This window comes from Cupressus sempervirens, chromosome 7 (genome assembly GCF_028749045.1).
Source record: "Cupressus sempervirens isolate cs-2001-9-10 chromosome 7, ASM2874904v1, whole genome shotgun sequence".
Taxonomy (NCBI): domain Eukaryota; kingdom Viridiplantae; phylum Streptophyta; class Pinopsida; order Cupressales; family Cupressaceae; genus Cupressus; species Cupressus sempervirens.
Genome location: NC_143124.1, coordinates 138,228,977 through 138,472,769, shown reverse-complemented (window position 1 = coordinate 138,472,769; position 243,793 = coordinate 138,228,977). Strand labels below are relative to the sequence as shown.

Genomic DNA, 243,793 nt, shown 5'->3' with positions numbered 1-243,793 from the left:
GATTAATCAAAGAAATGATGAATTGGAATGAAATGGTTAACAAGGTGCTGATTATTCATTAGATCTTCATTAGATGCTTGCTTGTTTTTTTGAGTTGCATGGTTGTTTGGTTGAGTTGTTTGAGCTGCTTGTTGTGTGCTTAAGCTGCTTGGTTGTTTAGTTGAGCTACTTGAGCTACATGGATGCATGCTTGAGCTACCAATAGTCATCAAGTGTGTTAAAAGAATAGACTCCTTTGAAACAACAATGTAGATACATAGATGGAATTAATGGCCTTCCACCACATTTTCCACAACTTTCAAACTATGATGGTGTTGTTTGATGAAGAGAACATCTAATAAAAGTTAAAAAAGTGGTTCTTGATAGGTATTGGTTGCATCTAGCTCTATTAATGCCAAGAAATATAAAGAGACATTCATAAGAAGTGATGACATATAAGAGGAGAGACAATTAACTATAACTGCCATTCAAGCACATGAATTGTCAAATGCTCAATTTAACTTAGTGTAATTGCATAAGTCTTCTTGAATTGTGTACATCAAAATAAGGGCATCTAGAGGCGCAATCATTCAGCCTCAAGTTCATGCATTCCAAGTTTAGAGGTCAATTCTATATATCTACAGGTTTCTCAAAGTTATGGTGTTCTAATTAGCTTGGTGGGATTTCTTTTCTATGCTATCAGAATGATCAAGCCCAAGGTACTACTCCCAAGCTCCATAAACATCACACTTTTGAAAATAAGTAGACATTGTATTTGTATCTTGAAGATATTCTGGATGATGCAAGGAGAGGAAAGAAAATTTCCACTAGGAGAGTTCATCAGGAGGAACCTACAACCTCTTTTTTATTCTTTCTTTTACTTTAGCCAATGTCTCACCCTCGTTAATAACTAAAATGAAAGGCTCTCCAAATTCTGTACTATGTGGTTTTGAGATGCATCTTATTAAAGTGATATACATGAATTAGTTGATTATGAGGGCCTAATTTCTTTTCCTCCTCTAGGATCTCTTCTTCTCTCAAAGTCTTGTACTGATCATTAATATTCTCAATCTTTTCATTCAATGGAAAAATCTCGTAAATTTTATGGTAGAAGACCTCAACTAATTTGAAATCCACAGTTATCCTGGATAGCTCCACCTTACCCTTCAACTCACTAAGAACATCACCAACATTAATTTGTTTTGGAAGTATTATATTGCGGAAAGTAACTGTATCATTTGTTGAATGATGAAAAATAACCTTCAATATTTTTAGTCCCTACAGCTCTAGAAGTGGGATGTCGAGGACTTTATAATATAAGATATCCAATTTTTGATTATAATGGACTAATATATTACATAAGTGAGATATGGCTATGTACTTGATGGGATGAGGATTTGTTTCTTGAATAGTAATTATGCGGTGTAAGTCTTAATTTTGAAGGATTGTCCAATCTAATATATTGTGCAACTTAGTCCACAACATCATCATAAGTGAATTTTTTTGAAAGTTCCAAATAAAAGTATCGTCCTTAGGCTTGTCTAGGTGCTGGAAATGTACAATGTGTCTATTATGAATATTATCCAAAAATGAAGGAGCATTTGGATATTAGTGTACATCCTCATCATTTGTGAAAGCTTTCTCATAACAAACAATGTCACTATCTTCAAGCTGGCTAGCTCAAAAAGAAATATTCTTTTCAATGATCTCACACATGACATTTGGCTCAAGTTTTATTTCCTTGAAAAGTTCAATTTCCTCATTTGATGGGAAATGGGCCATGGATTTCAATTGTGCCATTATTTCTATAGGTTTTCCTCCAACTTTAACAAAAAGCATCACAACATAGTTAAGCCCTTCTTTTTTTGGATCATAGAGTTTCAAAATGATAAGTATATCTTCCTTTGTTTTCTTTAGAGGTTGGAGGATGCAAAAGTTCAAAACACATTTGACTTCCAAAAATAGTTTTAATTCTATAATAGGTGCTTTATTAGAATTATCCCTTAAGTATCCAATAGATTTATATTCCTCCAATTGCAGAAATGACTTGTTTGTATGGTATGTGTGGTTTTGACGCTTTGCCCAAAGCGAAAATTGCATATATTTCCCAGGGATACCAAATTCTTTTTCAACTTCTTCCTTGAAGGATGCAAATGTAATTTCCTTTACAATCATAATTGTTTGTTCTTTGTCATGATCTACAAGGTCAAAAAAATTGTTGTTTCCAATTTGATTAGTAAGATCAATGTCATGGGCAACCTTTATAATTGTATAAAGGTGGGCCTCTACCTTTTCTTTTCACTTCTACTATTTATCATCTTTCTCTTAAAGTCACCTTTGAGTGTTGTGCAATATTCTTCTCATTAACATTGCAAATAATATTTGTCCTTATCACCCTCTCTTACATACACAAGCATATTAAGCATTTGAATATTTTTGAACTTTAATGATGTGTTGTTGAAACTAGGATTTGTTTTTATTAGTTCCTCTTCACCACTACACTATTCTTCCAAGGCTCTTTTATTATCTTCCTTTGTAACATGCTCATAATCAAATTTATGCCACTAATCTGATAGAGTTGGTTTGATAAAAGAATAATAACATCCTACATGCAAACCCCCACTATGAACCAATACATTATGCAACATGTACATATTTTTCACACTCCTATTTGCTTATAAGAGAAAGAAACTTTCTATTTTTTCTATCTAAATCAAGATCTAGATGAAGCTTGTAATAGTCATTTATCTTGACCATCATATCAAGCATGAAATTAATTTTGAAGTGTTTGAGTTGAAGTTGCAGCACTAGAGGAAAAAAAACAAAAAGAAACCTTTTTCTTGCCTCCTACAATCCATAATACTCTATGTGATATTCGTAATCACCTAAAAATGGTCATCTAGACTATTAGCCCCCTTTTCAACATTTTGGCTAAATTAATTTAATCATTTACCTAGACCCAAATGCTAATAATCAATTTATTTGATTATAACCTATAGTTTGACTATGCTATCCTAAGTTCATTATTTGATTAAAAGAATACGTCCCCTTTTAATTAAATAAAAGATCCCATTCTTCTAACCCACTTAAAGTGCACACATAAAGTCCTTTTTCTATTTTGCAATTAAAAGAAAAGGCTTTGTGACTTTTGTCTTATATGAAAAGTCAACTTATATTCTATTGGTTGACTTGTGTGTGCACATGGATCACTCCTCTTTTCAAATTTCATCATTGATCATCCACCATCTTCATCTTGATCTCTACCGTCTGTACGACTTTAAAAGGGAGAGAGCTTTCCCCCTCAAAGAATCCATATTTTGAGTATTGTTATGCTGCAAGTTTTCTAACAAGTTTCTTTGGAGCTTTGTGGAGAACTTCTGTTTCTTGTCTACATTCTCTCATACCATAACATTTTAGCTTAGATTCATGTTGCATAGTAGTTTAGCTTCTATTTTGCAATAATCTATCTCACATAGCTTAATATTTGGATTGTAACACTCTCATACATGTTTTAGCATAGTTGCATTTTGCATTCTCATCTTAGCTTAGTTTCCATACCTGCATTGCATTCTTGAGGAACTCCTTGAGACATTTGCATTCTTGCATCTTGTCTTTGGAACCTCCCATTGCATGGTTTACTAGCAAAAAGAGTATTCCTAAGGCTCAACTGAGAGACCTTGAATTTGAAATACACTCTCTTGCACTCCATGGATAGGGAGCTCTAAGCCGAGATCCAAGCATTCCAAACTCATGGAATCGTTTGGATAGAAAGGTTTAGAGTGGGACACTTTTGAGTGTACATTTTTGGCGCCCACCGTGGGGCATGAATCAAGTTTGTAGCTCCATTTGCTTTCATTTCTTATCTCTATTTTTTTTACAGAAGCCTATTGGATCTAATCAAGTTCTTTTGTAGAATTATCACTTTGGTTTTAAGGCCAACCCATAAGTAGATTGGTTTGAAGGCCAAAAATCTATTTGATTTAAAGATTTGATCATATCTTTTAAACCGCTTGGAGTTTGGTTCTAAAGTTTTTTTTGTAGGTTGAGTATGTGTCCAACATGTCTTAGTCCTATTTTCAGAGCATTTTGATGTGATTTGTGGAAGTTGTGATTTTTTCTTTATTTTTCATAAAAAGTCATTTTTGATTGCAAATCAGCATATTTTTTGGAAAAACTTATATTTTCAATTTTTTTTTTGAATTCTAAGGGGGTACTTTCTTTGCGTTTTGACTTTTGAGGTCATATTAGGGATCAAAAATCCGCTTTGATAAATATGACTTGTTTTGACAAAATGGGTCCCTAGGGCACAAATGAAGAGATGTTTTTGAATTTCTTACATTTTTGGAAAGCTCTCTAATTTTTATTAGGGGTCTCTTCTCTTTATTTCTGTTTTTGGGTCTGAAATCATAGTAAAAAAGTTTAATCTTGTTGACTAGGTCAAAAGCAAAGAGTAAAAATGAGAGCATTTGTGATTAGTTTGCACTTTCTTTGCATACACTTGATTGGAAGATAAATTGGATTTTTGAGGCAACTAACCACTTTTTATTGCAGATTTTTATGTTATTTCACACTAACTTTTGGTGCTAACAAGTTGTGATTTCAAGTTACCATCCTTGTGAAAAAAATTGAAAAATTGCATAGAAAGAACGCATGTCAAAGCTTCAAATGCACAAGGGCTACTAACGATTGTTTGCAGGGCTGCCCAATGCATAAAAAACCCAATTTTTCTTGTTCTTTACTTTTTACATGTGTGGCATATACTAGTTATTTATTTTTAGGCACATTAAAACTTACAATTGGTATCTTTTGGTAATAGGAGAGTATGCTCTTCACCCTTGTGGTGAATCAAAAATCTTGACTTACCATTTGGTTTCAAGACTACGAGGCAATTGAATCTTCTTGGTGTGTTTGGGGGAAGCAATCAAGGTAGGAGAGTATGCTCTTCATCCTTGAGGTGAATCAGAAATCTTGACCCTTGAGAGTGGATCCATTTTGTGGTAGTTAGGATCCTTTAGAGGGCTTGCTCTCAGACAACTTGAGAGGAACGAGCCAAGTGGGAACAAGTAGATTACCTGGCTCTTCTAACCCATTATAAACTCAAGGCTATCAAGGACACAAAACCTTGGTAGACGTAGTGTTTGTCTTTTCCTAGTGTAATCGCTTATGGGATGTTGACCATAGAGAGATCACTAGGCAAGAATGCTTAAGGTAGTCTTGTAGTCGTGAAATCGATTACTCATCGCAAGGTGAGGTGTCCTGTAATTAGTAGCAAGAGGAACACTATGAACGGAAGCCCTATGTAAACACCCTAAGTTAGTAACTACCCTTTTTAGCCACTCAACTTCTTGGTGCAAGGATCGATCCTAGTGGACTACCCGGATCACCCCAAGATTTTACACTCACCATATGTGTTCCCTTGATTGTGCTTATGGTACTTCCATGACAAAGCCAATATCTCTTATGGGCAACCACTTGGTCTGAGGCAAAGGAGACTCAAGCATGGGCCAAGTTGTTGAGTAATGAACTATGACTTTAAGATAGATTGCTTGGCTATTATTTTTGATGTGTTGACCTATGTTAACATTCTTACAACATAAACATTTTGGTAAAATTTCTAGGAAGGTTGTTCTGATATCAAAAATGCGTGTTGACAAGGTTGTTTTTACCCTTGCTCAATTTTTTTAAGACATGTTGAAACACCTACTATTTGCAAACCTTGCTGATAACCGATACGAATTGAAAAAAAAAAAAAAACACTCTCTGACTTGAAAAACCATCTGATTGACGAATCAAAACAAACACTTTAAGTCAAAAATTGATCTTTTTTGCACAAAACTAGCACTCTGTCACTTGCTTCCTAAGAAAGTAACACTTGAGCTTATTTCTTTTTGCCAAAATAGTGTCTATAGTCAAATTTTTTTAGTCTAAGGTATGTCACATCAGTCTTCCTTGATTCTAGTTGTGTATCAATGTGTTAGAAATTTGTCCTAAGTCGAAAAGATGGGTTTAGTCCATTGAATGTAAGTCTTGAAATATCCTTGATGAATCACTTGTCAAAATCTTGTTATTATTCTATTCTAGCTATTCACTATTAAGCTTCTTGCTCACTCCCTCAGCTCGAGTCACCAGTGTTGTAAGCTCTTGAGTACTATTTGACAAGCCATCTATTACACTTTGACAAGTGACTAGTCTTGGTTGTAAAAGCTTCAAATCAGACATACTTCTCTTGTCTTATTAAACAAAGATGAATCTTTACATGCCGGTCACAACTAGATATCAATTTAGTAACAGTGACCATACACCTTTCATGTTCAAGAATTGGAAACACCACCCAAACATCCTCGGAAGCAACCTTGTGATAAGAATCTCAAATTTGCTCAAACACAAATGACCAACGTTTGGCACAACCCACTTTATAGTTTTGAAAATCCATTTGGTACACCCTTTGAGACACTCAAGGATACAAGCGGTATAGTCACTATGGTGCACCCTAATAAATTAAATGTCGCTTAGAAGAACAAGCACGTGAAACCCAAAAGACTTTGGAGGCTATATATGCTATGGAAAGAGAAAACCAACAAGTCGACACTAATAATCAGGCACACTATGAAGGACATAAAGGAACTTGTCCTTGAAATCCTTTTGAGAACAATGATGGCAATCACATGCCACCAAGGACTCCTAGAGCTTCCGCTGGCACATGTCCTTCACCACATAAACCATCCTATCATGATAGTGATGAAGAAGTAACTAGCGCTGACGTGATCAAATTTCAATAAGATGGCTTCGCCCAAAAACTAATGTTTAGAGCTTTAGAGCAAAATGGAGACCAATACTTTCAATACATGGCAGCTAGGGGATGGAAACTCCCTCAAGGTTTTGATGTTGAGCATATAATTCCAAAACGAGAGCCCACTGAGGCTGAAATCTTAAGGGAAGAAATACAAGAACTAAGGAAACAAATTGCACAACTGCAAACTTCAAAAGAGCCACCCAAAACATCATTTGTTGAATCAATTTATGCTCTTCCATTTGATAGGAGTCTATACATGCTGCCATTTCCTAAGGATATAGAGGTTCCTAAGTATGACAAATATGATGGAAATGGTGACCCTCATGACCATGTGAGACATTTCTATGCTATTAGCATGGACTTTATGCATGAAGACACCTTTCTTATGCGTTTGTTTCCTAGAAGTCTAAGAGGACAAGCTATGGAATGGTTCACAAAACTGAGTCCTCCTCTTAAAACATTTGACGAACTTGCACAATGCTTCATCCAACAATATTCATACAACATTCAACATCCTGTGACTGTGTTGGACTTGTGCAACATCAAACAAAAATTGAGAGAACCTTTTGCAACATATCTTCAACGATGGAGATCTTTATATTCTCGGTATCCTTGGCAAGTTCCTGAGGCTGAAAAAATTGACATTTTTGTCAATACGCTTGTACCCGAGCTATACTTTGATCTAAGAAAACAATTATTCACATCCTTCAATTCCATGGTTGAGAGTGCATATCGCATTGAGGATGTTGCTATCAGAAAGGGTGACATTGTTATAAACAAAGACAAGAATAACAATGGAAATGGTAAAGACAAAGGCAAACCTTGGAATAAGAACAAGTATGTTGTCAATGATGGAGTAGTGGACACTCCTAAGACAAATGAGCTTGTGTTTAATCTTTCTAATGCCATCTATGCAATGAAACAACAGGAAGGTTCAAAGCCACAAACCTTTGATAAAGGCTCTAAATTTGCAAAGAAGTGATGTGTTTACACACCTATGGTCAAACCTTATGAAGTGGTTCTAAAAACTTTAATTGCAAACAAGTTGGTTACCTTGTTAGACAACTCACGTCCTTATGATCCACCCATTAGACCACCATGGTGGAGAGAAGATCATACTTACAACTATCACTGAAGTAAAGTGCATAGCACAGAAAATTGCTTCAAGCTCAAAGATGTAATTCAAGACCTCATTGAAGTTGGAAAAGTTGTCACAGATGGCCTTGTGAAAAATGCTGATCATAAGGCCTTTAAACAACCCCTAACTAAGTATGAAAAGGGTGAGACCTCAAGGGTAGCTGCCAAAAAGAATCATGACACCAAAATTAGTTATGCTTATGCTGACACTGATAATGTTATAGGCATGCTTGAGCCCGTTGAATACATATGTATGGCAAGCTCCAACAATGACAACTGGCCAAATTATGATGCTAAAGATGAACAACCAAAAGTGGTCTTAAGGACATGATCCACTCCTCAAGACCATATTGATACTAGACCCAAGGTGGTACTCCTAGCGGCTGAGTCTTTGTCTTCTCAGAGTGAACCACTTAACGCTATTACTAGGGGGCAATCTAAGGTTGTTCTAAAAGTTGTTCATGACCCTAAAAATGCTTCATCATCTAAGCAACTAATTACTTCCAAGATCTCCAACTATGATCTTGTTAGCCAACTACAATGCACACAAGCACAAATCTCCATTTTTGAATTGCTAGAGTTATCTCCTTTGCACAAGGATATCCTTGAGAAAGCTTTACGCTCTGCCAACGTTCCCACATATATTGATTGAGAATGATTCCAAGCTATGGTGAACCACATCTCCTTGCCTCACTATATCACCTTTTCTGAAGAAGATGACCAATCTCTTAGTCATCCCCATAACCTTGCTCTCCATGTTGAAGTTCAAATCTTTTGTACCTGTGTCTGCCGAGTCCTAATAGACAATGGTCCAGGGTTAAATATTATCTCATTCAATGTGATACAACAGTTGGGCATGTTAGAATTTTCCATTGATCCTAGGCGAAAGATCACCATAAAAGCCTATGATGAGGTTGAACGCCCTTCTAAGGGTTTAATTGTGCTATCAATTCGAGCTGGTCCAATGAAAAAAGATGTTGTCTTCCAAGTCCTAGATATACCTCTTACATATAACTTGTTGTTGGGACGACCATGGATTCATGACATGCAAGCGGTGCCCTCTAAATACCATCAGTGCATCAAGTTCCCATTCAATGGTACTGAGATAGCACTACTACATCTGAGGCCATTTTTCGACCATTATTGGTCAAAATTTTGATCTACATTTCGACCAAACTTCGACCAACGTTGACTGACACATTGGTCGGAATTTTTCTGGTTGAAAGTTCGACCAACATTCTGGTTGGTCAAAATTTCGACCAATACGTTGGTCAAAAAACCTCTATAACCACAGTGCAAGTTTTCCCTAGGATTGGTCAAAATTTTGACCATTGAAGATTTCCATTTCGACCAATATAAGTAGAAATTTTGACCAATGATGGTAGAAAGTATTGGTCATGAAAGCTAGAAAGTTCGATCAATGAAGGTAGAAATTTTGACCAATACAGGTAGAAATTTTGACCAATGATGGTTGAAAAGTTTGACCAATGAAGGTGGATAATGTTGACCAATAAAGGTAGAAATTTTGACCAATGATGGTCAAAAAGTTTGACCATTGAAGGTAGGAAATATTGACCAAGAAGGTAGAACTTTCGATCAATGAAGGTTGACAATTTTGATCACTAAAGGTAGAAATTTTGACCAATGAAGCTAGAAATTTCTACCAACGCCTGGGTGTAAATTTTTTTTTAGGAATTCTATAAAAAAATTCACATGCTTTCCCTATGATATGACATTTTGCATACATCCTGCAGTGTCTCATCCAACTGATGATGGATTACGGAGAGTGATCTGAAACGATGACACTAAAAAACATCACAACCAAATCCAAAATGAACTTGCATTACAAATGGATTGTGGAAATATGATATTGTTCATTTTGCATGCATGTGTACTAGGGCAATCACAACTTAAACATAATATGTTTAAGTTGTGATTGTCCTGGTAGACATGCATGCAAAATCAACAATATCAGATTTCCACAATCCATTTGTAATGCAAGTTCATTTTGGATTTGATTGTGATGTTTTTTAGCATCATCATTTCAGATCACTCTCTGTAATCCATCATCAGCCAGATGAGACACTACAGGATGCATGAAAAATGTCATCTCATACAGAAGGCATGTGAACTATTTTATAGAATGTCTGAAAAATATTGACAATAACTAATCAAGTTATCGTAATCACCGACAGTAACTAATATGCTTCTTCATTAATATGCCCGATACAATAACCAAACTTGGCAACTATGCACAACAACTTATATGCTAAAAGGAAATCATTTAGGAGATACAAAATTTGAACAACCATATGTTAAGATTCTACAATAAAACATCACTTGCCTGAGTTTGACAGTTGAGATTAAGTTTGTCATCCTCCCTACAGTATGTTCTGATGGCCTGCACATCCACAAAAGTTCTAGCATCTTGAATTTGTAGAATAAGAATTGTTTCGTAGCGAATGGACATGATTGACGATAAATCATCATATAAAAAGACTCCCGTGTGAAGCATGAATAGCAAAGGAAATGAATATGGGTGATAGGGAAGAGAATTCAATAATAGAGGCTTTTAACTTTAGTTATATATAGTCATGATATGGGTAATGCACAACTACCTCTTGGATTCATGTTCCATCCCACAGATGAAGAGCTCATAACACATTATCTCATTAGAAAAGTTTTAGACAACAATTTCACAGGAAGGGCCATTACTGAAGTGGACCTCAACAAGTGCGAGCGTCAGGGAGGGTTCAATTCCCTCCTTTATTATTTACTGTGCGTATAATCCCACACAGCCATTTGATCTCAAATGATATGTAATGAATGCTAAGTGTTTGTGCTAAGTGCTGAGTAAGGCTTATCTGTTTGGCACAGAGTAAGGCTTATCTGTTTGGCACAAAAGAAAACTTTAAGTCTTGTACCAAGGAAGCAACTGAGCCAATCTCTTTGTCAATAAGGGTGTAGTTTTGCTAGTGTATCCTTCACAATTGTTGTATCTACAAATTTTGAGGAATGATCCTTGATCTTCCTCTTACAATAAGACATACATTTGATATCTACCATAAGAGTGGGGACCAATGTGAAAATTTGAGTCTAAGTTGATGATAATTTCCTATAAATGTTGTTCTATCCAATTTTTGTTACTGGATATCAAACAATCAACCCTTATTCAAGATTGGATGTGTTTCTTGTTATAATGGAATTTCAAGGCCTTCGCCTACTTTGATTCTTTTGATGTATGATTTTGAATAAATATATTAAATACAACATTAAAATATACTGCCTTAAATGTATGTTTTCCATGGGTGTTTAAATAGTGAAATAATATTCACTTTATATGTTGTATGGGAGGAATTTTTGTTTTTTGTTATTTCAAAGCCTTTCATATGAAATGGTGGTTCCTTGATTGTTTTGCTCACTATCAAGATATTTTCCAAATGGTAAAATTAAACTACCATCTTTGGAACTTATCAATGAACAGTTCTTGGAAAGTAAAGTGCATAGTAAATATCACTATAAATCCACAATTTACAAAGGTGTTGAAGCTTCCATTGTGTACCCACGAAGCAAGCTAAACAAACTTATAGTAATAGAGATCAAATACTGCATAACTTCCTTTTGTTGTTCAGTCATCTTGATGTAGCACTTCATTTTTGTGGATATTTAGTGCTAAGGCTTTTGGTACCTCTTCTGTATCTCCTGCTTGTAGTTGCTTCCAATCTTTTTGATCTTAATAATTTTAGTCATCTAGCATGTCTTTTTGCTAGTTTTCTGATGGCATGTTTTTCTTGCAAACTTTGGGTTACAATTTCAATTACCTTGGGCTTCTTTATTACTTATAATTTCTACAAACTACAATGTTGGATGTTACTATTTACCAGTTAAGTCTGCCTAGCAGTAATAACAATATCATGACAAAGTTGATTAAAAGGTACAGTATGATGATGTGTGGCATAGTATGTTCATGTCTGTTCATGTATGTTCATTTCTTGACATCTTTGTTTCTCAGGCTTCTCTAAGATTCTCATCTTACTCCAACAATCAATGCAGCAGGCCTTCTTAAAATGATGCTTGCCCTCATGAATAACCATAAAGTGACTGTGTGCTTTAGTTAAATTGAACAGTAGACAGACATCCATTTCTGAAAATTACCCATGCATGGGTAAACTCCAAATCGACAAAGAATGATACAACTTTGAGAAGAAACATTGATTAAAGCTAACACTAATGGTTCCTTAAATTACAATATGATGAGGTCCAGGAAAAGAACTAAACAATGTTATGGATCTTTTGTAGACAATTGTGAAACATGAATGATGTTTTCTCTTCCTAAGTATTTCTACGGCAACACCTTAACCAAATCATAATGATTGTAGCTATCAAATCTCAATGACTGATCTATATCACCAATTCTGATGGATCTAATTGGTAGGAGTTACTTTGTGATGGCCTAAAAAGAAGAGTGAAATCAAGGGAGAATCTTCTTGTAATTTTCATAAAAATAAGCTGATTTATGTTGGACTACAATTATAGAAGGAAGAGAAAGAGAAACTAGATAGATAGAAATAGAAGAGTTGACAATGCAATCCAATAGAGCAATAAAGAAGAAGAGCTCAATCAACTTCATACACGTTGCAAGTAAGAGAAGAAAAATAGTAGAGCCAGAAGCAAAAATTTAAAAGAGCCTATGTATAAGTTTGAAGAACAAGACACCTATTGTAAAAGAAATTCTAAAATCTGGTCTCTTCTTCCTTTCTTTTCTTGACACCTATTGTATATCCAGTCTAATACATCTTGACACTTTCCTCAATAGAGTTTACACTGTTGTTTGCTATACATATATTAGATTACAATAGTAACATCATAGAACAAACTGTGTATAATAAGATACCAGATACTTAAATAGTCCACACAAGAAGGCATCAAAAGCAATAAAAGACAATTTAGAGAGGTTCACAATGATGAGTTAACATGCATGGTTTGCCTATACGCAATATTGCACTAATTGTTCACAGTAGACAAAATATATGTGCATTGTTAGGCAGCTTCTACCTAACAAAGCCTACTCTTAAGTTCCCATAATCAAAAACTGTATGGTATGCACTCATGAAAATATCTTTGAGAATCCTAAAAAAAAATTTGTGTTTACAAAAACTTACTCTAAATCTATGTTTGCAAATAGAAAAGGAAAAATTACATGGCACAACATGCCATGTCGGACCCAATTGGTGGAGGAACATCCACGCCCACAAATCCACTTAGGAACCTAGTAGCAGCACCTTCACCAACTTTCAAAATATATGCTTCCTACAACAACCACATGGAATGGATTAAAATATTTCTTAAAATAGTGAAAATTAAATATACAATACATCCATTTAGAAAAATGAAACATATACTGTGAAAATTAAATAGAGATCCTAGTGCACTTTTTAGTTGTCTTAGCATTGAGACATCTATTGACAATGAGTATGTGACTGGGTCATATAATTTCAATCTTATTTCTAAGAGAAAAAATGCAAGGGAATGTTAACTTCCAATTTATGGATAGAAGGACAACCTGTCAATAGAGTTCTAGGATAGATTTGGAGAACAGTATACAAATATGATTTATGGATAGTAAAAAGGATTTGTAAATGGAGTTTAAGGTTATATTTGGATCATAATATATAAGCATGAAGTATTAGCCATTGATCTATTGACACATAATCTTTATGATAATCATTGAATTGTACATAAAGATGTTATTCAAAGGTGTGCATCTATGTATTCATAACAATCTTGGGAGTTCTTGCATGTGTGGCTAGCAGGATCTGTGCTGCCTATTTGTTAAGTGCAAACACACAATATGACTGTGTTGGGTGGATGGAAAAAACTTGTGCTGCTTGTCTCGATGGAGATCTCCACACAGTCGAAGAAATCCTAGTTGCCAAGCCTGTTTGAGATTATAAGATTTGTTTCACAATGTAAAAGTAGAGAAATTGTTTGGGAGATTTGGAGAATGGGATTTTATGATTGTACTTTATTTTTATCATGGGTCTGAAGGATTTTCTTTTCCAAATTGAGTACTTGGATTGAAGAATTTCTTTGCTTTGAGTTACTATGTTCCCATGAAAACATGACATTGTGCTAAATAACTCCAAGTGCTGAATTTCTCCGTGGAAATGTTGGACCGGTCTCTTGGCAGTAGAAGATTTCCTCTCAAATTTTAAGAGGAGACTTTTATGTTGGAATCTAGAATTAAAAATCTACCTATTACAAGTTCATAGAATATAGAGAAGATCGAATGCTAAGCTATTTAAAGAGATAAAAAAAACACAAAACACTATTATATGCTGCTATGTACAAGATTACTTTCTATAATTATATGTTTTTGTAGATCGATACTTTTATAAACTTAGTTTTATTATATAAAGCTTTAGTTATGCTTTCAAATCAAACATCTATCGGCGTCTCCTTGCAACTCCTTTTGGTGCAAGTGCTAGTTATATATGAATTGTAACAAGAACCTTTTGAAATCACACACTAATTATTCTTTCGTAATGATAAGTCACTCTATGCTATTAAAAACTTTCAATAATAATAATAATTCATAAGCAGTTATATGCAAAAGCTATCACTGTGAAAAAATCTTACCCTCTTATCCTTACTTTCTCAATCTCAAGTCACCATAAATTATTTGTGGTGGAGAGTATACAAAAGTTTCCTAAATGCCCAATTTGGAAATATGGTCTGATGAAAAGTCATTATCAAGAATGAAGAATGAATATAATGTGGCAACAAAACAAGACTACAAGGTGACAGTTAATGGCTGGTTGTAATGCCAAGTGTTTCTTTCTCTTCTTTGCAATTGCTACTCAAGTAGATTTTGATTTATCCCCTATGATGAACTCATACATTCAGTATTCATGAACTTCTTATTATGTGATTAGTGAGGTTTATCTATTGATCCATCTAATATTTCTTCTTCCTTTACCTCCTACACATTGAATCTACCTTGAAGTTTCCAAAGCCCTTCTAAAAACTCCATTTTGTGCATATCCCATGGTTTATAGCTTTCAATAAGACCATATTTCGGTTAGCTCCCATTTTTCCACCGGAATAGAAATTGCTAGCAAAGGGTACAGAATTTGGCTTTGCCTCTGCCATTGGTACTGGTATGAAAAGTTCTAAACCTATTTTAGTGAATCTATAAATGTATCTATTAGATGAATCTACCCTTGTCTCTGACAAAAGTTTTCCCATCCAACAAATTTTCTAAATGTCTAAAATAAATGAGAATGATGAAGGTGAAGAGGGAACAGAGGATCCCTGGCATCGGTATGTTAGCTGTTTGGCTTCCTTTGCTATTGGATTTTGGGGATTGTTTGCCCTTGTTTGTGCAAGGAAAGCGTGGCAAAGAAGATATGTCAACATGGTGGATGAAGTTGCTATTAGCTTTTGTGATTTTTTTCAAGGAGTTAAAGGTTTACCCAAAGCCAAATCACAGATTTCAGCTCAAGATAGTGCTTCTACTTCATGAACAATAAAATAGGAGATGCATTTCTAAATCTAGATTTTGTAGTAGTAGGAAGACCTTGCAAAACTAGTGGCAAATTGCATTCAATATTGTAGAAGAAGAGTATTGTAGTAACATCATTTGCATCTTCAAACTATGTATGCAGAAACTATCTATATAGAAGATTAGAATTTTGAGAAAGAACATACATATTTTAATTACAGATATTTCTCACCACTTACTTCTAATTGTTAATTGTTAGTATAACGCATTACCTTGTTAATAAATTTATTATACTAATTAGACTAAACAATTAGAAAAGCAATTGCCTAGTAAAGGGGAAAATGAATCTACCCTTGTCTCTGACAAAAGTTTTCCCATCTAACAAAAATGTCAACATGGTGCTCAAGAATGTTAGATTTGTTAAAGTTGATAAAAATGCTTGGGTAGAGGAAAGCAAAGAGATGCCACTATTTATCACTTTGAATGATGAACTTGTCAATATCATCAAATTGATCAAATATGGACTTCATCATTAAAAGAGATAGAAGAATCAACAAGTGTGTGATCATGATAGAACATGATCATCAAAAGAGATAGAACATGAGCATGATCAGAACCATTGATGTAAAAAATTGTACAATTAATTTAGAAGTATTTGTACTATACCTATGGATTGTGGAAAGCTGATAGATCAAGTATTGGTATCTATTTTGTTAAAATCTTTAAGATACTAAAAATATATCATCCTCCTTACTAGTTGCAGTGAATCCCACTTCTTTGATACTTCTTCCAAGTTTCTATACTTATATTCCTTGTGACACTATCTTGAAATGTTCTTTTTCAACTAAGTAATATACTATGTATGAGATAGATTAGATTTCCATTGTCTATTACAATTATTGATTTGCGTCTGAATTTCACCATGAGTTTTTTGTTTGCATCAATGTTTCTGATCACTCTCATCTTGATGATGGTTCATGGAGTGTAATCTGAAATGTTCTTACAAAAAAAATCATCCAATAAAATATAGAAGCAAAACAATAAAATATGTCATATTTTAAACAACAGTAGAAAGAATTGACTTATATCATCCTTGTTTTCTCTTTTGTCATCTTGATGATAGATCATAGAACATGATACCAAATATTAATAGAGAAAAACCCAAAAACTCAAATACAATATAAACCATTTTGACACCTTTCCCCTTTACTAGGCTATTCTCTTCTTTGGATTACCAGACCCTGTTTTCTTAATTTTTCTCTTAAACTTTCCAAAACACTAAGAAAATAAATAGGCTTTTCAGATACCCTTTTAGGAGTTCTATAACATACTCAAAACTTAATATGGACTCCTTTCAAAAAATATGCCAAAAATCATGATTGTTACTGTTTTTCAAGGGTAAAACATGAGGTTTTACAAAGAAACTATGCAATATACTTATCCCAACTCCACCAAATTCATAGATTCATCATATTTTGTGCCTAATTAGAAAAATCCATCATCAATTTCATCCTATGAGGACTTTTGATATGAAACCCCCAAATTTAAGCCTTAAAACCCTCAAAATCAAGGGTATCACCAATCTAGGTCAAGCACACACTTCTAGGATCTAAAACTTAGGATTCACCATCCACTCATCATGTCTTCAAATAATATCAAATAAAAAGTATACCTTGTTAAGCCAGATGTACGGCTGCATAACACCTAGCACTCATTTGGGTACCCAAATTAGTCCTTCCAACACTCAACTTTGCATTTCTTTCACAATAACCTGCAAATCTTCACTTTTATTGCATATTAGAGGTTAGTTGGGCATGTTAGTGCTATGGGTTCCATCCCAATAAGAAGTTAAGAGTACACATTGGATGGAACCCTCATTTCTTTATTTTAAACTAGGCAAAACTGTGACTTTCAGCGTGACAGCAACAATAAAGATTTAAACCTGTTAATAAATGTATTAAATCTGATTCAAAGTCTCTTAATAACACTTTCCCAACATGAATGAAATATTAAACCACCAAAATATGCTACAAATGTGCAAGAAAACTCAAAATTTTTATTCAATTCTTGGTTGTCCGTACAATTTCTATACTATTTCGTACATACCAATATAGACACTAGTCATATTAAAAGTAATTTAATTTGGGATTGAAGATGTTTGGTGATCAAATGCATATGGGGGGATCAGTTGTGAAGTGTTTATGCAATTATTTTGTTATGGTGATATGGTTAGAGGTTCTGTTGAACAGGCCCTAGATTAGTGATCCCAAAACCAAGGGTTTGGTGGGAAATGTGTTGTGTAAAGGGTAGAACCTTAAAATATTGAAAATATATTGTTTCTCAACCCCTAGAAGGACTGTTTCATCCTTTGGAATCGTAGGGTTCAATGGAGTTGTGGGTTGCTGTGTAAAATTGGAGAATTAGGCCTAGTGTGGATAGGCTAGGGGTATCGGATCTTGGGTATGGTCCAAAAGGGTTGATATTGAAACTTAGGGAGGATGTATAGATCCCAAAAGGGTATCTTAATCAGGTTTTAGTTTTCATAGTTGTTTGGGAACTATTGGAGAGAAATCCAAATTAGTGACTGGTGAGGGCTACTAGCTTTAAGGGTAGATATGAATGTTGGGTAAGAGATTAGTTGTCCAAAATGAATGGATGGATGGAACATGGTGGAAATTCCATGAGGAGATGATTCAAAAAGGAAGAATGAAGGTTGAAGCCTTGGAAGAAGTTATGTTGTTTGGGAAACTCTAAGTGCACTTGGGGTAGCCTGGAAGGTAAGTCCTTGAGGGGACATTGGAGTAAAGAGTTGTTGCTAAATGAATGGATTTGCTATCTCATATGAAGAAGGCGGATACCACACACCACCTCTGTATCATAGACTAAGAGTACATTGCGTTTGTTATGGCGCTTGGGAATGTAGTTTCTTCATGTGATGCATTGGTCTTGGGGATCAATCTTGATTGGGTGTCAATGTTGGGATTTCTCAACAAGAAGTAACAGAACTGGTTGGGATTCACTAGAGTGACCTTGGAAGATATAAGGATGAAAGTTTCAGATGTTTAGGTGTTATTCACCATTTGACTAGTCACTCTGTGTCCCTGTTTCATCTAGAGATTGATTGGGACAAGATTCTCAATAAGGATTGGAGCATTGATCAAATTGGTACACTTGAGATTGTTGCTTGGCAATCCTTGGTGAAGGAAGGCTCATTCCTTTAATTGTGAACTTATTGGTTGGTTGCAGACCAGCCACACCACTCTATAGTTTTCCATAATAATAGAGAGTTGGCAAGTTCTTCTTGACCAAGGCGGGGAGAGTTCATAGTCTCAGACTCGTGCAGGCTTCTTCCAGCCAGTTCTAAGGCAATCTGGACTGAGGCATTACTCAAAATTCATGCTAAGACTATAGGCCACTCCTATGCTTTGAATATGAGTGTTGAAATTGGTGATATCAAAATTTATTTCACAAATTCATGTTATGGGCAGCAGTAGTCGTGGATCATTTTAGACCTACCACATGCGATGTGTCCATTTTATGTTAGTTTAAGCTTCAGTTGATTTCAAGAATACTATAATATTCTCTACTTAACAAGGCCAACCATGTGAAGGTGGAAGCTCGTCTAGCCTCACCCCCCTCCCCCTAAAATCAATCTAAAGTACCCATTATCATCTAATTACATACTTCATTGATTCATTCATCCATTTATGAACCATAACATTCAATCAATACAATCACATAACATTCATTAATATGATATAAAATTCATTAATACACAATACTAATCAAGACTTCATTAAGACATAGCAATATTCATTAACATAAGATAAAAATCAGTATTAATACGCATCATTCATACATAATTACTTAAAACAAAGTTCTTTCATTATCCAACAAGGTTTATGAAAGAAGATTTTTAAAACATCATTTCTTCTTTTTGTTTTTATGAGCTCTCTTAAGAAAAGTGCTCATAGGAGCATCCATATATGCATCATTCTCCTCCTCTTCTAGCACGTGTAATGTCAAATTACGATGGCTCCTTCTCTTTGCAGGAGCAGGAGGCTCTACACTAAAGGGGGCTTTGTTGCAAGAACAAGTGAATGGGATAAATTGGCATACTCTTTTTCTTTTTTTAACTGTTACCAATCTATAATTAAGTACTAGTACAACATAACATGCATTTTTCTTACCTGACAATGCCACATCATGTACATTAACATTTTGATCCGTCGACACGTCAACATGTTGAACACTTGGAACATGTTCCACTCCTTCGACATGATGCTCAACATGCTCTGAAATATTCAAAAAAATATTATCATGAGTGATGGATTCATTTTGAGCACTACACATGAAATATGAGTCAATAAATTTGACTCAAATACTACACAGTTAAATCATGATAGCAATATCACAATATTTACTTTATGAGATTTGTTAGAACAAATGATTTATCAAAGTACAGAGTTGGAAATCATTATCAACTACTGATCAAAAGCTTAAAGATCCCTATTTTAAAATAATGAATATGTTTCAGCAACCAGAGATAATCTTTAAAGTAGTGTTAGAGAAATAAGAATAAAACTATGTGAATGTTACAAATCATATAATAAATTGCCTTGCCAATCTATAAACCTGGTTCTCATTGTTCAAGAATACCCTAAATACATAATACAAGAAATGCAAACTACTATGATTTAATAAACAACAAATAGCCAAGAGAAAAGTCTCAGCTCAAACAAACAAAATCTCATGTACACTGCAATGGAATTGAGCAGCAACACAGAGACACCTTCCAGTGATGAAAACTATAGTTATAGATTTTCAAATCATACATTAAAATAGCCTCAACGATCTGAAGACCTGGTGGTAATGGCTCACAAACTAATATCAATACTTTGTCTTTGATATGCAGTAATTTAATCGACAACCACAATCAATCAAAATATTTTTGGCCTTCTCTTGGCAGGGTATTGTCATATAATGTACAGGACCATAACTCTTACAATCAAAAAAGTTACACTTAATGCACCTGTTCGTCATCAAAAACCAATTTTTCTAATTGAAAACTACTAACAGAAGCTCTTCATTTAGCTTAGATTGTAGAAGAATCTTCCTACTTAAAATAATTCAAACAATCTTCCTTTGTGAAGGTGCTCTTAGGGTAAATTCAACAAGGTCTTGCAACCAAACCAACTATGTCATTTTGTTCGCATCTATACTGTAAACTTGGGAGTATCCTTTGCTAAAACAACACATAATCCTGAGTATGATCATTGCTTCTTTCCAACATTACTTAACCCAAATTAGAAAAATAGTAGATAGTAAGGAGAGATAACAGTTTTCCTGAAATCATGTTATATTTTCGTTGCCATTTGCTTCATAGTGATTACAGTCTGTAATCCTCTTTCAACTATGACCAATATTTGAACTTAGATGGTGTATATTAAAAAAGACTCTCGACGACTATAAAGTATAAAGATACACACATCTTAAAGACTGGGAAGTCAAGTCTCTCATGTCATTTGAGATGCATATTCGTGAGGATGCTAATAAGTGGTCTTTTATTATATTTTTATTAGCATGGAACCCTCACTTGGAGAAAAGTTTGAAGATGTTGTAGTCTTTAAACAATACATTTTCTAAAAGATCTGCACAATGAGCATAGAATATATGTTTGGATAAGACCATGATTGGACAATAAATGGAAGGAGAACATTTCATATTTCTGATTGCATAATTAATTTCCAATAGAAAATTAATACCTCCACCACTATAATGCACATTATGGCCTTCGTCACGAGCAAGTTCTGTGGTAGGATATGAAGGCTGCAATAAAATGTTATGCACATTGTTATGTAGTCAATTTACGTTCAAAACTAATACCAAAAAAGAAAAGGATCAACTATTCAATTTCAATTACTTTTCATCCAACCAATTTACTTGTGAGATATCATTTGGTGAATTGGATTCTTGAGCAAGGCTTATAGATTCTTCGCGTAGGCGTGCAACCACAAATTTATAGCCTTCCTTCAAGGCAAGTTTTCTATCTTCATCTGTGACCTCCACATTGAATTTTGTGCCCTATATTTTTTGCTTAATATCATCAGTTTTGTATGTATGGTTTCACTAAACAAAATTGTTTGCAACATTATATTAAAAAAAATTATTTCATATCATTGCTCCTACTTACAACTCGAGATTGGAGATTCATATAGCCACTAGAGCCAAGTTTGTGTTGGCCAAAATTTTCTAGTCTCACTTTTGTAGCCACGGATGTGTCCTTCAATCTATGAGAAATTTCAAACATCTTAGATTATATATTTACAAATATGAATAATTAGTGCATGATTACAATGTACTTAATACTATCATGACATACCTCTTTTTGCCCTGTGCTTCTTCATTACCTCTATCTTCACATAGCCTTTTCTCCTTTGCATCTTCTACTATTTCATTCCACTCCATTGGTGGAATCATAGCTAGACGGTTGTACTTTGGGTTATCCTTAAGAGCCCTTCTATATTAATCCCTCACAGTCTTTATATGCTTTGCTGCTCTTTTGAGAAGTAGGCCATTGTCAAACATGTCTTTTCCAAATTTCTCGTCAAAAGATGCAATGAGCTGATTTTTTAATTCCACGGCTTGTAAATTCCACCTTTTTAAAAACAAATAGATTGTTAGATCAATAGCTTTAAAATATTACAGTAAATGAAAGAAAAGAAAAATTATGTAGAAATGATATGAAACTACGTACCTTTTACGTATGGTGGGTCCGAATAGTCTTAATGTCATATGAAAAAGATGTTCAAAGAAAACATTATTACCTACAAAAACATAAAGGATTTATCAGTCCAAAATGAGTAATATAAAAATAAATTAAATTTACACTTTAAATAAAAACAATTTTAAAGCACCTGGAAGCTTTCGTTCTTTTAACGGAAACATAGTTTTCTTATTCAGCAATAATGTCCCTTCATATGAACCAGTACTAATCACACGAATTGCTCCAGGAAATGGATCAACTTCAGCAGCACTTCTCTCTGTTGGTCTATCAACTGAAACATCATGACAATTAAAGTAGACACCAAACGAATTAAAGCATACTTATGGATATAATCAAATTGAAGAAATTGACTAGCAAAAATGTTTTTTTCTCGCATTCCATTAAGGATTTAATTTAGGATAATCAAATAGTGTATTAAAGATACCATATTTTTAGAATTCATGATATATTGTTGTTTATGTTTATGATAAGATAATGTGTGATTTTTAATCATCTATGTTTAGGATAGCTTTCAATGGTCCATGGTCTGTTATCACAGTGAGAGTTCAAGAATATAAAAGTATCTATGCACATACATCGTAGAGAAACATAAAAGAAAAAATTAAAAAATATTTTCTTAAATGATGTTTCAGTTTACTTTTGGATTCAAAGGTTAGAATTTTTTTTCCATGTGAATCTGAAACATTGATTCAAAAAGTAGCACAAAATCTTGCCTACGTAGTACAATATATGTATGTATGTATGTATGCGTGGTGTGTGTATGCATGTGTTTGTGTGTATGTAGGCTTTTGTAGACATCATTTAAGCACTGATATGCTACTTTTTTGTTCATCAACTTGTACAAATACATTACAAAATAGAGCAAAACAAGGTTTTACCAGTTCTAGTGGGCATAGATGAGGATATTTGCATGGCCCTTGTTGCCGGAAATGCACTAGGCAATAGTGGACCAGCAACCGAAGGAGGAGTCCACACATCATCATGAGCTAAGGAATACAATATTGTTAGCAAAGACATTTGCAATGGATAAAGATCAAATGGGATACTAGCTAGAAATGTCCACAAAAAAAAAGTAAGTGTTATAATGTTGATGGAAACAAACAAAGTGCTACTTACATGAAGGTTGTGCGTAACGACCATCACCATGTTCACTATGTGATGTCAGAAATGGAACAAATGTCTATACAAGTACACATAAAATTAGAGATCAAGATCCATAAGATAGTATAAAATATTCATATCTATTGAAGTTCTATTATTGCTTTAGTCGAATTACTGCTTACCTACAAAGATTGGATTCTACGGCCCAATTCTATTCTCAGTGCCTCTTTCTCCTCACTTTTTTCACCCTCAATGATAATGTTAACAAGTTCATTAGTGTATCTTTTCTTGATTTTCTGGGTGATGAACACAAGGTCAGTACTAAGGGTGATGCTATGTAGATATGAAGCCCGTATTTCAGATCACATTTGATCAGCGGTCATTCTAGCTTTTTCCTATCATTTGTGACATTAAATATCAGTAAAATTTCATCAAAACAACTCCAAAGCCATAAAGAAAAGAACATAATAATATGACATTTGTTTCTATATTAACATGAAAATTTACAATATTTAATGTTTACCTCTACTGAAGGTGTTTGAGATGGTGCATCCATATCGCCCTGTGAAAAAAATTAGTAAGTCTTAGAAATCAACAGCAAAATTAAAGTAATAGACTTATCAAAAAAAAAATTAATAATAAAGTAGATTGTATATGTAAATCATTTGTCTTAAGTTAAAAATTTAGTGTAACTAATATGTAAATCTAAAAAAAATTTGACATGTTCTACTTAATGTTTATATGTGCACATATGGTTTAGAAAGAAAAGTTTGGTCGTACAAGACCCCATCATAGTTGACATTGATCCTAGCTGGACATTTCATTGATCATCATGATCTTCATCCATGTCATCATCATCATAATCATCACCATCATTGTACTTGTCACTTTGATCATTGTCATCACCACCACCATCTTCTTCACCATCATCACCATCTTCATCGCCATCATCATCATCTTCATCACCATCATCATCATGACCATCATCACCATGATCATGATCGTCATCAACATCATCATCATCATTATCACCATTATCATTAGCATGACTAAAATCATCACCATCTTCTTCATCTTCACCACTGGGTAACTGTTGTTCCTGATAATCATTTACTTCCTCTTCTACTTCTTCAATTTCTTCTTCTTCGATCACATTATACTTTACCGGTCTTCCGCTTGGGTTATATATAACAAAAAATGACCAACCTAATTTCTGTGGAACACCAAAATAAAACACTTGCTTGCACTGGCTTGGAAGAACATAGGGCTCATCTCCAACTGGCTCAAATGACCTTGTATTAATCATAGTAAATCCACTATCATGTTCAATAACAATCCTATCAAGATCATTTCGATTCAGTCGTAACCTGAACCATTTGACGACAAATAGAACTATTTTGAATGAATTAAAGTCGCACTCAAGTATATCATCCAAAATACCATAGTATCAATTTTCAGATCATTGAGGATGTATGTCAGTTCTAGATGAAATATTGGTGACTGCGAAGACAACACTTATCCCGGAATCACACTTTTTCTTCGTTTCATTTGACTTTTTTGTGCAAAATTTATAGCCATGGTAGTACATAGCTTTGTGGTGTTTGACCTCCAATTATTCAAACATGTCAAGATTATTTGCATCGATCTGTGAGTTGATATTAAACTTATGTGTGATGATTAGTAATCTTATGCGTACCTTTGTATCTCTTAAGCCATATATTAGATCAAGTACCATTTGTGTAACATTGGGATCTCCATTATGATGAGCTTCTTTAACTAATGATACAACACCATCCCATGTTAATGAGCGACCATTTTTTTGAGACTGCTCAATCCATACTGTCATCCAATCAAGATTGTTTGCAAAATACAAGTGTAGTGCATCCCACTCATGACCAACTGTAAATAGGACAATTACACTAGTTAGAAACAACTTATATATATTGATGATGAATAATAATTATTAAACTACAAAAAAAAAAACTTATAATTACCTATCACCCTCCTCAATCTACCTTTCCCCCTCAGGTACTCCCCTTCAAATTTGTCATTAGAGTTGGGATCCCAAATGCGATCTACATGGATATTTGCTGCAAACTTTGGAAGATATTCAGTAATGTACACCATGATCTGGTATATCATATATCCCTCTATCATAGAACCCTCAGGACGTGCTCTTTGTTGAACTAAGCCCTTCATAAATTTTAAGTACCTCTCAACCATCCACATTGATCTAGCTGGTACAGGTCCACACAATTCAATGTCCTCAACTTGATGTATGAGGTAGTGTTCTTGAGCATTGAAAAAGGTTGGAGGTAAAAAAATTTTCATTTCACACATAAGCTGTGGAATTTTTCTCTTCCAATATTTTATATCTTTTTTGTCAATTTCTTTAGATGATAACCATCTAAAAGAGATTCAAGACACAAAACCACATAAATGAGATTTCAAATAAAATTATACAATATATTTAAGAGAAAGCTACAAATCTAAGAAAAAACACTTCTAACTTCGTGTATTTTCCAAGATCATATATAACTTGTTTAATACTGTTGTCAAACTGTTGTGGAAGGGATAGAGGTAGGACGAATTGCAATCATTAAAAATGAACATTTCAATATATTATTAAATAATGCAATAGGTAGTACATTCAATCTTACAAATATACTGTAAATGGAGAACATGACTTACCTTGATGAAGGTATGCCAATCATGTGTTTTCAACCCAGGCCCAAAATCACCTTTCTTTGATAGAAGAGTGCTTATATTTGCAGCAAATCCTATTGGAATATATATATATTTTTTTAATGACTTCTTTTAATGCATCACTCTATTGCTCTGTTAATAACCAAGGAAGGGCGCTTGTATTTATAGAGTCTCCATTGCTATTTGATTCAATGGAAGCTTTTAGTGCATGATTGGATTCATGAATGTCGGTACAAATTTTGGCAATTTTTTCTCTATCACGCCTTCCATCCAACATTTTCCATAGTGTCTCTGTTACATTCTTTCCAATATGCATAGCATCAAACAAATGCGCAATTGGGAGATCCTTGTAGTACGGTGACCTACTAAATTGAGTAAGACAACTTTTCATTCCTCTAGGAAGTTGGTCATTGATGCCTTGATGACCTTCACAAGAATCAATTACAACGTTAGTAAATATAAGACAATATCAAAATACAAATTTTAAACTTCAGACGACAGATTGGATGTTACCTCGACAATTTAGTCGATCATATTCCAACTTCCATAAATGAGGTGTCATTCTTTGTGGCCTTGATGATGTCTCTTCTTTCCCATTGAAAAGATGTTTTTGGCAATTTGATACCTATGATTATTGTGGAGAAAGTGTCTAAACTCATCAAACACCTGCTTTTTTAAAGTTCTCGAATGGTGAGATTTCATCTTCGGACAACAAACTGGACATGCAAATTTTCCCTTTATCTAAAGACCTACAAGATCATGTAGAAGTGGATCATGTACAATTATCATGCACAACTTAAACATTTGATAGTAATGTGTAAGCACTATAACAGACCAAAAATATGTGATATTAACAATATAACATACCACAAAAATGAGTTAACCCAGGGGCATCATGTATTGTCCATACAAGCATTGCATGGAATTGAAATTGTCGATGTCCTATCGGTCTAAAGATGTCATACATAGTGATGCCATTCCATAACTTCAACAACTCATCAATCAGGGGCTCAATATACACATTCATATCTTTCACTTGGTATTTACCTAGCAATTGAATGAACATAAACATTACATTATTATTATGACCATTTTCATGCACTATTTATAAATTAATTTAGATAACTATAAAATGATAAAAATACCTAGCACAATCATTGACAACATTATGTGCTCCCTCTTTATGGACATCCAAGGAGGAATGTTATTATTAATAACAAAAATAGGCCACACTGAGTAAACAGATCTCATATCTCCATATGGATTGACACCGTCCGCTGCCAATAAAAGCTTCAAATTATGAGGTTCTTTTTTAAAGTGTGACCATGTTTCTTCTATCTTTTTAAATGCAAAACCATCGACAAGAATTCACATAATGTCATCCTGACTTCTATTGTGTGCATGGTAATCCATAAATTGTGCCAAGGTAGTGCACTTGAATAACCATTGAAGATGTGGAATAATGGGAATTTACCAAGAGACCTTGTGAGACACTTTTTTTGTTATTTGATCTGACTGATATCTACTACTATGACAATCAGAGCATTCTGCTACAAATTCATATTGTTTATGATATAGAATGTGATCATTGGGACATGCATGTATTGTTTGATACTTCATTCCAATCTAATCCATAATGTTAGATAATTCTCGGTACGAACGAGGCAAAATATTTGATGGTGGTAACAAAAACTCACTAATCAACCTACAACAATCAAATTTGCATTATTAATATAATGAATAGTAATTGTATGCTAACATTGAAGATGATAAAAATGACATACCTTAGCATACATGACATTGCTACATTGGATATACCATTCATAACCTTTAAGTTCACCAACAACACTATAGCTGAGAGTAGAGTTGTTTGGGAGCCTTCGTATAAGGGCTCGTGTGCCTTCTCAAGTAAAGGTATATCAAGACCATCTTCATCATCATTATCAGATTCACTAGTACCATCATTGTGAGCCTCTTCATCACCTACCCCAATACCATCTTCTTCAATCATGTCCTCTGACACATTATCATCTTCTTCCATGAGAGTGTTATCCTCAGCTTGGATATTCACACCTCCATGTTCCTCCAGTAGGAAATCCACATTCAGCAATAGACAAAAATTGTGGCCCCCTTCAACATGACCATGTTGCCTACAATGACTCTGGGCTGTTGTTATTAGAATTCTTTGAGTCTTTAAGACTTTACACTTCTTGCAAGGACAATAACATTTATTAGGTTTTCTTCATAACTGAGCCCACAATGCAGCCATTGTCTCATTTTGTTTAGCGTTCATATTGTCAGGCGTGGTCTTTCTTCACAGGAAAATATATCTACAAATAAATTGGACATGTGATTAATGTTTATATCTGCACATATGGTTTTTCTTGATTAATGTTTTCAAATGTAACTAAAATGATCCTATAATTTCTAGAAGGCGTAGATGTTTGCAAAATGTGTAGTACCACCCTTCTACCAAAAAAAACACACCTAGTATAGAATAATGGATAAGATCAAGACAACAATAATACTGGTCCTTCTATTGATACGCCTTTTGAAGGTTGAATAAGGTCCTAATTTTGCTAACCCACTCTGTTTTATCTGCTATACTTTCTGATTTTAGCACAATTGCACTATGTGCTAGAATAGAAAGCCATGAAACAAAGATCAACAACCATTTGAGCATAGAAGGTGCCGATTTAATATACAAATATGTGCACTTGTAGTTTGAAACTTGAACCCCAAAAAGACACACACCTTTTAGTACTATTCTGTATGAAAGCTTGTTGTTGATTTTGAATGTAAGACTTATAGCTATAGCATCAGGACCATTTGCCTTTTTTGAGTTTTTAGAACTTGATTTAGCTAGAGCTGGAGAATCAGAAGTACCATCATTAATTCATTTATTCAAAGACATTAATTCATTAAATTTTTTTGTGGTGCTTGCTAGATAATCAAGAAAACCAAATACTCCATATAAAATTACACAATGGATAAACAGATAGAAATAGTCAATCTCATTTTTTCATTACTTGATTTAGAAGTTTAAAGGTTCCAATTACAAAACAATTTTTGTATCCTTCGGGGAACTTTTGAAAAAGACCAAAAGCCTTTACAATCACAAGAGATCAACTTATAGTATACTTAAATGTTAGTAAAGATCTGCATTGTAAAGTTTCCTGGAAGTGACTGGCGCACATTACAATTACTATGCCACTTAGGCACCACGATATTGCCACATAGGCACTATGATAAACTTAACCATTTCTATTGGTTGGAGAGGCTATGGTGAATTAAAGTAGTATCTGGAGTATCTAGGAATCAAGACCTTTATTAACATGCAACAAAGCAGAGTTCTTTGCTAAAGTAAAACTATGTATTCTCATGCTTCTCCATAGTTTTAGAGGCATGTTTGTTACCAACCTCCTAAGGCATGGATGAAGATAACATTTACTCTTCCCAAAAAATTGAACATAAAGCATTTCAAAACAGAAATCACAAAGAATTTCTGTCTTCACTGGATTCTTATTTCAAGTGAATTCTCAATATAGCTAGACACTCCGTTATGGCATAATGATTCAAGTTAGCAATCTTTTGCAGTAGCTTTACAATCCTATCTGGAAATACTAGTTCTTTACACTTTTCTAGAAATGATTCTTTACACAATGATATTGGCAATATATTGTTGGCTGACAAATTTTCCCTCTTAAAAGATATTGGAATAAGGGTGATACTCTTGCTCAAAGTTGTTATCACCTTTTATTACTTCCAAGGTACAACCCCCTACATAACAACCAACTTGGCAAAAGGGTTAGACTCTAGGGGAAAGTCATCCACCCTCTAACTTCACCATCCAACGTAATGTTTTACATTAAACAGTGGAAAGCAAGGGAATGAAGCCCTTCAAACGTGCTCCCCCATCTTTGGATTCCAAAAGCAGAATTTTTTATCATTCATAAGGATGCCAAGGCAAGGGATCAACAAAAAGGTTGAACAAGAAGCTTAAAATGACCTCAGAAGACAAAAAGTGAAAATTTCCATAAGCTGCACAATACTAATCTCCCCTCAAACCCAGAATAAGTTTGTTCAGAAAAAATGACAAGAACTACCTCCTTGGCAAAAGGGTCGTCAGACTCTAGGGAAAAAGTTATCCACCCTCTAAATTCACCACCCAACGTAATGTTTTGCATTAAATAGTGAATAGCAAGGGAAGGAAGCCCTTCAAATGAGCTCCCCCATCTTTTTTGGATTCCAAAAGTAGAGATTTTTATCATTCATAAGGATACCAAGGCAAGGGATCAACAAAAAGGTTGAACAAGAAGCTCAAATAACCTCACATGATAAAAAAATGAAAACTTCCATATGTTGCACAATACTAATCTTCTCTCAAACCCAAAATAATTTTGTTCAGAAAAGATGGCAAGAACAGATTTGAAAGAAGTAGGGAAGACATCAGCATTGTGTAAAAATGAGGACAAAATCATCCCTAACTCTGCTAGGGAAGCTTATTTAAGTAAATAAAAATGATTATTATGAAAGAAAAAATTGTATCTTCCATTTATATTATTTGAAAGACAGGCATGCAGGGTTGTGTGTCATGATTAGTGCTGAAAATTATAGTAACATGTGTCTCAGTGATAGCAATCAGTCACTACCTGTGCAGTATTCTACATTAATGCAAACCTGGACCAAACACCACCAAAAGGAAGGAAACAGAGCTGAATTTGCATAGTCTACTCACAGCACCCACTTGTAGACACTTGGACTATTCTTGGCTCAATTTGTAAATCTCATTAAGAATGGTTCCAATTTTTGCCATCGCTAGATAACAAAGAGGGATGTCAAAGTCATTGCCAGTTTTTTCACCATTCTTTATGCTGAAATAGAGATTCAAAAATGCTTGTAATAAAATCTATCGGATCACACGTGTAAAATTCAAAATAATATACATCCACTATTCATGTCACATCATCCCCAAACTTCATCAATAATCTAGATCCCAAGATGTTTCCATGGGACAACCCTCTAGACTGAGAGAATCTAAACAAGCTATATAGGGATGAATTGTTTACAATTAAATAGATAGTGTCAAAGAGAAAAGACATTAGAATGAACATGAAAGCTCAAAAGTTGGTGTTTTTTACATGGAACTCTTGAGAAAGACATGAACATCTTTGGCCATATCAACTTTGGGATAGCTCACACACACACACACACACACACACACACACACACACACACACACACACACACACACACACACACACACACACACACACACACACACACACACACACACACACATATCTCAAAAACTATGAATTTTGTATGTAGCAATCTTGAGAAAGACATGAATATCTTTCTTCTAGTCACATTAATTCTCAGATAGCTTACACAAACACACACTAGATAGAGGCTAGAAAACCATTATGAAAGTTGAAATAGTTGAGCTTAGTTGTGACTTCACATGTTAATGTTTTGAATGAATAGCGTCAAATATAATAGTCAATTTTGACTCGATCTCCAAAAGAAAAAAGGTAACAACTATATCCCTTGATGATATATTTTGTGAGACAACTTTCACAATTTGGTTGGTAGATGTTCGGAGCCCTGAGAAAGCTAATGATGAAGATCATGCATATTTTTGTTGAATGCTTGGGTAAGATCATATCTGATTTATGAGGATGGCTTGTACCACTACAAAAGAGTACATGGCATTTAATAATTATGGGTTGCTAAACTTGAAAATAATATATAATTGGACAAAACTATGATTCATTTGATAGGATAGTTTTAATTTTTATGTTTATTAACAATTCATTTAAGAGACTTAAATGTAGATCAATCATTTGTCATTCGTAATGGCTACTTGCACAAGTGCTGAGATTAATGAAGATGCATAAAATAAATGCAACAATACTAATAAAAAGAGGATGAGGATAAACTAAACGTAGAAAAATGCTTCTAAATTGGACATGTTGTGATTAATGTTTATATCTGCACATATGGTTTTTCTTGATTAATGTTTTCAAATGTAACTAAAATGATCCTATAATTTCTAGAAGGCATAGATGTTTGTAAAATGTGCAGTACCACCCTTCTACCAAAAAAACACACCTAGTATAGAATAATAGATAAGATCAAGACAACAATAATATTGGTCCTTCTATTGATACGCCTTTTGAACGTTGAATAAGGTCCTAATTTTGCTAACCCACTCTGTTTTATCTGCTATACTTTCTGCTTTCAACACTCTAAGACATGTCAAGGTCCTATTGAATTTTTTTTGTGTTTGGATCTTTGATGGGCCATGGTATCTAATAATAGATAAATGAAATCTCAAAGTGATATCCAAGTGCATCTTGGCATGTTTTCTAAGTCAAAATTCAAAAGTTGTGGAAAAAGATGTAAAGTTGAATTCCCTAGGTAAAAAGTTGTCAATGGGTCCAATTGTCTCTAGGAGTATAGTATATGATCCAAGGCCTAGAATGGCTTGGAATAGAGTCTAGACTCATGTGAGATTGGGGAACCATTTGGTAAGGTTCTACACACCTACGCTGAAAGGAACCAAACATTTCCAAAAGTTGTCAAGAAATTGAAAAGTTGTCAAGTTGTAAGTTTGACAACTTTATGTGAAACTTTTGTAACTTGGTTCAATATTTTACCAATTAGTCACCCATTCCCAAAATTCAGTTTGGGGAAGGTTTACGAAGGCTATTTAAACCCATCCAAACTAGTTTGTGTGGTTGGATGTTGTGTTTTTCAACTAGAAGCAATTGAATGCTGACCAATTTTGACTGTACAGCTATGCAATGGTGAACATCCACAATCATATTGATTGAAATTTGAGTTATTTTACATTTAGTAGTTAGAGTATGTGGTCTTGATATTCTTTACATAATTGTGTGTATTCTTGATTAGTTTTGTTGGGTTAATACTTATTATTTTGTACTCTGCTGGTCACTGGACAAACCCAAGTAGTTTCAAAAGAATGGAGTCTAGATTAATTTCTTGTGGTTAAAAATGCATGGAATTATGGGAAATGAAAGCAGACTCTATATACATTATGTCATTTTTTATTGGAATGGAGGAGTTGCAGTTTGCTATTGTTACCAGCCATCCCTAGGCGTGAGAATATATTTTGTATTTCCAAACACCAACTTTAGCTGTAGGCTCCATTCATTGCTTATCTTTTGGACAATTGAAGATAAAATAGGGCTACACCACAAGGAAATTGATGTAGTACATATCATATGCCAGATTGTATAGAGCAAAAAAATTCTATCCTCCATTACAATGGCATGCCACAAATCCTATTTATCTTAAGTGTGTCTCTATGGACTATTGATCAAACCTTCAACATGCTCATCTATTGATCAACTATAGAAATAATTAACACATGCTCAAATATTTGATAATTGCAATTAATATGTTTATAAGCTATACAACTATCAAGAAGACAAATTATAATTAAAATTCTTAAATTTGATCAAAACACTGAGTTAAACATGCTGCAATGATCTCGTGGGAATACATAGGCATTCCAGTGCTCTAAGGATAGATTAACATAATTCTAAAGCATGTTCTACTAAATGTGGTTTAATATTAGTTCACTTCAATTATCAGGTTATCTGATCACCTAAGAGACACTAGTGCCCCATATGCATGTAATGCTGAAACATATAAATATTCCTTCACAAGTATCGACCTTAATGGATTTAGAAGAGATGAAGAATTATTTTTTTAAACTCGTCTTTGTGCATTGCTTAACTTATGGTTCCAGAGGAAACAATAGTGTTCTTGTTTTAGGAAAAAATTTACCAACAACCTATTGTTTAAGAAGGGATACTTTCTTCTTGACCTTAACACTTTTTGACATTATTTAATTTGGTATATCTTTGTCGTAAATTTTTGTATAGAATAGTGCGCTAAAATAAGCATAAAATTGTGGAGCTAAAATTAGAACTTTCTTAAAGGAAGAAAAGGTTTTTTCTGGACTCTAAAATTTAACTTTTGACCAATAGACTGAGAGGACTTACCCATAATTTTGGCACTATGCTTCATCATCTGTTCAAGATTATATCTGTGTCTTCAATCTGTGAGCAAAGAGCAAGTTTGATCATTAATTTTAACTGTTTCATGGGGCTCTAATGTTTTCTATTTTACAGCTGACCAACTATTGAAGAATTCATCTACCTCTGATTTTTCTTTGCAAAAGAGACCACTTCTACAACTTACCATCAACCTGTTACAAGTGGAATCATCCCAGTCGTCACTCTTTAAAACATGTTGATGCCCCTTATCCTCTGTCTTGTATAGCCTTAGAATAAATATCAGTTATGCTTATTACACTGTCTAGATTCTCATTAAGACTTACAAATGGCATTTGAGTGCCTTCTTGCCTCTTTGATCTATTACTCATTGACTACATTACATAATGCAAAAGATATCCTTCTCTAGTGACATTTTTTGGATTATTGGTAGACCATTTCCCACCAAAGTGAACATTGTCCAATATCTCATATGTAACAGCATTGTGAATAAAAAATATTTTCATAAGTTTACCCAGCCACATCATAGCCTGATTCAGCATTCCAAGGCTACAAAAATGGGCACCGTATCCAAGACAAAACCCATTTAAAAAAGTTTTTCTAACAAAGTAACAACCAGACCAAGGGAATCCTTGCAGAACCCATCCAAAATTGTATTGAAAGTGAATGTGTCTAGAGAAAATCCCATAGAAACAACACTCTTAAGAAGATTAAAAGCTAGCTAAGTCATTTTTGTAATGCAAAGACCATTTATCAAAGTATTGTAGGTAATAACATTAGGAGCAAAACCACTACATGATATCATGTTCATGATCTCCAAAGCTCGCTTCATATCAGCTGCCTTCAGTGAACATTAATTAAAATATTGTAGGTAAAAATATCAGGGGACAAGCCATTGCTTGGCATGAGGGTACAAAGCTGATTTGTTGTACTTATCATTTCTTGTTTACAAAATCCATTAATGAGAGTATTAAAAATAATGACATTAGGCGCAAGCACAATTTTTAATCATTTCCTTTTCTAGCCCAATGTCCATCAATCAATGAGCTATAAGTGAAATTGTCAGGAAAAATGTGTCGATTTACCATTTTCGTAAGGAATCTATGTGCATGCTTTATGTAGCTTATCTTGCAAAACCCATTCATAAAAGGAGTGTAAGCAATAACATTAGGTGGAATTTATTTATTGTCCATTTGTGCCCACAGTTTAAAAGCTTGTTCTACATTACCATTCTTGAGATGTTCATCAATCAATACATTGTGTACGGTTTTGTCATGAATCAAACCTTCTCCAAACATTTCCCTCAAAAGCAAATGTGCCTCCTGTATATTACCTTCCTTTCATAACCCCATTGTAAGAGTAGTATAAGTAATCACATGAGGAAAAAGACCACTCTTTACCATATTATCAAATAGTTTGAATGCAACACTTGTGCAGGCAACCCTGCAGTGCCCAACAATAATGATATTATACGTAAAGTTTTTTGGAGCTAGACCATTTAGAATTAGTTGGTTTAAGAGTCTGACTGCTTCTTCTAGCCTGCTAGCTCTAAAATGACCTGAAATGAGCTATAAGTGCACATATCAGGAGGTATGTTCCTTTCAAGTATGTAATGTAATATTTGATTGCCTTGCTTTTCTCTACCAAACTTGAAATAACAAGCAATGAGTGTGTTGATCCCTAGAGCAACCTGGCTAATGTTGATAGAGAAATGTGCTTGGACATTGTAGGAGTGGATTGAACTTCAAGAAATTAATTTGGATTGTGTTAGGGATTGAACTGCAGGAGTCCATTGATTAGATTTTGATAGTTTTGTGTTCTATTTTTTGACTCATCAAATTTGTTTGCCTTGCTTTTGGATTACTTGTATTTATGAATATCTTAGGAGGTTGTTATTAGCACTAGTTTGAAAACTCCAGTTAGGGAACAAAGCAAATGAGAAATGTCTAGTCCAAAAAAAGGAAAACATTGTATAGGCCGCATATAAATATATTCAAAACAAGGCAAGAAATGTCAATCTATAAAACAAGACTTCAACTGGCCTTTTTAATGCTAGGAAGGAGACTCTTCAATGTTTCCAGCTATTATTTGATCCTTTCATGCTGCCTTATTTCTAAAATCTCTTTCAATGGATCAACTTGGAAGCATTCACGAGCTCTCCTCTGCTACAATCAACCACCAAATAACCCAAGATGTCAAACCCTATTGGTGCTAATGCTGTTAAACCCTTTTGCCACGTACTCCTGGCCACAAATCGCAATGGTAGAAAATGGTTCAGTGAATGAGTCTTCTGGGTCGCGTAACAATAAGATTAGGGCAGCAAACATAACTTTTTTCAATTTTTGGTTAAAGATGAGCCCGTGTTGGTCTAAATTTTGACCAACACTTGTTTTGGTCAAAATTTTGACCAACACAGGCTCATCTTTAACAAAACTCATCACAATTCGACCAAATCGACCTCAAATTATCAGATGGTCAAAAGTTTTGGTCAAAAATTTGAGTCAAATGTACTAGTGTAGTTGTCCCTGGTGACAACTCGATGTCCATGAACACATTGTCCACTTTTGAAATGCTAGTCCCACACAACTGCTCTTCTCATGAGCCAGCACCATCTTTAACAGAGTGTGAACCAAAACTAAAAATGATGAGTCTTGGTATGGGTGAGTACAATTTGGACTCTATTGCTACCTTACCAATTTCACCTCGGTCCTATGGGAAACCAACTATCGCAAAGAAGCCTTCCGCTTCCGCTATGACACTTTTTAGCACTTTTGTGCAATCATCAATACCTCTAGAAGCAGAAAAGGAAGAGTAGGCCATTAAGGACTAGATCTATAGAGAAGAGGAAGACAAGGAAGTTATAGTGACTACTCCTATTTCTCCTAAAAGATATGGAAAGGGCTATAAATTTCTAACAAAAATGGGCTATCAGGGCCATGGGTCCTTAATTAGTCATAAAAATGCTCTAGTTGAATCTTTAAGTCACACTCAAGGTCGTGATACTCGAGACACTGCTAGTCTAGGCATTGGGCTAGACAATGATATACCAACATGTGATCGAAGATTGCTCATGTCTAGTGAATCAGAGAGTGATGACCCTCCCATAATTGCTACCACTTCACAAGGTGAAGAATTTGTCCCTATCACTTCCCTCCTTTAGGGAGAATAAATATTGACTACTAATAATAATGATGAAGCTTCTACCTCCCAACAATAGGAACAAGAAGAATCTACTCCTAAGGACATGAATAGAGGACGAATTAGATAAAATATTGCTCGTCTCAAAGCTAAGGATCAGAGTACAGATTCTCATGAGTATGAGTGGGAAAGTCTCTTAGACGCATCTTGCAAGCTAGGGGTGGATGTAATTCATGCCTATACAACCCAACCAAATGTAGTCAAATGGTCTAGTATAGGGTTAGATGAGTTTGAATGACAACATGTCTCAATGGATCATGCTAGTTCCTCTAGGTCTATTCCTGAGCTAGACTCCTTTGTGACATTCTCTATAAGCTTGACTTCACAAGTCACCAAAGATGAATCCTTCCATATCAATCACATTGAAACTTTCGCCTCACTCTCGCTAATTCACCCGGATCTCATAGATTGGTCTCTCCAAAATCAAAGACCTGAAATATGGTCTTTCCAAAATGACTATGAGATCACTTGTTACTTGAATGCCATTGAACTCGTCACTTCTTCCATCAGCAAACATGCGGTTAACATGACAGAATCAGATATCAAGTACCTCATTCAAAAAATTAAAAGAAAAAATAAGTGGTCAGATGGCGAAAACCACATTGTGGCGATGTCTGATCCTCAAAAAAGTAAAAATAAAGGCATATCTAATGGTGAAAACCTCCCTGAGCCACCTGCAGATGAGGTACTTGGTAGTCTACCAAGCTATTTCCAAGATATATCTTTAGTTCTCATTGAACCTACATAGCCTATCAACTTGGGTACAGAAGAAAATCCTAAGATTATTCATGTAGCTCAGTCCTTGTCAAATGAAGAAATGGCACAATTTTCTCAATTCTTTCAAGACAAGAAGGTCAACTTCACATGGACCTACTCTAATATGCCAGGACTTGATACAGATCTCATCATGCATCACTTATCAATCTCACCAGATGTCAAGCTTTTCAAACAAAAGTTGAGAAAAATGCACCCACATGTGGCCCTACTAGTCAAGGCAGAGTTAGAAAAACTCTTAAGTGCAAACTTCATTAGGGGATTGATTATGTGGAGTGTATTTCCAACATTGTACCTATCTCTAAGCATGAAAAATCAATACGAGTTTATACTAATTTCAAAAATCTCCACAAAGCATGCCCCAAGGATGACTTTCCACTACCGAACATCGATATGATAGTGGAGAAGATTGCGGGTTATGAGATGTACTCACTCACGGATGGATTTTTTGGGTATAACCAAATCAAGATAGCTTGAGTAGACCAAGAAAAGATAGCTTTTACATGTGCATGGGGTACCTTTTTCTTGAATGTCATGCCTTTTGGGCTTAAAAATGATGGCGCTACATATCAAAGAGCAACGACAACCATCTTTCATGATATGATGCATAAAAACATGGAAGACTATGTTGATGACACACTGGCTAAATCTAAAAAATAAGACACACATCTCAGAGACCTTAGTTTGATATTGGACCATATGGAACAATTTCAACTTAGGCTAAATCCAAAAAAATGTGCCTTTGGTGTCACTTCTGGGAAATTGCTAGGGTATATCATTTTAGCAAAAGGCATTGAGGTTGATCCTGAAAAGGTCCAAGCTATCATGGATATGCCTCCATCAAAGAATATCAGTTAGCTTAGAAGTCTGCAAGGATGTCTACAATCCATAAGAAGATTTATCTCTCAGTTGGCTGATAAGGCTCAAGCTTTCAATAAAAATTTGCATAAAGGATCAACCCATATTTGGAATAGTGACTATCAATATAGTTTAGACCAAATCAAAGGCTACTTGGCAAAACCTCCAACTTTGATGCCACCCATTCTGGGAAAACCTTTGATTCTGTATATTTCAGCTACGAATTCTTCTCTAGGAGCACTCTTAGCCCAAAGTGATGAAATGGGTAAAGAAAGAGCCATATACTATATTAGTCAAACTTTGGTAGCTTATGAAATAAACTATAAAAGTATAGAGAAGGCATGCCTTGCTATAGTATTTGCCTCTCAAAAGCTTTGACATTATATGTTGGTGCATACAGTTCACTTGATTGCTAAGATAGATCCTTTGAAATATTTGTTAAGTAAAGCTGCACTTACTGGTCATCTTGCTAAATGGATGATGATTCTTTCTAAATTTGACATTTAGTATGTCGAACGTAAGGCAATCAAAGGATAGGCCATAGTTGACCAGTTGGCTAACTTTCCACTCGAAGATACAACACCTATGCAAATTGAGTTTCTAGATGCCTCAATCATGTATATTCTTGAGAGGACATGGAAGATGTTTTTTGATGGGTCTCATACTCAGAATGGAGCTGGAGCGGGTGTTTTGTTTGTTTCCCCTCATGGTTATATGATCTCGAAGTCCTACAAACTCTTGTTCCCATGTACAAACAACATTGTAGAATATGAGGCACTCACAAATGGAATCAAAATGGCTCTTGAATGGAGAATATCTGAATTGCATATCTATGGAGACTCTCAACTTGTTATAAACCAAGTGAACAATAACTATCAAAAAAAAGATGACAAGTTGATCACTTATAAGAAGTTGATAGATGCTCTAAGGAACTATTTCACTTTTGTGACATTCCAGCAAATTCCTAGAGCAAGAAACGAGGTTGCCGATGCTATGGCTACCTTAGCATCTATCCTCCAACTACAAGAATATGAATCATGATTTGAGTTCCCGGTGGAAGAACTATGTCATCCAGCCTATGATTCTTCAGACAACCAAGTGATCTACATTGTTGTAGGTCATGATTCCTCTCGGGGTGACTGCAAGAAGTTGGGTTGCAATTCTACGAAAGTCAGATCCGCAAAATTGTACTTCTCAGAAATGGGTACCTGATTTTTTTAAAATCGGGTACCCATTTCTAAAATTACACTTTGGGCACCTGAGCCAAATTTTAAAAATTGGGTACCCAATATTTAAAACGGATCGGGTGCCCGAGCCACTTAACTATCGGGCGCTCGCCTTTTTAAGAATCGAGTACCCGATTTGTAAAAGTTTTATATAAGTTCTTTTTTGGCATTTTTGAGGTCATTTTCATGACCTCAAAAATGGGAGCCCGATTAGAGACACATACGGGAGCCCATTTTTTAGTCCTACTGACTACCCCCTTGTTGCTAGTTTTTGATACACAGGTATTTTAATATGTTTTATACTATTTTACTTTTTTTTTTTCAATTTTCAATTTAATATGTATGTTAATTTATTATTTTTTCACTTTTAATATGTACGTAAAATTGTAAATTTACATTTTTAATGAACTTAAATGCTTAAATTTTTATATTTGTTAATTAAAATATAGTTTCATAAATGTTTATTTAAAAATTATTATTTTAGATGTTTTGAAATGTATTTAATTTATGTATTTATTACAATGTTGAATGATTAGATTAGATGTAAATTTATTGTTTAAACATGTAATTTTACAAATAAATATAACCTCGACCTAAAACCATATAACCTTGACCTTGTTTTAACTATAACCTCAACCTAAAACCATATAACCTCAACCTTGTTTTAACTATAACCTTAACCTTGTTTTAACTATAACCTCGACCTAAATTCATTGTTTAAACTATAATCTCGACCTAACCATATAAATAAAATCCTAAACATATATAAAATACTTAATCACATAACAGTCGGCCAAGGGATCCAAACAAAAAACTTATAGTATTTAAAATGATTTTACTTAAATTGTATTGTACAAGTTGTTTCATGGATCGAAAATGGATGATGTAAAATATTTTATAAATGTATATTCTTTCAGCCTTTCATACCCTGTGACATGTACAGCGGATGATTGTGCATTCCAAATTAATTTGCTAAGTGGCATTCAGAACAAATGTATATAAATTATTTAAATGGATTGAACCGAAGTAGTTAATATGAATTTTCATGTGGATGTGTTATTTATTTTACTTTTAGTAGTTTATAATTATTTAAAAATGAAATGTAAAAGTGCTCATTAAGGAATGCAATCTCTTATGTTTTTTTATAAATGTAAATTATTGTATGTATGTTATTGCTTGCTTAGTAAAACTTTTGATTAGTTCTTTGGATCCCTTGGCTGGGCATCATTTAGGATTAGTTCTATAATGTCAATTTGTATTGAATTTAACTCTAATCATAACCCTTACTATCATCTTAACCTAAGTAATCTTAATTTGCTAAAACCTACACCAGGTAATATATAAATAATTAAATAACTTTCCTATCTTACCTTGAGTACTAATTTTATAAATGTCAAACCCTAAGATTGAAAGGTAACCCTGGCCCTTAACTAATTAATATTATACTTATAAACCAAATTGAATTAAACCATGATCATAAACCTAATTGTATATCCCAATTTAAGAGTAGAAACCTTGAATTTAACCTTAAAAATCCTTTCCCCAACAATTAACCAAATTGAACCATTACCCTAGAAGATTGAACCAAGTTAAACATTGACCTTAAGACTAAACCAAATCACCCTAAACTAGAACTCAATAATATATTGAACACTTTAAAACAAAATTCAAACCTAACTTTTTTGAATTAATGTTGGTTTTTAATATAAAAGCTCTAACTATAATTCTATATCTAAAACCAAATTTAGCACTTTAAAACTTAATTCAATTTATTAACTCTTGTCCTAATTGAAACCTAAGCATGTAAACCTAATCAAACAGTACAAACCAAATTGAACCCTAATCCTAAAACTAATTAAACATTGATATCAAGGTCTCAAAATGATACATCATAAAAAAATTAGAAGAGACTTGAACGAATCAAGCATCTAATTAAGTAACCCTCCCTGACCATCAAGAGGTGGAGGTGTCCACATCAGTGCGAGTAGGAGCCCAGACTAGACCCTTGGATGGGTAGCCTAAATGTTTATTACCTTTGCAGAATGGAAGGCCACATAACAAAATATTGCCTTATTCTATAAAAAGAAATACCCACCCCCTAGTGATATATATATAGTAAGATCTTTTTCCTAATTTTACGATCAATTTTTTTGGTTAGAAGATGATGATAGTTCAAAATGATTTAGAAGATAGGGATAAAATGAGAACCATCATTCCTAGAATGAAGATGCATTATTCCAAGTGATAAACCCATTTCTATCATAAATCAACTCCTCCATCCAAAAAATTAGTAATGAGAAATCCCTACATCAACTAATCAATGGAGGGCCCATAAAATTGATCAAGTGATCAACAGAGGGCTCATAAAATCCCTATGTCAAGTAATCAATTGATCCCCAAGGGGAGATAAGAATCTCATTAAAAATTAGAGACAGGACACTCCTAAATGCGTATCATACAAAATAATTATTGCCAAGGTCTTAGCCTCTAGACTAGAAGATATCCTACCCAAGATCATTAAACCTACACAAAAGTGTTTTTCTAAGGATATTTATGCATATTGGAGAACTTGATAACCTATTGGAAGACTTTGGATTGAGAAACATTTCTAGGATAGAGTGTAGGCATGCTCAAGTAATTGATTATGAAAATGTCTACAAAAGGGTGGAATGGAGTTTCACTATGATGATGTTGCAAGCCCTCCATCCAATATTAAATGTCAAATGGTGTCCTCTCTTATGATTGGTGTCAAGGTTTTAGTAAAGAAATTAATGGGGTCAGATCATAATTTTTAGGACTCTCTAGATCAATTATGAAAGGGTGTCCTATTGCATCCTCTTTATTTTTTATTGTTGAACATTGACTCATTACATTATCTCCTTAGAGATAACCAGTTGTCTCTAAAAGTTAGAGGACCTACTCTCCAAATAATTAATAAGTATCTAATGTACATAGTTTGTTGATAATATATTTGTATTCTTTTTAAGCTAGAAGAGTGCAACACGAGTCATTTAATGATCAAATTGGACCTCTTTTCTTTGTATCGGGTAGTAAGATTTATGTCTCTACATCTATCTTATTGGGGCTAAATATTGAGTCCCCTACCTTGTGTAGTAAATATGGTATTGGATGGAGATTTCATAATTAAGTGGTTAGGTACCTAGGGATTCCATCTGTAGTAAACCCTAACATATAAATGACATGTGTCTTTATATCAATAAGAAAATCTTTGGAAAACTCAACAACTAGAACTCTAATTATCTCACTTTGGTTGGTAGAATTTAATTATGTTAAAAGATTCTCTCCTTGAATATTGGGTGTAAGTTTTTCTTCTTCCTACTCATTTTATTTAAATCAATTTGGTCTTCTCTATAAATCTATTACTTTGGTAATAAAATGGATAGCCAAAGCTTTATAAGGTAATCAATTATGGATTATGATTAGAATTAGGATTATTATATGGTTAGGGATAGGGTTCACATGTAAATTAGTTCATTACCTGACATGATCTACACTTATAGTTTGCAAGAAGGTTTTCAACTTGGTGCCATACTCTATTTTTGAGATCTTCTGAAATTGCTTTTGTAAGAGATGTTTATCTCAATACCTGTATATGTACATAATATGATGGTGCTTCCCCATACATATATACTCAATATACTTTACACATTATATGCAACTTCTTATATTTTCACCTTTACATCCTTTCCCCCTTTCTAATGTAAATGCCAAAGGTGAATTTTACATGGTTATTCCAAAATGTGACAAGAAGTCATAACATACCTTTAGAATTAGTGTCATTGTCTTGTCCAATTTTCTTGTAACATCTTGTTTGTGTGCAATGTAATCTAAACTTCTGCTGATAATTCTATCATCTGATCAACAATAGAGAAATTGTTAGCATGTGCTCTATGACATGAGTATTTTTGACACCTTTCTAGAGAATATTTTTTATTAGCCAACTACTTTTTTTAGAACTTCATATGACCAGGTTTACAACAATAATGCATGAGTTAAGTTTTAGATTTTGATTCTTTGAAGAATCATGAAGTTTTTCGTATCCTTTCTATATAGTAGAATTTTCCCCTCATTCCCAAAAGCCCCAAAATTCCCCTCATCCCTAGGTGACTTAGTTAATGGGGATGCCTATTTTAAGTGTTGAGATTTGTACTTGTGTCACACAAGGTTTTTCTCTTTGTTCTTCTCCCTATTCTATTATGTTTGTAATATGGTCATATGATTGCATAGAAGGTTGACTCCTTTGAATGCTCTATGACAAGAGCATTTTTGACACCTTTCCAAGAACAATTTTTGATCAGCCAACAACTTTTTTGTAGAATTTCATATGACCTACTTTACAACAATAATGTCATGTGATAGATTTTAGATTCTTTGGAGAATTGTGAAGTTTGTTCTATCCTTTCTATATAGCATAATTGTCTTTGCCTTTGTCCTTGGTATTTAATGTTTTTTCATGTTGGATGTTTCATTGTTGATAGAAAACTACTTATGTTAAAAAGCGGATAATAGTTAGGATTCAAACTACAATCATAAATATTTTTTAATCAATTCATAACTCTATCTCTAAGCTTTCATTAGATAATTGTAACCTTAACTCTCGTCTTAGGACCATAATAAATATTCGATACAAGTAAACATAATTTTAACTAAAACCATAATCCTAGGCAAGTTCCCTAACATTAAAGGATCACAATCATTATAATAATCTTAAGCTTAACCATCATGAAAACTATTAAGATAACAAAATTGTAAACCATCAACTTGTCATAATCTTAACTTTGTTTCATCTTGAGACATGAACATGTATAATCCATAATGAGTTCATACTTAAAAATTTAGTATTTAATGTTTAATTTGACTTAAGTGTTTAACTTTATTTATTTAATTGATATGATTTTAATAAAGATATGCACATTTATATCTAGATCTAGTTGATAAATTTTAGATTTAAATTTTATTAAATAGTAATTTTGTCATACATGTATCATGTTGTGATGTATTTTTGATGTGTTTTATGTTTTATGTTGTTTAAATATATATGTAGATTATATTTGATGAACCCACCACCACCCCCTCCCCCTCCCATACCCCCACCTCTGCCACCTCCATCTCCACTTCCACCTCCACCTCCACCTCCACGCCCACCCACACCTCCACCACCCACTACGGATGAGCTCCACGAGACCATGAGGCGTAACCTCAACGACCTCATGAGTGATATAGAGGCTATCCAACGTGAGAGACACCCCCCCTCCCTCACCTACTACGTCTTGTAGATAGCATGCAAGGCGTGGTTATCTCCATTCATCATTTTGATTTAGACATCAATTCATTTAGATCATGGAGGGAAAGCATGTGTGCCTTCTAATTTTATGGCTTATCATACAGAGAGGTTTATAACTTGCATACAGTAAAGGAAATTTTCAACATTATTTTGTAAACCCTAAGACGGGTGAACCAATTAGTGAGAAGAAGCCTCACATTTCCATTAGGTGGTGTACACATCCGCGCATAGCAGCACATTTTTGGGAGTGGTGGTTGATGGTATTTGACCATCCAACACACGCTAATCATGAAGTGCCCATGTACTTCCTTAGGAATTTATGGGCTGAGTTTGATTTGGGTTTGAAACCCAACTATTTTGATATGAAAGCATTTTAGGGGGTTGGTAAAGGGATGCCTCAGGATAGGCCTGGGGAAAAGCTAAGTGATAGAATGAGAAACCATAGGTGAGCTGAGCCCCTTGTACCTCTTCCTATGCCTGTTGTGCCTGCTCCTCACCATCATCATGCAATTTCATCTACTTTTACCCATTTGAGTGCCGTTTAGGGAAATTTAGTATAGCAGTGGACGCAAGCGGTACATGCTCCTCCACTTGGACATGTTTGTACTAGTTGTGGAGGCATATGCACAGGCCCCCAGAGTGATCCTGGTGCAATACACGATGGCTATTATGCTGAGGGTGCAAATTTTGATGATGATGTATATGCTGCCCGTGATGATGGTAGTGACAAGATAGACGTGTCATCATTTGTTGACCTCATGCAGCAGGGAGAGCCTGGAGAGAGTCAAGAGCAGTAGGTAAAATTTTAAATTCAATATAAATATAAAGTGCACATAATTATTTACTTTCTAAATATATGTGTAATTGTATTAACTATATTAATTTGTACTTTTCAACTAACAGAGGATGGATGACACTGTTCCTCCTAGGAGGTAGTATAGTCTTTTTTCGAGACCTACAAATGTTGGTGTGCCTTATACGGTATGCACTTTGAATTACACTGTAAAAATGTACATTCAAATTTGAATTTAATAGTGCTCATATGTTCTTTTTATTTGATTTTGTAGGGATTGTCTGCATCTACACATATTGATGTTAGTACAAGTCCTACTCCAGTTACCACTGAGGCACAGCCTCAAATACATGCTGTATGAACTTTTGACTAAAGACAAATAATTTGTATTATTTTTATGTATGTACATTATTATTAACTTATAATCTAAACAATTTTGACTCACATGTATATATATTTTATGTGTTTTGATTTTACGAATAGGAGCATGGATATCAAACTCATCTATACAGGCCTTGGTATAGTCTATTTTCGACTCCATCTTATGATTATCATGCTAGCATACCTGTAGACACATCTGTGACATTGGCTACCACTCAGGTATGATATATACATTATATATACATGTTTAATTTATAGTGTATAAAAAATGTAGTGTACAAATTATGTACTTTGTAATTATATTCATGTATATTTAATTTTGACTAAACATTTATGTATCCATAATTTTAGGACTACGTCACCATGAGTGTTGCTGAGAGCACAAGACTTAGCCAGATGGAGGTACCTACATCGTCATTTGAGGTCAGTATTGTGATTTATGTACATAATGTATAGTTCATTATGCTCTAAAATCAAATTAAAAAAATGTATGTATTGTAAATTACAGGACCTCACCACTGCTGCATTTGGTAGTTTTGACAGTGCGCCTCCTCCCATTACTGAGGGACACCCATCTCATGTGGTATAATTTATTTTATTATGTAGTGAATATTTAATTTATTTGCAAGCTAGATTTTGAGACCCATTTCAATTAAGCAAGTACATGATGAGACGTGCCTCCTGTTACACAGGGTGATACATCTACCTCACAAGGTGTTTGACATGACGAGATGACTCATAATACACATGATAATCCATCTGAGTCCTCTTTGCATGGAGCAAAGAGGACATTTGATCAGATAGATTAGGTCTTGTTGGCACCTATAGATTGTGTTTTTATGATGTACATATATATTATTTATGATGTATGTACACTTTGTGTTAAGATAGTTAAAACTGTATGTTAGACCATGTATTTTTTCACTTCATAGATCATGTTATGATGTATGTTAGACCATGTACTATTTTTTTTATGATTTCTTATCATGCTTGCGTATGTAGTACATATACTACTATGTTTCACCATGTTTTAAGTATAATCAAACCATTTTCTTTATTCTGACATATTTTATTCATGAACATATGACACATTTTGTAAGTATATATGCAAGATGAACAATAATTTTAACTATCTATAGAGCATTATTGGATAAATATCACATCAAATTTATGCATTGAGATAATTCATACAAATAAAATTGACCTACTAGATTAAAAAATGTATTGATAATGTACCTAACAATGTATCATAAGTGATCTTAATGTGTTGTTTGGTAATGTAAGACTCATTATCACTTAATAAGACCTATTATGTGGTAGTAAACATATGAATACCTATCATAATGTATAACAAACATAATGACTTATTAGGACTCCCATGTCCCCTTAAGACACACATGTATGAATAACATACCTAACAATGTACATCATAAGTGATCTTAATGTGTTGTTTGGTAATGAAAGATATAATCAATACAATGAATACAATGAGTAATGATCTTTAAATTATCATGTGCAAGCGACTTTTTTTTTAATATTACGATCAATAGTAATTTGGAACTTCAAACAAACATTAATTTAAACATGCTTGAATGTAAAAGTAATAGAACAAAATAGGAGGTCATTACTTAAATTGATAATTAATTTATAATAATTTATCAAGTGCACATACCTTTAACTTTCAAATAGAAGTATACTCTCATTTTTGAATTATTTTGTACAACATATTTCACAATATATGTAAGACAATGTCAATGATATATTTATAGTTCACTGAACTCATTTGAAACATAAAATTGGTTGAATACATCTCTTCAAATGAGGTCCTGTAAAATAAAAATGTAAAAAACAAACACACATGTTAATAAACACATAAATTAATATTCAAGGTATCTGAACTATGTAAATATATATGTGTAATTTGTATGTACTTACTATGTGAAATTGCACAAGATGTTGATGTTCGATCCACTTTAACATTTAAATTTGTATAAGTTGTAATTGAGACCTGAATAAGAGGTATATAAGTTCTCTAAATTGGTATTGACAACACAAACATACATGTAATTAAATTATATAAGTACATATATATAAAAATAATACAATAATGAAAAAACTTACATGTTTTTGATTTAAATGTAGTCATCCCACTATACCATCTGCATCCTCTCTCTTTTGCAATGCATCTATGATTGTCTCGTGCTCATCCATTGAAATTGTCCATAATTCCTTATTGGCAGGTCTCCCTTTGTATCTTTCTAATTTGATATTTGTTGCCACAACCAAATGAGAATAGTGTAAAATCTTCTTTTCGGTTTGGTAGTCTTCAAATGCTGGCAAACCATTTCTTCTTTTTAGGTATCTACATAGCCAGGTGCCAGCTACAACAACAGACCTGATTGGATACTCAAAACCATCATCATCTACTTGATGACATGTCATTTTTTTCTTAGGTTCCACACATCTAGCTAGCCAATACTCAGTTTGTTCATCATTATCACTAGGTGCAATAACAACATAAACATGTCCGACAAGATAAGATAAAGTATAGAAACACTTTAATCACTCATGTACAGATGCAAATTATATAAATTGAAGCATGAGATCACAAAAAAATCTAATTAAATTGTGCATACCAGGTTCTATGAGGTCTGAAATACGATCATAGTCTTTTGATGCAAAAGTAACATTTTGGCCTTCATTTACTATATCATCTTCAAAATGCGTGTTAGTAGCTGCTAATGATCTTTGTTGCCAATCTTCAACCCATTCTGTATTCTCACATTCTTCCCATTAACCTACAAGACAAAATTGACAAAAACAAGCAAGCTCCCTAATCCATATAGTCCAAGTGTTAGAATTTGAACTCCTAAATGAATGCCATTTAGCTGAACCACTAATTGTATCACAATCATATCTTGAAGGGATATTATTTTCTTCAACTAGGTAGAAGAAACGTTTGATTGTAGAGTTTTGACTTGATCCTGTGTATAAATATTTGTTACACTATTCGACAATCTCATGTGCATTTTTGAATTTTGCTCTTTCCTCAAATTTTAATTGCTCTTTACTAAGGGCTCTCTTCACACATGCACCCGCACCATCATGTTCTCCTTTACCATGTCTAGCCTCAAAAAAACTCCACCCATGTTGGATGCTAGTTTGCTTATGTGTCCTACTCAACCAATAGAACATTCTAGCATTCTTGAATTGTCCTGTACAATTATCTAACCATATCCAATGTTGTGTCATTTGAATTTGTCTCTCTTTTAAATTATCATAAAAGACCTTGAAACAATATTGGACAAACTCAGATGAATGGAGTTTATTATCACTTAAATAAAAATGGTACTCTCTCAATATTTTTTGATCCTCCTCTGTACTATCAGGTGCATGCCTATAAACTATATAAACATAAATTGTTACTTGTACTGAATTGTAATATTGTGGTTTTACCTCTTCTTGTGGTGCAAGCGTGTAGTTCTATGCAAAGTCAACAACTGAAAGTATAGTACCAATTGAAAATGTATTCTTACATATGCGAAATTGTCCATCAAGCCATCTAGAATATTGAGAGTGTTTAACATATTTTGGTATGATCACACTCTTAAACTCATCCATAAATGCATGACAACTAACTTTATCTGTAACTAGATCACACCTTCTTCCAAACTTCCCATCCTTCAATGGATATTCAATAGTTTTGAATCTTTTTACCTCAACTAATTGTTGTCCAAAAGTAGTCAAAGCATTTTCATGCAAACATTCATCTAACAAAGAAAGATTGCCGCACATATCAAATGTACTAGAAAGACATGCATTGAAAAGAAAGTATTGATCATTAGGTGGCTTACAAAACAAACCTGATATGAAATCTTTTATAGTTTGAGGTGGTATTTTTATACCACATTCTTGCAACATTTCTTTACTATGCATGGTACCACGTATAGATTGAAATACATCATAATGGTAACGAAATTGAATATGAGTTTTACAACAACATGTGATTCTTTCCTTGTTATCTCTTACATACCATGGTTTACACTTTTCAAAAGATCTTTGACTAATGGTAATATTTAATACCTTACCATCTACAAATTTTTTGAACAATTCAATTTGAGTCATGTCCAAAAGGTGTTTAGGATGTGGATTACGTATTTTTGATCCAATTCTCAAATTAAGAACATCTCTTGAATTAGGTGATACTCTTGTATTATCATGCCAAAAAATTTCAATCAAACTTTTGATTTCACTAGTAAGTTTCATATCACATCTCGGGAGTCTACCACTAGAAGTCCATAAAATATTTGCTGGATCACATTCAAAGTTAACCCTTCTCTTTACAGCTCTTTCTAAAGTCTTATGATTCACATTAAGATATCCACTTATGTTGGTAATCAATCTTTTGTCAGATGTTGATTTTTTAACTAAAGCTATTGTTATTGCTCGTCGTGCTGCATTCTTATCTTGAGACCGACTTCTCTTTTTGATAACATCAAAGGCACTAGAAACAGTGGATACAACTTGTTTTAAAGACTGATTTTTATTCTTGGGTTTTGCATACATTCCCAACCTTCTCATTACTTTTTGCATTTTAGACATTTTAATTAGTTACAACATTAGCTGACATTGAAACCCAAATTTCTTATTATAAAAAAAATGCCTATACTATCTATTAGCATGTGTCCTAATTTTTCTCCATGAAACCAATCCCTCAAGATTATCTAACACATCATTAGGAATATGAAAATTATGTTCAGACACTTTACTATCATTCTGCCATGTTTGTTCAGTAGTTGGTGTTTCTATGTCTACATTCATGCAATTTTTATTTTCAGACACTTTACTATTTTCACTGTTATTTGGGATTTGAATATCATTTTCAAAATTTTTTGGCATTTCTTTTGGGGTAGGCATTTCAATTGGAGTGTTTTGTGCATGATCATTTGACAATTGCTTCTCATGAAGAAAATCTAAATCGTTTAAATCGTAACCTGCTTCTAAAAAATCACCAATTTCATCATGAGAGAAAATTTGAGGGTTTGGAGACACACCTGTATTGAATGCATAATTAGAATGTGCACCTAAATTTTTTTGTATTGGGTTATCTTCTTTGACTTCTTCATCCTTCGTGGTATCTTCAATGTCTTTCTCCTTTGAAACATTGTTCAAGTCTCTAATTCTCTGTCTTCTCTCTCATTGACATTGTGCTTCATTCTCTTTATTTGCTGCAATCTCCTCATTTGTCAAAACTCTTGCTTTCTTCTTTCTTCATTGTTTTGATCCCATTTTTGCACCAGTTTTGAATTTGAATTAGTAGCCTGCAAATTGTATAAGAGGACAAGAAAATAGAATAAGCGTGACAAAATTTGGTGTTGCAAGTCAAAATTGTTGTTCAATCATTTCAATCATTGAAATTGGGTCGGTGGGGTAGCTTTTGGGACCCAACGGGTACATCAAAAATAGGTACCCGACTTCTTAAAAATTGGGCACTCGATTTTTTTAAAATCAGGTACACGTTTACAAATTGGGTACCCAATTTTAAAAACAATCAGGTGCCCGATTTTAAAAAAGTCAGTATAACGGTTGAAAGAAATCGAGCACCCGATTTGTGAATTACAAATCGGGTGCCCGATTCGTGAGACATGAGCAGGAATTTGGCATGGCTCCCGACTTTTGCATGGGGTTTTGCCTTGGGGAAAGGCATGGCATAGGCTTGGTCCCACCAAGCCATGCCTTTGTGCTCCTTTTTTTTTTAAGGCATTTAATCGACAATTTCTGGTATTGTCATAATTTTTTTTAGTCATTCCTATTGAATTTTTTGACGAGACAAAAACCCATTATAGGTCTTGCTGTCTGATTTCAAAAATGTAAATTTTATAGTGTTATTAGTTTATTTTCTATTTTTCCATTATTTATTAATCAAAACTATCTCCTAAACGTTAAAAAGTGACATTCACTAAAACTTTAATAACTTTTTTATTTTATAATTTTTCTTAAATTAATTTACATGCCATCAATCTACATACAATTCTTTTGATGTTAAATTTTTTTTTTTTTGAAAAAAGTGAGATTTTGATCAAATTATGTGGTCCATACACGAGAGGTTTTAAAATTTACCTTTATAGCCAATTAATAATTAATAATTAAAAATTATTCAATAAAAAATTAAGAAAAAATATTGTCATCAATCTTAGGTGTATTAGGTAACTCCCTTTAAAAGAATTTGCAAAAATTCATTTATTTGTGTCAAATTACGGTGTCCATACACGAGCATGATATGGTCCTGAAACAGGCATTTTGAAAAAGTGGTTTTTAAAGATCCATACCAAAAAAATTATCTATCATATGGGTGCACAAATAAATTACATATTCAAAAACTAGATTCTGAACACTAAAAATTTCATTTCTGGAGTTTTTTAATAGTCAATCTCTAAATACCTCAAATTTTGACATCAATTGATAAAAAATTTCAAAAACAGGAAAAACACTTCCACTTTTTGGCCAAAAGTGAGACCCAACTTCTTGCACTGACCCCCTACTATGTAGCTATCTTCTCTTACATGCGTGATTAGGTTATTCCCGAAACCCTCACACGCAACCAAAAATGCCAACTCCTTCGCAACACTTCACATTACACTTTGGTTTCTAGTGACTTGTATAGGAAGGGTCTAGATGGAACACTGTTTAGGTGTTTAGAGCTAGAAGAGTCTGAAAAGGCACTTGCCAAAGTCCACGATGACATTTGTGGGGCACATTCAAACGACCTTGCACTTTCTCAAAAATTGCTTAGGGCAGAATATTATTGGCTTACCATGCAAGCTAATGCTATTCATTATGCTAGGTCCTATGAGAAATGTCAAATTCATGGCAACCTAATTCATGCTCCTGGACGTGAGCTAATTCCCTTTGTGACATATTGGCCATTCCAAAAATGGGCCTTCGACTTGGTAGGCAAGATTCACCCCAATTCATCTAGTGGTCACAAGTTCATCATTACAACCACTGAGTATTTCACCAAATGGGTCGAGGCTATGCCACTTTCTGTTGCTATAGGCAAACATGTTGCCCTATTCATATTGAACCACATCATTTGCTGTTATGGTATTCCTTCTTCCATTGTTACTGATAATGGAGGATAGTTTAAAAATAAGGACCTCAAACAGTTATGCAAGAAATTTTGCATCAAACAACATTGGTCTTTTATTTATTACCCTTAAGGGAATGGTCAAGCAGAGGCTTCCAATAAAACATTTTTGAAAATCTTACATCACACAGTTCATAAGTCTAGGAGAGATTGGCACCTACAGATAAATCCAACACTTTGGGCCTACAGAACTACCATTCATACTCCTAGAGAGGCCACACCCTTTTCTCTAGTCTAATATGGCTCTGAGGTTGTCCTCCCATTAGAAGTCAAGATCCCCTCCTTGTGAGTCTCCTTACATGGGTTGATAACTAATGAGGACCATAGAGCTATGCGAGTATAGGAATTAGAGACTCTTGATGAACATCGTAAGGATACTTTTGATCACATGAGAGCTTATCATAAGTGGATGTCTACTCAATATAAAAAGAAAGTTCACCCTTGTGAGTTTCAAGTAGGTGAACTCATGCTTAGAGAGAATCCAAAAAATCAGCAACATTGAAAGCAGAAAGGGAAATTTGAACCTAACTGGTTAGGTACTTACATTATCACAACAACATTCAGGTCTGGTGCTTATCGGTTGTCTACTCCTAAAGGGGAAGAGCTTGCAGAACCTATCAACATCCTACACTTGAAGAAGTTCTATGCTTAGAGGCTTGTTGCTCAGCTATCTTGTATATATCTATGATCCTAAAAAAAATCCTAAAAATCAGAACAATGCCCTGAAAAAAATGATCATCTTAGTGAAAACCTAGCAATAGGCACTTTGATGTATCACCAAAAAAATTCAAAAATAAAAAAATACAAATTTTTTTGAAAAAAGTCTTGAAAAATAATAATCTGTCAAGTGGTGAAAACCTAGAAACAGGCACTATTTGAAACCCTTGCACCTATGTCTATCAATCTCAATCACCTACTTTGCTACACATTTCATGGCTTGGAATTGTTTCTTGTCCTTGTCTCGGGGGCATAGCTACTTAGCCTATTGAGGTATTATTGTGCATTAGAGTTTCTTTGACAAATCACAAAATAGTGTTTCTCAAAACTTCCCCCACCTTGACATCAAGTGTTTTTTAACACTTTTTAGATATTTTACCTACGGTCTATGATGTCACAATATTTCTCAATATCAGAATCAAGTCTTGAAGAAATGGCCAAGTGACTTACACACACGCACTTTAACACTTAAAAAACTGAGCTATGCTGATCTTTATCTACTTTGTGTGCTGTCTATGATGATTTTTTTACTATATGTTCCATCCTTAATAGTCTTTCAAGGATGTCATTGACTAGAAGACTGGGGGCATGGGGCATGTTTTCTTGATTTCTACTTGTCGGTATACTTTGTTTGTCTATAGTGTTGTAAGAATTTATTCTTGACCTATTCAACATTTTGACTTACAAATGTATCATCCTTGACTATTTTGCAAGACCACACTTGGGGTTTATCCTGGCACTTATGCCTTGATACAGGTGTAATCTTGCTAAATTAAACTTTGGGAATCTAATCACGTAGTTGTCTTGACTTACATGTCTCTGATGTTTAGATTGGATTTCCACATACCTATCTGATATTGATCATATTCATATCCTCATAGTTATACTAGTGATGGTTGTATGATCTCATGATGTCCCTAATAAATGCTCAATGATGAAACTAAGAGTCTAAATGCTATGCACTTCTTGTTGGTAAACCACTTTTCATATTAGCTTGCATTTTAGGTTCATTTTCTAGCTTAGTCTTGCATTCTTGCATATGGGGAGAGCTCTCTCTTCATCTTTTTGCAAACATATCAGCTAACTCCTTTCATATTTTATTTTACTTTCTTCTTGTTCATGTCTTTTTACCTTCTTAATCTTTCGCTTCATCTCTTTTCTATCTTACCATCACATTATATAAAGTTTTGACCTCTTAAATAATTTTGATGTCCTGGATTCATTTTCGAGATCAAAATCCAAATTCGAGTTCATCTTGATGGTCAAAATTGTCTTTTAAAATTCTACTTTCTTTTGAGTAGTTAGCTGACCTTTTAAGGTCTAATCTTGAAATCATCACTGGGGCATCTTCATTTCTTCATGTCTTCATCATTTCCATACTTTATGCCTACTTCAATTCACTATTTCATGTCTAAAATCACCTTCCTACTCATTTTGACCTTATTTTTATGCTATATCCTTCAAGGTCAACTCTAGTCAAATTGGGGCATTTTATCAGTTTCTTATAGTCATTCTTGGGTTCTAATCATCTATCTGTCATCTTGGACATTTCTATATTCTAATTTTCTCATGTCTAGCCAGTTTCTGCATCCCCTAACCTTATTTCAATTTCAATCCCGAGGGGGCAAAAATACTCTATCACTGATTGCTACAGCTATCTATTTCTTAGGAGCATTTGTTTGATCTTCTCACTTGTTCTTGATCTATCTACTTTGCTAAGTGTTAGCATTCTTCTTGATTTCTAACATCAACTTTTCCTAGTGTTCTGTACTACCACTATCAGGTTGTACATTTAGGACTTGCTATCTTTTTCTACATTTTGTTCTTCAAAATTAGATATCTATATCTATCACTGCCTACTTAGCTTTCTATTTTCTTTGACATAATGTGTTCCCAGATCGATCATGCCTTAGTCAAAGAGGGGCAATTGCAACACCTAAAAATGGTCATCTAGACTATTAGCCCCCTTTTCAACATTTTGGCTAAATTAATTTAATCATTTACCTAGACCAAATTGCTAATAATCAATTTATTTGATTATAACCTATAGTTTGACTATGCTATCCTAAGTTCATTATTTTATTAAAAGAACATGTCCCCTTTTAATTAAATAAAAGACCCCATTCTTCTAACCTACTTAAAGTGCACACATAAAGTCCTTTTTCTATTTTGTAATTAAAAGAAAAGGCTTTGTGACTTTTGTCTTATATGACAAGTCAACTTATATTCTATTGGTTGACTTGTGTGTGCACATGGATCACTCCTCTTTTCAAATTCCACCGTTGATCATCCACCATCTTCATCTTGATCTCTACCATCTGTACGACTTTAAAAGGGAGAGAGCTTTCCCTCTCAAAGCATCCATCTTTTGAGTATTGTTATGCTACAAGTTTTCTAACAGGTTTCTTTGGAGCTTTGTGGAGAACTTCTATTTCTTGTCTACATTCTCTCATACCATAACATTTTAGCTTAGATTCATGTTGCATGGTAGTTTAGCTTCTATTTTGAAATAATCTATCTCACATAGCTTAATATTTGGATTGTAACACTCTCATACATGTTTTAGCATAGCTACATTTTGCATTCTCATCTTAGCTTAGTTTCCATACTTGCATTGCATTCTTGAGGAACTCCTTGAGACATTTGCATTCTTGTATCTTATCTTTGGAACCTCCCATTGCATGATTTACTAGAAAGAAGAGTATTCCTAAGGCTAAGCTAAGAGCCCTTGAATTTGAAATACACTCTCTTGCACTCCATGGATAGGGAGCTCTAAGCCGGGATCCAAGCATTCCAAACTCATGGAATCGTTTGGATAGAAGGGTTTAGAGTGGGACACTTTTGAGTGTACAATATTTATTATCACCTTCTAGCCTTTTAACTTCCACATACCTGTCAAAAGACGTATTGGCATCTTGATAACCTTTTACATCAAGTTGTTGATCGTAGAGTGACTTTCTATGTGGATTTGTAATCTACATTAATACATTCAATGTAATTCATATGATGACACTCAAATAGTTGTATTGTACCCTCTATAAAAATAACCTTCATTTTGTGCTCTAGTTTCTCATACAACACATGGTTTAGCTCCCACACATCATGTTACAAAAAAGAATCATATGTATCCCATCCAAAGATTTTTGTCAAATCTTTTGTTGGCACACTGGTGTTACTATTTTGGAGTTTGTAAAATACACTCTATAGAGCCAAAGGAATGTTATTTTAAGGCACAATATTTTTAGTAGTTGGCATATGATAGACTACCTTTCTAAAGTAAGGCTAGGATACAATGTTTGAAGAAGGGAATTCATGTAGCATGTTGCTCCTTGTTTCTTCAGTCCAACAAATCTAGTCTTTTTTATTGTAACTCCAATAATTAGGTTTTTTATATAGTAATTTATGCTTGTACTATAAGAGTTTCATTTATCAAATACTCTTTTACTAGGAAATGAAGATACAAAAGTGACATAAATGATTTGAAAGTCCAATCACTATCCCAAGGAGTGAAATTATGTTGAGTTCTTTTTTAAAAGTATGCTTTGGATTAATTTGATTGACAATAGCCTAGCTAAAATGACCATATCTAGTCCAACCAAAAGGTAAAGTGGAAGCATCCACCACGTCCAAGTTTATGGAAAACTGATGCAGGAGCATCCAGAGGTATAAGGGCAATCTTGTGTCACCCCAAAAAAAATGTACTTAGACTTAGTTTTTGTTTCATGTGTTTTCATTTTTGGATACCCATTTGGGTCAAATAAAAGTTCCAACTCTCACAGTTCCACTATCAGTGTTCTAGGATAGAGTATTTGAACACCTTGTGATACATGTAAATGTGAAAAAAATAAGAGTATGTAATTGAGCCATCATTTTGGTGAAATAAGAGGTGTAAATTGGTCAGATGGATGTAATTTTAATTTAGAGCATTCCAAAAAAAGAATTAGGTCAAAAGGCCCCGCGGTTTGAAAGTTATCACAATTTTTCGAGTTTTGGAGACCTCCTAAGAATGCTTCAAAGTTAGGTTAGGGGCATTAAATGACCTCAAAAAAGGTTGAAAAATGGGGGATAAGCAAATTTGGTCCATAGGGCTATAGAGCGCTTCTAGAGCTTTTCAGAAATATAAACGGTTTGTCAATCAGAGCTACGGTTCAAAAGTTATATCTCCCGAAAGTTTGGTTACCATTTCTGGATTCTTCTAGATTTGCATCAACTTCTAACACTGTTTTTGGAGCCTTCTATTTGGTCGGTGGATGCCTACTAGCACTTTCTAGAATGTATTCCTAGTCCTTAACCCTTCGGGGTCTATTTAAGGACATTTCTGGCATTGTAAAAGGCAGTTCGGAGTGGAGTTTGAGAGGAGGTACTAAAAGGAGAAATTATCTCCAAATTTATGTTATTGTAAGCCCTTAGGGCATGTTATGAAGTCTATTTTCTCTGTATTGAATGTACTAGCTTATTTTCACAGTTAATACAATTTCCCTTTTCTTGTTGTGTCCATTTTGTGCTTGGGTTGTGTCCCCATCAAGTGGTATTAGAGCAAGTTTTCCTAAGTGTGTAGACAGAGCACCGACTGTGAGGTAGTTTGCACCAGGACTGTGTGGTTGTGGGTTTGAGTTAAGAAGATGCCTCCACGAAGAGAGCTTGGTGGAAGGGCTAGAGCTATTAATCCTGAGGAGGTTAGAGCCCTCCAAAGGCAGGTACAAGCATTATAGGAGGAGCTCCGTAGAGGAACAAATGTTGCCGCAGGTGACGATAGTGAGGATGACAATGAAGAAGAAGAAATTGGACCAAAAGGGGAATTTGATGGGGAAGTTCTAAATCAGGTAGAGGAAAGGCTTTTTAGGGCCATTACTAAATTTGGGAAAAGACCTACAATTGATTTGGATGTATTTTCAGGAAATCTGAAACCAGATGAGTTGATCGACTGGATCAATGAACTGGAAGAATAATTTGAGTATGAGGATATCAGGGACCCAGATAGGGTTAAGTTTGCAAAGGCCAAACTGAAAGACCATGCCAAAATTTGGTGGCAAGAGGTTCAATTGGAAAGAAACAGAAGAGGAAAGGAGAAGATCACAAGGTGGGATCGCATGGTGGACAAATTGAAGAAGCAGTTCATTCCTGTGGACTACGAGCTTGATTTGTTTACGAAGATGCATTGGTTAAAGCAAGTAGGAAGATCAGTCCAAGAATATACAGAGGAGTTTTATTGACTTTTGATTAGAGCAGGGCATGCAGAAGAAAATAAGGAGAAGGTTGCTCGTTATATCAGTGGGTTGCAACCTAGCATCTAGGAGGAATTAAGTCTAGTAAGAATGACCAGCGTTGAAGAGTCATACTAGTTTTCCCTATGAGTTGAAGAGAAGTTGAATAAGAGTTTTGAAGGGAGACAAAGAGGGCCTGGTCAAGGAGGAAGGGGAAGCGGTAGGTCATTTGGAGGACGAAATGAAACCCAAAAGAAAAATGAAGATGTGGGTACTAGCAGGAACTAGAGGAATGAGGGTTTCAACCGCTCCCATGATCAAGACTTTGGAAATCAGAGAGGAAGAGGTAGAGGACATGGAAAAGGAAGAGGAGGCTTCTATGGTACCCATTTCCATTGTAATGAAGAAGGTCATCATGCCTTTGAATGCCCTCAACGACAAGGAAGGACAGATAGGAGAGCTAAGGGTCAAGCTAGGGTTGCTCATGTGGATGAGGATGAACAATCATCACATTTAGAGGATGCAGAAAGAGGAGAGACCTTGGTAAATGAAAGGGTCCTATTAAGTGGTGAGATTGAACTAGGACAAAGGAGGAGTTTTTTCCATACTAGATGCAAGTGTGAGGATAAATGTTGTGACATGATCATTGATGCTGGTAGCACTGATAACTTGGTATTAGAAGAGATGGTCTCTAAGCTGAAGCTCAAGAGGGAGAGACATCCTCAGCCTTATCGAATTGCTTGGGTGAAAGATGATCATAAGATCCTGGTAAGTGAACAATGTCTCATGAAATTCAAAATTGGGAGTTACCATGATGAAGTTCTTTGTGATGTTATTCCAATGGATGTTTTCCATCTATTGTTGGGTAGACCATGGCAGTTTGATAGACATGCAGTACATGATGGTCATGCAAACACATATTCTCTAACAAAGGATGGAGTTTTCCACAAACTAAAGCCCATGAAAAAGGAAGGTGAAAAGGTATGTAGCAGTGCTAGGATTTGTCTTGTTGATGGAAGGAAGTTTTTAGATGGAATGAAACATCAGCATATGTGCTATGCTTTGATTCCTAGGAAAGATAAAGAAGGTAGTAGTGAAATACCACTTGAAGTTTTTGATTTACTAGGTGAATTTGGAGATATTATCTCTGATAATGTTCTAGAAGGATTGCCACCAGTAAGGCAAATCAGTCATCAGATAGATCTAATTCTAGGAGCAAGTTTTCCTAACAAGGCTACTCACAAGATGACTCCTACTGAAACAGAGGAGCTAAATAGATAGGTTCAAGAGCTGTTGAGGAAGGGCTTGATTTGGGAGAGCCTAAGTCCATTTGCAGTACTTGCAGTACTCACACCAAAGAAGGATGGAGAGTGGAGGATGTGTACAGATTCTTAAGCTATAAATAATATAACCATCAAATACCAATTTCCTTTGCCAAGGATGGATGATCTTATGGACTGCTTGAGTGGAGCTCAATACTTCACAAAGATAGATCTCAAGAGTGGCTATCATCAGATACAGATACGAGAAGGAGATGAGTGGAAAACAACCTTCAAGACCAAGGACGGTCTTTATGAGTGGTTAGTCACGCCCTTTGGATTGAAAAACGCCCCAAGCACCTTCATGCGGCTTATGAATGAGGTAATTAAGAAGTTCTTGGGAAAATTTGTTATTCTCTATTTGGATGATATTTTAATTTTCAGCAAGACTTTGGAAGAACATTTATTGCATATTCGTAGTGTCCTTGAAAGGTTAAGGGAAGAGAAACTGTTAATTAATTTGAAGAAGTGTATCTTTGCAAAAAGGGAGTTAGTCTATTTGGGGTTTGTTATATCACCTGAAGGTCTCAAAATGGATCCAAAGAAGGTAAAAGCCATCTTGGAATGGCCAAATCCAACATCTTCTACTGAGGTAAGATCATTTCATGGTCTGGTTAGTTTTTACAGGAAGTTTATTAATAATTTTAGTGGCATATGTGCACCCCTAACTGACACAATAAGAGGGGATAGAAAAGAGTTCAAATGGACTACAGTAGCTACGAGAAGTTTTGAATTGCTGAAGAAGAAGGTGACAGAACAAACTGTGTTGGCACTTTTAGATTTTAGAAAGGTGTTCCAGGTGGATTGTGATGCTAGTGGCAGTGCTATTGGGGCTATATTGAGCCAAGAAGGTAAGCCTATTGCATATTTTAGTGAAAAATTGAATGATGCAAAGAAGAAGTATTTTGTTTATGATTAAGAGTTCTATGCAATAGTTCAGGCCTTAAAGAAATGGAGGCATTATTTGTTGCCAAAGGAGTTTGTTTTGTATATTGATCATCAGGAATTATAGTAGCTAAATAGCCAGGGTAAATTGAATTAGAGGCATATGAAGTAGGTAGAGTTCTTGTAGAGTTATACACTTGTGTTGAAGCATAGAAGTGGAAAATCTAATAGGGTTGCAGATGCACTAAGTAGGAGACAGTTGTTGCTTACAGTAATGCAGGTTGAAGTAGTTGGGTTTGATGAACTCAAGAATTTGTACCCTGAGGATCATGATTTTTCTGAAGCATGGAAAGCTTGTAAAGATACTATTGTTGTAGATAGAACCAAGTGGTTAGACTATTTGATTTAGGATGGTATGTTATTCAAGGGCAGCCAATTGTGCATTCCAAGGAGTACCATGAGGGAACATTTGATTAAAGAGAAACACAATAGAGGGATGGCAAGACATTTTGGTCGAGATAAGACCATTGCCATTCTTAGAGAACATTATTTTTGGCCTCAGATTTCACAGGATGTGAAGAAGTTTGTACAGAGTTGCCAGGTTTGTCAAGTTGCCAAGGGATTTAATCACAATATTGGACTATATCAGCCATTGCCTATTCCATCAAGGCCATGGGAGGACATAAGTATGGATTTTGTTCTTGGATTGCCAAGGACACAACGTGGTAATGACTCAGTATTTGTGGTGGTTGATAGGTTCTCCAAAATGGCACATTTCATTCCATGCCACAAGACTCATGATGCTGTCCATATTGTAGACTTGTTTTTTAGAGAGGTGGTAAGACTGCATGGTCTTTCAAGGAGTATAGTTTCTGACAGAGATACTAAATTTTTGGGGTATTTCTAGAGGAAATTATGGAAAAAGTTGAGAACAAACTTGAAATTCAGTTCCACACATCACCCACAGAATGACGGCCAAATAGAAGTGGTAAACAGAAGTCTTGGCAATTCGCTGAGATGTTTAGTAAGGGATAAGCCCAAGGGATGGGATTTGATTCTACCACAAGCAGAGTTTTCTTAGAATAACTCTATAAATAGGAGTACTGTAAAATCACCATTCCAAATTGTATATGGAAGTAGCCCAAGGACTGCACCAGAATTGAGGAAGATAGAGCAAGGGGAGAGGACAAGTGCTGAAGCAGAAGAATTAGCTGAACATATCAAGCATCTACATGAGGAGGTTCAGGGACACATTACCAAGATGAATCAAGAATATAAAGCTAGGGCTGATCAAAGGAGAAGACATAAGGAATTTCAAGTAGGGGATCTAGTCATGGTGCACTTACAAAAAGAAAGATTTCCAGCCAGTACTTACAACAAGCTGAAAATGAAGAAATTTGGCCCTTGCAAAATTCTGAAAAAACATGACTCAGGAAATGCATATGAGGTGGAGCTACCAGATGGTGTTCACATTTCTCCTATTTTCAACATTGCAGACTTAACAGAGTATCATGATGATGGTGCAGATGAGGAGGTGGTGTTAGAGCAATGTCCAATTCCTGCTTCTAAGAAGGAGGAGATAGAAGACATTCTAGATCATCGTGTGGGTAGAAGTACCAGAAATAGGTAGTATGAAGAGTATTTGGTCAAGTGGAAAGGACGACTAATAGAGGACTCAACCTAGATTTTAGCAACTAAGGTTTACCATTTGGGATCTCCTCTACCATTCATAAAGTGACAGGATCACTTTTCAATCTACCCTGGGTGTCTGATGCAGGAGCATCCAGAGGTATAAGGGCAATCCTATGTCAACCAAAAAAAAAAAGTACTTAGACTTAGTTCTGTTTTATGTGTTTTCATTTTTGGATACCCATTTGGGTCAAATAAAGGTTCCAACTCTCACAGTTCCACTATCAGTGTTCTAGGATAGAGTATTTGAACACCTTGGGATACGTGTAAATGCTAAAAAAAATATGAGTATGTAATTGAGCCATCATTTTGGTGAACTAGGAGGTGTAAATTGGCCAGATGGATGTAATTGTAATTTAGAGTATTCCATAAAAAGAATCAGGTCAAAAGGTCACATGGTTTGAAAGTTATCGCAGTTTTTTGGGTTTTGGAGACCTCCTAAGAATGCTTCAAAGTCAGGTTAGGGGCATTAAATGACCTCAAAAAGGGTCAAAAAATGGGGGACGAGTGAAGCTGGTCCCTGGGGCTATAGAGTGCTTCAAGAGCTTTTCGAAAATGTAAACGGTTCATCAATCGGAGCTACAGTTCAAAAGTTATATCTCCTGGAAGTTCGGTTACCATTTCTGGATTCTTCTAGATTTGCATTGACTTCTAACATAGTTTCTGGAGCCTTCTATCTGGTCGGTGGATGCCTACTAGCACTTTCTAGAATGTATTCCTAGTCCTTAACCCTCCGGGGTTTATTTAAGGACATTTCTGGCATTGTAAAAGGTAGTTCAGAGTGGAGTTTGAGAGGAGGTACTGAAAGGAGAAATTATCTCTAGATTTATGTTATTGTAAGCCCTTAGGGCATGTTATGAAGTCTATTTTCTCTGTACTGAATGTACTAGCTTATTTTCACAGTTAATGCAATTTCCCTTTTCCTGTTGTGTCCATTCTGTGCTTAGGTTATGTCCCCATCAAAAACCAATCTACATTATTTCCTATTGGGAATATAAGAATCTTCCATTTATATCCTCAAACTGTAAAAATTTCCCTCTTCCCGCTATTAAGTCCACAGCATTCAAAATACAATCTCTGTTGAAAAATTAGGTTGCTCTATACTAAATCATTTTGTTAGATCTAGATACATTGATCTACTTAAGCAAGTTAAATGAAATCCTGAAGATAACAAGACATTTTTCCACCTTTTTTTTTTACTTCAATTTTAAATAATTCCCATTGTGTATGATTTTAAGATGGCTCAGAGTTGCCAAAGTGTTTAACTATAATCCAAGCATGGTGTTTGGGATTAGAACTCCACTGTGAGGCCTCTAGGTTGAACCACTTCCACAATATTGGGAATTTCTCTTTGTTCCAATATATTCATGAGAACGTGCACTCCAATGATATTGTGATGTCTGAGATGGTGATGGAACATATTAGGTAAAACCTCATGGGTAAGGCTTTAGGTTAGTTATGCAAGGAACAAACTATATTCAAAGTTTATTCTTTACCCCATTATAATTGGAAGGTGTTGGAATCTACTGGAAGAACCAAGAAATGATATTGCCAATTGTGGTGATTCTTACAAGGTTAAGGGAAAACTTGATGCATAATAGAGAGTCTCTCAAGTAAGTTAATTCTTTTGAACAATGGAAGGAAATTCTATTCCCACCTTGCCCCTAGTTGGTAACTTTAATGAGGTTTAGTTACAAGTCACCTTGACTGATATTGGCTTTTGACCTACTGCTTTGTGTCTGCTTGTAGTCATGTTCTTTTGCTAGTTTTAATGATGAATGCTGGTCTATATCTCAGTTCTTGTGAGTCTTTCTTTTTTGATCTCTTTGGTGGTTTTTCTTTTTGTGGATCCTTCATTGATATTTTCTCATTGCTCAAGAATTTGATCTACAAGAACATAATGTAGGAAATTCAAAAAAACCTTCAAAATAGTGTCATGTGTTACCCCCTCAATCATTTATTGCTTTTTTCTAACTACACATGCTTACAACTTGTAAAAATCTTCATGGACATCTTAAATTATAATTTTGTTTCCCACACATCTAAATATGGCACTAGTTCATTATGTTCTCAATTATACTTTTAACATACTTAGGACAACTTGATTATTGTCAAGATGCATGACTATAGACAATAAATTTAAAGGAACCCTCTCTACACATTTACAAGGGAATATTGTACTATTATAATTGATAAGAGAGTTTTTCTCAGAGGCTCAAAAAGGGGATAAATGCCACACTTGTATTCTAGGTCTTGACCTTGCCATTTTTTCATATGTCATATCTACATTAAGGTTGCATATATTTTTTGTGGCCTTTGTTAATAGTGACTACTCTTAATGTTGTCAAATTTGTTAAAATGTCTTCTTTTTTATTTGTGAGCCCCCATTGGTGTTTGCATAATTTAGGTAGCTCCTATAAATGTCCTTTCATTGTTGGGTTTCCTGCAAGCTCTCTATATGATCATTTAATTTAGAGATGTGGGTTTTATTTGATGTCTAGAAAACAACTTTAAAAAGGGACACAAATTTATTCCTCATCTTCTAACAACTATGTATAGAGAGTCAATCCATCACTGGTAGTTGGAGGTGGAGCAGAATCACAGGGGAGAGAAACGGTTGGAGATTTCCCCATTATATATAAGGGCCTCTACATATTTGACTTTTTAAATCCTTGATACAATCGACTAGCAACTACAAAACACTCATTGGTACTACCTTATTATATAGATAGGGATGGTCCTATATATCTTAGTTGGATCATATTATGTACTATAAGATTGGTTGGAGATCTAGTTAGGTACTAGCAGCAAGTGGCTACCCATCCCACCCATTCCCATATCCATCTTTATAGTGATAGACTCTATATTGATAAAGGATAATATGGATTGCTTGCTACAATTCATGAAGAATTCATGTATTCTAGGTTCAATAAAACCCAAAGTGTGGAGGAAAGCATCTAGAATAGGAAAACATGACATTTATAATAGTGGGCATGATGGGCATGAACAAGCCTAGTCCTAGTTATTATTTATGATCATAGTATAGTTTGCTAATGCACAATATAGTAAGGTATAGTTAGTGAAAATGTAAAATTCATATGGAATGCAAATAGTAGTAATTTTTTTACAAAAGATTATGCTAATAGATTTCAATTATCTTCCCATCCAGGCTTGAAAACTAGATAATATGTTCATAGACCTATACATCAGGGGAAAATAGAAGCCTCCAGTTGCTACTATAATAACATTTATGCTGAAATTTTCAATATCCATCCTAAAAAAACCTACCTTCCTATTTCATAGTTGTCATTGGTAATTGAGTAAGAAGAACTAGGAGTTTATGGTACTAAACTTTCAAGATTACCATAGTGTCCAAAGAAAACAATATACTGAGTGATAGACAGATGCATTCAACACATATCACTATTTTGTGCTATGACAAGCAATGACTTCTTTCCCTCACCACAACAGGCTGCATATGCATTGAAATGTGGTAATGGGAATGAGTATTGCAATTAACCAACCAAGATAAGTCAAAAGAATTTGCATTGAAATGATTTTCTGATATTAAATTGTTACTGTGAGATTGATTAATAGAAATCAAAAGAGATTAATAAGATAAGAAACTGAATGAGAACCAACTTTCACTGTTCTACCCTTACTAAGTTGTCCTCAAATATGTAAGTCTCTTGTGTTGTTACACCCTTGTCCTCTTAGTGTTCTTGTCACTCCTGCTTTGGTAAGGTCTCTCCAATCTATGATCAGGCTTTAGGATGTGTTATTCAAGAAGAAAATGAAATCCTCTTGTCCTTCTCCAATGCATCCAATCCTCTCCTTTGATTTAATTCCATCCACCTCCTAATCTGTTATGATTAAGGAAATCTTTATCAGGGTACTTTTGTGAAGTTTTATTTTAAACCTCTCAAAGGAACCACAAATGTGGTTGCATATTCCTCTATAGAAAAGTGTCATGGATAATCATAAAGAAGTTAAAGACATCTTAATAAAAGGAATCAAAATTAAGCTAAACACTTTTCTATAGAGGAATCAAAATTCCAATCAAATCTTGTAGAAATTTTCTACAAATGTGGTTGCATATTCCTCTATAGAAATGTTTTTAACTTAAATAAAAATAGAAATCTTGCAGAAGTAGTTGGGGACAATGATGAACATGGAAGAGATTCTATGAATGGTGAATAAATCCTTCTTCAAGGTGATGAAGAGTCCTAGATTTCACCACCCAACAACTTAGAAACCAATGGGTCTAAGTATGATGATAATTCCTCAAAGAGTACCATCTGCCAAGACTAGGAAGATCCCGTGGGTATCTTTAATGACTAGGAATCTCATCTAAGTGTAGCTAACATGATTAGGTTTAGTGGAGGGGAGTTGGAAGTTTCCTCAAGATATACATTAAATGCAAATATACCTTTTACTTCTCCATCCTTCATTGTTAACAGCTAGGAAGATCCTCCAACAGTTCCACATTTTGGAACTGATGGAAAATTTGAAGTTCCTTACATGGGGAATAATTAGATTTGTACAAGCAATAATCAAATTCCCTTCTCAAAGAGAAAAAATCACAAGCTAGAGGACTCACTGACATCTATAAAGGCTAACTCTAAAATCCTAAGCACTACACAAATAATTGTTTCAAAAATAGGGAATAACTATTTGAATGCTACTAAAAAACATCAAACTAGAGAGTTGCAATAGGGAAATAGGCAGAAACCGATTCATGTAACAATAGATAAGGCAAGGCTGGAAGCTATAATGAATTATCTACTTTATTTTCATTTATGAAGACATAACAAAGAAGTCACACTTTGAGGGGTATGAAATTTTATTTATTATAAATAGCTTAAGTAATTTTCTATAGTTTTGATTGACAATTGATCACATGTCTACCAATTTTGTAGCTCAAAAAATGATAAAGTTTTCTAATATTACTTCTTGTCACTATTGCAAACAAAAATCCAAGAATGAGACTTCAACTTATGATATGGAAAACTTATTGTTTCATGTGATGCCCCTGCATTATTCAATTGTAACTCTATAAAGCTTTATATGAATTACCCACCAATACATGTAACTCCCTTTTACAAATCATCTGTGTGTTCAACATGCTTTTATATTTCTTATTTTGGGAGATCCAACTTCCAAAGGCCATATCTTTCAAACCAAGGGTTTGATTGATGACCCTTTTGAATCTTCAAACATGCTCTATCAAACTATAACTAGCTATGCAAGTATTAGACACTTTCAGACAGTTTCAAAGCCTCTAAGGCCTTCAAAATTGAGTTTGAACCTTTTCTTCACAACATTTTCAAGTTTAATCACTACATAATATGACATGACTATGGTAAATAGAATAAAATTGATTGTATTAGAAGGAAATTAAATTCAACCCAAGTTATTAAAAAAAAGAAGTAACTAAATTTTTTACATGAACCAGTCTTGTTAATATGCATGCTAAATGTGGGAACTTAGTTGATGCATGCCAAGTGATTGAAAAAATGCTGGAGTGAAGCATTATGTTATGGACTACAATACCTATAAGATATAATTAGAATGAGTATTGGGAATACATTCTCAAACTTGTGGGTTCAATCCATGATTTTCATGTGAAAAGTGCCCTCGATTACATGTACAGGAAATGTGATCTATTAGTGGATGCACACAAATTTTTTGAAAAAAGTTTAGAGCCAAATTTTGTGTCATGGACTGCAATGATAACAAGTTATGTTTGAAATAATAGACAATAATAGATAATAATTGAGAAATAAATGGACACATTTTTTAAAATATTGAACCTAATCAACTCCTCATTTTCCATTGATTTGACCCTCTCTATGCTATTGTATTGAGGCATTGTTGTTATCGTCACCATTGAAAAATAATGTCACTAATACACTTTCCTTTGGATGCCAATTTTCATTTACTATCTTATAAACTATTTTGATAGTGTACTAATTTCTAGTGTAATAGAAATTAGCATCACTATTTATAAAGTCTATAAAGTCAGATCAGAAATAGCATTCATCACTCAAAGCGATGGGATGATAATATAGCATACTCTCCATTGTCAAATCAAAGAAGGCTAATATCATTTAGCAAAAACATATATTGAACTTCAAGATCATCCTTGCATAATCGTTACCAGTCATATTAGATACAATACTGATCAATATCTAGTCTTTATACTTTTTGTTGAATAATACACACACAAACACATATCTTGTTACTTGCATAACTTAAACATTCATAAGTGGTATGATAGATCATAATTCATAGTAATAATTGAGACTTGAAGGAAAGAAGTTTGTTGCAATTGATTTTGCAATGTAATTTTTTAGATTTCATAATTTATCATAAAAAGGGACATTACAAGTGGTAGTAGAGCATTACATTTTGTGGTTATATTGCATTATTCCTAAAACTAGTCATTACAATTTGTTAAATGGTTTACTTCTCTACCAGTTTTATGCTCCATTGTTGACACTGTGTGTTCTCTTGAAGTGTAGAAATTTGTAGTTATTGGTAAAGAACCTGACATTTACATACTTCTACCAAGCACAAACAATGTTGAAATTTTTATGGTAAATAGATTGTTATTTCTTGTATGTCATGAGTTTCATGCTAGAAAGAAGCTTGGGAGTCTTCCTTATGTGTATGTAGATGCATTGGCCACACCATGTTTAGAATTATTTAGTCTTTTTCGAGGAAATGGTTGACACACTGTTCAAATCTCTAGAAGGGAAGGACCTAATGTTGAATTGCTATTGCTTGTGAAACATAATCTGTCTTCAATTTTAGAAAGAATTGCAAAGTATGTGTAACACTTCTTAATGTTTGTGTGTATAAGAACATGTAGGTCCATTTGTGCCATCTGGAATGATTTGAAAAATACACACTATTTCATCTAGTCTTTCTTAAGTAACAAATCAACTTACAATGAAGCTATTCCAATTGTAGCTGTATATCACATCTTGAGAAGAAGCTGACATCTAGTTCACCAGACCTTGGAGATTGTCTTCTCCCCCACCTTCTAACTTCTTGCTAAAATAATTGTTTTTCTATTAGTGTTATTCAAAAGAGGCTGAATTTTCTACAAGGGGGTTAATCTAGAGTCTATATAATTTATTTAATAATATTGTAGTTGACCTATTATGTTTTGTTTTCTTTTGGTATTGATGTAATTTATTTATTTTGGTTGTTAATGGTTATATTATCCATAACTAATTTATTTTCATTTAACACACAAAGTCATGTTAGAGAAGGTATGGTGATTTTGAGCCTTGCTGTACTAAACAATTTTAAGGTTATTACCTATATGAAAACATATCTACTTCTATGCTATTTATTGTGCTCATTGTAACTATTGTTATTAATAATATTTTTTTAATCTTGTAGTGTAAAGTTAGTGGTTAACACTTTCACCTCATAACCAATTTGGGTTTTAGCTTTATGCTAATCACACTTGAAAACCAAGTTTTAGTTTGATTTGCTTTGCATTTATTTTTTTGAATGGGCAAAGTCTGGCTGATTTAATGGAGAATGACACATTGAAGGAGACATTTTTAGTTGATATGTCATACACATCAGTTTTCACTTTGAAAGATCACATTTTTTGTTTTATAAAAATAGGATATAGGATCTAACTATGTGTGTTCCATGTTCTTGCAGTTCAGTGCAGCAAAAATCTTGCAACCAACACATATATTTGGGAGAACTCATTTGTGATTGTTATTTATATTGTTGGTTTGGTATTATTTTCTCATCTAATTGGAAATATGTAGGTAAAACTTTTTTCACCATATTTGATATAAGGTTTTGATCTATGCAGGCTTACATGTTTGAACAAATAAAGAAGTTTTCACCAAATAAGATTCTCAAGGAAGATTTTTTTAATATATGCAAATAAATTATTCATGATCACCATCAACTCTTTAAATCATACTTAAATATACTTGTGATGGATGCTAAGAACTTACCATAAAATTATGTTGAACATTTAATTCACAATAGCTACAACACCAAGATTGTTGTAAAAAGTTCATAGTGGAACACATGGTGAAGATAAAGCTAAAAGGAAGGTCAACATCAAGAATGCTCAAGAAATTAAAAAATTATAGTATATGGGCATACATCCTATGATCTTTTGATAAAGAAACATCAAGAAAAGAAACAATTACATAGTGATAGGGTTCTAGATATACCTTTCTTAAAAATTTTCCTAATGGTTCCATCTCTATGTAATCAGCAAGAGGGTTTGTCTCTCTACATTTCTCGACCCACTCCACCAACATTAGCATGAACTGAACAAAAAATGATGCAAACATACTAGATCTAATAAAAAAAATCATAGTCTTATAATGCATCAACCAAACTCAAAATTGAAAGAGAAGCATACACACTTCAAAAATATAGAATAACATATCGTAGCATACTTCGTAGGAGTTGAAACAAATGTTCATTGATATAATGAGTAGTTTTAGGGCCTCTATGGCTATTGTATATAATGGAACAAATGTGCTATGGGGACCTGACTCTGTTGAGTTGAATGGACCAGACTCCAACTGACTCTGATCCTCTAACAATTAATGTTCTTGAACAACAACCATTGAAAATTCCCCGGCTTCATGCTGACCAATTTCTTTATACCATAGAAGTCCATCTTGATGCCCATTATTGTCTCCAGGTGTATGAACATGGTGCTAGGCAAAAAATCACTACTAAGACATAGTAGTCAGCTTCATCAATCTAGATGACATCCCTCATCTCATCCAAGTAAGCAAAAAAATTGCTTGCATCCCACAAGAAAAACCTCCTTCCCCCATCCTCAAAAATTAAAATTTCCTAGAAATAGTGTTAGCCTTTCTACTTAGTTTGATCCAACCACAAGTTTTGGAATATGAAATATTTCTAAAGTGAAAGAAGGCAATAGCTTAATCAGATTGAACACACACATGTGAGGCACTATTGTTGTACCAAAATTGGAAATTTTTGTAAGGCCAAGCATTGATGATTTTCAATATTATGGTTTCTGATGTTAAGAAGGGAGTTTATATTTTCTTTGAAAAAATTTAAATTGAGAAATATCTCATAAGAAAGCATTTTTGCTATGTTAGTTGTATGCCAAGAAATGTAGCTATACTAGAGGTTTATTATAATGGAGGGAAATGAAAAAGAAAAAGCCAAAAAACATAGGTATAGAATGGTTATGATCTTTCTTTTCCCAAATACAATACAATTTTCTTAAAAGAGGGAATCATAGTGATCTTAGGATCTTTTCTACTATCTAATTTATTTATTATTCTTTTACAAGTTGCTTCAAACCCTGCAATATCATCTTCTCTTTGTTAGAAGTTTAATGTTTTTGTTTTGATATGGAAGCATGATTTTCATTATGATACATCTAATTGAATTATGTTACTCATCTAAATACTTTAATATGATTTTTTCTACAGGCCTACTTACAGTCTCTAACAATTAGGCTTGAAGAGTGGAGAGTCAAAAGAAGGGATCTAGAGGAATGGATGAGACACTGTCAACTATCTCAAGATCTCCATGAATGTGTTTGCCACTAAGTTTAGTACAAATGGGTTGCTACTCAAGTGGTAGATGAAGAGTCACTTTTGTGTGGCTTATCTACAAACATTCATTGTGATATACAATGTCACTTGTGTTTGAACCTCATACGATGGGTATGTTTTGAAAAGTGGGTTAATTTTGTGCCATCTAATTTTTTTCTTACAAGAGTTCAAATTATGTGTATGCTATTAGTAATAAATGTAAGATTATAAGAAGTATTTCATTTGAAGAAAACCTTAATGATGGAGAGATGTCATCTTAGGAAATGCAATGACTGGAAGAATCTACAATAATCAATACTTTTATAGAAAATATTGCTTTCATAACTGAAGCCAAAATACCATGGCCCTTCCAGACAACCTCTCTATCTATGACAAAATGATAGTTTTGGAACTTAAAATAGGTGTAGAATTTTTTTGGATTCCTAAACATTGTTCTACCACATAAAAGAATAAGATAACATTTCACGGAATAAGAATTTTACAGCATATAGAGGACATGTGTACCCTTATTAAGTAATGACATTATTCAACCATATATAATGTGAATGACCAACTCCCCAAACTAGTCAGTTGCAAGCATCTCGTGGCCTCTAATAAATGAGAGCATTGAAAAATGGCTAACACTCACTAAAGCATGAAGAATATGGAATTTTTTCATATGCTATTTTTGCAACCATCCTAGTAAATTTACATGAAAAATATGAAAATAAAGACAACATTTTAGCTAGTGATATAATGCCTTAAGAAATTTCATCACAGGGGTCATAATGGTTATGAGGTTTGTAAAGGTTGGGGTTTTGAAAGTAATTTAAAGCTATTGAGAACATGGAATATGAGTGTCTCAAGGATGAACTTATTATTGGTGGCCTATATGTCAAATATAGTTGTTACTAAAGTTCAATAGCTTCAATAGTTGAGATACCATTTGAAAATCAATCAGGAAAACATAATTATTCATTCTGTGAAAATGAAAGCTTTAGCAAGCATCTAGGAAGAATGGGAGTAGATAAGTTAAAATGAGTATATTGGAGCAATTGTCTCCATAAGTGAGAAGAAGTTTGGAACCATCTTGGAAAAAAATTATGTTGTTGTTAATGAATTTCTTTTACCATTTCTTGCTTTAGCTCAAAGGCATATAAGGTTACTCAATTGGAGCCAACTTGCTGCCACCTAAATTCGCTTTGGTAATTGGGTATAATCTATATGAGTTAGGTGATATATATGATGAACATTTTCAATCACCATCGCTTGTTTGGGATGAGTTCATTGCTTGGTCAAAGTCATCCAATAACTTTTCTAACAAGCTAAGAGACAAAATACTAGTAGCTCATGACAATCGCTCAACTAAATGCTATAGAGGAATGTGCATCTACAACTAATACATGTAAATTATTACAAAATACTGTGACAACCATTTGAGTGTCAAACTAATAGTCAATTCTACCATCTAATTTTGAAGTCCTTTAATTTTACAATATAATAAATTAAATGAGTTAAGTTCATACACTTGTAATGAAATTGTATTATATCTTAGGTTATGGTACTATTATTTTATATGATGCTTCTTTGAAATTTGTAAGTTCCATTCAATTTTATTTATTTCTACCATATAGATTTGTCAAAGGATAAAAAAAATTTAGTATCTAATGCTTTATCAAGAAAAGAAGCTTTTTGTTCACTATCCACCATAAACAATGATTGGAAGACCCACCTCCTAGTTGAATGCTCAAAAAATACTCACACTAGCAACCTACTTGACTTATCACCTTAGCAACTCAACAAGATTTAGATGTGTCAAACTGTATTGGAGTTCTAATGATTGATATCAAGTACTGGTATGGTAGTGCCCAAAGTATCCACTTCATCAAGTGGAACATAAAAGTGTAGATTCTTTAAGTGGGACCTAATAGAATAGTTTCTCTTCTTTAAGTGGAACCAAATCAATGTGTTCTTTAAGCAAGATCTAAAAGACCAAATTTTATTTATTTAAAAAACCTGAAAGAATCAAACTTTTCTTCATTATGTATAACCTAAAAGAATAGTTATTAAGTGGAAAATGGGAGAACTTTGAGTGGAACCTAAATAAACCCATTATGATGGATTCAAGTGGATAATCAATTAGTATTTTTGAGGTTCTCTTTAGGATATTTTTCTACAACATGAAAGAAAAAGATGCAAAACAATATAAATAGTCATAAAATCTAAGTTTTCTAAGAAGCCAATTAAATCATAACATCTTTGGTTAAATATTTAATAAACTATCTTGTTGGAAGCTACCAAAACTATGTATAGGTTGGTTGTGCCTCCATACAACTATCCTAAGGACAAATGTTGTCTCAACTTGTTTATCTCATTCATATGGTTATCATTATGTACCTCAATATCTAGCATAATTAAGTTTGAGACATATAATATAATTGGTCACTAAATTTGCCATCTTTCTTACTTGTTACAACACATCTAGATGCCCATATGGTGAAAGTTTTCATTTTTTGCACTATGTGCTAGGAGGAATCAATGCTCTTGGTCTAGCTCCTATACAAACTATACCTAACAATGTGATGCCACCACTAAGCAAACAACTTGGACCATCTGGAGATCCCATTGTGACTCTTAATGGTTATAAAACTTGACTGTGCAACCGTTTCAACACTCCTGAAGGTTGCCACTTTGGAGACAAATGTCACTTTTCTTATGGAGAAAGTGACTTGCGACCCTCAAATAATCTTTGTCATCTGAACAGGTCCATGAAAAATGAAGTTCCCATGCAAAGTGTTCCTGTAATGTATAACAGTGGTCTTCCACCAACATATCCCAACTCAGTAGGCTATGCAGATGCAATAGGATATACAAATTCAGCTACCTATCCTCCCAACACTTTCTCCAACAATACATAGACTTATGGAGAGCCTAATCCACTAGATATGGCGACTAATATGGCTTTTGTGCCAAATTATAATTTGATCATCATTTCCCTTGGATATCTAGTTGTGTTGGTAAGGTGAGGTTCATCTGATTGTAACATTTGCAAATCATTACCATCTTTGGAACTTATTATAATGTTTCATGTATTGGAGATTTATAATTAAAAAAAAAGTGATATTTGAGTTGGTTATTATACTTATGGCTATAGAAGAACAAATGGGAATTTTTCTTGTTTCTATTTATAGAAATTTCTATAATGCTAACTAGTGGCATTATTGCTTTTAGGATATGTCTTCTTCACTACCAAATAAAATCAAGACTGATTCACTAATTTGCTTTTATTGTTGATCAAGTTTAAGTTTTAGATTATTTGTAATTATAATATTTATTTGGAAACACAAGACTAGCAATGGATCAAAGTTCTCCTTCCTCCTTTAGGCCATGGATGAATCATTTAGTAGCTTAACATCCTAACACATTAGCATTTCTAATCATGGACTTTCTCCTTGTGTTTGGTGTTGCAATGTTGACTAGCATACAAGAATCACAAGTAAGTAGTTAGTAATAGAAGAAATACATTAAATAAATTAAATTTGTAAAATCTAAATTGAGGTGATTTGATCATATTAACTTGCTGAAATTGAGCAACCACGTCTCTTGTACTAGAAATATTAATCAATAGTTTGAAGTCTCTTGAACATTATCCTTCTACAGATATTGAAAATTGATAAACAAGATTTTCTCTTTTATTTAGCATTAGGTTGGAGTTAACTCTAAGGTCAACTAATTGAGATTCACATTTTAGTGTTCACCTATGAGAGGATCCCATTATGAAAAGGGGCAATCTCTATAAACCAAAGGACAACTTGTATCATGACACATGAAAAATTTAAGCCATGCAAGTTCCATCTAGAAGATAATCATAGGACTACAAAATTAAGAAAAAAGTTGTAGCTTTCTTGAGAAAAAGAAAAAACAGAGTATGAATATATACAAAAGGAACATTCATACTATAGAATTGAAAGTAAATAATCATAGACATGAATACACACACACACACAAACACACACACAAATGCATATATATACATATACATATAGATGTATATGTATATACATATATATACATACATATATATATATATACATACACACACACACACACACACACACACACACACACACATATATAGACACACACATATATACATATATATACATATATATACATATATATACATATATTTATATATATATATATGTATATATATATAATATACATATGTATATATACATATACATATATATATATATATATATCTATATATATACATATACATATATGCGTATACATACATATATATATATGTATGCATGCATGCATGTATGTATGTATGTATATATATGTATATACATATACATCTATATGTATTTATGTATATATATGAATATATATAGCATGCAAAGCCGACATGAATATAAATAGCAAGCACATGAATACTATAGAATTGAAAGTAGAATAATATCAGACATGAATATATATAGCATGTACATGAATGCTAGAGAATTGAAATTTAAATATGTAGATAGAATAAGAGTTTGTGTTTGATATGTAGACTAAGTCATACAACCTTTAGAACAGATCATGTTCAAGTAAGGCAGGTGAAAGAAACTAAGAGGCTTGTCAAGTGTTTTCTAAACTATCTAAGACATGATAAAACTGAAGTAGGGGTTCTATTTGGTATGTTATATATCTTCTTGGTCAGAACTCACATCAACTACACGTTCTCAAAGGATTTTACATGATTGAGGTTTGCTCATTATTCCTTTTTTCTCATTGTATTTGGTTGATTTTAAACAAATATGTAATAGATGATTGTACAACTATTTTCTTTACTAATTTTATTTTTTGTAAATGGAACTATAGCCCCAAAAGCACATGGCCATGCTTTTTAAAAAAAAATTTAATAATGCATTTTTGTAGTAGTAGTAGTAGTGGCTAGTCCGTTATAGCCTTGTATAGTTGAATTAAATGTGATTTGTAGAGACTTTGAAATACTATGGTTATGCTTGTGTAGAGTATTACTCTCAAAAATCTATGAGACAGACTCAAGGGTATAGTATTATGTTAATTTTGAATATATTCATGCCACATTTCTTTTGAGAAAAATGAGTGTTGTGTACATATTTCCTAGATAACATCACTGATATGTGTTGGTCTTAGATCAGTTTTGACAATTGAGTGTCAACACACTTAAACCAATTTCTAAGTTGATGCCGAGCTACAATATGTGCTAAGCCAGAGATTCAATAAGTGCCCAGTGAACTTCAGGTGTCGAGCAAGTTTCAAGTGCCAAGTCACTATAGATGTCGAGTCACTAGAGGGGCTGAGAAAAGTATAGATGTTGAGCAAGACAGAATTACTATAGGAGTCAAACAAGATAGAAATCATATATGTGTCAAGCATTAGCAATTAGTAAGTGTTGAGTAACACAGAATAAACATATGAGTTTGTGCCTTCACAAACTCAGATGTAAACCATTTTTGAAGCTAACTTAAGATGAATCTCAAAGGATCTAAAAGATAAGATCAAATTTCTTACATTCCCTATGTAATCAACATGCAACCAATTAGAAAAATGGAGAAAGCATGCAACCAATAGGAAAAGTGTAAAGATTTGAGTGGTAAAAGAAGGATGAATATTGATTGTATATTCATACCTAACCCCAAGTCTTCAAAGCCTTTAACAAGAGGTTGATACCTCATAATTCAATGAGGAGTGAGAGTTATATGGGAGAATTCTAGAAAAGTTCAAAGGGGTGCAAAGACTTAGAGGAATAGTAGCACTACAAAATCAAGTTGTTTAGAATAGAGTATCAGCAATACGAGCAGAGAGTTATCAAATTTGGAAGGATCAAATCAGATTAAGTAGAATAAGGATCTAGAATCAACAATTAAAGATTGTAAGTCATCAGATCAGCACATTCTAATACCTTCTAGCCATTGTATTACAAATGAAAATCCTATGATGATAGGTTGGTTTAACAACCATGTTGTAAACCTTTAACAAGGTGATAAATCCTTTAATAGGGTAACATTCCAAGTGAATGTTTGTAAATCTTTTAACCAGGTCACTTTTAACAGGGTGTAAAGGTTTTAACAGGGTAGGCCTTTCACAGGGAAGACCATTGGAAGTGGTCAAACTTTGTAACCTTAATTAGTTACATATTGTTGCAATGATAATTTGTGGGTGTCATCCCCACCCCAGTTTTACCTTCTCATTTTGGAGGGTTTCTAGGTCACCAAATCTTGTGTTATCTATTTCCATGCATGTCTTTACTTTTATGTTTATTAGAGATGTTAAATGCATGTGAATAATCTTAGTTAAAATTTTTAAAGGTTAAATATTATTACTTCTGATTCACCCCCACCCACCCCCGCCCCCCATCTTAGAAGTAAATCTTCCCATTTGTAAATTTCAACAATTGGTATCAAAGCTAAGTCCTCATAAGAAGAAACCTTACAACTTGGAGAAAAGATTTAGAAATGGAAGTCTATGAACTTGGGAAGGTCATAGAAAACCAAGTGATTGATATACAACTCACTCTACATACTTTGGAAGAAGCCATGGAAGAACTGAGAAAATCCTTAAAGAGAAGAAGAGGGATTGCTATAGCTAAGAATGATACACAATACAAGAAGATTGACACCTCAAAAGTGTTTACAAATGGAGATTCCAAAAAGTTTGATGCAGCAATAATAGACCTGATGGAGAAGAATAGAGCCCAAGCAGAGGAGATCAAAACTCTCAAGCTTGAACAAGAATCACAAGCCATGATGCTTTGTGAAGTAATTGAATAAAAGAAAAGAGCTATTGAAGATAAGGCTATGCTAGAAGAGGACAAGAGAAACCTTGCCAATAGGTTGGAAGAAAAGTTAATTGAGCTTGAAAGAATTTCAAACATGTAGCTAGACACCCTAAGTCAGATGATGGATGCACATCATGAGCTAAATGTCAAGGACATTGAGATCTCCACATTGAAGATGCAAAATAAACAACTGCAAAATGACCTAAAGAGAGAGAAGGAGATCGAAGAGAGCTTCAACAAACCTAATGAGGCAATAAAATCCTTTGAACAACTACTAAAATCACCAAGAGCCAGCAATGATACTTTAGGACTAGGATATACTAGCACTAAAAAAAGAGAGTCATCGAAGACTGCAGAAAAAAAAAGTGACAAAGGTAAGAACACTAAACCTACTTGTCATTTTTGTGGTAAAAAGGGACATACCTCTGATGTGTGTAGGAGTAAGAATGCCCATCAGAATGAAAAACCTAAGAACATGGGTCACTGTCATAAGTGCAACGAGCAAGGACATCAAGCACATGATTGTAGGACCAAAACTATTAGAATACCAAGATTTAAAGGACACTGCTACAATTGCAAGAAGTATGGATATAGAGCTTTTGAATGTAGATCAAAGCCTACGTGGAAACCTAATCAACCAACAAGGGGAAATAATCATGGACATCACTATAATTAGGACTATAACACTAGGCATAACTATCACTACCATTAGGAATATGGACACATCCTTGAAAATTGCATAAGAACTAACTTCTATGGAAACTATAGTAGATGGTTGAGCCAAACTACATGCTTCAGTTGTTTGAAGACTGGTCATATCAGCAAAAATTGCCCAAGGTCAAAGGCACCTAACTTAGAGTTTAACAAAGGAAAAGAGAAAGTAGATGTTGACCAAATCAGAGGAGAAATGAATAAGACATGGAAGAAGAAAGATGGAAGCAACACATCCGATGAAGGGATCACTTCACCCAAAAGGTCAAGTGGTCACACGTCATCTAACTAAGAAAAAGAAGGAATGTGGGACTGATATACAAAGTTTTATCATACATCAGTTCTATGACAAGTGAATACTAAAAATGAGAGATTGACATGAATAGAGATGCAAAGTTAAAATTTTCAATTTTTCACAAGTGTTGCTAAGTTACCTTCAGATGCTGAGTAAAGATCTAGTACATGCTAAGTTATCTGCCTAAATCAATAGAAGTTGAATGATTAGTTGCATCCGAGTTGGTAGTGGATGTTGAGTGAAGAGAAACTTCATTGTATGTTGAATAATTGGAAATCAATGGAAGCAAAGTAATGTAGAAATGCTTAAGAAGCCGAGTGGATAGTTGTAAACACACTAAGCATTAAATGCTATGAAATTAGGGTATACGCTCACATTTTGAATAATTTTTCTTCATCACGAATAAAGAGCAAAGACAAAGAAGAGAGCTGAATGATTTCCAAGCAGTTTTCCTAGCATTTGAGTATATTTCTACATAGATTCAACATAGTCTAATCAATTTCAAGGTATTTATACTACTGACAAGCGCAGTTTCAAATTTTCTTTGATTTTAAACCCTAGATCAAAGCAATGGCCTCTCGTTCTAGGAAACCTTAGGAGAAAGAGCCGTTTGAAGTCCAATTAGTGTTGAATAAAATTAAGCAACCTAATTTTTGGCCTATCCCTAAAGTTGCCTACAAAAATGACCCAACCAAAGTCCTATCCATAATTCCTCCTAAGGTAGTAATGGTGCATGATGTTAAGAGATGTTATAACTACAAGATAGGTGCTATAGGAGATATCGAGATCAGATAAGCTTATGATAGGTTGTGTAGAGGAATGGTTTAGCCCGTGCCCTAGAATTCTTTATTGTTTTCAAAATTGAATGGATCAGAATTACATTGAGTAGGATTCATGATGGTAGTTTGTGATTAGAAGATTGTCCAATTAAGATATCAAAGAGAATTTTTCACAGGGTAATAGGGTTTCCAACCCTATATTGACCCAAAACCCTAAGAAGTGACTCCAAGGAAGCTATTAATGGAATAAGAGGGGCATGCCCATAGATACCATTCAGGATCCTCTTGTTAATTTTGTTGTTAGAGTCATTTCTCATAAATTTTACCATTCTAGTAGACTCAATAGTGTACCATGCATTGCAATAGATGTTGGCTACAAACTAGTTAAAAAGGATCATACCTATGACCTAGAAAAATTGCAACTACAACAAATCAATGAGAACTTAGGAGCTATAAGGAGAACTAAGGGAGTCCAATGTAAATTTGGTGCAATTTTGATTTGTATATTTTTCTATGTACAAAATGAATTTCCATCTTTTGGAAAAGTTAGCTATAAAACCAATAGGTCCATTGTAGCCCAGGTGAATGAATATATTGAACAAATGGGGGCAAATTTTGAGACACTTATGATAAGTTATTTTGAAGATTTCAAGAAATCCTTGAAATAGACACTAAGGATACCTATTTCATTAGTTGAGCAGCATGTAAATGATGTTTTTTTTCTTGTAAATATTGATTATACTTACATTCAAGCAGTCATACCAAGAGTAAGATGGCTTAGACCTCTTGGATATGAAATAAACATTGATGAACCATCTATAGCCATAACAACATTTCTAGTAGAGGAAGTGGATAAGAGTGCACCACATTTTGGCACATATGATGTGGTGAGATCAAAGGTAGAGATGGAGTTGAAAACTGCTTCCACATTAAAGAAAAAGGATAAATTGGTGAAAAAGCTCAAGGCAAAATTTGGAGAAGGCACAATAGAGGTAGAGGAGGTAGAAGAAGATGAAGAGGCAGATGATGATGAAGATGAATAGGGGCAAATGCCACTAGCATTAACCCAAGGCATGGGTGAAGATGCTAAAGAAGAAGAAGGTGCCGAGCATGAAGCACCCAAAGCATAACCCAAGAAGAGAAAAGCACAAAAATAGCCATAGCATAGCCTCAAAAGAAAAAGAAGGCTAAGCCAAGCCCAAAAAAATCTACCACTAGGGCAGATACAAGGGCTACAACTAAGGTGGAAAAAGAATAGGAGAAAAAGAAGAAAGCTACTAAACAAGAGAGAAAAAGAGAAGAAAATATGTGACACCTCCAGAGTTAGGTGAGGAGAGGATATAATCTAACAATGAAAAATTTAGAGTGGTAAGTCACACCACTAAATCTGACCTAGAAAATGTATGTGACAATATTAGGGATAATGCAGATTTGATGGGACTAAAAGGTATTGACTTTAATAAACTGACAAGAGAAGAGAAAAACATAGTGGAAGAATCAATCTACACTATGATGGCCAAGTTCATGACTACTCCACTTGAACTGGATAATACTATGCCTAAGGAGCTATACTCCATTGTAGAAAATAAATGGCATTATTGCCTAAACATGGAGAAAGAAATAAGAGTCAACATTGGATCGTGTAATTCCTAATGTCACTAAAGGTCAAATAAGCAAGGCTAGAAAGAAACATGGGAGAAAATTTGCACCCAAATACAGAGCCTTTAGCATTCTGCAAAACAAGATTGAGGATGTTGTGAAAAAGTCCACACAAATGTGGAAATTGATTTATGGGTTGACAACAGTAAAGGAAGGAAAAGAAGATCCGTTTGAGGGAATAAATAATGATGAATAAGAAGAGGAACATGAAAAAGAGGAAGAAGGAGAAAAAGAAAAAGAAGAAGTAATAGTGGAGAAGGAATCACAAAAAGGTGATGAGGCAATAGTTGAGAAGTAGCAACATGAATAGAGTGTCCAAGACACACAATTTCCACCACCTAGTCCTCCACATACAACACCTACATTTGCAAAAACTATAATTGTGAAGGATGTTCTTGATACTTCTGGTTAGAACATCAATCCATTAATTGCAAAGGATCTCAAGAAGATCCTTCACTAGACAACTCTATAAGCACAATTGTGTATTAATCTAGTTTTGGTACATGTCAAAAAGTAGTAGCTAAGATAACCAAGGAGAAGGTGAATACAAAAGAACCACCTTCACAAACTCCAATAGCTATAAGTGGTCAACCACGAGAGCAAGCATCACAAGACACATTTGCTAAGGTTGACACTATGGTCACTATAACTGTCGAGGAGCAAGCTAAGGAAAAGACAAGACAAAAATATACCTTGGATCCTATAGCACAGAGTCAAGGTGCACCTCCTCTAATCACTATAATTGATCAAGGCAGAACTAAAGAAGACAAGGAAGAGGAGAAAGCCCCTAAGGAGAGAGAACAATAGGAAATATAGAAGTTAGTTAATTTTCCTACTATAGGGGCTCCTACTAAGCAGTCGAGCTATGATGTAGTACCATTGCAAATATTAGCACCAAGCCTGAGCTCTACCAAGGTAGCAAGGGTACTTCACTATGGAGACCCTGCACTTGATGAGGATATAGTCATACCAAGCTATGACTATAAAATAATGAGCATAACACAAATCAATGAAGTGTAAGAGGCACTAGAGAAGAAGAAGAAGCAAGAAATACTAAAGAATGAGTATAGACAAAGGCAATCATTAATAGAAATTAAAGACATCTTTCTAGATGCTTTTAGCTTGCTAATACTTGATGAAACAAAGCCCATCATGGAGCAACTATCCAACATAGTGGACCAAGTACAAAATGAAGACCTAGATACCAATGTAAAATTGCTTGAATGATTTGAGAAGAAATTTCAAATGAAGGTAAATGTGAAAATATCTAGTGAGATAGCACTATCACAAGTGGAACTAGCTAAGAACATATTCTCATTGTACTCCAAATTGTGGGATTCTTCGTACTTCTCACAAGAAACAAGCTAGAGAATATTGAGCTTGGAGAGGAACCTCAAGGTATCAAGTAGACAGCTACCAAAAGATCCAACTCAAAGTGAGAAACATTTTGCTACAATGCTTCACACCCAAAAGGAATTAACTGTACTCATAGCAGATGAGGCTAACATCAAGGCCAAGTTGATACAAATACAGTCTACAATAACCCCACACATGGAAGTTTTGAATAAAGAGATGGCCTATGAAATTTTTTTTTTGAAGAAAGATCCAAATATTTCTACATTGGAAGGCCTCATACATCTTGTAGCAAAGACAACCATCCAACATAAAGCATTGGAAATTGCTTTAGACAATTGGGATGTTGATTTGAAGATTATTATGGAGATAAATAGTTTTTTTTGGCTAAGTATTCAATTCATTCATAGGACCCTTTGACATAAGTGTCAAAAAGGGGGGGATATAATAAAGATAGGATATAATAAGATATGGGGGAGATAATAAAATTTTGAGTTTTGAGGAGTGATATGGAGATATAGCCAAAATGATACAAAAAATGCAAGGAAGATGTGTGAAAGGGGGAGTACAAATAGAGTAGAAATACAGCAGACAAGGGAAGAATGAAAAGGAAAAGATAAAGAGTATCAAAAACATCAGCATGTGACAAATCTAGTTTAAGAGATTTTGGATACAGAATTGGCATGTCAGCTCATGGGGAGTTATAAGTTTTGAGGTATATAGTCTTCTACAAAATTTTGAACAAGTTTTTGAAGTTTTGTACATATGCCAAACAAGATGCACATTATACTCATAGAGATCAGATTCATAATGTTTAGTTAAGTTTTTTTGACACTCATGTCAAAGGGGGAGACTGTTGGTCTTAGATTGGTTTTGACAATTGAGTGTCAACACACTTAAACCAATTTCTAAGTTGATGCTGAGCTACAATATGTGTCAAGCTAGAGATTCAACAAGTGCCGAGCAAGTTTCAAGTGATGAGTAACTATAGATGCCAAGTCACTATAGGCGTCAAGCAAAGTATAGATGCTGAGTGAAAAAGAATTACTATAGGAGCCAAGCAAGAGAGAAATCCTATATGTGCCAAGCATTAGCAATTAGTAAGTGTCGAGTAACACAAAATCAACATATGAGTTTGTACCTTCACAAACTTAGATGTAAACCATTTTTGAAGCTGAATCAAGATGAATCTTGAAGAAAGATAAGATCAAATATTTTACATTCCCTATGTAATCGACATGCAACCAATTAGAAAAATGGAGAAAGCATGCAACCAATAGGAAAAGTATAAAGATTTGAGTGGGAAAAGAAGGATGAATATTGATTGTAGATTCATACCTAACCCTAAGTCTTCAAAGCCTTTAAAAGGAGGTCATTACCTCATAATTTAATGATGAGTGAGAGTTATATGGGAGAATGCTAGAAAAGTTCAGAGGGGTGCAAAGACTTAGAGGAAGAGCAACACTGTAGAATCAAGTTGTTTAAAATAGAGTATCAATAGTATGAGCAAAGAGTTATCAGATTAGGAAGGATCAGATCAGATTGAGTTGAACAAGGATATGGAATCAACAATTAAAGATTTTAAGTCATTAGGTCAACACATTCTAATACCTTCTAGCCATTGTATTAGGAATGAAAGTCCTATGATGATAGGTTGGTTTAACAACCATGTTGTAAACCTTTAACAAGGTGATAAATCCTTTAATAGGGTAACATTCCAAGTGAATGTTTGTAAATCCTTTAATCAGTTCACTTTTACCAGGGTGTAAAGCTTTTAACAGGGAAGCCCTTTCATAGGGTAGACCATTGGAAGTGGTCAAACTTTGTAACCTTAATCAGTCACATATTGCTGCAGTGATAATTTGTGGGTGTCATCCCCACCCTAGTTTTACCTTCTCATTTTGGAGGGTTTCTAGGTCACCAAATATTGTGTTATCTATTTTCATGCATGTCTTTATGTCATGTCCCCTTTTCAAATAATTAAAAATAATAATCTTTGCTAAGGCAGGCAGGCCCAAAAAGGTGAAGTTTCAAAAAAAGGGGGTAATCTTTGGAAGATAATGGACTAATAAATGAAAATTATTATTAAAATATGTTTTATTAACCCCTCTTGGATGTGAGTTAGGGTTATGCCCTCTTTTAAGGGGTTTGGAGGCATTTTGGGCTCATTCTAGAATTTGATTTTTGCTCATTTCTTTGTTATTCTTTAGAGGCTACCAAACCTGTGGAGAAGGAGACCCAAGAATGGGATTTTTTAGGTTTCTAGGAAGGCTAAGGATGGGATTTTGAAGCCATTCCATGTGCATGCTCATGCGGAGTTTGCCTTTGTGCTGAACAACGCAGATTTGTGGTTTTTTTCGGGTGTGTTTTTTGTAAGAGTTTGGTGTTTCCGGTTGAGTATTTCATATCAGTTTGGGTTGCTACTATATTTCAGACTTTTAGATGTTAAATAGAGCTGAATATATGTATTTTTTCATGATTATACTTCTATGATAGATTATTAGTGTTTTTGTGGTGTTTTCGGGCTATTCTATGTTATTTTCGGGAGCTCGATGAGCATTGTTTTTATCCTCCGTTTAGGAGCTGTTGTGTAAATGTTATACAGATCTGAAAATGTCATTTTATAGGCTGTTATTCTGCTGAAATTTCTATAAAAATTTCCACTTTCAAATTTACTAATAATATGTGAAGCTGTGAAGTTCTTGGCACTATTTCCAGCATACGCGATTTGGGGTTTATTGAAAAATTGGTGGATCTTTGAAAGATTGGTTGTTTGATCTTCAAGATCTGATTAGAGGCTTGAAATATCATACAAAATCAGTAAAGAGAAATTTCAGTGGTATCAGAGCTATGATCTTGCCAGCCCTTGGGTTTGTAGAAGCTTGCATGTTAGTTTTGACAACTACCCAAATCTTGCATGTCAAAATTTATGGTTGCATGCTACTTCTAATCATTTGCATGTTAGTTCTTGGTGAATTTGGTGGTTGCATGTTGCTTCTAATTAGTTGCATGTCAAAATATATGGTTGCATGCTACTTCTAATCATTTGCATGTTAGTTCCTGGTGAATTTGGTGGTTGCATGTTGCTTCTAATTAGCTGCATGTCAAAATCTATGGTTGCATGCTACTTCTAATCAATTGCATGTTAGTTCTTGGTGTTTGAAGAAGTTATAACCTATTGGGGTTACACTCTGTTGGAAATATTCAAGATATGACAAGTTACTGAGAGGGGAGGGGTGAATCAATAACTTCTAAAATTTCAAACAATAAAACTGTATACTGATATATTCATCATTCATCCAAGTAACCTATTGTAAGCATGAAACAAAATCATTTGCAACACTTGAACACACAGATTTGGTGACCCAAAAACCTTCCAAATAGAAAGTAAAACTAGGGTGGGGATGAAACCCACAAGCTTCGTTACTGCAGTATGAAGTTGGTCGGTTAAGGCTTACAATGATCACTTCTGGTGATCTGCCCTATTAGGAGCACAAAGTATTGCTAGATCCACCTTGTTAGAGGATTTCCAAACATACAATAAAGTATGAACTCTATTAGGAGATTTACAAAAGACTGTTAAGTCTACCTTGTTAAAGGATTTGCAAAAACTGATTCACCTGTTAGAATGAAACAGTGGATCTAATTACAACTGATTGCTGATAAGATCCGCTATGCTCTGATTCACCTTGATGTGATAGATAAAACATTTTTGCTTCAAAACTAGACCTGCTGAATATCTTCACAATTCAGCCCACATACTTTCGCACGCATGTATTTCTTTTGCACTTTCACACTTTCACACTTTCACATTTCCACTCATTACCATTGCCATAACTGTTCTTGAATGATACAATACATTGCATATATATACCATCCATATAAACAATACATGCAAGGTCGGCTAAACAATACATGCAAGGTCGGCTAAAACAACAAGTGCAAATCGCTATACAAAGTCGGCCCAAGGTAAAAACTTGGGTTCACTGAACTGACTCGGTGTCCTTCTGATACTCGGCATCCACTGCGTTACTCGACATCGTCATGCACTTGGTAGAAGTGAAGGCACGGTTCATACTAAAAACTTCAAGTAGTTCTAAACTCGGTAACCACTAGAGACTCGGTAGAAGAGATGTCACTCGGTGAATACTTCTATCTGAACTGTTGCTCGGTGATCAAAGGAAATACTTGATAGAACCTTGTGACTCGGTGATAGTTAGTTTCCTTGATATCCATTTGAGCTCGGTAAAAATTAATTTCCTTGATAACCTCAGGAGATTGGTTATCATGAAGTTCTCGGTTACATCTTAGTACATCTTTACTCGATCAAAACTGATTCCTTTCTTTACCTTGAACACTCGGTAAACACTGATTGCTTTGTTCACCTTGATCACTCGGTAAACACTGACTTCTTTGTTCACTTTGATTACTCGGTAAACACTGACTTCTTTGTTCACCTTGATTACTCAGTAAATACTGACTTCTTTGTTCACCTTGATTACTCAGTAAACACTGAGAACTAGGTAAAGCTTGGCTTCCGGTGAGAGCTCAGTAAGCATTTAGAATCCAATAAGTGTTGTAACTAATGACAAAAATGTATCATAATGCCAACAATCTCCCCCTTTGGCATTAGTGACAAAAAACACTTATGAGACAAAATTTATCTGACATGCTGATGACTGATTCTGAATATACATAGCTTCGTTATATACAACTCCCCCATAGAATAGCTTTGTTATATACAACTCCCCCATAGAATGTACATACATTATTTACATGAGCTGTATATCTCTTCCTTTGAATTTTTTTTTTTTGAAAACACTTATTCACCCATAGTATACATATCCAACAATAATCTCCCCCTTTTTGACAATAATGCCAAAGAATAAAGAATATATATACTTATATAGAAACACCAAAATGAGAGATGAACTTTGAATGTACCTGGAGAATAAGCTAGAGAGTCTTATCCCAATTCTCTTGCAAAATTTTGCAGGTAGAAAGAGCTATTTGAACTTCAGCCGAAAGTTCAATCACATGATCTGCAATGGAGAAGTTATTATCATGGATTAATGTCTTTGAATGTGCAATATGCTTCTGCATTGAATCCATGATGGGAAGGATCATGTTTTGGATATCTATCAATGTAGATCGGATCCTTGCCTCTTCCCTCAACAGCTCTGCCTGCTTCTCTGACAAAAATTTGATTCTAAGGTGATGAGATGAGCTTGAATTGGGGTCAAGCTTCAAGTTCTGTGTGCTTACCTTTAGATCTTCATCAATTTTATTTAGTTTTTCTCTTATTCCTTTAGTGTATTCGGTAACATCACAAAGTTTAGCAAAAAGAGATGTTACATTATTAAAAGAATTTTCCATATCTGCCAAAACTGAGGTTAATGCAACCTGATTTATTGCAATGTTCTGGGCAATGTGCCCTAATACCTTATTATCAAATTTCTTTTCTGCACGCTCGATTAGCTTCTCTTGTCCGGAGGCATCTTCATTGAATTTATTAACTACCTCTTCCAGTTGAATCAAAATGTGTTGAGAGGTATCAACATCAACACCTATAGCCTTAGTAATTATGTTCCGGGCTTCCTCAATTATCCTATATTCCTTATCCCTTTCTGTGTTGGCATAAAGTTATTTTCCATTAGTGACAACACTTTTCTCACAGTATTAACCGAGTAAAGAAGAACTCAGTGTTAACCAAGTTCGGTCGGTTAACATAGAACTTAGTATTAACCGAGTTCAGTCGGTTAACTAAGAACTCAGCATTAACCAAGTTTGGTGGGTTAATTAAGAACTCAATTTTAATCAAGTAAAGACGGATGCAGTGTTAACCGAGTTCGGTCAGTTAACATAGGACTCAGTGTTAACCGAGCTCAGTCGGTAAACAAAGAAGTTTGTTCTACCGAGTTTGTTTTGCTATTTGGCCGACTCAGTTAAATTTTGTCTACTTTTATTCAGCCAACCATTGCATGTAATTTTAACTTGGATGGTATATATATGTAATGTATTGTATCATTCTAAATGTAAATGTGAAGAATGTGTGCGAAAGCATGTAAGCTGAATTTTGAAGGTTTTCAGCAAGGTCAGCATTGGAGCAGAAATGTTTTATCTGTCATATCAAGGACAATCAAAGCATAGCGGATCTTATCAGCAATCAGTTGTATTCAGATCCACTGTTTCATTCTAATAGGTGAATCAGTTTTTATAAATCCTTTAACAGGGTAGACTTAACAGTCTTTGTACTAAATCTCCTAACAGAGTGCATACTTATGAAGTATGTTTCAAATCCTTTAACAAGGTGGATATAACAATCCTTTATGCTCCTAACAAGGCAGATCACCAGAAGTGATCATTGTATGCCTTAACCGGCTAACTTCCTACTGCAGTAAAGAAGATTTGTGGGTTTCATCCCCACCCCAGTTTTACTTTCTATTTTGGAAGGTTTTTGGGTCACCAAAATCTCTGTGCTTATGTGTTATGAATGTCTACATACTGCAGATTAGGTGATTAAATATTTTACTGGTTAACATGAATTGATTTAAGATTTTATGTTTACTGATTCACCCCTCCCCTCTCAGTAAACTATTATATCTTGAATATTTCCAACAATTGGTATCAGAGAAAACTTGGTTCTCAGGACAAAGCTTGACAGCTTGAGCAAAGATCAAAGTCAATGGAGATATTCAGATTGGAGAAAGTTATAGAAAATGAAAAGTTAGATATTGAAATGGCCATGGTTCAACTTAAAGAAGCAAATGAACATCTTTCTCAATCCCTAAAAAGAAGAAAGGATCTTGCAAAACAAATGAATGATCATCAGTATGTTGAAGTGAAGATTGAAGACCTGTTACCATCAAGCAATTCAGAAGAAGCTGACCAAGCAATCAAAGAACTTCTAGAAAAGAATGGATCTCTGCAAGAAGAGGTAAGAAAGCTTAAGAGAGAACAAGAAATACAGTCAATCAGGCTATGTGAAGCTTTGGATCAAAGAAACAAAGCACAAGAAGAAATGGAAGATAGAAGTCATGAAATCCGCAATCAAACTCATTAGTATGAAGATCTCATAGACCAACTCACCAATGCAAATGAAGAAATCAGGATTCTCAGAGCACAAAATGAAAGAATAAGGAATGATTTGAACATTGAAAAGCAAATCAATGAAAGTCTACAGAATGACTTGAGATCAGAAAGAAAAATCAATGAAAGCTTGGAAAATGACCTAATCTCTGAAAGGCAAGTCAATGAAAGGATGATGGAATCTCAGGTAGACGTAAATCAATTGAATGAGCAGAATCTTCAAAAACAAACAAGCAAAGCTGGTCTTGGATACAAAGAAGCTGGTGAATCCTCCAAGCAAGGTGAACAAAGGAATAAAAGATCCACTTGTAATCATTGTGGCAAGATAGGTCATACATCAAACAAATGCTGGAGCAATGGGAAAGCAAAATTCAATGGTAAGTGCTTCAACTGCAATCAGCATGGTCACAAGGCAAACGAGTGTAAAGAAAAACCAAAATTTGAAGGCAATTGTTACAAATGCAAAAAGCATGGTCACAAGGCATTCCAGTGCAAATCCAAATCATTCAATCCAGCTGAACAACTTGTCAAAGCCATATTCGGATGGGACTACAACACCTGGTGTAGATGTCACTATTGTGGAGAGTATGGACATACTGGCATGAATTGTGCCAGACATCACCTAAGGAAAAAGGACACAACTGTAAGGTGCTATACATGTACAAAACTCGGTCATATAGCCAAAAATTGCATGAATATCAAAAGAATTGAAGATGAAAAGAAAATCAAAGCAGATAACATTCGAAAGCAAATGAAGCAGCAATGGATTCCAAAATCTACCGAACAAGATAAGTCAGATAGGAGTGTCACTCAAGAGGTGGGTGACTCTACCATTTCCAATTAGTATTCATATAAGAAACATTGGAACTGCATCTTCCAAGATTTATCCTATGCAGCTCAAAAGGAAGAAGATGGATCAAATTAGTATTGTAGATACACTCTGACTCCAGGACGGTTCAATACTTTACCAAGTTTGGTTGGATGTAACAAAGCTTCATTAACCGAGTAGTAGTTACCGAGTTGAGTCGGTAAGAGACTTTGCCAAGTTCGGTCAGTCACAACTAAGTTTCATTGACCATGTTGTGTCAACCGAGCAAGGTCGATTCGTGACCTAACCGAGTAAGGTCGGTACTTCAATATTTTCTTTCGATCGTCGAGTTGATAATATCTACCGAGCTAGTGGATGACAACCTGTCATTTCTTCTGCCATCATACCAAAACATTTATGGCAAATTTGTTATCAAAAGGGGCAAAATTTGATCTAAATTTTTACTGCAAACAAAGAGCTAAGGTATTTTCTGCAATTTCAGAGCGAGCCTAAGACATTTCCGAGCGAATTTTTCAAAAGAGCAAAAGAATCAATTCAGAATTTTTCTACACCTACCAAGTAACAATGGCATCCGGAAGTGGAAGCTCTAAGACTAAGAAAGGCTAGGAAATGCTGGTTAGAGGAGAGGAATGGAAGGCGTCGAACTTCAAATTAGCACCAGCTATTGCAGAATCACTGGACCCTAATGGTGCCCAATCTCAAATTCTTTCAAAGGTACTTCTTGTCAATGATATAAGATCTCATTTTAAATGCTCTATTCAAGAACTTGGAAACCTAGAAATTGATAATGCCCTAGGTGAAATGAGCATAGATGGAAACCTAAAACCCGAACATAAGCATCTTGAAACAAAAGGGTTAACCCACATTTCGCACTTGCCAAGGAAATTTCAAGTTAAATGGGTTAGGTATGTACTCAGTCGAGTTCACAATGGCCAATTGTGGTTAGAGCAACCAGTGCTCATCACAAAAAAAATGATTAACAAAATTACTGGACTCCCCATGCTGAGCAAAGCCAAGTCTACCAAAACCCTAGGTCGGGAGGAATTGCAGAAACTGACCCAAGCAGAATGGGATGGTAGGGGACTTAAGCTGAATACTGTAGCTGACGTCGAATTGAGATTTGGCATTCACGTCATTGCTCACAAAATCTATAGTACAAGCCATCCAAACAGTGTACCCTGTGAAGCTGTGGATCTGGCGTACAAAATAGTGAAGAAGAATTTAGAATTTGATTTATCAGAATTACTTTTATCCCAATTCAATAAGAATATGGAAAGCATTAGAACCTCCAAGAACAATCCCTACAAATTCGGTTCGCTTTTGATTTGTTTATTCTTCTATATTCAGAAATCTTTTCCATCAAAGGGATCAGTAGTATGGAGAAAAGATATACCAATTCTTTATCAGATAAACGAGTTCATTACAGAACTAGGTGAAAATTTTGATAGTATTTTGGATAACTATTTTGAAGAATTTAAGGAAAAGATGAATCATAGGTTCCGAATTCCACCCAAACTGGTTGAAGAATACAAGGAAGACATATGCTTCATGGTAGATTGCGACAAGGTATACAGTCAGGCAGCCAGGCCTCGAGTAGCATGGGTGAAACCTCTTCCCTATGAGGTAAAAATTGACGAAGCCAGGGATATCATAGAAGCACTGGTGAATGAACCAGTAGACCCAAGGAAACCAATTTTTGGAACATATGATCAAGCTAAGGCTAGATTTGAGCTCCAAATTAAAATCCCTCAGGCCATTAGCAAAGGAAAGAGAAGGATAGCCCAACTGAAGACGGAAGTTGGCTCTCTTATGATAACAGAAGGCAAAGGAGAAGACGAAGAAGAAGAAGAGGAAATCGAGTCAGACAAGGAAAAGGAGCCTCAACAAAAGAAAGGCAAGGTGATCATCACCAAACCTAAAAGGCAAGCCTCTGCAGTCTTCTCCAAGAGAACAAGACAAGGAAAGAAAGAACCTGTACTTGTTAAGCCTCCACTCACATTTGAGGATAGATTGAAGCAATTAGAAGCAGGTGCTAGCTTCACAAACTTCAAAGCATTGAATTTTGAAACCAGAACAGAACAAGAAAAGATGCAGATTGAGGAACTGGTACTGAACAAGATGGGTAAATGGAAATACTCACCGGACCAGATAGCCTCCCAGATCTCCAAAGAACTATTGGAGAGGTTGCAAATCAGATGGGAAGCTGTAACCAAGACTGTAAAAGACATCTATGAGCAGACACTGAAGAATCTCCTGCCGAGTTTCACTAATGCTGAAGTGAAAGCATCACTGAAAGATCACGAAGGAAATATGATGATTAGATTCCACACCTGTTTGATACTTGTCAAAGACATTGAGCATGTGGTAAATGATGCAACAAACATGTGGAAAAACATCTATCATCTACACAAATCCAGTGATGATACTGTTGAAATCAAGGACATTGACAACAGTGATGATGATGAAGATGATGATGATATTGAAGATATTCCAGGGGATCTTCATTCAATCATGTTAGAAGTGGAAGAAGAGGCTGAGAAAGAATTAGAGGAAGAAGAAGCTGAAAAAGAAATGGAGGAGAAAGAAGATAAACAAGCAAAGGTGGAAGAAGATCCAGTACAAATTGCAGCTGAAGTCATTGCATCTCTTCCACACTCTCCATCCAAAACAGTTACATCAACTATGGAAATAGCTTCTACTGGTAAGTCCTCTCAGCTCCGTGTACCATCTATGCAAGTGCCAATCACTTCATTAACCGAGCTGCAGCCACCTTCATTAACCGAGTCTCCATCAGTCTCTGCAGTAAGTTCATCATGCACATCAACCTCTACTGCAGAATGTATAATAAGTGTACCTAAAGATACTACAATTTTGACTTCTCTTAATCAAATTTTGGCAACTATTAGCTCTTCCACTCCATCCTGTACAACAACATCAATTTTTGATACCATTTGCACATCTCTTAGTCTTCCTTTACATAGTCCTATTCCAGTCTTATCAGCCAGCCCTGCCTCATCAACTATAGTCTCAGTTCACAAGGGTCAAGATGAAGTCTTTGCTGGAAAAGCAAAAAGATACATGTTTTCCAGCAAGACACTGGATGAGGAAATTAATTTGGATAAGGACATTATCCTTCCTAAAATAGATCTTGATACAGCATCAGTTGATGAAATGAGAATGCTCAGTCAGCTATTAGAGCAGAAGGCTAGGCAAAAACAGCTACGGCATGAAAGAGATCTGGAATATAGCATCATTGAGAGTGCTAAAAATATTATAACAGAGGCTATAGGTGTTGAAGTAGATTCTACTCAACACATTTTGATTCAGTTGGAAGAGGCTGTAAACAAATTCAATGAGGATACCTCCGGCCAAGAAAAGTTGATTGAAAAGGCAGAGAAGAAATTTGACAATAAGGTGCTTGAGCACATTGCTCAGCATATTGCATTAAATCAGGTAGAATTGTCTACAATTTTGAATAATTTTGAGAATTCTTTTAATAATGTAACTTCACTTTTTGGAAAACTCTGTGATGTTACTAAGTATACCAAGGATATAAAAGAAAAGTTGAATAAAATTGATGAGGATATGAAGGTCAGTGCCCAAGTGCTGCAATCTGACCTCAGTACAAGTTCATCCCATCATCATAAAATAAGATTTTTGTCGGAGAAACAGGCAGAATTGCTGCGAGAGGAAGGAAGAATCAGGTCTACTCTCATAGATATCCAGAATATGATTCTTCCTGTCATGACTTCAATGCAAAAGCATATTGCTCATTCCAGAACATTGATTCATGACAACAATTTCTCAGTTGCAGATCATATGATTGAACTTTCTGCAGAAATTCAAATTGCACTCTCCTCCAACAAAATTTTGCAAGAAAATTGGGATAAGACTTTGGCTCTTATTCTCAAGGTACATTCAGAATTTCTCTCTCATTTTGAAATCTCAGTGTAAATATATGTTATTTGGCATTATTGTCAAAAAGGGGGAGACAAAACTTCAGAACTTCAGAGCTATCCGTGCAAAGATATATGTATTGATCTGTAAATACTGTGCATATTGTATGGGGGAGACATACATCTAATAAGATCTACAATTTTGGAAACTTTTTGAAATGTATGTCAATTTCTGTACATAAACTTTGATACATAATTGTTTTTGTCACTAATGCCAAAGGGGGAGATTGTTGGCATAAAGTTATTTTCCATTAGTGACAACACTTTTCTCACAGTATTAACCGAGTAAAGAAGAACTCAGTGTTAACCGAGTTCGGTTGGTTAACATAGAACTTAGTATTAATCGAGTTCAGTTGGTTAACTAAGAACTCAGCATTAACCGAGTTCGGTCGATTAATTAAGAACTCAATTTTAACCGAGTAAAGACGGATACAGTGTTAACCAAGTTCGGTCGATTAACATAGGACTCAGTGTTAACCGAGCTCAGTCGGTAAACAAAGAAGTTTGTTCTACCGAGTTTGTTTTGCTATTTGGCCGACTCAGTTAAATTTTGTCTACTTTTATTCAGCCGACCATTGCATGTAATTTTAACTTGGATGGTATATATATGTAATGTATTGTATCATTCTAAATGTAAATGTGAAGAATGTGTGCGAAAGCATGTAAGCTGAATTTTGAAGGTTTTCAGCAAGGTCAGCATTGGAGCAGAAATGTTTTATCTGTCATATCAAGGACAATCAAAGCATAGCGGATCTTATCAGCAATCAGTTGTATTTAGATCCACTATTTCATTCTAACAGGTGAATCAGTTTTTATAAATCCTTTAACAGGGTAGACTTAACAGTCTTTGTACTAAATCTCCTAACAGAGTGCATACTTATGAAGTATGTTTCAAATCCTTTAACAAGGTGTATATAACAATCCTTTATGCTCCTAACAGGGCAGATCACCAGAAGTGATCATTGTATGCCTTAACCGGCTAACTTCCTACTGCAGTAAAGAAGATTTGTGGGTTTCATCCCCACCCCAGTTTTACTTTCTATTTTGGAAGGTTTTTGGGTCACCAAAATCTCTATGCTTATGTGTTATGAATGTCTACATACTGCAGATTAGGTGATTAAATATTTTACTGGTTAATATGAATTGATTTAAGATTTTATGTTTACTGATTCACCCCTCCCCTCTTAGTAAACTGTTATATCTTGAATATTTCCAACATTCTGATCTTAACTGCATCTGAGTAGCCTTTTTCTCAATAAGTTGACTAGCATACCTCATTTCTTCAATGGTAGCATTATCAAAGTCAAATTTTGGAATTACTATCTCTGTGTCCAAGTCAATGTCTTCAGGAATTTCCTTTCCAGTGATCATAAGTCTTAATGGTTGCTTTTGTTTGACTTCTGGGATGACTGGTTTGACCTTTGGAATAGACACAACAGTAGAGATAGAAGGACTAGCAGTAAAAACTGGGATGTTTGAGGTTTGAGTGCCAATAGAAGTATGTACAGGGTCAAAATTTTGAGTGCTGGCCAAAAATGGTGATACACTTGGTAATATAGTATCTGAGCTCACTGTGCCTGAAGTAGATGGCGACAAAATTGTAGAACAAATTTGAGTTGTCAAAATTTGAGAACTTACAGCAATACCAACTGAAGATGATGGAGTTGAGGAGGCTAACTCGGTAGATGAAAAGGGGTGTAGCTCGGTAGTCGAAGAGGGATGCAGCTCGGTAGATGAAGTGGTAGTCACTTCTACTAATGATACCTGGAGTTGAGATATGGCAGGTGTAGATGGTAAAACTGGTGTAGATGAACCTGTGGAAGCTGACTCCAACCTTGATGATGTCACAGGTTTGTCTGGGGAGTGAGGAATGGATGCAATAACTGCTGCTGCAATTTTTACCATATCATCCTCCTTATCTTCCTCTTCAGCTTCTTCCTCTTTGTCTTCTTCCTCCTTTTCTTCCATCATTGCATGCAACTCTCCTAGTGTAACTGTGATGGATGGAGTGCTATCTGATTCATCACTGCTGCTGCTGCTGTCATCATCCTTTATTTCTACTGGGTCTACACTGGGCTTATATAGATGATAGATGTTTTTCCACATGTTTGTAGCATCATTTACAACATGCTCTATATCTTTGATCAAAAACAAACAAGTGTGGAATCTGATCATCATCTTACCTTCATAGGTTTTCAATTCAGATTTTACCTCTGCTCCAGTGAGACTAGGCCGAAGATTCTTCAAGGATTGCTCATATATATCTTTTACCATCTTGGTGGCTAACTCCCATCTTGGCTGTACTCTCTCTAGTAGTTCTTTAGAGATATGAGGAGCAATCTGGTCTGGGGAGTATTTCCATTTTCCCATTTTGTTAAGTACCAGTTCCTCAATTTGCATTTTCTCTGCATCAGTCCTTGTCTCAAATCTCAATGCCTTGAAATTTGCAATGCCAGCTCCTTCTTCTAATGTTTTGAGCCTTTTCTCGAATGTAGGTGCAGGTTTGACCAATACAGGTTCCTGAATACCTTTTCTCGTTCTCCGAGTGAATACTGCAGTAGGATGCTTCTTGGGCTTGGTAATGATTACCTTGCCTTTCTTCTTTGCCGGTTGCTCTTTTTCTGATTTTTTTTCTCCTTCTTTTTCTTCTTCACTTTCTTTATCTTCACCTTTTCCCTCGGTGACCATAAGAGAACTTATTTCAGTTTTTAGTTTGGCCATTTTCCTTTTACCTTTGCTGATGGCCTGTGGAATTTTGATTTCCAGTTCAATTCTGACCTTTTCTTCATCATAAGTACCAAAAATTCGTTGCCTTGGGTCTAATGGCTCATTTACCAGTGCTTCAATGATATCCCTGGTTTCATCAATATTTACCTCATATGGAAGAGGTTTCACCCATGCAACTCGGGGTCTAACTGCCTGTATGTATACCTTGTCATAGTCAACCATGAAACAAACATCATCCTTATATTCTTCAACAAGTTTTGGAGGTATTCTGAATTTGTTGTTCATCCTTTCCTTGAAATCTTCAAAATAATTGTCCATTACTTTTTCAAAATTCATACCCATATCTACTATGAATTCATTTATTTGATACAAAATTGGAGTATCTTTCCTCCATACAACTGTACCTTTGGATGGAAAGAATTTCTGTATATAGAAAAATAAACAAACTAGCAAAGAACCAAATTTACAAGGGTTTGTCTTTGCAGTCCTTATGCTTTCCATGTTTTTATTGAATTTTTTTAATAGCACATCAGCTAGGTCAAACTCCATATTTTTCTTTACAATTTTATATGCCAAATCTACAGCTTTGCAAGGTACACTATTCAGCCTGCTGGAACTATACAGTTTGTATGCAATAACATAAATACCAAATTTCAGTTCTATATCTAAAACATTGTTGAGTTTTAAACCTCTGCCATCCCATTCGGCTTGGGTTTTCTTCTGTAACTCATCCTGTCCTAGGGTTTTGGTGGTTTTGGCTTTGCTGAGCATTGGGAGACCCATGATTTTGTGAATCATCTTCTTGGTTATCAAAACTGGTTGTTCCAACCACAACTGACCATTATGTACTCGGCTCAAGATATACCTCACCCATTTCACTTGAAAACTTCTTGGCAGATGCGGGATATGGGTTAAGCCTTTGGTTTCTAAATGTTTGAACTCAAGTTTTAGGGTTCCATCCATGCATAACTCGGCTAGGGTGCTATCCATATCTAGTGTCCCTATTTCTTGCACAGTACATTTGAAATGAGTACGAATATCATTGATTAGAAGTACCTTTGGAGGAATCTGTGATTGAGCTCCATGCGGGTCGAGTGATTCAGCGATGGCAGGAACAAGCTTGAACGTCGGTGCCTTCCATTCCGTTCCCTTCACAAGCATTTCGGATCCTTTCTTCGCCTTGCTGCTGCTGGTGCTTGCGGAAGCCATTGCTGCTCGGTGAGTAAGAAGATTTCATAAGAATACTTCGCTAGAAAATTTCTTCAACTCACTTGAATTCGCTTGAAAGCCCTCTTTTTGTAAATCTCGAATTCGCGGTGAAAAATGAGGTTGAAATCTGCCCTTTTGAAGAAAAATTCATCATTAATGTTCAGCACGGAGGTAGCTGCGATCGACAGGCTATCATCCACTAGCTCAGCTTAAACTTTGCAACTCGGTGACCAAAATAAAATAGGTTAATCCGCCCTTAACTCGGTAAGAGAAGAACCAACCATGCTTGGTAAGTGCAACTTGGTGAAAGAAGCCTTATTGCACCCGACTGAGCTCGGTAAGGTCATGTACCAACCATGATCCTGATGTATCTGAAATACTGATTTGATCATATTTTCATTCTAGGACTGCTTAGGATATTGCTTGTAGATACAGTCCTGGTCTTATCTTGATGAGTCTTAATTGGAAATGGGAGAGTCACTCACTTCTTGAGTGACCATTCCATCACTTGAATTATCTGGCTCGGTAGACTTTGGAATCCATTGCTGCTTCATTTATTTCCGAATATTGTCTACTTTGATTTTCTTTTCATCCTCGACTTTCTTTATGTTCATGCAGTTTTTAGATATATGACCAAGTTCTGTACATGTATAACATCTTACAGTGGTATCCCTTTTTCTTAGGTGATGCCTTGCACAGTTTATGCCAGTATGACCATATTCTCCACAATAATGACATCTGCACCAAGTGTTGTAGTCCCAACCAAATATTGCTTTGACAAGTTGTTCAGCTGGATTAAAAGATTTGAATTTGCATTGTGATGCCTTATGACCTTGCTTTTGGCATTTGTGACATTTACCTTCAAATTTTGGTTTCCTTTTGCATTCATTGGCTTTGTGTCCATGCTGATTGCAATTGTAGCACTTTCCATTAAATTTGCCTTTTCCATTGCTCCAACATCTATTAGATGTATGACCTAACTTACCACAGTGGCTGCAAGTAGGTTTTTGATTCTTTTGAGTACCCTGTTTGGAGGATTCACCTTCTTCCTTGTATCCAAGGCCTGCTTTACCATTTTGTTTATGAAAGTTTTCTTCATTTTGTAGATTCAATTGATCCATGTCTTTTTGAGATTTTACCATTCTCTCATTGACTTGTTTTTTAGAGATTAGATCACTTTGTAAGCTTGCATTAATTTGTCTTTCAGTAATTAAGTCATTTCTCAAAATCTCATTCTCAGATCTTAGATTCATAATTTCTTCATTTGCATTAGATAATTGAGTTACAAGATTTTCAAGCTGAGAGGATTGATTATTCCTTACCTCTAAGTCTTCAGCTGCCTTGTTCCTTTGCTCCAAGATTTCGCATAGCCTGATGGACTGGATTCCTTGTTCCCTTTTGAGCTTTCTTACTTCTTCCTGCAGAGATCCATTCTTTTCTAAGAGTTCTTTGATTGCTTTGTCAGCTTCATCTGAACTATTTGATGGTGAGAGATCTTCAATCTTTTCTTCAACATACTGATGGTCATTCATTTGCTTTGCAAGTTCTTTTCTTCTTTTCAAGGATTGTAAAAGATGCTCTTTTGCTTCATTGAGTTGAGCCATGGCCATTTTCAGATCTAGCTTTTCATTCTCAATAGTTTTGTCAAGTCTGAATATCTCCATTGTCCTTGATCTTTGCTCAAGCTGTGAAGCTTTTATCTTGAGAACCTTATAGCTCTGATACCAATTGTTGGAAATATTCAAGATATGACAAGTTACTGAGAGGGGAGGGGTGAATCAGTAACTTCTAAAATTTCAAACAATAAAACTGTATATTGATATATTCATCATTCATCCAAGTAACCTATTGTAAGCATGAAACAAAATCATTTGCAACACTTGAACACATAGATTTGGTGACCCAGAAACCTTCCAAATAGAAAGTAAAACTGGGGTGGGGATGAAACCCACAAGCTTCGTTACTGTAGTATGAGGTTGGCCAGTTAAGGCTTACAATGATCACTTCTGGTGATCTGCCCTGTTAGGAGTACAAAGGATTGCTAGATCCACCTTGTTAGAGGATTTCCAAACATACAATAAAGTATGCACTCTGTTAGGAGATTTACAAAAGACTGTTAAGTCTACCTTGTTAAAGGATTTGCAAAAACTGATTCACCTGTTAGAATGAAACAGTGGATCTGATTACAACTGATTGCTGATAAGATCCGCTATGCTTTGATTCACCTTGATGTGATAGATAAAACTTTTCTGCTTCAAAACTAGACCTGCTGAATATCTTCACAATTCAGCCCACATACTTTCGCACGCATGTATTTCTTTCGCACTTTCACACTTTCACACTTTCACATTTCCACTCATTACCATTTCCATAACTGTTCTTGAATGATACAATACATTGCATATATATACCATCCATATAAACAATACATGCAAGGTCGGCTAAAACAACAAGTGCAAATCTCTATACAAAGTCGGCCCAAGGTAAAAACTTGGGTTCACTGAACTGACTCGGTGTCCTTCTGATACTTGGCGTCCACTGCGTTACTCGGCATCATCATGCACTCGGTAGAAGTGAAGGCATGGTTCATACTAAACACTTCGAGTAGTTCTGAACTTGGTAACCACTGGAGACTCGGTAGAAGAGATGTCACTCGGTGAATACTTCTATCTGAACTGTTGCTCGGTGATCAAAGGAAATACTTGATAGAACCTTGTGACTCGGTGATAGTTAGTTTCCTTGATATCTGTCTGAGCTCGGTAAAAATTAATTTCCTTGATAACCTCAGGAGCTCGGTTATCATGAAGTTCTCGATTACATCTTAGTACATCTTTACTCGGTCAAAACTGATTCCTTTCTTTACCTTGAACACTTGGTAAACACTGATTGCTTTGTTCACCTTGATCACTCAGTAAACACTGACTTCTTTGTTCACCTTGATTACTCGATAAACACTGACTTCTTTGTTCACCTTGATTACTCGGTAAATACTGACTTCTTTGTTCACCTTGATTACTCGGTAAACACTGAGAACTAGGTAAAGCTTGGCTTCCGGTGAGAGCTCGGTAAGCATTCAGAATCCAATAAGTGTTGTAACTAATGAAAAAAATGTATCATAATGCCAAAAACACTATACTTTATCTAGAATGGATAGGTATAGCACAGAGTCTCAGAGGACATGATCTTGGACAATTGATATCTAGAGTCAGAATAGTAGAAAGGATGGTTATTTAGACATTCGAGATAAACTTAGAAAAATAAGCCATGACATGTCTGAATAGTTGGTTGAGCACCACCATATAATGAATGACATGTTGTCTGACCCAACTAAGGTGGATAAGTTTTTTGGATTTCTATTTGGTAGATTTTCTCACAGGGCAGATGACACAATTACCAAGAACTTGCATGAGGAGTTTGAGAAACTAGCTTATAGCCAGGCAGAGGTCTCAGATTCTACTCTGCCATAGGAGGTATTGAGAAAGGATATTAGGTAGATTGATAGTAATGGTCAAATTGATACTCAAATTGAGACAATTGTATATAGGTCGTTAAAGGGTGATATCACAGGTATTCAAGATGGTATAGTTACAACAGGTAGTGAATACAGCGTAGTGGGTTCAGATGATGATTATGAGGATGTTGTTGTGCATGATGGTGAGATACCTGGTAGAGATGAGAAGACATTGAGCATTCATGACTTTGCTAAGAAAGAGTACCGGGCACAGTTAGATGCTTCATCACATAAGGTTGAGGCTAGTAGTACTTCACATGATTTGTCCAGCCAGCTGAAAGTAAACAAAGATAGTATTGTGACTTCATTATCTCATCATGACAGGTATGTGGAGTTAGTTGGTATTGGTCATATTACTCAAGTGAGGATTTTTCTTGAGTTACCAGCTAATTCTAGTTTACAGATATGGACTCAAGATTGTTATATTGGCATTTGGGATTCAGTTGACTGGAGATCTTTAACACTTTTTGGTAGCAGTGTTTGTTTGGGTGCTATCATGGATTTGATTAGTAGATTGCATGGTGTTGTCTTTTCTTGTGCTAGCAGCTTGTTCAATGTTGGTATTAGTTTTTATACACTAGTGTTGGGCTTTGTTCATATATCTAGTCGACCATACTTGCTGGAATGTGTTGATGATCTTTCATATTTGGCAGTGTGTACAAATGAGTCCCAGGATCATATTGGCATTGATGACATCCAAGAGGATGCAGTGGGTAGTTTTGAAGACTTATTTTCCTTGGGTATAGAGGAGTTGGATAGCAGTGCTACAGTTTTTGATACTCTGTATGTTGATATGAGCTTTAGGGTTGATTCACAGGATATGGATGGTAATACTCTAGAGACTAGTAACTTTGAGGATACTCCTTTAGATAGTGCATTAGAGGAGGTTTGTAGGAGACAGTCAAGCTGATGAGTCTAATTAGTTGAGAGTTAGTGACCGAGACATCGCTATCACTTGCCATCATTTCGATGCTGCTCGTCAGTTGTTAGCAGTTTATGGATGGGGTTCTCCTACTAGTAATGAGCAAGAAGGCAGTTATCTTTCCTTAACAAAGATCCACTCTTTATGGGAGGCTATTCAAGTTTTGAGACAAAATTATATGCAGTTGGTAGCCAACAGAGATTATCTTATGGAGTGGGGGAGTATAGCATATGATGCATTATTGGCCAAGGAAGATGAGGTCAGTGAGCTTACTTAGCAGCTTGAGGTGACTTTTGAGATTCTTGAGAGTACACAGTTGGATTTCAAGGAGTCACAGTTTCATTTGGCTAAGGTGACCATGGAGTTAGAGCAACTATAGTCTTTACCAAATTTTGTACAGTCACAAGCCATGGTGTCTGGTGATCTAAGGATGTCCATGGTTGAGATTGTCAAAGACAGTGGAGATGGGAATGAATCCATCCTTGATACTAACATTGGCATATCGGGTTCATCCCCACTAAAGTCAAGTTTAGTTGAGTTGGGTGCCGCAACAGATTGTTGTGATATGCCTGACATGGTGGTGACCTCTAGTACTAATGGCACGAAAATTAGAGATGTTGTATCAAAGACCATGTGTGATGTTGGTGAGCCGACAGTTGGCATGGTTCCTGCTAGTAATATTACTCCCTTGGTGATGTCTTCAGAGGTAGTAGTCAGTTCCAACTTGGTTAGTGATCAATTGTAGTTAGTTACATTTGGATTACAGTCTGAGCCACTAACTAAGATTGGCTCATTCTATCAACATTACATTGTGAGGTATGCTCATCAATTCACCTTTGATGACCATGTTGATGAGATGATGATACAAAGATGTACTTTGGTTCCTAGTGCTTATTATCAGTTATGGGATAGTTTGACACCTCAGGATGAGAGTTGTGATGGGCATGACATGGCGATAGGTTCTGTAGTTGACAGCTTGATAATACATGACTTAGAGCAGGAGTTTTGGAGTGATGCTTCAGCGGGTGTTGTTATTGATTTTACTCCTTTGGCTATGAAATATTCTGACTTAGCTGGTGATCAGTCATAGTGGGTTGTATCACTTGTTCATGGTGAGCTGTTGACTGAGGTTGGGTTTTTTATCAACATTATATTATAGGGTATGTACATCAGTTAGCATTTGATCCTTGTGTTGAGGAGTTGATGGCAGGCAAATTTAGTTTGGGTTCCATTTCTTGCTGTTTATCTTATGATGGCTTTTCAACATCAGGGGTGCATGGGAGTTATGGTTATGAGATAATGGCTAGTGATCTACAGAGTTGTGTTGACTGCAGGAGTTGTACAATGTGTGGATTCTCCATACATGGTACAGTTTCATTCGGGAGCATTCACCATTGTTGCAGAGTTGGATTGTACATTTCGTATAGGCCAGTAGGATGCGTTGATGGTATTTACTATGTTGGTAGTTTGATTTATCCACTTTACTTGGGTTTTGATGTTCTAAGAGTTTGTTTCTCATGGGTTTCTGACTGTGGAAGTTGTGACTTTGGAGTTTGGTTGAGCAGTAATTGTCAGTTTGATTATGGTTTCCTCTTGGTTATATTGCAGAGGATATTGTAGGACCTTGTGTTAATTGACAATAGTATAGTTCATGACTACATTTGGGATCTAGGTGGATTGATTGGTTTATTGTTCAGCCATTTCTTGAGGACAAGCAATATTTGGAAGGGGAGGACTTGTCATGTCCCCTTTTCAAATAATTAAAAATAATAATCTTTGCTAAGGCAGGCAGGCCCAAAAAGGTGAAGTTTTGGAAAAAGGGGATAATATTTGGAAGCTAATGGACTAATAAATGAAAATTATTATTAAAATATTTTTTATTAACCCCTCTTGGATGTGAGTTAGGGTTATGCCCTCTTTTAAGGGGTTTGGAGGCATTTTGGGCTCATTCCAGAACTTGATTTTTGCTCATTTATTTGTTATTCTTCAGAGGCTACCAAACTTGTGGAGAAGGAGACCCAAGAATGAGATTTTGTAGGTTTCCAAGAAGTCTAAGGATGGGATTTTGAAGCTATTCCATGTGCATGCTCATGCGGAGTTTTCCTTTGTGCTGAATAGCGCAGATTTGTAGTTTTTTTGGGTGTGTTTTTTGTAAGAGTTTGGTGTTTCCGGTTGAGTATTTCATATCAGTTTGGGTTGCTGCTTTATTTCAGAATTTTAGATTTTAAATAGATCTGAATATATTTATTTGGTCATTATTATACTTCTATGATATATTATTAGTGTTTTTGTGGTGTTTTCGGGCTATTCTATGTTGTTTTCGGGAGCCTGATGAGCATTGTTTTTATCCTCCGTTTGGGAGCTGTTGTGTAAATGTTATACAGATATGAAAATGTCATTTTATAGGATGTTATTCTGCTGAAATTTCTATAAAAATTTCCACTTTCAAATTTACTAATAATATGTGAAGCTGTGAAGTTTTTGGCACTATTTCTGGCATACGCGATTTGGGGTTTATTGAGAAATTGGTGGATCTTTGAAAGATTGGTTGTTTGATCTTAAAGATCTGATTAGAGGCTTGAAATATCATACAAAATCAGTAAAGGAAAATTTCACTTTACTTTTATGTTTATTAGAGATGTTAGATGCATGTGAATAATCTTAGTTAAAAGTTTTAAAGGTTAAATACTGTTACTTCTAATTCACCCCCCCTCTTAGAAGTAAATCTTCCCATTTGTAAATTCCAACAATATATAGCATCTAAATGCTATTTTGTGTAATACCATGTAGATTTCACTAGTAATAGAGCCTAGGGATAAAGAAATGTCTATGAAATATAGTTCCCATCTCAGGCATTAGAAGTTTGACCTACTATTAATATAAATTACAATTATTTGGAAAAATTACTCAATAGGTTACAACCTTTAGGGAAAAGAAAAGATCCCTCAATAGCTTTAGCACAAGGCCTTGATGTCATGAATATGGTGTTATAGAAGAAACCACATCTATTCATTCAAAACAATATATCACAGATAATCAACTATGTGCAAACAAATCAAATATTTTGAAACTACATACTTTCTACACATTAAACTTCAATTTTGAATGTTATTTTACACATAGTTATCTTTTACTATTGTTTTTCAATTACTCAAGCCTTGTTTTAACAAGAAGCTATTGGGTATAGGGAAGTCATTTTGCACACTATTAAAAATTGTGTTTGATGCATTTCCCATAGATGACATGAATACAACATAGGATATTAAGATATCATTCTAAGGTTGAAGAATTGATAGAGAAACATCTTTTAGTATCTATTGCACCTCAAATATCACTTGAGATAAGCTCAGCTAATTCAATCATAAGTTTTACACTTTCTATTATAAAGATGCTTGTTGAGGGGCACAAATGTTTTATAGACCCTTTTATGATGCCTTTAGTTTGTGTTCTTCAGTACCTCACAAGGGAGATGGGAGAAAATACTAACATTATTGCAAAACATGTATACTTACTATTTCTTTAATGCTTTTAGTTTAATGAGCTAGCCTAAGTCATGCATCTTATGGCTCTTATGAAGTGGCCTAAGTTATGAAACATCATCTATTTTGAATTTTCCTATTCAAGTAATTATTGTTTTAGTGTTCTTGATACATTTTCACTTACCTCCTTTTGGCTACTATTACTTCTAAAAATAAACTCTTTTGTGTCTTATCTGTGCACAATGTCATGTAGGCTTATTAGTCACCATTTTATTTTGAAATGAAAAATACATTATAATCTATTTTTTTCATCTATTCTTGCCTTTTAAAAAAAGAATTTCTTTTGTGTAACTACATGGTCAAAGGGTGGATGTAGAATCTATAGCTGCAACTGCATGTTTGATGCATGAGCTTGGTGATGTACATCTAAATTTAAGGTAATACTTAAAATAATAAGTGGAAGAACAATGCTTGTACTTGAATGCAATCACTTGACTATGCAAATATTGCAAGCTCAATGATCTGAGAAAGGCACAGATTTCAGTGTACTCCTTGCAATACTTGATATAATGAAAGTTTGGATTGAAAATAAATTCAAGTCATCTAGCTTTGGAACTCCTAATGCTATACATAACCTATTATAAATAAATATACTACTAAATATGCTACTAAATGTACTCATACAATGCTATACACATTGCATGATTTTTCTTCAAAGGGTATTAGCTCAATGGAAGAGCACCTACTTTTAAAGTAGAAGGATGGTGGTTTGATTACATCATGCCCAATTATAACTAAATATACTACTAAATATGCTACTAAATAAACTAATTATGTGACCAAATAGATCACTACATATAACACTAAACATATGACTAAATTAACTTTCAAATTTATAACTAAATATCCAATAGTGGCATGTTGTGATGGTTAAGTTGTTGCATTGTTATCCTTGTCATCAAGGTTCAAATCTCATGGGGATGAGGTCCGCTATTTATGGCCTCATTGGTTCATAGCACTAGGTCAAAGCGTTTACCCCTCTTATATTTTTTTTTCAAATTTATGACTAAATATGTGATTAAATATACTACTAATTATATGACTAAATGTGTGACTAAATCAACAATCAAAATCAGTTACTAAAATTAGTCAAGTGACTAATGGTAGTTAATATCTAGTCATTTATAACACTACTAAATATACTACTAAGTGATTTTAGTCACAAATTTTGATATGTGACTAAAATATACTACTAAATGTACTACTAAAAGTCAGTCAAGTGACTAATAGTTTTTAGTAGTATGTTTTAGTCATAGATCAAAATTAGTGACCAAAATCTCTTAGTAGTATATTTAGTAATGTTATAAATGACTGGATATTAACTATTATTAGTCACTTGACTAATTTTAGTCACATATATACAATTTTTAGTGGTTTTATTAGTCACATATTGTTGTTTTTGTACTAGTGAATGGGAAATTGAATGTAAACTATTGGTGGAATTCTAGGTGGAGATTAAAAGACACAACACCTATGACCTCCATAAATGCCAAGTATCAAGTCATGCACAAATTGTTGAACATCCATCAAGGTGTTGGAGCAACTTCATGCACATTTATGAAAGCATAGGTGCTTCAAATAATTTGAATCATTTGAATGGATACACATCTCTGATGAGGAATCAAAGAAATGGTTAAATACATGTGAACAATGGAATCATCGACAATTTAAATTATGAGCTTGTCACATTCAAGGAAGTTTCCATCATGTCATATTATTAGAAAAATAGAAGGCAATGTAAAACAATGTAATAAAATGCCTCAAAAGTGTATGACCATGCAAATGAAGGAGTAAGAGTTGAGTGTTAAATTGATTTGTTGAAGACTATGAGGACTTCCATGCATAGGAAACCAAAGTCAATGCATTGGAATTAGTTGATAGATTTTCATCTCTTAAGGATTTGGTTATTGCATGAATCATGAAGTTCATCAACTTTCAACCCGATCATTTTAATGGAATGCCTATGAGATACTCTCACATTGCATGTAATGATTGTAGGAAAAATGTAGGGTTCAATGATATTGGTATGTACCTCTATGCAAGGGCCAACCTTTTAATAAAAATCACCATGGAAGTAGTGAATCTTTGGCAACACTTGGAGAGATAGTGAATATAAAGTCAATATTTAATGGACACTTATATGCCTTATGCTCTTGATCTCTTCATGGAAAGATGGATATGTGCTCATTAATAAAGTGATTTAATTTGAATAAATTATTCAAAGATCAAAAGAGATTGACAAGGTTTGATTATTCGATCTTCTTCTCCAAAGGTGTTAAGGTCCAAGTTTCAAGTCATGTTTGGTTAATTTTTGTAAGGTTAATTAACCTCTCCTAAATCACGCATTTAGGAAGTAGTTATTAACCACAGAGGGGTAGTTCTTAACCTCAGCGTCTACATAAGGGTTTATTTTGACTTTGTAAAGGGACTTTTTGGACTTTGGAATATGAAAACACTCATGTTAGAATTTTGGTGATAAGATCATATTTGAAAAGTGTATACAAATTTTGTCTTTGTAATAAAAAAATCCTCTTAGGTTCTTGGTGCAAGAACATAAAGGAACGTGCAATTTGAGTTCTCTTCTTTCAAATTCTAAATTGTTAAAAATGTTGATTTTCTTTGTAGTAAGCATTTTCATGGTATTATGTAGATGATTATGAATCTTTGGATCAACATTGTGCTAGTGGTAATTCTCAAGTGTAGATCTTGATTGTTGTTATTAGCGGTTTAAGTTATTTCAAGAAAGATGTGAAGTTGTGTGGTGCATTCGTCATCAATAGTTTTCTCTCCATCTTTCAAAGTTTTAATTCATTTATGTTGAAAAATCAAATATACCCATCATACGAGGGAGCTGCCTTTCTCAACCACATAGGAAGATTGTAATCTGGTAATGATTGGTTTTAATCTCTCAACTATTGGCACAGTCATCACCATTCATAGGGCGAACAATGTCATCTCTTAAAGGTAATTTTATAGTGGCAAATCTATTTACCAACAAGTTCTTGCTTTTTCTTGTGTGCATTTTTTAAAGTTTTCTATTTTGATAAAAAATCTTCTATCATTCTTATCTAAGTTTTCTATTAAATATATACTACCCATGGTATGCATTTGTGCATGTAACAACTGCTATATATTGGTTTTATTTTTTATAAAATTAATAGTTAGAAGAGAATAAGTTGAATTATTTAATCAATATTTTAATATTATTGGATAGTTTTTTTACATAAAAAGTCAATATAAATATTTAACTATTACAAAAATAATACAATTTAAATATAATGTTAGTATTATAAGTTAGTTATAATCTTATTTTTTTTCATTACTCAAGTATTTAATTTTGTAACATTATTAAATAAATTTTATGTGCTTAATATATAATTTTATATATAAGTCATTCTCAAATAACACTTCTATAAGACCCAAAATATATCAGAATAAAATAATATTAATCATTTTAGAAAATAAAAAATACAAAATTAAAAGTCAAAATCAGAAATATAAGTACTTATATCTAATTTAGTACAAATAGAAAAGACAAATTATTGTTCATAAATTGAATAGAAAATAAATAAATAAATAAATGTCTTATATAGATTATAATTCAAATTAAGATTATGGTTATAATTCAAATTAAGATTATGGTTAAATTATTGTAACAATGTATTATCTATTATAAATTTTATGTCTCTTTTTAACATTAGCTTGGGATTTTTTAATGGACATAAGTGTGAATTTAAATTAGATTATTAAAAAATAAAGTAGTATGTTTTAATAAATCCATAGATCAATAAAGTTGACAATATATTTATTATAATGTATTAATCTATTATAATATTTTATGTTTAATATGTGTGTTGGTTCACAAATATAATTTAAAATGTTGAAAAGTTGTAAGTGACAATTTAGAAATTTAATGTAAAGGTTGATAATTAGATTTAATGAATGAATCATGAAAAGTTTTTATTTTATTTTTTGGTTTTTTTCAATGTCTCAATGTAATAGGAAATCTAAATTTAGATATTAACACGTTATAGTAGATTAAGTTCTTTGATTTTGAGTATTATCAAATCTAAAAGATACTATTGTATTCAATTGCTCCCATTTTTCAATTAATTTACACCAATCACAAATGACAATTTTTATATAATTGACATGTTTCTAAAGTTTTTTTTAATTTATTGATAAATTTTATATTTTCTAAAAATTAATTTTCACCAACTATGATTGGTTGTTTTGATTTTGTCTTATAGAACCCCTTCGTTTGGAGATCCATAACTTGTTTTCATTGGCACGATTTTAGGATTGAATTAATAAACTATATTATGTTGACAACAAATAATGAAAGATACTAACTAATTAGTTTTAAAAAAATTATTCATTTATTTTTTACAACACAATCATAATCTTTTACATTTAATTTTCATTGTATGACACATTTAATTTTTTTATTTAAAATTTATCCACCTTTACTTTTAGAAACTAGATTTTATATTGAAACCTACTCAATCATAATTAATAAAAGAAAAATTATAGAATCATAAATATTAATAAAAAATATCCTAACTCAAAATATTTTATTAAATTTATATACTGTAGTTTTACATGAAATATTCTTATTAAAATAGTCATAACTAAAAAACAAATCTACAACATTTTATTTCACTATCATTTCTAACACCTCCAACTAAATGTATGTTGGGCATGCTAATACTATTTTAGTTATGTTTTTGAACTACATGGTTTTGTTTTCTAAGTGATAGGGGGTAGTTCTAGTTGTAGGTATTCTACTGGTTGTTGACCAGTTTGACTGTTTAAGGGCCAACCCTCTAGTTTTGGCTGGTTTTAATTCAAAAATATCTCCAACTAAATGTTAAAACAATATCAAGAGGGTGATTAATTATTTTTCTAGCATATATCTACTCTTTAATCTACTTAATCCAATATTAATTCACTACAATTATCTACTAACAATATTAATTCACTATAATTATCCTACTAATAACTATTTATTATTATTATTATATATATATATATTAATCTACTATATTACAAAATTAACAATCTATTAATTCAAATAATCTTATTAGTACTTGCCGATAGGCTAAGTACTATTGTGACAATTTTTTGGATTTCATGCCTTAACTTGTAATTAAAACTTATTATTTTTACGAGTTTAAATTTATCATTTTGAAATTTATTTATAAAATGCATAGTTAGATGCAAGTTTTTCAACTACATAATTTCTATTAAATATTTTTTGATGATTTGATTGGGTGAATCATTTTGAGTCTTGTATGCGTAGGATTGAAGTTAAATATTTTTGTTTGTGAATAAGTTAGTTTATATTATACTTTCAATATTCTATTTATAATTTTTTATTTAGGGATTATGGAGAGGGAGCGAGAGTGATTTAGGCGAGGGTAGCAATAGACACCTGCAACATGGTTGAGAAAGAATGGAGGGCTAGCAAGCGTCCGTTCAAACTTCAAAAGGAATGAAGGTTGGACTTACAAACAACACAATAGAAATCATTGGCAATTCAATTGAAATGAACAAACAAGAAACCAATGATCCCTTCCTTTTTCATGAGACTGCGATCATTTCATCCCACCGCAAAGGTTTTACTGACAAGAATGGGGGAATGAGAGGAAATGGGGAAAATATGCACAAGGCCAAAAGCTAGTCTACACAAAGTTTGATAGATTTGACTTCACCAAAATACCTCATAAGTTTTACAGACCAAAGTAATTTCAACAAGCAAAGGAAAAGGAGGTAGAGGCAATCAGAGATCCAACCCAACAACTAGATGCTCACATCACCTATGAGGTAACATCTTCCATCCAAATCCATAGTGCAAAATGGTAAAAAAATATTTTTGAGCTACAAGATAAAGCTTTCTTTTTCAAATGGCTTGGCCCATGGCCTTCTATAACAAAGATCAGACTAGGTTGTAAAGCAATATGGGGCAAGGAATGTAGGTTAAAAACCCTAACAAATGGTTTTTTATATGTGGATAGCCCCTAGTAAAAAAGATAAAATAGATATCCTAAATAATGGTCCTTACCTTTTAGAAGGTCAAGGAATCTATTTGAAGGATTGGGAGCCAAACTTTGATCCAAGGAAAGAAAAGTTTTGGGTTTTTCCTATATGGATAAATCTTTATAATCTACTAGTAGAATATTGAGGAGAGGAGGTTTTAGCATAGATTGGGAATATGACAAGAACTTTTATCAAAGTAGAGGAAGTTCTAAACTTAAAGTATTCATCCACACACCCAAGGTTCCTTATCAATTTGAAGGAAGGAAATCCTATCCCTGACTTTGTTACCTTATACACAAATACAAGATTATGGCAACAATCTATTGAAGTATGGGAAGGGGTGGAAAGCTTGATTCCAAAGGAGGTGATGCAAAATAGAAAGCATTTAAAATGGAAGGGACTAGAGGAAAACAAACTATTAGATGAGCTAGAATTGAGGGAATGCCTGTGAGATATGGAGAAAAGGTCAAAGGAACAAAATCCCTTAAAAGAGCCCAACAAGTAACAGGAGAGCTTAAACACAATAAGGATAGTAGTTGCTATGGAGAAAGTTTTTATGGCTTTAGAGGAGAGAAAGCAAGGGGATAATGTGGTCTCTACCCAAGTGGTTAAAGAAACTCCTATGGAACTATGGAAAGAGAAAGAGGAAAACAATCTATAAAAGGAAGTCCTGGACCCTCAAGAGGAAACACCTATGCCAGAAAAGGTTAGTTTTATTCCCTCAAAAATCCTTGTTTTGGGAAATCATGTAGATAAGAGTCCACCTTTAAAATCAAAAGCATACTTCAAAGAAACTTCAGACATAATGATGGGGACACCTTTGATAATGCAAGCACAAAAGGAACTGCTAATGCAAGAACCATAAAACAACTTCTATAAGGATATAGAGATCTCACCAAGTATAAATCTTTGTGATTCTTTTGAGGAAACAATGGAAATTAGTAGCATGAAGGAAGTAGGAGATTCAACTCAAGAGGAGCTAGAAAGGGAGGAAAACCTAAATGATCTAGGTTTATTGGAGCATCTAGGTATTTTGGATGAAAGATCTATAGAGAAAACAAGCTCTAAAATGCAAAAACCAAAAGTGGGGAGTAAAAAGAAAAGAGGCCCCAAATCAATCAAGACAAAATTGGAATTGGTAGGCAATGTGGCAAGTCAATCAAAAATTTTAAGATTAGGAAAAGGTTTAGCCTTTTCCTAGGATCCATGAAAACCCTATCATCGAATGCTAGAGGCTGTAATGCCCCTAACAAGATAAGATTGATCAAAAGATGTCTTGATCAATCAAACCTAGACATGGTGCTTTTACAAGAAACAAAAATTAAGGAGGAGGATTTTGCAATGTTCAAGAGTAAATTTAGAAAATGGGAATGCTTTTTAATAGGGGTTCAAGGTAGTTCGGGAGGCATGGCTATTTTATGGAAATATGAACTTCTAGAAATAAATGTTACCCATGTTGACACAAACTGGCAATGGGTAAAAGTTTATGTTAAATAGTTACACTATTCCTTTTCAATGATAAACATATATGGTCCAAATAAGAATGCTTAGAAAAGGACCTTATGGCAGACCATTGTTGATAAACTACAAGGTTTAAACAATGTGGTGGCAATTTTAGGAGGTGACATCAATGCAATTTTTAACCCGAAAGACACAAAAGGTGGGAAAGGGTGGATTTCAAAAAGACAAAAAAATTTCAGTAATTTTGTAAATGATAGAGGATTAGTGGAAATCCGTTTCAATAAAGGTGAGTTCACATGATAAAATAGAACAAAAGGTTTTGCACATATTTTGTAAATGATAGAGGATTAGTGGAAATCCATTTCAATAAAGGTGAGTTCACATGATAAAATAGAACAAAAGGTTTTGCACATATAGCTAAAAAGCTAGATAGATTTTTCGTGGTAGGCAACTGGGCAAAGGAAAATTGGTCATGTTCTGGAGAAATCCTCCCTTTTCAAGGATCTGACCATTTCCCTATCTTTATGAGAATTCAAGATGAAAAAACTCTGGATAGATTCCCTTTCAAATTTAAAGCTATGTGGCTAAAAATAGAAGGCTTTGCAGATTTGATCGCTGACTAGTGGAATAAAGCTCCAACAAGAAAAGGTAACAAGGCTTTCATCTTTTTCAAAAAACTACAATTTCTTAAAGACCAATTGAAGATTTGGAATAGAGAATACTTTGGTAATATTTTTGATAAGAAATTGGCCTTAGAGGAGAAATTAAAATCTTTGAAGAAGATTATAAGGAGGAGAAATCTTTGAGAAAGGAACTAGATGAGTGCCTTGCCAAAGAAGAAATTTTTTGGAGGTAGAAATCAAGGGAAGTATGGTTAAAAGAGGGAGATAGAAACACACATTTTTTCATAATTTGGTCAAAACAAGGAGGGAAGCTATTTTTGAAATTCAAAATCTAGAAGGGGTTCTCATACAAGAAAGTGAAGGGATCAATTTAGAAGCAGTAAATTTTTTCTCTTAAAAGAGCCAGTAGGTAGAAAAATAATCTAAATGAGGTGGAAGAGGTCTTAAGTGTCATCTCGACTTTGATTACTAAGTCTCAAAATAGAAAACTAATGGAAACTATCACATAGTGTGAAGTTTGTGAAGCTTTAAAAGGTCTGGGGGGAGACAAAGCACCAGACCTAGATGGGTTTCCTGCAATGGTTTTTCAAAAATTAGGGTTTATTTTTCAAAAAGAATTATGGGAAGTGGTTGAGGAACCTAGGCAAGGGGGTTTCATTCTTAAAGATTACAACAACACCTTTATAACTCTAGTACCAAGAAAAGCCACACAATTGACCTTTGAAGACTTTAGACCAATATCTTTATGTAATACAATATATAAGATCATCTCCAAGGTCATGGCCAATGGACTTAAACAAGTCTTAAACTCAATCATCTCAAAAGAATAGAGTGACTTCTTACCAGGAAGATCCATTTTTGAGGGTGTTGTTGTGGCACATGAAGCAATCCACACAATCAAAACTTTGAAAACAAAAAACATGATGGTTAAATTAGACATAAAACATTCCTATGATGAAGTAGATAGATGTTTCTTGCTGAGTGTTTTAAGGCAGTTTGGTTTTGGTTAGGAATAGTTGCAATGGGTTGAAAGTTTCATTTTTACCCCCCATTTCTCAGTGCTCATAAATGGAAGCCCTCAATGTTTTTTTGAACAAGAAAAAGGTTATTATACAAGGGTACTTCTTATCCCCTTTTCTCTTTATTATTATGGCAGAGGTTTTGGGAAGGTTAATCAATAGACAACGAGAATAGGGGTTGTGAAAAGGGATTGAAATTACAAAGGCAATGGAAGCTCTAACACACTTGTAATTTTTAGATGATACCTTTCTCATAGGAATAGAAAATGTTGAGGAAGCAAAGGCCATGAAATGAAATTTAGAGCTTTATGGAAGAATTTTAGGATAGTTCATAAATTGGAATAAATTAGAGATTTTCTTCTTCAACACCCCATAGTGTGTTAAAGTTAAATTTTTTAGGATCTTGAATATAAAAATTGGAATGTTACCTAGTAAGTATTTAGGGATTCTTTTGTTTGAAGGTAGAAATAAAGAAAACCTTTGGAACAATTTGATAGATAAATGCCAGAAGAAAATGGAAGGATGGAAAGGAAAGTGGTTGTCTTCAATAGGGAGAATCCTAATGCTCCAAACAACAATCTTAGCCATGCCAATTCTTGCAATGATGTGTCTAGATATCCTCAAAAATTTTGTTCGAGTTTTGGAAAAAAAGATGAGGAATTTCTTTTGGAATGGGTCAAGTGAAGGAGATAAAATACCCTTACTAGCATGGGAAAAGATTTGTAGACCCAAGGAAAAAGGAGGGGCTGGGATTAGAAATTGACAACTTATGAACAAAGCTTTGGGAGCCAAACTAATATGGGAAATGTATAAAAACCCACAACTATACTAGGTGAGAGTTCTAAAAGGAAAATATTTAGATTTAGATGAAGCCCATAGGATTTTCATGGTGAGAGATCCACTGAAAGGATCAACAATCTAGAATTTCATGATTTCTTGCAGGTAGATTATTCTAAAGCATATTTCTTGGTGTATTGGAGATGGGAAACAAGTAAAATTTTGGGAGGACTATTAGAATGGACATGAAGTTTTGGAGCAGGATGAAAATTTCAATGAGCTAAAAGTTTGCCTAAAATAATGATGGGGAGATTTTGTGTTTGATTATATGACAAAAAAGGATGGTGTGGAAGGAAGGGAATGGTGTTGGAAGGATTTCTCAAGGGAGGAGCTGACAGAAAAATAGAAGCTACAAATAAAGAGCATCTTAGAGGAAAGAAGAATGCTTTTGAGCTCAAAGAAAGATAAAATTATTTGGTGTGGATCCCTTTTAGGAAATTATTCAGTCAAATTAGGCTATAATATTATGACAGTCTAACAAATAGTGAAGTTTTCATTTCCAAATACCTTTGTTGGAATAAGGATATACTACCCAAGGTAGGATTGTTTGCATGGTTGGTTTATAATGGGATAATTTTAACTATGGAAAGGCTAAGGAAAATAGGTATAATAGGACCATCAAGATGCCCATTGTGTGAAAGGAATGAAGAAACTTTAGATCACCTTTTGGTTCAATGTAAATATGCAAGGAAATGATGGGATTTAGTTCAATTTAAATTGAGATGGTAGGGACCAAGAGCCCAAAATGTAAAGGAGGTCTTTGATGGATGGCCAAGGGAGCAAAGCAAATCAACCTTCTCAAGCATATGGTTAGTTGCTCCTTCATTGATTGTATGGGAATTATGGAAGGAATGTAATAGAAGATTTTTTCAAGGAGAAAAGGAGACTTTGAAAAGATATTTAAATAATATTATTAATGCTATTGAGGAGACAGTAAGTGCTTCAGCCACAAAAAAGCAAGTGATGAAGATACACTATACAAAGGAGGACAATGTGTTACAAGCCTCATGGCCAAGGATAAGATTTAAATCTCCATCGGGAGCACTGGTAACGAAAAAGAAAAAGTTAAAGCCTAATAGGATAGAATGGAAAGCCCCAATGGAAGGATAGGTTAAAGCTAATTTTGATGGAGTGGTGAGTGGAAATCCAAGAGCTTCAGGTGTTGGGGTTGTTCTGAGAGATAGTGCTAGCCACATTTTATTGAAAGGAGCAAAAAAGCTACCCACAAGCACCAATAACATAGTAGAGTGTGGAGCAGCTCTATTTAGTAGTAAGGCTAGCTAGAAAAGAGGGAATCAAAAAGATACATTTAGAAGGTGACTCTCTCACAGTAGTGTAGGCAATATCAAATTTGCAAATTAGCACATGGAACCTCCAAATGGTAACTAAACTAATTGTGCAAGAAATTAGTAATTTTGAAGATTTTAAGGTCACTCATATTAAATGTGAAGGAAACATAGAGGTGGACATATTATCAAAAAGGGCAATATCATCTAATGATGGAGTGGTGCAGATTGAGTATTCAGAGTTTTGGGTAGATTTGAATCACCCTTGTAAGTGATTATGAAATGTGGGAAATGTTAAATGAAAATGCTCCCAAAGGATGGGTCAATTAGAAAAGTGTGATGAAAGTAGATTTAATTGGTCCTTTGGCTTGTGTGGGCAGTGAAAAACGTGCAAAAATAGAAGCAAGTTTCATAAATAAAATGTCAACGCACTTAATCATGACAGAGCTGAATTAGCAAAGTGTGAGAAAAAAAATTTAAATTAGAAGGGTAGGCATCTCAATGCACAACTCTAAATTAAGAAAGAGTGAGTGTGAAGTATCAACGGACCTGACATTTACCTTGAAATTAGAGAAGTAGCAAAAAGGCCTATTTAGAAAGGTGGTAGATCAATGTCTCAAACAAATGGTTAAATGCCCATCAAAAGATGTCATTCGTGCGATGCAAGAGACCCTGGGTCCCCTCTTCCAAGAAGCAAACCATCGATGGAAAATGTAGGTGGACATAGTAGCAGTGTTGATGGCATGTGAACTACAAGTGAGTGACCATGAACAAAATGTGGCATGGGCTATGGAGGATCTTTTTGAAAAAGCCTTAATTTCAAAAATGGAGTCACTTTTGGAGTGGGCACACCATGGGTGGGTCTTTGATTTTAGTGAAGGATATGAAGATGATGACAAGGGGAGGGAGAAAGGGATTTTTCTCTTTGTCAACTAGCCAAGGGGGTAGATGAACAGAGAGGCTTACATCAATGAATGTCGTCAGGCATGGGAAAGTCTAAAAAATGTTATTTGGCTTCATTATGAACAACAATGAAAGACCACTTTCCCAACTAGTTTTCCAAAGAAAAAGAGGTCTACAAGGAAATTTTGTAGATTTTAAAGCAATGGAGGACAATCCTTTTGTTTTTGAAGATAATGATGCCCCATTTTGCAAAATGAAGGATAACAGGGTTTTTAGTTGGTAGTGATGGAAGGTAGTGTAAAGAATGATGCCATGTTTATTTGAAATAAGGACCTATGATGTGGAAGGCAAAAAAAAGGGAGGTTGAATGGAAATGACTATGGTTCAAAATTTCAAGAAGGAAAATGCAATCACCAAAAACATTTTTTGTTTTTTAGATTGTGAAAGAATGTCGGCTTCGGCTATGTTGAGGTCATCATAACAAAGATGGTAGTAGTAGTAGTCATATAGTTTTTGAATGTTTATTTTAAAAGTTTATAAGCCTGATCAAGAGGCATCAATGTAATGGTAGTATAGGAGGAATAAGGCATATTGTAAATGATGGTCCTCAAAGATAGAAAATGTGGACCTTTTTGTTACCTATGTAAATCATATTATATCAATAAAATATATACCTATTACCGATATAAAAAAATAATTCTATTTTTAAGAATTAATTTTTTTTATTCAACTAAAATATTTTAAAAATATTATCTATACTTATATTATATATTTGAAGAAACACTATTATAAATATTAAAATATTTTTATTTTCATATTATAATTATTTATAATAGTATATATGATATAAATGAATATAATTTAACTATATAAGATTTGTGTTGATTAAAACATTTTATATACTTTGATAAATTTATTATTTTAATATTAAATTTACACTAAAAACTATTAAAACTAAGGCAAGTACTAAGCCATTATATGGCACTTGTTACTATTCACGACAAGCACTTGCCACTATGTGGCACTTGTTTTTAGTTGTAAGAAAGACTACATAGGCAATATAATACTATATTTTTATTCATGACACATCTTTTTTCGATGTTCCATTACTTAGGTATTTAATTTTGAAACATTAATAAATAAATTTTATGTATTTCATATATAATTTTATATATAACCCATTTTCAAATATTGCCTAACAATAAGGGTAGTGCTTCCTTAAAATCCACTATTATAAGACCCAAAACATATGAGATTATAATCATTTTAGAAATAAAAATGCTTATATCTAATTGGTTGAAGTAGAAATGACTAATCACTATTTAAGTTTAACTAATTACAATCCTATTAGCCTACGACAAATACAATAAGTCGATAGATTAGATTTTATTTTTAATTTAATATATAAAAATATTAAGAAAATATTTGTAATAGACATGTTGCAACTTGTAGGACTTTGATTTTATGTGGTTGGTGTGAATATTAACTTAGATTTTCACATTGTATACTCCTTAAATGAGAATTAAATATTTAGAAGAATTTTGTTTGTTACATTAATGAAGAAATATATATGGACCCAAAAAATAGTGTGATAGAAATCAATACACATAATGACAAAATTTAAATTTCTCAACTAAATAAATGTAAAATTAAATTCTAAAATTTGATTCAATACATTTAGTTATTCTAGTTCTCATATATATATGTATATGTATATGTATATGTATATGTATATGTATATGTATATGTATATGTATATGTATATGTATATGTATGTATATGTATATACATATATATACATACATATATATATGTATATATATACATATATATGTATATATATGTATATAAATATACATATATATATATATATATGTATATAAATAGTTATATGTATGTATGTATATATACATACATATATATATACATATATACATATATATACATATATACATGTATATATGTATATGTATATATATATTATATATAATATATATATATACATGTATATATATGTATATATATATGTATATAAATAGATATATGTATATGTATATATATATACATATATATACATATGTGTACATTATGTGTATATATGTGTATATATATATACACATATGTATATGTATATATCTATACATATGTATATATACATATACATATATATACATATGTATATATATATGTATATGTATATAGATATGTATATATATGTATATATATATATATACATATACATATATATATACATATACATATACATATATATATACATATATATATATACATATATATATACATATCTATATACATATCTATATATATACATATATATACATACATATAGATACATACATATAGATAGATACATACATACATATATATATATATATATATATATATAACTAACTAATTGAAAGAACTATTGGAAAATTGATTAACTATTGAAAACTACTACTAAAAGTGGCTTTATAGTAAATTATAAATGTTTTAATTTATAAGATTAAATCGATTTATTTTAGTTTTGAAACATGTAATAGATATAATTTTTAAAACTCATTTTATCATAAAGAATTTTTTTTATTATAACTTGATTTTCAATTATAAAATTTCTTTTTTTAATACAAATGTTATGAAATAGTAAATTAATACATTAGTAGTAAATCTATATGTATATATGTTAAAAGATATAATGATAAAATATAATCAAATGGTAATGTATTAAATACTTAAAATTTAATTAAATTATTTATTGCATGTAATTCATTAAATTTAACTTATAGAAACATGACTTGTTAACATGTAATTTAGTTAAAGTTATATATGTATATAGAATTATTATTTTTATATAAATATTATATAGTTTTGTGATTTTTTTTTAAAATATGTAATATATTTTCTATCAACATAATATATGTTAATCAATCCATCTCCTAAAATCATGCTACAAAAATGAATGATGGATATAACTTCTCCAGAAAGGTCCTATAACACAATCAAATCAACCAATCAAATTGGTGAAAAATAATTGTTAGAACATATCAAATTCATAAATAAATTAAAAATATTTGAATTACCCAAAAACTAACCATTTTTTATTGGCGTTAATTAATTGAATACTCATAGAAAGTGAATAGAATAGTAATATTACCCACAACAAGTAAAATAAAGACTTAAATATAAAAATGTTAACTTTGCAACCTAGTATAAACATTCAAAGTGAGAAAAAATATTATACAATTCCTCCTCTTCCTTGTTTGACCCTTAAGGAGGGAAAGCTTGATGAATTTTAGACATCTTAGAATTCATGAATATAGATTGAGATGATAATCCTTTTGAGAGGCCTTGGGATTTAGTAGTAAACAAATAGTAGGATCGAGTTTTCATTTGTACTAGTGTTATCTTTGTTCTTCCTTATTGACTGTATATTGGGTTTGTGTTTCAATGCTTGGTATTATAAATCAACATGGGTGCCTAATTTTTTGATGGATTTGTCTAGTAAATTGTACCACAACTCTATGGAGATTCAGTTCCAGGCATTTGGCCTTGAAAATTATATTTGATATGCAGGGTGTTTTTGAGTAGGGCTTGTAACCAATTTATTTATTCAACATGGGTTTATATCCTAGTTTGTTCAATTTCTTAAGGCATGCTTCAATTAAGCTGATGACTAGATTTCACATTCTATTTTTCTCTCACTTGATCTTTTGAGACACATTTATAGTTGAAGACATTGGTTGTTGTATGTATTGATCGGATGGGTTATTCTATTGTCATCCTCTATCCACACATAGTGAGCATTTTTGCTGACAACTTCGGTGCCAATTTTGGTCTTTTCTATGATGTTTTCTCTCACCATAAAGGGATGTTCATAGTTACTTATTAATTTGGGCCTCTAATGTAACTTTTTTGTAATCTAATTATTAGTGTGACTTTGATTTTTTGGGTAGGGCATTAGAGAAAGTGTCGGGTTTCTATTTTGAATTGCTCTATTTCTTAAAGAGCATTGATGTAATGGGATATCTTTTTGGGAATATCATGGTTATGTTGATATATTGTCACTACTTCTGGATGCGTCTCCTTCTACATCTCTATATACTTTGTAATGAAAGAAGTTTTTCTTCATTGTTTCTTTTGTCTAGGAGTTTTTTTGAACTAGTTTTATTATTAATATAAATATACAGTTTCACCCAAAAAAATATTAAATTGTAAAATAAATAAAATATTTTTATTTAAAATCTAAAAAATTTAAAAAGAAAATATGTAACTTTAAAATGTAAAAAAATATTTTACAGATCTAAAAACTAATTAGTTTCATAATTATATTTTGTTTTATGAACAAAAATCTTAAAAATACATCTTTTTTTAATGATTAAATTTAAGTAAATCAATTTCAAAATATTTAATACTATGATAACAATAAATGAATAGTTATGACTTTATCAATCCTAATTCTTTGCTTGATAGGGTGTGCATAAGTGTTGTTGAAATAATAGAGCATGAAGACATAAACAAGCTTGCTACCCATTGTTAAGAATACAATTTTGAGTGATAGTTGATATTTTTATATAGCTCATATCCTATTTAATAGAAACTTTCTTGATTTTCTCTATAAAATTCCTCCTTTTATAATCATTTTTGACAAATCTAACTATATTAAATATATAAAGCACTAATTGGTTCTATTCTTTAAAAAGAAATTAAAAAACATCTAAAATAAGAGAAAAGTAACCTTAAATAAATTTTTATCACTTGGTCTGACAATTCACTAGTGAAAATTTGTAAAATTTGGAAGCAATGGTCCCACATATAAGTATCTCGCCTTTATAAAAGTATCATCTACACACACACACACACACACACACACACACACACACACACACACACACACACACACACACACACACACACACACGTGTTTGTATAATTTTTAAAATTTGGTTGATAGGATATTAATTTGAAACGTTGGAATATTATTTTGCATGGTCAAAAAGTAGTCCAATTTTGGTAGTTAGGATAACAAAAGTTATTAGAGCAAATAAATTTCATTTATTGTGTGTTTTTGTTCCCAAAATGTTGTCTTATGTTGTCCAAAATTTGTCATTTAGGCTTAGAGGTGGAGCTTTGGTGGAGTTGGAATTGACATATAATTTAATTGTTTGCATGGTAAGTGACAAGTAATTAAGAGTCTTGTACAATGAATTGAAAACTTTTTCTTGATGACAAAAATAAAAACAATCTTGGAAATTGGGACAAGGTAGATATGGTAGAGGTTGAAATGATGTGTGATTTAATGAAGCTTTGATTGTCATTCAATCATTTAGTTTAGGTGCAATATTAATAGGTATTATTTTTCAATTATTCATCTTTCTTTTATTTGTATGAATTCTCATTCCAAAGTTGCTTAATTAGTGGTAGAGAAACTTCTTTGGTGGAGTAGTCATAAACTATGTATTTTTTATGTAATTAGTTAAAGGTTTGTGGTTAAATGCTAAAAAGATAGATTTAAGTAGTCATTTTCTTAATGCTTGATTACTTTATTTGTATATTTTTATTTTTGAATATTATTTGTGTAATGTAATAAATGACACACATCAATGATATGAACACTTTCATTGCACTTGATCACACACTACCATTGTACTCGTCAACAATACCACCACACTACTCAACATTGTCACAACTACCATACTAGCTAGCATTATCGCGCATCAGATAATCATATGCATTATACTATTAGCATGAATTCTAATGGTATTCCTATGGAGCAGTATCCTAGCAGTATTGGGGACATGATTTAGTATTTTCATGTTGTATCCATGACAAAGTTTTGTATTGATGTCAATATTTTGGTTATTCAGTGTAGCATGGTAGTGTAGCAAACAAAGATTGGATTCATGTGGTTCAAGGATTGAAGATCAACTTATGTACACTTAGGATTATGTTCTAGAATGCATCTAGATGCTACAATTAAGAGCATGTATAGAAAAATGAATACTAGATAGAGTTATGAAGGATTTGGTGAAGATAGCTTTTAGACAGTGTTTCTGGAAAGTAGGTACTAATGTTTAGATTTTATCTCCTAATAGAGATAAAATCTAGTCAAGGGAAAGCTGAGATAGAGGTTGAAGACATGTTGAAGATGACTTGGTCAAACACACATAATAAAATGATGAATGAGTGTTAGGTTATGAAGGTTGTGAGACAACATATTACTTATAGTTGTGAAAAGATGTAATATTGTAATGTAATGTGTAAAGTGATATCTTAAGTTGGTTGTATATTATTATTATAAATTGGGAAAGCCTTAAGGATGACACAATAATTTATTTTAGTGCTTGGTATAAAGGAAATTCATTTCCTTCTAATAGAGTCTGGCAATGAAAAGTGCAAATATTATGTATTGAATTTTTCAAGCTTGAATACAAATATCTTTTGGATCAGAGCAAAGATTGGTGCATTTGAGGTACAGTGAGATTACAAGTGTTGATCTTTAAAACTTTTTTCCTATTAGTGTCCAACACTTTATCATTCTCTAGGAAATGTTGGTCTATCAAGACTGTGACTGAGCCATCCAGAGAAGGCCAAGCTACATGGGCTTGTTTATATTTCATTACATGTTGATGACAACCAATTATAACCTATTTAATGCTCTATTTTAATCTATCTTACACACTTTTCTACATACTTCTCTATTCCGTTTACATCCCATTTCATTCCATTTTACCATTATAACGTTGCATATAGTTTAATATAATTAAGTAGTATTTAATATTGTTTTGGGATTAAAATAAAGAAAATACATTAATTGATTTCTTTTACTAATCTTTATTATTGCAACATGTTCACTAATGGGTGCAAATTTTCTTGTCACCTATCTCACACTTTCTTCCTGTCACATGTTGAATGAGAACCAATAACACTCTCTACCATTCATTTTCTATCTCCACATATAATATTTGTGCAGTGATTAAAACAAACATACTCATTTTGGAGATGTAACAAATAAAACAAAACCCATGCTGGAGATATGAAGGACTTCATACATGGCAGGGAGTAAAATTGTTATTTCCTCTCCTCTTCTTGTGTATACCTTCAATACTATGCAGCAAACATCCAGAATATATAAACAATCATTATTGCTGTTATAACAACATTTTAAAACTATATTTTGCAGCTTGCAAATCAAGATCTACGTAGGTGTGTTTTTACCATTATTTATTCTAGCTAAGAAATCAGTTCCCATTCTTAACTATGGAACTAATGAATCCACCATCTTCACAATGCTTAATAACTCCTTTCATAACTACTTAAAGAAAAGGAATCCGATTAGCTATTATTGTATGACAGAGTATGTGAAAAGTGGTTAATCTATTCCTTCAAATAGTTAGCAAAATAGACCATGTATTTTAGTTATATATTCATGGTTTCTATGCATAGTTTGTTGGTCTCTAGCTGAAAATAGATTATACATTGTTTTACATACTTGTTATGTCTGGTCTATATAAGAAATGTAAAATGGAGATGTAGAGGACAATTTTGTACTATTCTTCTAAGAAATAAAAAGACTGTATATTGTGCTGATCAATCTCGTGCTCAACATCTTCTATCTCACCACCTAACGGAATGAGGAGGGGGCCCACTTCTTGGAATGTCTGGTGTGTTTTCTAGGTTTTATTTCAGTGTGGTATGTTTGTATTTTAGTAATATCAAGTTTCATTTGATTATTGTTTCTGAACTAGTTGATAATTTGATTTGTATTGATATTGTATGCTTGATGTTCCTGTTGTAGTTTGTAATTTGATTTTTATTAATACAATATGATTACTATTTTCTTATAATTACTAATGGTTTATCATATTTTTGATTCAATGAATAGAAACAATTATATTGTTATTGCTGGTAGAAAGACGTTTAATTTTTGATGTTTTTAGTAGGTTTCAATCGAGTTCCTATCACAAGAAGTGATAGTTCCTGTTGCTAGGATTTTTTTAGTTTTTCTTAGGTTCAATTTTGCATGTTATAGTTTCATTCATAATCACTCAGGTCACAACTATCACCCCTTGATAGCATGTTGCTCGGACACCTTTCGCAAGCTTATGCTCTTGGATTGACACAAATAGACCAGCCAAACTTTATTATAAATCATTAATTCTTTATTATTATTTTCCCTAGTGTTGGCCTATTATTTTGGTGCCATTTTTAGGGAAAGGTGTCAAAGGAATGTTAGTTTTCTTATTTGAGTTAGGAACAATGCGTTAGGATGAACATTTTTGCAATTGTTAGCCTTGCTTAAGTAATTAATCTTAATTTGCATTGCGTAAATCATATAGATGCATTGCTTTAGAGCTTTGTTTTAGAGTTTTCAAGTAGGCATTAGACATTTGATTTAGTAGTTGTCTTAGAAATTAGATTCCATTTTACATTATCATTAGTTTTTATGAGTTATTATAAGCTATTTTGAAGAAAAATGTTTAAAATGATGCAATTTAAAGGTTGTTGAAGACCATCAATTTTGGTTGAAAAATGTTTCAAAAATGCAAAATTTGAAGGGAATTCAAGAGGCAAAATGTGCTTGGTGTCAAGGGCGCTACCCCTCAACCCTGCCCTGTACTGCGACAGGGAGCACACCTTGGGCGCTACCCCAGGACCTTGTAAGTGGCGTTGCCCCTTGGCCCCACCGGTGGCTACCGCCCCTAGACCCCTGCCTTCAAATTTAAAAACAGAAGAAGAACTTGGTGGGGAAAACATGCCAATCAAAGGTGATATGTTAATACCCTCTCTACCTAATGAATGCATCTTTTCTTATCTTGATCTTCCCTTATCAGAGGTATGCAAGAATTATATCCCTATGTTTGAACATGAACAAATCATTGATGAATTCTTAGAACAATGTGATTTTGATGATGAAAATTTAACCACCTATTTTTCTCTTTGCTATAGGAAAGAAGACCAGTGCATATACCTTAACAATCAAAAGAAAATGGTGAATGAGGTGCAAGCTTTTTATGATCCTTACCATGATAAGGATGAAAGTGAACAATTCTTCCTTATAGCTAGTACTCCATGTCAAATACCAACCCAAGAAGATCAAGGTATGCATTATGTTGGTGACATATATTATTACTCTAATTCATTACAAAACCAACATTTCTTCAAAACATACTTCTCCACCTTGCATACACAATGAATGTAATCATGCATACTCATAACAACCACCATATCCATCCTTATCATCTTTATTCCACCCATCATACTTATTACCATCAACTTTATTTCCTTCACATTTCTTACCATATTCATTATGTCATTCACATCATATTCTACCCACTCCACCATATCCACCAAAGGCAACTATATTGCCTCATACACCACTTCATAATAAGGTGGCTAATGATAAATACAATATTGAGCTTTCAAGGATCCCTCCACAATTTAATGATGTGCTTGAAATCGATAAATCAACATTGGAATGTATTGATGCATATAAGGGATGTGATTTTGGCTTACTTAAACTAGAAGCACAATATTATTTATCGAAATATAATCAACTTTGTTCTTCTTTTCTACTTAGTGAATTCCAAATACCTAAAAATGAGCCCATACTTCAAATTACATCAATTTTAATTAATGGACTCATGAGTAGGTGTGTTAATATCAATCATGCACTAAGTAATATTAAACCATATGTATTCCATATTCCACAAATGTGTTGCCAGATCCTCTAAGATCTATATTCTATTTATTTTGTACTTACACATATTGATATTTGGAGGCCTATGGTTAAAATGTGCATCCCTCACATACTTGTTGATTTAGGACCAATAATTGATTAAGCACAATCATAAGGGATTCTTTGCATTAATGGCCAATGTGTTAAAATTGGATGATCATTATTCCCCATTGTTGATTCTTTTTATTCTCCTAAGATGACAAAATACACTATGGATGATTCATTTATTTAGCAAGGACCAAGGTATTACTATCCATATATTTTTCATTTTTGGTTCTTATCTTCAGATGATCATTCATTGATTACATGTGTTGATTTCTTGATTCCGTGGATGATTCAAATTCCCTATGCTTTTATATCCTACAGATAATTTGGGAGTATATCCATTGAATTATTGAATATGTGATTTATCTATGATTCAAAAAGGCTCACAAAATTCTAAGATGTGTTACTCTCTTTGGGTTACCTAATTTCTTTGGTTATCCTAATGATTTCATGACCTTGTAGCATGAAGTTAAGTTGGGGGGAATTCCTCCAATCTTGTGGTTCTTGGATGATTTCAATTAAGCTTCATTAGTACTTATAATAAACCTCCACATGTGACATCTCCATAATTCAAGATATGTGTTCTTGTGTTAATTAGCATTACTATTATATGAACACAAGAGTTTATTTGTATTTATCCATTCTATCAATTATCTATTCATAGTAATAACTCTATCAATCATTTTTAATACTAAATAACCTACTTAATGATAGCATTATTAAATGGATGATATTCATTTACTATGCTTGATATGATTGGTTTTGAGAATATGGTTACACATCCCTTGTTGTGGTGTGATAATCTTATAATCAATACTAGTTGATGACGCTTCTCTACACAAGCATTGCATAACACACTATGTTGCTTTGTTCACATTATGTGGGCTTGCTAACTATATGGTGCATATCCATTTCACTGGTGCTTTACTATTGGAGATCACAAGAAGATTTTGGCATAAGGTGTTCAACACCTTGAGATGAGATTTCTCTTCCATAGTGATTAATTCAATGGAGGAAAATATGCAGCATGGTCTATAAGATTCATGATTATTCAACAACACATCTGAAGATACTTTGAATATAGTGCTAGCTACTACACTCCTTCCTTGAGTTGTGTCTTTCTAGATTTCTATGGACACATTGGTGACTATTATTGGTTTTCACTCCGTACTCATGTATTTGGTAATGAAGGTGTGTTACTTGCAACTTTCCATTTTCATCCAATGGATATTTCCCAAGCTTCACAAGAATAGGATTTCATATCTTTAGGAGATGTCATCTTATTTTGTCAACATAGAGAAATATGAGAATCATCATCCTTGTGAGTAATACTCTTGCCCAAGTGTCCTAGTATATTTTGAAGCTCTCTAGTCAGTTTTTAGATTCAGTGGTTTGAGATACATAGATCAACAATGTTTCTAGTGCAATAGTTTGTGGTTCCAGTCCTAATGAGATTATTCCTGGTCATCATTTCAAGTTCCTCATGCAATCAAGCTTCAACAGTGCCTTTTGTGAGGTCATGGACAAAAATTAAGCTTTGGATGGTACATTTTTCATCATCCATGTTAGGATTTCATTTCTTCGGTCATTCTATGCATTTATTGAAAAACTGAAAAAATAAATAAATAAATAAATAAGAAAAAAGAAAAAAAAAAGTAAAGAAAAAAAAGAAAAAGAAAAAGAAAAACAATAAAAGATCCAACAATGAAAACCTTTGGGCATTGTTGGCCAGTTAATATCTGAAAACCAATTTCTAGTGGATGTTAACTGCCTAATAAATTCTTAGTGGTGAAAAATGTTTTTACAGCGCCATTAAGCAGTGAGTGATTGAAAACTAGCTTGCCAGTGGTCACTTGTCATTATCAAAATTTTTCAAAAAGAAAAAGAAAAAGAAAAAGAAAAAATGTAATCATTGGTGTTTCTAGTTTCTCTGCTAATCCTTCTTTTCTAGAACACTCATTGGTTTTAGTGCTTCTTTCCTTTTTGGCACCTACTATCCCTCACTCTTGTAGCTCTACTCCTCTTTAGTGCGATTTTCATATCTCTGATCATCACTAGTCTGAGTTGCCTATTTAGTTGAGGTGTTTTTAGGGGAATCTACTACTTTTTATATGATCTACACAAGTTTAGTTGATGATGGTGGCCCCTCCAAATTTCCATCATTCTCCTAGTTTTATGGTTCCTTCCAATGGTATGCTCTTCCATGATTTCAGTCAGATGGTGGTCTTTTGTGGTGTTGCAATTTTGGATACCTCTCTTCGTTCCTTCTTGATAATTCATTCATTTTGGTGGTCCTGGTTGCCGAGCTACTTTGTGTTCCCACTTTGGTCTCTCTACACATGCATGTTGGTAAAAAAATCAATTTTGTTTTTCCTTATTTTATCTCTTAACTTTATTTGTATTGCTTATTATATTGAACACTATGCAACACCCCTTCCTATCCTCTCCTTGTTTCCCGTAGACAGTCAACCTTTAAGTTGGGGGGAGGCATGTCACTCTATTATCTTCCATCTATCACTCTTACTAGACCCATCATACTATCTAGTTTATTCATCATACAACAACCTTTGTTTTATCTCTTATATCTCCTATTTTGCCCATTTAAAATCCTCTTATGCAAATTGAGATAAAGTCTCCTATACGAAACCTTTTGAACCATGATGCTATAAAAAAAAAATGAAACAAAAAGAAAAAGAAAAGAGAGTAGAGAAATAAATTATGAAAATTGAAAGAAATATCCCTATTGGAGAAGAAAAAAATAAAGCTTGTCATGTGAAGCAAAGAAAGGGATTTGTGTTTATGAGTTATCATGGTTCGAGGTGGAGACAAAGCCAAAATCCATAAACCTAAAGTGTTTTTAGTTAAAAATAAAGACCTCATGATCATAATGATTGCACAAGGATGTGCAATAAGCTAAGTTGGGGGGAATGATGAGAGCCAATTATAACCTATTTAATGCTCTATTTTAATCTATCTTACACACTTTTCTACATACTTCTCTATTCCATTTGCATCCCATTTCATTCCATTTTACCATTATAACATTGCATATAGTTTAATATAATTAAGTATTATTTAATATTATTGGGATTAAAATAAAGAAAATACATTAATTGATTTCTTTTACTAATCTTTATTATTGCAACATGTTCACTAATGGGTGCAAATGTTGTTGTCACCTATCTCACACTTTCTTCCTATCACATGTTGAATGAGAACCAATAACACTCTCTACCATTCATTTTCTATCTCCACATATAATATTTGTGCAGTGATTAAAACAAACACACTCATTTTGGAGATGTAACAAACAAAACAAAACCCATGTTGGAGATACGAAAGACTTCATACATGGCAGGGAATAAAATTTTTATTTCCTCTCCTCTTCTTTTGGATACCTTCAATACTATGCAACAAACATCTAGAATATATAAAAAATCATTATTGCTGTTATAACAACATTTTAAAACTATATTTTGCAGCTTGCAAATTGTCATGCCCAAAATACAGGGCAAGAACACACAATTTTTAAAAAAAAGATAATAGGATTAAAAGTAATACAAAAGAATTTGATTAGAATTACTTAACTTCCTCATACTCACATATCATTGCAAAATTATAAAATTTAAGCACAACTCAAATGCAAATTTTCTTAAAATATTTTAAACTTAAAATTGCATTACTAAGTATATATCAACCTGTTATCTGATTAATCTAATTTAAATGAATGTGATTACCAATCATAAAAATGTGCAATAAGGTAACACCATCACATCAGATTTTTTTAAATTACATATGCAAAACTAAAAACAAAGCTATAAGACTCAATGAAAGCATATATACTCAAACACCATTTTAATGGCAAACCTGATTCAAGGGCTCAACCGGGAAAGAATCAGGAAGAAAACCCGGCTTCGTTGCCAATCCAACAAATTTTTGAAATACCAATATACATAGGATATCAATCCCAAATTTCAACAATATAATTGAATTTTCTTCATGACCCTCATCAAGGGGTTCATAACAATTTCTGCAACACATTTCTAGAACCATGGATGGAACATAATTATGATCAGGTGACAACAAGCATGACCAAGAACAATTCAACCATGCATATTCACACAAGGTTATCACTATATGATCCAAAATGAATCAACACTAGGGAAAGGTGGATTCTTCCAACCAGGAGAAGTCAAGCACAACACCTAACAGATGCCCAATCGGGGCTATAAACCAAAAACTTTCATTCTTCCATTTCAACATACCATAATCATACAAGGTTTGTGCTGACAGGTACGGGCCCATAACACCCTACCCTTTCTCCCTCTTCTCATCCTAAGAAGAGACTCTACACTGGTTGGAGTCCAACTAAATAGACCTTTCCCAAAATTGGTCACTTCTGCCCTATCCAAGGGTGAGTAATACCAAAACACCCATGCAAGAAAATCTCAAAATTTCAAACATAAACATGAAAGGAAATCATCCAAATAACATGATTTTCAAATCTTCCCAACATAACCACAATCATACAAACATTCACATAACAACAAGGTAGCATAAGCATGAAACAAACATGAAAATCTGCACAAGAGAGATGAGAAATTCCTACCTTCACAAAGAGGTAATGGCAATTAACAAGTTTGAGTAGAGTTTCCCCTTCTTTCCTTCAATCTTCAAAAAAAAATCCTCTCTAAATGTAGAGATTGGGTAACAACCTCCACTAGTCCAAGAAGGGCCTCTAAATAAGCCTCAAACTCAATCACCAACAAAAACAATAACTTCTCTCACCCACGTACAAATCTAGAAGCTCCTAACTCAACCCACACTATGGTTAAATACTAAGTGGAGGTGAGGTGATGCAACTCATGGTAGCCATAGTCAATTTTCGCACAAAGGAAAAAAGAGACTTTTTGAGTGACCTCAAAAGTCAATAAAAGGGGCTTAGGGGTTGGAAAAGACCCCCAACCCATACCCATACCCTTTGGGCATAAATATTTCATGTTTTAAAGCCTTAGGAATAGGTTTGGAACCAAACAAAAGCTAGGAAATAATTAGGACCAACTAACAAATCTAAAAATATAGATTAAGCACTAATCCAAATTAAGGGTTCAGCTAAACTTGATTAAGAACCAAATTATTAAAAAGACACTATCTAAATCCTGACTTAGGTCCAAAGGTTACACAGCTAACCCTAACTAGCATGCTGAAGAACATAAACAATTCACGAGTGTCAAGCGACACTAAAAGAACATAGTTACAAACATTAACATTTACTGATCATGAAAAGATACATACATACATCTCACAATTAATTTAATTACGAACAACAAGGTTTCCACAATTAGCATATAGGGATCAGTTTCGTTTCTCCATTAGTTTTCTTAGCTAAAATATCCTGCACACTCATTGCACCCATCAGTAGCTCAAGAAAATTACATACATATATTCAAAACTTATCTGGATAGTTACATAAATCAAAACATGAATCTTTCATATAATTAACTGTTTAATTTCATTTCTACTCACATTTAATCATCAGTAAGCACATAATCAATATAACATAACTTAATCATTAATTCAGATTAAAATACTAGGATAATCATCATTAGGCATGCATATACCTAACATCATAGACATCACCATTTGAGGAATACTAAACTCTTTGGAACATAAAACTTAATCATCAAGGTGTCAAAGTCAACACCCTTATCATCAGTTAAAAGAGTCTCATATCATCGTTAAAGAAATTTTAATGTTAGAAGAGTCAAGATAATGCAGTTTGTTCTCAAATCACTAAATATTTAAAGCATGAATGCATTAGGATCTCAATTCTTATTAGGACATCTAAACCATAAAACAAAATTTCATAACCATTGTTACTTCCTACAACAGTTTTAATAGAAAGATACATATTTAATTAGTACATGCGAGGAGGAACCTTACACAAATCAAGATCTACGTAGGTGTGTTTTTACTATTATTTATTCTGGCTAAGAAATCAGTTCCCATTCTTACCCGTGGAACTAAGGGAGCCACTATCTTCACAATGCTTAATAATGTCTTTCATAACTACTTAAAAATAAGGAATCTGATTAGCTATTATTGTATGATGGAGGATGTGAAAAGTGGTTAATCTATTCCTTCAAATATTTAGCAAAATAGACCACATATTTCAGTTATATATTCATGGTTTCACTAATACATTAGGGGTCAATTTGCGATGTCAATTTGTGACGGCAAGAAAAGGTAATGTGTTTTTGGCTTTTTTTTTTTCAATTTTAGCCTAATTCCTTTGCAATTGCGACACCACTGGGATATAAGAGAAAAAAAAACCGAAAAACCTCATTTGAAAGAAATTGACACAGGGTTCTTTGAAAAGGAAAGGTGCGCGGGAGACTTCAGCAGCATTGAGAGGGGCATTGAGGTGAACTCGAGGCATTGAGAGGGTCAAGCAGAGACCCACATTGGCTAACTCGATGCATTGAGAGGGGCAGAGACCCACAACGGCTAACTCGATGCATTGAGCTTGTTTGACCTACTATATTTTATGGGGATCTCTATGGTGAAAGGTCCAAGCTTATTTTATTTTGCATAGCCTTGGGTGGTAAGATCTCACTCCCAAAGCCCATTATGGTAGGATGGTAGCAATAGATTTATGACTATATATTAAAAATTTGGTATACAAGTTGGAAAATTGTTACAAGTATCCCATTACATGAGATCAAGATTCAAGTTTAAATGTTCATATAATGAATAAAATTAAAAAAATCCTTGCTCAATATTCATTAATTCAAGTATAAAAGTAATAATAGAACATTATTTTCATTGGAAATGAAAGGCCCTAAGTCCACAAAATGGCGAGTAATAAAAAGTACATTTGGTTGCATGTATCTTACATAGAAATGCAGTGGTATTATATATCTGGCATAGTTATGAAAGTATGGCCCTCATTGCCAAGGTCTATAGTATCTACCATAGTAGTAAAAATCTTCTTAGTAAAAAAAAGGCAAACCAAAAGATTCAAAAATTATCGAACTATCATGAATCAATCAAGAAAAAATCATATTTTCAACACACGTAAAATAAAGATGAAAAAATTAACAAAACATGGTTTTATAGAATAGAGATACAAAAATAAAATAAAATGAAAGCTTATTCCATAAATTATGAGATACATTTTTTCTTATTTATGTTCATATTGTATTTGATTAAATTGTATTGCACAATGCATACTCCACACTGCATAAATGATAACTAATTGTTGATAGTTTTCAATTACAATTTCCTTTGTATGAAGTCAACCTAAAAACTAAGTACAAAGTTGCAAAAAATTCTATGTTCCTTTAGAGTCTTGGGAAGGGTGGGACCTAGGATGTTGATTTGGGGATGGTGGTTAGCAAGGGTTGATTTGGGGACAATCATTGGCACAGTTTTAGGGATGGAGCACCTAAAAGTGTCAAGAGGCAATGTCCCTTATAGGGATTTGGGGTTAGTACCCTCAGCAAGATTGACAAGCAACATCCCTTTTGTAATACAAGCAACATCACACTACCATTTTTCACAGTGATAGGATGAAACTTGATTGTAAATTAGAGTAGATATAATTCAGGCATGTCCTTCACAATTACATAATCATGAACATTGGCAATTAGTGATTAATCAAAAAATCACATTTTTTGGCTTCATCAACACATTCCTCGCAACATCATATGAAGTTCCTTACATAGTTGGCAAATGCGGGCTTTGCAAAAACTTTGGTAAATTAAAAATTGCTTAAGTTTATTTAAAAACAACTTTCTATTATACATAACAATTTTTTTGCTATCCAAGATTTTACTTGATGTTGTTTCTAGAAGTGATTGTATATGTTTTTTGAATCACAATGTTTCAAATCTCACTCTATGATCTATCATCTAGATGTTAGAGAGAAAAAGGGATAGAAAAATATATTTTTTACAAAATCAAATGATAAAATATATCCAATGAGTCCAAAAATGAGTACAAAAGTGTTTTCTATCAAGGTTGACTCATTTGAATTTAATTGAGAAGACTAAATCCAAAAATGCATCAATGCATTCCTTGCAGCATCATACAAAGTTCCTTGCATGGTTGGCATACTTAGGACTCAACCAAAATTAGGATTGTCTTTATAGTGATTATCTTTAAAAATCATCATCATGATTCATAAATTGCATTAAAATATTTTAAATCTTCATCTTCCCTAGTCTACTAAAAACTTGGGGTAGAGGTTCTAATCCTTGCACTCTATTGTAGCTCCTCACTTCACATTAAAGGTTGTATTTTTGGCACTGAGTTGGCCAAATAATATGTGACAACTAATCATGCTCTTTTATCATTCTTGTTTAACTCAGTACCAAAAACATAATATAGAGCACTTGTGCTAATTTAGAAGCATTAGCAGTGATGGAAGCAAGTTGATTGGCATCCTTGTATTGAGTTGATATTGTCATTATTAAACGAAGTATGAAAATATGAACAATCACATTATATCTATCTCTTGGATCAGGTAGTATATCCCTAATCAAGATGGATTGAATGAAAATCATATGGGATCGAGTTATGATCCTCTATATTCATACTAGAGACTTTGATGTTGAAATTGGCTTAGCAAATAATCATGACGATGACCATAGGGTCTCTTGATAATTTGTTTGGTGACTAATCATAATTGATAACCTTTGGATTTGTTGGATAATTAAGTTTATGCCTATGTGTCTCCTCAAGGAGACATATAGTTGAACAGTTACAACTGCCCCTCATATGCCTCTTGATTGCACTAAATAAGATGACCGATCACAAGAGATGGATTATCGAGATTCATAAATGATTCTATCTCTTCAGATTGGGAATTCTAATAAGTGATCTAATTATATATTCAAACCTGCCAAACATTTTTCAATATTGAATTAATTCATATCCATTCTATATTGATTATCACCTAGAGAGATCCATTACATTTACAAAGATCCTTCATTATTTAACATGGTATTAGAGCCAGGTTAATAAAGGTATCACTTTAAGAGAGGAAGGCTGCCAGCTATGAAATCAATACCATATGCCTTTGCAATTTTGTGCCCAAGATGGTGAGAGATTTCAAGCCACCTCATTTTTGTCCTCTCTAATGTCTGCAACAAAAGAGTATCTGTAAATTTGTATGATGTTCTGCACAGATTTAGTTTCGATAACACTCGTTGAGTAGCATTTGGCCATGAAAGAGAAGAGGCAAAAATCAAAAAATTAGTTTTTAGGTTGCTGTGCTTGTTGGCACATTTTGGCATGAGGGAGCAAGTACCAAAGTGTTGGGCCTATCACTCTCACAGAGGGTGCTCCTGAGCTTCCCATTTCTACAAATGGTGTAACACTTGTTTAATTGCATGTTTAGTTTGGCATGCAGATGAGCATGTGTAATATTTTTCTTGTAGGGAGACATAGCATAATAAAAGGAAATATGGTTAAAAGTATTTGTTCAGAGCTCATTTTCAAATCGTTTGAAAGATCACTCAAGTCATTCTTTAAATGTATGGATTTGTGGTTTTTTCTATCAATGCAAATCATGTTTTTGTTAGTAGGCTTAATTCCTTTTGATTACTATCTATGGCATTTTTTCATCTTCTTCACAGGGGCAGGATAAGTCATACAAAAAGTTTCAAGCAGTCACCGTAGCTTCTGTTATTGCTCAACTAGTTAACAATATACGAAACAAATGCATCATTTATCCATCTATATATTTTTACTATTTTTCTTAAGTTGACAATGCTTCCTTTTAAATCTATTTATGTTAAAGCAGGATGTATCAACATTGACTGTAGTAGAAAAACAAGTTACACAGATGAAAACTTGCATTGTTGCACTTACAGCTGACATTTGACACTTGGAGTTGATATGCACGTTTCTTTGAGGTTGGTGATAACAAAGAGCTCATCAATTTTCACTGTGTTATCTTCTGGCTACAAGTCTACACCATTCTTCACTATTTTTTATTTATACATAATACTATTTTATTTTTCAAAATTTTTATCATTGCCACAGTTTTTGACAGTTGGCTTCTTTGTATTAATGCCTATAAGGAGCCATTGGACATTGGAAGATAAATTTTATAAATCTCAGGTAGTTTATCTATGAGATTTCTTTTGGATTTGGTTGTGTTACATGAAATGCTAAAGTAAGATGCATATCAAATATATAGTTGTGGATTTTGTGTTATGTCCAACTCAGACATGGGCATTTCTACCTACGGTTATGATTTTGTGCATCATGAGCTTGACTTCATTTTTCATGCCTAGCAATGGGAATTGTTGCATGTGCCTCATAGCCTAAATTTATATCTGGTTTAGGAGTTTGACAAGAGAATTGTGTAGAATATTACAACTTTTGAGTCTGCTGTACTTGGCCTCACTAAGGCTGATAAGCTTATGAGATCTAGGCCCTAGTGCCCCAAACTTTGGGTCCAAGATTTTGAATCATTTTCCAAACAGTAATACTAATTAGGGTTTTGTTGATGGATTTTTTGTAAAATATTTCAACGGCAACACATAGAAATTTTCAGGTGGCTGGAGATGAGCAATTAATCAATTCTTATTTTATTGCATGTTTTCTCTCCTGCTAGTTGGGATTTGTTTCTCAATAGATAATATTGTGTTTTTCAATTCATATTTGATATTACTCTTCAGCTTTCTTCATATATCAATTTCTCACATAGTCTTTTTTAAGTTGTTACTTGAATTCCTATTTATCTGTTCATAAGTTGCCTTTGCCTTTCAATTATGTAACACTTTTTCTACCTTTTCATCTAGTTATAATAAACTAGAATGTCTCCTATGGACTTTATATTCAAGCCTGAATCAAAGAACACATTAAAATAATTTTCATGCCACTGACATGACATATAAGTGACTTGAAACTAATTATAATTTAAAACAAGAATTTTTGGTTGCCCTTCTCTTTTACGTACTCTTTGAGTTTTCCATTATTAATAGTCATATTAAGTTCCTTAGGATCCTAGTAGGGTATCTTCAAAAATGACCTGTATTTTCACAACAATATGCCAGCTAACTGATTTGATTATAAGTTCTAAGGAGAATGGGAGAAGAATATATAATCCAACAAGGAAAGCTTAAAGGAAACTAAAAACTTTGGCAAAAATAAAATAAAATAATCATCTGAGTTCATCCAATTTCTAGATTTCTTGGGAATTTGGTAGAAGCTCCTCTATTGTCTTGAGTATTTCATGCCAAATTATGGGCTCTCTTGTTAAATAAGAATACACAGTTTAAATGGTATACTCTTACAAACTATTAGCTCTTTTGTTGCTCACTTAGCTAATTTCCCTATAGCTACGAGCAAAAATTAACAATAAATATTTGACATATTATCAGTGTTGATCTTCTTAAGTTGGGCATTGATTTCAACCCATTCTGATTGATTTGTACAGATTCTTATAACTAGTTCCATATATTTAATTACATTTAGACACTATCTTTTAATGCTTTATTTCAGTGTGCTATATATTCTATTTCATATTTGTGATATATGATGAAAGTATTATAACATATGGAGGAACAGTCCATGAGTGGCATGGCCAATTGAAATGGTTTTAATTTCAATTTTACACCATTTGATACAAATAATCAGTTTACCAATCGACCCCTAGGTTCATTCCATTTGCAGTAAAATCTTCATTACATAGAAAATGTTCACAAAATCTATGTCAATGCTCACACATCTTTTTGGACTTACGCAAATCTATGTCAATTCTCACACATTTTATTGGACTTATGCAGGAACTATGCTGCCCTGCAGCTCTTGTTAAATATGTTATCAACTTGACTTTTCTATTAAAGGCTCTCATGCTGAATTGAAAGCCAGGTAAAGAAAAAGATATTATACACTATTTTGTTAGTACCCTGTGCAGCACAACAAACTTGTTCTTACTATAAGAAAATTTTCTTTTCTTTTGTTTCATTGCAGATCTTCTGCTTGCATGGAGGTCTCTCCCCATCATTGGACACACTTGATAACATTTGGGCTTCGGATTGCATATAGAAAGTGCATCTATACACATAAGTATAAACTTCTTCTTTTCCTACAACACATATAACAACAATTTTAAGTGCTTGCAAGGTATATACTTATGAATAAATATTACATCTTGATTTAAATGTATGAAAACAATTTTCATTCCTTTTAAGCTGTTGGAATATTCAAATATGGAAAGAGTACTTATGAGAGGGGGGGTGAATCATAAGTATCACACTTTAGCCAATAAAACTTTTAACTAAAATTAAACTGCATCCATGTAAATACATCAAATAAACATGTAACAAAACACATGCATCAATAACACATAACATTGGAATTTGGTAACCCAAAAACCCTCCAGGAATAAGAAGGTAAAATTGGGGTGGGGATGATACCCAAAAAAATTACTACAGCAATATTATTTAACCACATCTGATGGTCTGCCCTGTTAAAGGCTTTGCACTGTGTCAATAGTGACCTGGTTAGAGGATTTCAAACACTTAACATGAAGTGTCACCCTGTTAAAGGATTTAATCACCTAATTAAAGGATTTACGTAATAGCTATTAAGCTAACCTATCACCATAGGATTTTCATTCTAATACAATTGCTAGAGAGTATTAGGTACAATGAACCTGATAGATTACAATCCTTGATTGTTGAATGTAGGCACCTATTTTACTTTCTCTGATCTTGATCCGTTTTGTGATCTGATAATCCTTGCTTCTGAAAATAAAATTCCTTGCAAACCCTTGTATTTCTTCTCACACCTCTTTCTCATTTTACAATGAAATGTCATCTTCCTTATAAAGACATTTGAGAATTTAGGGTTAGGTATGGATCTACGATCCATATTCAATCTCCATTTTTTGCTCATTATTTGTATTTATTCTATTGGTTGCACGTCTTCATCATTTTTCTTATTGGCTACATGTAAATCACATAGGAAAAATAAAAGATTCGATCTCATCATTAAATCTGTTGAAATTTACCTTATGTCAGTTGTAAAAACTATTTGCATCATAGTTTGTGCAATTACAAACTCTTATGCTGATATACTGAGTTACTCGGCTCCTGAAGTATTGCTGATATTTGTCACATGCTATTTCTTGGATAGCTTGGCATCTTAACAAAATTGTATCACTCGACACCTTGTATAGCTCGGCACTTGTTAACACTCGGCACCTTGTATTGCTCGACAATTGTTAGCACTTGGCACCTTGTGTTGCTCAACACTTATACTTCACTCGATATCTAATCTTCACTCAGTATCTAATCTTCACTTGGTATTAGATCTTCACTCGGTATCTGATCTTCACTCAGTATCTGATCTTCACTCAGTATTTGAAGATCACTCGACATGCATGATGTACTCGGCTTCCAATGTGGAATGTGATTAAGTGTGTTGGCACTCAAGTGTCAAAAACCATTATGAGGTTAACAATCTCCCCCTTTGACATGAGTGACAAAAACACTTAATTGACCTTATTTGTACATTTACTAATATGATTGGTATATACAGAGTTTAAAGAAAACTTGATCAAAATTTGTAACTTACAATATATACCTCAAAAAAGTTTATAACTCCCTCTGAGTTGATTGTGCCTTATCTATATATCAAGCTCCTCCTTTATATATTTTCTCCTTTTATGAATCCCCCATTAATTTATCTCATAATATCTATATCTCCCTCTATTAATCTGTATCTCCCCCTTTTTGACACTTATGTCAAAGAATGTTTAAGGGTTAAGACCATATTTAGCCAAAAATGTGCTGTTTACCTCCATAATCATCCTGAGAGCTGCATCCCAATTGTTCAAAGCAATTTTTAGTGACTTATGCTGGATAGCAGTCTTGGTAGCAAGATTAATAAGTCCATCTGATGTAGAAAGATTTGGGTCTTTCTTGAGAACAATTTTAGCATAGACTTGTTCTTTATGGAGTATCTCTAAATGTGGGGTAATGGAGGACTGGAGCTATATTAATTTGGCCTTGTTATTATCCTCATTTGTTGTTAGTATAGCAATTTTCTTGTGAGTGTGAAGCGATTGAGTAAAATGCTTCTCACTTTGAGCTGGATCATTTGGTAGCTGCATGCTTGAAATGTTTAAATTTCTTTCCAAGCTCAATATCTTTTGGCTTGTTTCTTGTGTGAAGTATGAATAATCACACAACTTTTTGTACAGTGAGAATATATTCTCAAGTACCTTCTTCACCTTGTCAATAAGTTTTGCCAATTCAACTTGTGAAAGTGTAATTTGTCTTGATATTTTCTCATTCACTTTCCCTTGAAATTTTCTTTCTGACCATTCCATAAGTTTTGCATTTGTTTCTTGGTCTTCGTTGGTCACCTGATCAATAATATCTATTAATTGTTCTGTGATATGCTTTGACTCATCTGGTGATTGCAAACTGAAGGCATCCATAAAGATGTCCTTAATCTCATAAAGTGTTTGCTTATGTTTATACTCCTTTCTGAGTATTTCCTTTCTTTTCCTCTTATTCAGTGCATCCTACACCTCATTGATTTGATCAATGGTTATTGATTTTGAGTCATAGCTTGGCATGACTATCTCCTCATCTAATTCAGGGTCTCCATAGTGAAGTACCCTTGCAACTCTGGTAGTACTAGATGATGGTACATAAATTTGTAGTGGCTGGTGTGAAGGAGTTCTGGAGGTAGGCAAATTTATTAATGTTTGTATTGCCTCCTGTTCTTTAGGGGTTTTCACTGTTTCCTCCTCCTTCTGTCTATCATGATCAATTATTGTAATTTGTGGAAGTGCACCTTGTGTTTGTGTTGTAGGATTAGATGTAATAGTCTATCCTATTTGTTCTATTCCTTTTTCTACAGCTACACTTTGCTTCTATCTTGCAACATCAATTATGCTTGTTGGTATTTGGAATTGACTACTAGTAGTTGTAGTAGAAGGTGGTTCTTGTGGATTCACCTTATCTTTGACTATATTTTCTACTAGTTTCTGCAATTCATCTATACTGACCAATACTGGATCTGTACACAATATTGCTTGTTGTGTAGATTGGTCAAGAATTCTTTTAAGATCTTCTGCAGTTAGTGGATTGATATTCTGACCAGAAGTATCAGGAACATCAGTAATAGTTATAGTATCTGCAGGTGAGATGGATGCTTGAGGAGGGCTAGGGGGTGGCAATTGTGTGTCTTGCACACTCTGATCTGGTTGCTGCTCTTGCTCAGCTATTGCCATTTCATCCTGTTTTTGTGTCTCTTCCTCCTCTCCATCTTTCTTTTCTTCATCTCTTTTCTTTTGTTCTTCTTCTTTCCTCTCTTCTTCTCTTTTCTTTTCTTCTTCTTCTTTCCTTTTTCTCCTCTCCTCTATTGGTATAGTAGCTTCTTCCTTGTATTCTTCCTCAAGAAAATCTTCAATCTTTTTGTACAAGTTCTTCCATGATTTCATTTTTCTTTGAACAATCTCGTTCATCCTATTTTGGAGTATAAAGAATACCCTGTATTTAGGTGTAAACCTATTATTATGCCTTTTGAATCCCTTCCTTACTTGTTCTCTAGTCAAATTCGGCAATACACTGGCTAGGGTTGATTCCCTCATCTCCTTCTCCATTTTCAAGCAAAAATACCATCTGTCTTCTACAATTTTTGACAGTTCTTTTGGCAATTGACCATCTAGTTCAAGTGGAGTGTACTTGAATTGTGCCATCATTCCATACACTATTTCTTCTATCTTATTTTGTTCTTCTTTAGTAAATTTACTAAAATCAACTTTATTTAAGTTATTTAAGTCACCACTTGCAATCTTTTTACATAAGGTATCAACTGATGAATTACTTACCTTTTCAGTTTGATCTTCTTCATTAGTGTCAGGTTTAGCCACATACCTTCTTCTTTTCCTCGACTCTTCCTATGATTCCTTGACTTGTTTCTTCTTGGTAACTTCCTCTTTGGCCTTTTGAGTGGAGGCCCTTGTTGATGCTCGTGTTGTTGGCTTTTGAGGTGATGGTGTGGAAGCTTTCTTTGATCTGAGCTTGGCTGAAGGTTGTTCTATTGCCTTTCTCTTCTTTGGTTCAGCTTCAATTGGTGCTTCCTTGGCTTCTTCTTCCTCTGCACCTTCCTCCTTGTCTTCTCCAAGACCTTGAGTTAGTTCCATTGGCCCTTGTTCTTGCTCATCTTCATCATCACTGTCATCTTCTTCTTCTTCTGCATCAGCCTCAATTTCTTTGCCAAACTTCTTCTTAACCTTCTTGATTAATTTGTCTTTCTTCTTCAATGTGGAAGTAGTTTCTAGTTCCATGTTTATTTTTGATCTTACCACATCATAGGTGCCAAAATGTGGAGCACTTTTATCTGCTTCTTTTGCCAATAATGCAGTTATTGTTGCAGATGCCTCATCAATATTGATTTCATATCCAAATGGCCTTGGCCATCTTACCCTTAGTATTACTGCTTGAATATAGGTAAAGTCTATGTCAACTAAGAAACATATATCATTAGTATGTTTTTCTACTAAGGAAGCTGGTATCCTTGATCTTTGCTTCATGGATTTCTTGAAATCCTCAAAATAGCTTGTCATCAAGGTATCAAAATTTTCTCCCATTTGTTCTATATATTCATTAATTTGGCCAATGATAGTTCTGTCATTTCTCCATGCCACTTTACCAAAAGAGGGAAACTCATTTTGTACATAAAAGAATATGCAAACTAGGATTGCTCCAAATTTGCATTGTGTGCCCTTTGTTCTTCTTATGGCAGCTAGGTTTTCATTGATCTATTGCAGTTGCAGTTCTGCAAGATCATAAGTATGATCCTTCTTCACCAATTTGTAGCCTACATCTACTACAATGCATGGTACACTGTTCAGTCTACTGGATTGATAGAATTTATGGGCAATGACTCTAATAACAAACTCTACTAGAGGATCCTGTATGGTATGAATTGTCATTCCTCTTTTGTTCCATTGTGCACCAGTATTCTTTTCAATGACCTCCTTTGATTCACTTCTCAGGGTTTTGTACCAATCTAGGGTTGGGTACCTTGTTACTCTATGTATAATTTATTTTGTAAATTTGATGGGAATATCTTCTAACCACAAGTTTCCACCATGGATTCTTCTTAGTACAAGTCTAACCCATTCTATTTTGAATACAGTGGGAAAACTTAAAACTCGGGTCAAACCCTTTCTTTCTACAATTTTGAATTCTTCTTTCAGTACTCCATCTACAAACAGTTTATCATATGCTTTTCTAATTTCCACATCTCCTAGAGCTCCTATCTTGCAGTTGTAACATTTCCTCACATCTTGAACCATTACAACTTTTGGGGGAATGTGGGAGAGAGCTCCGACTAGATTGTTTTTGTAGGCAACTTTGAGAATAGGATGGAAATCAGGTTGCTTGACCTCATTTGAAACTAATTGAACTTCAAATGACTCTATTTCTTTGGTTTTCTTTGAACTTGACACCATTTATGCAAACTAGGGTTTTCACAACAAAAGGATATGAAACTACGTAGCTCGACACAAATGAAAATACCTTAAGATCAATGAAAAACATGTTGAATGAGGTTGCAATCTGCTTGAAATGCTGGATTCTTGTTGTGAAGTCACTCAGCTCTCTTTCTTCTCCTTTGCTTCTTGATCATGATAAGCAAAACTTATTGAAATCGCGATAATATACCCTAGTTTCATTGCATTAATTGCTCAACTGCCAACTCAGCTTTTGAAGAAATTTTGACCTAACTTAGCTTCCACTATACTTCCACTTTACTCAGCTTCCATTGGAGTTTTCAACTTGACATCGGTTATCAGCTCGATCGCTGTTGGGAGCTCGACATCTGTTTTAACTCGGTATCCAAAGATAGCTCGGCAACAACATTTAGTTTTTTTCTTGACATCTTGTTTCATGTAGATTTATACCTTGCTTAGCTTCTTTGTCTTGGGACTAATGTGTGATATAGCTTTGTATATCAGTCCTGTGTACTTCTCATACTTAGTTTGATGAAGTGTCATCACTTGACCCATTGGGTGAAGTGATCCCTCCACTTGATGTTTTGCACTCATCTTTCTTTTTCCAAGTTTTATTCATTTGTCCCCTTATCTTTTTGACATCAATATTTTGTTTTCCTTTGTTCTCTTCAGTCTTGGGTGCCTTTGATCTTGTAGGACAGTTTCTGCTGATATGACCAATTTTCAAACAACTGAAACATGTAGTTTGATTCAACCATCTTTTGTAGTTCCCTTTGAAATGTGTTCTTATGCAATTTTGTGGTATATGTCCATATTCTTGGCAATAGTGACAACTATACCTAGTGTTGTAGTCCCAATGATAATGACTTACATTTCCTTCTATTTTTGTCGGTTGATTTGATGTCCACATAGGTTTTGATCTGCATTCAAATGCCCTATGTCCATACTTTTTGCAATTATAACAATTTCCATCAAATCTTTGAGTCCTTGTGACATTGGATCTACAATTTTGTGTCATATGTCCTTGCATGTTGCACTTGTGACAGAAACTTTTGGGTATGTTTGATTGATTGAATCTTCTACTCCTGCACACATTAGTTGTATGTCCCTTCTTATTACAGTAATGACAAGTGGGTTTTGAATTCTTACCTTTATCACTTCTTTGTTTAGCACTTTTTGATGATTCCCCAACTTTAGTGCTATTGTATCCTAGTCTTGATGTATCATGGGTAGATTTTGGTGATTTCAGCAACTGTTCAAAATACTTGATGGCTTCACTTGATTTATTGAGATTCTCTGCTACCTCTTTTTCTCTATTCAATTCATTTTGCATTTCTTCATTCTGCATCTTCAAAGTAGAGATCTTAATATCTTTTACATTGAGTTCATGATGAAGGTTCATCATTTGGGCAAGTGTATCCATCTACATGTTTGAGATCCTTGTCAATTCAGTACATTTTTCTTCAAGTCTGTTTGCAAGATTTCTTTTGTCATTTTCCATCATGAGCTTGTCATCAACTGGTCTTTTCTTTTGCTCAGTAATTTCACATATCATTATGGCCTATGATTCATGTTCCATCTTGAGAGATCTTATCTCATCTACTTGAATTTTATTTTTCTCCATCAATTCTGCTATTGCTACATCAAACTCTTTTGTATCTTCATTGGAAAATATGTTGGTGGTATCAATCTCCTTGTAGTGTATATCATTTTCAGCTATGGCTAGATCCTTCCTCTTTTTGAATGAGTTTCTCAACTTGTTTCTGAATTCCTCCAAGCTATGCAAAGCAAGTTGCACATCAATTACCTGATTTTCAATGATCTTTCCAAGTTTGAAAGCTTCCATCTTTAGATCTTTTCCTCCAAGCTGTTAGGCTTTTCCTTGTGAGAACCTAGATAAGCTCTGATACCAATTGTTGGAATATTCAAATATGGAAAGAGTACTTATGAGAGGGGGGGTGAATCATAAGTATCACACTTTAGCCAATAAAACTTTTAACTGAAATTAACCTGCATGCATGTAAATACATCAAATAAACATGTAACAAAACACATGCATCAATAACACATAACACTGGAATTTGGTAACCCAAAAACCCTCCAGGAATAAGAAGGTAAAAATGGGGTGGGGATGATACCCACAAAAATTACTGCAGCAATATTGTTTAACCACTTCTGATGGTCTGCCCTGTTAAAGGCTTTACACTGTGTCAATAGTGACCTGGTTAGAGGATTTCAAACACTTAACATGAAGTGTCACCCTATTAAAGGATTTAATCACCTAATTAAAGGATTTACAAAATAACTATTAAGCTAACCTATCACCATAGGATTTTCATTCTAATACAATTTCTATAGAGTATTAGGTACAATGAACTTGATAGATTACAATCCTTGATTGCTAAATGCAGGCACCTATTCTGCTTTCTCTGATCTTGATCCTTTTTGTGATCTGATAATCCCTTCTTCTGAAAATAAAATTCCTTGCGAACCCTTGTATGTCTTCTCACACCTCTTTCTCATTTTACAATGAAATTTCATCTTCCTTATAAAGACATTTGAGAATTTAGGGTTAGGTATGGATCTACGATCCATATTCAATCTCCATTTTCTGCTCATTATTTGTATTTATTCTATTGGTTGCATGCCTTCATCATTTTTCTTATTGGTTGCATGTAAATTGCATAGGAAAAATAAAAGATTCGATCTCATCATTAAATCCTTTGAGATTTACCTTATGTCAGCTGTAAAAACTATTTGCATCATAGTTTGTGCAGTTACAAACTCTTATGTCGATATACTGAGTTACTCGGCTCCTGAAGTATTGCTGATATTCAGCACATGCTATTTCTTGGATAGCTCGACACCTTAACAAAACTATATCACTCGGCACCTTGTATAGCTCGGCACTTGTTAACACTCAACACCTTGTATTGCTTGGCAATTATTAGCACTCAGCACCTTGTGTTGCTCAGCACTTATACTTCACTCGGTATCTGATCTTCACTCGGTATCTAAAGATCACTCAGCATGCTTGATGTACTTGGCTTCCAATGTGGAATGTGATTAAGTGTGTTGGCACTCAAGTGTCAAAAACCATTATGAGGTTAACAGAAGCTTCATTCATCTCTAGGTGCAGTTCACAAACTCAAGAATAGTGGCTTTTGTTCTTCAGGATACCTTTAGGGGAAGAGTATGTGAATGCCCCCTCGTGTCTGGAGTCCAGTTTAGAGGAGATGGCTATTTACACTGCTAAGGTTTGTTGAATCTAATTCTACATAACATTGCTTGCTATTGTTGAATCTAATCTAATGTATATTTTAACTAGACCTGTAGCTTATATGTTTTGAAATTTTTGTTAGGCCTTGTAGTTTGTATAATTTGATTGTTCGAGAGCTTCTACAACTAAGAAAGAAGGCTCGTCCATTAATTTTAGTTTTACCTTCCTTAAAAAAGAGTGTCTCTTAGGCTCGTCCATATCATTGATAGTTGAATTTAAATATGAAAGTATGTCATGAAGGTCAATGAGAGGTAGATGCTAAATGTATTGCACAAGAACAGGGTTATTTAAGTACTATTGAGTCAGTATTTTGCACTTCTTGGTGTGGAGGGCTTCAAATGTGCTCAAATTCCACTCACAACTAGAACTGCTATAGGGCTGGCAAACTTCGAAGATTGTGCACCACAATCTTCTCACTACAAATCTACAAAGACACAATTTAGAGATTGAAAAGCTAGAAAATAAATTGAAAGTTTTAGTAAATGATTGATTGATTTATTTATTTGTACAAAGTTATTACTTTTCTAATGTATAAAGGTGAAGATAACAGCCTTATGTCTGTGTCCTTGTAAATTTCTTCAAAATTTTGTCCTTAAGGTCATTGTGAGGGACCATATTCTATATTCATGTGTTGGGGCCATCCATGATGTTAACTTTCAAATTGTGTTTATTTCTATTTTTCAATTTACTCATGCCAAATATTGGTAAGCAGTGTAAAAAGTACAAATCTAACTGCCACTCCAATGCATAGTGCTATGTACAAAAGACTGATTCATGCATATGTAGAAGCAAAGGGTTTCCATGAGCTAGAGGTGGAGAATTTAAATCCTAAAGCTACTTGTCTCCATACAAAAACCACAACATTTAAACCAAGAAAGAGGAAAAACTGAAGCCTCACTTGAAAAAGGAAGAACGAGAAAAAACCAAGTTAGGAAGTGAATGGGAGGAAGATTTTCAGAATCTAACCTTAATAGGCCATCAAAAATAGTGGTAACAAGATTCAAGGAGAGAAAATAGTTTTTGGCACTTGGAAGGAATAGAAGTAGTTAAATTTTTGAGTCCTCCTTCTATCACAAATGAAATGAGTACATGGATTGATGATGATTATGAGATTGTTCTTACTACATCTCAACGTCATACATTGAGGATGACATTGTAGGGATTGAATCTAGGGGTCATCATTCAGATTATGTGAAGCTACTTGGAGATAAGGATGTTGATCAAAATTATCCTTCACCTTTTAAAAAGTACATGACATTGACTAGCATGTCAGTGTTTGTGCATGAGAAGAGTAATATTTCTAATGTCAGTCAATCAAAAAATACATTGTGTGTCAAATCTAATCACCTCGAGGAAGATAGACAAAGAGATGTGATAGTGAAGGATAGGAACAAGTAGGTGAGAAAATGTTTTGATGAAACTATGGCAAGTGAAGAACTAGGGAAATTAAGGGATCATGCTGAAGATGTTGAAAGAGCTCTATGATATCTAGGCATGCCAAGACAATAGCTTCACAAGAAAGAAAGAAGTTGCAGAAAATTAAATAGGAGAGATTGTTCAGACTAAGTATTGTAATTCAAATATTGCTTCAAGAACTTCACTCATATTTACCTTGTCAAAAATCTCAACATATAGCATTGAAGTCCTTTAAGGATGAGGTAACAAGACAGTAAGCAAGAATAGATCAATAGCTATATATCGTAGGACCTTGGATTGATATAAGCAAAAAAATGATAAGTTGATAGATGTTCATGAAAACATAAAAAATAGAAAATCAAGGTGTAGGAACAAAACACTTCAAGGAACCAAAAGACAAAGGAAGAAATGATAAAGTGGACAACCTAGCTGAGACCTATGACTTGAAATGTTGTCCAGAGAAATCAGACAAGGAAAGTTTGGAAGAAGAGAGATTTGACTTCAGAAACAAGGATAACTTTTAGCTTGTTAATAATCCCTTATTTGAGGTTAGAACTAATGTTTGATGTTCCCTTATATGACTCCTAAGGGTCTGTGACTAAATCCTTATATTTTAAATCACAATAAACTTCTTTCTATTATTACTTATACTCAATTCATTATTTTGCCACAAATAAATGTTAGGTATTAATAACAATATTTTTTGGGGGTAGATATATCAATGCAATTGTGCATGTATCTTGATGTTATGTACAAGTAATATCACCCATGCTTCTGATATATTCTTTAATTCACTGCTAGAGAGATGCAACTGATCTTTGGTAAAGAATATAGATGAACAATATGCAAATGTCTTTTTAAGTAGTTCTGATATCTTCAATCAAACTTTGATAACCAAAAACACTTCCAATAATGATGGAAATGACTTTGTGAAAATTCCAAATCCAATCAATATCAAAGACTAAACAAGGATTATATATATTGAAGTTGGAAGTATAGTGACAGTCAACTAAATGACCTAATATCATAGATCCTGATGATCTAATGTTGATTATTGATCTGCAATAAGTATCATTAGAATTTCTGTAGAGCAATTTGCAAGACCAAGTAATCACTGTTACAGATTTATCATAATGTAAAAGTGATATGTACTATACTGGTCTAAAGTTATTCACTGTAACTAATATTTTCCTTATTGAAATTTGATATGATTGATTCTGTTTGGTTTGTAAAGATGTTGGATATTTATTTGATCTCTGTCTGATATAATATCTTTGTAATGGTGATGACCCAATGATGGGTGATCTATACTGTTGCAATTTTTGATGTAACTCTTGTTACTTATGTGATATATATGTCACTATTCTTGATCATAATCATTGTACTCATGGGATTTGGCTTTCTGCTGTCTAGTGGATTACTACCACTTATGTCTGTGTAGAATATAAAGTAATCTTCTATCTAAATAATGTCCTTGGACTGGTTATTGATGCCTTTTTAATATCATTTCAAGAATTGCAACTCTTCATTGCATCTTTTAGTATTTGGCTCCTCTGTCATTATTGCACCCTTTTGGATAACTAATCTGTGATTAGTATTTGTGATCAGCATGATATAATTTAAAGAGAAAACACTTACATTTTAGTATCAAGCTTGTTTTATGAATGAATGGAGAAAAACTAGCGACATATCCATTTTAGCTTTGTGTTTTTTATTGTTAGTATTTGATTATTAGCAAATAACTATACATCCTTGTGAATTGGAGTTTCAGAAAAGATTTAATATTATTTGGATTTCTTTCTTATTGTAGCAAAGGTTATCAAGTCCCTGAACATTCCAAGAGGTGTTCGGCATGTGCTTTTTTGAACACTTAATATTGATAGGTATTTTAAGTTTTAATAATATGGATCTGTATTATTCTACTTTTAATACAATCTTATTGCAGGTTGATAGATTTTCTTAACAAGTTTTCAAAGTGTTTTCTATAAAGTCATTGTTCACTCTAGTTCGATCATCCTGACTTTTAGCTGCAGGTGCCTTGCCTTTCGTCAAGCATAAAGCTTTCCTTAGGCCTATGTAATATGGTAGGTAATTTTTTGGGTTTCTCCTTACCAATGAAAACTTTGATGTGACCCTTACTGTATGCTTTTTCCATGCATAACATGAATAAAAAACTAGCAATACTACATTGATGTGCAATGGGTACACTGAAGAGGTAGAAAATCAAATAGAAAAAATACATTGTTCTATGTTTTGCATGTATTTATGTAATACATGCTTACTAGGCACCATTACGAATATCTTCCTTATTTATCCAATGAGAAAGGACTCTAATTGGAAATTTTAGGAGCATATCTCATGATTTTTGTATTCCTCTTGCTACCTCTCCCTATCTCCATCTCTGCTTTAGCTCTCTCTACTTATTTTATAACCTATTTATCCCTCTATCCCTATCACCCTCTTTCTATATCTCCTTATATCTTTCTCTCTCATTCACCATCTATATATCTCTTTATCTCCCCTTCTCCTTATTCCTCCATATCTTTTTATCTGTTCCTCTCTATCTTTCCCACTTTATCTCCCTGAACATCTTAGATTTTAGAGAAGCAAAAAGCTTTTTCTAGTTAGGATCAAGTGAAGTAAAAGGCACTGTAGGCTGAATATGCTTGCGGTGGGGCCACTGTGGTGGCAACGACAGTTGGCATCGCTGCCACAATGGCCCTACCCAAGACCTAGCCACAGACATCACAATTGCGACATCCACACATCCATTGCGATGGAACATGCATCACATGCATAGCAACTCTGTCGCAATTCTTGCATTTACGTCACAATTGCGATGCCATTGGAAGAATTGCGATGGCTGACGGGGTCGATGCCACAGCTACTGCACCGTCGGTGCCATCACGTGTCCTCGTTGCAATTTTCCATGGATGTCGCAATTGTGATGTCAAGTGAATTAATGGGCATAGCGACCCCGTGGCTAGATGCTGACACGACCCCATCGCAATGTGATGACAGATGTCAAAATTACGACAAGAGTCGCATGCATTACGATGGGATTCGTGCCAAATTAGAATGGTGAAATTACGACGGAGTGGCATCAAAATTGTGACGGTAGAGGATGAACATCGTAATTTGTGGCTAAAAAACAATGATGTCTACTACCATCTTAGTAGTGACACATTGCCGTCGTAATTGTGACACTTAGCCATCGCAAATCGATGCCAAATGTATTAGTGTTTCCATTGCATAGTTTGTTGGTCTCTAGCCAAATATAGATTATACATTGTTCTACATACTTGTTATGTCTGGTCTATATAAGAAATGTAATATGGAGATGTAGAGGACAATTCTATACTATTCTTCTGATTAATAAAAAGACTGTATATTGCGTTGATCAATCTCATGCTCAACATCTTCTATCTTGCCACCTGATAGACTGAGGAGGGGGCCCACTTCTTGGAATGTTTGGTGTGTTTTCTAGGTTTTATTTCAATGTGGTATGTTTGTATTTTAGTAATATCGAGTTTCATTTGATTATTGTTTCTAAACTAGTTGGTAATCTGATTTGTATTGATATTGTATGCTTGATGTTCCTATTGCAGTTTTTAATTTGATTTGCATTAATACAATATGATTACTATTTTCTTATAATTACTAATGGTTTATCATAGTTTTGATTCAATGAATAGAAGCAATTATATTGTTATTGCTGGTAGAAAGATGTTTTGATTTCTGATGTTTTAAGTAGGTTTCAATTGAGTTCCTGTCACAGGAAGTGACAGTTCCTGTCGCTGGGATTTCTTTAGTTTTTCTTAGGTTCAATTTCAAGTGTTATAATTGCATTCATAATCACTCAGGTCACAACTATCACCCCTTGATAGCATATTGCTCAGACACCTTTCGCAAGCTTACGCTCTTGAAATGACATGAATAGACTAGTCAAACTTTATTATAAATCATTAATTCTTTATTATTATTTGCCCCAGTGTTGGCCTATCACATGTCAACCAAGTCAAAGATTACCGAGCACCCAAGTGGAGATTGAGCATATGGATATCAAGAAATGAAAAAAGTTAATTTATGTCAAGTGAGTTAGTATATGTTGTGCCTATAGAAGCCAAGAGACAATATGAATGTTAGTTATGATTGAACGTTAGGACATTCAATTGCTAAGTAAACTAGTTTTAACATATGTGTTTGTAATGGTACAAAAACTTATGTAAATCATTTTGGCCAACTTCTATATGACATTTATGGATTGTAGAGAGAACCAAGGAGAAAATTATGTGTTTTTTTAGAATGCATTAATCCCAAGAAAAGAAAATTAACCAATCCAAATATTAGAAGGATTAAATGACAAAAGAATGCATTCTAGATCATTGATTATGATCTAGAAACTTCCACAATTATCTATGTGAGAATGGATGTAACCATAAATCATTATGAAAAAAGAATCAAGTGAAAATAAGTGTGGAGTGAAAATGTATGTGAAGGAAGATTGTGAATGAGTAAAAGGGCTAAGGACAGAGAAACCTAGTAGTGAAGGCTAGAACAAAGAAAATTAGGTAAGGAGATTGGTGCAAGAGCACATCTATGATAGGAAGTTTGGTGGCACCAGGAAGATGGCATGCTGTATTAATAATGCAAAATTTTATTGTGACAAGAAGTTAGGTGGTGACAAGAAGATAACATATAAAATTATTAATGCAAAAATGTATTATTGAAGGAATTCTAGTGATGATAGGAAGGAAACATGCAATATGATTAAAATGCAGAAGTTTTGTTATAGGAAGTGTGACAACAATAGGGGGAAAACATATTAAAATGTAGAAGTTTATATTATGTTGAAAATATTTATAAATTTAAGAAAGAAATCTACACCACAGATGTGCCAAATATAATGAAAAATCTTTTGTAACTGAAACAAAATCCAAAGAGTCATGCAACTGACAAGATTATGAATAGTCATTTGTAATTGTAAAGGGCATGATCAATAGAGAGAAATCAGATAGTACAGTGGGAAGAGAAAAAATGTGAAATTTATCCCACTCTCTAGCTATCAATAGTCATGGTGATAGTTGTAGTTTTTTTTAAATCTTCAATAAAATTTAGAGTTCTATGTTATTTCATTCTCTATTTTTTGTTATACTCTCTATGGTTCATGTTCCTAGATTACATTCAAAGTTGGTTTATGTTGTCCATGTATTAAAATTGCTATAAGGAAGAATTTGGTTAGTTTAAGTTAAATCTATGTTAGAAAGTCAATATTGCTACAGGAAGTCAAATGAGTTCTTGTCACATCTCTACACATTTGTTAGTATTAGGAGACCAAAATAATGTAAATCTGAGTTAAGAAGGATAATAAATCCTGACGGTGTATGTGCCCCTTGATGCAACTTAGTAGAGTGATTTATTTCCTCCTAAGTTTTCTAAGGTTAGGCTCTACATCAGAGATCAAATTAAGACATTGAAGAGAACTGAAATAAGATTCATAGAGAAAACTAAAGGATCAAATATTGTGACATTCTAACTAGTGTATCAAGGTGAATCTCTTAAAATAGTGGGTTTAATAGACCTTGTTAAATCTCTTAACAAAGTGCTTACTTCATTGTAAGTTTTAATGCTTTAGTCAAGGTAGGTTTAATAGTCTTGTAATGCTTTTAATTGAGAAGACTCCTCATAAGGTAGATCATTAGAAGTGATCAAATTGTAGCCCTAATAGACAAAACCTTTTTGTTGTTGCAATAAAGATTTGTGGTTGTCATTTCTAACCTAGCTTTACCTTCACCTTGGAGGGTTTCTAGGTTACCAAAATCTTTGTGTTATGAGCTTACATTTTCATGTTGATGGATGTTGTGCTTACATTTCATTTCAATTTTAGAGTTTATGATTATATGGTATAAGATCTAAGATATGAGATGGATTAGGAGTGAATGCAATTAGTTTTTTATTTTGATCAAGAAGTGATATTTTTTATATATCTTGATTCATCCCCCTCTCAGTATCTATATTTCCAATAAGACTTCCAACAATTGGTATTAGAGCAGCATTCTCTTGAAAGAATTCTAATAGCTCAAGAGTTCAAATCTTAGAGATGGAGGCTTACAAATTGGGAAAGATCATTGACAATCATATGATTGAGATCCAGATCATATTGCAACAACTTGAAGCAACAAAATAAGAGTTACAAGAATACTTAAAGAAAAGGAAAAATATGTCCATCGAGTAGAATGGTACACTATATAAGGGGGTTGATACCAAATGATTTCTTAGTAGTAGGAATTCTAGTGGTAGTGATGCAACAATATCAAATCTATTGGAGAAGAACAACATGCTGAGTGAAGAAGTTAGAGGATTGAAGAGAGAACATGAGATCTAATCAACATGATTATGTGAAGTGTTTAAAAAAAGAGAGATGAAGAATACAAGATCAAGGTTGAAGAAGACAAAAGACAAATGTTACTAGACTTAAAGAAAGGTCATTTGATGTTCAAAAGCTTACAAACAATCAGTTAAACATGATGAATCAATTGTTACTTCCAAATAAGGAGTTGAATAGAAAGGACATGGATATTACAAATCTAAGATCACAAAGTGATCAACTTGATGGCTTGATTTTTCACCTACCCAAAATTTTGTGAAAATTCTATGAAAATTATGAAGAATTGTGTTTATTCATGCCTAGGGTTTCTAAAAATTGTGTTAACCCTCATAAAAAAATCTCCGGGGAAAAATCTCGTCTTCTATTTGTTTGTGGTTCTTTCAAAAATTGTCTTGCAAATTATTAAATAGGGATGAATTTTAAAAACCTTTTTTATGCAATTATATTCCCAAGTTTTTTTACGTGTTGCTGCATTATATTTCATGCTTTTCTTATCTCTTAAGTGATGACATTGTGATTTCCTTTTAATCACAACATCACTTTATTTTATTCACTAACCTTGTTCTAGGATGTGAGAGTGCGAAACAAGCATCAAGATGGTCAACGCAACATCGTAGCTATTAAAACCAAATATCAGGTTCATGCTATGAAGGAGTAATAAGATAAAAAGCACATGATTGTAAGTCATTTCTACCTTAAGAGATTTCAAGTTGCAATGCTACGAATAGAAGTAGATTGTTAATTTCAAACAGCTCTCACATGATCCTGGGTTTGTTATAACTTAATTTTTTTAAAGTTAGAATAATACACATGACATAAATAGTGGTCAAAGGTGAAACATCATAGTATCATGAATGGTTAGTTAGATAGTGAAGGTAGAGTTGCGAGGATGCAAAAAAAAATAGTGGTGAAGTTTTAAGACTAGCACATTTTCATTGGTGGTTAAGGGAAACCTCAAGTTAAAGTAGCAAGGTTGTGAAATCTTATAATTATGCCTTCGTGGGGTTCCTTGCTGAGTTAAGAGTTTAAGTTACAAAGTAGCAATAATGTAGAAGGTAGTCAAGTTAGCAGTTGGTTGCAACATCGCATGAGTGAAATGAAAGCTAATGTTTCAAGTTGTGAAGCTATGAGGACATCTAATAGTTAGAAGAAATGCTCATTGCTCTTTCACAAGGGTTTGTAATGAAGTGATAGTTTCAATTGTGATGATGTAGAAAGTAATCAAGCAGTCAATGTTTAAACTATCAGAACATTTCAAGGTTTAGTTGAGAATAGGATTATGCAGTTGCAAAGCTGTGAAGTAAACTAATAGTTAGTATAAACAAATGGTCACAACATAACATGAATAAGAAAGGCTTTGTACTTAATAGTTGAAAATGTGTGAAAAATAATTAGGATGGTCAAGGCTAAAGTAATTGCAATCATGCAAGGAGTAAAGATTAACTTAGGGTCAAAGATGCAAAGTGGCAAAAGCTTAAGATCACATTGTCACAAGGTTTAGTTGTGATTACATTTTGAAAGTTGCGAGCTTACAAAATTAGTTCAAAATAGTTAAAGTTAAAAGCTAGTACGAGATCACTAGGTTTTCAGTCATAGTTAAGATCTTTAATATGATGTTGCAAAATGAAGTAATAGATAAGGAAAATAGTCAACACAATGTCACATGGTTAAAGCAAGCATCATGTTTGGTGGTTGCAAGGAAGCGATAATGATAAGATTAGAAGCATCGCAACGTCACAAGTATAAAAGATATTAACTCTAAAGCTATGGTGAAGATGCAGAGTAAGGAATAAAATAGTCATCATTAGATCACAATAGTTAGAGGAATAAAGTGTTGAAAGGTTGTGAAGCAATGAAAAACATAAAACTAAGTGTTCGTAGTTTCACAAGCCAGTGCAGTTAGTAGAGAAATGAAGTTACAAAGAAGAGAACAAAGGGAATCACACCATCACATGCCAAACTTAGCCATTAAAAAAAAGAGATGCAAGGTTGTGAAATAGTAAAAATAACCCTATTCACATGGTTGCAACTAGAAATAAGAAACGAGAAGAAACTGTGTTGAAGGAGCGATAAAGTGGTCATCACATCAACACAACTTCTAGTTTTAAAGTATAAAACAAGTTTTAATGACCCTGTTTGAGTTGGATGAAAATAATATGAACTAGAAGTATGAAACATGAAAAAGTGTAGATTTTGCTAGCTTTTCAAGAATTGATAGGTTTTGAAGTGTGTAGATTTAAATGCCATTAATGCCATGCTCCTATTGCAAAGATAAGATAAATTTTGAAGGACACAATTTTTTGTTACTAGTTACAAAATTGTTTGAGTTTTTATAGAAAAAATTGAGCTTGTGTGTTTCAAAGTGATTAACTAGCATACAACATATAGGGTTGATTGAATTTTTCTAAAGAAATGGCTAAGAAAGAAGGAAAATTGATTGTACAAGTAGTAATTGAATAACCTGCATCATAGACAAAAAGCCCTAGTTCATTTGTTGAAGAATAGATACATATTTTACTTGGTTCTACTAATGCACAAGCTACTAATGATCACACTTTTAGAGATCCATATGCATTTTGTAGAGATGCAAAGGTCCCAAATAGAAATGGATATGAGTTATTCTAGTTCTTCTATAAGAACAAAATAAAAAAGGTTCCAGTTTGTAACCCTTGGGTTAGAAATTTGGGTTAACTAATCATGCCAAAAATTTTTATGGACGTGGACCTAGTGAAGGCTTTAATTAAATGTTGCAATCTAGTCAGTAAATCATTCCACTAGAGAGACAAAATAATTTTCTTATCCCTAGACAAAGAGGCATTCATAGAGGCATTTAATTTGGGAGGCCCAATGTCATTACCTATTGATATTGATGACCTGACTGAGAATTTCAAGAACCAAAATAATTTTTATATGGGCAAAGAAATGACAAGGCATATCCCCTATAAGGACCCTTCCCTAGTATCCCATTATAAAAATTAATAACATGAATATGATTAGGGCTAGGAAGAGTAAGGAGATAAGATGTCATGTTTTTGTCTCTTAAACATAGGATGTGAACTATAAACTATTACCATACATCTTATGATAGAACAATGGTAAGAAGGTTTTAGAATCTAAGTATGCCATGATTGGCATTTTCCTTATTAACAATGAACCTGAGATCTTATTAAGACTGATTTATATTTTAGTTATTGTTGTGATAAGTACCCTATTTAACATTACATTAGGTTGATAAGCTAAGACCCTGTGGAATGAAGACTCAAGATGTCATAACTTAGAAACTATGTCGATGGGTTTATGATATTTTATGGCCTATTAGGATAATTGAATTAGAATCAACACCCACCCTTATAATATTACTTATAGTAATAGATGAAAATTGTTATAAAAAAAGGGATAAGGGTCCACATAGTAGAACTCAATATGATGTAATGAAATGAGTTAATTATTTTCCAAGTAGTATTAGGTGGATATGTTGATATTCATAAGGATAGATTTTATGACCCAATAAAATGTAATGGATTCATTCAATGATTGTTACAAGCTATAGTTGTCATTGCACCAAAAGATCAACCTATTAATGCATGATACAACCATTAGACTTATAGAACATAAGAGGTGGTTAAGCCAAGGCACAAATCTTGAAGGGGAAGGATGGTGGTTAGTCCAACAATTCCCCCCTCAACATTACCTAAGGATATTTGAACCTATGACCAAGATTTGATACCACTTGATACAAGCTAGAGTTGTCACTGCACCAAAAGATCAACCTATTAATGCCTAATACAACCACTAGACTTATAGAACACAAGAGGTGGTTAAGCCATGTCATGAATCTCAAAGGAGAAGGTTGGTGGTTAGTCCAATAATGATTGATTTAAAAAACTATATGACTATGAAAACATCCTGATTACTTGACATAATTGATACACCTTATAATGTATTATCTCATAATGATAATGAGTTACTATTAGTAATCAAACTATATTTAATTGAATCAAAGGATACTAGTTGTGATGTTTACATTTATGAGATTTTAACCTAAGATATTTATTCAAAACAAATTTTTATGTTGGCTGATTTAACCATGTAGATTCAACATTTCATCAGTACGATAGGAAACGGATTATGATTTAGTTCAAAATGTTAGTTGGATCATTTTACTAGATGTTAGTATTGATATGCAAATTCTAATATTTTAATGTTTTAAATGTTGTATATGAAAATGATTAGAAAATAAAAGTTGATTATGATAATTGAGAATGTTAATGTGAATTATTCAATATGAAATTTGTAATGCACCTATATGCATGAATTTTATATGATTTTTTGGCTATTGATGTAAAAGTTAAGTGTGCAAGCAATTGAACCATGGAATTTTATTGGGGAAACAAGGCCCAAACTTGTGTGGACATAGTTTAGCCAAGGTGAATCTTTGGAAGATTCAAAAGCCTCGTTGTGATATGTTTATCTTGGACCAAGTTTGGTGCCCATGCCATAAATCTCATTGCACTTTCTCAATGATGTTATTCTTCTTCATATTATGTTAAAATTCACGTCATGTGTTTTCGTTGAGATTGTTGGTATGTGCCATTGTTTTGATTGATTTCTTTTGCATATTTTTCCTTTTTTTGTGTGTATGAATGTTAATGGGTGTGAAGGATTCACTCACCCTTGGGAGGGAAGAGAGGTCTTGGGTGAAGTGGTTTTTTGGGCTCAACATTGAAGTTGAGATATTTCCCTCTTGGAGAGGGTTTTGTTGTCCATGGAGTATGGGCTCTATTGAAGCTATTGGTGTAAATACGTACTTTACTATTTACACTTACTTAAGTTTACTTAGGTTAATGCATTATTTAATGATTTTGCATTATTTTATTATTTTTATTTGTGAGACACCTAGGAGTTTTCACACCTTGTGATTTGTCATGTAGACAACACAAGAGTATGCAACTCTATTTGAGCACATGGTGTCTACAACACTATTTTGCGTGTCTCACCCTTTTAGACTTATCCTCTCATCACTGCACTTACTTCTGTGCTTAATGGAGGATAAACCATATTTGGTGGACATGTGCTTGGTTGTATGACACTTCATGGTGCTAACTTCTATGCATTCTAGAAGCTCTCCTAAGACCTTTATATTCAAGCACTCCTAGTGTATTGTTGAACCAAGTTATTGAATACATTGTTATTCTGATCATACTCTCTCCATTTTTGGTCTTCAGTTGTGCTTGTGTTTGAGTTCTTAGTTCTTGGGTGAATTTTTCCCTTAGGAAAATTCTTACATAGTATCAAAGCTTGGAGACTTTCTCATCACATAGCTGCTCAAGACCATGCTTGCTTCATCACCTCAGCCCGAATACAGAGTGCTGCAAAAATTGGTAGTGTCAAGCGTTAGATCTGACCTTGCCATTGCGTCCGAAATGTTGAACTGGTGAAAATTGACTATAAGCATGCCTACCTTGGCCCATAGTCAATCGTGAGGCAAATTTTTTTTGCAAATCAAAACCTGGAGGCCCCAATTTGCAGTATGGTTATGATCTTATTTTTCAGATCTGTCATTTAATCTTATTTCAGATTTGTATTTTTTCTAGATTTTTGTCAACATTTTTTTTTAAAATTTTCGAATTTAATTTTTGATAGAGAAATTTTTTTAGCTAACCTGGGTAGTGACACCTCGGATCTACCATTTGGAAGGTTTATTTGTTTGCAAGATATTTGTTTTTTATTTTCACATAGTACGCATAGTACAAATTTGGCCTCACAAATTAGAGAGTTGTGCCCTGCAAATTCAGCCACAAAGACCCCCCACTGGCTAAACACAATCCACATACTCAACGACAACAAAACCTCGCTAGCCCTCTCTATTCATTTGAAAGACTGTGGCCTATTCATTTTATACATCACATATAGTGCATCACCCACCAATGTGTTACTAAACCAACAACTCCTCCTGCCTGTGACTGTTCTTCGGCCCCCGTTAGCACTTCCTGGTGCATGGAAAAAAAATTTCACCGGTAGAATAGCTCCAATAGGCATTTGTATTGCTGTGGCATGATCTTCTAGCAACAACAATAGTCTTCTGTCACTACGTTCATGTCGACCTGCAATCTGTAGATAACGGTGGGGTTTTTCACTCTCCCACGCAAGCAACTTCAAATCTCTGGCATGCATGTTCATCCTTCTTTGGAACCATCTTTTCCGCCCTAGCAACTGCTGCATCTTCTAGGCGGCCTATGCAGTTTTATTTTTGGCATCGACGTTTAAGCCCTCTAGCACTATTTTTAGGATCTGGCGATTGTTGTTTGCATCTTCAGCATAGATGGTCGCAATTTTGTTTGCATCGACGACAGATTTTGTAGATCTGACAGGGCACAAAATAGAGATAGTTTTCCAGCGATGATTGCAAAAATTCTCACCCGTGATCTTTCCCACCTACGCATGACAGACTGCCACATGGCGTTAAATTATATGCTTAGTTGTACTCTGCAAGCCTCGCATGCCTAGTAAGTATCCACGTGGACTATTCTTTTTGCCACGTAAGAAGATCAAAATTGCCACATTACCACGTGGATAGCCAAAATTTTGACTCATGTTTTGTCTGTATAGTATGGATATTATAGTCAATAGCCAGGTCACCCCAAGGCATTATTTTTTGCTGACATCATCATTTTACGATGTTAAAATTGATGCCCATATGGACATCATTCTAGGGCATTTTATAATTGTGTTGATGGTCATTTGATCATCAAATTTAAACTCACAATTTCTCCTCCAAACCCCTCTCTAGATTGCTTTTCAGTTTGGTAGCCTAACTTTGCGAGCTCATATCTCAGACATCCAGACTTCAATTTAGGTGCAATTGTTTTCAAAATCTGGTAAAATTTCTTGTATTTTCTACTGGTGGTGTTGTTTTTTGGTTTTGGTGCATAGATTTTGCAAAATTTGCATTTTTTGGCGACTGTATCTGCATAATCCCACCTTTTGCAACTTTAGAAGCTCCATATAGGTACATCTGATCACTTTTTCAAGTTTTATTTTTTTTGAAAGTGCATATTTTTTTGTCTACTTTCTAGATCTGAAGTCAGATTCTAGCATTGTGTGGACAAATTTCTCACTTTCAGAATTAGGCCTTCTTTGGCATTATAAAGCTTTGGTTCTTTTTCAAAATTATTGAAAAACTAAGCTACAGTGCTTAAGTGACAGATTTAAGCCTTATAAGGCAGTTGTAAAAGCAAAATTAGAAAGTCCACTTTGTTCATTTTGTCAAGTGGCTCATTGTAAATGCACTACTTATAAAGTGCCAAAGCATCTCTTTTCGAGGGGTCTTTTGATTGAGTGAAAAGGGGGGGTGTGTACTCTATTTTTTGTGTCTCTCTATTATTGTGCTCTTTCATTTTCTACATCATGGGTTTTAAATGTCCTCTTTTAACTTCACACAACTATTCTACATGGAAAGATATTGCATGGAGTAAATTAATGGAAAAAGGATATAGTTTATATGTTGATGGTACAATTACCCAACCTACTAATGCTAAAGAACTCATTGAATGGAAAAGATAAGACCATCAAGCTTTAGGTGTTATCAAGAGTTGTATACATAGCGATCTTCTCTTGCACATTAAAAATTGTTCAAACTCTAAAGAAGCTTGGGATAAACTTGAATAGTTGTATGGTAAAGTGGATGAAGAAAAGGGATTTTAGATTAAAGATGATCTACTTCTCTTAGATCCTAAGAATTATGACACAATTTAGGATTATATCATCAAAGTCAATGAGTATAGGGCACTTCTAAAAGATTGTGGAAATCCCATGAAGGATGATAGGTTAATTCATCACATCCTGAAGAAGCTACCTTCTGAGTATGCTAACTTTGTTTCAAGTTTTAATACTCATAGGTTAACCATGGGATCTGCTTACAAGAAGCCTTCCTTTGATGGATTTGCAGACATGTTGATTGTTGAACAATCTTACTTGGTGGATTTTGGACTTCTCAAGTCATCTAATACCAAAGCCTTAGTGGCTAGTGATGGTCAGAAATCTAGTCAAGGCGGAAATAGCAACAACAAGAAGAAGCAATGGAAGCAAAAAACACAATCTAAGACACAACATGACTCCTCTCAACAAGGCGGTTCTTCTTCAAACAAGAAGGGAAGTAATGAAAAGAAGGACAAACTCTTTTGTGCATACTATAAAAAGCCAAATCATGACGAGCATCATTGCAAGACAAAAAGAATCGATGAGTTAGAAAATCTGCTCAAGAAGAATAAGATTCAAGTGCTAGGTTCTTCCAAGGATTCTACTCCTAACTCTTCAAAGGGTGAAGGTCAAGCACTTATGGAAAACACAAGTTCTTCTTCAGAATGGATACTTGACTCAAGTGCCTCTTACCACATGGGTTCTTCAAAGCATGACTTTTCTTCATTGAAGCAGTCAAAGGTACCACACATCTTCATGGGAGATGATGCTAAGATAGAAGTTGAAGGGAAAGGACATGTAGAAATGGAAGATGGAGAATTCAAAGATGTTCTCTATGTTCCAAATCTAAGCCCTAATCTCCTATCAGTTTACCAAATCACTCACCTTGGAGATGGTCATAAGGTTGAGTTCCTTCCCGATTTAGTGATGGTGCACAGTCTTAAAGATGATTCATTGGTAGCAGTGGGGAAATTCAATGATGACAAGAGGTTACACTCGTTCTCCCACTTTGTGCCTAAGAGTTCTTCTCAAGCCTTGTTAAATCACTCTAATTCAAACATCAACTTATGGCATGAGCGGTTTGGTCACCTTGACTTTCACTCTCTTCAACAACTTTGCTCAAAACACATGGTCAAAGGTCTACCCAATATCAACTTTTCTAAGGGGGAGTGTTCATCTTGTTTAGTGGATATGAATCTCAAGGAGAAGTATGATAAAGGGAAGTCTTCTCAAGCTCCAATTGTTCTTCAGCTTGTTCACATGGTATTAGCTGGACTATTTGCAGTGACTTCAGTTAGCCAAGGTCGCTATGTACTCACATTTGTTGATGTATTTTCCAAATTCACTTGGGGTTTTTTCCTCCATCATAAGAATGAATTAGTTCATAAGCTTCAAGACTTCAAGACTCATGTTGAACACAAGTCAAGGAAAGCCATCAAAGTATTAAGGGTGGACAATGAGAAAAGATATGTTGACAGAAGACTTAAGAACTTTTGCACAATTGAGGGGATTGATCTTTAGAACTCACCAACATTCAGTTTGCACAAGACAGATGTTGCAGCAATGAGGATTAGGACTCTCAAGACCATGGCAAGTTGCATGATAAAGGCCAAGTCTCTTGATCCTACACTTGAAGTTGAAGCCATTAGTAGTGCTACTCACATACTTAATAGGTCTCCTCATCTAGCCTTAGATGGCAAGACTCCTTTTGAGGCATGGTGTGGTAGAAAACTAGTTGTGAGTCACCTTAGAGTCTTGAAGTCCAGCATGGGCAAACCTATCTTCTAGGAGTTGCAAGGGACCGACACCTAGGCCTTGTACCTTTATTGGTTATGAAGACAATGTGAAGGCTTATAGACTTATGGATTCTAAGACTCATGAGATATTTGTAGAGAATAATGTTCACTTTGAGGAAAATTATCCCAACTTATCCTCTACTCCTCTCTGCACTTCATACACAGTGGAAACTGATAGTGACACTAGCGATAGTGCTTCAACAGGTTCAGACACGTGGGGTTCTATTGACAGTTGTAGTGAGAGGTTACATCAATCTAGTCCACATGCTTATATTGCCACAGTGAAAGGTCCATCATAGCTTGATACATCTCATCTTCTAGCTCCAGCTTTAGTTGACTTGGGAGACAAGCTTGAGGACTTACATCTTCTCATTGATGATGATTCTTCTACAGTTTTTGTGATTTCTCACTCCGACCCTCATGTCCATTCTTTACATGATCAATCTATATAAGTTGGTGTGATTGTGGATACTTTTGAACAATAATTAGTGTACGTCTCTTTGTTAGTAGAGGAGATAGATGGTTTAGTGAAATAGGTTTAACAAACATCCTTGATAGATCTGCATTCATTTTTTTCAGCACTGTTGGTAGGGGTGAACTTTAGCATTAGTATAGGGATGCTTGAGCAGGTTTCAGGGCTAGCACACATCTTCAGGATTGTACCTTTTCCTTTGTTTCTTCCTAAGGGAAGGAACACCTTTCTGCATTCTTGGACCAACTTCTTCATTGGAGCAACATTCACTTGTTGGCATTCTTCTTTTGGGGGGGGAACCTATTCTGTCTCTCTTCCTTCACTTATTCTCTTATGTATATATTAGATTTTTTTCATAATGGGGGGGTCTTGATTAATCCATCCATCGATGCATCCTCTTTTATCTCTCTTTTTGGGGGAGGGTTTTTCCCATGAGATTTTCCCTCTTTTCCCACTTCATGGGAGATTGCATCTTCATTATGTACATGGGTACCTTACATGGCCTAGTAGCCGGCACCCATTATGCATCTTCATCCTAGTTTGTAAGCTTAAGGGCATTCCCCTCAGTTGCACTTAAGGGGGGGTGTTGGTGTAAATACGTACTTTACTATTTACACTTACTTAAGTTTACTTAGGTTAATGTATTATTTAATTATTTTGCATTATTTTATTATTTTTATTTGTGAGACACTTCGGAGTTTGCACACCTTGTGAGTTTTCATGTAGACAACACAGGAGTACGCAACTCTATTTGAGCACATGGTGTCTACAACACTATTTTGTGTGTCCCACCCTTGTAGACTTATCCTCTCATCATCGCACGTACTTATGTGCTTAATGGAGGATAACCCATATCTGGTAGACATGTGCTTGGTTGTATGACATTTCATGGTGCTAACTTCTATGCATTCTAGAAGCTCTCCTGAGGCTTTTATATTCAGGCACTCCTAGTGTACTCTTGAACCAAGTTATTGAATACATTGTTATTCTGATGATACTCTCTCCCTTTTTGGTCTTCAATTGTGCTTGTGTTTGAGTTATTAGTTCTTGGGTGAATTTTTCCCTTAGGTAAATTCTTACAGAAGCCATATGCCTTATTTTTTATTATGAGAGATATAATTTTATTGATGTGATGAGAAGGATATATTTTGATAGCCTTGAAGAGGCATTATGCAATTGCAAATGTATATGTGTATAAGGATATTGTTGAGTTTTCATTTTACATGATGCTTAATGGAAGGAATACTTTTGAACTCCCCTCTTGCAAAGGTAATTTGGGATCAACTCCAAGGTTCTGAGAAAACTTGTGACCTGCTAGAATCTTTTTAGTAGAAGATAAATGTATTTTTTCATAGGGAGGCCTTTGCTAGTTCTGACCAATTTCAAATAAGATGTTGAATCTACTTGCTATCTCAAAACAAATAACCACACAAAAAGAAATATATTTTTCTATTTTATAATGAATGTTTTAAATATGTAACTATATGAATTTCTAAATTAACCAAGTGTTTGTAAAGAAAATAATGAAGATAAGGTAACAAGAAGTTTTAAAAAATGACTTGAAAGTAAATTCCTAATGGACATAGGCCACAGAAACAACATGTCTGTGAGTTATGCCTTTGAAATGATTAGTAGGTAACCAATGAAAATAGGAGCAAGGCTTCCTCAATTCCATTGATGCAATTGTTGATGGGAATTTAGTAACCATAAGATGTGTCACTTTTCATCAGATCACAAGGCCATGAAAAGTGCACTCATGCAAGACAAAAAGCTATGTAGGAACAATATGGTGATCTCTTCTCCAACTAAGTATGCTGATGATCACACAATCAAAATAACACAATAAAACTATTGGCTCAATTACACTCCATAAAACATACATTCACAAAATATAACGCACTCAAGAAAGAATAACTACACTCTAAATGAGAGCACCAAAAGCATATATTAATGCATCAAAATAATGGCTTGGAATACATATTACATTCCTCAGTTTATAAGAAATTATCTCCTCAATTTGTGTTAAGAATGAGAGATCTTTTTATGCAAACATATGCTTCTAAACTAATAAAACAAATCTATTTAGGTACAAACTGACTCTCTAACCGGTGCTAAGTATGATTCCACCCTTATTTATATCATTTAATCAGTGCATGAGCCTTTACATGTCTTAAAACAAAGAAAGCATGAAAAAAAAAAAGGAAATCCATTAGATGATGTACGAGTCTCTGGAGATGCCAAAAATAGAAGCTAAACCTTGGGAGAAGTGAACCTTTGGAGACAAGTTCAAAAAATGAAATTTTTTATTAAGTGTCAAAACTAAAATTCTAGCTTTTGGGTTTTGTTCCCCTTCATACTAGAGCTATGTTTGGGTATTTTCTCTTGAATTTCTCTATAATATCCATCGCTTGGGTCACATTTGAAAAATCTAAAACTTCATATTTATCCTTTACCTTTTGTCGATAGTTGTCCACCTCTATGCGAGTCTCTGCAAAATCTCCCAATTTCACATCTAATTCTAGCAGTGCCTCTTGGGTCTTAAATGCTTGTCTAATATCCTCATTAGTGAAGGCTTCTTAAAAAGTCTTTTGGAATTTTTCTAAAACTACTTGCATAGTCATAAGTATATCCCTTGACTCATCTTCAAAAATGTCAAGGCAAGCATCATTGTAATGTCTCTCTACTTCCAAAATCTACTCTTGTGTTTGAACCTTGAACTTATGAATATCCACATGTAATGTCTCCTTTACTTTATTACCATTTTCAATCTTCTTAATCTAATAATCTCTTTTATCTAACCCATCTATTGTATATACATCCATCAACATCAAATACCTTTGACCTTTTATTGTCTACAATGCTTGAAGGTCATTCCCCCAGGTATGTACCTTGTCCATTAACCCAAAATCTTGGTTCAATATAGAAACTAGCTTATTTGCATTACTCTACATGTGGTGTAGCAATTTAAGATTTCCTTCTATGATTTTTACACCTTTTTCTTCAAAACTTTCTCACCATCGCTGACAAGCCTTCAAAAATTGATCTAATTGAATAGTCTCCTTATCTGTCTTGTCTAGTGCCACACTTAGAGTCTCCTTCAAATTTTTAGGATCTGAAAAACTAACTACTTCATTCAAATATACTCTTAGGATCTCATTCTAATTTTAGAGATTTAACACTTTAGACTCATCCTATTCTAAGTGCTTAAACATTTCTTTAATTCCCATAGTGACCATCAATTTGGCAGTATCTATAGTAGGTTTTTCAAGCAAGACCTCCTTGATTTGATAATCTTTTGGAGTTAAATCCTCAATATTTGCATGTAGAGGAGGGATAGCAACATGGGTGAACAATTTTTTATTTTGATTAATCATAATGAGGGCCAATGTTCATGTACCACCCATGGGTGGCTTAGGTTTCTTGAGAGCCTCAACTAATTCTCTCATTCCCTCTTCCTCAATACAATACATCTACCTTTTGTGTCTAACCATCACCTCTTTTCTCAACCATCTTGGAGTATCTTCCATTAGAGATTTATCCTTAGATGAAGAGGGAGCTTGTACTACTAGGCATTTTCCCTTATCACTCCTCTTTGGAGTCTTCTCCTTTTGTGAAAGATCCACATAAAGCATCTCTATGTTTGTTGAGTCCACCATCCTCACCTCTATATCTTGAGAATTCTATTGAGGTTCCTCATATATTTTCCCCTCCTCTGATACTTCATCAATGGGTGTTTTTTGTGGCTCTTCTTCCTATTCAACTCATACCTATTCTTTGTTAATTGGAGGGAGAGGAGTAGCTGAACCTTTCTCTATGCAAGATAAATCTTGATTTGGTGATGCTATATCAATTAAAGGCCCTTGTGGTTGAGGTGAAATTTAACTCCAATCCTATTGTTGAGGTTGATTTGTTAGTGTATCCCTTATCTGATCTCCTATAGGTTTAATGCATACAAACATGAAATCAAAATCTGACATCTTAAAGACATTAGCCCCTTGGTCCTCTTTCTCATCAATCAATTATTGTAACTCATCCTCTAAAGTTATAGCCTCAATAGGTTGTGTAGGAATAGATGGTGGTGTTATAGTGGAGCTTCTTCTCTATTCTACCTCTATATCCCTAGCAAGACAAGCCCATTGACTCAAGAGAAGGTTATCCTTTTCATATTTGTCATCCTTTTCTTCTTTGTCTAGAATAACTTCTAGGATTGATGGAAAAGGAACAACCTTTCTTATCACCTTTTTCCTCCTTATCCTCCTAATTGGATTTTTCATCTTTCTTTCCTTGGAAGCCGATCAAGAGGCTTCTTCCTCTTGTGTAGGTAGAGACACTTCCCATTCTTTTGCTTCAACTCCTTTCCCTTGTTCTGGAAGTGGCACTAGTGGATTATCCTACATCTGGATGGCTTCTACATTTTTGACCCCTTCTACATTCTCTACCTCTTATACATTCTCTTCCCCTTAGTGATCTAGTGCTTGAGTTGGCTCTTCTTTAGGCTCAACTTGTTGAGGGGAAGTTCTTTTCCTTTTATTTTTACCCTCCTATGCCCTGAAGTATCCAACTTCTCTATCAAGATGATGCACCATTTTCAGCCTTATTGGAGTCTGAGCTATGAATGTTGGCACTGTCACCTTCACTCCTTTACCTTTCACTGGGTAGGCTACAGCTTGAAAAAATATAGTTTGTGGAATTGGATCTAGCATGAATGGTGTCTTGATCCATTCCTTGGTTAATTGGATGAAATGCCTTGCCCAATGATTGATATCTACATTTTCTTCTCTATGAATCTCTGCATTCATAATAGGCTAATCATTTATCTTATCTCAGTTATACAAGGGATCTAAGACCTCTTTGGTATCCTACTACATGATCTTTAACGGGACTTTCATTTTCAAGGCACTACTTGCCAAATAGAGGGTCATCCTACAATAATCCCTTATTCAGATTTTGTAGTCATCCACTACATTCACCCAATGATCCTCTATGGAATCTTTATGTTGGAACTATTTTCTTGCCAAGTACTAAATTCTACCAATGTTATCAAAATATGGACAAGGAGAGTTATGATCCTCCAAGGGATATTGATCCCATTCAAACTTAAAAGTCACATTATCCTACTTCTATTTAACACCAAATAGACCTATAGTGATGGGCCATAGCTAGGTCTTCTTATGTTTCTTTCTTACTCTCTCATATGAAGACAAGAGTTGTCATGCAATTTCTACTAATATGAGTCTATCACATGGATATCTAGCGAGATTCTTTGGATTCATGGTCGTACCCACTACCCTTAAATAAGTGAATGTCTTGAATTGGATGTAATAGGCACCTATCTCTATAATATTTATCGCTACCTCTTGTGTCATCCTTTTTGCATAATCTCCCTAAATGAACCTGATGATTGCAAAAATGAAGGCATCATTGACTATTCCATATTCCTTGTTATGATCTAAAAGCTTTTTCCTCACCAACTAGGGGTATACCACATAAGGCCATGCATTAGTATCTTGCAAGTTACCCCTTTTGAACAACCTCAAATAATCTATTGCTCTTGTAGGTAACAGATACACAAAATAAGATTTCATATAGAACCTTTGGTTGTTTTTGATTGTCACCAAGTTTTAATCTAAATTCTCATTGAGAATTGAGGCCCAGTCAATTCACATTGATGGTTTCAATGAAGTATAACATCCATCTATTAAAGTGTCCTGCTGCTAGTAATCCCATGATTCTGCTCAGGAGCACTATAGAATGTCTGATATCATCTTTCTTATAACCTCTTGTCGTATCTACTTTGCTAGCTTTTTTCCCAAGAGGAGTCTTATAAATGAGATACAAGGATTGGATAATTTCTAATGCTTCCTCTTCATGTTCTCTATACCACCTTTTCCTTGAGGATATGTTAGTCTTATAAACTGATCTTCCCTTGGAAGATCAAAAAATTTCTTGATGTTCTTAGGCCTTAGATCTAGGATGGTCTCTCAAGTTATGATTTTTACAACTCTCTCCTCTTAAACATAGTTTTCTGCTAATGCCATAATCAACTCAGAAGACTGTACTAAAATTGGGTGTAACAATGCATTTACTAGCCTTGATTTGATGAGTGCAGATACCATTGGAGACCTCTTAGTTGGTTTGTTGCATATGAATAAGAATGTATTCTAGTCAATATGGCCAAGCTCAGTGTCTCAAATCTCTGAATATGCATCTTGGAAGCGTGACTTTGATGGAACACCTTGAAATTTGAAGACCACTGGTTTTAGAGCCATCTTTGTAGTGAGGAAGGATGAGGAGGAAGCCATTTAATCTTCCCAAAAGAGACATCCATTAGTCTATAAGGTAGAAAAGAATAATTAAAACAAACCCCAGTTATAACAAAAATAAACCCTAAAACCCTAAATCCTAAAAATTGTGACAAAATACCTAAAAACCTTATAAAACATCTCTAATAGAAAAATATTGGTGTAGCTTGCACACCTTAAGGGTGCACTAGGTGTGTCTTTCCCCTTCAACACACCTTCAACACTAAGGGTGCACACCCTTGCAATGTGCAAAGTGTTGAAAAAAGGGTGTGCACATAGCACACCTTGTGGGATGCACTATGTGTGCACTCTTATAATACTTAGGAGTAAAAGGTTTGTCTATGAAAGGTACACATGTGCACACCTTGGAAAGGTGCAGACATACACACCTTAGATAAGTGCTCACATGTGCACCTTTCACTTAGGTGAGAGCTTTTTTGTGTTTTAAGTTTTATTAAAAAAATTCTTTGTCAAGTTTGTGAGAAAAATGGTGCACACCTTACGCACCTTAGATAGGTGTGCAAGGTGCACACCTTTTTTTTGTTTCTTTAATGTGTGTGTGTGTGTGTGTGTGTGTGTGTGTGTGTGTGTGTGTGTGTGTGTGTGTGAAAGAGATGAAGTGAGGATGAAGTGCACTTCACAATGTGTAGAAGTGCACTTGCCAAAAACTTAGAAGACAAAATGAGATAGGAGGAAGGGGTCTCAAGCTTTTATGGGCTCGAGACAGAGCACACCATTGGAGGTGTGCACCTATGTATGTGTGTAGGTGCACACTTCCAAATGTAAGTGTGCTCACACTAGCACCCATTAGCACACTAGCTCACCTTCCAAGGTGCGCTAGGTGTGCTAGTGTGCACCTTTGCATTGCAAACTCACTTTTCTATTAAATTCTTCAATTTCTAGCAATTGGGTTTTTTGACAAAGAGCCAGACTAAGAAGAAACACTAGGTAAAAACCTAAAAAAGACTCAAACCCTAAACTAAGGATCTTTAAAGCTAAAAAATATACTAGGTGGTCTCCATTTCTAGGCAAAATGGGTTGTGCATTGTGAAACCACAATAGATATGACAATCTCCTCTTTGGAGAGCCCACCTTCACCCATTGTTTCATGATTCTAATGGTGAATCATTGTGTTAAACCTTGAAGGAAGTTTATATGTGTTTTAATGTCATGTTACATGCATTGTTATTTCTTGAGTGCAACCTATTTGAGCCTTGTTCCCTAGCTCAATGGGTGGCTTCTTAGCAACCTAGGATGGGAGGTGAGCCTCCATGGTTCTTGTGTAAATGTTTTGTAGGTTTTGTGCTTTTGGATCCAAGAAGAAGCTAGGGTGGAACCCTAGTTATGATAAAGAAAAAGGATTAGGTCTTTATGAAATGTGGTTGAAAGGATGAATTCTTCTTCATGCCCTTGTTGTAATGTATCTGTAAAGAAAAAAGTCCATTGTTGTCCTTTGAATTATAAACATCTATATTTGTGTGAAGAATGGTTCCATGAATAAAATGAAGAAATTTTAGACATTACCATATGTATTGTGTTGTAAGATTCAATTCCATGTATTAGATGAAATGAAATGAATGATAGTTATGGTTGAATGCATAAGAGAGTTCCTTCCATAAGAAATTGTTGATTAGTATTCAGAATGAAAATGAAAGTGTAGGATTTTACCCATTTTGGGTTTACAAATAAATATAAGAAGATGCATCTCAAAATAGTTTATATAAAGAAATTTCATATGAATCAATTCTATAAGAAACTACATTTAAGTTCCAACTGTAATAAGAAGATGGATCCAATAGCTCATTAAATTTGTTCATTGTATTATGGGGTTAGATTATTACCATCAAGGGATTCAAAAATAACTTCAATAATTTAGAATCCTACACTGAGAAGTGAAGACAATATCAAGGTCTTACAATATCTTAGTTGGAATAAAATATTGTGTAGCCAAATAGATAACATAGTATGAACTTCCATAAACAAATGCAAGTTGTAGATGCATGTATAGCTCTTTGTCTTTCCTTTGGAGAAATGAAAATGAAGTCAACCCCTATTATAGTATAATATAATATTCAAATAGAATATTGGATCTCCTTGAAAGGAAAGGGACATAATAATGTAGTGTTACCAAGGCAAAATAAATCATAAAATAAAATTGTCCTGTACCCCAATATATGCAAATAGCACTAACTAGCCCTACCCTATAAAAATACAAATACTCTAACAAACCTCTTTTTCCCCCTTGTCCCATGCATTGGAAAGAGATACCTTTTAATATAATATAAATTAAATTAAATTTATAAACTAAGACTACATAGGTTCATACATGCAATTTGATCTTGGGGAAGGGAAGTCATGTGACTCCACCTCTCCTCTCTCCTCTCTTCCTTAGGCACCAAACAGGGCCACCCAAGGACAAGGATGAGCCCCACATTGGTACATCATATCTCATTTCCACATAGGCACCCCTCTCCCAAGCACATTTTACCTTGGAAGTGAGCGCTATAAAGAAAATGACTAGGTTGCTATAACAAGAAAAAAAGAAGATAGTGTATGTCATGTGACTCCCACCTCTCCTCTCTCCTCTCTTCCCTAGGTGCCAAATAGGTCCACCCAAAGACAAGGATCAGCCCCACCTAGGCAAATTGTATCTCATTTTCACGTAGGAACCCCTCTCCCAAGCATATTTTACCTTGGAAGTGGGCGCTGTAAAGAAAATGACTAAGTTGCTATACCAAGAAAAAGGGAAGTTAGTGGATGTTTAATCAAACTAATGGTTCCATCTTCCTTGTATAACTCCAAATTGTAACATGTACTTTCCTCAGAAGTTCCACCCAACAAAGTGCCATGTTAGGCACCACTTTTTTTTGTAGGGCTTAAGGTCTTCAGTCATGTGGGCCATTGGAAGAAGATTGGATTGAGTCTTGGGTTGGGCACATAGATAGAGGGTCAGGGAGTATAGAAAATCAAGTGGTTTTTGATTGTTGAGGGATGTATGGGTGATACGTGTGGGCTTGGAAAGGTGACGAGGATTGTTTTAATGACATGCTTAGGTTAGTAGTTAGTTAATATTAATCAGTTAGTAGGTTAGGTTAGTAACTTAGTTAGTGACTATTAATAATAGTTAGTAATAAAGGTTGATGGATTATTAGTGATTAACAACTTGGAATGATAGCAAGGAATTGGTTGGGCATAGTAATTAATAGTAGTAAATGTTAATGAATATAGTTGGTATTGATGGTAAAGAATCTAATATTAGTAATAAGGTAATTAGTAAGAGAAAGGTTAGTGGGTATTAGTAGAAAGTAAATTAAAAGATTTATGTTTAGAGATAATATAGTGTTCAATAATAAGTTTAAAATTGATGTATTGGAAGGTAGTTGGAATTAGAAAATAATAATTGTTTAATATTTGGAGGGTGCTAGGTAGATAAATAGATAAAATGGCATTCAAGGTTGAGTAACTAGTTGGTGATAATGTATTTGGAAGTCTATTATTGACATTAAATAATGAATATATAATGAATGTATAATAATTACTATATATGATGTAGGAGCATCCAGTGGTGTAAGGGCAATCCTATATCACCCAAAAAAATTATGCTTAGTGATAGTTTCTGTTTAATGTGTTTTCATTTCTGGATACCCATTTGGGTCAAATAAAGGTTCCAACTCTCATAGTTCCACTATTAGTTTTCTGGGTTAGAGTTTTTAAGCACCTTGGGATACGTATAAATGTAAAAAATGAGTTATTTTGTAATCAAGCCAAAATTATGATGAGTTAGAAGGTGAAATTTGGAGGGATTATTATACTTGTAATTTAAAGTGCTCCAAAAAAAGAATCAGGTCAAAAGGTTTTACCGTTAGAAAGTTATTATAGTTTTAATTTTCTTGGAGACCACTCAAGAGTGCTTCAAAGTCAAATTTGGTGCACTAAATGGCCTTGTACAGGGTTAAAAATGGGAGATGAGAAAAGCTCTCCATAAGGCTATAGAGTGCTTTGAGAGCTTTTCAAAAATGTAAATGATTCATCAATCGGAGTCATGGTTCAAAAGTTATGCCTCCCAGAAGTTGGACTACTATTTTTGGATTCTTCTAATTTTACACTGACTTCTAACATGATTTTTGGAACCTTATATTTTGGCATTGGATGCCAATTGGCATATTCTAGAATGTATTCCTAACCCTAAATCATTTGGGGCTTATTCAAGAACACTTATGGCATTGTAAAGATAGTTCTCGGTGGAGTTTGAGAGAAGGTACTGTGTGGAGGATTTCTTTCTCTAGAATCATACTATTGTAAGCCCATAGGGAATTTTTCATTGATAATAATATTTTCCCTTTTTCTTATGTATTAATTTTGGTCTTTGGTTATGTCTCCTTCAAGTGGTATCAGAGTAGGTTTTCCTGAGTGTGTAGATAGAGTGCTGAATGTGAGACAGTTTGCACCAGGATTGTGAGGTTGTGGGTTTGAGACAAGAAGATGCCTCCATGAAGGGAATATGGTGGAAGGGCTAGAGTTCTTACTCTTGAGGTTAGAACCCTCTAGAGACAAGTTCAAGCATTACAAGAGGAGATCTGAAGAGGACTGAATGTTGTCATAGGCAACAAAAGTGAGGAAGAAACTGAAAAAGAAGAAAATATTGGACATGAAGGAGAAGATGAAGGGGAAGTCCTAAATCAAGTAGAGGAGAGGCTTTTTAGGGCCATTTCTAAGCTTGGAAAAAGACCTAAAATTGATGTGGATATGTTTTCAAGAAATCTAAACCTGGATGAGTTGATCGACTGGATCAATGAAATAGAGGAGTATTTTGAGTATGAGGATATTAGGGATCTAGATAGGATTAAGTTTGCAAAGGCCAAAATGAAAGGCCATGCCAAAATCTAGTGGCAAGAGATCTAGCTGGAAAGAAATAGAAGAGGAAGGGAGAAAATCACAAGATGGGATTGCATGGTGGACAAACTAAAGAAGCAATTCATTCTTGTTGATTACAAGCTTGATTTGTTCAAGAAAATGCAAGGATTAAAGTAAGAAAGAAAATTTGTCTAGGAATATACAGAGGAATTTTATCAACTTCTTATTAGGGCAGGGTGTATAGAATAAAATAAGAAGGTTTCCCATTACTCAAGTGGGTTACCACCTAGCATTCAGGAGGAGTTAAGTCTGGTTAGAATGACTAGCATTGAAGAGGCATACCAGTTTGCCCTGCGATTTGAAGAGAAGCTAAAAAAAAGGTTTGAATGAAGGTAAAGAGGGCATGGTCAAGGAGGAAGGGGTGGCAGTAGGTGATCTAGAGGCTGAAATGAGACCCAAAATAAAAATGAAGATGTAGATACTAGTAAGAACCAGAGGAATGATAGTTTCAATTTCTCTTGTGATAAAAACATTGGAGATCAGAGAGGAAAAGGTAGAGGACATGGACAAGGATTAGGAAGAGGAGGATTCCAAAGAACCTATTTCCATTGCAATGAAGAAGGTCATCATGCCTTTGAATGCCCTCAACAACAAGGAAGGACAAATAGGAGAGCTGATGGTCAAGCAAGGGCTGATCATGTAGATGAGGATGCACAATCATCACATTCAGAGGATGCAAAAAGAGGAGAGGTTCTTGTAAATGAAAGGGTCTTACTAAGTGGTAATATTGAACCTAGACAAAGGAGGAGTTTGTTTTGTACCAAGTGCAAGTGCAAAGATAAGTTTTGTGATGTGATTATTGATGGTGGTAGCATAGAAAACTTGGTGTTTGAGGAGATGGTCTCTAAGCTAAAGATCAAGAGGGAGAAACACTGCCAACCCTATCAAATTGCTTAGGTGAAGGATGATCATAAGGTCCTGGTCAGTGAACAATGTTTAGTGAAGTTCAAGATTGGGAGTTACCATGATGAAGTTCTCTATGACATTATTCACATGGATGTTTGTCATTTATTGTTGGGAAGACCATGGAAATTTGATAGGCATGTTGTACATGATGATCATGCAAATACATACTCCCTGATAAAGGATGGAGTTCACCAAAAATTGAAGCCCTTGGTAAAGGAAGGTGAAAAGGTATGCAGTAGTGCTAGAATATGTCTTGTTGATGGAAGAAATTTTTTGGATGGTATGAAACATCAATGTATGTGTTATGCTTTGATTCCTAGAAGAGATAAGGAAGGTATTAGTGAAATTCCACTTGAAGTTTTAGGCCTATTAAGTGAGTACGGGGATGTCATAACTGATAATGTTCCAAAAGGGTTGCCACCAGTTAGGCAAATTAGTCATCAGATAGATTCAATTTCCTAACAAGGTTGCTCATAGGATGACTCCAACTAAAATTGAGAAGCTAAATAGACAGGTTCAAGAGCTATTAAGGAAGGGGTTGATTCGAAAGAGCCCAAGTCCATGTGTAGTACCTACAGTACTAGCAACAAAGAAGGATGGAGAGTGGAGAATGTGCACAGACTCTTGAGCTATAAATAGAATAACCATCAAGTATTGGTTTCCTTTTCCTAGAATGGATGATCTTATGGATTGCTTGAGTGGGGCTCAATACTTCACAAAGATAGATCTCAAGAGTGGTAATCACCAAATAAAGATACGAGAGAAAGATGAGTGGAAGACTACATTCAAGACCAAGGAGAGTCTATATGAGTGATTTTTCATGCCTTTTGGACTAACCAATGCAGCAAGCACTTTCATGCTGCTTATGAATGAGGTACTAAAGAAATTCTTGAGAAAATTTGTTATCATCTATTGGGATGATATTTAAATTTTCAGAAAGACTTTGGATGAACATTTATTACACATTCATAGAGTCCTTGAAAGGTTGAGGGAAGAGAAAATGTTGATTAACTTGAAGAAGTGTAGCTTTTCATAAAAAGAGTTAGTCTACTTGTGGTTTGTTGTATCATCTGAGGGTCTCAAAATAGATTCAAAGAAGGTAAAAGCCATCTTGGAATGGCCTACTCCAAGGTTTTCTACTAAGGTGAGATCATTGCATAGTTTGGTTAGTTTTTACAAGAAGTTCATTAAGAATTTCAGTGGTATATGTGCACCCTTGACTGAAACAATAAGAGGGGATAGGAGAGAGTTCAAGTGGACTATAGCAGTTGCAAGGAGTTTTGAAGTATTGAAGAAAAAGGTGATATAACAACTTGTGTTGGCACTTCCTAATTTTAGTAAAGTGTTCCAGGTAGATTGTGATGCTAGTGGTAGTGATATTGGGGCTGTATTGAGCCAAGAAGGTAAGCCTATCACATATTTTAGTGAAAAATTGAATGATGTAAAGAAGTATTTTGTTTATGATTAGGAGTTCTATATAATCATTCGGGCCTTAAAGAAATGGAGGCATTATTTATTGCCAAAAGAATTTGTCTTTTATACTGATCACCAGGCATTGTAGTACCTAAATAGCTAAGGTAAATTGAACTAGAGACATTTGAAGTGGGTAGAGTTCATGCAGAGCTATACATCTGTGTTGAAACATAGAAGTGGAAGGTTTAATAGGGTTGCAGATGCATTGAGTAGGAGACAATTGTTGTTAGAAGTAATGTAGGTTGAAGTGGTTGGGTTTGATGAACTCAAAAATCTATACCTTGAGGATCCTAATTTTGTTGAAGCATGGAATGCTTGTAAAGAACCTATTATTGTAGATAGAACTAAGTGGATAGATTATTTGATTCAGGATGGTATGTGTAGACACTCAAAAATGGTTTGCATCTACAATTTTATCACTTCTTCATACTAATTTGTCCCATTTTCTCATTCTACTAATTTTGATCTTTTGGCCAAATTGATCATACTTTATCATTTGTATCCTCTTTCACATCAATTTCATGTCATTTTGAAATCATATCTAATCAACTCGAAACCATTTCATATCAACTCAGAATCACCCCAAATCAACTTGAAATCACTCAGAATCACCCAAAATCAACTTAAAATCACTCAGAATCAGTCTTAATCATCACAAAGTATATCAAACATCCCTAATAATTTCATATCAACTCAAAATCACCCCAAATCAACTTAGAATCACTCAAAATCAGCCCTAATCAACTTGGAGCATATCAAACATCCAAAATCAATCATCATTTATCCAATCCTAGGTATTGTTGCATCTTTCAATTCCTTGGAAACCTATTAACCTATTAGTCTTATCAATCTGACCTTAGTATTGTCACGGCTCTCAGTGCTAGGTCAAACTATCATTCATGTCATTTGATCTTTGACGTTGTTGAGGCTTTCAATGTCAGATGATGGCACCATTAACCATTTTAATAATATTGACAATGTCTGGCAATGTTATTATGATCAAACCTTATCAATCAACCTTGATCCTATAGCATTTGCGATGTGAGTTAAATGTTACATATCAATCAATTCATGTCATGTGTCCTTGGCATGTTATCAATTTCAATAAATAAATCAATCTAACCATGGCTTTGGTCTACTTGTCATTATCTCATTTGATCTATATCATCATCATATTTTCATCAAAGGATACAGTCCCATTTATTTAATCAATTTGGCCAATCATCTACTAATTTTCTGTATAGTATTAAATAACCCATAATTTAATCCTATTATTCTTTCTAATTATTCTTCCTAATTATTGTCCTCAATTAATTAATTTTATTAGTTAATTGGTTCATCATTCACAAACCATGGAAATTCTTAATTTCCTAAGTTCCATTTTCCATCATTAATTCCATTTTCTACTAATTCTTATTTTGTGGAATAAAAGGATTTTTAATTCAAATATTCCATAAAATATTGCATCATAGTGACACTTGGATATGACACCTTGTGGATTCTCCTTTGACACTTGGATAAGATATGTCATAATCATATATTCTTATTCTCTTATGCATGTCCATATTTGGCTTATTTGTCATAGATTATTGGCTTTAAGTGGGTTGAGGTGTCTTATGATGTGTCATAGATTCTCTTCCACATTTAGCCAAATTTGACTTCCACATGTCATAGAATCTTACAATTGGCATATTTTATCATATGCATCATGGATTCTCAAAGGAATCTCTTGCCACATTGCATATCTATGGGTGACAAATCCAATGCTCTCATCCTCCATGTCAATTATAAAATGGACACTCTTTCTCTCATTTTTGGTCCTGATGTCTTGGAAGTCTTTGTCCTTGAATCCTTGAAGTCTTGGAAGTCCTTAGATCCTTAACTTCTTTGTATTTTCACACCATTTTCTCTCAAAGCTTAAATTAGAACTTCAAGTATTCTCATGGTATTATCAATATCATAGGCTTTTGCTTCAATTTTTTGTACACTATATGCAACTTTGGAGCTACAATCATTTGGAGAAGAAAGAAGGACATGGGAGCCACAAATGAAAGAGGGGGTTTTTATTGTTTTCTTTATTAGTTTGGCTTTCATGGTAGACTAGTGGGTGCTAACGTATGATTATTGAGTTTTGTGCTTGTATATGTAAGGAAGGAGCTCACTTGGAAGGGTATAATGACTATCTACTCTTCCTTTTCACACTTAGATTAATTATGGGGTCTAGTAATATGGTTGAATCCTTTCATTCTATGCATTTTGTTTGCTTGCTATCCTAGGGTGCACTCTACTCTGTTAGCATACACTTGGGACTCCTAGGAGTAGTTTTAGGAGCCTGGAAGCCACAAAACCCCTTTCTGCTATTTTTGAATTATGACCTGTGTCATTGATGTAGTCTACAATATTTGGGTGCACTTGGTAGTATAGGTATCAAAAATGTTCAGTTTCTAGGTCTTATCTAGGCACCAATTCTCCACAGTTTGCACCTAGGCTCCCAACTACATCGAGAAACTACCAACTACACCCAACTAGGCCCTAACTATGTCATTGATGTAGTCTACACTATTTGGGTGCACTTGGGGGTGTTCTAAGCCATTTTGGCCTTCTGGGGTGCAATCTGCTCTATCAGAGCACACCTGGTTCATAGAAAACACACACAACAATCAGAATCTACATGTAAGGTTTCCATTTCCTTCTAGAACATAGATTAGATGATTTTGTGTTACTAATAGTCTACTTTCAGCATGTGCCAATCATGGGATGAAGACATGATCATAAGAAACTACTAATGTGTGGTTTGTAGGACGTTGTCGAAGACTTTATGTGTCTATCAAAACTATGTGTGTGGATTTCCTAGATTAGATAACACTTCGTTTGGTGCTTAAAATGAACCTTTTTTTTTTTTTTTCTTGGTGTGTCTACAGTGTTTAAATCCCTAGGAGTTACATTGGACGTATCCTCTCCCCTCACCATTTGTGGATCTTGGGTGTAAGAGAAATTCGTGTAACTTCTATAAGAGGCCTACCTTGGACCAAGATACTCGATATTGGGTATGCCAGGAGATGACCTCAAAGCAGTAATGGGCCAAAGCCAGGTCAATGTTCTAGTTTCTATATAAAATTTGATTATGGTGAAAGCTGTGTCAGCGATATTACTATGTGATAGCTCTCCTCTAGTACCCTTGTGGTGCATGAAACCATTCACTTTTTGAATGGAATTCCCTTACTAAAAACCATGTTTTAGTGCCCAAAATCCTTTCTATCCACTAGCTCAAGGGGTCACCCATGCCTGTGAAGACATCCTACATTCTCATGGTCCTTAGTAGAGGCAATAGTCCCTTGGGAAGTCATGCCCCTTGGGAAGTGGATATTGGTAGCCCTAAGAAGTGAGTGTGCTAAAAGGGGGAGCCTATGGTGCCAAGATCCTAGGTTGTCCACTCTGGATAAGCACTATCAAACTTTAGTTCAAGTAGGAATTCAGTGGATATAGTCCTAAAAGCCTAGGTTGTGGTGTGTTTGTTCACTTTTAACAATAACTATTCTTATCTAAATGTGTCTTGTGTGTGTGAAACATAATCAAGATAATAGCCAACATTTGAATTTACACATTGAACCTTCTCCAAACATCACACATTGTCAAAACTTTACAACCTTTATCAAACTTTGCAAACTTTGGTTCAACACATTCAAACCTTGGAAAATATGGTGACTTGTGCTCCTAAACGTGCTTGGAAAAATGTAGATCTCATCCTTGCATAGACTCCACTTGCATTTACCCTAGTCTAGGCCTCATTCATGCATCATATAGACTTCATATTGCACCTTTTAGTCCTCATTTAGTATCCATTACCTTTCATATTGCATCCATTTGTGTTCAGTTTACCTCTGTTTTTTGCATTTCCATCTCAAAATCAGCACTTTGTATTAACCACCTTGCATCTTTGCATACCTATTCATAATATTGAACACTTTATTTATCATTCTAGGTGTCCTAGCCATCATTTTGAGCATTCATACTAGTCTTAAAACTGTCCCCTACTATTTACCTCTCTATAGCATCAATCTAGAAAACATAGCTCCCAAAATTACCTTAGTTTCAGTCCAATTTACCAACTACACCCTGAAACTACCAACTACACCCTAAAATGACCAACTATGTGATTGACATAGTCTACATTATCCGGGTGCATTTGGTGGTCCTCAAACCCAATTTTGGATACCAAATAGCATTTTGGGGCTTCAACAGTGTCCTTAGGTACTTGGTTAGCTCCCCTTGCATTAGTTTTCCTAGATCTACATTCTGCACCACTTAGTCTTCATTACCTTCACTTAAGAAATCTTTCCCTAGGTCATAACCTCTATTTTTCACCTCCCAACCCATCCTAACATCAACCCCAACATCTTAGCTTCCTAGCATATCACTTTGGTAACCATACCCTTCAAAATCAACAAACATTATTCCTAGCTTACCAACTATGCCCAAACTGGCCCAACTATGTCAATGACACAATAGGTACTATTAGGGTGCACTTGGCACTTTTAATGCACAATTGGGCACCTACAGGACCATTTTGGCCTTCCAAACTACACTTTAGAACCCTAAAACTACATCTAGGAGCCTTCGTACCTCCCCATTCTACACTTGACAAAAAATTGCATCTTGCACCCAAAAACCCATTTTGCATCATAAGTATTGTCCATATTACATATCCTCTCAGCATCACCACCATTTTGAGTACCTAAAACATCATTTTGAACCCCCAAAACCTTTGAATTTAGTCAAAAATCTAGACAAAGTATGAGTCTTAGAGTATCTCCTAGTGTTGACAGATAATGGATCTTCACTAATATTTTTATCTTTTCTTATCACTTTCTTTTGTCAAAATCTATCTATGTCTTGATAGATTTGACCTTTTCATCTTTTATCAATTTTTTCTATTCGTCTTTTATCACTTTTTTGGTCAAGATCCAAAGTCCTTTATCACAAGGTTAAACTCCTAGACAAAATACTTTCTAAAGGTTTTACCTAAGTTCAAAACTTTCCATATACTCTTGTCATAGCATAATCATATCCCTAGCTTCCCTAAACATCATTTTGACTTACCCTAGTCATATATCCCTTTCATCTTGAATTGATTAAAATCCTTAGCATCATTTTCACTACTAAACCCTACCAAAGTGTCCATCAACCAAATTGCCTTCTTGATCATTTACCCTCATTTTTCATATCCAAAACGTCATTATCAACCCTTGGAAACCATCCTTTGCATAGTCTATCTTAAATACATCAACCTTTGGCATCCTTACCAAGCCCAAGACATAAACCTAATTGTCATTTTGCATACCTTAGAGTCATTTTCATACCCTCTAGCCAACTTGAAAATGACACCTTGCATTTGCATTTGCAAAACATTCCTCAAACATTTTCACTTTGAAAATAAAAAACCTAGCTCATTTTTCATTTCCTCACATTGTATAACATCCCTAAACACTTAAAAATCCCAAAAACACTCATATCTTGCATACCCACATCTTAATTATCAAGTTTTGACCTCTTTTGCACTTCGGAGGTAGAAAGTCCATTTAGGTTTCTCCCCATCGCATCCCCATTCTTAGGTATCATACCAACAATTACTAGGACAAAATCAACTCAAAGACCTAAATAACTTTATCAACCTTTGTTTTCTAAGGCAAAACCACAACCAAAACCTTGTCCAAGATAGAAAAAGACCAAGAAAACCCAACAAACCTTTGACAAAGACCTAATCAAGGCATCACAACCATTACTAGTAGAACACTTAAATATGTATCTGCAAGACCATCATAATCAAGCTATGGCACAACAAACCTTGAAAAATGACCCTACTATGATATTTCCTCCAGACACTTCCCCCACACATGGGATGGTTCAATGGAGTCCTAACTTTGAACCTTTATTTGTACCAATACCACTAGGAGGAGGAAGTGTACCAACCACACCCAAAGATGAACAATCACACTCCTTTGAATTTAGCCAACCCAACATAAGTACCTTAAACTATAACACATCAAACATACAACAAGGTATTGTACACCTAAGTGATGAATTTGACACTAACTATGGCATCACTGATGAAGAAATGGCTAGAGCATGTCAAGACAAAAAAATTTGCAAGAACTTTAAACTTTTGGTAGCCCAAGAAATTGTCAAATTCAACCCAAATGTGGAAGGACCTAAGTCAAAACATCAAACCAACACAACTATGTAAGACATACAACCCATGATCAATTTGGACTTAGATAAGGTAAAACAACCTTTGGAGTTTTCAAACATGATAATGGCACCTATAAGGTCTCATCAAGAATCAACCATCGAAATCCTCCAAAGTACATTTGAACACATCAATTTTAACCCCTTGTTTGATGAAATACCACCAATTCCTAAACACCCCAAAAGGACATTAAGATTTGATTTTATTCACATGATGCAACAACAAGATGCACGTAAAGGGACTTATGCTCTAGGGATGCCACACATACCTTCTTTGGAGGAAAATCAAGAAAGTACACCTTTTCTCCTAACCCTACCAAGTGGTATGACATCAAATGTTATGAAGCCTCCCTCGAGTACACTATGTGCAACATCAACTACAACAATCCCTATTGATGCACAAAGGAAAAGCCTTATTGACATTACACCTATTCTCAGCAGGAACACATCTCATAGCCAAGTCAATATGATGTCACAAGGAGGAACCTCTAACACACAAAGGAGCAAAAGAAACAATACCAACATGAAAATTACTTCTCAAGGACATAAGCAACTACCCCATCAACATCAATTTTTGATAATCCAAGGACCTAATCTCTCGAACACACATCCAACATATCAAAAACAACATCAACCACAACAACAACAACCTCAAGTGGTGCAAACATCCAACATCCCTAATATGTAGTCCAACATAAACCCACTTGACCTCCATGCAATGTATCAACAACAATTCCAACAACAACAAGTGATGTTTGTTAAACAACAAGAGAAACTCAAGCACTAGTTGGAATACCAAAGATGCCTTGAGCAACAAATCACATACTAGCAACACTTATTACAACAACAACATGTGCCACAAGTTCCCCAAAAATCACTTATCACATAACACAACCAATGATATGTCCAAATACTGGATAACCAAATATCATCATAAAACACACTGTCATCATCATGCAATATGATCAATTGAACAACATAATAGTCTAACATCTATGATACTAAAATTAAGTTATAACATTCGATCTTTGGGTCATCTCAAATGTAAAACATAACATGAGTAACAAATATCTCTCAGATCATAATATAACAAGGTAAAATATCTGCAGCACATAACCAAAGAGTCCAACATGGAAAATTCATTTCTAATTACATAAGTATTTAATAATGGTAGTTTACACAACATGAAAAGGCACTTAAAATAGATAAGTGAACACAATCATAAACATGACTAACCACTGCTACAAGAACTTAGTCTAGTGTAGCACAATACTAGCACACAATGCAATCTCTGCACACCTCTCAAGGTAATCATGGAACAACCTCATGATACTACATCAATCTTGGTAACCATTGGCACAAACCTTAGTGAACCATAAATCACATCATAAACTCATAAATCAGCCAAAGCATAATGAAAGCAACTAATACAATAACATAAATCTAATCACCTCAATGGTGTAGACCACTCATGGTCACAATCATGATCCATCACAACAAAAGATCAATAAGGTTGCATCCATCAAGATGACTTATAGAAGTCAAATGGGAGAGGCACTACATCATCCCCCCTAAAGACTAGGCTTACTCCTAGAAGCCTACAATCCAACAATAGAAACCAAAACACTTCAAGTACCAAAAATCAAAACTGAGCAATAGGAATGACTCAACAAACTCTCCACAAGTCAAACCAAATCACTCCAATATTCTCAAACCATCATGTCAAACCCCAAATAGGTCAATCACAAGAGAAAGGTGTCTCACTCACACAAGGTCCTCCAACAAGGAACCTTCTAGGTGCTAGGAAAAACCCATCTAGCCATAAAGTCAACAATACAAGGTAAGGAAAAAGTCACTCTACCTTGTCAACACGTGCCCAACTACAACATGCACCTACCACATGACCAAAAATCAAGGAAAAAACACCATACACTTCCAAGAAGAGTTGGAATCATGGGGAATTACCATCCCAAAATTTCCAAGAATACTATCATGTCACACATGAGCATCCTTGAATCCATGTAAACTCACCCTTTGAACAAAGAGGATGATGGTTTACTAAAAAAATTACACACTCCAAAAGACTACTCACTACTAAGAGTAGAAGCACAATGCCTCGCTAAGGTACAAAAGCTCAACTACTATAGGGAACTAGGGTTACACAACCCAACTAGACAAGATATCACCTTTCCACAAGGTTGCAAAGAATTCAATAATGGACAAAACCATGTACTATCTATATACCAACTCATAAGATGGTAACATGTTTCCAACGATACCATGTCCCTCCAACACCATGCTAGGAATACTACACCCAACCTACCACTAAACTCAATCTCCAACCTCAAGTCAATAGTCAATGAGAAAAATTGACTGAGATAATCCTCTTGAAGAAATAAGCTTAGGGAGAAAGAACTATAGAGTATTAGGACTAACAGGGAATCTGTCTCAACCTCTACACTAAATCAGCACAAGACATGTTAGGTAATTCACAATTACCCAAACCATCAACCTACTCATTTGAAAATGCTAACTGAGCTAGTGGCATAATCACGCTAGCCTACTCTCTCAAGAGAGACAAGGATACAAAGATGCACCAAAGTCAACATCCAAAAAGGAGAATCTAGACTCATCAAATAACCAAGTCACTCCCAAATGACAAGGCAATGTCAACCTTGAGCAAGGAATGCTCACAAACCACAGTTCACCTCACAAGGGTGGGTCAGTGCTATGGCAACCACACAAACTCAAGCATGAATCCCAAAAAGTACCTAGTAGATTATGAAGACTAGATAACTTTTCCATTAAGAATAACATGAAAGTTAAACTTCTTCAATGTCCATAAACATGATGATTCATGATTGAATTGGCCTCTACTTGATAAAGGGTACTTAGAACATCGATTTGTACCTTTAAAAGTGCGAAAGAATTGCTCAATGTTCCCTAGGAACAATTTTGCATTAGCACAATCTCGTGCAAAGTTTCTCACCCATCCAAGAAAGAAAGTGCAATGAACTAGGTGAGAAAGTGCATGATCACTAGTTTCTCGTGCAAAATTTCAAATCAGCAAAAAAATTTCCTTCACTCTGGAGGCCATAACTTTCACATCTAAACTCAAATTGACTCCATTTGAAAAGCATCAAAAAGATAATGACAAGGCCTACAAAATGATAGAGCTGAGAGAGTCCTAAAGCATAAGAGTTTGAATCACCACTCAAGAAAAAACAACATAAGACATGGAATGAAAGGTAGTTCACACACTAAAAACCATCATTACTTATCTTTCATAATTCATTACTTAAACATAGCATAAGCACTAATGCATAATGAAACTAAAAGGTTTTCAAAGAAAGGGTTCAAGAGTCACCTACCATAAAAAAAATACATATATTTTAAACCATTCAATTACATTAACAACTTTAAATCTATCAAAGACACACTAGCATGTTCTCCATGATATTATCCCTTATATATACTACCAGAGGTTCGAGATGAACATGGTAGAGTCACAACACACAACTGGGCAATAGTTAAAACACACTAATAATAGTCATCATGAACCAAAACAAAAGCTTAAATGGGGAATTGTTAATTCAAATAGTAAATATCAAAAAGTGCACATTTCAATGATAAGTCAAATGTGACACTGTCACAAAGAGAGCGATAGATAAAATTTGATGACTATTCCAAGAGAGGAAATATTGAAAACCAATGCTAACCCAACAACATGAGGAAAATACCTCTAGCCAAATAAAATAAGGCATCAATCAAATCACATGACATGTGATGACTAAGGATAGTCACACAAGAGGGATAAATCACCACACAATGCTAAGGAATACCTCATCCTAGTAGCATTAGAGAACACACTCACTCACATAAAGAAGTATACCATTAGTAACCTCATGCATATGCAGAAAACAATAATTTCCATGCAAGGAAACAATTAGATATCCATCAGTTTAATGAAATTTTCATCAACTTATAAATCATTCAAATTGGGGGCTTAAGTCATTAACCCAAAAGATCTTAATACAACACCTACTTCTTTGCAATGATTCACAATAAACACTTATTTCTCTATGAAAGGAACCATTTCATTACTATAATGATATAACATAGAATCATAAATAACATTCATTTATTTACTTACCATAAGGAGAAAATAAGGAAATAATGCTCCTAACTCTACAAGGAGAAACAAAAGAGGCACTCAAAGCTAACACATGGACACCAATCAGTGGTTCCATCCAAAAAGGTCACACATGCAACCAACCAAACAAAGGCACATCGATTTTTTCTACAAAACAAGGAAAAATCACTTCCTTCTCCTCACATTGATCTAGTTGCATCTACTAGATAAGCAAGTCCATCCCAAGTAGGCACTCAAGCAATAAAAGATCATGAGCTCTTTTCCAAGACACTCGAAGTCAACCAACACAAAAACAACCACAAGGGCAACATAAATGTAGAGATCCTAATCTTTGAACATGGGCTCTGATGCTAGATGTAATACCCCACCCAGAGATTCTTGGAACAAGGATTCAATTCAAGCCAATATTTTTTTTTTAACAAGTATGAATGCACATGACAACATCATACAGGGATCACAAAGATTGCAATGAAAGACTACACCAACAATCCAAGTAGCCAATTGATCTCCAAACACCACTACCAAATAAAATGAATAGCAACATCAAATTTTGTGAATTCCCTTACTTTAGACACTTTAGCTACTTTAGCTAAGGTTGTGTATTCCCCATCAAAGGTCTTCACCAACTCTTTTACCTTAGCTTGCAAGTCCAGATTAGCTACAATTGTAAAAACTATCTTCAAAATGTGCTCAAAGACTTTAGCAAGTGTCTTCTCCAAAGACTTTAAAGATTTGTTTTTCTCAAAAAAATTTCTCAAGGTGCCCAATAGCTCTTTCTAGTCTTCATCATTAGATGGAATAGGTACTGCTACTAATGTTCCAATTGCTAATGCTACAGGAGATATAGTAGTCTTTTTCATTTGTTCCTCTACACTCTTCTTTTCCTCAACCTCTTTCTTCTTCTTCTCTTCTTCAGTTAAATTTTTCTTTTCATCTTCTTCTTTATGCTTCTTCTTTTATTCTTCTTTCCTCTTCTTTTCTTCAAGTTTCTTTCTCTCCTTTTCCTCTTCTTCCTTCTTTTTCTCTTCCTCTTAATCATCAGAACTAGTATAGGCAGTCACTAGTACATTTGACCCCATTTTTAGACCAAAAATTTCAACTATCTATTAAAATGTTTTAGATTGGTTGTAATATGGAAGGAAAAATATCCATTTTAAAAAAATCCATGCTTCTGTTGGTTAAAATTTTGACAACCATGGTTTCAAAGTTATTGCAATTTTTTGATTTCTGGAGACCTCCTAAGAATGCTTCAAAGTCAAATTCAGGGCATTAAATGACCTCGTACAAGGCCAAAAAATTGGGGGATGATAAAAGCTGGTCCATAGGGCTATAGAGCACTTCGAGAGCTTTTCAAAAATGTAAACCGTTTGTCAATCAAAGCTACAGTTCAAAAGTTATGCCTCCCAAAAGTTTGGTTACCATTTTAGGATTCTTCTAATTTTGCACTGACTTCTAATGCAGATTCTAGAACCTTCTATTTGGTCGGTGGATGCCAACTAGCACTTTCTAGAATGTATTCCTAATCCTTAACCCTTTGGGGTCTATTTAAGGACATTTTTGGCATTGTAAAAGACAGTTCAGAGTGGAGTTTGAGAGAAGGTATTGGGAGAAGAATTTATCTCTAGATTTGTGCTATTGTAAGCCCATAGGGCATGTGTAGAAGTTCATTTTCTCTGTATTTCATGTAATAGCATATTTTCATAGCAAATAAAATTTTCCCTTTCCTATTGTGTCCATTTTGAGTTGGGTTGTGTCCCCATCAACTTAACATGTTAAAAAAAAGGGACAAGTTAGGGTTTATTGTTATGTTTCATGGAGCACATGAAGGAGTTGTATAGGCATTCCATTTGGAGCATAGGAGTTGTAGGAGCTAAAGCTATTTTAGAAATTTAAATCTCACAAATTTCAGATGGGAAAACAACATTTCATTCAATCCCACTTTCTACACATAGTAATGATACTTGCAAGAAATGATTTGTGACTAATGTTTAGTGATGTATTTTATAGTGAAATAACAAAATGTTATCAATAATCACACTTTTTCCAAGCATCCATGAATACAGAGATGACGACATCCAATTGGGCATCCCCACAGTCAATTTTAAGGGAGCCAAAATGCTTGTAAATCTTGCTATAATTATCATAGCCTTTGTTGCTACCATTATCTTCACAGCCATTTCCATGTTTGTCAATGCCATTGTATTCCTTTGCCCTAAATTTAGAATTAAAACCCCTCAATCTTTAAGTGGGTAAATCTTAGATGAGCTATTTCAGTATTGACATCTCCAACACTGATGATGAGAAATGTGGGTACTGACCATCGTGAGAATATAAAGGAGCTCCTAAACTCACTGAACATTTTAGGCATAGATCCATTCTACAAAAGCCATAGTAGATTCATTGGACTCCAAATAAACTATCATGCATCTATACTTTCTAATTTGGGCATCCTCTTCACTAGCATGTTTTTCATGGTATCTTATTCTCTCTTTAAGAAAAAGGAGGAAGGCAACAATGATGATTCACAATGAGATGATTTTGTAAGAATATCTCCTCTCTGGTAACATAGCTATTATTCTGCTATCCTTTTTTTTTGCAACATTATAGAGGTTAAGTATCTAGACTGTATTCTGAATGGTGGGTAAATCTCGAGCATGTGTAGGGATAAGTCATTTTTTCAATCTTATCCTCTATTTTCATTTTGTGATTAAATGAGTGATTTTTTAGATCTAATCTGATCACACCATGATGAGCTATAGAAATTAAAAATCTCCAAGCATCATTCAATAAATATGATGAGTCTGAGGATAGATAACCATGTGCAAGAATTTCGTATTTCAAATAGAAGTTCTTGATTCATGGAAGAATAATATGAGGCAAAATTTGATCTGTGAACTAATTTCAATCATCGAGAAGTTTACAATAGGGTGGTTGAATTGGGTTTTCATTTTCTATCAACTATATATGAAATTTTCAAATGTGACCTAAAAAGACAATTTGCAACTTTGATTTAGCTCAGAAAACTCTAAAACTTAAAAAATGAAGATATCAACAAATAAATTGTACCTAATTTGGTTGATCATCTTAGCAGAATAGATCAACCCCAAATTCAAACTCATGTTGCTCCCATATTAAGATATCTAAGAAAGAAAAAGATATTCATTTTGATTGAATGTGAAGTAACCCCTAAGGTTGTGAAGCATTTGGAATCTCCCTATGAATATCTTCAATAGATGCTAAAGTTTTATGCTAAGATAGAATCTCTTTCAATGAAATGCAACCACCAATCTACAAATTTACTGCTAGCATCACCAAAAAAGTCAATTTCCCTTCTTTCAAGATGTCATGTTTCTGATGTTGAATTTCACAGTAGGAGCCATTTACAAGACAATTAAGTTTCATGAAAGCCTAAAACCCATTCTTGAAATATAAGATGATGAGGAGATGCTAAAATAGGTTTGCATCATTGTTTTTTCATTCTCTAAGGGAGAGAATGAGCATAAAGAGGCAATTGTAAAAACTGACGTACCACAATTCTATTGAAAAGCCTTAGAAATTATAGGAGCTATCTCCCTCCCAACCTTAGAGCTATTCCTATGATTGGAAACCTTCATCTTCTCAAAGATAAAAGTAGGCCAATTCATTAGATTCTACACTCACTTTCATTGTTCTATGGCCCTATTATGCATCTTAAATTTGGTAGCCACCCTATTTTAGTGGTAAGTTCTTCAGACATGGCCAAAGAATGTCTCAAGGTAAATGATAAATCCTTTGCTTCCCACCCTGAGATTACACAAGCCAAGAATTTGGGGTACAATTATTCTATTTTTGGTTGGGCTATTTAAATTTTCAATGGTATTTTGAAAAATGCCAATGGTATCAAAGCTTCCATTGACATCTAGTTTGTTATTATTAAAAAAATGTAGATAGGGTTGGATTGTTGTGAGATTTCTATAGGTTCATTTTTAGACACACTTTAAGCCTTCTTGTTTAGGGAAAGATGTTACTGACTCTGGATTTATTGGTTCAATGAGTTGTGTTGGGCTTTATGGAGTGAACTTTCTTTTTGGATGAGAGCAGCACTTTAATTGAACTCTAAGAAGCACTTTGCAAAATTGATGAGGGTTTGTTTATTGCCAATGGCTTAGGTTTGGTATGCATTTCAGAAACTTTGAAGAAGTATTTCTGCCATTAGAGTCCCCAATTTACAACTCAAAGATTTCAAAAATTCTCCAAGGTGAGCATATCAAGAACAATTAAAGATTCAACAAGAGAAGTATCCTAGAAATGACAAACTAGATTGTTTTCAACAAATACAATCTACATATTTAAAAAATCCAAACTAAGTATCATGGGCATGTCAATAGCATCCACACCATCCAAAGCTCTTGTTTTGGCATAGGCAGCAATAATGTTGGCAAAGGTTGTGTGATTTAGCTTTATACCTACCAATTGCATTTTATTGAATATAAACACAAATGTTATATATTTCTTTAAACATATATACTTATATGTACATATCTGCATATGTATGTATGTATATATGTATGAATGCATATATATATATACACCTTGAGATGTTTTATGCACTGATGCCATGACAAAAACCTTCTCTCCCAATGAAAGAGTTGAGCAAGACCTATTAGAAACTAAAACAAGAAATGGGTATTTTTTTATGCAGCAAGTAGATGCATTTCCAAATCACTTGAAATTGGGGATGGATGTAGAGCTATGTTTAAGAAAAACCCATAAAGAAGAAAGTGCAAGGCCAAAAGAAGCAATGTTAAATCAACAATGTTGACCAAGTTGAGATTAGAAACCCAATCAGTTACATACATACATACATACATACATACACACACACACACTCGCACACACACACAAACTACCTCCCATAAGTATATATACCTATATATGTATACATATGCAGATCGGTAGTATAGCATGTGTCTTTAACAAGCCTACTATAATAAGAGGTATCAAATATACTCAATTGATCTGTATACATATGTATGTTTATATATGTATGCATATACATATATGCATACATATATATACATAGGTATGTATATGTGAGTGAGATAATTACTTTGATAGATGCTAAAATTCAACAACAACAAAATCACATCCTCCAGCTCCTTTACATGCTCCGTGAAAATGAAACAATGAAATATAAAACCTTTTTTCATTTTACCTGGACCACTACATAAAGAAGCTGACTATTGACTACAACAGCAGTGTTTCTAGGAATTGTCCATGGAATTAATTGCAATAGCATAAAAAATCTGGCAAATTTTGTCCAACAGGAGCATGGATTTTTAAAAAAGATATTTTTCCTTCCATATTTTGACCAATCTAAAAAAATTTAATAGATGGTCAAAAATTTTGGTTGAAAAATGAGGTCAAATGTACTAGTAAAAACACATATATTGTTTTTTATGTGTGAAAGGAGCTTGTGGTTGGAAAAGGTACTCACATATATTATTTCTGGCATTGTTATTTTTGGAATGGAAACAAGATGTGGTTGACAGAGCCACTTGCCTGAGAGTTGCTAGTGTTGATGAGTAGTGAGAGATACTTGCTTGAATATTAGGAGTTTTATGAATGTGAGAATGTTGATTGTAGTCATTGGGATTAATACCCAAGCCACTGACTGCAAGATAATTACTTGTAGATCTAGATCTTCATCTGTCACTACTCCACCACTTAGAATCCCATTGAACAGATGCCCACTAGAGATGATTAGTCAAGCTTAAATCAAAGTGTTCAGTCAAGTTTTATAAAAAATCTTTGAAACATTAGATACCTTGGATCATATTACTAGTATATCTTCACAAGTCCAATCTATTAGTTGGAATGTTAAATACCATAACTTAAATTAAATTGCAAGTCTCTCTTTAGTTCTCTTAGATGGTTAGCCTACTATTATAAATTAGAGTTAATTTTCAAGTTTCTCTCATTCTCATGGATAGTTAGCCAGATAAATTTGCAACTAATTTACTAAGTTTCATGTTAAGACTAAATTCCTTATAGCTGTTATGCTACTCAAAGTCCCTACTTCAATCCTGAGCATATTTTGCCAGTTGTGTGGTTTTTTTCTTGAGGGATGCTTTTTTAGATGCTTTCCATTTAATATATGTTGCATCATTTGCAAGCTTTAGGCTGTGTGTGTGTCTTGGATCTTGTTTTGTCATGTGCTTTTGTGTGAAGCTTGTGTTTCTTCCTCGACATCTTCTCCATTTGGTTTCATGATCAAGATTTTCTAATGGATGGCAAGACCCTTAATTTCTTTTGCAAGGTCTTCTTCTCATGGGTGTGATAGACCTCCTTGGTGCTTTGAGTTCCATCACAATTTACTATGTTGGTTGAAATTTTCCCTAAAAAAGCATTTGCCCAAATACTTAAATCTATGTAGCTTCATACTCTAGAGCAAGTGTTGGATAGGGCTTGTCCCACTCTCCCCATATTCTATATCTCCTAAATGATTTCATTTGAGCATAAATAGTTTTCTTGGCGAATTGAGCAACTTTCTTTCCTAGTTTCAATGGTGTGAGCTCTTTCCTTGGCTCTTGGTCTATCAATTGTAGAACTTTGAGCTCAAGCAACTTATATCAGTTTTACCTTGAGATATTTTATGCACTATTGCCATGATAGAAACCTTCTTTCCAAATGAAGAATTGCCTAGTCCATAGCCCATAACAAAGATGAAGACCATCAGTTTGTGGTGCAAGTTAATCACTATTAATCATTGGTGCAAGTTTACATATATATATATATATATATATATATATACACACACACACACACACACACACACACAAACACAAACTATCTCCCACAAGTATATATACCTATATATGTATACAGATGCAGATTTGAGTCATTCATATGCTCTCCTTTGTATCCCTATACCTACAATTCATGTTCATGGTAAATATGAGCACCGTTATCTTGTTGTCTTTGTGAATGTGTAACATATTTAGTTTTGATTACATATAATTATAATTGGCCAATGTTCATCTATGTATAGGTAGAGTGTTGAACTAGAATGTGCCACCCCACAAAAAAATAACCATCTTAGAAGATTCATATGTTTCCAAGACAGTTTGATAGTTTTTGGGATGTTCAGAGTTCGAATCTTGCAAAGATTATAATCTTTGAATGTTATTTTGAAATCCTTGGGTTTTATTCTATATAAAGTTTTAGATTACGGTAAAAATAGGTTTTGAAGGGACCCCAAAACCCTAAAACAACATCAAAAAAAAAAAAGCAATAAAGTCCACCAAGTTTTACAAGGAGCTGGAACCTACTAAAGAAACAGTATCAAAATCAGGTTTTACAAATGACCTTGAACCTAGTATAATGACTAGATAAAAACTAGTAAATAGGACCAAAAAAAAAACTTGTTACCATAACCAGTAACTAAAACCTAAAAGAAACCAAAAAATAGAACCCATTAAAGGTTGCTATTGCAGCTCTTTAATCATATTGGTGACCTCCTTTCCAATCTCTGCAATGTCCTGAATGGAATTAGTAGGCGAAGCAACAATAGTTTCCAAAGCCTTCTTCCTCATACTCTACCTGGTCCTCTTGCTTGGACCTCTTAGAGATATAATTTCCTCATTTGTCTATTTTCCAAGACTAGCAGTAGCTACATAGATACTTGAAGTCACATGTTCCATTTTAGTCCCACTTTCCTTAATGAGCATCCGTAGGTTTTGTTCATAATATTTCAATTTATTTGGGATATCACCCACTTGCACCTCCATTTTGCTAATTGTGATGCAGTCAGTTTCTTGATTATGTTGCATAATATCCATTTTCCTTTTTAGACCCATAATTTCATTATATATCCATGAATCAACTTGAAGCATGGAGTCAAATTTGAGCTTAGCTAAATGCAAAAAGGATAGCTTAGTTTCTATCTATGAAGAATCACTTATATCCTATTTTGTAACCTCATGAGGAGGTGAAACCACCCTTTTTGTCTGTTTCCCAACCCTTGTGGTGATGGGGTCCTCATTCTTGTCCTTTTTCCCAATCTCTCTAGCAGGTGAAGGATTCTTGACCATCTATTCCTCTACAATGGGGTCTTCAATTGGCTTTTTTGTCTCTTCTTTGTCAACACCATATTTAATCTTATTACCCTCATCACCAGATTTACCCTGATCAGAATTATCTTCACTATTTTCTTTGAAGTCCTTATTCTATAGAAAGTTATTTGAAAGTGAGGATCAATTGAGATTTTTGGTTTTTTTTAAAATATTTTTTTCTCTTTTGGTCCTAAAGTCCTCAGTTGTTTCGAATTCCTCCTATTAAATGGATTGGATTTAATTTCTCAATAGACCTCTGGTAAGAATTGCAATTTTTTGCTTTGACAATTCTAGAAGTGTCTCTACATATGAAGCCAATCCAATGTTGTTTGGTCATGTAGAATCTAGATGTGAGGAGGTTGTAAATAGTGAGCCTCAATATCTTCAAGTCCATACTTGGCCTGCTTGCCTTGATTTTATGTGGGATGATCTGGATGGGAACTAGTTGACTAGTGTTTTAGCATTGGAAATAGATTTGACATGGGATGTGCTTTATAGCACTCAAAATTAGTAGTACTTCAAAGCCAAAAAGATTGGAGGAGAAACTTGAGACTCAAGTTTAAGCATCTTTGGTGGCCTATTCTCCACCTAAGCAGATGTATATTTAGAGAGACTATAAGTTGTTGTGGAACATTTGATTTTCATAAGCAACATGATGTGGGACTAGGAACCACTAACTACTGGGAATTTAAAGGGGTATTTGTCAGATCATTGAACTGGGTAGGGTAGGAATGATATGTTTGAACCTCTCTTATATTAATCTTATTGTCTATAGATTCTTTTGGGATACATAGGATTAAGGAGTGAGTTCAACTTTTTTGTTTCTTGTATTGATATTTGTAACCATATTGGATTTAATTTGTGGTGTTAAATTAATATGATATACCTGTTTAAGCAGTTATCATGTTCTAAATGTCCCAATATGCTTCTGTGCAAAAAAAAAAAAATTCTTTGTATTTCAAAGTTATGATAGCCTATAATTAGCTTTAGAGATGAATTTCATAAGTGTTCTAGAATGTGACATTAGAAAAAAATCAATACCAATGATTGATAGAAGTGAGGAGGTCATAGATGCTTGATGTTAAATATTTAGTTGAAAAACATCAACTTGATTTTTGGATTATGATCTGAACATCAGAGAAACAATTTTGTTTCATTTATGACTGATTTGAAATTCTCAATCATTGATGTCAAGTAATTAAGATAAAGTTTTTTGAGTCTCGATAGACTTTTTTTATATTGATCAAATTTGATAACAATGTGATAACATTAGGCAATTAAACTGTTTTATTGTGTGTCCTCCAAGGCACCATCCTCAGCTCACCCAATATGTTTCATGGTTTCTAGGGCTTAATCTTTGTCATTCTTATATTTGTACTATCCATTTTAAGCACCCAAAAACAAACTAAAAGTTGGGTAAAGGAGTTTAACAACACATAAAAAACTAGCAGTGTTATACCATGACTACACTTTGCTCATGAATTCTGTCAAAAAATTCACATGCCTTGTCTATGCTTCTATTTTTCAAACATGTCTACCATGGAAATTGTGACTACAACATCTAAAAAAAATTCTTTATTCTTTAATGCATATCCATAGCTTATTCTAAAGCTCTTTTTTTAGCACAGGCATCAATAATGCTAGTAAAGGTTGTGTGATTTAGCTTTATACCTACCAATTGCATTTGCTTGAATATAAACACACATGTTATATATGTGTTTAAACATATGTAAACAGATAGTTTTCTTGGAAAATTGAGCATCTTTCTTTCTATGTTTCAATGGTGTGAGCTCTTTCTTTACCTTTTGTTCTATGGACTGTAGAACTTTGATTAGGCTTATTTACCTTTGTGTGAACCAATGCACCAAAATATTCTACATTTCTTTGGCCACTGGAATTTGTGTCATGGTGGGAAACCATTGCTTTATAGCCTTGCTTGAAGCCAATTTGTTTGTCCTCTTTTGCAGGAAGTGTAAGGTGCTAAATAGTTTTACATATTCCTATTTTGAGAATAGGTGACTTGTCAGATATTTGTTTTACGGGGGCAAGACCTATTAACCCCTTACCCCCCTTCTTTTCATTGCCATGGAATATTGTTTTTTAATTGTAGGTTATTTAAGGATTGCAACATTTACCTCCAGTGACCACCATTTCTTTAACCAGACTAGAGATCTCCTCAAAATTTTGTCACTCCAATTTCCCCCAACATTAATATTTGTAACCCTCTTAGCCATTGTTATTTGTAATCCCCAATATGTTGGGAAGAGAATCTAGTTGAGACGGATTTTGATCCAACCTTGAATTTGTTTTTGGAGGTTCTTTTATCAGAAATCCCCCCCTTGTATAAAAAGAGGTATGCCTTCTTAAAGACCCTTATGAATGGCATCTGTAATGTATACATGACTCCTATCCTAGCCTATACCAGGGGTTTTCTTTGCCCTATTCTTTTTCCCCCAGTGCTTGTAGTTGAATAGGGAAATTTTTTTGTAAAATATTTTGATAATATAAGACAAAGTCTTGATTACTATTGTGTATTAATGAATTTTATATCATATTAATGAATGCTATGTGATTGTATTGATTGAATGCTATAGTTCATAAATTGATGAATGAAATGAATGAAGTATGTAATTAGATATTAATGGGGAATTTAGATTGATGTTAGGGGGAGGGGGGTGAGGCAAAATGAGTTTTCACCTTCACATGGTTGGCCTTGTTAAGTAGAGAATATTATAGTATTCTTGAAACCAAGTGAAGCTCAAACTAACATACCAAGGAATTGAAAAACCCAAATCCATCTACCTCTCATCTTCTCATCCCAATAAGTCATCTTTTCTGCCACTTTTATTTGGAAGGGTCTAAAGCTTGATCCATTCATCATCTACATATCCTAAAATCATAACGCTCCAAAGAAAAGAATGATGTGCTTGAATAATGTACACTATTTCTTTCACCCACTTTATTTGGATTACAATTGCTTGCATCACCAAGTTGAGGTAGTGTAACTTATAAGCTACCAAAAATATGTGCTCATATCTCACCTCAACTGATGCAGAGTCTACAACCTTAATTCACCAAAATCTTCTTAAGTGCCTAGTAGCACCCAACCCACTGCAAGATGCCAAGCAAGGTTACCAGCCTTTGCCCAATGCTGACCTCTATCTCTCCAAGTGGACTCCACTTCTCTAAGGTCTTACCCACATTCTAGGGCTCTTAGCAAACTTGGGTCAAATTAAGGTTTTAGGGACAATAGCCCTCAATTAGGCCAAATATGGAAAATTAGGCAAAATGCTTTCAAGGCTTCAAACAAAGACTGGTTTTGTCATTCCTAGTCCTATATGCCTTAGTTTTTATTAAATACAAATACAAGAACTCTAGCACTTAACATTTGATTCAAATATGACCCCATTTTCCAACAAGATTATTTAATATGAATCCTAAAATCTCTTCCCATGATAGTGGTTGGCTTTGACATGATTTCTACTAAGTTCATTTTTGTGTATATAGGTTGGAATGGAACATTGGGCTCGCTGCGTTCACTGAAAATTCTAGCATGGTGCTCTCTGGAATATCCATGAGGTATGAAATTAATGCTATTGTAGTTTGAGCTAAAGTGGACTTGTATTTTTCTATTATGTATGAAACTGGTAAATAGAGTGGAAAGTGATAGTATCTTATAAGATGGATCAAAAATGTTTAAAAGGTTTGGTAGACTATGGAGACCATAAGGAAACTTCTTTGTAACAAGTACTATAATTTTGTTTCCAATTTAAATATATATTCAACATAATATGATCCATGAAGCAACATCATTTTTGTTGGATGTTTTGAAGCCTAATTTTCTAGAACATGCACATCTTCAAACTAAGGCAAGTTGTTAATATGACCATGAATCAACTAGCTTTTAAACCTAGTTTAAAAGTACAATAATGTGCAAAGTCTGGAAAGAGTGAAAATCTAACTATTTATACATTGTTGATTGTAGAAATTACTATGGTTTTGTCTTTTCTAATTTTATTTTCCTTGTAGGTTCTTGAGATTAATTTGGTCACTTTCCCTAATGTTTCTTATGCTATCTTGGCAAATGAAATTTTCAGTCACTATGACCTTCCTCGTATAGCATAGTTGTGTGAAAAAGTTGGTTTATATATGTGCACACTTCAAGTAGGTGATTCATTGGGAGCACACTCAAGCTTTAATATAGATTGAATATTTTGTATGAAATATTGCCTATATGAATTTTTGTGGAAATATTTTAAATGTTTACTCCATTTTTCCTTATGTCGAATGGTTTCTTAGGAAATATTTACACATCACTAATATTGTAAGTTTGGTTACAACACTATACAGGGTTGTCGGATATCAAATGTGTCATTATCAACACTGACACTATTGAGCCACAAGTTTGTGAAACATCCAGTGCTCTTGAAATTGAATACTAGGTGTTGAAAACAATTGATTTTAGTAGTACAAGGTAACATGGTTCATTGATATAAATTATGTGTCATAGTTCATTTGTTTATAGTATACATGTAACAGGTTTTGAGTGAAATTTACTCAAAAATTAATAGCATATACTTATTTTTTTCAATTGGGTTTTAAAAAGTGTATGTTTGTGATTATCCATGATCCACATGGTGAGATTATACTTTTATGCAAAGGTGCTAATAATGTCATTTTTTAGAGACTTTCTTCAAAAGTAGAGGAGTGGAGATACAAAATGCTAGAGCATTTGAAGGAGTATGGAGAAGCAGGCCTTAGAACACTAGCTTTGGCATATTCAAAACTTAATGAAGAATCCTACTTGGATTGGGAGGCAACTACATTTAGATGTAGGTCTTGTTGTTTGTTGGTGTATTCTTGCATGCTGAATTCAAGTAATAGAGATGAAAATGAGAATTCATTCATTGAGATCTATTTCTATTTCATTTAATTGTAATCATTTTTAACATGTATAGAAGAGATGGATCAAAGAAAAATAGGATATTATTAATTATGATGAATAGAGTCAAAGTCTAGAATAGTTAGTTGAAGAAATTGAAATAAATTTGACTCTTATTGGAGCCACTACCATTAACAACAAGCTATAGGTGCAAAACATTGAGAAATTTTGAGTTTTCAATAAATTAGAAACTTTTACAAATTACACTCAAGGAGTTTTCATTTACTCATTATAGTATGACTCCTTTGGATTATTGCTACAAGTTTAACAGAGATAAGTAGGGATTATTGAGTCAATGAGTTTGACTTAAAAACTACACTGTTGAATCTTGATAGCAATATCACAATTTAGTAGAGATGTGTGTGTTTTATTTTGCTAAGATTTCCAACGCCATAAATCTCACAAATTCTTCTTAAATAGTGTTTTTCCCTATATTCAAGTCTTAAATAGTGTTATGTGTAAATCAAAGGATCAAATATCTCTTCATCAAACTAAAATTGGAGTAGACCCTTATTAATGCATATTTAGCTTAGGGTTGGAAAGGCTAGAGGTTCGTTATTTAATGGACTCTATTCTTAGAAAAAATATGAGTCATTGCCTTCAAATTATTCTTTTTTCAAATTTGTATGGACTCATTAATTTTGTAATGTACATGTGAATAATTGCTTACTTATGTGACCAAATCAAATATATCACCTCAAATGCAAACATTTTTGTAGATAGGACCTTATCTTGGTAGTACAAAACTTTATCACATGCCTCTTACTAGAGGAATGTTGGAAATCTACTTGAATGACACACTATCAATTTGTTTGTATATCTTTTAGTTATTATAATTTTTAGGTAAAAATTCTATTGCCACATTTTAAATTTTGAGGTTACAAGCTTGCTTGTTTGTAATAGTCTTAGTTATTATAACTAGGTAATATTCACCATCTCTCTCTTTGATTTTAGGTTGATATGCACTCTTGCTAAGACAAAATCCACTCTCACTTCAACACTTCATTAATTTGGGTCTTTTAAGTTCCTATGCATGAAATTTTTTTGATCTCTTAGTAGAGCCTTTAGAAGAGAGATGAACTATGTAGTTTTGGAATAAAAGGGGATCTTAGCTAAAAAATTTGAACTTTTTGTGTACGTTCCATTTGGACATGTCCTTGGCTTTCAAACCTCTATACCTATCCCCAATGGGATTGTGGGTATAGTAGGGTAGTAGTGGACAATTTTTTCATCCTCAAGTGCCATTGATGTCTGAGATGTCCCTTGGTTGTTTTGGAGACAGCGAGATGTCCTTAACAGCAAAGCGAGTTGTTTATAATGTTTGAAAAAAAATTGTTTATAATATCAAAAAAAATTGTTGAATATATCATTGCAACATTATAAGATCAGTATAACATGATACAATTGTAACAATAGTATAAAATGATAGCATAATTTATCACAACAACAATAGACAAGAGTGACATAAACAATAGTACTTGTAGTTTAGCAGCACTAAATATATCATCATTAAAATATCACTCCATCCTAGAGATGACTAGTGATGTCTAAGATCTTCCTTGATTGTCCTAGGGATGGATTGATGTCCTTAATGTTTGGAAAGAAAAATTTTCATTAACATCAAAAAAAAGATTGTTAGATATATCATTGTAGCATCATAAGAGCAGTATAACATTATAGCACAATAATAATAGCATAAAATGATAGCATCATAGCATTAGTGATAAATATATTATGGTAGTAGTAGAAGAACAACTAAACTAGTCATGAAGGCAATGGTAGCAACAATAATTATTGTAGTATACTTTCACTAAATCTATCAATTTCATATAAGAGTTTGTTCATCCATGAGATAGCCGGTGATGTCTAAGATGTCCCTTAATTTTCTAAAGGACCTGCAAGATGTCCTTATCATATTTCAGAGAAGAAGTCGACCATTTAAGAGAACTTTTAGCAAGCCAAGCTCAATATTTGGCAAAAAATAAGTTATGTGTTAAAGAACTCGAAGAGAGGGAAATTGCACTAACAAGAAATGTAATAACACTTTTGGATATTCTGTGTATTCATATGCTAGTTTTAAGAGAAATGAAAAAAGATCAATGTTTTCATTTTAATCTTCAATTTATATGGCGGTAATTGGTAGATGTTTATTTATGAATTTTGTAGGGATAGGTTTCGTTAGGAACAAATTATTAATTGATCCACTCTATCATCTTGAAAGGTTGAAGGTCTCATGAAGGATATCACAGGGGTAGAAGAAGACATAACTAGATGGAGGAAGGCTTGTGAGCTAGAAGCAGAAGCTAGAAAAACTATCATGGAGGAGTGCCAAGAAGGGATATTCAATTTTTTTTATATTGTTGTGCTTGTCAGAGTTCATAGTGGACATATGTTGTCTTTCCTTACATTTCACCTTGTAGATCCATACGCAATTGTTTGGATTGTCAATATGGGCAAACATGCATTCATGAAAATGGGATGAACACCAAATGTTTTAAAATGACACTTGTAGACCACCTCACACTCTATGAGTTCTACGATTGATAAAGTTTACTATTAATTAGTATTGTATCAATGTTTCAAACTAATTACATATTGAATTAAGCTTGATAAACAACAGGCTAATGCAAAAAAAAAAAACTAAAACAAAATTAGAAATCTTAATCAAGGTCCTTAGATATGATACTCTCCTATGAGTACTTAGTACTTGGGTTACATGTACCTTTTACTTGTGTATTGATACTTGGGTACTTGCACTCTACAACTTCTACTAGCGGTAGACTTTTTTGTTAATCAGTATTGTATCAAAGCTTCAAACTAATTACCTGATTTTATTTGAAAATGAAATTGCTTGAAGCCATAAAAAATGTATGCAAAAACACCATCAATTACACCCTAAGAACACTATAACCCTTGTTGCACTTGAGTAGCACAATTTGTGGCACCAATCTTTTTGGTATTGACTTCTTGTCAATACTGAGTTGCAACACAATTGCAACCCCCTACCCCAATTGTACAATATTCCCATGGAATTCATATATTCATTTAGTATATCTACTGACATTGATTATGATTTTTTTTTTCTTGGTTTGTGAGGTTTTGATGTATAAAGCTAGGTGGGATTTGATGAGAAATAGCTAGGATTTTTCCAAGCTGGGTAAGAATATAAAGTCATGAATGACTAGGCACTGAATAGTGTAGTTTGTTGATGTACATGGATTTGATGTGTTTTTTTGACTGTAGGCTCTTCTATCTCTCCTTTTTGCATACACACAAATCAATGATGAAGAGAAACCAGGGGGCTACACAATGGAAGCTTTTGTTGAGTTGGGGGAATGGAACAAGAATTAAAAGTCATTAAATTTTTATTGATTGCATTATGACTTATGCTGCCACCTATTTTTTTCCTTCATTCATTCATTTATGATTCAAGAGTGGATATATATTTTGTCTTTTGTTGTGCCCTTGTATACACTATGTAGTAGAAGTGGCTTACATACAATACTTTAATTGCCAGCAAGAGCAACAAGAGGCTAGGTTAGTCAGTAGTAGTGGTAGTAGCAGTAACAGTACTAACTATACCATGCAAATATATTCCACAAATGAGTATGCATATCCTGCAATATTGGCTTGCCATTAGATGACATTTCATGGAGGCGGTCAATAAAATAGTTGAAATGTCAAAAATAAAATAAATGTCTATTGTTCTATTATCTATAAGACTACAACATATATACCTCTTCTTCTCTTGAGTTAGTTTCTTTGCAAGAAGGGACTGCTTCATTCGAATTCTCCATTCAATGGTTTCTCTAGAAGGAAGATTTGTTTGGACACTGTCAAAGTGAGTCTAACACCTTAATCATATTTTGCAGGCTACCTCATGAAGAAACTTTTATCACTGATGTAATGAGCTATTCACTTTGTGGGATGAGTCACACTCTATCTTCAAAACTTCTTTTACCTTCTCAAAAAAATTGTCTGAGGTACCTTTATCTATCAAAAGAAAGTGGTTCATCTGTTGTATTGAAGTACATTGATTTTATTTTATTTCAGATAAATTTACTATATTCTTGTGTACTCTAGACCACTAGATGGAATGCCCTTACTTTTCATGATGTTATAGCTACATTCTCCATCCTTAGCTCTAGTGTTGCCATTACTAGGATTTTGATATCTGCACCTTTAAAGAGAAATGCAAAGCTTGATCTTTGTATTGCCTTGTTCTAGGTTTAAGCTCTGTATGACTAGTTTGGGGTATGGGTTTAGATTTACATTCAATTTTCCCTCATTCATCATTTCACACAAGATCAATGAGGCTGGTGATGAGAAGGAGTGCGAGCACTATAACAATACAAAATGTGAGTAGTATATTTGTAAATAATGTTTTGTTGTGTTTCATTATGCACTATTTTAACATAAGCCCTTTCTTGTTAAATAGCTATTAACTATCCATTGTGTTTAGCAATGTCATTGGAGGAATTTTGCACTTGAAGTTAAACATTTCTTCTATGTCATATTAAAATAGGCTCATTGTTTAGGATTTTAATTTTTAAATATTAATGCACAGACTTTTTTGGGGTTCTTATCAGGGTTTATTTTCTGATCAATTTTGAGATATTCCCCCCCCCAATGCTAATGCTAAATTTCAAATTTGTATATAAGATTTGTTTCAAGTTTAGATTGATCTTTATTTTTTACAACATAGAAATAGTCATAATTCAAATGTATAGTTGGCATAGTGCTCCTGTGTCAAGTAAGGATTTCTTTTGTGAATCCTTAGGCTACGAAGTTTGACAATATTTAAACAAATTCATTTCCTTTGCTATTCATAATTCACATGATGCATTTATTCTATTTATTTTGATTTTCTCAATATAGTTTATGACTATAATCAAAGTGAATTCTATATATAGTTTATGACATTTTTTTGAGGCATTCCATAAAATAGTTCACATGCCTTACCTATGATTTGACATTTTGCATGCATCTTGCACTCTCTCATCTGACTGATGGATTACAAAGAGTGATCTGAAATGATGATACTAAAAAAACACATAGAATCAAATCCAAAACAAATGTACATTACAATATCAAATATCCACAATCCATTTGTAATGCAAGTTCATTTTGGATTTGATTGTGTGTGTTTTTTAGCATCATCATTTCAAATCACTCTTTGCAATCCATCAGCTAGATGAGAGAGTGGAGGATGCATGCAAAATGTCAAATCATAGGCAAGGCATGTGAACTATTTTATGGAATGTCTCAAAAAAAATTGACCAGTGCTTGGCAGTTTTCTACCAAGCATTGGTCGAAATTCTGACCATTGCTTGGCAATTTTCCACCAAGCATTGGTCAAAATTTTGACCAATGCTGTGCAGTTTTCTATGAGCATTGGTCAAAATTTTTGTTAGAGTAATTTTTTTTTTACACTTATTAATTAAATCACTTTGATTTATTTAAATAAGTTGCCTATTACTCTAGTTTTCTTAAGCTATCTCTTAGGTGCATATAATTAATATTTTATATTAATTATAATGTGTAACCTAGCTTTCTTAGGATTTAAGTTACCCTTTTTGGGTTTTGATCTCCTTTTATAAGGATTGATCTCTTTGTAATTTATTCATTCACTTTTGATAATAGCAATCTTTCTTCTTTTATAATCAAGAATGTCTCATCTATGGATCTGGCAATTCCTGCCTCGATAGCTTTTTGCTTCTCTTTCTGTGACAGGTGTTTCCATGTAGATGACTCTTGGGAGTTGTGGGGTTGAGCTTTCATCAACTTCAACATGGTATCAAAGCTCTAGATCTTCATGCCCCTATTCATTTTATGAGATTTTTTTCTTGGCTTTTAGATCTGTGCCTTTTTATTTAACAGGGTTTTAGTTTTCAAAGTGATTTTGTATTGGATTTTTTTTTTTTTGGGGGGGGGGGGGGGAGGGGGTCATTTTTTTTTTTTGATGATTTTTAAGCCCAAAAGGACCTCACCATTGGATTTTTAGCACCCAAAAACCCCTATTTCCATATAAAATTGGTCCAATTTAGACACAGTTGTAATCTGAGGCAAAAAAATTACCCCCAAAATTGAGCATGTTTCCCAAGGAGAGACAATACATTTTTTCCAAAAAAAGGTTTTAAAAAAAAAAGTGCTTTATTGTTAAAAAAGGGGCATTTCATTGTTTTTAGAAAAGTTTTGAAAACAAATAAATCAAAAAAAAATCTCCTTTTATTTTTTTTATAGAAAAAATGTGTGCACTTTTGGCATTTTAAGTGATGACATCAGTAGGGTACATCTACACAATACTAACATCAGCAAGGTACTGACATAGGCAGGTACGTCTGACAACAGCACAGGTCATGGCGTGAGCCAAAATTTGACGGCCTTCAAATCCTCACCTTTATAAGTTTTTTTGTCATAAAAAGCACTTGGCAGTATTTTGGCCATATCTTGGTCATACAGAAGTATTTTTTTGAACAAATCTTATATCGTCAAAAAGCTCTTTCTGAGCCCATCATGATGGTACTAGTTATTTGGAGTTTTGATGTAGTTTGGTTACTTTTTTTGGTAGTCAAAGTTGGATATTCTATTTTGCACTCCAGGAGGCGTATCTTGAGCATCCGATCTTCAAGTTTGGACTTCTTTATATCATTGAAAAGTTGTTTCCACTCTTTCTAGTGATGCTAGTTGTTGTTCTAGATTCTACTCTAGAAATATTTTATTCAATCTTATGCATTTTTGCATTTTGGTAGATATCCTAGTTGTTTCAGGTTTGAGGATCAATTCTGTTACTTTTGATGCTTTGTTTTGGCTTGTACTTGCTATTGTACCAGTATTATTCTTTTTTGGATCATTGTTGATATAATTTGTAAGCATCTTTATGCAAATGCACTAAGATAAAGTGCCACTTCTTACATTTTAGGATCCTTTTCATCATTGTGATTTTTTGTACTCCCACTATTTTATAAAGTTCCATAGGGGGGATAGTTGTTTGTAGATTTTGTGCTCTCTTCCTCTTTTGCCTCATGTAGTGTCGATGACACGTGCCTTTATAGGTTTCTGTACCTCACTCTTGATGTGTCTAGTTCATGTGTTGTAGGAGATTTTTGGCCCACCTTTTCAATTACATGTCACCTCATCCCATCTACATTAAGGACAGGTTATATTGTTGGTCCTATACTTCCTTGTTTGATGGTTCATTAGTGCAAGCTATGTATTTAGTACCTGATCCTACATACTAGGCGATTGTAGTGGCTAGCTACCTATGCATTTTGGTGAGATGGGTCATCTACCATATAGACACTCTCAGTTCATGTATTCTATTTCCATGGAGCTTCTATAGATAAGCAATTTCCTTTTGATAGAGTTATGTGGCTTCTTCATGCTTCAATGTTTCTCTTCATGATCTCTCTTTGTTACTATCTTCTAGAACATTCTTTGCTATCTCTTTTTGGAGTAGGGTTTTTCCCATGTGGTTTTCTCTATTTCTCCATTTCATAGAGATTTTGTTATGATTGGGTACCTCATCAGGCCTTGTTGTCGGGACCCAGTTTTCTACTTCCATAGTTGTGCTAGGTTAGCTTACCTCTTGAGCTTCGCTTAAGCGAGGGTGTTAGAGTAATTATTTGTTTACACTTATTAATTAAATCACTTTGATTTATTTTAAAAAGTTACCTATTACTCTAGTTTTCTTAAGCTATCTCTTAGGTGCATATAATTAATATTTTATATAGATTATAATTTGTAACCTAGCTTTTTTAGGCTTTAAGTTACCCTTTCTAGGTTTTGATCTCCTTTTATGAGGATTGATCTCTTTGTAATTTATTCATTCACTTTTGATAATAGCAATCTTTCTTTTTCGATAATCAAGAATGTCTCATTTATGGATCTAGCAATTTCTGCCTCCATAGATTTTTGCTTCTCTTTCTATGACAAGTGTTTGCATGCAAGCGACTCTTGGGAGCTGCGGGGTTGAGCTTTCATCAACTTCAACAATTTTGACCAATGATTGGCAAAAATTCTGCTAACAATTTTGAAAGTTTTTGACCAACTAGTAAGTTGGACAAAATTTCAATGAGAAATTTTTTGACCAATTGGTTGGTCCAAATTTTGACCAATAATGGTCAAACAATGAGCCCAAATGTACTAGTGAGTGATAATGCCAACAATATTTGCCCCATATGCTTTAAATGGATTCTCCTTTGTGTCTATAGTTATGTGCATACTATCCACTTGCATGGATTTAGTACCAATAACAATGTGAGGTGGAGATAGTGATTGTTATTTCCCTTTTGCCTCTTCCTCTTCATTGGAAGGTGTGTCTTCCTGTACATACACTGGATTGCCAACCTTTGCTTATGCAGTCTCCTTAGGTATTGAGGACATATATTTTATTATAACCTCCTCTTTTTCTTGCTTACCTCCTCATAATTACCTCCCATTAGAAAAATTGCTCTTCTTTTGTTCCTCGACAAGGGCTCAATACCCTTCAAAATTGTCTTTGATTCCTCTTTTGATCTAACATCACATAGCTTGTTTATGGATGAGATCCTCATATTCAAATCTTCTTCTACTACCCTTCTCTTCCTATTGATCAACCTATTGTATAGGTCTTCTAGAATCTTATTTTGAATACTATCAAATCTTTTATTCCTCAAAATCATGTTTCCAATTAAGGCATTCTCTAATTGCCTCCTACCCATACTACTATACATACTACAAAATTTATTCAACTAAACAAAATTGTCATCATTTATAATCTGCATGTTTAGATTCTCTACCTTATGTTTTCATGCTTTCTTACGCGTGACTGTCTTGGCTTCTTGCACATCTTGCTCAGCAGGTTTATCTTTATCATCATCATCTTTTGATCTTTTAGAACTACTCACTTGCATGGTTTTCCTCCTTTTTCCAAGCCTGCTACTAATCTGCTTCACTCGTTTCTTTTCTTGGGGTGTTAGTTCTTGCTTAACCTTCACTAGTATTCCTAACTCTCTCTATGTAATAGGTGCTTCCACCTCTAACTGCCTCTTAGGTTGCTCATAACTTTCTCTTGTCAGTTGCATTTGAGCAACTTCTGCATATGATGCAATAGGTTCTTGCACTCGGTTGTGCCACTATTACTCCTTCTAAAGGTCCTACTACTATAATAGGTGTTGCTATCAATACTTTTGTCTATCTACCGGCCTTCATCTCTAGCACAATTCTCTTTATCCCATTGAATTCATATCTAGTCATGCTAGATTCCTTGAGTATGGAATCTATCTCCTTTTCTACTTAATTTTTACTCTCCTTGCTATGGAGCTCAGACTTTATAATTCTTGACCTTTCCTCATATGTCCACCATCTAGGACATTTTGTATCTTTCTCAAACTTGAGTGTGACCTACACATACCCTTCAATAAGTTTTTCTCTCATCTCAAAGCTTGTAGGCTCAATGAACTTAAAAATAGAGGGAGGTATCCTATACCCCAATTTTATCTCAAATTGAAAAAGCTTCATTATTATTTCAATGTCAATGTCTCTCACATTCTCAAGTTTAGAATTGTAGCTTTGAGTTACAATCTTCATTACACACTTGTTGCTATCCCAATTAATTACTCCAAGAAACTTCTTAGTAACATAAAAGAATAAATGAGTCAATAGGGACTCAAATATAAATACTACACTCTTAGTTTTCTTTATCTTCAAAATATTGTTCAAAAGATGCACTCTGACAATGTCACACAAATTAAATATTCTCCTTTCAATAGCCATCACATATGTTGTATGAATGAATCTAGCTAGTACAGAGTTTACCCCTTGATCCATGGTTCAACTTGTACCTTAAGATTTTAGTCAACAACTTGACTACTTTATCTTGAATAAGATTTAACCCTCATATTTCTTCTGTCAAACTTGGTTTTTAGGTTTGTCTCCACTAATTTCCTAACACTTTTCTCATTAACAAAATTACAACCATAATTTTTTAATCTTGTGACCTTGTGGATTAGGTCATTATCAATGACAATCTACACATCATCTAGCTAGAACATAACATCATGAACTCTACTCAGTATAATTTGGGTCCACTTGTGATTGTCAAATTATGTGTAGAACTTATTCTTCACAGAATTCAAATCTTAAAGGTGTGCATACTCAAACTTTAGGGATAAGTCATTATTACACATGACTCCTAAGTCCTTGTGAATCTCCTAATCACCTATAGTCTTGATTTTGCAATGTATATAATTCCTTATATCCTCTATACGTAACACATTTTTTGGAACTTGCAAAAATGTGCCTACATGATCATCTAGTAAAGAAACAAATGGGTGTTTCTTGAACTCATACCTTGATCTATCACTAACATCATGCACTATTTGACTAGACAGTCTTCAATAATTGTAAATACTTTAGGAAATTGGTTTCAATACACCATAAAATATCTCAAATTCACAATTTTAAGGCTTCTAGAGCTTTCAACTTCAAAAACTTGCTTCGCACTTCAATTTCTGTCAAATCACTCTTCAATTCACTCAAGATACTTCACATGAACAAATGGTATATCAGATCTTTTTTTTGATCCTTAAATCATTTCAAATCGCATTGCATAATAAATGCATATCTACTGCAAACTTAGAATATTGTCTCTTTTTACTAGTGATCTTGATCTTACAATTCCTGTTTACTACAATCACATCAAGACTTGTGCACTAAAACATTTCTTTCTCTCTACATCTTCTACCTTCTATTAATTATGTAATCTCTAACTCACTCTCTAACATTAGTTTTAACCACTCATGCTCTACTTCTTACTGCAATAGCTTAATTCATATAGGTTGAGTCACAAACAATCTATGACTTCAACTTTCCATTAGGTGCATCAAATAATTTCTCTTCCAATACTGTATGTGAACTCTCTAAATTACAAGCCTTTATGAATGCTTCTTTTAATTCTTGAACATGTTCCTTGACTACTTCTTTTTAACTATTGTTGCCTCCATTTTCATTCCTTCTATCATTCCTATTGTTCCTTCTGTGATTAGGGTTCCTATTAAAGTTCCCTTTTCCCATTCTAAAAAACCCTATTGTATGCCCAAAGTTATTGCATAACTTCCATACAGGTGCATTCCTCCTTTGATTGTTCTTATTTTTACTCTCAGGCACTTTGCAATTCCTTGCAATATGTCTAGGATTGTTACATTTGTAACAAACAAACCACTTTCTCTCGCCATTAGGTTTCTCTCCATCATTAGATTTTCTTTGTGATCTACTTCTTCTATTACCTATAGGGTTAGTATTCCTAAACATTCTACTATTCTTATTATCATCAACAAACTTAGGTTTCTTACATTCTACTACCTTATGTCCATAACTATGACAATTATACCAATATAAATTAGTAATGGGTTTAAAAGACTTACTTGTACAATCTGTTTCCATATGTCCAACTTCAATGCATGTGAAACATCTACCTTTGAATTCATGTCTTACCTCTTTGGATGATAATCTTGCTTAGGTTCTTCAACTTGCTATGTTGTTCTAAGTTCATCAAATTTCTTTGTCAATTCAGTTTTCTCAACTTCATCAGACCACTTGAAGTTTTCTTTAGGGATTTTTACTATAGCATCTAGTTCTATCCTAATCTCATCTTTCTTTGTTGACTTCTCTCCAAGAAGATATCCTAGGCATGTCTTTTCATAAGGTCTTTGATGAAGTATTTGTTCGTCAATTTTTTCAAAACTTGTGTAAAGTTTCTCTAATTTCTTTTTTTCTTGTGTTAATTCTCCTTTCATGATGATGTTGTATTTTTTCAAAATTGTATGCTCTATCTTAATAAAATCTAATTTAGATGTCACTTGACTTAAGTGGGATGTATGATCTATATTCTCAAATTTTAGATCAGGTTCACTCTTGTTGCCACCAATCTTGAGACTCAACTTCAAGTCAACAATTTTCAACTCATGTTTCAAGATCTCATTCTCTTTCTTGAGACTTTATGTATCATCATTAACACCAGTTTGTGCAAATGATTCCTTGCTAGATTTTAGATCATCAATATCATATTTCAGTTTTCCAATGTAAACTTTTGCATCTTTGTATCTATCTTTCAAGTTGTCTCTCTCTTCAGTAAGAACGTCAATCTATTCAACAACTTCTTCAATTGTTCCATATTCATTGGGATCTTACTTAAACTATTAAGCCTGTTCAAAGTAACTGTGCTTTGATACGAATTGTGAGAAGAGAGAGGGGGGGGGGGGGGGGGGTGAATTAGTATTCTACAAACTTTTTCCCATAACTGAATATTGTTAATTACTTTATATCTTGCATATGACAATAAACCAACAATGTTGAATAATAAATATAACCATACACGTAGAGAACCCATAACATTATTAACTAGGGAAACCTTGGTGGGGATGCTACCTAGTAGATGATTCACTAAAAAATAGGGTCTCTAGATAAGGATATTGACCTTGTTAGGATTCTATGAAGTATATATAGCATATCAAGTCCTTGTTAGAAGCCTCAATCGTGTTAGTAGTTGGTACATCAAATACAATGTATGTAAGAAGAGCCCACTACCCTAACATGTAATTATATAATTAAGTTCATTCGCATAAGATCTTTATTTATACCTTGTGCATTCAAAAATTGTTGCTCAATTAGCTTCCATGTCTTCACATGCTTGGCATAATATAAAATAATATCCACATAGTTGGCTTCACATGACTTAGTAATTATTTTGAAATTAAAATGATTCCTAAAATCATACAACTCTATTTTCTACTATGCTCTATTTTTCACTGTTCAATGCTAGCACAGTTAAACTTATTGTAACTTACCTGTACTAACCATACACACATGTGCATTTGTACTCATCATCATGAAAATATTACAACTTTTCCTCAATTATACATTAAGCTAATTTTCTCCACATTGACCATACTATTAAGATATATATAGTGTACTCCTACAAACTATCTAATACTTAGACAAATTTCTATCTCTAAATGCATAAATGAAATGCTGAGTATATGTTGCCATAAATGACAACCATCAATACATCTAACTGACTATGTTGTCAATAGAGATAATTTCCAATTCCAGCCCATAGTTGATAAAGAAATTTCATCCCATAGCTTGGAATTTGAGAATACCAAACTTCTAGGAAATCTTTTTGTTACACCTTTCCATGAAGAGAAATCCTACCAAGACAAAATGGTATCGTCTATGGGAGATACTATTTTTAGATCAAATTTTATAGAAGAACTGAACTAGTGACTAAGATCCAAAAGTGTTCAATCTAATAGGCCAAATCTTGAGAAAGCCCCCTACATTAAGAGAAACCTGATAGATTTGGATGACCCTATAGAATCTAAAGCTATAACCACAAATTGTGATGACTTGCTTTCCAAGCTAGAAGTCCTTAAAAGAAGGGTTGTTGTAGAAGAAGCCCAAATGCATTTTTTTGGAGAAGAAGAAACATAAAATTACCATGAATAATCCCATTGAGAGAGATAATTTTCTTAGGAGAATGACTACTCTAAAGGAGCAAAACAAGAAATTGGAAGAGAGCTCCTCTAAAGTACATTCTGATGTATTTGGAGATGTTGAATATATGAGATCTAAAGTCCAAGAGAAGGAACATCTCACGAAAGAAAAAGAGGGACCTATTATTTCTCAAATACAACCTTAGAAACCTAAGATCGGAGACTTAATTGTGAAATACCCTGATAAGGGAAAGTAGAAGGTTGCAGGAATACAAATAAATGAGCCTCAAACTCTTCCTAGTAAATCTACCAACCCTATCATGTCTAAACTGGATTTAGACCTAGAAAATGCTAAGAAGGAAAGGTAGGTTTTAGCTAAAGAGCTTGAGAAGGTTGAGAATGAAGCCCAAGCAACTAGAACCAGAAGAAAAATTTAGTTTATTAAGTCTAATTCTACTTTAGCTTTTTGGCCAAATATGTCCTCATAAGTCACACCATCTTTCCCTACTTTTGTACTAGCAATTGTTAGCCAAAAAAATTCCCAATCAACCCCTACTTCATCTTCAACTGCAAGTAGCCAAATACCTACTATTCAATAAATCCAACAACCTCAGATCCCTGTCTAAAGCCAAGCTATTGCAGCAAGTACCTCAAATATTGTAGGATTCCAAAGAAGACCCATTTATATAGAGAAGTATAAACATATGTCATTTCTAGGCATTCCTAGTTTTCCACACTCTATATCCAATGACTTGAGGGATAAGGTCATTAAATTTGCAGGCAACAATGCTATCAATGGTGAAGATCGCCTAAGAAAATTGATTATGAGGTGGAGCATGAAGATGTATTCATGAAGTTATTTGTACATTAATTGAATGAAGATGTTAGGGATTGGTTAAGAAGATTTCTAGATGACAACATTAGTTCATGGAGTGACTTGGAGAAGTTTTTTAAAGAGCAATATGGGGATAACAAAAATACTAGTTTTATGTTGAATGAATTCAACAACATAAAAAAAACCAGAATGAATCCACTTTTGATTTCAATTTGAGATTTCAAAAGGGGATGTATAAGCTATTCCAAGTGATGAGACTTGGTGAAGATGTATGCCTCACTGCATACTTCAATGCTTTTGATAGTAAGATGACATACATATTAAGGGATAAAGATCCTAGGACACTAAGAGATACCTACAAGATGACAGTAAATATTGAGAATAATAGAAAGGCCTTTGGTAAGTTGGGGAGAAGAGATGACCCAAAATTGTTCAATCCAAGGAATAATAAGAAAGAAAGTGAGAAGCCTATTGTAGGTAAGAAACCTGAAGAGGATACAATGGGTCAAGTTCTAAATTTTCTAAAGAACATGAATTCATCAGCTAATAATGCCAATAAGAAAAATAATGGTGATAAACCTCAATTTAACAACCATTATAATAGGAATCCTAGAATGCAAAACTATCCATTTCCTACTCAGTGGAAGGATGGAAAACATATCCCCAATCCCGCTCAAGGCACTAAGGATAAATATGCACTAGATCCTCTACAAATAAATTCTATGAACATGATAGATGATTTACCTTGGTGTATTGTGTATTAGTTCCCTCATTCCCCTAACTATTATGTATTGGCTCAGTATTTCTCTACAAACTAGCATGCACAAAGTGAAGAAGGAGAGGAGGAAAAAGGTCATGAGGATATAGGCTGCAATATGATAAACTAATGTGATGATGGTGAGGAGTTTGATCTAGAAGAATATAAAAATGATGTTGTAGATAAGAGAAATGCTTATCAATTACATCATCAATAAGTGTTTTTAGCTAGTAAAGATCATGATGAAAACAAGGTTTACAATACATTTTTAGTTGTTGATCACATAAACTTGAGAAAACCATCCAAAGAAGAGATTGACAAGATTACTACATAAATGAGCCCAAGTGCACAGTAATTACAATTTGAGAAACAAAACTATCAACAATGATAATTGTAAGCCATCTAGCATCTTCATTAAAGACATTACTCATAAGATGAATGATGATAGTAAAAGAGATAATACAATGACAGTTAAAGTAAAGGATAGTAAGAACAAAAAGTGGAAGCCCAAAAAGAAGGTACAGTTTCAAGGAGTTGAAACTATCAAGGTACATATGCCTAAGAAGAAATGAGAATCTAATGACATCAAGCAAGTGGTAGGACCTACTACTCAAGCACTGGCAACTTTAGGTGTTTTTGTTAAACCTACTATTTATGATCTTGTTGAAATAATTACAATGTTGTCTCAAATTATTGTCAAAGTTCCCTTGTTTGAAATGTTTAGAATAGATAAACATAAAAATAAGGCTTTTTCTTGGTTGGGTGGGATAGGAAATAGTGATATTGTTGAGAAAAAACCCACAATCATGCAATAGACACCACTCATAATAGAAGATAAAGGATTTATGTCTCAAATACCCTAGATGTATTTAGAAAATTCATCTATAGCTTACTTACAAGAAATTGATCCTTTCTTTCTTAGTATGTTCATAAATGACAGAACTTTAAAAAATTGTATGATTGACTCAAGAGCAGAAACACTATTATACCTTTAAAAGTTATGGAAGCCCTTGTCTTAGAAGCAGATACCAAATAGGGTATGTGTAGAGAATGGATGCAAGGGAAGTGCCTATGATAGGTACAATTAATGCATTACCTTTTAGACTAGCTTCCTATCCTAATTTTGAGATGACCATGCCAATCTTTGTAGTTGATATTCCTCCGCATTATGTAATGTTACTCTCTAGAAAATGAAGTGTTATGATGGGAGGTAGCCTACAGTGTGACTTGTCATATGCTACTTTTCATATAAGAGATAAAGCTATCTAAATTGATATAGAACCAAGAGTTACGTATATATTTGAAGATAGTATTGACAAAGATGCTACATGTTTCTTGGATACAAATGTTAATTCACTTGGAGCTAAATTGGTCATTCAAGAAATTGGTAAACCACCATCACTGATTACACAAGAAGTAACTTATTGTCTCATGGACTATGTATTTTGATTTAGAAACTTCTAAGGAAGGATCAAGAGCTAGGGTATTATTGATATCCCTAGAGAAAAATACATTTAGATATTCATTTATTCTAAATTTTACCTATACCAATAACGTTGCAGAGTATAAAGCACTTTTACTAGGATTAAAAGTTGCAGAATGCCATGGTATTAATAAATTGCATTTTATTGGTGACTCTAAACTAATTGTCTCTCAAGTTAGAGGATTATATGTTTCAAATAATAAAAGATTGAAACAATATAGGAAAGTAATCTGGGATATGATTGAGTGTTTTGATGCTTTTGCGATAGCTTGGAAGGACATAAGTAAGAACAAGATGGCTGACCTATTAGCTAATGTAGCTATTAAGCTAGATGACATCATTTTTTCATGTGGCAAAGATTGAAGTGTAGAGTAGGCCCTCAATCCCTGACAATATTCATTGATATGTTTTTGAGGAAGATAAAGATATAATTGAATTTCTAAATTGTGAGGACTAGTTTTGGAGGCAAGAAATTGATTATGTAGCTTATGTTGAGAATATTGATGGTAAAGGGACTATTTTTTGGATAGGAAGTTGTACAATTGAAAACTAACAAGATTCAAATAGGGTTGGTTAATTTAGAGACTGTCATTAATAGTCATGACATATCCAAGGTAGAAAACAAAGAGTTTAATGCTAAGGATCTGGAAGAATTGAATCTAGGGACTAATAAAGCACCTAAGAAGGTATACATTGGTAAGAAATTAGCCCCTAAGATTAAGTAAGAATTGATTGGTTTATTAAGAAAGTACAAACATGTATTTTCTTGGTCATTTGATGATTTAAAGGCCTAAAAAGAGGATTTATTTCAACATGAAATTCTTTTGAAGGATGGTGGAAAGCCTTTTGGATAGAAGAAAAGACCAATCAATCCTACTCTTGCACTCAAGATGCAAGAAGAATTGATAAAGCTAAGAGATGTTGGGATCATCAAGCCTAGTTGACATTCATCTTGGGTGTCAAATCTAGTTCCTATTAGGAAGAAGAATGGAGATATCAAGTTATGTGTTGATTTTAGAATCTTAAACATATCTTCATTAAAAGATAATTATGGCTTACCTAACATGGAGGCAATGTTATTGAAATTTACTAGATTAGAACTCATGTCCATGATGGACGAGTTGTCAGGATATAACTAGGTGCTTGTAAAAGAATTAGAATAGTATGACTACATTTACAATACCTTGGGGTACCTATGTTTATGGTAGAATGATATTGGTTTAAAAAATGCTAGTGCTACTTTTCAAAGAGCTATGGATGTAGCCTTTGCAGATATTATTGACAAATTTATAGTAGTATACCAGGATGATTTAATAGCTTACTCAAAAGATGAGAATGATCATTGCATGCACCTTGAGAGGGTATTCATCAGAGCATTAAAATTTGGAATATCTTTGAATCTTAGAAAATGTGCATTTGTTGTTACCGAGGGTAATTTTTTGGGCCATTTAGTTGGAAAAGGAGTTAGAATAGATCCTAAGAGAGTTGAAGCAATAGATAAAATTTAGAAGCCAAAGAATGTAAAAGGTATTCAGTCATTCTTTAGGTAGATAATATTTCTCTGAAGATTTGTCACTAACTTTGCTAAGACAAGTAGGCCTATTTCCAAAATGTTGAAGAAAGGCTCCGAGATTAGATGGGATGAAGAGACAAGTATGGAATTTCATAAGATAAAATAAGCCATCAAGGATTCCTTTTATTTTAAGAGCTCCAAACTATGAAAAGCCTATGCACATTTTTTCTTTTGCCTCATTTCACATAGTTGTTGATGTCTTATTGCAAAAGAAAGAGGATGGATTTGAATAACCAATTGCATTTTTTAGCAAGTCTTTGCAAGATGTTGGACTTAAATATGACATAAATGAGAAACATGCCTATGGATTGGTTAAAGAAGTAAAGGCATTTAAATGTTATTTAATGGGAACCACTGTAATTGCATTTGTTCCAAGTGCTATAGTGAAGGACATATTCTCATAGCAAGAGGTTTCAAGGAGAATATGTAGATGGATCAATAGGATCCAAGAATTTAATATTGACATTCAAATTAATAAGTTGGTTAGAGGTCAAGGCCTTGATAAACTAATGACAGAGGCTAACCTTGAGGCAAATCAGATTAATCAACTTGATGATGATTCTAGGAGTGATTTGTGTGACATGGACACTTCTGATTGGTACAATGATATAATATTTTACCTACAACATATGAAGGCTCCATTAGGACTCACTAAAAATTAGAAGAGGGCTCTAAAGTTGTAGGCCATTAGATATATCATTGTGAGAGGCCAGTTGTGGTAGGGAGACATGGAAGGTGTTCTTCTGAAATGTGTGAATGAAGAAGAGTCAAAGAAAATCTTGAGTGATATACATGAAGGAGTGTGTGGGGGTCATTATATGGAAAAAATAATAGCCCACAAAATCCTTAGGTCTAGTTTTTGGTGGCCCACATTGTTCAAAGATGCACAAGAGCTAGTAAAGAAATGTGATGTATGTCAGAGATTTAGTGGAAAACTGAATTTTTTAGGAAATTTTACATCAAGTCCAATTGAGGTGCAAGCACATTTCCAACAGTGGGGTATCGATTTCATTGGTGAAATCTCAAATAAGTCCAGTGGAGGGCATTCTTGGATCTTGGTTGCCATGGATTACTTCACCAAATGGGGAGAAGAAATTCCTACCAAAAATACAAGCAAAGTGGTAGTTGTAAGAATTTGCCTAAGGGGAAAATTCACCCAGGAACTAAGAACTCAAACACAAGCACAACTGTAGACCAAAAATGGATATGATCAATTAATCAGAGTATCTTCGAATACATTACTATATTCAAAATGTGATGATCAAACACACTAGGATTGCCTGTATATAAAGGCCTCTCAGGAAGCACCTAGAATGTCTCTAGAAACAACCAAGAGATAAGACAACTAAGCACCTTATCCAACATTCTAGATGAATGGATAAGAATAAAAAAGTGTCATATGTGTGTAGAAGATTCTTGTGTTGTAGACAACATGTGCTTAAAAGAGGTGTGGACCCTTGTGATGTCATCAAGACAACTCACAAGAGTCCACAAACTCCTAAGTGTCTCACAAATAAAAATAATACAAATAAATAAATAATGCATTAACCTAAGTAAACTTAAGTAAGTGTAATAAGTAAATACTTATTTACACCAACACCCCCCCTTAAGTGAAACTTAGGGGAATGCCCTTAAGTTCACAAAACTAGGGTGAAATGCATAATGGGTCTCAGCTACTAGGCCATGTTAGGTACCCATGTACATAATGAAAATGCAATCTCTCATAAAGCGAGGAAAGAGGGAAAACCTCATGGGAAAAACCCTCCCTCAAAAAGAGAGATAAATATGGATGCATGGATGGATGGAGTAATCAAGACCCCCCCATTATGACATACATCCATGTATATACAAGAAAGAATGGAGAAGGACAAAACCTCCTATGAGGAAAAAGTCCCCCCCAAAAAAGAGAAGAAGGAGATGAGGTAGTCCCCCCCACCTTAAAATTAGTGTGCCAATCAGTGAAGAATGCTCCTATGTAGAAGCTGATCCATGACCTTTGGATGATGTTCCTCCCCTTTTGAAGAAACATGAGCAAGGGTACCTGCGAGATATGTCCCCTGGATGGAGAAGGAATCTCAATGCTGAGTAGTATCTCTAAAGCCTATTCAAAAGTCCATGTGTCAATACTGATGATGACTTCCTCCAAAATTGTTGAAGAGAAGTGCAGATAGAACAAGGAGTGTGGTAGAACCTATCTTAGAAAACCAACAGTCTTCTCAACTGATGAAGAGACCTCCTACGGATGCTATACATACGAATCCACAATCATGCCAACTTGGAAGGATTGACCATGTAGAGAATGTGCAATAACTATAGAAGAATCTGCCTTAGCAAAGATAAGCAAGAAATCATCATAAAAGTCTCCCATGTCTACTTTGTGTGACTCCAAGAATAGAGCTGAAATGTCTGGTAAGAAATCATCACCTAGAAGACGATGTGTACCCTGCAGTGCTGAAGTACATGAATCTATCACTACGAAAAAGGATGGAATATCCACCTCAAAAAGAAGATGAATGTCATCAATAATGTCTTCCACATCTTCAATGTGAGACTCCATGAACAACTATGCAATGTTTGAAAGGAAGTCTTCACATGAAGGTAGAGTAGGAAGACATAAAGTATCCTGTTGCACCAATTCTAAAGCATCTGTGGCTGAAATAGGATCAGTAGGAGCAACAAGAGCTGGAGATGTGATCTCATCTAAAGAGGAGTCAACTGCAACTAGTGGAAGAAGATCTTCTGAGAATGGAGGAATAGTTAGATCTCCATAATGCTCCCAAAGATACATCCATAAAACATATGGATCAGATGACTTAATTTTGAAAGTCTTTTTTAGAACTTTATACTCCATGTAACGATAAAGAGTAGGAATAAGAGGTCAACTTGATCAACAGTATACTCAAGATCTGGTGCATATGGTTGTACATTGTGCTGAGAGAGATATCTGACCATAAGTTGACTCCATTCCTTATAGTTATCTGGGTTTAAGTAGATCAAATCTAAATCTTCCTTAATGGACCAATCAAAGAAACCTCCAAAAAAAAAACAAGGAACCCCCCCTGAAAAAGATATTGTTGGCACTTGAAAGCCACTTGCCAATTTAGGGCCTATTTCTAAAATTAGTATTTCTATCTACAAAACCTTTAATGTGATTGCAGATCTAGAAAGTAGACAAAAAAATATGCACTTTCAAAAAAAATGGAACCTGATTTGGAGTCTAGATGAGCCCGTACCAAGCATTTTAAGTGGCAAAATTTGAGATTTTGAAGTTGTAGAAAAATTCAGAAACAAAGATCTCAAACCACCTACACCAATGTCTAAATCATGAAATCCTATCCCAAAACAAAAAAAATTGCTCGCAAAAAGGAGTTTGTATGAGGAAGATATCGTTGTTTGAAAATCGTTGTTGCTGTTATTTTTTCTGAATCGTCGTCACGCCTCCAAAAAACAAATGGCTCTAGATTTTGCCTTAGATGTCTGATTTGGATGAAACAAAATCTGATCTAGGAGTTTTTGGATCTTTTTAATGTTATGCAAATATCAGATTTGCACCAATAAGCTTCAAACTTCACCTGCAAAAAATCTCTCCTATGGCCCTATGGCCAAAAAATTTTTGGAAAATAATGCAGATCTAAAAAAATAGCAAAGATATAGATGAAAAAAAGTAGATCTTAGAATTAAATGTACATATCTGAAATGATCATACCAATTTTGCAAATCAATCCTTCAGGTGCCGGTTTGCAAAAAAAATTTGCCTCACAATTGACTTTGGCCTAGGGTAGGTAGCTTTGTAGCCGATTTTCACCAAATCAGCATTTCAGATGCCATGGCAAGGTTAGATCTAGCTCTAGATGCTCCCAATTTCTGTAGCACTCTAGATTCAGGCTAAGGTGATGAAGCAAACATGGTCTCAAAATGACTATGTGATGAGAAAGTCTCCAAGTTGCTCTGATACCATGTAAGAATTTTCCTAAGGGTAAAATTCACCCAAGAACTAAGAACTCAAACACAAGCACAACTATAGACCAAAAATGGATATGATCAATTAATCAGAGTATGTCTGAATACATTTCTCTATTTAGAATGTGATGATCAAACACACTAAGAGTGCCTGTTTATAAAGGCCTGTCAGGAAGCACCTAGAATGTCTCTAGAAACAACTAGGAGATAAGACAACTAAGCACCTTATCCAACATTCTAGATGAATGGATAAGAATGAAAAAGTGTCATATGTGTGTAGAAGATTCCTATGTTGTAGACAACATGTGCTTAAAAGAGGTGCAGACCCCTATGATGTCATCAAGACAACTCACAAGAGTGCACAAACTCCCAAGTGTCTCACAAATAAAAATAATTCAAAATAAATAAATAATGCATTAACCTAAGTAAACTTAAGTAAGTGTAATAAGTAAATACTTATTTACACCAACAATAATCAACTTCATATTGAATTATATCATTGTTAGATTTGGGTGCCCTAAAAAAATTGTCACTAACAATGCTATGTGCTTTAGATCAAATGAGTATATTTTTTTTTGCAAGAAATATGGCATCACTAGAAATACATCATCACCTTACCATCCTCAAGGAAATGGTTAGGTTGAATCAAGTATTAAAATTCTACTCAAGGTTATCAAAAGTATTTTAGGAGAAAATAAGAGAGTCTAGGATTCTAAGTTGCCTTTGGCACTATGGGTAGACAAGGTTACAATGAAAAATGCTATTAGATGTGCCCCTTTTGATTTGGTATATGGGACCCAAGCAATATTTCATCAAAATAATCTAAATGAGATGTATAAGTTCATCCATGTTTATGATGAATACATTGTTGATGATATGAAACTAAGAATTGATGATATCTTATAGTTGGATGAAACAAGGAGGGATGCTTCTGCACAAAATGCAAGATTGCAAGCACAAATGAAGTATTTCTATGACAAAAGAGCATCAGATAGGAAATTTCAACTTGAAGATTTAGTATTACTATGGAGTGCTATACTGAAAGACAAGGGAAAGCATGGTAAATTTGAACCCATATGGCTTGGCTCTTATTCAATACATGCAAATAAAGGTGAAGATTTCTATTTCATAAGAGAACTATCTGGTAATATTCTTGAGCTGCTAGTTCTTGAAGAGGTGTTTTTCTTAAATAACTTAAATTTTCCATGAATAGTAGCTAGGGTTTTTTGTACATTCTATAGATTTTGTAAATCCCCTATAAATCCTTGTACAATTTTTTCTTGTGTGGTTCTATTTGTTTCCCCTTCTTATTTAGGTGTGCTATCAAAAGTTGTCACGAGTTTCAAGTATGTGGTTTGCTTTTGCTAGAAATTTTTCATTCTTGCATGGATATAAGTTACCCATCATCCTCAAAAAGAGCCATTGATGGCTTGATTTTTCACCTGCACAAAATTTTGTAAAATTTTTGTGAAAATTAGGAAGAATTATGTTTATTCATGCCTAGGGTTTCTAAAAATTGTGTTAACCCTCATAAAACAATCCTAGGGAAAAATCTTATCTTCTATTTTGTTGGGCTTCATTCAAAAATTGACTTGAAAATTATTAAATAGGGATGAATGTTAAAATCTTGCTTATATAATTATATCCCTAGGTTTTTTCACATGTTGTCACATTATATTTCATGCTCTTCTTATCTCTTAAGTTGTAATGTTGTGATTGCCCTTTAATCACAACATCGCTCTATTTTGTTCACTAACCCTACTCTAGGATGTGAGAGTGTGAAATAGGCATCAAGATGGTTATCACAACATCATAGTTGTTAAAACAAAATGTTAGGTGCATGCTACAAAGGAGCGATAAGATAGAAAGTGCATGATTGCAAGTCATTTTTTCCTTTAAGAGATTTCAAGTTGTAATGTTGCGAATAGAAGGAGACTATTAATTTCAAAAAGTTATTGTGTGATCATGGGTTGGTTGTGATTCAATTTTTTTTTTAAGTTGTGGTAATGCACATGACATAAACAATGATAAAATTTGAAAAATCAAAACATTGTGAATGGTCAGTTAGACAGTGAAGGTAGAATTGTGAGGATGTGAAAGACAACACTAGTTAAGTTTTAAGACTAGCACATATTTGCAGGTCATTAAAGGAAACCTCATGTTAAAGTAAAGAGGTTGCAAAAGCTTGTAATCATTCCTTCCAAGGGTTACATGTTGATTCAAGAGTTTAAGTTGCAAAGCAATGATAATGTAGAAGGTAGTCAAGTTAGTAGTTGGTTGCAACATCGCACAGGTAAAATGAGAGCTAATGTTTCAAGTTGCGAAGCTACAATGACATCTGATAGTCAAAAGAAATTCTCATTACTCTTTTGCAAGGGTTTATAATGAAATGAAAGTTTTAGTTACAATAATGTGGAGAGTAGTTGATAAGTCAACATTAAAACCTTCGCAATATCACAAAATTTAGTTGAGAATAGTATTATGCGGTTGTGAAGTTGTGAAGTAAATTAACAGTTAGTATAACAAAATGGTTGCAACATCACATGACTAAGAAAGGTTTTGTACTTAACAACTGTTAATATGTGAAAAATAATCAAGATGGTCAAGGTTAAAGCAATTGCAACCTTGCAATGAGTAAAGATTAACTCAAGGTTAAAGCTACAAAGTGGTGAAAGCTTAAGATCACACTATCACAAGGTTTAGTCATGGTTACATTCTTGAAGTTATGATCTTGCAAGATTAGTTCAAAATAGTTAAAGTTAAAAGCTAACACAAGATCACTAGGTTTTTAGTCATAGTTAAGATCTTTGTTCCAATGTTGCAAAATGAAGTAACAGTCAAGGAAAATAATCAGCTCAACATTACATGGTTAGAGCAAGCATCATGTTTGGTGGTTGTGATGAAGCAATATGGATAAGATTAGAAGCATTATAGTGTCACAAGTATATAAAAAAAATTTAAGTCCAAAGCTGCAATGAAGATGCAAATCAAGGAGTAAACAAGTAATTGCTAGATCATAACAGTTAGAGGAATAAAGTGTTGAAAGGTTGCAAAGTGGCAACAAGCATAAAAAAAGTGTTTGCAATTTTGCAAGCCAATGCAGTTAGTAGAGAAATAAAGTTGCAAAGAAGTGTACAAAGGGAATCACACCATCACAAGCCAAAATTAGCAGTTAAAGAAAAGAGATGTGATACTGTTAAATAGTAAAGATAATGCTATTCACACGGTCATAACTAGAAATAAGAAAATAGAAGAAACCATGGTGAAGGAATGATAAAGTGGTCATCACATCATTTTAACTTCTAGTTTTAAACTATAAAAGTAGTTTTAATGGCCACACTTGAGCTCGATAAAAAGAATATGAGTTAGAAGTATGAAATATGAAAAAAGTGAAGATTTTGCTAGCTTTTTGAGAATTGATAGGTTTTGAAGTGTGCTAATTTAAATGCCATAAATTCCATGCACTTGTTGCAGACATAAGATAAATTCTAAAGGACATAGAGATTTTCATTACTAGTTTAATTATTTGAGTTTTTAGAGCAAAAATTAAGTTGTAGAGTGTTTCAGAGTGATTATCTAGCATACAACATACATGGTTGATTGAATTGTTTTGAAGAAATGGCTTAAAGAGAAGGAAAATTGATTGCACAAGAAGAAATTGAAGAACTTGCATCATAGATTAAAATCCCTAGTTCATTTGTTGAAGAATGGATACATATTTTACCTAGTTCTACTAATGCACAAGTTGTGAATGATCATGCTTTCAGAGATCCATATGCATTCTATAGAGATGCAGAGGTCCTAGATAGAAATAGATATAAGTTTTTATAGTTCTTCTACAAGAATAGAATGGAAAAGGTTCCAGTTTGGAACCCTTGGGTCAAAAATTTGGGTTAATTGATCATGCTAGAAGTTTTTGTGGACATGGACTTGGGAAGGCCTTAATCAAATGTTACAATCCAATCAGTAAATCATTTCACTGGAGAGACAAAAGCATTTTCTTATCCCTAGACAAAGAGACATTCATACATGCATTTGATTTGGGAGGCCCAATGTCATTACCTATTGGCATTGATAACCTAATTGAGAATTTTAAGAACTAGAAGAATTTTTATATGGGTTGAGAAATGACAAGGCATATCCCCATGTCCCATAAAGAGAAGGGAGAAATTCCAAAGAAGAAGGAAGTAGAGAAAATCACACCTCTTGAATTCTTTCAAATGTATTTCCAAAATATAGTCTTCTGCCTCAACAAAGCCCTAGGTTTAGATAGAACCATGAATGCCCTATGTTACAGCTTTGAACACTCAAGACCCCAACACCAATGTTGGGTATGATTATCTTATGTAGATAATTGACAAGATCCATGAGGAGATCACTATTTCTCAGCAAGGACAATTGGAGAACTTTATGTTCCCTCATTATTTAATGATCATGCATTTGATCCTATTCAAGAATGTTGATTCATTTAATCAAAGCTTCTTCAAATGAATAGAGGAAAGGGGAGAAAGATTACCAGTGGAAAGATAGAAAAAGGTATGGAAGAGATTTTACCCATACTCAAATGTTATTTCCTTTTATAATGATTTTGTGCATCCTATTCTAAAAATGATAGGATTGGCTAATGAAAGAATCCCTAGAAGTGTTAGAAAGGTTGTTAAACCTAAAATATGTTTTGATGTTGGTAAAAAAATTAACACATGATTGGGGAAGTGCTTTTCTATTTGAGGAATACACTATTATCAAAATATATTGAAAACCTCAACCTCCCCACATTCTACCCAAATATGTCCCATAAAGATTAGGATTTGTAGAGGTTTTTTGGGGACTAATATCATTAAATAGAGAGTAATTAGGGAAACTTGACAAGAAAAGGACATTCTTGTGTAGATGTAACAAGGTAGGAGATTTTGAAATAGGCAAAAATGCCATTGAAGAAATTGATGCTAATCTATGAGGCTACAAATTACCAACTAGACCAGCTACAACATATGACCCCTACAATGTAGTCAGACATGCCTTAAAGAACATGAGAGGATACAACTTACCTCCTACAAAACCTATGTGGGAAGAGGATATCATTGTTGATAGACTGAATGAGGACATCTATAGAGAAAGGATGATAAAATATAGAGACGTTGGTAGTTTTGAGCAAGAAATGTAAAAAGAAGATACATATGTTAAGGTATTCTATCCTAAAATGGAGTACTAGGTTAGATTAGACAAATGTGTTTAAAATTTTGATGAGATATCAGCCCAAGTGCCTAAAGCAATAAGAAAGAAAGTTAACCCTAAATATTCTAATGAAGATGTAGTTGCTAACATCAGTGATGATGAAAAAGATAATCCTGAGAGCTTAGAGTGGGCAAAATGAAGAAATAAGAAACAAAAGATGGTGGGCATACCACAAAAGGCTCACACAAAAGGCCTTACAAATCATGCCCAGAGGTAGCCAGTACTTTGATGATGTTAGAAGGAGATATTTGGTATCTCAGACATCTAAGGATGAATTAAGAGCAAATAAACTATAGTTGTAAGCTTAGATGATAGATGATAGGATCACTGAAGCCAATGAATTCATGAGTGATGAAAATTTCATCAAAACTGAAGAATTTAAGAGTTTTTTGTTCAAGATGAAACAAGATGAATTAGTTTGGTAAATGAAGCTAGGGGATTTTGATGAGGTGGTTGTTGGATTAGTGCAAAAGTTACAAGAATATGATGCTACCAGTGAAACCCTCACTATGGAAGAGGCCAAAGATCTATTGAGAAGGAGAGGCATGATGGTTTTCCTAGAATGGGATACCAGTTCCTCTTTCCTATTGGACCAAATTAGGAGACAAGACAAATCCATTTCATTCGAAGATGAAAATCAGCTTGGGGAATTAAGAGGGTTAGGTTATAATATTGATGCTCAAACAATGGCAATATGGAGTTTAGCTCCAGAGGATCAAAACCCAACCCTTATGGAAATTAAAGAGTCCCCAAGGGGAAATGTAATATTTTGGAATGTGCACTCCAGCTCTAGCAATGAGATATATGGGATTCAAACATCTTTTTCATTGCAAGGAAAGAACAAAATGGATGTCCTTTAAGTATAGTTGGAGAGAGCCTATGAGAGGTTCATCAAAACCATGAGGCGTTATGAAAAATAAATGAAGAAGACATATTTCTTGGAGTAGAAAACCCTCAAATTGGATAATGAAATAGTAGCACTGAAGAATACTATCAGATCAACTACAAAAATTCATTACATAAGTGTACAAACCAAAGGCTATGTACCTTAAATAGGGGAAGCATTAGGCCAATCAATGGAAGTTGATGATGAGGAGGATTTGGAATTAGGAAAGGAGATAGAAGTAAAAACCATTAAGAACTTGCTAGTTCACAAAATAAATGCACTAAAACTAGTCTCCTGGAATGTGCATAGCAACTATTTTGTGTTGCAAGGAGCAGAATACAAATGTTCAAAGGTAGTTGCCCTATTATCTCCTCAATTTACCACATGGGGTCCTTAGAATCCATTCTTTGATAGTCGTGTATCTCTATTAGCACAAAAGAAAGATATACCAAAGGTGATGATTATAAATACACAAAAATTGATAAATAAGGTAAAGGATTTAAATGGTTTCTTTGCTGGCAAGTTGCAACGAATTCAAAATAAGATGAAAGTAATTACTGTAGGAACACCCAATTTTGGTGAGTGATGTAGAGATCAAATATTGGGTAGAGTGGGCATCCTCTTTTGATAATATTCTAGATCATCCCAAGTTCTTAGCCTATTGAAATGATGAAGCATGTTTGATGGTAGTGTATGACTTGATTGATATGCTATACAACATAAAGGTAGAGTTTTCAAAGATAACTATTAAAGTTAAGAAAATAATAGATTCCAAGTGGAACAAGTGCCTTGAGGAATTAAATGTAGTTAGGGATTCCATTTGGTGAGATATAGATATGGATGTTGCCATCTGGGAGGTCATAGCAAATATAAAGTGTAAGGAAACTTGGCAACAAATAATATAACCGTTTCCACATAACCCATAATAGATCTAAAATAAACATGGAATTAAAATCCACATGCAAGAGAATAGACAACATACCCATAAAATGTGACACAAGATATACCCTGGGAAACCCTCATTGAGGGAAAAATCCAGCCTCCAAAAGCATCCATCACCATGTATTATTCAGCAAAAATACCATTGCCATACAACCATGGAAGCCTTCATGTCCATAGCCACAACCGAGCAAACTATGTGAACAAGCATGAATCCACACATCCCATGCCATGCTTTCAACCTTCACAAATGCTCCCTTGGCTAACCTGTCAAGCCTTGTCCCACTCAACTCTTGCCTTTTGTCTTCTCCTTGTCACTCTCTCTTCTCTCTACAACAACTACCCTTGTGGCTACTTATATAGTAGCAAGTCCCACAAAACCACCAAGTGGTATTACATAAACCATGTGCTACCTAACCCACTGACCCCACATTTAATATTGGGCTTTTAATTCTTTCCCCAATATTAAATAATTACATGAAATATTTTCACAATGTTACAATACAACTCATCAAGTATATCCCATGGGCATCTTTACATGTTGCACGTCCATCTAGGCACAACATTACATAATAAAATAAAATAATAAAATAACAATATTATGCAATGTGTGCAACACCCATTATCTCAACATAAAGTCCTTACCATCTAGTGACAGTGAGTACATAGTGCAAGCATGTAGTTAGGATACAGTTAAAGGAAAAAGGAATAAGGAAAAGACAAATAAAGTAACAGGAACTTGAAAACCAAAAAAAAGATGTTAAGGACAGTTGCTAATAAGTGCCACCTACTAGTTTTGTAACTACATCTAGAATTTTGATGAAGTATAAAGAATGTTTGTCATAAAACAATATCAAATATCTTTGTATTTTTTTCCAATTAAACTTTGACATGTGTCCTTCCATCTAAAGCTTGTTTCAATCCTTGCTATAAAAGGATTTCCAAGATGTGGTGGTGATCTCTAAAGTTTGTATTATTTTCAATATTATGCTATTTGCAGTCAATCCAGTCAATCTTTGTGCCAATTTTTTGTGTGATATATTCATTTTGCAAGTCTAATAGTACAAATGAAAATTGGATGATAGTTTGTCATTTCTTAAGTTATTCATGATCTTTATACTAGTAATGTATGATTTTAAAGGAAAATTAATACAGAAGGAATGTTCTGTAATATCTATCTTTGAATTTTGTCTCCAATTCCACATGTCTATAACTTTGAGATTGAATGAAAAAGTTTCTTTTTTTTTTATTGCAACTCATTGATTTCTTTTAATTCAAGGAGTTAAGTAAATTATTTAATTAAATTGATAGGGTTTCTAGGTGCATGGGAGGAATATTCATAAGAATGAAATTCAAGGGTAACAACTAATAAAATGAATTGTAAGGCAATTAATTAGGTCAAGGTTTTTTTGGGTAGTCTCTGTATACCAATGGATAGGGCACTCATCATCAGTTTAGATTCAAACTATTAAAGATCATATGGTTGTGTAAAGCACAAATTTAAATCAAATCAACTTTTACCTTTTTGTATGAAGAAACAAATTGTTGGTCAACACTTATTTGCAATAGTTTTTTGTGTTATAGTTAGCAGCTATAATCAAGAAGTTATTACAAATCCAAGAAGAACTGTGACCATTTTTGCTATAGGGGATTGATTTGTAGAAAATAATATCAGTGAGTGAATTGTGAAAAAATAATTAAATATCTAGTCTCTCCATCACTAAGGTGCATTCATCTAGGCCCTACAGAGCTTGAAGTGTGGAAAATCCCTATGCTTTTCTCCATGTTGGTCCATATCTAAAAAGATTTTAGTTGAATATAGGAAGTAGCTAACCCTTAGGCTAAATTTTTTCCTTTGCATCCTAGTATTAGGTTCTCTGCAACTTGGTAGTTTTAAAACATTAGCACAATTGAGGAATGCGTTTAGATCTAAGAAATAACTTCTAGAGATAATGAATAAACCAAGTGAAGCCATAAGATACTTTGAAGAATTGGTGAGATCACCAAGGTCATTCAGTGATACTTCTAGTCTAGGACATATCAAGCACTCTTCATCTATTGAGGTATGAGAGTCACCCAAGAGTGGAGAGAAAATAAATGAAAAAACTAAAGGAAAACCTACATGATCTCATTGTAGTAAACTTGGACACACAAAAAAAACTTGTAGAAGCAAGATTGGTAAGAAAAATCTTAAACCTAAGTTTACTAGGAACTATTTTAATCACAAGAAGTAAGGACATCAAGCCGATTAATGTAGACCAAAGGTGAGTGATATGCCTACTACACCTATATTTGAATAACATTGGTACATCTATTAGAAATATGGACATAGAGCTCAAGAATGCATATCCAAAGTAGAATCCAACTAGACAACTAAAAGGCAAGTACATGCACTTAAGAAATGTAACTGTTGCAATTGGGATTATAAAACATGGTGTAATTGTCATTATTGTGGAGAGTATGATCATATTCCAAAAAAATTCATTAAGACACATTTCAAAGGTAACTATAAGAAATGGTTGAATGGAAACCTAGTATGTTTTAGTTGTCTCAAGGTTGGACATGTTAGTAAGAATTGTAGGACTCGAGCACCAGCACCAAGAAATGAACATAATAAAGGAAAAGGAAAGATTGAGATGAATCCAACCTAGAAAAAGATAGTAGAAGCTGGAGGTAGTGGAACAAGCAAAATAAAGATCACCCAATCCAATGGATTAGGTGATCACACCACATCCAACTAAGAAAAGAAGTTATGTAAGGAACTATACACTTAAATGATATATTAGACACCACTTCCTAAAAAGAGATGTGATTAAAAGTACATATAAAAATGAATCAAGATGTACTAGGATAAATTTGAGAGAAGAAATGAGCTATGGAATCAATTACACTACTGAGTGTTAAGCATCAGTAATACTATCTCTATTGATTGAGAATTGCAATATAGACCAAAAGTTTACAATGACCGAGCTGATGTGTTGGCCAAACTAAATGATATTGATTGATCTAACTAACAACAATTGAGTATTTGAAAGGATAGAAGTGAAAACAAAACATGTGAAGGTCGAGATAGCTAGAATGTACCTACTTCAGTACAACACATTTATTGCATAGCTATATTGATAGATTGAAGGTATATGTCAAATTTTAGCATTCATTTTTCATTCACCAAGTGATTTTAGTGCACACAGGTGATTCAAAGATGATCAAGGCAATTTCAATGAAATAAAAGCTAATCACAACATGTCATTGGCAAGATTTGAGAAATTAAGAAAGGTTTTAGTCCTGAGTTGAGTTGATTTCAAAATTGTTGAAGTGAAGTTGTTTAAACCCTCATTTCAAAAATGACATCAACTGCATTTGTATCTAGGAAGGAAATATTGAAGGAGAGTAATGCATGGATTATGAGGAATAATTAATGTCCTTCACCTAAACTCAAGGAGTACCCTAACATTGTGATGACTAGAGATACATCTGGTGCCCTGACATTGATTCCACCAAGAGTATTGATGGTCTGTGATGTTTGATCATGTTATATGTGCAAAATTGTAGAAATTGGAGATTACAAATTGTGGGAAGCTTATGATAAGTTGTGTGATAATGGAGATCTGAAAGATGAAAATAAGATTGTTGTTGAGAAAGGGTTACTCACGCCCTAGCATTTTTTAAAGTATTCAAGGTAGAATGGATCAAGATTGTACTTAGTCAAGTACATGATATGAAAATATAGTTGGAAGATGGACCAGTGAAGATAAGGCTATCATTCACCGAGTTATTGTTTATCCCACCTTGGAGAAAGAAAAGACAATGAAATGTGCCATGAAAGATGTTGTTGAATAATAGATGAAGGCTAAGTGGAAAAATGAGAAATGTCAATTGAAGATATAATTATTGATTTTATTGTGCATGTAATTGCACACAAACTATAGTATTCAAGCCGACTGAATAGGTTTGTGGTGTAAGAGCACCTAGGTAAGGCTACATGGTAACCTAGCACTCCTAGTCAAGTTTTGGCTTGTAGTGGCCTTGACCAAGCCACTAGTGTATTAAATGGGCTAGTGAGTCCTAGAGTGTGACTTATTCATTAGGAGGTCTAATTGGGTCCTTGGAAGCATTCAATGTTACTTGTTTGTCCAATGTTGTTAGGTATTATGCAATTGTTGTCATCATTGTCAAAGGTGGCATTTGTGCATTTAGAGAGCTATATTGGACCAAGAAAGGGTAGAATGTTAGTTTCATGTCCTAAGGAACATATTCAAGAATTTGGTAGAGTTTCAAGAGGATTTGACCATGTTTGGTCTAACTATGCAAAAAAGTTGTCAAGTTGCATGACAACTTTTATTGTAAAAAGTGCATTTTTGAGTAGTAGTTGGAATGACCACTTCAAAGTGGTTGGGAAATTTTTACTAGACCTATTTAAGGCCTCCCTTGACCTATAAAAAGAGTTGTATGACATATTGATGGAAAATTGATCAATGAACAAGAAGATTGTTGAGTAATTTTAACACAGTCAGAGCATTTTAGTATCACTGGGTCATTTAATGGATTGAAATCTGTATTGTAACCTATGTAGGAGTTAGTAGATGTAAGTATTAGGTTCTATGTATGATTAGACTGTACATTTACTTTCATTTCATAATATTTGGTAGAATCTTTTATTTTCAATACTATCACTAGTCTGAACCATGCAATTTTTGGTTGTGAAGTCATAACTCATCTTTCCACTATGGCATATGTATAGTTCCTTGGAATGTGTGAGATGACTCCTTTTAATATAGGTGTGCAAGATATTGGGCCTTGGGAAGCATTTTTGGCATTTTTGCAATGATGCCTTAGGCAAGCCAAGGGAGCATGGTTAGGGATCATAGTGATTGAAATAGCATTTGATGGGATTGAGTGCATTGATTTCTTCAATCCAAGAGGATGGAGAGGAGGATATAAGGGTGAAGAAGCCCTATTCCCAAGTGGAAGTCTTGGTGACATGTCTTGATAGGGATTTGATTAAACCCTTGTGAATATTGTCAGAAAATTGGTGAAACCCTTAATTTTAGGCTTAAATATAACAATCCACTGTACAAACAAGTTGGCGAAGTGAGACTAGGGGAATATGAAAGTCTGATGATCTGATTAAACTTCATATCATATCCATACTACCTCCCATGACCATTTATTAGGTATGTGAGAATATTAGAGGCTCAAGTAGCAAATAAAATTTTAAGAATATTAATTATGATTCTTTAAATAAAGACAATCAAGAAAATATTGAGAAGGCTATATTGGATATGATGATAAATTTAGGTATTGATGTAGGAGAATCCTAGGTTACCTTGTAATCTTTCACTTTTTTTCATTCTACTAGTTGGTACCAAGCTCCTGTTATTATTAAGTGCCAGTTTTTAGTAGTTGTCGAGTTCTTAGTTTTTGTTGAGTGATTCCTTTTGTTGTTGAGTGATCCTTTGGTTGTTGAGTGATTCCTTTGATTTCTAAGTGGTCCTTTGGTTTTTGAGATCTTTTTGGTTGTCAAGCATTGGAAGATGTTGATTTCGTAGTTGTTGTCGAGTGATTCTTTGGATGTTGAGCTTGTGTGGATGTTGAGTGCTAGTTTTGAAAAGCTTGTATTTAATTTGGTATATGTAGTTAATATCTGATGTGAGCTAACTTGTGGCTTGATTATGCATTTAATGTAAGGGCTTATTAGTTGGTATTTACATCAGGCCAACTTGTAGGCTTTCTAGGTTCTAGAATCTTTTGTAAGCCATTTTGGCAAGTATTTAAGGAAGTCTAGGATTGAGTATAGAGGGAAGTAGACCTTAGACTAAGAACACAAGAATGTGAAGTAGAATCATCATGGCTTGTAATTGATTTTTTATTGGTTATAACCCAGAAGGCTTTATAGCTAGGCATGTATTTTGAAAATTTGAAGAATCTAGTCAAAGTGTTTTCTCTTCCTCCTTTGTTTGTTGTTTTGTGTGCTGTGTTTTTCCATTGTGTTAATTCTTGTAAGGTGGTTTGGATAAATGGGTGTGCAATTGGCCCTAGTTATTCTATACTTCCTTACATTAGGTGGTATTAGAGCTTGAGGTTCATCCTTATGGTGATTGGATTGTGTAGACCTTGTTTCAAATTTGGTTCTAGGGTTGTAGATCTATAGATTTGACCTATAACTTGTAGAGGGTTATGATCTTTCAAGAACTTGATTTATAAAGATGGTTTGAGGTAGAGGAAATGATGATAATGTAATATTAGATACAATGAGGTAGATTGTAGCTAGATTAGATGTTGTGGAGATAGGCTAAAGGAGAGGAACACATCTTGATGATGTAAGTGATGATGAAGTAGTAGCATCAAACCCTAATCCAAAAGCTAAAGAAGACCAAGACAAAGCAAGGTTGTTGAGACTGCTATCTAGGGAAAATTTGAAGCCTACTGTAGAAGTTGTTCCTTATGATGGAAAATTGGACACCAATGCTATATTGGATTGGATCTCTAAAATGGAGAAGTTCTTTGAGTATGAAAACACTCCTAATAATAGAAAGGTGAAGATTGTAGTTACAATGTTGAAAGGACATGCCTCACTATGGTGGGAGAATTTGCAAATTGATAGACAAAGGAGAGGAAAGGATAAGATCAAAACTTGGATGAAGATGGTAAACAAGGCAAAGAAAAAATTCCTTCCTAATGATTCCCAAGTTAGCTTGTTGAGAAAGATGCAAAATTTGAGGCAAAGAGACATGACTATTAAATAGTATACTAAAGAATTCTGTAGATTGGACATCAAATCTAGACATGTGGATGATGATGTTGAGAAAATTACAAGGTACATAAATGGGTTAAGACCTGGAATTCAAGATGAAATAAGTTTTTTGAAATTGGAAAGTGAGGAGGAAGCATACCAATATGCTTTGAATGCTAAGAGATCTTGAAAAAGAAGCATGAAAAAAGACAAAGAGGTAGAGGTGGTAGATTCCAGAGAGGCAGAGGTAGATCTTATGGAGAAGGTGGTAGATTTGACAATTTTGTGTAAAATAAGGGTAGATTTGAATGAAAAAGTAATGATAAAGAAAAGATTTAGTGGAAAGGTGGTGATTCTTATTGAGGAGGTGTTGGTTCTTATAGAAGAAGAGGTAATTCTTATTCTAGAGGTGGTTTTCATGGTAATTTGTTTTAGATGTGGTAAAGAAGGGCATAGATCTTTTGAATGTAGATCTTCTAAAAGTGGGTAGAATGATAGAAATACTTTGATTCAAGGAGATAATGAGGGTTCACCAATTGGACTTGAGGCTAGAGAAAATTTGATGGTGAGAAGAACATTTTGTAATAAGGGAAGTGATGATGAACCTATTTTAAGGAGAAGTCTTTTCAAGACCAGATGTAAGATGGCTAGAAAATGTTGTAAAGTGATCATTGATAGTGGAAGTTCTACAAATTTAGCATCAAAAGAGCTAGTTACAAAGTTGTAGTTGTAGAGGTTGAAGCATCGTAAACCCTATCATGTTTCATGGATCAAAGATGAGCATAAGATATTGGTAAGTGAGCAATGTATTGTGAAGTTCAAGATTGGACATTACTTGAATGAAGTTTTGTGTGATATTATGCCTATGGATTGTTGTCATATTTTGTTGGGTAGACCTTGGCAATATGATAGATATATTGTACATAATGGAAGATTGAATCAATAAACTCTTTGGGAAAATGGAAAGAATCAAATATTGCTGCCTTTGATTGAGAGTTTGGATGAGTTTAATTGTACTACAATAAAAGTTTGCATGGTTAATGGAAAGAAATTTGAAAAAGAGGTGAAGAGAAATCAAGTTTTTTGTGCTATAGTTCCTAGAGGATTTAGTATTGGTAGTAATGACTAAGTGATAGAAAAAACTAGTAATGATCGAGTGATAGTAGAAACTGGTAGTAGCTAAGTACTAGAAAAAATTATAGAATTGCTAAATGAGTGTAAATACATTATTGGTAAAGATATTCCTGATGATTTACCTCTAGTAAGGAGTATAAGTCATTGTATGGATCTAATTCCTAGAGCTAGTTTACTGAACAAAGCACCATATAGATTGACACCTATAGAGAATGAAGAACTTAACAAACAAGTGCATGAGTTGTTGTAGAAAGGTTTGGTCAGAGAAATTTTGAGTCCATGTGTTGTACCTATTGTATTAGCACCTAAGGAGAATGGAGAATGGAGAATGTGTACTAATTCTAGAGCTATTAACAAAATCACAGTGAAATATAGGTTTCTTATGTCAAGGATGGATGACATAATGAATTTCTTGGGTGGAGAAAAGTATTTTACCAAGATTGATTTGAAGAGTGTCTCTCATCAAATCAAAATCAAAGAAGGTGATGAATGGAAGACTACTTTCAAGACAAAAAATGGTTTGTATGAATGGTTGGTTATGCCTTTTGGTTTGACCAATGCACCTCATACTTTCATGAGGTTGATGAATGTAGTTTTGAAAAGATTCTAGGGTAAATTTGTGATGGTTTACTTGGATGATATTATGATATTCAATAAGACTAAGAAAGAACATCTTGAGCATATTAGACAAGTATTGTAGAGGTTGAAAGAGGGAAAGTAGTTGATTAATCTAAAAAAGTGT

At 34.1% G+C, this 243,793-nt stretch overlaps 1 pseudogene; it reads right to left on the bottom strand.

Moving 5' to 3' along the window:
* Window positions 1–1,587: 1,587 nt before the first annotated feature.
* LOC149545896 (ubiquitin C-terminal hydrolase 13-like) lies at window positions 1,588–165,268 on the bottom strand (annotated as a pseudogene).
* Between the last annotated feature and the right edge of the window lie 78,525 nt (window positions 165,269–243,793).